The 214,797-nt window shown below is 43.1% G+C and overlaps 3 protein-coding genes across 7 annotated transcripts in view; 2 read left to right on the forward strand and 1 right to left on the reverse strand.

Moving 5' to 3' along the window:
• Nucleotides 1–58,904: 58,904 nt before the first annotated feature.
• Nucleotides 58,905–82,661, reverse strand: aifm2 (apoptosis inducing factor mitochondria associated 2). 3 transcript variants are annotated; one of them, XM_056291731.1, is made up of 10 exons: nt 82,613–82,661; nt 76,493–76,667; nt 76,256–76,291; nt 75,459–75,574; nt 75,159–75,278; nt 71,099–71,191; nt 69,870–69,978; nt 60,335–60,487; nt 59,819–60,022; nt 58,905–59,636 (listed from the first exon to the last, which is right to left on the reverse strand). In XM_056291731.1, the coding sequence occupies exons 2-10, from the start codon at nt 76,662–76,664 to the stop codon at nt 59,485–59,487; spliced, it is 1,155 nt and encodes a 384-aa protein (XP_056147706.1). In that variant the 5' UTR covers nt 76,665–76,667; nt 82,613–82,661; the 3' UTR covers nt 58,905–59,484. The 3 variants fall into 3 exon arrangements, with proteins under 3 accessions (XP_056147706.1, XP_056147705.1, XP_056147707.1); XM_056291730.1 differs by lacking the exon at nt 82,613–82,661 and adding an exon at nt 78,786–78,853; XM_056291732.1 differs by lacking the exons at nt 76,256–76,291; nt 82,613–82,661 and adding an exon at nt 78,786–78,853.
• An 8,223-nt stretch (nt 82,662–90,884) lies between these two features.
• Nucleotides 90,885–210,433, forward strand: ninl (ninein-like). Of its 3 annotated transcripts, XM_056291733.1 has the most exons (31): nt 90,891–91,211; nt 92,653–92,864; nt 94,881–94,977; nt 109,824–110,020; nt 116,033–116,099; nt 116,340–116,521; nt 129,267–129,419; nt 151,533–151,700; nt 154,979–155,115; nt 161,549–161,689; nt 162,478–162,652; nt 170,410–170,520; nt 170,709–170,795; nt 172,564–172,693; nt 172,969–173,040; nt 173,345–173,469; nt 178,980–179,060; nt 180,433–180,545; nt 182,424–182,561; nt 194,307–195,686; nt 196,461–196,565; nt 197,467–197,536; nt 198,920–199,087; nt 200,664–200,768; nt 201,349–201,444; nt 201,711–201,857; nt 203,375–203,494; nt 207,707–207,799; nt 208,211–208,420; nt 208,807–208,920; nt 209,425–210,433. In XM_056291733.1, exons 2-31 carry the CDS (start codon nt 92,682–92,684, stop codon nt 209,614–209,616), a joined length of 5,157 nt encoding a protein of 1,718 aa, XP_056147708.1. In that variant the 5' UTR covers nt 90,891–91,211; nt 92,653–92,681; the 3' UTR covers nt 209,617–210,433. The 3 variants fall into 3 exon arrangements, with proteins under 3 accessions (XP_056147709.1, XP_056147708.1, XP_056147710.1); XM_056291735.1 differs by lacking the exon at nt 194,307–195,686 and having other exon boundaries at nt 90,895–91,211; XM_056291734.1 differs by lacking the exons at nt 208,211–208,420; nt 208,807–208,920; nt 209,425–210,433 and having other exon boundaries at nt 90,885–91,211; nt 207,676–207,786.
• Nucleotides 210,434–212,198: 1,765 nt separating this feature from the next.
• LOC130122487 (ninein-like protein) overlaps nt 212,199–214,797 on the forward strand; it is a 12,939-nt gene continuing 10,340 nt past the window's right edge. Inside the window, exon 1 of the mRNA XM_056291420.1 lies at nt 212,199–212,207. Coding sequence (XP_056147395.1) covers nt 212,199–212,207 — 9 coding nt within the window. The remainder of the gene's footprint in view (nt 212,208–214,797) is intronic.

The raw sequence follows: 214,797 nt of genomic DNA on the forward strand, positions 1-214,797 counted from the left end.
TTCATCACCTGGGTGGTGAAGCAAACCCAGGCATACAAGTTTGGATTCTCCCACAAACATAATATGGTTTAGTATGACATTCTGCTTGTGTGTGCACAAGGGCACTCACACACAAATGTCTTTATCTTCACCTCACATAAAAGTGCCAAATTAACATCAAGCAGACCGGGAACTCTTCTGACAAACCATGTTTTTTTCCCCATGGTTATCAGATTTCCAGCCATTATCCAAACCGCTTATCCTGCTCTCAGGGTCACAGGGATGCTGGAGCCTATCCCAGCAGTCATTGGGCGGTACAGTCGTGCAGTGGTTAGCGCGGTCACCTCACAGCAAGACGGTCCTGGGTTGAAGCCCTGGGGTAGTCCAACCTTGGTGGGTTGTCCCGGGCAGCCCTGTGTGTGGAGTTTGCATGTTCTCCTCGTGTCTGCAAGGGTTTCCTCCAGGGGCTCCGGTATCCCCGCGACCATGAGAGCAGGATAAGCGGTTCAGATAATGGTTGGATGGATGGGTTATCAGATTTATAGATTCACATGAACCACTTAACGACCTTTCCAGGTCATCGTCACCGAAATCACAGGGGAAAGATTTAATCTCGATCTCCACAAGACAGCAACTCTCATCACCAGATGATGGTGACAGGACAATGACTTGAACTGACCAATTCAAGCCTCATTCTCTCTCACTCTCAATCAATCATATAATCATGAATTACTATTGAACTTTACAGGAAGGAAGAACAAGATTTATTGGAGGTCTAATTTATCCTCCAAACACACACACACACACACACAGTGATTAAAGTGGGCCGGAGCTACCCGGATCCCGACACCGGCACTTCCCCTCCTCCCCCAAGTCAACCGGAGCTGAGATCCGGCACTCTGTAGACAGGAGTAATTTCAACCTTTTTGTCACAGTAAAATTTAAAACAAACAACATGATGCAGCCAATTCACAAGCATTACAAAATAAATCGCAAATAAAGTCGTTCTTCTATTTTTATACTACTTTACTTTTTCTAAAAGTTTGAACGATATCGCGTCCTCACGTGACCCGCACCTGCCTGCTGTCTGGCTTCACCAGACTTGACATCAAAAGAGACTGGCTTCACACTCACGGGTCAGGGTCAGTTCACCGCACCAGGCAGACAAGACTCGAGAGAGCGTCAACCTGCTACCTGCACTATTGTCTTGGATTGGGGGGCATAAAGAGGGAGTATGTTCAGTGTATTTCCAATAGTATTTCCAATAGTTTTGTCTAGCTCTGCTGTGGTTTTCATTCAAGCAACTAACGTTAGCGAATGTAACGTTAGCTAGCCAGCTAACTAGCTATCTTCCACCCGGTAACGTTGCTAGCTAGTTGCTGACGTTGCTGGCTAGTTGTTTGAATGCTGCTAGGCAAGCTAACTATCGGTAGCGTCCGGTAACGTTACCGGTAGCTAGCTAGTTATGTTTGTCCAACCTTAGCTCTGGCCATGCAATATTTTCATTCAAATAACTAACTAGCTAGCAAACGTTAGCTACCGGTAGCTATTATTAGCTAACAATGCTAACGTCGGGACTACTGGACCAGTGGTTAGCTAGCCTAACGTTAGCTAGCTAGCTACCATTCAAACAACTAATCGCGATAGCTAACGTTAGCTAGAGATCCCCCACTTACCAAATCCCACTTTAACCCCTGCACACACACACACACACACACACACACACACACACACACACACACACACACACACACACACACCTAGGGATGCCCCCCGAAACCCGGTTCTAAACGGGAACTGGTTCTAAATTGGTAAAAACCGGAGCATTTTTAAGATCCGACGTTTTCGGTTCTGCTATCGGTAGTCGGTAGGTACTCGAGAAATCATGGAGTGAGATTTATATTGTGGAAATTGTGTTTTTCGAGGAATTTAAACGTCGCGAACATAATCTTGTTTGCCGTTTTCTCCATCTCTCTGTCTCTCTCTCTTACTGCGCGAGGGGCGGGGCTGTGCTGTGCTCCACACACTCGCTCACACACGCACAGACAGCTCTGCTCAAGGGCTCATCATGGCGGAGAGAACTAAACGTTCAGAAGTTTGGGTATATTTTTCAAAAGTCGATGACAACAACGCTCGTTGCCACAAGTGCAACAAATCATTTGCCAGTAAGGGTGGCAATACAAGCAATCTGTCGAAACATTGTTTGTCGAAACATGGTATTAATCTGCAGAAATGCGGCGTTTTCCACTGCTTTGCTCGTAGTGTTCCATCCACGTCCACTGCAGGTAAGCCGTATGAGCCATAGATAAGGAGTTAGCTAGCCTAATAACGAATTATTACGAATAGGCCAATAAATAAAATATAATTGCTTAGCTAATTGTTTAGCTACAAATATATAAGCCATAGATACGGAGTTAGCTAGGCTAATAGCCGGGGACACTTTAAGTCAGGAGAGATCACGACTCCTGCCGGAGAAGGCAGATATGTTGATTTTTCTGCAGAAGAACTGTTAGGATAATGTTCTAGGTTCTTGTTTGTTTGAACTTCCCTTAGCCTTTTGCTGTAAAAATTTATTTTTAATATATTTTTTTCTTTATCTACTTTTATATTCTTATCTCATTTGTTGTTGTTGAATGTTGATTATAAAGTCTATAATTCAGACTCATTTAAAACATTGCTGCTGCTGTTGCTGCTGAATAAATATTTGTTTATATTTATATAAAGTTATATAATAGAATAATAAAGCAATGTCGATTCTGTTCTTAATTAAGTGTCTTTTTTTCTTGCATAATAATCAAAAAGAACCGATAAGAGTATCGATAAAGTACCGAACCGATAATCAGTACCAATAAGAGTAGTAGTATCGATAAAATCCTAACGATACCCATCCCTACACACACCTACCTCTGAACCGCCTCCTTCGACTCTAAGAACCCACTTATCTAAGGCCAAATCCTTGGTAATTCCTCCAGTCTACATCAATTTAAAATTCTGTAGTTCTGTACCTGTCTGAATTAATGTAAGTTAACTTTTTAACCATCTAACGATTTTTTAATCTAATTTTTTTTTGCATTTCTCATATATTCCTGAGGCAGTTCCCAACAGTCAATGTTGAAAACAGAAGCTGTGCTTCTCTAAGATCAACTGTTTTTGAACTTATTCTTGAACACCAATCTGAGTGACAGTTTTTGCCAATAAGTGTAAAGGGTAGCATATAAATAAGGTGAGGACTAGCATGATAATGATAACACAAGAGAAGCCAATTATTGTTTCATTATCATTCAATCAATATTGACTTGTCCATCTCCAAGTGTAGCTTATTATTTTCTTACTAAAACAATTGCAGGTTTCACTGACAAAACAAGTGTTGCATTCAAAATCAAAATTAAATTTCAAACTTAATAGCACTGAAACGGGGCTATACAGTATTGCCAACAGACCCCCCACCAAATCAAAGAAACCAAGCAAAAAATACTCACACACCATCCCCACTACATCCCACTCCACATGCCACACCATTCAACCAAAATCCAATATCACCCTCCCTCCCTGCCTCCCAAATCACAATAGAAGTGTGCCCCTCCACAAATCCATTAATAAACTCTTCTTCACTAACATTGACTATACAGCATATTAACATCTCTTTCCATTATACTTTTAAAAATATTCCACACCTCAGTTTTCCTCTTTTGATAATGGGCTATATTACTCCTTAGCTTGACAGCAAACCTTGCATGGCTTAAAACATAATTTAATAAATTAACGTTACATCCTTTCACTTTACCAGTCACCCCAAACAACCACAATTCTCTCCAGTCCATTCTCTCAACAAACCCACCTCGCTAACATCTACTATTCCTTCATTTTCAACATGTATCTCTCCAGCTCACATCATTCAACAAACTCATGCATAAATGTTTCCACTCCCACACATCACATTCTTTCTTCACATTTACATCAAATTTACTAATTATTAAATTATTGAACACCCCCTCTCTGTCTGAATAATGTCTTCTATTTTTTCTTCTTCTATGAGTGTGAATGGTAATGCGAGTCTCCTTTGTGTGCATGTGCAGTCTGTCCTCTTCCCAGGTCTCCATGGTGATGGTGGTCGCCACCTGGACACTGCTTGGCATCTTTTTATATATCTCATAAATCCATATAATTTTTTTATCCTGTTTCAATGTTATATCCTTCTCTCGCTCAGACGTGCAACTGATTTTGTAGTAGTAGTAGGTAGTAGTTTGTCTATATGGTGATGCTGGTCACGTGGCTCGGGCCCTGGGCTGTTCCGGTGGCGTCTGGACACTGTTTGGCATCCTCCTCATCATATTCTTCATATACTTTTTAATTCCATTATAATTCTGTTATCCTCTTTCAATGTTGTATTCTATAAATTGTGTAAACACAACAGCCATTGCACGTTGTCCATCTTGGGAGAGAGATCCCATCTCTGTTGCTCTCGCTGAGGTTTCTTCCTATTTTTTCTCCCTATTAAAGCGTTGTTTTTTTTTAGGGAGTTGTTCCTCATCCAATGCGAGGGTCTAAGGACAGGATGTTGTGTTGCTGTAAAGCCCCCTGAGGCAAATTTATAATTTGTGATATTGGACTATACAAATAAAATTGACTTGACTGACTTGACTTGATAGAGAGGAACGCTGGTTTGAATGGGGACTCAAAGAGGCCATCTATGTGAAGAGGGAATGACCATCACTGAACTGGGGGGTGGGTGGGGGGCAAAGAGTACATCTGTCACCATCTTACATTGCTGTGATTGCAACCATTACCCAATGGCCATGTGTTCTATTTAGAGAGGATTGCAACCATTACCCAATCCTCTCTAAATAGAACACATGGCCATGGTCACAGCAATTTGCATATCAAAGCGATAGTTGCTTTCAGCGGTTATGCAACTGTATTGTTTATAAGGGTGGGGATACCTGCAGTCAGTTAAGACTGAAGAGGTCACTTAGATGAGTGATGAAACGTTTCTCCCAATAAACATTGTGTAAAGATGAACTGCTTCAAGTTTCTGTGGTTTTCTTACCTGGATTATTGAGCATGGATAAAGACACTCCAAATTAATTTATTCATTCATTCTGTCAGCAACAACTTGTTAGTCTGATGGTCATTCACTCATCCATCCCTTCATTTATTTCCCCATTTATTCAGTCATTCATGTTTAATTTCTTTCACCCCTTGCTCCAACTGCATATATGTACATATATATGCTAATTTATCCCATTAGTTAGTCAATATAATGTTAGACAAAAGAGTGGCGCCATCCCCAGTAGGGTGAATGCTGTCCGCTTTCAGCAAGTAAGGGCGGCCCCTGAAAAAAGGTCAGATATCAACAAAGCCGATCCCTGTTGATTACAGTAATGAGCCAGGCAGCGGTTCATTGAGGTGAGCCTAATGTACCTCTCATCATTCCCCCTCACAGCTAAGGTAATGGACCAGAGACAATTAATCGATGCCGACACGTCTTTCTGGAAAACTCAAGCGTTCTGAGTAGGCTCGCTTTTCTGATCGCTGATTGCTTCATCCTAGCATTATTGGTGCCGACATGAATAACAATGTTGCCACAAGTAGTGGTGCTGTGTGCCTGGGTTCCGACTCTCCCTCCGTGAAGCCAACATCCTAAGTTTATCCTCTATGTCGGAGTCTCTGGCCCTGGGTAAACAGTGAACCAAGGCTGGCGAAGCTTATCTAATATTGCGGGTAATGGCGTCTCCTATCACTAGCATGTGTTGCTTTACTCTGTCGACAGGAGCGGGAGCAGCACACTGGCTGGTAGGACTACCAACAGGGCTGGTGAGTGGCGAAAACCAGTTTGCAGTCGGGAGAGATGACTGCAAACCAGGCCACCGCCGCATCTGCAGACGAGGCTGAGCTGGTGCTAACAATAGCAGGTCTGCTGTCAGGCCTGGGGCAAATGCTATTTGGAGTGCCCGTCACATCTAACGTAATCCTAGTCAAAAGAAGCTGCTCACTCATGGACACATCTCTCTAATAAGTAGTATCTGTAACTACGGAACAGTCACCACAAACCATCATTTTAACGTGGCTGCTCTGACTGTGAATGTACAAACCCCAATTCCAATGAAGTTGAGACGTTGTGTAAAACGTGAATAAAAACAGAATACATTGATTTGCAAATCCTTTTCGACCTATATTCAATTGAATACACTACAAAGACAAGATATCTAATGTTCAAACTGATAAACTTTATTGTTTTTTGCAAATATTCACTCATTTTGAATTTGATGCCTGCAACACGTTCCAAAGAAGCTGGGACAGGGGCAACAAAAGACTGGGAAAGTTGAGGAATGCTCAAAAAACACCTGTTTGGAACATTCCACAGGTGAACAGGTGAATTGGAAACAGGTGAGTGTCATGATTGGGTATAAAAGGAGCATCCCTGAAAGGCTCAGTCGTTCACAAGCAAGGATCGGGCGAGGTTCACCCCTTTGTGAACAACTGCATGAGCAAATAGTCCAACAGTTTAAGAACAACGTCTCTCAATGTGCAATTGCAAGGAATTTAGGGATTTCATCATCTACATTCCATAATATCATCAAAAGATTCAGAGAATACGGAGAAATCTCTGCACGTAAGCGGCAAGGCCGAAAACCAACATTGAATGCCCATGACCTTCGATCCCTCAGGCGGCACTGCATTAAAAAACCGACATCATTCTGTAAAGGATATTACGACGTGGGCTCAGGAACACTTCGGAAAACCATCATCAGTTAACACAGTTCGTTGCTACATCTACAAGTGCAAGTTAAAACTCTACTATGCAAAGCGAAAGCCATATATCAACAATACCCAGAAACGCCGCCGGCTTCTCTGGGCCCGAGCTCATCTGAGATGGACTGACGCAAAGTAGAAAAGTGTGCTGTGGTCTGACGAGTCCACATTTCAAATTGTTTTTGGAAATCATGGACGTCATGTCCTCCGGGCTAAAGAAGAAAAGGACCATCCAGCTTGTTATCAGTGCAGAGTTCAAAAGCCAGCATCTGTGATGGTATGGGGGTGTGTTAGTGCCCATGACATGGGTAACTTGCACATCTGTGAAGGCACCATTAATGCTGAAAGGTACATACAGGTTTTGGAGCAACATATGCTGCCATCCAAGCGACGTGTTTTTCAGGGACGTCCCTGCTTATTTCAGCAAGACAATGCCAAGCCACATTCTGCACGTGTTACAACAGCGTGGCTTCGTAGTAAAAGAGTGCGGGTACTAGACTGGCCTGCCTGCAGTCCAGACCTGTCTCCCATTGAAAATGTGTGGCGGATTATGAAGCGCAAAATACGACAATGGAGACCCCGGACTGTTGAGCAACTGAAGTCGTACATCCAGCAAGAATGGGAAAGAATTCCTAACCTAACCGTCTCAGTCCGGATGTTAACATTAACTACCTGAAACAATGAACACTGGTAGTTGTAGTCCTATAACTAAATTATGACTATGTAGTCATGTCAGGTCCTACATTTTCCCTCTTCTTTAACTAAAACCCCAGGTCAAGATAAAGTCATTCAGTCTAGCAGGTAGTCTTCTTTTACGAGCTGGCCATGGCTCTACATGTTGTTTTTCTTGTGCTCTTGCTTGTGGCGCATCTCCCTCAGCCACTTCTTGTCTTAGTTGTTGAAGGTTCTGCTCTTGACCTGGATCATGGTCAGGTGTTTGTGGAATGACCAACTCAGCATCCATGTCCTCGTCAGTAGGCTGGTTGGTACGAAACAGTCTTCTTGAGTTCCAGAAGGTTCCATCTTGAAGCTGGAAGGTGTACCTGCCGTGTCGAGCGATGATCCTATAAGGGCCAGACAAACTGGTCTTCAGCTTGTGCCCCCTCAGTGGTCGCTTGACCCAGACACAATCTCTAACTTGCAGTGAGGGATCCTCCTTGACATGGTTTCTTTTGTCGTAGTACTTCTTTTGAGCCTCCTGATGTTTCTGTACTTTTTTGCATAGCTTTGTGTCATCAGGTAGTTTGTCAGCTGCAAAGGCTGGACAGACTGTCCAGTGGGACTCTCAAGGTTCTTCCGATCATGAGCTCTGTGGGTGATTTCCCTGTCACCTTGTGAGGCGTTGATCTGTAGCTCAACAGTAGTGTTTTCAGTGCAACAGAGAACTGTTTTCCTTCTTGGAGCAGGGCACGAAGACCATACTTCAGAACTTTATTAAACCTCTCCACACCGGCATTGAACAGTGGATGGTACAACAATGTCTTCTGGTGCACGATTCCTTTCTTCTCCAAGAAGCATGTGAAGTCAGCTTGGAATTGTGGGCCGTTATCTGTCACTAGAACTTGAGGCTGGCCCCATCGTGTAAACAGGTCTGAAAGGCCATTAATCACTGTCGCAGTAGTCACATTGCTAGTGGATATGACTTCAGGCCATTTGCTGTACAGGACGGTAACAATGATCAGATACTTCTGATCATCAGCTCCTTTGCTGGAGCTAATTGTAGTTCCCCGAAGATGTCCACTTGAATCTTTTCCCAAGGCCCTTTAGGCCATGGTGTTGGCTGTAGTAGTGGTTTCTCTGGTACGAGTGACTTTTCACTCAGTGTGCAGCGCACACAGTTTTTCACAAAGTTGGTGATGTCGTCGTCCATCTTTGGCCACCATACTTTGCTGCGAAGGAACTGTTTCATCTCCCTTGTTCCTGGATGTCCTTGATGTGCTTGAGTGAGGACTTTGTGTCTGAGTGTGATTGGTACAACGATACGATCTCTACTTCCTACACATGACGTTTTCCAACTGAAAAGTTCTTCCCTTACCATGTAGTATGGGCTGAGTAGCATGTCTTTCGGTGGACCTTTCCATCCTGTTTTCATGTAGCACAGCACTTCCTTCAGTACTGGATCTTGCAGTGTTTCTCTTGCGAGCTCTTCAGGAGTGATGGCTGCTTGAATCTCATCAATGAAGGTCTGCTGTATGAAGAGCTCATCTTCCTCTTCGTTGAAGTAAGATTTCTCTGAACCATCATCTTGTGGCACAAGTCTCGAAAGGGTGTCTGCAACATTGTTGGACCTTCCTGGGCAAAACTCGGTTTTGTACATGTACTGGGAAAGCCGATCTGACCATCTGGAGATTCTCATGGGCCATCTTCCAGTACCTGAGGCCAACAAAAGAGTGGTCAGGGCCTGATGATCTGTTCTAAGAGTAAATGGTCATCCGAATAATGTGCCATTTCTCCATGCTCCATACTCAAGCCAGTGCTTCTTTTTCCCCAACTGAGTATCTCTGTTCAGTGGCTGACAGGCTCTTTGATGCGTAAGCAACTGGACGTTCTTTTCCATTCACGATCTGTGATAGGTGTGCACCTAATCCAACTGCTGAAGCATCGCAGGTAAGGAATGTTGTACGATCTGGGTGGAAGTAAGCTAGAACAGGTGGTTCTGCTGTTGCATGTTTAAGTTGGGCGAAGGCTTGGTCTTGTGCGCATGTCCATTTCCATTCTGCGTCCTGGCGTAGAAACAGTCTCAGGGGTTCCGTTGTCGTTGCATAATCCGGAATGAACTTCAAGTAGTAGTTTGTCATCCCCAAGAAGGTTTGAAGCTCTTTCACACTCTGTGGTGCTGGCATCTTCTCGATGGCAATCATGTTGGACTGGCATGGTGTCACTCCAGTAGCACTCACCTTGTAGCCAAGAAACTCGATTGTGTCAGTGCTGAAGAGACATTTCTCTCTGTTCAACGTCATGTTGTACTTTGCAAGGCGTATGAACACTCCTTTCAGTCTTTCATCGTGTTCTTCTTAAACTCAGTAATCAGCTCGTCGATCGAAGGAAAGGTCACAGCAAGTACGAATCTCTCCTGATTTCTTCCTGGCAATTGTAATGTTCGAAACCCATTCTGGCGCATCGACTGGTTTGATTATGTCCTCTTGTTGCAGTCGTCTAAGGTCTGCTGCTATTTCTTCCCTGACAGACAACGGAAGTCGTCTCAGCAGTTGCACCATGAGCCAGGAATGTTCTCTCACTCTAGGTGCATGTTCAAAACCTCTAATACAGCCTAGACCAGTGAAGAGCTGTGCATATTCTTTTACACAGTCTGGTTCTGATTTTGTTGCAATCTGAAGAGCAAGCTGTGCGGGTGCAACGGTTGGGTTTCCCTGGACCAAGTGAAAGTTCAGTGCCTGTAGGAGAGGTTGTCCCATCCGACAATCACCATTACGTGCAACATACAGCTTAGCTTGGACTGTTTTACCTTTGTGAGACACTGGCACAACTATATATCCATCAACAGGCACACTAGATCCATCATACTGACTGATTTTAGCATCCAGTGGCTGTAGCGGAAACTTCTGTGCTAGCTTTGCATAGTAAACATCCGAGTTCGGCAAAGACACCTGTTCTCCAGTGTCCAGTGTCATTTTCACCTGTATGCCACCAACAATGCACTGATGAGAGAAAGCATCCTCTGGGTTTTTCATGTGAAGACTGTGTACTTTGTATACTTGCATTACAGTGTTAACTTCCCCATCTTCATCATCATCATCCTCTTTATTCTGTCACAGCTCTGACAGCTGAGTTTGAAGCATTAGCTGAACGGCACACTCTACTGAAATGTCCAAACTTTTTACAGCTGTTACACCTTTTTCCCTGAGCTGGGCAGTTTTCATCTCTTGACTTACGACCCAATAATCCACAGTTACTACATTTCACATTTGAGCCATTTCCTCGCTCTCTGTCATCTGACTGAGACTGTCTTCGGTTTTTCCATTGTGAATTACCCCTACGATTTTGCGAGTAATCAATTCTCTGCACATCAGCTTTTGTACTAGCCCGTGCTGCCGCTGCCCCTTGCAGGACTTTCACTTCCTCTCTCGTAGCTTCCATGCTAGTTGCTATGACAACAGCTTTAGCCAGGGTAACGTCCCCCTCATTCAGCAAACGTTCCCTCGACTTGTGGCTTGTACTCTTGTTTATCAACTGATCTTTTATAAACTGCTTTGTAAGCTTTCCCTATTCACAAGTACTGGCTAGTTGCCTTAACTCTGCTACATACATTGCTGCAGATTCTCCCTGTAGTTGTGCCCTTCTGTAGAATTTAGCCCGTTCAATAGTGACGTTTACTTTGGGCAGAAAATGCGCATCCAGGCGTGCGATAGCATGCTCCATTTCAGTAACTTCAACATCACCTGGTAGCGTAGCAAATATGCGTTGTCTTTCGGTCCCCAAACAATGGAGAAGGATCGCCAACTGTTGCTCCTCCGGGACCTTGGTTAATCCAGTAGCTAGCAGGTAAGTTTCAACGTGCTTTTTCCATATTTTCCGTTGTAGAGGAGGGTCGCCTGGCGCGGCCAGAAAGGGTTGGAACGGTGCCAAAAATGTGGACGCATTCATTTCTACAGCGGGCCTGGTAGCTAGCTCTTCTAGCTCGGCCGCTTGCTCCAGCTGTAATGCCTCTTCATCTGCATCGTCAGCGTCAGACATCGACGTTCAGCTCGAAAAATCCTCGTCGCCACATGTAGGAGTGTATGTTCTTAACCATAATAACCAAACTTGTGCCGTTTAACGAAGGTTAGTGAAAGAATAAAAGTTACAGGTGAGGCACTCGTGGCTGTCAGCTAGGCATGCTATCAGAACTAACCTAACCGTCTCAGTCCGGATGTTAACATTAACTACCGAAAACAATGAACACTGGTAGTTGTAGTCCTATAACTAAACTAGGACTATGTAGTCATGTCAGGTCCTACACTAAGCTCAAAGCTAGTAACGAACTAGGAACGAGAAGCTGCCTAGTAAACACAAGAGGCGTACGAGTAAGAAAATTAGAGAATAAAGCGATACGTGAACTAAGAAAATAAACAACAAAAGTTATCAATCTCACGAAGCTCTTTGACACTACGGACTTATTCAGCAGCTTGCAGGTGATTAGAGAGAGCCTGCTAGGTTTAAATCTCGTGTGGCTGTGGAGTCAAGTAGTTTAATCAACATGTTTAGTCGGGGAATTTCTCATAGTGTAGATTATCAGACTGACAGCTTGGTCTATAACATTGAGACCGTCTCCCTACCCTGTTGTATTGCTCCCAAGCTCTCCTCTCCTAAATGTGTGAATGACAATAACCTAGTAATAATTCCAACCACTGGTGGTGGTGAAATGTGCAACGAAGTTCCTAATAATCTATAGAACCAAACATCTAACGTTGTCAACAATGTGACCACATATCGTCCAAAGTGTTGGTCATCAAAATTGTTAACAAGGTGTTTAATTCCAATTAATATTTCACCTATTGGTAGTTCTAAATTTCTGCCTACTACTGATCACTTCCACAGGATGCTTAAATTTGGTTTCATAAATATCAGATCACACCTAGGGACAATTTAGTACAGCCGATTCATCTGATCAGCATGTCTTTGGACTGTGAGAGGAAACCGGAGCACCCGAAGGAAACCCATGCAGACACGGGCAAAACATACAAACTCCACACAGAGGACGGCCTGGGACGACCCCCAGGGTTGGACTGCCTCGGGGCTAAAGCCCAGGACCTTCTTGCTGTTAGACGATCGAGCTAATCACTGCGCCACCATGCCACGCACGGTGGGAATGTGTGTGTGTCTGCCCTGTGATGGACTGGCGGCCTGTCCAGGGTGTCTCCCTGCCTGCCGCCCAATGACTGCTGGGGTAGGCTCCAGCATCCCTGCAACCCTAAGAGCAGGATAAGTGGTTTGGAATGCAAGCAGAATGGAATGGATAGTTAGTCAATAAATATTCCCATCTTGATCAAGCCGTTGTTGTGCGTATTTTCTTCATCATAGAGGTGACGTAATCACTATCTTGTGTGTGTGTGTGTGTGTGTTATTTTGAAGCAGAGAAAGAGATCCCTGAATTGAGAATTCACAACTTTCAGATCTGTGACAGATTAATTTGGTTTATCTTGTTTTCTTTCAAATTGGAAAGTGGTGCCCCACATTTTTACTGAGTGCAAAATTTAAATTATAGTGTAGTTATGCTACAGTGGAGAGGAGTTTCTGTTTCTACTATATCTTAGACAACAGCTAATCCACAAATTCAGAAATCATAAACATTTTTTACAGTTGTTCATTTAACTTTAACCAACAGATAGTGCAGCATCAATAAGTAAAATTCATTGAACCCGTTTGTTGGGGGTTTTTTGTTTTGTTTTTGTTTGTTTGTTTCTGACACAACAGCATTGCTGACTCATTCATTTTGAAATCACCTTACCAACACCTACATAGGAGACAGGAAGCCTACAGACTTATATAGTACTAACAATATAGTACTAACATAGTACTCATACGTTGTACAACATGTTACATATAGGAATGTATCCTGTTGTCTGTGTACCATGTGTATCAGTATCTACTGTGGTACTATATGTTAGTCTGTTATTATTTGTTAGTCTGTTAAAAGTACTGTTGTCCGTGTAAATGGTAAATGGACTGCATTTTTTTAGCACTTTTCTAGCTGCAACAGCCACTCAAGGTACTTTACAATGAATTAATGCCTTATATTCAGCCACACACACCAATGATGGAGGAAGCTAACGACCAGCTCATCGAGAGCAGTTTGGGGTTAGGTGTCTTGCTAAGGGACAGCGCCACATTTTTGCCAGGAGACGAGGCTCGAACCAGCAGCCCTCCAGTTATCTGATGACCTCTACCTCTTCAGCTACTGCCGCCCACGTGAATGTACTGTGGTACTATGTTAGTCTCTACTATGTATGTTAGTTAATGTGTCTCGACATCAATGTAACCGAGGTTAATGCCTCAACATGTACTGTACTTTGTGGTTCTGATCCTAAACCAAACTGGACTAAACCACTCACCTCGTCCAGGTCTGTCTCCCTATAGCAGCGTAGAGGAACAGCGTCGAGGTCTGTCTCCGAGTATTTAATGGTTCTGCGAATGATGCCGGTTTTGGGGGTGGAGCATTGGGAGGCAGGGGGAGGAGTCAGCAGCTCCACCTCAATCTGCTGAACCTCGTGGTGGGACAACCGCTGACCGTGACTGCCCTGTCCCCTCTTCTTATTGGTCAGTTTCAGGAGGAGGGAGGACGAAGGGGTGGGGCTAGAAGAGGCACTGGTGGGAGGAGCTGTGGTGTTTCCATCTGCAAGAAAGGAGGTGTGTTCATCAAAGCATTTTGTAAGAAAATGTGTTATTATTATCATTATGTTTAATCGAATGTTCCCCTCTGTTCAGCCAGGTCAGAGATTTTCAAATACAGTAAACTTAAGCAGGTAAGATAAAAGTTTAAATCAGTTAGTTGACAAACCCAGCCACTGAGGATGCAAAAGCTAGTGCATTCTTAGTGCCAGTCCCAAGTCCGGATAAATGGGGAGGGTTGTATCAGGAAGGGCATCCGGCGTGAAAACCTTTGCTAAATCAAATATCCATCCATTATCCAAACTGCTTACCCTGCTCTCAGGGTCATGGGGATGTTGGAGCTTATCCCAGCAGTCATGCTACTGTTGGGCGAAGGAGAAGGGGAAGGCATGCGCAGAGGCAGCAGGAGAGGAGGAAGGGTAAGAGTGTGGAGGTGAGACTCAGAACTTTGAATGTTGGCACTATGACTGGTAAAGGGACAGAGCTGGCTGATATGATGGAGAGAAGAAAGGTAGCTATACTGTGTGTGCAAGAGACCTGGTGAAAGGGGAGTAAGGCCAGGAGCATCGGCGGAGGATTCAAACTCTCCTACCATGGTGTGAATGGGAGGAGAAATAAGGTAGGGGTAATTCTGAAAGAAGAGTATGTCAAGAGTATGTTGGAAGTGACGAAAGTGTCGGACAGAGTGATGAGTATGAAGTTGGAAATTTAAGGTGTGATGATGAAAGTTATTAACAAAAATTGGGTGTGAGATGGAAGTATACCCAAGGAGGAGAGCATGGTGATTGGAGTGGACTTCAATGGGCATGTTGGTGAAGGGAACAGAGGTGATGAGGAGGTGGTGGGTAGGTATGGTGTCAAGGAGAGAAATGGGGATGGACAGATGGTGGTGGATTTTGCAAAAAGGATGGAAATAGCTGTGGTGAATACATATTTCAAGAAGAGGGAGTAACACAGGGTGATGTATAAGAGTGGAGGAAAGTGCACACAGATGGACTACATCTTATGTAGGAGGCGCGATCTGAAAGGGATTGGAGACTGCACGGTGGTGACAGGGGAGAACGTAGCTAGGCAGCATCGGATGCTGCTCTGTAGGATGACTTTGGAGATCAAGAAGAGGAAGAGAGTGAAGACAGAGCCAAGGATCAAATGGTGGAAGTTGAGGGAGGAAGACTGTGTGGAGTTTAGGGAGGAGTTAAGACAGGTACTGGGTTGTAATGAAGAGTTACCAGATGGCTGGGCAACCACTGCAGAAATAGTGATGGAGACAGCTAGGAAGGTACGTTGTGTGTCATCTGGACAGAGGAAGGAAGACAAGATTTAGTGGGGGAATGAGGATGTACAGCAAAGTATAGAGAGGAAGAGGTTGGCAAAGAAGAAGTGGAATAGTTAAGACAGATGAAAAAAGTAGACAGGAGTACACGGAAATGCAGTGTAAAGCGAAGAGACTGGTGACAAAGGCAAAGGAAAAGGCATATGGAGCATTGTATGAGAGGTTAGACACTAAGGAAGGAGAAAAGGACTTGTACTGATGGGCTAGACAGAGGGACCGAGCTGGAAAGGATGTACAGCAAGTAAGGGCAAACAAGAATAGAGATGGAAATGGGCTGACAAGGAAGGAGTGTATGTTGAGAAGGTGGAAGAAGTACTTTGAGGGGCTGATGAATGAAGAAAATGAGAGAGAGAGAGAGAGAGAGAGAGAGAGAGAGAGAGAGAGAGAGAGAGAGAGAGAGAGAGGAGAGAGGAGAGAGAGAGAGAGAGAGAGAGAGAGAGAGAGAGAAGGCTGGATGATGTGAGTGAGATGGCAGTGGAGTTTTTAACTACATTGTGTAACACAATATTGGAAAGTGAGGGGATGCCTGAGGAGTGGAGAAGTACTGGTACCGATTTTAAAGAATAAAGGTGATGTGCAGAGCTTTAGCAACGACAGAGGTATAAAGTTGATCAGCCACAGCATGGGAAAGAGTAGTGGAAGGTAGGTTAAGAGGAGAGGTGACGATTAGCAAGCAGCAGTATGGTTTCATGCCACAAAAGAGCACAACAAATGCAATGTTTGCTTTGAGAATATTGATGGAGAAGTATAGAGAAGGTCAGAAGCAGTTACATTGTGTCTTTGTGGATTTCCCAATTTCCCCTCGGGGGTCAATAAAGTATTCTGATTCTGATTTAGGGAAACTATATGACACGGTGCCGAGAGGAGGTGTGATATTGTATGAGGAAGTCAGGAGTGGCAGAGAAGTATGTAGGAGTGGTATAGGATATGCATGAGGGAAATGTGACAGTGGTGAGGTGTGCTGTTGGAATGACATGGGTTCAAGGTGGAGGTGGGATGACATCAAGAATTGGCTCTGAGCCCTTTCCTGTTTGCAATGGTGATGGACAGGTTGACGGACGAGATCAGGCAGGAGTCTCCATGGACTAGGATGTTCGCAGATAACATTGTGATCTGTAGTGAGAGTAGGGTGCAGGTTGAGGAGAGCCTGGAGAAGTGGAGGTATGCACTGGGGAGAATAGGAATGAAAGTCAGTAGGAGCAAGACAGAATACGTGTGAACGAGAGGGAGGAGGGTGGAATGGTGAAGATGCAAGGAGTAGAGGTGACCAAGGCATATGAGTTTAAATATTTGGGGTCAACTGTGCAAAGTAATGGGGAGTGTGGAAGAGAGGTGAAGAAGAGAGTGCAAGCAGGGTGAAGTGGGTGGAGAAGAGTGTCAGGAGTGATTTGCGACAGAAGGGTTAGCAAGAGTTAAAGGGAAAGTTTACAAGATGGTTGTGAGACCAGCTATATTATATGGTTTTGAGACAGTAGCACTGACGAAAAGACAGGAGGCAGAGCTGGAGGTGGCAGAGTTGAAGACGCTAAAATTTTCATCGGGAGTGACGAAGAAGGACAGGATTAGGCATGAGTATATTAGAGGGACAGCTCAGGTTGGACGGTTTGGAGACAAAGTAAGAGAGGCAAGATTGAGATGGTTTGGACATATGCAGAGGACAGATGCTGGGTATATTGGGAGAAGGATGCTGAATATGGAACTGCCAGGGAAGAGGAAAAGAGGAAGGCCAAAGAAGAGGTTTATGGATATAGTGAGGGAGGACATGCAGGTGGCTGGCATGATACAGCAAGATGCAAAGGACAGGAAGAGATGAAAATGGATGACCCGCTGTGGCGACCCCTAACAGGAGCAGCCAAAAGTAGTAATGGTAAATCAGTTAGTTGACAACATCTGTTAAAGACTGGATTAAGTATAGAACAAATCATCGATAACACTTAAGGATGAATTTCATTGTATAAATAACAAACACTCCACCCACCATCAAACCTAATTGCCATGACCTCATGTTAACAACACCCCACACTTCTTTATAGAAGACACTTCCAAAGTACTTCTAAAGATAAGCTAGTTGACTCTTACTGAGAGCTGACTGACACTATTAATGACTCTGAGTGCAGAATGACTTAGACTCTATGGAGAGTAACATCCAGAACAGACATTTAAACCAGCCAATATTTTATTATCTACATCATTGTGAAGTGAAACTAGAAGTTCTTGAAAATTGCTGCACTAATTACAGGTAGACATCCCTCTCAATATGTGTAAAAAAAATACCATTTTGGTGTCATCATCGTGTGACATCATATAATGTATTGCTTAGAATTGACTATGTATTAATATTCATGAGCGTCACAGCCAAACAGCATCAGTTAGCTGTAATTCTAAAACTTTCACACTTGAAATCACGTTCATATGAGACAGTAAAATACGGTGACAAAAAATAGTAGTGGATACCAATTGATTTGGCTTCTAATGCCATTTGAAGCACATTAGCTCAGTAGACTCCCTGTCACTCTGAGTGGATCTGCACTCCCCGACCCAGCGTCCCTAGCGGCGAAGGCCTGTAACACTGGTTCAGCGTAAACTATGGGAGAGAACTGGCTAGCTCCACAGAGGCTATGCGGCTACAGATCAGCTGATTGTTGACAGGAAAGGTACACAGTCATCGTTTTTGAGTGATCAAATTAAAAAACGAACTAACACGCACACTTGGTACAGAGGCAACTCATATTTGAGTGGATATATTTTACCGTTATATGCCGAGCTGATCAATTTCATTAATGCCGGTATAGCTAAATACGCTAGCAGGTAGGTAATAAATCAACTAGAACCGGCATACGTACATGTCATCCACTTTCTCGACTGGAAAATAAGCTACGCTACAACAGTTAGTCTGGATACTGTACGTACAAAACAACTTGTACAGCAGCTTCTGGCTGTAGCTTTTTGTTTACAATAAGTATCCTGGTGTTTTGAATCCGGTGTTACCCTTCAGGCCTATCTGTAGCAGCATACTGATACAGGAGAAGCATACTTAGCAAACTTATTCTTATGCACACACACACACACACACACACACACACACTAGTGAAACATAAATATCAAATTTTTTTGAAACACCAATCGGATGGCGCTGTTCTGATAACTAAATACGAGTGACAGCACCTGTCAGCTAGCGTTATGAGTAATTACATATTGACTAGTGGGACACTTGATATCTAATTTTACAATCCCAAACACAAGATTGTGGTATTTTCTTTCTCTGGATTGTGCTCTTATTTCTACCTTTTTATCGCGCTCTATCTATTGTTTACATTTGCTGCTCTCCATTGGGTTCTCTACACGGAAGTGATGCCACGATCTTTCTTTACCAACAATGTAATTTGTCCTGCTCTAGATCTAAATGCTCAAAATAGGGATTCATTAGAAAAAGGGGGCAAAACTAAAACGATCTGCACAACGCCAAGAAAACGTAGCATGCTAACAGTGCCGAACATGCTACAGCTGAGCAAGTTAGCATGGAGAGAACTAAAGGGAAAACAACAACCGGCATCGAACAAGAACTGAATATATTAATTTGGAGAATTTACGAAGCTCGGGAATACAGAGGAAAAGCAGAAAACGGAGTCCAAACTACACAGGAGGGGATGACAGTTTGAACTGGATGCTAAATTGACGAACCTACAAGGCAGCTCAAGAACCAAGACGAGAGAGCGCGTTTGCCTGCGGGGCCGCCGGTGTTGTGGAGATGTGCGACCCGGCGGCTCTGCGCAAGGTTAGGGGAGCTAAGGGTTAGGGTTAGAATGCTATAGATTCGCGCTACGGTAGCATATTTTTTCGACAAGGCAGCATAAATCGTCAGAACACCGGTGGACTCGGAGGAAAACACCCTTGACTTAAGAGACCTGATGATTGTGAACCTGCTTTATGCCCCTTAACATTCAAGGAACCTGTCAACACCAAGAGCATTGTGCGTGCATGTGCAGGGGTTCTCCGTGACACTTGCAGATGAACGCTGCATGAAGCCAGCCAGCATTTAGACTTTCCATCTTGCCACGGTGATGAAAAGAGGACTTTGAGATAACCTTCCGCATTTTAAATCTAATCTGGCAAACCACAGTGAAACTTGTGGGAGATGATGACCCGTTTAACCAGCTACAGTCAGATATTTAATTGTAAGGTTAATTACTTGACGTGAATTGAACATGAACTCTGACCAAATCGTCACATTGCGTTCGTGTGTATTAATACAAAAACTCATCTGCCTGACATTTTGGTTACACAGCTTAGTCTGCTTCCTTTCCTGTCTTCCAAAACTGCATAAATGTGTCAAATACCGGTAGTTTATTGCACCCACCTTACATTACCCATCACCGAATGGGTGTCTAGGAATTCCCCATGCTGAATGAAACTCCTGCTGATATTGTCCAAATCACAGTAAAGTCATGTTAAAACAGTAAAGCGACAGGAGCTCCTTCGTTTTGTTCTGCTGTTACCGAGATCATTTTTCAAAACATGACGTGAGCGTAAAGTTCATTCAAAGACCTAAACACGGAACTCTGATGAGGCGAGCCAGCCAATCAAAACTCTCGTATCTGATACTCAGCGGGTGTTGCCGATGGTGGTATCTACCGTCGTGTTTGATTGGTAAATGTTAAAAACAGACAGCAGCGTAGTCCAGCCGGCTGAAGTCAATATGGCGGAGCTAGCGGGGCGCCATGACACCTCAGCTGGAGGGACCAGAGCGTTCGTGTGGTGTCGGGTACATAGGATGAATGAGTTTGCAACCGGAAAACAGCAGGTGAATGGTTTACCAGATTGGATAAAGTGGGAGAAATTATTTTTTTCCAAACTTTATCTAAATTCTTCGGGACGAAAATAACGTTCGGGATAACCTTACAAAGAGAACATAAACATATAAAACTAAAAACCAAATTATAAGCAATACAGCAGTGGACAATGAAAAAAAATCCATCCATCCATCCATCAATTATCTTAACCGCTTATCCTGCTCTCAGGGTCGCGGAGATGCTGGAGCCTATTCCAAACAACAACAAAAAAATTAAATACATATATTCAGGGTATGTGTCAAAGTCTTAATGGCTTTTTTCTTTTTAACATTTCGCAAAGACTTGAAATAGTATTTAAGTTCCATCTTAAATTGAACAACATGTGGTCTTTTACTTGACCATTTGTATTTGTGAATATAAAATGTACCATATAAAAAGAGGAGATTTAACAAAAAGTTTTTCTTTATCATTCCTTGTCATAAAAAAAATCCTCTTTATCCAAATAAACTTTAATACCACCTATTTTTTCAAACATATCTTTAACCTCAAGGATTGTTGGGCAAAGGAGATGGAGAGGGTGAAGCATGTCCAGAGGCAGTGGGGGAGGAGGAAGGGTAGGAGTGTGGAGGTGAGAGTCAGAACTTTGAATGTTGGCATTATGACTGGTAAAGGGAGAGAGCTGGCTGATATGATGGAGAGAAGAACGGTAGATATACTGTGTGTGCAAGAGACAAGGTGGAAGGGGAGTAAGGCCAGGAGCATAAAAGGAGGGCTCAAACTCTTCTACCATGGTGTGGATGGGATAAGAAATTGAATACGGGTAATTCTGAAGGAAGAACATGTCAAGAGTGTGTTGGAGGTGAAGTGTCGTACAGAGTGATGAGTATGAAACTGGAAATCGAAGGTGTGATGATGAATGTTGTCAGCGTATATGCCCCACAAGTTGGGTGTGAGATGGAAGAGGAAGAAGAATTCTGGAGTGAGTTGGATGAAGTGGTGGAGAGTGTACCCAAGGAGGACAGAGCAGTGATTGGAGCAGACTTCAATGGGCATGTTGGTGAAGGGAACAGAGGTGATGACGAGGTGATGGGTAGGTATGGTGTCAAGGAGAGAAATGTGGAAGGACAGATGGTGGTTAATTTTGTGAAAAGGATGGAAATTTCTGTGGTGAATACGTACTTCAAGAAGAGGGAGGAACGCAGGTTGACGTATAAGAGTGGAGGAAAGTGCACACAGGTGGACTATATTACATGCAGGAGGCGCAATCTGAAAGAGATTGGAGACTGCAAAGTGGTGACGGGGGAAAACGTAGCTAGGAAGCATCGGATGGTGATCTGTAGGACTACCTCGGAGATCAAGAAGAGGAAGAGAATGAAGGCTGAGCCAAGGGTCAAATGGTGGAATTTTTTAACTTAATTTTTATTTAGTTTTAAACAATATTACAATATATTTTCATACAACGACACTTTTTCGTTTCCTGCTGTATCTATACATTCTTCACATTGACTTTCAAATACTAAGTAGATGATCAATGAAAAAGATCCACTCCAAAGTAAAGTAATAACCTCATAAACAAGGGATGTTATAAACCAGAGAAACAATAAATGAAAGTAGAAAGTGAGAGAAGAGAATAAAAAAGAAAAGATAAAAAAAAACCTTACTGTATTAGTAGATCCATGACAGGGTCCCATCGCTTAGTTAATATACATTTTTGGAGACTTAATAAATATGCTATTTGCTCCATATGGTAGACATCCCACACCTTTTGCATCCATAAGTTATAAGTTTGTGTGTGTGTGTGTGTGGGGGGGGGTCTGGTTTCATCCATTTAATCGTAATACATTTCAGGGCTGCTGTAAGTAGTATTCCTAGAAGGTATTTCTTGGACCTCCCGTCTAAACCATCAGGTATTACTCCCAGTAGTGCCACCATAGGATCTTGTGGAATGTTCTGCTGGAACACTTCTTTAAGAGCATCAAATACCTCTTTCCAAAAGACATGTAACATCGGACATAACCAAAATATAGGTGAGTATAATTTCCAATTTGTGCTCCACAGTTTCTCCAACATGAACTGGTGTGTGTTGGACCCATCTTTGACACTATCTCTGGTGTTCGAAAATATCTAGTGATTACTTTCCATTTAAATTCCCTCCATGTGTTTGAATTTGTCACTAGGTTTGCTTCTGTGTATATTTCCTTCCAGGTATCCTGTGTTATACCCACGTTTAATTCTGATTCCCATCTCTGCTTTATATTTAAAGAGTTATCTTGGTTCATAGACAAAAAGATTTGATAGAGTTTACAAATTATTCTATTCTCTCCATCTCCCATTTGCAATTCAATGAGATAATTTTCTATTGGAGTAGATTTTATGACTTTTTCCAACTCTTTGTATGTAGTAAGGAAATGTATTAGTTGCAAATATCTGAAGAAGTCTGCTCTAGGGAGATTGAATTAATTTTTTAACTGTTCAAATGTCTTAAGATTGCTGTTGTTCAATATCTGATGCAATTTAATTAAGCCATGTTCTGACCATTTTTTAAACCATGTATCTAAATTGTTAGGCACAATGGTCTTCATATATCCAATGCTTGTTTGTGGTGAGATTTTTTTCCCCATATTTTTAAGGTACTTGCAGTCCATTTTCCCATTTCTTTTATAGGGGCATCCAGAAATGGTAGAATGTGCAGAGGCTCTGAACACATGCTATTTTCAATATTAAGCCAGCGTGTATATGTTCTATCCTGGATCGACATTAGCAAGGGCTTCATCTGTGTGGCCCAAAAGTAAGATCTTAAGTTAGTAAGTTTAAGCCCCCCATCTGGTTTAGAGAGCTGTAATGTTTTAAGCCTAATTCTTGGGTGCTTTCTTTCCCATATGAACTGAAAAATCAATTTATCCAGATTTTCAAAAGTAGATTTTGGAACTTCAATAGGTAACATCTGAAATAAGTAAAGCAGCCTGGGCAAAACATTCACACGTATGCTTTCAATACGGCCTATTAGGGACAGAGGGAGTATAGACCATCGGTCTAAATCATTACTAATATGCCGAATTATTTTCTTATAATTGACATCATAAAGGTTTTGTATAGAATTGGGGATGTATATACCAAGATACTTAATTTTAAGTATCTTGGTATCTTAAGACAGAAGGGTACCAGCAAGTGTTAAAAGGAAGGTTTATAAGATGGTTGTGAGACCAGCTATTTTATATGGTTTGGAGACAGTGGCACTGACGAAAAGACAGGAAGCAGCGCTGGAGGTGGCAGAGTTGAAGATGCTAAGATTTGGGGAGTGACGAAGGAGGACAGGATTAGGAATGATTATATTAGAGGGACTGCTCAAGTTGGATGGTTTGGAGACAAAGCAAGAGAGGCAAGATTGAGATGGCTTGGACATATTTGGAGGAGAGATGCTGGGTATATTGGGAGAAGGATGCTGAATATGGAGCTGCCAGGGAAGAGGGAAAGAGGAAGGCCAAAGAGGAGGTTTATGGATGTAGTGAGGGAAGACATGCAAGTGGCTGGTGTGACAAAGGAAGATGCAGAAGACAGGAAGAAATGGAAACGGATGAGCCGCTGTGGCAACCCCTAACGGGAGCAGTCGAAAGTAGTAGTAGTAGTAGTAGTAGTAGTAGTAGTAGTAGTAGTAGTAGTAGTAGTAGTAGATACCAAGATACTTAATACCATCTTTTGACCATTTAAACCCACTCTGGAATTTTATACTTTGTGGTGTTCTGCCATTAATATCCATGACTTCTGTTTTTCCCACATTGATTTTGTATCCTGAATAATATCCATATTGAGAAATAAGTTTTTTATGTGTGGTATTGTTGTCGTTGGTTCTGTTAAATATAGTAGCACATCATCTGCATTAAGGAATAATTTAGGCTCTTCTTTATTCATTTCAATTTCTTTTAGGTTGTTATCATGTCTAATGAGCTGTGCTAACGGTTCAATGCTAATGGCAAACAGGAGCGGCGAAAGAGAGCACCCTTGTCTACATCCCCATTCTAATATAAATCTCTCTGATCTATACCCATTAACTTTTGACAGCAGCCTGTGGATCTGAATAAAGTGTTTGTATCCAGTTTATGAAGTTGGGGCCCAATTTAAACTGTTTTGGTGTTTGAAATAAGTATTGCCATGACACACGATCAAAGGCCTTTTGGGCATCTAATGATATCGCTTTTTTCCTCATCTTTTTGATGGGACATTATTTTAAGTAATCTTCTGATATTATCTCCATAGTATAATCCAGGAATAAAATATAAAACCAGTCTGATCAGGATGGATGATTTGGGTGATAATTTTACTGACCCGTCTAGCCAAAATTGCTGTTAAAATGTGCAAGTCTCCATTCAACAGTGATATTGGCCTATAGGATTGGCATTCAGTAGGGTCTTTACCATCTTTTTGTATTACCACTATGTTTGCTTATCTCCAGGAGGGGGCCATAACTTTTAACTGAAATGCATGATGGTACGCTTTTAATAACAAGGGTGATAACATGTCTTTAAAGGTTTTGTAAAACTCCCTAATAAATCCATCTGGTCCTGAACTTTTATTATTTTTCAGAGTGGAGATCACCTGCTTAATTTCCCTTTCCTCAATTGGTTCATCTAATTCCTTAGCCATCGATTCTGTTACTTCTGTCAGTTATGTCTTTTAGAAATGTTTCTAGTTGCGTATCCTCAGTGCAAGTGTCTGAGTTATTATATAGGGATTTGTAAAACCCTGCGAAAGATTCTGCTATCTCATTTGGTTTAGTGTGGAATTTGGAGTTCTTGAATTTTATTCTATGCACCTTTTTTTAAATCTAAATGATAATAATCTACTTTCTTTGTTATCATATTCATAATATTGCTGGTTAGTGAATCTTAAGCTTTCCTCAATCGTCTCTGATAACAAGTTGTTAAATTCTCTATGGGTTGCATTAAGAGTTCTAATAAGACTAGGTGAGGCGGTTCGTTTATGTTGTTTTTCTAAATTCCTTATTTTATCCTACAATTCCCTCTGTTTGGCATCCTTTTTCCTTTTCTTAACACATGCAAATGAAATGATGCAACCCCTGATGTATGCTTTAGCACAGTCCCACAATATAAGAGGTGATGTTTCAGGCGAGGTATTAGTATCTGAATAGTTATTAAGCTCTGTCGTGATAAAGGTGGTAACTTCTTTATCATCAAGGAGGGATGCATTAAGTCTCCATTGGTTTGAGGTTGGTCTGTGACCTACATCCCACAAAAGTATGACAGGTGAATGGTCAGAGATAGTAATGGGTAATATTTCTATGTCCACTACTTTATGAAACTCTGACTTAGGGGAGAATAGAATGCATGTCTACATTAATAGTATGTTAAGTCCCTGTTTCTTGGAAATTTACTTCACCAGACATCCACAAGGCCCAATTCAAGAGTTTGGTGTTTATGCATTTTGCTCATTTTGGGGAGGGGAGCTTCTGATACGGGTTGTTTATCCATGTGTTGTGACAAAACACAGTTTAAATCCCCTCCCATCCATAAAAGTCCAGAGCTATACTATATTATATTGTTAAAAATTTGTTGAAGTTTTGATAAATCCAGGTTCATCTTCATTCGGTGCATATACATTTATAAAGGATACTTCAGTACCATCAATTAATCCATTTACCAAAATATACATCTCCCCTCATTGTCTTTGCGTATTAAAGTTGCCGTCAAATTGATTTGTTTATGTATTAGGATACTCCCCTTTTCCTCCCTGACTGGTGTGAAGAATTGTATACTTTGTGTGCCCAGGACTTTTTAAGCTTATCATGTTCACCATCAGAAGGATGGATTTCCTGTAGAAATGCTATCTGACAATTCATTACATTACATTACAATCATTTAGCCGACGCTTTTATCCAAAGCGACTTACAATAAGTGCATTTAACATAGGAAATCAGGAGAACTACTAGTCATCAGAGGTTTTAAGTGCATCTAAACAAGCTTCTAAGAGCAAAACCAGTGCTTAAGTAAAAGCGCAAGAAAGAGATTTTTTTTTTAATGAGTGAATACAATAAGTGCTAAGAACAAGTAACAGGGTAGTAGTTCTTGAAGAGGTGAGAAAGATGGGCAGCAACTCCGCTGTCCTGACATCAGTGGGGAGTTCATTCCACCACTGTGGGGCCAGGACAGAAAAGAGCCGTGACCGGGTCAATTGGCAGCAAGGGCCTCTGAGCGATGGGGCAACCAGGCGTTCCGAGGCAGCAGAGTGAAGTGGTCGGGTGGGTGTGTAGGGCTTGACCATGGCCTGGAGATAGGAAGGAGCTGTTCCTTTCACTGCACTGTAGGCTAGCACCAGAGTCTTAAACTGGATGCGAGCAGCTACTGGGAGCCAGTGTAGGGACATGAGAAGGGAGTTGTGTGGGAGAACTTAGGGCGGTTGAACACCAGACGAGCTGCAGCTTTCTGAACAAGCTCCAGAGGTCTGATGACCGACGCCGGGGCGCCAGTAATTCACTTGTTTCAACTGATTTAGAACTTTCTTTCTCTAGACAGGGCTATGAAGACCTTTAACATTATAGCTTATAATTTTAAGTGAGCCTATTAATTACAGTTTATAATTCGTATTTTGATCCCTTGATGATGGTAATGTATAACTACTATGTTTTTGTGGCATGAGAAAGGGTATTGGAAAATAAATAGATAAATAAATGAATGAATGAATACATTTTAAAAAAGGGAGTGGATTACACAAAATCTTCTCAACACAGCAGTACTATACAGTCTCGTTTTTAGAAAAGGCCATTTAAAGCCTGGGATAAAGAAATAGTGTGGTGGTCTCATTGTCCTTATTCTTAACGCAGGATCCCGGGAGAACCGTGGGATCAGAACTAGTAAAACAACAGAACAGTTAGAACCTAAACTCGCTGTCATGTGAGGTGGGGTGGTGGATCCTGGTCCCGGGCTGCAAAATTAACAAGCAGTGAAGGGTACAGTCTATATAGAACTGTATTTATATGTGCTAAGATATAAAAGATATCAGCTGTTATTCAGGCTACTACAGAACCTCTTACATTCAAAACAAACAAGCAAAACGGCATATAAAAACTAAAAGCTGCTCACAATATGTTTCTCTGGACTACAGTACCTGGTACCTTTAGACGTCTAACAATGGGTTCAATAAAGAGAGAAGGATTCGAAGCAGGTGGATGACGTATGTTTTTTTTTATAAATGTATTTCTGATTTTTCCCTTTTTTCTCCCAATTTCGTGGCCAATCGATCCCTATTCTAGTTCAAACTCCCACCCTCGTACTGCTTGCGTTCGCCAACTGCATCTCCCGGCAGTCTCGAAGGAGACTCCTCGCCACTTCCGTGACAAGGAGAATCCAGGCCGAACCACCGCTATCTCGCTTTTTCCGACACACCCAGAGACGCATGTGACGAACACAAGCCGACTCCGCCCCCTCCCGAAAACAGCGTTGCCAATGATTGCTGCTTCATCGAGTCCGGCCATAGTCGGATCTGACGAGACCGAGGCGCGAACCCCAGTCCCCAATGGGCAACTGCATCGACACAAAGCCGATGCTTAGACCGCTACACCACCGTGGACCCCTGATGATGCATGGTTTTTAATATGGTCAGGAAAGGTGAGTTCCGTTACTTCTCCTTCTCAGGGACGACTTTCTTCTGTACATATTCCAAGGCGTTTATGGGATCCAAAAACTCCTTCTCCGCATTTTTATATGAGATTCGCAGTCTAGCAGGGAAGAGGAGACCGTAGCGGACTCCTCGTCGTCCTCATCATAACGTCTTCCTCACGTCCGTGAATGCAGCTCTCGCTTTGGCGACGCTCGCGGTGTAGTCGGGGAATATGGCTTTCCCTTTCCCGTTGTGACTGTGAGTGGAGCTCTGTCCCGGGCTCTTCTCGGGATCTCCGCAGCGTCCCCGTCATATTTCCATTTCAATTTGGCAATGGTTACCCGCGGTTTGTCTCCTGGTTTCCACTGGGTAGGGCTACGGTGTGATCGATCGATTTCTATCTCGGTCCATCTGCAGTGCTTCTTTAAGAAGTTTGGAAACAGCCGCGGGAGCACGCGACCCTGGTTTTTCTTCGACGCCAACTATCCGTACACCCCCCCTTCCCTTTCTGCCCTCTAAGTCTTCATTCTTTTCTTTCAAGTTTTTCAGCTTGGCTTTGAAGGCAGGTTACGGCAGTTTTCAGCGAAGCCACTTTGTCAGACCATGTCGACAGTCCTTGATATGATCGGTTTCAGATCGGATTGCGATTGTGTTATTGGCGATTTCTGGACTTACGGCTTGCAATTCACTTTTCAGGGCATAAAGTCTTCAGCTAATGCAGTCTTCAGTTCTTCCCTTATTATTTTAGATATATCTTCCCTTAGGGATGATAGGATATCTGATTTGATCGCATCTGCGGTCATACCTGTAGCCTCAGTCCGGTTGGGCGAGACTTGATTTGTTTGGGCTGCTTGAAGTACTGTGCGTCGGAGCGGTTGCATGCCTCGCCGGGTAATATTTACGGAGGTTTGTCGCCATTCAGTCGGCATTCCTGATTTAATCAAGGTTTTAGTACCTTTAAGGTTGTTTTAGTGAGATGTTGTACTGGTTTTGAAATGAACAAAGCCGTTTAAATACTGTAACGTGCGTTGATAAGTAGACTCGTTGGCCCTTGACTAACGGGTCGGACCCTTCAGTCGACTGGTTAACGTAGTCGCTTGTGGTGTGGGAGCCCCGGATTCGCGTCCCGGATGCGGCGTCCCGGACTGCCCCCCTCAATTCGCTACATTGGTGTCAGAAGTGGGATTGTGAAACCGTAAGGCCACCGGAAGCGTATGCGCCCAGGGGCGTGAAGGAGCTGATATACTTTAGCGCAGGGACGCGCTTCCCGAAGGAGGGGTGTAGTGTAACGTGCATAGACAAGGAGACACGTTGGTCCTTGGTTAACGGGTCGGACCCTTAAGTCGACTGGTTAATGTTGTCGCTTGTGGTGTGGGAGCCACGGGTTCGCGTCCCGGACTGCCCCCCTGAATTCGCTACAATAACAAGTTCTGCAGGAGTTCGAAAAAGACGTATTACTCCATATCTTGCGTACTACGCTCCCCAAATGGTGGAATTTGAAGAAGGAATACTGTTGTGTGGAGTTCAGGGTGGAGTTAAGATAGGCACTGGGTCCTTATTTGGTTTTGCTCCAGAAACTTGTACCCTTAAAGGTAAAGCATGCGTAATTATAGCATTTACCTCCTTGCTTGCTAGACGTCCCATTGTTCTCTCATGGAAGCAACCTAATTTTTCGGATGGATTAAAGACATTATGCAGTTTTTGAAACTTGAGAAAATGAGATACACCCGCGAAGGCTCTATACAAAAGTATGTGAAGATTTGGACGCCCTTTTTCGACTATTACTAGAGCTTTCAAATCCCACTCAATAAGAAGATTAGAGTTAGATTGAGGCGGCAGAGAACCCCCCCCTTTTTTTGTCTGTTTATTTTCCTTTTTCTTTTTTTAATATGTATGTGTGTATTATGAATAATATGTATGGCAAGATATATGTGCAATCTGTGTACCGATCTATGTATTATATGGACTAGGGATAATGCATTTATGGTTATGTAGTTCCATATATATATATATATATATATATATATATATATACTCAGGTGTATGTGCATAAAAATGTATTGTGAAAATCAATAAAAAATTGTTAAAGAGAAGCTGAGCACTGGGTGGTAGTGAAGAGTTGCCGGATGGCTGGGCAACCACTGCAGAAATAGTGAGGGAGACACCTATGAAGGTACTTGGTGTGTCATCTGGACAGAGGAAGGAAGACAAGGAGACTTGGGGGAATGAGGAAGTACAAGAAAGTATACAGAGGAAAAGGTTGGCAAAAAAGACGTGGGATAGTCAGACAGATGAAGAAAGTAGACAGGAGTACAAGGATATGTGATGTAAAGCAAAGAGAGAGGTGGCGAAGGCAAAGGAAAAAGCATATGGTGAGTTTTAGGAGAGATTAGACACTAAGGAAGGAGAAAAGCACTTGAACCCATTGGCTAAGCAGAGGGACCAAGCTGAGAAGGATGTGCAGCAAGTTAGGATGATGAAGGATAGAGATGGAAATGTGGTGACAAGTGAAGAGGAGGGTGTGTTGAGAAGATGGAAGGAGTACTTTGAGGGGCTAATGAATGAAGAAAATGGGGGAGAGAGAGAGAGAGAGAGAGAGAAAAGGTTGGATGATGCTCCAACCTCTCTGCCGATCCTGGGAGGGCTGCAAACTATCACGTCTCCTCCGATACACGTGGAGTCGCCAGCTTCTTTTCATCTGACAGTGAGGAGTTTCGCCAGGGGGATGTAGCGCGTGGGAGGATCACACTATTCCCCCCAATTCCCCCTCCCCCCTCAACAGGCGCCCCGACCGACTAGAGGAGGCGATTGTGCAGCGACCAGGACACATACCCACATCCGGCTTCTCACCTGCAGACACAACAAATTGTGTTTGCAGGACGCCCGACCAAGCCGGAGGTAACACGGGGATTTGATCCTGCGGTCCCCGTTGGTAGGCTACCCGGACTCCCATTTGACTGTTTTTAATGTGCTTCTACTCTTCAGCAAGTATGTAAAATGACTGACCCTAATTTAGAGGTTCAGGTCTGGTAGGTGGGTGGGTGAAAGTGTGGGTAGGTGGGCGGGCTGGGTGGATACCTGGGATTAGGTTGGGTACAGTATACTGTTTGTGTTTTGTATACTGTGAAAATCTGCAATAAAAACATCTTGATTCAAATAACAAAAACAAAAAGTATGGCGAGAAAGCGACAGAGAGAGTGAGCACGAGTTTGCATCATTAAATGGGAGACGAGTTAATCCAAGGCTAATAGGCTTAGTGGAGTTCAGGAAAGCGTCTTGTTTACCTGTAGAGTCTGAGGAGCATTTAACTACACTGTTTAACTAAACGGTATAGAAAATCTTATAACTTAAACACAGAAGTAGAAGACTGTGCTTTTACTGGTCAGCACCCAGTACCAACAGTAGAAGACTGGCTGTACTGGTCAGCTCCCAGTACCTAACAGCAGTAGACTGTGGCTGTGCTGGTAAGTCTCCAGGTGTGGATGTGTGATCATGTTAAACAAGAATGAGAAAACCTTTCATAGTGAAGTAAAGGTTAACACCCACCTTTGGAGCCATGTTGGTGCTCCATGGATGACCCAAACAGGAACTCCCACTTTGCACGGGCAATCCTCTGAGAGCGGGGAGAGGTTCCTGGCATGGACTCACTGTCAGTCTGCAATATATGACATGCAGTCTATTAAGACCCTCTCAATACCTATCCAACCATCTGACACACGTACATGCACCTCCAAATCTTCACCCCTCCACACACTTACTAAAGGTTTCCATGATTACCTGGGCTTTATTTAAAACTATTTCCTACAGTATACAAAAAATGTTAGGTGATGGGATAATTAATCAAATGATTGCCACAGGGAATAAAGAATATTTTTTCAATCAAACTAGCATTCAGTATACATAGTTTGTTATCAGTTTCACATGAAACTCCCTGAAATGTTTTGCTGCATAAAGTTCCACTCAACTTGTACTTTGTGAATGTTTAAACAGATGTTAATTTGATTTTCAAAAACTATCAGGATGGAGTCTATGACATTTATTCTAGTTTCTCTTCACACAGAATTATTAACAAAAATTCAAAATATTCCAAACTAATACACACACACACACACACACACACACACACATCTATCCTAAGTCATTAATGCCCACAACAGATATAATCTCCACCCTCTTTAACACTTTCCCCCTACCCGCACTACACCTGCCCAGCTTACCTGCATTGCAGAGCCAGTGTCTCCGGTGGGGTAACTTCTGTGACTGGACTGACTGGAGCTCTCAGGAGACAGACAGTTATTTCTCTCAGTTTGAGAACTGTCCTCAAGGCTCCCTGTCAACCCACTGGAGCGCTGAGAGGAGGCCCCCAGGCTCCCACCATGGTCCTGCACCTCCCCTCTTCTCTCCTCCCCTCCTAAGAGTCTAAGAAGCACCCCCTCTCTGCCAGGAGCGTAAACTCGGTATTCGGACTGACCATGGTTTTCTTTATCCTGTGCAAGACCATCACTCACTAAAGCATTGTTTTTCCATTCCTGGTGTCCAGAGGTCCAGCTAACTGGTGGTGCCTCCGCGTTTTGGTTCGAAAGACCTCTCCTGGTTACCTGGGGGCTGTCCCTGGGCATTCTTTCAAAGATGTGTTCATATGGTCTCCTCTTCAAGCCAGATGAACCTCGTTCTCCAGTGTACTGTGGGGGTTGGTGGCGGTGCAGGGTGGGTGTGCTGTTATTGGATGATGTGGTGTGTTGCTGTCGTGGGTCAAGGACTGGGGAATGGGAGGTGGCCATACGGTGCAGCCTAGCCAGTGAAGCTGGTGCACTCAGTGAGGAGAGGTCTTTTTGGGCTAAGAGAGGCGAAACATGCCCAAGTCGGGAGTGAGGGCTCAGTTTATTCCCTTTCCCTCTGGCATCCTGGTCATCAGCCTCCTCAGGGGACTGCTCAGGACAGCCATACCCATGGAGGGTTGTGTACAGATGGGATTCTCCAGGAAACGTACTTCCCATCTTGGGGCTATCTGATCTTGTTGAGTCAGCCTGGGAGAGGGTAGGGGAGGGAGTACGTCGATCCATGAAGATGGTGGACAGTTTGGTAGCTTCCACAGCCAGTTTACGAGCCACTTCAGGGTTTGTGGATGGGGAGTCTTTTTTCCTACCACTTGGAGGAGTGACAACATGACTAGCTGTACTGCTGTAGGATTTATAGTGCTGCCTGCTGGATAAGCAGGGGCTATTGCTAGCATTGTGGCACATGCTATCATTAGCATTGTGACTGGTATTGTTGTTGTTAGTGCTATTGCTGGTGCTTTCAGTAGCATGGTAGCTGGTATTGAGCTGTTTGCTGCAAGTAGGAATCTCATGCTGGATGTCAGTGGGTCTCCCTGCAGGCAAGAGGGGGCGGGATTTGCCGGGCAACTTAGGGCTCTCATTCCCCAGCCAGGACCTCTGCTGGCTGGAATGGTAGCAAGAGGGGTGGATGGTGGAAGATGAGGGGCCAGTATGGTTGAGGTACCTGGTGTGGGCAGAGAGCTGGTCAGATGCAGGGCTCCTGGGCAGTCCATTCACAGAACCTCCCCAGACAGGATTCAAGAGCTGGGCACTGGGGGGCAAGGTGCGTGCATTGTGAGGCAATACAGGTGAGCCAGCCCAGGACTGGCAACAAGAGGACTGGTAATGCCTTGGCAAGCTTGGGCTGCAGTTTCTTGGGTCTCGGCCCGCCACTCGGCGCCTGAGTTCTGGAGAACCAAACTCCTCCTGGGCCCTGAAGGTGGCCTCTGTGGCTATTGAGTCCAAGGTGGCCCTTCGCAGGTAACGGGAGCATGGAGGGGATTGGCCCCAGGATGTATGGGGGTGGCTGGAGTTGAGGCTGCCAGGCATCTGCCAGCCATCATACCATACTGGGTCACTCAGTCTCTTTTGGAGGTGAACAGGGTGGTCCCCCATCCTGTTGAAAGGATTCTCCGGCTCACTTTGGCACACAGAGTTATGACAGCTGTTCACATTCTGAACACTGGCCTTCTCTATGTAACCAAAAGTTACCACAGACCTCTTCCCCTCCCCATTCCCTGATCCTGGATCCTCATGGGACCTGCAGCTGCTGCTGGGGATGGAGGGGACTGCCATCTTACCCAAAGACATTGGAGATGGGGAAAGTAACGCCCTTCCCTGATAAGTGTCCATTTCGGCTGAATGGGCATGTGCCAATAGGCCGGGGTGTGCAGAACTGGTGGTCCCAGGTGCTAGGAGCTGAAGGAACTGGCTGACAGTGTCCTGAGGTAGGCTTTGGTGATGTAGCTGGGTGGGAGACCCTTTAGCATCAGGACTGACGAGCTGAAAATTGACTGAGTGCCGAGTGGCAGAAGTGGAGGGAGGTACGCTCTGGTTGGCACTCCCAGTTCTGTGCTGCAGGCCTGGGGACCGGGTCTGATCCAGGCTTAAGTGGCTGGTACTCATCTGGGACTGAGGGAGGTCTTGACCTTGTACCATCAGCTGATCAGAACCATCTAGACCCTCTCCACCTCCGTCTATGTTCTTCCCTTCCTCCTCACTGACAGACCTGACCTCCACGTACAGGTGGAGTATCTTCCCCGCCTGAGACATAGCTGGACGTCTCTCAGCACCAGCTGAAGGTCCTGCTTCTTTTCTGTGAACTGTGAGCAGTGTCCTTTAATGTCTTGCTAGCTACTGAAGTGCCACAGTGTTTGTTGAGGGTTACAGAGGTGGAGCCAAGTTCCCAGGTCTCTCCTCCATCTGTTCCTCATCTCTTCATGTCCTTAGTCTGCATCAGAAAACAGAGACAGAAACTCTTTTTTATTATCTTCACTTGTGAAAATAAACTGACATGAAACATTAAGAGTTATCATTTATTCATTGTGTATTTTTTTCTTTTTACCTGTGTTACTATCTTGGCCAAATATGCCTTGAAGGAGCTCATATTATATGGTACCTGGTGTTGTCATGAACTTTGAGGGGCCCCATGTCTCCATGTTGGAGCTATTTCTGCTTTCATGGAATTATTCTTGTTTGATTAATTGTCTGATGTGTGCAAGTTTATATTTTCCTAATTATTTGATTTACTCATTTACCTGAGTCTAATGAGTTTAGAGTTAACATCTCCCCCTGCTACCCTTTAATAGGTACTGTGGCTGCAGCAGGGGGAAATAACACCCTCTGTGTATGACTATAGGGAGCAGAGCAATTGAGACAGGTGACATCGTCGGTTAGATGGGGGAGCGGTATAGCCTTTTGACCTCAAGCTCTTTTTGTTTTATTGTTTTTTCTAGATAAAGTTTATGTTGATCGCTGATGTTTGTATGCTGCAAGCCTGGATCATAAAATAATTTGCTGTGATACAACGTAACAGGGTGGCACGGTGGCGCAGTGGTTAGCATGGTCGCCTCACAGCAAGGAGGTTCTGGGTTCAAGCCCCGGGGTAGTCCAAACTTGGGGGTCATCCTGGGTCGTCCTCTGTGTGGAGTTTGCATGTTCGTGTTTGTGTGGGTTTCCTCCGGGCGCTCCGGTTTCCTCCCACAGTCCAAAGACATGTAGGTCAGGTGAATCGGCCGTACTAAATTGTCCCTCGGTGTGTGTGTGTGTGTGTGTGTGTGTGTGTGTGTGTGTGTGTGTGTGTGTGTGTGTGTGTGTGTGTGTGTGTGTGTCGGCCCTGTGTGATGGCCTGGCGGCCTGTACACAGTGTCTCCCCGCCTGCCACCCAATGACTGCTGGGATAAGCTCCAACACCCTGAGAGCAGGATAAGCAGTTTGGATAATGGATGGATGGACGGGCAACGTAACAGGAATCTCTGCGATTGTTTGGAAACAAATTGAATCATGTCCAAAACTACAACAACCTAGCCCCAACAAAGGAGAGTGGCTATATCCTTTTAGAATAACAAAGAAGTCATAAAACTTGGGTTTCTGGTTACCTGTGTTTCTATAGTTTGAATTGTTCCCAAGAAGCCAATCATGTAATAAGACTTATTTGTTCTTCTTTGTCTTGTTGAAGACTATAAAGATATTGAGCTCTTCTCTCCTCAGTGAGACAACTCTGCTTGACTTCTTTGTCAAGGTATTTCTCTCCAATATATTTGTAAACAATATATTCTAATCCTTAACCTGTCAGTGTTTTGTGTGTTATCTCATGATTATTGAGTGTTTGCAGAAGTGCATGAATTGGACAAAAAAAGGTGCCAGTGACATGAGCATCGCATGTGTTTGGATATATCTATATTTATATATATCTTGGTAATATATCCCACTTCAAATGTATTTTTGTATGCATTTCATTGCATACAATACATATGACATGCTTTTCCACAGTTTGTACATAAATGTATTTGGTTAATAAAAACTTTTTATGTAGCTCAGAATCAGAATCAAGTTTATTGACCATGTAGGTTTGCACACACACGGAATTTGACTCCGGTTTTGTGGCTCTCACAGTGTACTTAAACATAGAATAACAACACTACAACACAACATTCTTCAGATATATACACAAGGATTGACTATACACGGGTGAAATAAGAGGTGATAAAGTGCAATGGTGCAAAGAATATATCAGATGCTGAAACAAATGTTAGAGGGTTACTACATACATGGCAGAGGTATATTGACATGACAGCGTGTACCAGTAGAAGTACAATGTACAATACAGTATATACAAAATGGTTGGGTTTATTGATAATGTTAAGGGTTCATTCGAATGACAACCTGTGGAAAGAAACTGTTGTTATATCTGGTTGTTTTGGTGTACAGTGCTCTGTAGCGTCTACCAGAGGGGAGTAGTTGGAACAGGTTGTGACCAGGGTTTGATGCGCCTGCAGTGACGTTGCCTGCATGTTTTCTGACTCTGGAGATGTATAAGTCCCGAATGGAGGGAATGTTGGCACCAATGATTTTCTCTACAGACTTAACTGTCAACTGTAGTCTGTCCCTGTCCTGTTTGGTCGCCGACCCAAACTAGACAGTGATGGATGTGCAAAGGACAGATGGAAGTATTGCAGTGTAGAACTGAATCAGCAGTTCCTGAGGCAGGTTGAACTTTGTGAGCTGGTGGAAGAAATACATCTTCCGCTGGGACTTTTTTGTGTCTATCTTGGATGCCCACCTTTAGGTCCTGGGGAAATTGTGGAGCCCAGAAATCTCTAGGTTTTTACTGCAGACACTGTGCTGTTGAGTATGGTGATGGGGGCAGTGTTGGGGGGGGGGGCTGCTCCTGAAGTCCACTGTCATCTCCACTGTTTTGAGCATGTTCAGCTCCAGGTTGTTATGGCCACACTAAAGGGCCAGCTGATCAACCTCCCATCTATATGCAGACTCACTGCAATCCCAGATGAGGCCAATGATAATTGTGTCATTCGCAAACTTCAGGAGTTTAAAAGATGGGTCTGCTGAGGTGCAGTCATTTGTGTAGAGGGAGAAGAGTAGAGGGGAGAGTACACATCCCTGGGGGGCACCAGTGATGACTGTCCAGATGCTGGATGTGATTTTCCCCAGCCTCACCTGCTGCCTCCTGTCTGTCAGGAAGTTTTTAATCCACTGGCAGATGGGGCCTGGTACAGTGAGCTGGGGGAGTTTGGAGTGGACGATATCTGGGATGATGGTGTTCAACGCTGAGCTTAAGTCCACAAACAGGACCCTTGCGTGTGTCCGTGGGGAGTCAAGGTGTTGGAAGATGTAGTGCAAGCCATGTTGACTGAATCCTCCACTGACCTGTTTGCTCAGTAGGCAAACTGCAGGGGGTCAAGCAGGGGGCCTGTGATTTCCTTCAGGTGGACCAACACTAGTCTCTTGAAGGATTTCATGACCACAGACGTTACAGCAATGGGTCTGTAGTCATTTAATCATGTGATGCAGGGTTTCTTGGGGACCAGGATGATAGTGGAGCTCTTGAAGCAGGCAATGACTTCACACAGCTCCAGTGATCTGTTGAAGATCAGTGTGAAAACGGGGGCCAGCTGGTCAGCACAGACTTTCAGACAGGAGGGTGACATGCCATATGGGCCTGGTGCCTTCCTGATCATCTGTCTCTGGAAGAGCTGGCACATGTCCTCAACACAGATCCTGAGGGTGGGTGGGGGGTCGGCCAGGAGGGGAAAGGGTCTGGCAGGGGGTGTAGTTGGTTTTGTTGTGGCCAGAGAGGGTGAGTGGTGTGAACATGCACTTATCAAACCTGCTGTAAAACCCATTTAGATTGTCAGCCAGATGATGGTTCCCTGCAGTGTGGGGGCATGGTCTCCTGTAGTTGGCAATGTCTTTCAAACTTCTCCAGACTGATGCTGGGCCATTGGCAGAAAACCTGTTTTTCAACTTTCCAGAGTAGCACCTTTTTGCATCTGAGGTCATCCTTTCAGATAATGGGACAGGAGTATGTAATCTCAATTTTTGACATTTAATGGGTTATAGGGGGAATTAATTGATGTATGTTAATTGTGTAGAAATTGCATTTGGTTACTCTTTCAAATTCTAAAAGTGGGTTTAGTTTTAAAACATGCATTTATTTGTTGAGGTTTTGATGTGTGTGTGAGAGAGACAGAGCTGTTGTATCTCTGCTGGGGAAAGATAAGCCCCTCCCCTTCCTGCTCGCCTGAGCGTGTGTGTGTGTGTGTGTGTGTGAGAGAGAGAGAGAGAGAGAGAGAGAGAGAGAGAGAGAAAGCAGATCAGCTGTTGCATAAGAACCATAAAAGAAGAGAGCAAAATAAATGAAAAATAAATAACAATAGAATAAGAGGTGGCGAAATAGGGAGGAAATCCCTTGCCTGTTGAAGGGATTTGCAAAAGAAAAGAGCTGTCAGGGAGGCAGGGCCGTCTTAACAGCATTATAGGCCCCTGGGCAAAGCAGTGCACTGGGGCCCCTATCTGCACAACCACTCACAGGAATAAAAATGTAAGTGGTCGATGAAATTAAACATATATTTATTGGTACTTCCCTTAACATATACACTTTTACGTTATGTAGCGCGTGATATACATACACATACATGCACGTGTGATTGCAGAGTGACCGTGACACTAAACCAGAGGCTAATGCCAATGTCCACTTGTTATCATACAAATTAACATTAATATTGTTCATTATCTTTAGTAAAACATATGCTAAATATGCATTTTCCAATAACATATTTATAGTTTAGTATAGTATTTGTTTATTTATTGACAGCAAGTCACAACACACATAGATTAGCATGGGGCCCCTATGCTCGTGGGGCCCCCGGGCAACTGCCCAGCGTGCCCATGCGTTAAGACGGCCCTGCAGGGAGGGACCGGGCGGCGGGACAGAGGGCGACAGAGGACTGCTTTGGCGTTGGGACTCCGCAGGTCCTGTGGGACTCAACGTAAATCTCGCGGGAGCATGACGCGGTTAATCAAGTTATCATGACTTACTAAATGCATTTCCACTCTAATCAACAATTACACAACAAACATGACAAATGTAAACATATAAAAGAATAAAAGAAGCCCCGTCATATCTTTCGTGGCAAGGGCGCCACCATCTTGTAGTACCACAACCTGTGACGTCACGGGGTTGCTTGGCTTGGCTGAGTTCAACAGATACAACTGTAAAAAATAGAGAAGGTTGGAGACTGAGGAGCCGCAGGACACAAGACAAGAGGGAGGTCACTAGTGTATTGCTCCTGGATGTAAAAATTAGTTTTACAGCGTTACAGCCGAGGACAAAGCAGTCCATTTTCATAAACTGCTGCTGAAATGGAGAACAGCACTGAATCATTTCTGTACTGTCAGAAGTCTTCATTCTGTCAGGCTGTGTATGCCTTCGAGCCGATACGCCGCGGGAACCGGGTAGAATTAACGTTTCTTTTTCTTTCTCTCCAGATACTCCGCCTGCGTACCTGCTTGGATCTCAATGCGCTCGCTCCTCATGGGAACAGACAGGCGCTTTGCGAGTGGTAACCATGGAAACGGATTCTGTGCACTTACTGTATCCTTGCCGGTACAACTGTATTTTATTTATAAGCTATAGCAACATATTAAAATATATCTTATAGAAACATTGAAAGAGTCTATCGCTAAATAACTAACTCACGCATGGCAAGGATCAGTCTCGTCCACTTTGTGGGGGTGACGCTGCGCATCGCGAAGAAAAAAGTTCAAAACTCTTGGCAGCAGGCGGGCGTGTGCGTGCGTGTGTGCGTGAGAGGAGCACGACCGCGACAGTTTCACGGGATCGCGCCCGGTTGTCACTCCCGCCTGACAAATTGGCCGCGCCTCCCTACTTGCCCGCTCGCCTCTCATTGAAAATGAATTACTAAGGCGCGTCCATCGCTGCCCGTATGAAAAGACCGTAAGTCGTGGAGCCGGGTGCCTTGGGGTGAGGAGCGGGTCGGCAACACTACCTGGTGTCGGTGTGGCTGGTACCCGCCGTATCGGAGTCCCTCTGCTGTCAGGAGGCTGGTCTGGATCATGTATCGTGTGGTCCGCATCAACATGGTGCACACATTCAGCACACTATGCCGGGAGGCGGACTGTTGGAGACGACGATGCTTTCACTGAAAGATGTCCGAGCTGAAACACTGGAGCATCCTGTCAATAGCAGGTAAGTCAAGGCAGCGGTAACCGCCGACGAATGAACCAATAACATTAACCTTATGCAGTAAATAAAACAAATACACGCTATGTGTTGTTGGTCAGAGACAGGAACGTGATGGGATGCAGTCCGAACCATGTTTTCATGTGCAATTTGTTTACATATAGATGTTGTCTGACTGGCACGTTTTGTTTATGTCACTCCCCCGGTACGTTAGCTAATTGATGTGAAACAGCTGTTAGCCTACAATGACGGTACCTAACGTTGGTTGTTCACTGGTTCACACAGCCGACCAGATTACATGCTTTCTGGTGAACGAGCCAGTGTGATGCAAAACATTTCAGAGAGGTCTGACATGACAAAATGATGCCACATGAACACTTTCTGTACGTAGTTTGTTTACATCACGTTGCACAGCACATTATGTAACCAACGTTTGGGATACCATGGTCTAAACATTGTGGTGTAGACAGTTTGATGTTGGATATTCAGACTTTGAGCCGGGTTCATCCTCAACAACGTTTGAATCAGATCATTCTGGAATCTGGCGGAATGAAGAATTCTGACAGTACAGAAATGACTCAGTACTCTTCTCCGTTTCAGCAGCAGTTTATGAAAACTGACCGTTTTGTCCTTGGCTGTAACGCTGTAAAACTAATTTTTACATCCAGGAGCAATACAATAGTGGCCTCCCTCTTATCTTCTGTCTTGTGGCTCCTCCGTCTCCAACCTTCACTATTACAGTTGTATCTGTTGAGCTCAGCCAAGCCAACAAACCCCGTGACGTCACAGGTTGTGGTACTGCAAAATGGTGGCGCGCTTGCCACGAAAGATATGACGGGGCTTCTTTTATTAATTTATATTGTAGCGAATTAAGGGGGCAGCCGGGAAGCGAACCCGGATCTGCGCTAACCAGTCAACTAAAGGGTCCGACCCGTTAGCCAAGGGCTAGCGAGTCCACATCCGTGATCGTAACACTACCCCGCTCCTTCGGGTATACCAGCTCCCTCACGCCTCTGGGCGCACGCGCTTCCGATGGCCTCACCATCCCACTTCTGACACCAATGTAGCGATTTCAGAGGCAGCCGGGAAGCGAACCCGGGTCTCCCGCACCACGGGCGAGTGCGCTAACCAGTCAACTAAAGGGTCCAACCCGATTTTACCCATTTTTTGGTGAGACCGTGAGGCCATCGGAAGCGCGCGTGCCAAGAGGCGTGAGGGAGCTTGTAAGCCGAACCCGAAGGGGGGGGGGGGGTAGTGTAACGACCACGGATGACAAGATTCGCTAGCCCTTGGCCAGCGAGTCGGATCCTTTAGTTGACTGGTTACCGCAGTCTCCCGTGGTGCGGGCAACCCGGGTCCGCTTCCCGACTGCGGCGGCGGTTCCCGGCTGCCCCCTGAATTCGCTACATTGGTGTCAGAAGTGGGATGGTGAGACCGTGAGGCCATCGGAAGCGCGTGCGCCCAGAAGCGTGAGGAAGCTGACATGCTGAAGCGCGGGGATGCGCTTCCCGGAGGAGGGGGGTAATGTAACGACCATGGATGACTAGACTCGCTAGCCTTTGGCTAACGGGTGGGACCCTTTAGTTGACTTGTTAGCGCGACCCGGGTTCGTTTCCCGGCTGCCCCCTGGATTTATTTATTTATTGCTTGATTGATTGACTGCTGCTTCTTGTACTACTATGATATGATTATTATGTAGCACGCTATGATACCAGTTTACATTTGAATGTATCTGTTAATTGCTGACTCTCTTCCAGGTGCCGTGGATGAAAGCACCTGCCAAATGACTCATCTGATCAGGGGTCGGGTCGCAGTGGCAGCAAGCTAAGTAGGGCACTCCAGATGTCCTTCCCCCCAGCAATGCCCTCCAGCTCCTCCTGAGGGATCCCAAGGTGTTCCCAGGCCAGATTGGACATGTAGTCCCTCCAGCACGTTCTGGGTCTACCCCGGGGTCTCCTCCCAGTTGGCCGTGCCCGGTAAACCTCCAAAGGAAGGCGCCCAGGAGGCATCCTAATCAGATGCCCGAACCATCTCAACTAGCTCCTTTCAATGCAAAGGAGCAGCGGCTCTCCTCCAAGCTCCCTCTGGATCTGGATGTCCGAGCTCCTCACCCTATCTCTAAGGCTGAGCCCAGACACCCTACAGAGGAAACTCATTTCAGCCACTTGTATCCGCGATCTCACCCTTTCGGTCACTACCCAAAGGTCATGACCATAGGTGAGGATTGGAACAAAGACTGACTGGTAAATTGAGAGCTTTGCCTCCCGGCTCAGCTCCCTCTTCACCACAACGGTCCGGTACAACATCCGCAGTACTGCTGATGCTGCACCAATCTGCCTGTCAATCTCCCGCTCCACCCTACCCACACTCGTGAACAAGACCCCGAGATACGTGAACTCCTTCACTTGAGGCAACAACGCATCCCCAACCCGGAGGGAGCAATCCACCATTTTGCGGTAGAGAACCATGGCCTCAGACTTGGAGGTGCTGACTCTCATCCCAGCCATTTCACACTCAGCTACAAACCACCCCAGTGCGTGCCGGAGGTCATGTTCTGATGAAGCCAACAAAACCACATCATCTGCGAAGAGCAGAGATGCAATTCTGAGGTTCCCAAAACGGACACACTCCTCACCTTGGCTGCGCCTTGAGAGCTTGTCCATGAATATCACAAACAGAATCGGAGACAAGGGACAACCTTGGCGGAGTCCGACACCCACCGAAAACGTGTTTGACTTTGTGCCAAGAATGCGGACACAGCTCTCACCTTGGTTTTACAAGGACCGGATGGCTTGTAGCAACTGCCTCGGTATCCCGTACTCCCACAGTACCCCCCACAAAGTGCCCCGGGGTACACGGTCGTAAGCCTTCTCTAAGTCCACAAAACACATGTAGACTGGCTGGTCAAACTCCCTTGCCCCCCTCAGCACTTCCGCAAGGGTAAAGAGTTGGTCCGTTGTTCCACGGCCAGGATGGAATCCGCATTGATCCTCCTGGATCTGAGGTTCGACAATCGGTCGGAGCCTCCTTTCCAGCACCCTAGAGTGGACTTTCCCAGGGAGGCTGAGCAATGTGATGCCCCGATAATTGGAGCACACCCTCCGGTCCCCCTTTCTGAATATGGGAACCACCACCCCAGTCTGCCAGTCCACAGGTACTGTCCCCGACCTCCCTGTGACACTGAAGAGGCATGTCAACCAAGACAGCCCAACAGTGCCTAGAGCCTTCAGCATCTCAGGACAAATCTCATCCACACCCAGCACCTTGCCACCGAGGAGCTTTTTAACTACCTCAGAGACCTCTGCCAGTTATATGGGTGGGGCTTCCCCTGAGTCTTCAGACTCTACCTCCTCCACTGAGGATGTGTTAGTCGGGTTCAGGAGCTCCTCAAAGTGTTCTTTTCACCGCTCGCCAACATACCCAGTCCGGGTCAACAGTTCCCCTCCATGGCTGAACACAGCCTGAATCAAGTCCTGCTTTCCCTTCCTGAGTCGCCGGATGGTTTGCCAGAACTTCCTTGAGGCCAACCGAAAGTCCTCCTCCATAGCCTCGCCGAACTCCTCCCACACCCAAGTTTTTGCTTTCGCAGCCGCCGAAGCAGCAGCCCTTACTGCCAAATGAGTAATTGTAATGTAATTAGGATGTAATATAAGTGACTTTGATAATAAGAACACCAATTCTTTCAGTTCCTCCCATTGGGCCACTCTTAAAAAGTACCCCTGGCCAAGAAAAACACCTACAAAAAGTATTTAGTTCTCTCAGCCATAAGCACCATAAATAAATAAAAAATAACCACTTTGTCCATTCCACAAAGTAATAAATAACTTCTCTTTTTAATTATTATTTTAACCACTCTCCATTGCCAATTGTATCTTTTTTTACGTTTTTAGTCTTGTGTCTTTTTTATTTGTTGTCATGATTTATTGTGTTGTGATGTGTGAGTCATGTCAAAGAAGAATTTCTGTTACATTGTGACAGACAATAAAGCTTATTGAATCCTGAATCTTAAATGAAAGATGCTATTTGTGGGTCTGGTCCTCAGCTTTTAGAGCATACCATCCAAATCCTCTCAGTGTATTCCTTACTAAATACACTCTCCTGTACTCTGAGCTCTCAGTCAACATGGCCACCACATGTGGGTCAGCTAGCTGCACATAGGAGATAAACTAAGACCCTCCTTTATTAATAGACCTGGAGTAGACAGCCATGCTGGAGGGGGTAGTGCAGGGGTCGGTATAGAACTTTGGCGCCACTAATCAGGCTGATCCATTGTGATGGAGACCATAGGGTTAGCACACACAGTTATTCTGGTCTGTCTCTGTTTGTCACCTCACACATATACCAATCAGGTTTGACTTAACAACTATGCCCACATACAAACAAAAACACACATACACATTCACACAATGATAATCCTCCAGGTTCTCTTGATGTTGTGGGTGTTGTGATGACCAAACACTCTCATCTCCCTTCCAGAGGCAGTCAGCCTGTTTAAAACAGAGGCCCAGCTTCCAGAGTTAAACTCTACTGTACTGTAGTACCATGTTAGACTGTTAGAGGTGCTGTTGTATGGTACACAGCATTCTATAGAGGCATACAGTAATGAAGGCTTGATGCCAATTTTTCTGTCACCACATATTAACATGCAGAGCGATGCAGCTGGATAGCTCAGTTAGTAAGGATGTTGGCTTTCCCGCCGGATATCAGGGTTCAGACCACAGTTGGGGTGAGTCTCCAGTAATAGTGTGTGGCTTAGGCTTCTAATGCTATACATGCTAACTACCTCCCAGATGTATGTCACTTTGTATAAAAGTGTCTGCTAAATTAAAGTTGTTAATTGTGATTACGCATAGTGTACTGTCTATATGTGATAAGAAGTATAGTCTACTGTCTATATGTAGTAATACGTATAGTCTACTGTATGTCGTGATATGTATAGTTTACTCTTTATAGGTATAGTGTACAGTCTATATATAGTAATATGTAGTGATAGTCTACTGTCTATAATTAGTGATATGTATAGTCTACTGTCTATCTATATGTAGTGATATGTATAGTGTACTGCATATATATGTAGTAAACCCAGCCACTGAGGATGCACAAGCCAGTGCATTCTTAGTGCCAGTCCCAAGCCCGGATAAATGGAGAGGGTTGTGTCAGGTAGAGCATCCGGCGTTAAACCTTTGCCAAATCAAATATGCAGATCATAAATCAGATTTCCATACCAGATTGGTCGAGGCCCAGTTTACCAATTACCGCCACCAGGCCAGCAGGGTGCTGGTGGAAACTATGCCACTATTGGGCAAAGGAGAGGGGGAAGGCATGTCGAGAGGCAGCGGGAGAGTAGGAAGGATAGGAGTGTGGAGGTGAGAGTCGGAACTTTGAATGTTGGCACTATGACTAATAAAGGGAGAGAGCTGGCTGATATGATGGAGAGAAGGAAGGTAGATATACTGTGTGTGCAAGAGACCAGGCAGAAGGGGAATAAGGCCAGGAGCATTGGAGGGGGGTTCAAACTCTTCTACCATGGTGCGAATGGGAGGAGAAATGGGGTAGGGGTGATGAGTATGAAGCTAGAAATTGAAGGTGTGATGATGAATGTTGTCAGCGCATAGGCCCCATAAGTTGGGTGTGAGATGGAAGAGGAAGAAGAATTCTGGAGTGAGTTGGATGAAGTGGTGGAGAGTGTACCCAAGGAGGACAGAGCGATAATTGGAGCAGATTTCAACGGGCATGTTGATGAACGGAACAGAGGTGATGAGATGATGGGTAGTTATGGTGCCAAGGAGAGGAATGTGGAAGGACAGATGGTGGTGGATTTGTGAAAATGATGGAAATGGCTGTGGTGAATACATATTTCAAGAAGAAGGAGGAACACAGGGTGACTTGTAAGAGTTGAGGAAGGTGAACACAGGTAGACTTATGCAAGAGGTATGATCTGAAAGCGATTGGAGACTGCAAGGTGGTGACAGGAGAATGCAGCTAGGCAGCATTGTCAGATGGTGACAGATGTACTCTTCCATCTATCACTGTCTTACAATGCTGTGATTGCAACTATTCACCAATCCTCGGTGAGTAGTACACGTGGCCATTGTAACTCTGGTTAATGGTCATGGCAATTTGCATATGAAACTTATAGTTGGTTTCAGTCGTTATGCAATTGTGCTGTTTATAATGTTGGGTAGTCTCAGCTGCAGTCAGCTGACACTGACGAAGTTACTTATATGAGTGATGAAATGTTTCTCTCACTAAACGCACCCAGATGAACTGATTCAACTTTCTGGGCTTTCCTTACCTGGATTGTTGAGCATGCATCAAGACATGTATAGTGTACTGTGTATATGTAGTAATATGCATAGTGTATTGTGTATTGTGTATATGTAGTGATATGTACATATGTAGTGTAGTGATACTGTGCATATGTAGGGATATGTATAGTGTACTGTGTATGTTGTAAATTCCTCGTTACTTTCATTATATTGGATTATACATATTGTTATTTTAGTCGGGTACTTTGGACAGCCCAAGTAGCGCATTAGGGTTTTTTTATTTTTGTTTTTTTTTTTGTTTTGTTTTTCGGAGCTCAAAAACAAACTTTTATTTTAAGTAATTCACAACCTCACAAAGTTCTTTGGACAAGCAGTTGACTGACAAACAGATCAATTAATGGTGAGAAAGGAGAGAGGAAGGGTAGGAATCAAGTGTACTCATTTGCTAGAACATATTCCTTCATTATCTATTGCTCACAACGAAGTGTACATAATCAGTTACTACGGTTTTATTTGGCCAAAAAACTCCTGTCTAAAAAAGAAAAACTAGTTCACCCATGACAGAAACGTTCCACGTTTTGATGTTTTTTCCATATTTATGCAGTAGATTGTCTACTACTACAACTACTACTTTTGGCTGCTCCCATTAGGGAACGCTACAGTGGATCATCTATTTCCATCTCTTGCTGTCCTCTGCATCTTCCTCTGTCACACCAGCCACCTGCATGTCCTCCCTCACCACATCCATAACCCTCCTCTTTGGCCTTCCTCTTTTCCTCTTCCCTGGCAGCTCCATATTCAGCATCCTTCTCCCAATATACTCAGCATCTCTCCTCCACACATGTCCAAGCCATCTCAATCTTGCCTCTCTTGCTTTGTCTCCAAACCATCCAGCCTGAGCTGTCCCTCTAATATAATCATTCCTAATCCTGTCCTTCTTCATCACTCCCAATGAAAATCTTAGCATCTTCAACTCTGCCACTTTCCGCTCCACCTCCTGTCTTTTCATCAGTGCCACTGTCTCCAAACCATACAACATAGCTGGTCTCACTAGTATCTTGTAAACCTTCCCCTTATGCAGTAGATTGTATTTAAAATTAATAGGAATTGTGCTGAGAAACAGGTGACAGCAAAAGTACATTGAATTCCCCCTGCCGGAAATTCTATTGCACTGTGTTTACAAGCGTGTACATGGAATGCTAGCTAAGGTATCCCATTAACCACTTATGTTTATATTGCACCTGTGTGATATTGCTAGAATACTAAATCCTAGTGATGGCAGCGTGAATTCACATTCGCAGCGGCCTCACTCAGTACCGGTGTGGGAAGAAGGTGGCATGAATTTAACATTTGCGGCAGCCTCAGCCAGTACCGTCGATGGAGTGTCTTTGTCCATGTCTGTGTCTAAATTTTTGTCTTCGTTTGTTGGCTGGGAGAGCTGGTGCTGGATCAGCTGAGAGAGCTTGGTCTGCTGTGCTGTCGGCCCAGGGACCGCGGCCTTGCCCGGAGCTGCACCCGTGGAGGTCTGACGGGACGCGGAAGCGGGGTAGGTTAAGCTAACTGCTAGCCCATGCAGACCAGCACTTCCAATAACACTGAGGGCAGTCTGGTGGTGGCCTCACCTGACGTTGACTAGTGTTTTTGATGTCGTCGTGTGGAGTGTGGGGAGGTGTGTCCAGGGTGTCTGGCTGGGAGAACTGGTGCTGGATCGGCAAGGAGGGCTTGGTCTGCTTCGTCCAGTTGCCACAGGGACCACGGTGGAGGAGGAAACACGGAGGGCTAACTGCTAGCCCATGCAGACCTGCAGTTCCGACAGTCATCCTGGCTGCCATTCGTTTCCTTAGACAGCGATTATTTATTTATTTTTGTTTGGACATATGTGTTAGTTTGAATATGTGTGTTCTTGTAGTTCTTGAATGTGCTTTTGTCTGTATGTTGCACCGCTGTGGACTAGGGTAAACGGCATTTCATTTCACTTCATGTGCACAAGTACATGAGGTGAAATGACAAATAAAGTGTTCCTGATTGCTGGTTCCTCCCTGATTCCCAGTGTGTTTGGTATTTAAAAGTGGTAATAATTATTTGTTAGAACAGGACAATGCTATTGACAGAATTTTGCACCATACAATATACCAAGAAGAAGCTACACCTAGTCTGTATAGTTTACCTAAGATACATAAATAGGATGAGCCATTATCTCAGTGACCTATAATATCTTTAAGTTTCTGGCACCTATTCTTAACCCATTGGTAGGCAGTAATGAACATCACATTCAGAACACTATGGATTTTGTGGATAAGTTGAGGGACATCATTATGGAGGGGGATGAAACAATGGCCTGTTATAATGTTAAAGTCTGTCTTCACGTGCGGTCCTGTTGATGAAGCAGTGTAGGTAGTCCATATGAAATTACAAGACGGCCCCACCCTTAGCAATAGGATCACCCTTAACACTGACCAAGTGGGTCTGCTCCTGAAGTTGTCATCAGTCCACATACTTCACATACAGGGGACAGTTCTATAGGCAGAGACATGGGTGTGCTATGGGTTCTCTAGTTTCACCTATAGTGGTCAACTTGTACATGGAGGAAGTGGAAAAGAGGATGTGAAAAATGACAGGTTAGCCTTCTTAAACTGTGTAATTGCTATTGGCAATGGGGGGGATTTGACAGTTGATGTGTACCGTAAACCAACACAAATTGATCAGTACCTAAGATTTGACTTTCATCATCCACTGGAGAATCAGAATCAAAATCAGAATACTTTATTCTGATTCTGATTCTCCAGTGGATGATGAGAGTCAAATCTCAAGTAATGATCAGCACAAACTAGGAGTCATCAGGACGCTGCACCACCGAGCTGACAGTGTCCCGACCGACACAGCAGCCGGGAAAGGCAAGAAATCCCAAATTAAGCAGGCCCTGGTTAAGTGTGGTTATCCAAACTGGGTATTTCTCAAAGCCAGGAAGAAGCCCAAACAGTGCACCAGCCGATTGAAGAGAGGAGAAGGACAGCAGCTGTCTAAGCATAAACTAGTGGTGATTCCATATGCGGCAGGAGTGTCCAAAAAGCTGAGACTTGTATTTTCCAGACATCGCGTCTTGGTTGCTTTCAAACCCCAAAACACGCTGCTGCAGAAATTGGTCCACCCCATGGATCGGGTTCCCCGGCACAAACAGAGCAATATAATGCACACTGTTAAGTGCTGGGAAGATTGCTGTGACTTGTACATTGGGAAACCAAACAGACTCTGGCGAAGTGGATGGCACATCACAGAAGCGCTACATCGTCAGGCCATGAATCCATGGTCTACACCCATCTACAAATCAGTGGCCACTCTTTCAAAGATGAGGATGTGCACATCCTTGATGGGGAGGAACACTGGTTTGAACGGGGAGTCAAAGAGGCTATCTATGTGAAGAGGGTACGACCATCCCTGAACCAAGAGAGGGGCCTAAGAACACATCTGTCACCATCTTACAATGCTGTGATTGCAGCTATTCCCCAATCCTCTGTGAATAGTACACATGGCCATTGTAACTCTAGTTAATGGTCACATTAATTTGTTATGAAACCGATCATTGTTTTCGGTTGTTATGCCGCTGTATTGTTTATAATGGTGGGGATGCCTGCAGTCAGCTGAGACTGACGAAGTCACTTGGATGAGTGATGAAACGTTTCTCCCACTAAACTTTGTGTCCAGATGAACTGATTCAACTTTCTGTGATTTTACATTCAGCGTTTGCTTCTGAGAATCTTTCATCAGGGAATGTAATGTATCAGCACTTTAATACAGAAACCTGTCCACATTCTGCTGTACCTTTATCTATGAAAGTGACTCAAAACAGACCTCCACCCTGAACCCACTCAGATGTACTTCAGGTCCATCGTTCTACTGACATGTCTTTTTCCGGGCTAGTCTGCTCAAATTACCAATCTCTACATAAAGCCTGTCAATGCAGAATAATGAGGACAGACTTTTGTGTCATGGAGAGAGATATTAAATCTAACATGAATTCAGATCTTATCTTTCAGACTTAAAGTCACATGTGGATCAGATATGGATCTTAACAGAGTAGACAGTACACTATACATGTATAGTATAAAGTCGATATGTAGTACTCCATATTGAGTACACTATTGGAGATAATGAGTTTGTGACAAATAATGCGGGCATCACTTTATCCAGTGGATCTGGTCAAGAGTAGACGCAGACACAGGGAATAGTTCTGGTTGTTTATATAAAGTTGAATGATTGGCATCAATACAGATGAGTCCTTAGTATAATGTTTGAATATATGCATGAATAATCAATGGATTATGAATGGATGAATGGATGAGTGGTTAAATGGTTTCTGTAAGACTGAATAAGAAATATACAGCTTCAGACTATCATCTTTTTCTTGTAACCACTGCCCGGATCTCGTTTCAGGTGCTCCTAAGTATTTATACTTTACATCTCTGTGACTAGTACATGTGGTCATTGTAATTAATGATCTCAGCAATTTGCATAAGAAACCTGTGTTAGTTCACTGGTTTAGTTCATTACGCAACTGTGCTTTTTACAAGGTTGCACATACCTGCTTCGACTAAGGAAGACGCTTAGATGAGTGATGAAACATTTCTTCCATTAAACTTTGTGTCCAGGTGAATTCAATTCATTTTTCTGGGATTACTATACTTTGATTATTGAGCATGCATGAAGAAAGGCTGAAAGTAAAAGTGTCAGTCAGGACAGGAAACAGTTTTGGGTGGTTTCCGTGGCAACAGATACCCGTCCATCACCAGGTTCTCATCCTGTCAAAGTGCCCTTCAGCAAGAAAGGAAAACCCCCACCTGTCCCGGGGGTAACTGCCAGAAGATCTATCCGTGTGTGTGTGTGTGTGTGTGTGTGTGTATTTTCAGGCTGATTAAGTGACCAGATATACAGTAAGAGGATTTCCCAACCCCTCCAATTTCCCAGCATGCACTGCTCAATCCACAGGCTCTCTCTCTCTCTCTCTCTCTCTCTCTCTCTCTCTCTCTCTCTCTCTCTCTCTCTCTCTCTCTCTCTCTCTCTCTCTCTCTCTCACACACACACACACACACACACACACACATGTTGTGACTTACCTGTGCTCATGGGTCCTCATGTCCTTCATCTTTTAAATAGAATCTCCTGAGTTGCCATAGTAACCTCCTTTCTCTCTCTCTCTCTCTCTCTCTCTCTCTCTCTCTCTCTCTCTCTCTCTCGCTCTCACTCACTGTCTCGGTGAGGTAAGCTTTTAAGGAGTTCTCTCTGGTCCCGTCTGGTTTTATTCTCTCTCTCCTCAAGCAACACTTGTTGTATGCAGCCTTACCTTTCCTCTCCTCCTCAGACATGCCTCTGTCACACAGGACACCGCCTCCTTCCTCCATCAATCAACAACTTCCCCGCCCTCCAAGGAATTGTGCCAGCCAATCAGGTTGTCTGGCCTTCCTGACCAGCGCCGTCGTGGGTGGAGTGTGGAGGTGCTGGCAGATGGCAGAGGACGGTCCATGAGGCTTAAAGGGGAGGGCTAAAGGTGTGTGTGCGTGTGGGGGGGGGGAGGTATAGCTCTCTCAGCAGTTAATTTCACACACACACCCCACACACACATCAAACACTGAAGTGTGTCATCATGGGGATTCCTGGTCCACCTGTATTTCAGGTTAGTGGAAAAATGAAGAAGTGTGTAAGAGTATCACTTTTTTTTCTTTTTTTACAAGGTGACGCTGGTTGCGTGGCTTGAGTCCTGGGCTGTTCCAGTGGCGTCTGGACACTGCTTGGCATCCTCCTCAACATATTCTTCATATATTCTATAATTCCATTATAATTATGTTATCCTCTTTCAATGTTGTATTCTGTAAATTGTGTCAACACAACATCCATTGCACGTTGGCCGTCTTGGGAGAGAGATCCCTCATCTGTTGCTCTCCCTGAGGTTTCTTACTATTTTTTCTCCCTGTTAAAGTTTTTATTTTTATTTTTTTAAGGGAGTTGTTCCTTATCCGATGTGAGGGTCTAAGGACAGCATGTTGTGTTGCTGTAAAGCCCCTTGAGGCAAATTTGTAATTTGTGACATTGGGCTATACACAGGGTTACAAAGGAAATCTGCAGGATAGGGGGTCCTTGAGGACTGGGTTGGGAAACACTGCTCTAGTCAGACCTTAAGGGCAGTTTCAGCTTGGATCAGCGCAGGCCCGCAGGGATTTCTGCTGTTGTAGTGCGGTTTATAGCCAGAGGAGGGCGTCTGGGCATCAGTTTTGTCCTGCTGTGTCCGCTGCTGGCTGTACAAATAGAATTGACTTCACTGTCCAACAGGAGGATTTGACCATTTTGACTTCAGTTATGACAAGCACTATCATGTTGCGTTACACAACTCTATCTGCTGAGATGAATTCTGGTGGGCATTGAAATTGCAATTAAATAACTTAAGATAGTTAGGATTACATATGTCTGATTTCTGCAGGTGTGTCAGAGCAGGATGACCACACCATAGCCGTTAACGTGATGTATTTTAAAAGTGTAGATAGACTGCACCATGTGTCATCTCTCCTAAAAATATTCAGTATCTCTGAAGATTTATTTTAAAGAGTAACTAAACCTCAGACTATTTTAGTGACATTGCGGATATCTCCAGGTTAAAAAAAAATTTTTTTTAAGGTTAAATAGTGTTATTAGCTGCAGCTGTGCTTATCCTGCTATGCTAACATCACAGAGTACCAAGACCAGCGTGTCGTGTTTTAACCTTAACATGGTTTTTAACCTGTGTTTAGTTTAAGCATTATGTGTCGACTTTCACTCAAACCAATCACAATACCAGCAGACTTTGGGCCTCGTCTGTTTTTCTTTTTTTTTCTTTTTCCTTCTTTTTTTTTGGCGAAGCACTTTGTGGCATTTTTAAAAAAAAAGTGCTATATAAATATTATAAATATATAATTTTTTTTCGTGTTTCCTGTTTTACATCCTGTAGAGCCGTGTCACGGCGAGAGCAGGAGAGGACCCAGGAGAGGACCCTGTCCTTGAACCAAGCTTTAATAACACAAACAGCAGGAAAGCTCACAAAATGCCGTGGCGATCTGGCGATTAAGAGTCTCTGTGAGTGTCTCTAGAAGTGTGGGAGACGAACCGACAAAGAGCCTGAGCAACCAAGGGGCATATATAACGGGGGGGGGGGGGGGGCAATCAGGGAGATTGGGCGTAGGTGCGCAGGAACCGGACAGCCAATCGGAGAAAGGGGAGGGAGATTGGACGCAGGAACCGCACAGCCAAGTGAAGCCGGGCAATCAGGGTCACTCAGGCCCAGGTGAACTGAAACACCAATGAGGGGATGGGAGAGCCCCGATGACAGGAGTCCCCCCCCCCCGACCAGACACCAACCATTCACATCATGTCTTTATGCATGCTAAATAATCCAGGTAGGGAAATCACAGAAAGTTGAACCACTTCATCTGGACCCAACGTTTATTGACAGAAACGTTTCATCACTCATCTACGTGACCTCTTCAGTCTCAACTGACTGCAGGTATCCCCACCCTTTCATACAATACAGTTGCATAATGACCAAAAACAACGATCGGTTTCATATGCAAATTGCCGTGAGTTATAATGGCAATGTGTACTATTCCCATAGGATTGGGGAATAGTTGCAATACACAGCATCACAACATTGTAAGATGGCGACAGATGTACTCACATACATACGGGGTGCCGTTTGTATACAAGTGTTACGGCCACGGATGTGTCCGTATAGTTTTGTGTTGCCTCCTGTATCACTCTGACTCCACATTCAGGTATCCGCCAGGTGTTCCTCATCACCTAATCAACCGGTCAACGAATCATCCAATTTTCATCAGCTGTGTAGTTTCCCATTTAAACCCCCACATGTGTTCAGTTCACCGGCCAGCTAGTTTAGTTTGTGAGATGTAGCTACTTTGTGTTTGTAACATCTGGCCCGTTTTTGGTTTAGTTTGCATTTTTACTATTTTGAGTTATGTTTAGCTCTTTTGGGCAAGGGGATCAAGGTAAGATGCCCATGGGCAAACACCCCATCGCGTAGCTTACCTCTGTTAGACACACTAGGTTAGCAGCGGTTGCCACTTTTTGTCTTTAGGTTTGGTGCTTTTCAGCGCTGTCAAGGGTGGGTTACTTTTGTTAATAGTTTGTTTTGGCAACCGTTCGGTTCCCTTGTCCTGTCATTGTTAATAAATATATTTATTTTATTATTTATACGTTTGTCTCACTGTGTTGCACCCTCACCTCACTGTTACCCAGTACACTAATAGTTGCACTCTCTCCAGACCGAGGGTCGTAACAAGTCATCATGATGGCACCATGGACGGTAGCCGATGTTCTGCGCTCTGTTGTACTTTTTCTGTTTTTGTTTATTTATGTAACCGGTTATTTTCTTGACCGGTGCGGGATTCGATACGAGGTGTACTGCACCACAAGGCGACGTCACTAACCGCTCGGCTAAAGGGTCAGATTCGTTAGCTAGGGACTAACGTGTCTTATTAGTAGTTTACATTTATTTAGTTTCCAGTGCACAATCACTTATCACATACAGCAGGGAAGAACTTTTAAGCCTCAAACTGTCCACTGGACCAATTGGACAGTGTGCGGGCTGCGGTGGAAACGCCGAAGGGGTAAGCGAACCGGAGCGCTCGGTAAACTGCGACAGTGGGGATTTAGGACCGCGCTCCCGGCAATCCTCCTGGCGAATGCCCGTTCTCTGGCCAACAAAATGGACGAATTGCTACACCTAAATGAAAGAAAAAAAAAACGACCTCGGGCTTTTCCAAATCTGCTGCCCTGTGCCTCACTGAAACCTGGCTTATCGAGCATCGGGCAGTACACTTCATCTGCCGCAGTTTGGAAGCATACGCCATCCGACATATGCTTCTACATAACCGAAGGTTGGCGTATGGATGTCACATTGTTGAAGAAATCATTAAGCCCTCAGAGAGCTTTTTTATTGACTATAAACCATTCTATTCACGGCAGGATTTCATCATTTATTCTGGTCGGTGTCTATATCCCACCCCAGGCCTTTGTTAAAGAGGCGTTAAAACACCTGGCTGATCAAATTACATACTACATGGAGCACAAATATCCAGACTCCCTACTCATTATCCTTAGGGATTTTGACAGAGCACACCTCAGCCACGAACTCCCAAAATAGACATGTTAAATGTCCCACCAGGGACAAAAACACTTGGACCAATGAATCAAAACTGGAGCTCCGGGCCTGCCTTGACTGGAGTGTTTTTGAGGCTGCAGCTATAGACCTGGATGAACTTACTGACACTGAGATCTTACATCAGCTTTTGTGAGGACATGTGTGCCCACCAAAACTTTCTGTACCTTCAACAACGATAAGCCCTGGTTCACAGCAAAACCCAGGGACATTTGTCAAGCCAAAGAGGATGCCTACAGAAGTGGATCTGGTAAAAACCGAGCCAGAAATACACCCACAAATGAGATCAGAGGGGCAAAAAGGTGCTACTCTGAAAAGCTGAAGAAAAGGTTTTCAGCCAATGACCCAGCATCAGTCTGGAGAGGTTTGAAAGACATTACCAACTACAGGACACCATCCCCACTGCAGGGAACCATCAACTGGCTGACAATCTAAATGGGTTTTACTGCATGTTTGATAAGCAGACTTTCACACCCCTTACCCTCTCCATCCACAACACACAACCAACTCCACCCCCTGCCAGCCCCCCCCCACCCACACTCAAGATCTGTGTTGAGGACGTATGCCAGCTCTTCCAGAGACAGAAGACCAGGAAGGCACCAGTGTAACAGCCCAAAATATACCCGCTGGCCAGACTATACCCCGGGTTAAAGTGGGCTAGTCTGTTTTATACCCCGGGTATATTATGAGCTAGTCAAGTTTATACCCCAGGGTATTATTTAGGCTAGGCTATTTCATACCCCCCCCCCTCAGCTAGATTATACCCCTTACACTCAGACCCGGGGTTAAAGTTGGCTAGCCTGTTTTATACCCCGGGTATATTCTGGGCTAGTCCGGTTTATAATCCGGGGTATTATTTAGGCTAGGCTATTTCATGCCCTTCTAAACCAGATTATGCCCAATTAATTACCCAGATTAATATTAATTATCCAGAATAATACAACGTATTCCGTTGTGTCACTGATCTCGTCTAGCTCCTCTACTGGTCTCTTGGGTTGCTGGGGTTTGTCCTCTATGGCGTCACAGGGGCAGTCGGGAATGTTTGGGTGCTCAAGGTCATGGGGAACATCTGATGATGATGTGGCATTTGTGTAGCTCTTGGGGTTGCTGGTGTGGTAGGTGTTACTTAGGATCTTGTCGGTTTTTACATTTTTTAGCTTGACACAGTCTTTGCTGAGTGACTCAACAACAGTATATGGACCAGTCCAGCAAGGCTCCAGCTTGGATCCCATCCTGTGGATACGGCGACTGTTTTTGATGTAGACTATGGACCCTGTAATAATCTCTGTTGCTTTCATGGTCATAATTCTCCTGCTGACGAGACTGTGCACTGGCAATGTTGCTGGAGATTGTGGAACAGAGGTCTTTACGAATGGTGTGAAGTGTCTGCAGAACATCAGGGCTGGCTGAGTCTGGAAGTGGTGCTTCATTACTTTGTCGGCAGACTTCAGGTTGATGGGCAGTTTGGCAGTGCGGCCGTACATCACTTCGAAGGGCGTGCACTTTGTTGAGGCATGGATAGATGTATGATAAGCAAACAAAATGCCTGGAATGTATTGATCCCAATCATCGGCTTGGTCGCTGACGAGCTTACTCAATGCAGCCTTGAGTGTCCTGTTGTCATATTCCCTTTGGCCGTTTGACTGTGGGTAGTATGCAGAGGCTATACGGTGATCTGTCTGGAAACAGTCCATAAGCAAGTCAATAACTTTGTTTACAAATTCAAGACCCTAGTCACTGATAAGGGTGTCCATGCAGCCTAGTGGACATACAACAGAGTAAAGGAACTCTGCCACTGACTTTGCGCTATTGTCCGGTATAGCTGCGGCTTCAGAGCACTTGGAGAAATGGTCAGTTATGGTGACGATGTACTTGTTACCACTAGTAGTTTCTTGAAGAGGGCCGATAACGTCAATCCCAACCTGGCTTGTGAGATGAATATCTGGAGTGGGTTTGGCTTTCAGTGTTCTGTTCATTTTTAACATCTCATGTTTTATTCTGCAAATGTCCATTGAAGGTCTTCAGCTATGGAAGGTACATCTACCTCATGATTTTTCTGATCATCATCATTTTCATCAAGTGGTTTTTCTAAATTGAGTTTTTGTTTGATGTGAGATGGAAGTCGCTGCTCTCCCTGCTGGTTTCCAGCACAGACACAAGTTTCATATGTGTCACCAATGTTAATGTGCTTTTTTGCAGGCTTATTTGTGATTATTGTATTTTTCATTTAAATTGGTTCCCTGCAGACTGTATGGAGTTTTCTATGTCTAATATGTCTACAGTGTTGTTAGTCCAGATGAAGCCTTATATCGTGATTTAACAGATTGTAATTATTTTAAAGGCTGATGCATTCTTATAACACCATACTTCTTTCTCATTCTGTTGTTGGGAAAACTGATCCTTGTCTAAATACTGAAAAATGTATAGCAGAAAAAGTATACCGAAATTGTGCCAATCAACACTATAACACGCACGCACGCACACACACACACACACACACACACACACAATCTGAGCAGAAAGATAGGAGCCAGCCCAGGTAAGCCACTGAGATCCTGTCATAAAATATAAATAACTAGGGTGACTTAAATTATGAAAGGATAGTGGCGTCCGGGGATCGCTGGTTCGAATCCCCATGTTACCCCCGACTTGGTCTGGCATTCCTACAGACACAATTGGCTGTGTATGCGAGTGGGAAGCTGGATGCGGGTGTGTCCTGGTCGCTACACTAGCACCTCCTCTGGTCGGTCGGGGCGCCTATTCAGGGGGAACTGGGGGGAATAGCGTGATCCTCCCACGCGCTACGTCCCTCTGGTGAAACGCCTCACTGTTAGGTGAAAAGGAGCGGCTGGAGACTCCACATGTATCAGAGAAAGCATGTGGTGGTCTGCAGCCCTCCCTGGATTGGCAGAGGGGGTGGAGCAGCGACCGGGATGGCTGAAAGATTGGGGTAATTGGCCAGATACAACTGGGGAGAAAAAGGGGGAAAATTCCACAAATATAAAAAAAAAGTTATGAAAGGATAAACAAGATCTCAGATGTGTTATTTAATTATTGAAAAATATTTAATAAAGTAAACTTTATTTTTGAATCAAGTCTCTTGTTATAAAACTTGTTTTTCAGCTGTAACAGTACAAAAAGGCATTCATGGCATTGTGAATTACTTACAAATGGTCCAAAGTGATATTAGCACAAGGCGACTTTTAGTCTTAATGTAAACAGTATTTTACATTGAGCATCTAACTTTGTTTGAACATTCTTTAAGCAGAATCTTTACAGTAAACTGATTGAATATGTTGAATATCTTTTTTCACACCAAGCATTTCACTCCAAGCATTCAGATGTAAAGCTTCTGATAAAGTGCCTGATGGAGTATAGTGAATAGTTGAGGTGGCTGCAAGGCTTCATTTCATTTGGGAAAAATCAAAGCACCACTGTGCTTTGGTTGTTCTCATTTCTGAAACAAACGAGTTCTCAGAATTTTCTGTCACTTGAAAATCTTTAATCCCCAATACAAAAATGGTTTGTTTTGTTTTTTGTTTTTTGCTGACTAGGAACCATGACATAATTTTAACAGCAGGGAAAATGGAGGGTTAAAAAATATTCCAGCGACATGTTAACTTGCAGTCACAGCTCCAGAGCGGCAGGTCTTTAAGGTTCTGGGTCACGGCTGACCTTTGACCATCACGGGGACTTCTGGCCCATCTCTCTCCAGCTCTTCCACAATAGCAGGTCTTTGCTCTTTCCCAGTGTGACCAGAAAGCGAGGAAGCCGCAGTCCATTATATTGACCCACGCCGTCATTCCGACCCATGGCCAACAGCATGGTCACATTACCTGGCAGGATACACACACAGCTGAAATTAGGATTTGGGAACCATCTGACCTATCTCCAAATCCAGGCCGTCGCCAATGAAAGAAAAAAAAATCAGAGCCTGACACTTAATGAGCTCATTGGGTTCTGTGGATAAGAGTTCATGTACCATGTGCAGGTTCAGTAGTTGTGGGATGTTTCGTACCTGTACGATAGCAGGTCAGCTCCTTCCCAGTCAAACTGTTAGCAATGTTGCCAACGGCAACAGCGGCGTGGAGTCCGGCGTGGTATGCCATCTTCGGTTCCCTGATGTCGGCACAGTCCCCGACAGCATAGATGTTGGAGAAGCAGTGGACCTGGAGGTGGTCGTTCACCTTCAACATTCCATTCTCTGCTACACACCTGGGTGCTGGGAAAATATCATGGCCAACAGGGTAACTAGGTCAGCTAACCTGTTGGCCATTATATTTTCCCTTACATGATATCAGAAGCTTGGTGAAAGATAACTGATGAGGCTGAAGTATTTTTTGTCTTTTGACCTGCGCTGTGGTTCTCATTCTGTATAATATCTGTTCCCTTCTCATTTTATCTCATTATACTTTGTGCTGTTTAAAGCACTTTGGCACAGCTGTTTTGAAAAGAGCCCTTTAGATATTTGATGTTGATGGTCATCATCATCATCATCATCTATTGATATGTATTGGAGGGCAGCGGGACTCACGCAGACTGGAGGCATACGCGGAAGAGTTGATCCTCAAGCCTGTACAGCAGATGATGAGGTCAACGGTGAACTTTGACCCCTTGTCTGTGGTGACAATTGTGTTCTTCCTGGTCACATTCAGCTGCAACTGACTCATGTCACAAACCTTCTGACCTGAGAGCGACACACAGCACAGAGCCACTTCATTACAACCTAAAAACACTGATAAAATCTCTACATCAATGAAATAATAATAGAATAATAATGAATATAGCTACAAGCAAGAAAAAGTGAGTGCCAAGCGGAATAGGTAATAGCTGGCCTTGACCTCTCGTGACCTTTTTGTGCAGCCTACTCATTATGCTTCTAAAATCAATTAACTGTAGTGGCAAAAGAGTCAGAAAGAGTTTAGGAGCAGGGGTCATTTGAATGTTTTTTTTTCTGTTATAGCACCCCCATGAGGCGCAACTACTCCATTAAGTGTGCATGGCCTCGGGGCCTAATATTGAACTTGCTCACAATGTTTGGTGACAATTGGAGTAACTCTTTATGAGATTTGCCTCCTTTCTGTTGAGATGGAGGTTGACACTCACACGTTTCTGCATGTGGAGGCCATATAGCTTGAAATGTCAGAACTCTTTTGATAAACATGAATAAACAGCGTCTAATGAGCATAACGAAGCAAGTTTGGTTCAATATATGAGGAGATAGAAAAAATATGTTTCCCACTATATCCAATATGGCAGACATCCAATATGGCTGACACCACAGACATGGGATAGTGATTCGGGCATGGATAGAGACATCATAAGGTGTAGGGGTTTGATAACTTTCAATCAAATGGTGGTGGGGCTATACACAATGATATGTAGCAACACTGATTATTATTATTATTATTAGTTTGATTACTGTAGCGCCTTTTGATGGCCAATCGGAATAACAATAGACATCGGCAGAGTGGACCCCATTACCTTGATGCTCACCAAGTTTCATTCCAATCGATCTGATGTAACCCCACCTCAAGGCTCCTGGAAATTGATTGGACTACCTGTTGTGGCCATGTTGATTTGACCATCAACTTCATCTTAATTGAGTCTATAAAGTCCTGAACCCCAATAAGCAGCCCACGGGCCAGGTCTAGCCCACAAGAGCCAAATGTCTGGCCCATGCACTAACAGACCTGTCATAACATGTGAAATAAAGTGTACAACATGTGAAATAAAGTCCCTGCTGTTCTACTTTTTGACCTCACCCCACACCGTACACTTGACCTATGCCGTAGAGCGCATGTAGATGTTAAGACACACTCTGCACTCTCTACAGTCCTTGACTAGACAGAGACACTCACCAGCTAAGTCACAGATAATCAATAACCGTCATAAACCAAGAACATGGCCTGCACGAAAAAGCAGAAAGTCGACCAGGAAAACCGTCAGTTCAAATCCGACGGACTGATCAGTTTTGCTTTATTTTACCAGACCACGCCAATATCAAACTGACATGCTTGCTATGCATGCAGACCATAGCTGTTTGCAAAGCAGATAATCTCAAGCAGCACTTCCAACACTATGCATGCTGCCAGTTTTAATGCCAGCTACCCTACAAAATCAGATCACCGCAAACAAAAAATAGCAAATATGCTAACATCACACAAGAACTCCGTTTCTACTATCTGTAAATCAACACTGGCACAAAAGAGCGCAACAGCTGCATCATTGCATCTTTCATGTAACCTTGCTCAAGCTAAGAAACCACTCGTTGATGCTGAGTTGATTAAAATGTGTGCAATTGATATGATTGGCGAAGTTTTAAGTCATGATGAGAAGAACAAGAAAACGGATGTGGAGCAATTAAAGCAGGTGCCATTGTCGGCTAACATGGCAACAAGAAGTGTAGAACTTTTACTGGAGTGTTTTTCCAATCTACTCAGAGATTTGAAAAAAGCAGAAGCCATATCACTAGCCATAGACTCATCTTGTGACCGAACCAAAATGGAACAGCTGTGCTCGCAAGATTTTTTGATGGGAAGACCTTTCGAGAAGAGCTACTTTGTTTGCTTTCTCTGTCTGGGTGCATAACTGGGGAAATAATCTTTAATGAGTTAACACAGTTCTTTCAGAATAGCTTGGATGTGAGCAAAATTGTGTCCGTTGTCACCGATGGGTGCTCCGTAAATGGTGGGACAACACAAGGGCTTGGTAAGCAAGCTTGCCGCTGTTAACCCACCACTTAGCATTTCATTGCATTATTCACAAATCTGTGTTGTGCACTAAACAACATTCGTTTGATGGCTGGTAGAGCTGGTGTTGGATTGGCTGGGAGCGCTTGGTCTGCTGCATCCTGTGGGCCCAGGGATCACAGGAGGTAACATCGAGGGTGGTCTGACAAGACATGGAAGCGGGGCAGGCTAAGCTAACTGCTAGCCCATGCAGACCAGCAGTTCCAATAACACTGAGGGCAGTCTGGTGGTGGCATTACCTGGCATTGACTGTGGTCTTTTTAATGTTGTCATGTGGAGTGTGGGGCGGTGTGTCGAGGGTGTCCGGCTGGGAGAGCTGGCACTGGATTGGCTGGGAGAACTTGGTCTGCTTCATCTGGTGGGCCCAGGGACCAGAGCCCCTGCCTGGAATTGTACCTGAGGAGGAAACACCGAGGGCGGTCTGACAGGATGCGGAAGCGGGGCAGGCTAAGCTAACTGCTAGCCCATGCAGACTGGCAGTTCCGACAGTCATCCTGGCTGGAGTTCATTCCCTTGGACAGTGATTTTTTTTTTTTTAGTTTGGATATTAGTTTGAATATATGTGTTATTTTGGCTATGTGTGTTCTTGTAGTTTTTGGATGTGTCTTTGTGTTGCACTGCTGTGGGCTGGGGGAAACAGCATTTCATTTCATTTTATGTATGCAAGTACATGAAATGAAATGACAAAGTGTTCCTGATTCCCGATTCCTAAACTGTGAGGGGAAATGAAAGAGGTGATGGATACTGTGACAAGACTGGTAAATTTTGTTCACAAGAGTTCTAGTCTAAAATATAACCTTTTCAGAGCATTGCTGGAAGAAATGTCAATGGAACACAAGGATCTTTTGCTGCATAATGATGCTCGCTGGTGGAGGAAAGGCCATGTGTTGGAGAAGGTGTGTGACCTTGCGCCATGAGCTTGTGTCATTTTTATCTGGACCACGGAGCCAAAAGCCCAAGAATATCAGGTTTTTAAGTGACAATAAGGTGATGGCATATGTTATTTTTTTGTGTGACATCATGTCTCGTCTAAAATCCCTTTAATCTGCAATTACAAGACAAGAACCACATTGTTGCAGACATGTATGAGGTGGTTGAAGCTTCCCAGTCAAAGCTGAACCTTTTGGAGAGAGACTTTCATGGGAGAAAGTTGCACTTTCCACATCTGTGGGAGCACTGTGAGAAGAACAAAATGCGTGAGGAGCCAGCGATGAAGGATTTCATGACGAGTGTGCCATAAAACTTCAAGGAACAATTTGAAAGCTCCCCTAAACTCTCAGTTGATACCCTCCTCTTCCCGAGACAGCCATTCTCTGTTTTGGCTGATGGCCAGTGGACTGTAGAGGCCGAAAGGCTGGTACCTTCCATAGATGAGGCAACTCTTCAGATGGAGGTCTTGGAGATGGGAACATCTGATTTGGTCAAAGCACAACACAAGGACATTGGGGTGAGTGACTTTTGGATCAACGTGGCTCCCCAAGCTTGAATCATAAACATGAGAGCTATTGCAATGCTCCTACTCACAATTTTCCCCTCCACATACAGTGCTGCTTGAAAGTATGTGAACCCCTTGAGCAGTTTAGATTTTTCTGTTGTTTTACCATGATTTTCTTATTCTATCATCACCAGTTTTTATGTATGAAATGTCAGGTATATGTTCATCAGTTGCATGTACTTGTTTAGTGGGACTTGTTTAAGTAGCCCAAAAACTTCATAAAACATGGAATTAGTGTATGTGCAAAAGTAAGTGAACCCTCAGCTGCATTGGTTAAGTCAAGCAGGTAACAGACTCGGGTGAAACACATTTGGGTGCTTAATTAATCATTTAAGCAGACCAATGAAATGAGACATCCTTGGGAAAGGGTTTGGCCTGCACTAATTAAAAGAGAGAGGAAACCAATCAAACCACTGTGGTCCCATACAAATCAACAATGCCGAGAGCAAAAGAGATATCCGAGGACATGAAGAAGAGGGTAGTGATAGCCCATCAGTCTGGGGAGGGATATAAGACCATCTCTAAAAGATTCCAGCTCCATCCATCCACTGTAAGACAAATAATTTACAAATGGAGGGCCTTCAACATGACAGCAACTCTGCCTAGAAGTGGACGCCCATCAAAACTATCACCCAGAAGCACCAGAAAAATAATAAATCAGGTAAAGGCCAACCCACACATCACCTCTAGAGAGTTGCAGACCTCTCTGGTAGCATCTGGGACAAATGTGCATGCATCTACAATCAGACGAAAATTGAATAGCCATGACATTCATGGGAGGGTTGCTAGAAGGAAGCCTCTGCTCTCAAAAAAGAACAAAGCTGCCCATTTCAACTTTGCCAGAGAGCACTTGGACAAACCAGAGACCTTCTGGAAGTCCATTCTCTGAACAGACAAGTCAAAAATAAATTATTTGGTCACAATCAAAACCAACATGTTTGGAGAAAAGCCAACACTGCATATGAAGAAAAGAACCTCCTCCCAACAGTGAAGCATGGTGGTGGAAATGTGAAGGTCTGGGGCTGCTTTTCTGCTTCTGGACCTGGACGACTCCATATTATCCAAGGAACCATGAATTCTCTGGCATATCAACAAATTCTTGACCAGAATCTCCTGCCATCAGTCAGGGAGTTGAAGCTGGGACGAAAATGGATTATGCAACAAGACAGTTACCCAAAGCATTCCAGCAAAACTACAAAGGAATGGCTTCAGAGAAAGAGGATTCGTACTCTGCATAGGCCCAGTCAAAGTCCGGATCTTAATCCAATTGAAATGTTGTGGCGAGACCTGAAGAAGTTGGTACATACCAGATGTCCCTCCAACCTCTCTCAACTGGCTGAGTTCTGCAAGGAGGAGTGGGCAAAAAGCCCCATAAGCAGATGCGAGAGACTGGTTAGTGGTTACAGAAGACGTTTGGTTGAAGTAATTGCTGCACAAGGAGGAGCCACAAGCTACTAATACAAGGGTTCACATACTTTTGCACATGTTACATTTTCAGTTTTTGTGAAATAAACTACCTTTGTTGAATTAAATAATGAAAATATATCTCTTTTTGTGTGTGTGTCCATTATTTGGAAGGTGTCCTTTACAAATTGGGATTTGGATGTTTGTGTAATAAGCTTATTTTAATGTTTTTTACAAAAACAGCGACCATGTCTGGAGGGTTCACAAACTTTCAAGCAGCACTGTACATATGCAAGTCATCATTTTCTTCAATGAACTCGATCAAGAACCAACCTGGAAAGAAACGGACTCTCCAATGCACATCTTGGCCAGTGCCTCAGGCTCATCACAACAGAATACAGGCCCAACATCAGAGGTATTGTCTCATCCCGTCAATCTCACTTCTCTCACTGATTGGTGAATGAACATCCATTTATTTTTGTCCACGATTAAATGGTTGATTTTGGACTTATTTTGTTTCAAGAGTGCGTTTTTTTTCTTGTGTGATCCGCAACACAGGCTTTAAGAATCCCAGGCCTAAATTATTACTACTACTACTACCACCACCACCACTACTACTATTACTACTACTACTACTACCAATAATAAATAACACTAATAATAAATAACAATAACGATAATGATAATAAAAATAATAGTAGCAGCAACAACATCCGCACATAACCCCCCTCCCGGATGTTTTGGCCCTCGGCTTGGCATGCATGACATGATTTGGCCCTTGGGGAAAACTAGACCAAAGATTTAGAAGATATGCCAACTTCCTGTTTAGGAGCATAGGCCGCAAAACATGTTTGTGCATGTGGCACTCATAATGTTTGGAATTTCAGAACTCTTTTGATAATTTTTGATAATGAGTGTCCACTGAATAGAACACAGCAAGTTTGACTCAAATAGGTCAAATGGAGACAGAAAAAGGTTTTCCAGAAAATTCAAAATGTTGGAAAATCTAGTCGGGCAGAAAAGAAAATGGCCTATGGCAGCGTTTCTCAAATTGTGTGGCGCACCCCCCTGGGAGGCAAAGACGCATAACGGGGGGGGGGGGCGCATGACGGGGGGGGGTGTGTAGTGCGGAACTACTGTTTTGATGTCGGAATCATTTTCACTGTAGGTTCACAGAATGGAGAGCTATTTGACAGGGACGAAAAGAAATACAGGCGATGCTTACGAGATAAACAAGACAAAGTGCTTAGCTGATGGTAATCAACCAAAAACCAAGTTAAGAAAATATGACGAGGCCTAGCTCGCTCTTGAATTCACAGTGAATGTGGTGGGAGATGAGGAGAGACCAGTGTGTATTTTATGTCTGAAAACTCTGGCAGCTGGTAGTATGAGACCAAACAAATTAAGAAGCCACTTAAAGACATTACACCCCAGTCACATCAATAAGCCACTTGAATTCTTTCAGAGAAACCTTGATGCATACCGTCAGCAGGAACTTTGCTTTGTAAAAGCTACATCAGTGAATAACAAAGCACTAATGACATCATACAAAATCACATACAGAATTACCCAGTGCAAGAAACCACACACAATAACAGAGGAGCTCAAACTTCCCGCGGCTTTAGATATGGTGTCAACTATGTTTGATGAGACAAGTGTCGCAAAATTGAAGGCTGTCCCTCTGTCCAATGATACAGTTGCATGACGTACTATATGCAACATTTCAAATGACCTTGAAGAACAACTCATTGAAAAACTGAAAGACAAACGTTTTGCCTTACAAGTGGCAAAGGCTACTGACAGCAATAAAGACTTGTTTATTGCTTATCTTCGCTTTGTCATGTCAGAGTCACTGTGTGAGGATTTGCTGTTTTGCAAGTATGTCCCAATTAGAGTGACAGCTGATGAGTTCTTTAGGCTTCTTGACCGTTACCTGACAGAACATGGGGTGAAATGGGAGAACTGTGCAGGCACTTGTAAGGATGGTGCAAGTGCCTGCGGATGGTGCAAGTGATGGGCATTCTGTTTCCCTTCGCCACATCCTATCTCTGTGAGATGGGCTTTTCTGCTGTTGCCTCACTTAAAACAAAGTATAGATCGAAGTTCAACATTGAGTGTGACTTGAGAGTGGCAGTATCAAGCCTGCAACCCCGTTTTGAAAAGATGTGCAGCACAAAACAGGCTCATTGAAGCCATTAATGCAGTGATAAGACCTGAGTTCTCACAAATTGACTTACTCATTGACTTGACCATGGCAGGGAAAATGAAGGGATTGCAGGCACTAATCAAGAGGGTCTCGCCAAATGCGCAATGGACGCACTGTGTCATATACAGAGAAGCGCTAGCATCAAGACAGATTAGCCCTGACCTAAACGAGGTTTTGACTGATGTTGTTAGCGTGGTCAATTTCATCAAAACAAGACCCCTAAGAGTGCAGCTGTTCTCTGCGCTTTGTGAGGAGACGGGAGTTGAACATTCAGTTGTGTTGTCTCACAGTGAGGCTAGGTGGCTCACGGGAGGTAAAGTGTTGTCGTGAGTCTTAGAGCTCAGAGAGGAAATTCAGGTGTTTCTGGAGGAGGAGCGTATGCATGAAGTTGCAAGCAAGTTTAGTGATGAACAATTTTTCATGAAACTGGCCTATCTCAGCAATATATTTTGAAAGCTGAATGAATTAAATCTTCAGCTTCAAAGCAGAGACAAGCACCTCCCTCACCTGGCAGACAAGATCAGTGCATTCACTTGAAAGCTTGAGATGTGGGGCAGGAGACTTGATCAAAGAAATACTGATTTATTTGAGAATCTGAGTGAATTTGTTGAAACCAGTGATTCTGGAGCCACCACAGTGATTTCATGTCTTAAGGAGCACATCTCTTCCCTGAGAGGATTCTTTCAAAAATACTTCCCAAACAACAGTGCTCAGTATGACTGGGTGACAGATCCATTCAATGCAGCAGCACCTGCTGATTTCAGCTCTGCTGAAGAGGACCAGTTCATCGAGATGACATCTGACTCTAACCTGAGGCTGAGCTTTACAGCTCAGACACTGAGTGAATTCTGGCTGAGTGTGGAGAGGGCGTATCCACTCATAGGACAGAGGGCTGTGGGCATTCTGCTTCCCTTCGCCACATCCTATCTCTGTGAGATGGGCTTTTCTGCTGTTGCCTCACTTAAAACAAAGTACAGATCTAAGCTCAACATTGAGCATGACTTGAGAGTGGCAGTATCAAGCCTGCAACCCCGTTTTGAAAAGATGTGCAGCGCAAAACAGGCTCATTGCAGCCATTAATGCAGTGATAAGACTTGAGTTCTCACAAATTGACTTGCTCATTGTTTTTCCCAAATATCTGCATTTGTTATTTTTTGCAGAGATTGAACTTTATTGTTATTGCAAAGTGATTTTTACATTTTATTTTGTTTTTCTCCGTTTTTGAAAAAGCACATGGACTGATGGAGCAATCTAGTGACAAATGTCACAAAAAGAGGTTTGGTAAAGTTGCGTTTGTTATTTGCACAACAGAAATTACTGAAAGAAAAGTGAAAAGAATGTTCATGATCTTGATGTTATTTAAATAAAGTTAAACTTGGCCTATTTTGTCACCATTTTGCTGGGGCAGGGGGCATGAAAATTTTTCTTCCTCCAAAGGGGGGCATGACAGAAAAACTTTGAGAAACACTAGCATATGGGAACAATGGAGGCCATGAGGAGACACATCATATGACACCAAGTATATGATCATAGGAGCTACGGTAAAGGAGATAGGGCAATGTGAAAAGTGCTTTGACCTGATGGTTATGCTAGAAGCCTTGTCTGACTGGCCCCAAATTTATGGAATCTTCATTTGGCACTGAACCCTATGAGCCTGGAAGGTTGGAGAAAAATCTACCAAGCGGTTTGGCATGTATGGCCAAAACCGTCAGAAGAAAAGAAAAATAATAGTAATAATAACAATAAAAATAAAAATAGGGTGTCGTTTGCATCTTTCAGGAGCCCAAGGCTCCATTACCAAATTTACAGTTATGTAACCTTGGAACTGAGCCTGACAACAATTTTTTTCTCACTAGTATTCTAGTCCAGCGTTTCCCAACCCAGTCCTCAAGGAACCCCTATCCTGCAGATTTTCATCATAACCCTCAATAGGTATCCCTGCTTGTACTTACTCAACCAATCATCTCACAGCACTTAATTATGCAAGGTGTGCAACATCTGACATAATTCATTGCTGATTGGTTGAATAACTACAAACAGGTACCTATTCAGGGTTGCGAAGATAATCTGCAGGATAGGGGTTCCTTGAGGACTGGGTTGGGAAACAATACTGTAGTCTAGTAGTCTGAGACCGACTATCAGAATGAGTTGTTGCTAATGGTCCACAGCATCTGTTGGTAGAAAACCTTCATTTGATAAACAGGCTACTCACCCAGGATCAGCTCCACTCCTTTCTCCAACAGGACCTCCTTGGCCTCCTGTCTGACGCTGGGCAGCAGATCCGGATCTGCGAGTCCGATACGCGAGTGGACCAGAACCACCTGACAAGAACATTCTGGTCAGCTCACAATTCAGTATTAGGTCTCAGGTTTCAGATGAACTACAGATAAACAATTAACAGGATGACTGACCAGGCACAGAAAAGGCTCATCTGAGAACACATTCAATGACTTAAAGGCCGATCATAACCCTGATTTTAATCATGACAACTGACTGTCAACATGGGTCTGTGTAAAGCAGGTCAGCTTATCATGACCAGTCGGTACACATCATCTTGTTGTGTTCAGAGGTTTAAGATGCCAATCACTCGCCTCTCGATCGAGTCTTTGACGAGTCAGAGCTGCCATGATAAAATCAAACATTTTTGATTTTAATGACTGGAATCTGGACACATCTGAACTCATTTGTATGCGAGTCTATATGACTACAGTCATAGTTAATGTGTTTGTTCATGATGTTAACCCATGAAAATCAGTCGTTAAATGTGTGATGGTGAGTCATTTCTCAGATGGTGAGTCTTTTCCCAATCGTTCAGGACTTCTGGTGTCCGATGTTGGAGGAAGTAGAGATGGCAACAAAACTGTGATTGGTGGGTAGCTGTGTCAATCATTATCTTTGCAAACGGTGAATTTAAAAAAAAAATGTCCCCCTTTTTCTCTCCAATTGTACCCAGCCAATTACTCCACTCTTTTGAGCTGCCCCGGTTGCTGCTCCACCCCCTCTGCCGATCCAGGGAGGGCTGCAGACTACCACATGCCTCCTCTGATATATGTCGAGTTGCCAGCTGCTTCTTTTCACCTGACAGTGAGAAGTTTCGCCAGGGGGACGTAGCATATGGGAGGATCATGCTATTCCCCCCAGTTCCCCCTCCCCCCTGAACAGGCGCCCCGACCAACCAGAGGAGGCGTTAGTGCAGCGACCAGGACACATACCCACATCTGGCTTCCCACCCGCAGACACGGCCAATTGTGTCTGTAGGAACGCTCGCCCAAGTCAGAGGTAACACGGGGATTTGAATCGGCGATCCCCGTGTTGGTAGGCAACAGAATAGACTGCTACGCTACCCGGACGCACAAAGGGTTAATTTGCAAAATAATTTATTGTAAACCTTGGAGAACAGCAATTTTTTTTAATATTTGGATGAAATTAACATACACTTACCTTCTTGTCTGGGAATTCTGTCTTTATCTCAGCAGCCATCTCCACTCCTGTCGAGCCTCCACCAACCACCAGGACTGATTCAGCAGCCTGGAACTGAGGGAGGGAGGGAGGGAGGGAGGGAGAGAGGAAGACAGACAGACAGACAGACAGACAGACAGACAGACACACACACACACACCACACAGAAGCCACACTGACGTCAGTATTCTCCTTTTTGTAACAGACTGTGAATGGCTTTGCATTGACTGCCAGACATTTTAGACAAGAACTAAAAACTCATTCTCTGTACACCAACTAACTAAACTCGTTCCTACACATTGTTTTCATTATATCACAATATGAATATACAATATTCCAGTATCACAGTGTGACTCAACTAGATCATATCACTATGTACTACTACTGCTACTACTACTACCACTACTTTCGGCTGCTCCCGTTAGGAGTCGCCACAGCGGATCATCCATTTCCATCTCTTCCTGTCCTCTTCATCTTCTTCTACCATGCCAGCCACCCACATCCTCTCTATCACTCCATCTTATCCCACTCCCACTATCACTCCCTCCAGGAAATATACGACACCGTGGTTCTTCTGTTACTGATGGTTCGTATCAAATCCACCTCTGTAACTGAGCATATTTTCCTCCCGCTGCGGGATTTGATCCATGGTTGTACTGCACCATGAGGCGACATTGCTAACCACTCGACTGAAGAGGGCCAACCCCCTGGTGATCAGCCAGTGAGTTTTTCTGTAGGTTATAGTAGTCACCCTCTCCCGGAAGCGCGCCCTCGCATTTCATTATTCCCGCGCTCCGAAGAGACTTATAAGGATCTGTACGCTTCCAGACACTTCCGGATCCCACCACTGCCACCTGTAGTTACGAGCTTTCCAGCGTTCATAAATACTGTCAAAGTGAAGTAGTAACCGTTTCATTTTTTCTTTCTGAAATTCTTTTCCCTTTTCTGTTGATATGCGGGCTGTTTCACCTCTACGGGGCTCTTCAGACTGTACTGCTTGTTGTACAACGCTAGACTCATCTGTCTGCTCTGGCTCTGCCGCTTGTTCTATAGCAGCTACCAGACACCGAGTCTCTTCAATTGTTTGTGACATTTTGAATTAGTTGGAAATGACCTGGACACATTTAACTTGTCTCACATGAAATAAGCAGTCTAGTTAACAATAAATATTTTCACAAAAATATTCAAGTGAATAGGCCGAATTAAATTATGTCACTGTCTTTCAAAATCAATCTTTTAAAGAAAAATAAACATTATAAAGATTTGAGAATATTACAATGTCAATTACAGTTGACAAAGGTCCTTATGACAACACTTCAATGAACTTGCATAGAAAAATATTGAACCATGAATACAAAACTTCCCTCCAAATGTCAGCTTACTTAAATGTGCACAAAAGGTTTCCTTCTTTTCCAAAGTAGTTACCTTTCTTGAATTAAATAATGAATGCTCAATAAGTACCAATAAATCAATTACATCAATGCCCCTTCATATCTTGTGAAACACTGTTATCGTTATTAGGCTACACACAGTCCCTTTTAGTTTTTCCAACACTTGTGTGACATCTTTATGAAAAAAAACTGATGAACTTGTGTGTCCTTAACGCTAAACAGTGGCTTATCTGTATTTCCCGTCTTGACGAGCTGTCCGGCACGAGCAGGTGAGGGAAAGTTCACGCAGGTCCGAGTTCGACTATCACTGCTTACTCTTGAAAATCAGTACCAGTATGCTTCTCCACTCCTCAGGTATCCTCTCACTTTCCAAGATTGTGTTAAATTATCTAGTTAAAAACTCCACTGCCAACTCTCCTAAACACCTCCATGCCTCCACAGGTAGGTCACCTGGACCAGCTGCCTTTCCACTCTTCATCCTCTTCATAACTGCCCTCACTTCCTCCTTGCTAATCCACCACACTTCCAGATTCAATATCCCCACATCATCCAACCTCCTCTCTCTCATTTTCTTCATTTATCAGCCCCTCAAAGTACTCCTTCCACCTTCTCAACACACCCTCCTCACTTGTCAGCACATTTCCATCTCTATCCTTGATGCCCTAACCTGCTGCACATCCTTCCCAGCTTGGTCCCTCTGTCTAGCCAATCGGTACAAGTCCTTTTCTCCTTCCTTAGTGCCCAACCTCTCATACAACTCACCATACGCCTTTTCCTTAGCCTTCGGCACATCTCTCTTCATTTTACACTGCATCTCCTTGTAATCTTGTGTACTTTCTTCATCTGACTATCCCACTTCTTCTTTGCCAACCTATTAGAAAGAAAGCCACTTTATTTTGTCATTGTACTCTTACAACGAATTTGTTCTCCACATTTAACCCATCCTATTGTGTAGGAGCAGTGGGCAGCTGCAGTGCCTGGGGACCAACTCCAGTTCTGCTTTCCATTGCCTTGGTCAGGGGCACAGGAAGGAGTATTAACCCTAACATACATGTATTTTTGATGGTGGGAGGAAACCGGAGCACCTGGAGGAAACCCACGCAGATGCAGGGAGAACATGCCAACTCCACACAGTAAGGACCTGGAATGGCCTGGGGTTTGAACCCAGAACCTTCTTGCTGTGAGGCAACAGTGCTAATCCCCCCAGACCACGGTACCACCACCGTTCCTCTGTATACTTCGCTGTACTTCCTCATTCCACCACCAAGTCTCCTCGTCTTGTTTCCTCTGTCCAGACGACACAGTAATTACCTTCATAGCTGTCTCTCTCGCCATTTCTGCAGTGGTTGCCCAGCCATCCAACAGCTCTTCACTATCACCCAGTGCCGATTTTAACTCCGAACTCCTCCCTGAATTCCACACAACAGTCTTCTTTCTTCAACTTCCACCATTTGATCCTTGGCTCTGCCTTCACTCTCTTCCTTGGTCTCCAAAGTCCTTGGACTACTACAGACCACCATCCGATGCTGCCTAGCTACGGTCTCCCCTGTCACCACCTTGCAGTCTCCAATCCCTTTCAGGTCGCGCCTCCTACGTAAGATATAACCCACCTGTGTGCACTTTCCTCCACTCTTATACGTCACCCTGTGTACCTCCCTCTTCTTGACATATGTATTCACCGCAGCCATTTCCATACTTTTCATAAAATCCACCATCTGTCCTTCTACATTCCTCTCCTTAACACCATACCTGTCCATCACCTCTGTTCCCTTCACCAACCTGCCCACTGAAGTCTGCTCCAATCACCACTCTCTCCTCCTTGGGTATACTCTCCACCATTTGATCCAACTCACTCAAGAATTCTTCTTTCTCTTCCATTTCACACCCAACTTGCGGGACATATGCGCTGATAACATTTATCATCACCCCTTCGACTTCCAGCTTCATACTCATCACTGTCTGACACTCTCTTCACCTCCAGCACACCCTTGATATACTCTTCCTTCAGAATTACCCCTACCCCATTTCTCCTCCCATTCGCACCATGGCAGAAGAATTTGAACCCACCTCCGATACTCCTGGCCTTACTCCCCTTCCACCTGGTCTCTTGCACACGCAGTATGCCTACCTTTCTTCTTCCATCATATCAGCCAGCTCTCTCCCTTTACTAGTCATAGTGCCAACATTCAAGGTTCTGACTCTCACCTCCACACTCCTACCCTTCCTCCTCTCTCGCTGCCTCTGGACATGCCTTCTCCCTCTCATTCTCCTTCGCCCAACAGTAACATAGTTTCCACCAGCACCCTGCTGGCCAACAGTACCGGTGGCGGTTGTTGGTAACCCGGGCCTTGACTGATCCGGTGTGGAAATCCAATTTACAATCTGCATATTTGATTTGGCAAAGGTTTAATGCCGGATGACCTTCCTGACACAACCCTCCCCATTTATCTGGGCTTGGGACCGGCTCCAAGAATGCACTGGCTTGTACATCCTCAGTGGCTAGGTTGAATCGTCAGTGGTTGGGTTCATATGAACTAAATCATATCATTATTACTGAACATTCTTTTGGGAGTTTCCTGACTTTGCTCTGAACCCTGTCCTTCTCTCTCTCTTCTGTCTCTCTCTTGCTCTCTCTATTTCTCGAGTCTCACCTCTTTAAATAAGTCCTGGTATTTCTGAATGGCAGTCTGGTAGGAGGACAGTTCATTATATTTTCCTGGGAAAGGACCATCAGTCCCCGTAGCCAAGATGAGATGAGAATAATGGATCTCCTGTCAACATAAACCAGGCTTTATTAGAATTTACACCTTATTTTATCATTTACACCTGATTTTATCATCTAAATTTTGTAATCTACACTTTATTTTATAATAACAACTATTCTTATAAGTGACACGTTGACTTGTGCTTATTCAATTATTCCTGTTTCATTACAAACCACATGACCCGACCTTGCCATCCTCCAGTTGAACCAGCTGTCTGTCTGTGTCGACTCGCGTCACTCGACCCTGAACAAAACTCTCCCCAAAAGTCTCAAAATAAGGAATAAAAGTCTTGTGGGCAAAGCCTGTGGATGAAATGTGGGTCAGAGGTTCAGCTCCAGATCATTCTTCAACTCAACGAGGACAATGAATATCTGCTTCATTAGCATTACTGATACAGACTCATTTACAATGGATGGCTTGTGAAAGGGATGATAATTAGAATTTACATCCATACAGCTCCTTTCCATAGCTGAAGGTGGAATAACAGTACTAAGTATCAGCATAACACAAGCAGCAATAATCAGAACAAGAAAACAGAACAAAAGGGGAAAAATAACTCAGAAGAAGGTGAAATAGAAAGAGAGATGAAATAGTGAGAAGACAAGTCTTAAATGAGATTTGAAAGATGTAATTGAGGAAACGTCACAGATGATCTGCGGGAGTGAATTCAGAATTTGGGAGCCAGTGAATGAGCTGCCACCCATAGAGGACAATGTGAATCTGACAGCGTGAATCTAGCGATGGAGAGTAAACCAGTACTGGAGGAATATTTGGATGAAGAAGATCAGATAGATATTGCGGGTTGAGACCAAGGAGAGCTTTGTAGGTTAGAAGAGTTTTCTAATAAATATTACAATTTCATTTAGCAGATGCTTTTATCCAAAGCGATGTATATCTGGGGGGGGGGGGGTAGTTGGCTTGTATATTCAAACCCAACCAGGGTTCGTATCCCTGATCTCCAGCAGGAAAGCCGGCATTCTTACCTACTGAGCTATCCAGCTGCGGAATGTGGGATGAAACTGGAAACCAGTATAGAGAAGAAGAGGTGGGAATGAAGTGAGATGAGTGTTTGGTATGTGTCAGGACTCTGACATCTGACTTTCACATGTTATAATATGGAGACAGGTTTGGCAGGGAGACCAGTAAAACGTACATTACAGTAAACACTATGGGAGCTGATACAGGTGTGGACGAGTGTCTTTTTTATTAGAATATCTTACCGTTCTGTACAGAGGCGCGCAGTGCGGCCACGTTGTGATGGAAGGCTTCCCGCGGATCAATTAGGGTGAACGGGAGGCCACGGGACTTCAGCCGCTGACCGGCAGCAATGCCCCCGAACCCACCACCAACCACAACCACATGGACCCCGTCCACCGACACCTGGCTGCCCATCTCCTATCCAACAACACACATTAATTCACATGAGAATTCAAAGACAGGCTTACAGAGAAACAGCTGAATAAATCCGTTTCCCCTCAGTATTTCTGACACTGCATGAAAATCATTGCATTGCAGCATAATAAAATAACCTATTGACATTTACTCCAGCATCTTTGCACTCTGCACCATTGCACTATTGTCTTGCTGTTATAATGTAATTTTTTCCTTTACAGTATACTTTTTATATACATATGTACATAGTAGTTAAATGTTTATGTTTACCTTGTTGTCTTTGTTTTAGCTGTATGTCTATTCTGTGTAAGTACATAGAGAGCAATAGAGGAACCAGAGTTAAATTCCTTGTATGTGTAAGCCTACACATACTTGGCCAAATAAAACTGATTCTGATGTGTTGCTTAGATGTATTCTTATGGTGTGTAAGAAAATGTTAGCTTTACTCTTTCAGCTGCAAACCCATAATGTCCATGCAGGCAATGTGCCAGTATGACCAAACAATGAGTATCCTTATTTATCCTTTACCTGAACGCTGATGCTGTGGAATGACTTGTCTTCATGCTGTGATGGAATATGGGTGCAATTGCACCGATTGCACGTAAGATCCATATGAAAGGAGTAGGCTGCATTTAACAGTAAACATCACAGGGTCTACATGATTTAGTAGTCAACTTGAGTTATGGTCCACCCGCTATTTCATAAAAGCCCTCTTTTATAGACTGCTTGGCCAAGTGGCCTGGGAACACAACAAACACTCTGTTGGGGGAGAACCACCTTGCGAACAGCATGGCTGACCGTGTTTTGCTGCCACAGGTTCTCCACTTCACCCACAGCTTACAGAAAAGTATCTGCGGCACAAAACACAAGCCAGTGCACACAGTCTGCGGGACTATAACCAACATCCGGCTCAAGAAGCTGATAAAGAAGCCATTCGAGAATCCATCTTCCATTTAGATACTCGCCAGGGAAAGCCAAAGGGTTTTGTCAGTCTCTAAAATATCCTGCCTTTCTAAGAGACCGTCTAACTATTCACACACCGAGATCCAAGGGATCTTCTACACATGGTGATGTCATTTTCCAAGAGAACTGATTTTATTCGTGTTGATCTGTTATGTCGAACATAGCTGCTCCGGAGTAGCAGAAGTTACCATGGCGACGTACCTGGTTAGCTGGAACCAAGTTACCCCCATCCATCCATTATCCAAGCTGCTTATCCTGATGAGGGTCGCGGGATTGCTGGAGCCTATCCCAGCAGTCATTGGGCGGCAAGAGGGGAGACACCCTAGACAGGCCGCCAGTCACACCTAGGGACAATTTAGTATGGCCGATTCACCTGACCTACATGTCTTTGGACTGTGGGAGGAAACCGGAGCACCTGGAGGAAACCTACTCAGACACGGGGAGAACATTCCCGACCTGCCCCCCACCCCAAGGTTGGGCAACCTGGGACCGTTTTGCTGTGAGGCGACCACGCTAACCAATACGCCACCGTGCCGCTCCAAGTTACCTCGCTAACCACAAATCCTGCTTCGTAGTATAGGTCCCTGGTCTGCCGGTGTTTTTTTTTAACAGTACTATTTGAAAATAACGTCAAAGAGGAATGGATATTGGGGGCATCTTACTTTAAGTTTTAGCTCTTTCTTTCGGCTTGTTCCCTGTTTCCCAGGGGTCGCCACAGCGGATTTGATAGTTTCCATCGGTACCTTGTGAGGGCACAGCATAATGATTTGGCAAAATGGACGGGGGCACAGGTAAAGCGCTGGATGCCATCCCAGTATTCATGGACTTGCGTCCATGCCTGTGACCTGTCGCCATGGGCATCTTACTTTTAAGTTTTATACTTTTGGAGAAAAAAGTTTTAAACGCTTCTTTGCTAGTTATGTTGCACAAACAGCTTAAGTAAACATTCCTTAGGTCGTCTGTCTTCAAATGTTTTGTCCACCAGCATCAAACCATCCGAATAAGGAATCTAAAACCATTTAAACCATCTAAACTGGGTAACGTTATTTAAACTAAGTAGCTTGACTCTGCGTGTAAAAATTGCAGAGACACTTAACCAAACTATTCAGGTCATCATGTCTCATAACTGACGGTAATGTAATGAAGAAATCAACTCACCCACTGAATTAAATCTGATCTCAGGAGTTTAACGGCGTTTAAATGTTCCTATCGCCGGCTGTATGGAGGAAGTGAAGCCGCCGTTTCCGCTCTGTTTAGTTTGATTGACGGCATCCTATAAAACCTCGCCTCCCGTCGAGCCAATGAGAGCTCGAGTTAGAGCAGGAGTGGGCGGGTCTTAGCTGTGGGGGACGTCGGTTAAGACAAAATCACGAGAAAACAAAACGCCGATTAATGAATCTTTGTAAACTTCCGTTTACATTTTTACCATTTTTGTGGCAGTCTGTATCCGTAGAGACCAACAGTATTTAAATCCTCAACATAACAGACAAATTGTAGGAAGATAAAACCCAAACAATGAAGATGGGGGGGACCCTAAATATAGTAATTTGTCGTTTGATTCCAGTGATCAGAAGTCTCATGTAGTGGAGTTGTGGATTTGCAGTAGTGAGCATGAATGAAAGCTGACTTTATGAACACAGCTGCAGCATCCAGGAGGACTTTGCAGACTCCTCCTCTTACACTGTGACTGCTAGCAAACCCAAACAGCAGGTCAAGGTCCTCATGTGTAGGTGTGTACATGCTGAATAAACCCTATTTCTTATAGAGAATATTATCTGGGTGGCGCAGTGGTTAGCGCAGTCACCTCACAGCAAGAAGGTCCTGGGTTTAAACCCCGGGGTTGTACAACCTTGGGGGTCATCCCAGGTCATGTGGAATTTGCATGTTCTCCCCGTGGGTTTTCTCAGGTTAAATTGTCCCTAGGTGTGAATGTGTCAACCCTGTGATGGCAGCCTGTCCAGGGTGTCTCCCCACTGCTGCCCAGTGACTGCTGGGATAGGTTCCAGCATCCTGTAACCCTGATTGGGATAAGCAGCTTGGATAATGGATGGATGGAATATTATCTGGTTCTTCTTCTTCTTCCAGCTTGTTTCCTGTTTCTCAGCGGTCACCACAGTGAATATTATAGTTTCCATCGGTACCCTGTGAGGTTACACAGCACCAATGGTGGCCGTCGTTAACCCAGGCCTTGACTGGTCCAGTATGGTCTTGTCAATCTGCATTCTGACTTGGCAAAATGTTACGTCGGCTGCCCTTCCTGACACAACCACTAAACCTATGGACAGGAGCACAGCTAAAGTGCCGGATGTCATCCCAGTATTCATGGACTTGCGCCCATGCCTGTTGCCTGAGAGAATATTATCTGGTTCATACCTGTCAAAGGTTCTATATGTGATATTTCAGTGTTCCTGAAGCTCAATATGACTACTAAATATAATAATATGACTAGCAAATATCAGTAGGTGTTACTGAGTGGTACTGATTTAAATAAAGTAAATGAGTCAGATATCTCTATTTAAAAACACAGGAGTCAAACCGGCTGACTGGTTGTGTTGTTTTTAGTCTCAGTAAACTATACAGCAAACTGATTTCTACTGAAGGACTGTCTATCACTACCTCTATATTTCTATTAGATTGTCTAGTTGAATTCGTGTTGCTGAAACAGAATTAGAGAGAACATTTAAATCAAAAGGTGGAAAGAAAACTTTTCCCCTTCAGCGTTAAAGGAAAATAGGTTTAAAAATGCAGTGGGTACTTTGATTATTTCATCAGAATCAGACAAATGTTTAGAGCAGAAACACAACTCATCAGTACTGATTTACCACAAGTAGCTGATTTGCCCTGATGACATCATCATGATAAAGTAAAGGTCACTGGACCAACAGCCAGAGTTGATCTCATCTCTCTCTATCAGAGAGGGTGGGGGCGGGGTATAGTCTGACAGTCTATGAATCAGAAACAGAATCAGTTTTATTTGGCAAAGTATATGTAGGCCTACACATACAAGGAATTTGACTCAGTTCCTCCATTGCTCTCCATGTACTTACGCAGAATAGACACACAGCTAAAACAAAGACAAAAAGGTAAACAAACATTTAACTACTGTGCACAGATAGAGATGTATATAAAAAGTATATTATAAAGAAAAAATGACATAACAGGAAGACAATAGCGCAATGGTGCAGAATGCCAAAATGCTGGAATAAATGTTAACAGGTTAGGTGGACATGACAGAATATGCATGTATACATTATACAGTATATACAGTGTGTTTAGATTTAGCTTTGACAATAATATGTTAAAACTGTGTTTAAACTGCAGGATATGTAATTTAGCATTTGTAGGTACAGTGGATGTTCAGATATTCAGTGTTACAGGTATATTGCACAGGGATTGTTTCTGACACTGTATGACTGTTTTAGGTCTTCAGAGTGACAGCCTGCGGGAAAGAATCTGTTCTTGTGTCTGCTTGTTTAGGTGGGGAATCAACTCAAGATGACGACAGGACTAGCCGTACTCTGAGTTAGCTGGAAAAAGTGGTGCATCCACGGCCTCCTCATCCTCCTCCAGAGCAGGCAGAAGGCAGGTGGGAGTGAGACCGTCAAACTCGCCGCTGTCGTCCATGGTCATAGGCGCATCTGGGTCATTTATCTGCATCTCGCCCTTGGTGTCACTAGCCTCGTCTCCTGAGGTGGAGGGAGGTGACGGGGCAACAGCCAGCAGGGGAGCTGAGTCGGGGGGAACCCCAGCCTGAATCAGCCAAGGAGACCCCTGCTGCTAAGACCTCAACAGACCCCAAAGCCAAGGCCACCAGTAAACCGCTGCCAAGACAAAGCCCGGCACAGCTAGCCCAGCCAAGATCACTTCTGGCTCATGTCCCAGCACTGCCCAGAGCCGTCTCATCAATGGCGTTTCTAAGCCTCAGGCCAATGGAGTGGCCAAGAAGACCACCACCACCACGGGCACAGTAGACAAGAAGAGTGCCCCCAACTCAGCAGCCTCCAAGAAACCACTTGGGACAGCTGGTGCTGCGGCATCCAAGCCCTCCACCAAGGCAAATGAGAAGAAACCTGCGCGGACCGTCCACCCCTCTACTACCCCCGCCACCAATGGTGTGAAGTCTACCTGCACAAACTCTTCTTATAGCATCTTTTTATTGCCAGAAAATTGAAGAATTATCTTTGTAGAAACAACGGAGCTTTCCCGCTAAGTATCTTCCTGCTGTTTGCGCCTTAGATCTGCATCCAGAGAAACGAAAAGTGAAGCTAACGTTTACTAGCCTTAAGCTAACGGCAAGCGTCAACGATGGAAAACTCAGGCGAAGACGAACTCTCTCGACTGGAAGATACGGAGGTTGCAGTTAAAGAAAAAACAAAACATAAGAGAGATTCACTCATATGCGTGTCAAGCCGAGCACGATGAAGAATGAACCTCTTCTCCAAACAGGACAGTGAGACATCAAAAGAAGGCAAAGGTGGCCGAGAAGAGGAAACACATCCCTGCAAAACCTCAAACGGCGAGCCGACGCTCTCTGAGCTGCAAAACACAAGAATCTCAGCCGTCATTGAGAAGATACATGAAAGAGCAGACCAAACCGATAAGGCTGTCCACTACAACACAATTCAAATCGACAATCTAAAAAAAGTTACTGGATTACTACTGTAAACTAGTAATAAGACACATTAGCCCCTAATTAACGGGTCTGACCCTTTAGCCGAGCGGTTAGTGATGTCGCCTTGTGGCGCAATACACCTCGTATCGAATCCCGCACCGGGCAAGAAAATAACCTGTTACACTACCATCAAGAAGTCGCAGACTCGAAAAACAGAACGTGAGCAGCTTCAGAAAAAAAAGTCACCGAGATGGATTAGTCAATGAGGCTGACTTTTACAGCCGACCATATAACTTCCGCCAACACGGAGTTTCTGAAAAACATGAAGACAACATCAAATCACGAGTACATGAGTTCTGTCGAGCAGTGCTACCTGTCTCTGAGTCCAAGACGGTTGTAACCGCAACAGATGGTGTCCACAGAATCGGGAGACTAAAGACAGAGGATCCGACCAAACAGTGCGACCAGTAATCACCAGGTTCCTGTCCAGGACAGCCAGAGAGAGATACGTTATGGAGAGGACCCAAGAACAACTACCTGAAGAACAACCGGCTCTGCTTCAAAGAGGATTTGACTTCAGCTGACAGAGTCACCCGCAGTCGTCTATGGCTAGTTGTGGAGGCAGCGAGGAGGAGAGGTGACAAGACCTACTTCGTGGGAAATAAGGAATTAGAGATTAAAGAGATTAAAGAAGATTGAAAGGACTGCAAAGTAAACAGAGATAAGTGTACTGCTCCTAAGTAAAATAGAATATTATATTGTGTTTATGATCTGACCAATAACTATACGAAGTACACAATATATTGATTAGACAATATTCAGCACTAGTGCAGGGATACCTGCAATAAGGCAGAAGAGTTTAGGGGGTAAAAAGAAAGGTTTTTTTGTTGTTGTCTGTTCGAGTTCTTTAATGTCTTCCTGTTCTATCTGTATGCCAGGGTATTAGAAACCAGTTAAAAAGAACATGTTTATTTTTATATTGCCAAAACAAAGGTCCTCAATGTTGTCCAAGAAACTCATGCTTCAGAAACAGATGTGTCATTTTTGGAGAGTCATGGGGGTGGTGGTGGTGGTTTTCCTTCGGTAGTAACGGGTCAGCAGGGGTCGCTATACTACAGTTAAAGTTTAAAAGTCATATTGTCAATCACCTAGCAGATTCTTGCAGATTTTGACCACTGTTTATTATTATAAACATCTATGCCTGCAATAATAAGCAAAATAATGTAATTATATTTTAACAGTAGAAAGTAAAACTAACCAGTTGTTATTAACATTCTCCTTCAGCCAAAGTTTTATGGGGAGGAGACTTTACAGTGATAGATGGAAACATGGATAGATGGCCTCCCAAGGACAAAATAATGAATGAATTAGAAAATATATGTGGTAGGATAGACCTCATCGACATCTGGAGACATGGACATTTAAACCAAAAAATATATACCTGGAGTAATAAGGACACATCTCAGCAATCCCGTATAGATTTCTGGTTGGTCTCCTCAGACATAGAGGATAAGGTGGATTCAGTGCTAATAGAACCCCCAGTTTTTACGGATCATAATGCTGTTACAATTAAGGTCAATATGGGATCGATTAGACATAATTCTAATAGAGATTAGAGCTTACTGGAATCTAAATAAAACATTATTACAAAATAACCAATTTAAAAATGAAACCCAACAAATAATTGACAAATATTGGAGATAGGAAAATTTAACTAATGATTTTTATCAGTTGGGAAAAGGATTGCGAAAGCAAACAGGGAAAGAGAATCCCAAATAATTGCTAAAATAGTAACACTATCAGAGAAAGTAAGCTTGTCTGGAGAAGAACTGAGAGAATTGTCATCTTTGCAACTCGATTTGGACAAAATGTATGATAAGGCCAGAGGTGCCTTTCTCAGGTCTAGGAGGAAGTAGCTAGAACAAGGTGAAAAATGCACCAAATATTTCTTTTAATTTAGAAAAAAAGAGCTATGAGCTATCTTCCCTATGTAAATTTGAAATTAATAATCTGGTATGTGAAGACAAAAAAGTCACTTTGCAATATGTAGCTAATTTTTATCAGAAGTTATATGCTAATGATTAGGAAAATGAAAATAATATGGACATGCTTCTTAAAGACATAGAAAAGGACATTAAAGGCATTGATGACAGTTTTAAATCAGTTTGTGTTCAGAAAGTTAGTTTAACAAGGGTACAAAAATGTACTGCCTCTCTTAAAGACAACAAACCTCTTGGAAATGATGGGTTGACAAGGGCAAGGGAATTTTATAAAGTCTTTATTTAGATATTAGCTCCATTTTTAGTTGCTGTGTTTGAAGAAGCCATAGTAAAAGAAGAATTACCGCCAACTCTTCGACAAGGTCTTATTAAATTGATCCCTAAACAAACAAAAAAAAGATAAATTAAGTATTGAGAATTTGAGACCAATTAGTCTTTTAAATAACGGTGCCAAGTTATTTGCACTGGTCTTTGCTAAAAGATTAAAATAAGGATTGGATAATATTATTGATTAACAATAATCTGGATTTATGCCATGAAGAAATATATCTAATAACATACAATTAATATTGGACATGACCGATTATAATGAATATACGTATATTGGACAATAGTTTCATTTTATTTGTTGATTTTTTAAAAAGCATTTGCTACAATAAGCCACCAATTTATATTTAAAGTTATTAAGTGTTTTGGATTTGGGAACCAATTTTTAAGAGTTGTCAAAACATTACATATAGGATAGAACAGCTCAGTTAAGCTAGCACATGGTAAGACTCCTAGGTTTGATATTTGTCGTGCGATAAGATAAGGATGTCCAATTAGCCCGTTTTTATTCCTTCTTGTCACACAAATTATGGCCGTACATATTAAAAAAGGGCAGTTCCAAGGTATTATGACCTTAAATAGAGAATTTAAATTATCCTAACTGGCTGATGATACGACAATCTACTACTACTTTTGGCTGCTCCTATTAGGGGTCGCCACAGCAGATCATCTGTTTCCATCTCTTTCTGTCCTCTGCATCTTCCTCTGTCACACCAGCCACCTGCATGTCCTGTCTCACCACATCCATAACCCTCCTCTTTGGCCTTCCTCTTTTCCTCTTCCCTGGTAGCTCCATATTCAGCATCCTTCCCCCAATATACCCAGCATCTCTCCTCCACACATGTCCAAGCCATCTCAATCTTACCTCTCTTGCTTTGTCTCCAAACCGTCCAACCCGAGCTGTCCCTCTAATGTACTCATTCCTAATCCTGTCCTTCTTCATCACTTCCAATGAAAATCTTAGCATCTTCAACTCTGCCACCTTCAGCTCCGCCTCCTGTCTTTTCATCAGTGCCACTGTCTCCAAACCATACAACATAGTTGGTCTCACAACCATTTTGTAAACCTTCCCTTTAACTCTTGCTTGTACCCTTCTGTCGCAAATCACTCCTGACACTCTTCTCCACCCACTTCACCCTGCCTGCACTCTCTTCTTCACTTCTCGTCTGCACTCCCCTTTATTTTGTACAGTTGACCCAAAGTATTTAAACTCATACACCTTTGTCATCGCTACTCCTTGCATCCTCATCATTCCACTGTCCTCCCTCTCATTCACGCATATATGTATTCTGTCTTGCTCCTATTGACTTTCATTCCTCTTCTCTCCAGTGCATACCTCGACCTCTCCAGGCTCTCCTCAACCTGCAACCTACTCTTGCTACAGATCACAATGTCATCCGCAAACATCATAGTCCATGGAGACTCCTGCCTGATCTTGTCCGTTAACCTGTCCATCACCATTGCAAACAAGAAAAGGCTCAGAGCCGATCCTTGATGTAATCCCACCTCCACCTTGAACCCATCTGTCTTTCCAACCGCACACCTCACCACTGTCACATTTCCCTCATACTATCCTGCACCACTCCTATATACTTCTCTACAACTCCCAACTTCCTCGTACAATACCACAACTTCTCTCTCGGCACCCTATTATATGCTTTCTCTAAATCCACAAAGACACAATAAAACCCCCTTCTGGCCTTCTCTATACTTTTCAATCAACACTCTCAAAGCAACCATCACATCTGTAGTGCTCTTTCGTGGTATGATACCATACTGCTGCTCGCTGATCGTCACCCCTTCTCTTAACCTAGTTTCTATGACACTTTCCCATATCTTCATGCTGTGGGTGATCAACTTTATACCTCTGTAGTTGCTACAGTTCTGCACATCTCCCTTATTCTTGAAAACCGGTACCAGTATACTCTTCTCCACTCCTCAGGCACCCTCTCACTTTCGAAGATTGTGTTAAACAATCTAGTTAAAAACTCCACTGCCATCTCTCCTAAACATCTCCATGCCTCCACAGGTATGTCATGTCATATGGACCAGCTGCCTTTTAACTCTTCATCCTCTTCATAGCTGCCCTCACTTCCTCCTTGCTAATCTACTGCACTTCCTGATTCACTATCCCCACATCATTCAACCTTCTCTCTCTCTCATTTTCTTCATTCATCAGCCCCTCAAAGTACTCCTTCCATCTTCTCAACACACTCTCCTCATTTGTCAGCACATTTCCATCTCTATCTTTGATCGCCCTTCCTTACCTGCTGCACATCCTTCCCAACTTGGTCCATCTGTCTAGCCAATCGGTACAAGTCCTTTTGTGCTTACTTAGTGTATAACCTCTCATAAACTCACCATACACCTTTTCCTTTGCCACCTCTCTCTTTGCTTTTAAACTGCATCTCCTTGTACTCCTGACTTTCTTCATCACTCTGCCTATCCCACTTCTTCTTTGCCAACCTCTTCATCTGTATACTATGCCATACTTCCTCGTTCTACCACCAAGTCTCCTTGTCTTCCTTCCTCTGTCCTGATGACACATCAAGTACCTTCCTAGTTGTCTTCCTCACTATTTCTGCAGTGGTTGCCCAGCCATTTGGTAACTCTTCACTACCACCAAGTGCCTGTTTTAACTCCTCCCTGAACTCCACACAACAGTCTTCCTTCTTCCACTTCCGCCATTTGATCCTTGGCTTTGCCTTCACTCTCTTCCTCTTCTTGGTGTCCAACATCATCCTACATACCGATGCTGCCTAGCTACACTCTCCCCTGTCACCACCTTGCAGTCTCCCAACCCTTTCAGATCGTGCCTTCTACATAAGACATAGTCTACCTGTGTGCACTTTCTTCCACTCTTATATGTCACCTTGTGTTCCTCCCTCTTTTTGAAATATGTATTCACCACAGCCATTTCCATCCTTATCGCAAAATCCACCACCATCTGTCCTTCCACATTCTCTCCTTAACACCATACCTGCCCATCACCTCTTTTTCCTTCACCAACATGCCTATTGAAGTCCGCTCCAATCACCACTCTCTTCCCCTTGGGTACACTCTCCACCACTTCATCCAACTCACTCCAGAATTCTTCTTTCTCTTCTAACTTTCAGGGCTTATGCACTGATAACATTCATCAATGTACCTTCAGTTTCCAGCTTCATACTCATCACTCTCTCCAACACTCTCTTCACCTCCAGCACACTCTTGACATACTCTTCCTTCAGAGTTACCCCTACCCAGTGGTGGATCTAGAGATTTTTTCCTGGGGTGGCAAAGGGGTGGCAAGACTGTGTCCCAGAGGTGGCAGCTGCCACCCCTTGCCACCCTGTAGATCCGCGCCTGTGAGGGGGAGGGGGATTCTAAATCGGCGACTTCTGTTTGAGATGAGTTTGGCGTGGGTCTCATTGACCTTCACCATGCATGTACATAAAATATACTTTAAAAACATATTATCTGATTTATAAATGGGGTGGCAACAGGGGTGGCAAGACTGTGTCCCAGAGGTGGCAGCTGCCACCCCTTGCCACCCTGTAGATCCGCCCCTGCCCCTACCCCATTTCTTCTCCCATTCGCACCATGGTAGAAGAGTTTGAACCCACCTCTGATGCTCCTGGCCATACTCCCCTTCCACCTGGTCTCTTGCACACACAGTATACTTACCTTTCTTCTTTCCATCATATCAGTCAGCTCTCTCCCTTTACCAGTCATAGTGCCAACATTCAAAGTTCCGACTCTCACTTCCACACTCCTACACTTCCTCATCTCCCACTGTCTCTGGACATGCCAGCCCCCGCTGTCTCTGGACATGCCATCCCCCTCTCCTTCTCTTTCGCTGATGATATGACAATATTTCTATCTAATAGACATGAGGCTACCAAAGCAGTTAGATGTATTGTTGTGTCAGGTTTGAAAATTAACTGGAGCAAATCTGTTCTTTTACCACTCAAGGAATGTGACATATCAGAAGTGAACGCTATCCTTGTGAAGAACACGGTTACATACCTGGGTGTTGTCATTGATAAGAATGAAACACTTCGCAGTAACTTAAACTTCAGCCCTATAGTTGAACAAATAATGAAACATTTTAACATGTGATTGATTAGACGTCTTTCATTGAATGGTAGTTTTGTTGTCTAAAGCTGATGGAATATTCAAATCCGTTTATGTGTCCTTATCACTGGAAATGCCTACTGGAATATACAAAAAAATTGGATAAGATTTTATTTCATTTCATTTCATTTGGAGAAACAAATGTCATTACTTAAGAAAATATATCTGTGTAACACAAAAATAAATGGTGATCTGGAGGTACTAAATTTTGAGACGTTAAATAATACTTTTAAAGTGAAATGGTTGACTAATTTGATTAAAGAAAAAGACAACATTTGGTACGCCTTCCCTAAATATGTATTTAATTTAATGGGTGGACTTAAATTTTTTCATAAATGTGATTATAAAATTGACAAGTTACCTGTTAAATTATCAAATTTTCACAAAAAGGCTCTGCTGGCCAGGAAACTAATTTACAAACATAATTTTTCACCAACTAATTACTACATCTGGAATAACAAGAACATTCAATTTAAAAACAATTCACTGTATTGCAACAAATGGGTTGACAATGATCTTGTATTGGTTAAACAACTTCTTAGTGCTGATGGACAGTTATTAACGTATAGTGAACTTCTCTCTAAATTTAGTCTACCAGTTACGCCAAAAGAGTATGCAGTAGTTTTTGATGCAAGGGGTGTGCTGCAGCTTCTCAAAGGTTCAGTAACCAAGAGCTCAATGATTGATCCATTCAGCAGTGGTATATTTCTTAGAGAGGTTGATATTACTAAGAATGAATGCTCGAATAAATACATCAGGATTCACATACAAATTGTAGCTCTACCCCCAGAAAGATTCTTTTGGGCCTCCCTTTATATGGAGAAATTTATTGGCATAATATTTGTCTAGTTGGGGACAAATTTTTTCTTAATAATAAAGTTAAGGAGGTCTCCTTTAAAATTATGCATCGTATATATCCAGCGAAGAAAACATCAGATAGATTTAAAACTGATATTGAATATTCTTGTAATTTTTGTGAACTAGAAGAAGAAATAATGTCATTTATGTTATCACTGTATGTATACCAGAATATTTTGGGTGGATGTTCAGCATTATATAAGAAGGAAAACTGAACAAACAATCCACTTTCAGGATAAAGACATTTGTATTTGTCTTGAAGATAATGAGATGGAAAAAGATGTTGTTTACTTTACACAGTTAATTTTATTATTGGGAAAATTCCAATGAAGAGATGGATGGACTCCAAACCAAATTTTGGACATTTTCATCAAGAACTGCACCAATATGGCACTACGATAAGAGGACTTAAAAAACAAGAAGGCAATTAGAACTAATTGTATTTTTGATACATTTCTTACAGACTGACAGTACTTTATTTTGAAGAAAAAAAAAGTATTATTTTTTCACATTTTTTGAGTTCTTCTTTTGTTTTGTGTATGTACCCCTGGTATGAACAGTTTTTGTTTGTTCATAATGATTACACTATGAACAAACAAACTATATGCGTTTTGTACATTAAAGAGAAAAAAGTGCTTGTTTTGGCGTACAGTGCTCTGTAGCGCCTACCAGAGGGGAGATGTTGGAACAGGTTGTGACTAGGGTGTGAGGGGTCTGCCGTGATGTTGCCTGCCCGTTTCTCTGCAGACCTAATTGAACGTTGTAGTCTGTCCCTGTCCTGTTTGGTGGCCGATCCAAGCCAGACAGTGATGGACGTGCAGAGGACAGACTGGATTATTGCAGTGTAGAACGGAATCAGCAGGTTGAATTTGTGAATCAGACTAACAGCTGTGGGGTTCATATTATACATTAATGTGTTTTGCACATTTCTGTCGTAAACTATACGTGCAAGTCTTGATATTTGTATGCTCGGCGTTGAGACACCGTCCTACTTCAATGGTGTGTAGCTTTACGATTTTGCTAGTTTGTATGTTCTACCGCCGCCTGCTGGATGGGAGTGAGAGAAGTCTCAAATGTCGGTTTGCTAACACGCTTCAAGTTAATTTATTATGAATCATAAATGTTATTTTTATTTTATTAAGAATCACAAAATTGGTTTTTTTTCTCCCAAAGCACACTTAAAAAACAACCCTGAAGAAAAGAAATCACGTCATCAGAGAGACGCAGACGTGTCTACTGTGCCAGTACTCTGTGTGTGTGTGTGTGTGTGTGTCTCTCAGCGCCCTCCTGCGGCGGAGTTCCGCACAACTAACCTCGCCTCCTCATATTTCGCCGTTCAGAGTGGGACAGCGTCGCTCCGTCGGCTTTCATCCGGTTCTCCTCCGGTTCTCCTCCTGTTCCTTCATGTGTTCGTTGGATTTTTGACGGCGGATAAGCCGTCAGGTAAGCAGATAAGTCTGCACTTACCGGGGGACCGGAGAATCCCACATTGATGGAGGTACAGTGAACCGTTTCCAACAAAGTCGGAGCTCAGCTTGTTTCAGGGTAAGACAGAAAAACTGACGTGGATTTCATCAGCGACACTTTGATCCGTTAAATCTGTCTTTCATCACTGGACCACAAAACACGGGAGAGACCGACGTCCCGGGACCGACCGGAGGCGCGCGGGAGGTGAGTTGTTGGTTGTTGTGGATACTTTGCCCCCCTCCCCCTCCCCCTCCCTCTCCCTCTCCCCCTCCCCCTCCCTCACCTTTACCGGAACACGAACCGCCGTTCAGGTCCGATCCGCTTCAGACCGCCAGAGGAGAGAAATTTAAAACTGCCAAAAAATCTCCAATAATCTCAGTCACGTTACCCAGATATGAGTAAGAAAAAAACGTGATATTGTGCAAAAAGTTCTGTAAAATTATGCCAATGTGAGAAAAGAAAGCGATATTTTGCAAACAGATTTGAAACGTTACGTAAATATGGTGAGCGAAAGTAACGGCAAAAAGCTCTGTTGTTGAATGAAAGTAAGACGTTTTTATTAATTCCACAGCATCACGTGTTCTTAGAAAGCACTGAAGCCAAAGAAAGAAGATGAAACGTCTTAAAACAAAAGCTCTTCACCAGAAAAAAGGATCTTATCTGAAAGTGTCATGAACATCTTAAAGTTTATACGAGTGTTGGGAGACGGTGGCGAGAGGAAGGGTGACATGATGATGACGGCGGGAGGGAGGGGGGACATCTGTAGCTCATCTTATCTGGACGGGGAAACAAACGAGTCAGCTCAGATCAGCTCCTCGTTTACACGTCCAGCTTTAAACGTGTTTCACGCAAATACGTACGAATAAGCTTCAGCTCCCACAAATCCAACCAGGGACGCTTAGTAAAGTGGCCATAAGGACAGAATGGCGAAGAGAAAAGATGAATTAAAGTAGGGGATCCAGGAAAACGCCAGCAGCTCTGTCAGGGAGGGATGGAGGGATGGAGGAGACCAGAAAGATGAAAGTCTTACAGTCTGTAAACGCAACCCCTCCACGACAAGCAGCAGTAAATGTGTGATGTACACACGAATAACAATGCTCTCATGCATCTATCTATTTTAGGCGTCAGTGTCTGTTCAGTAAAAGTAAATAAGGCAACCAAACGAAACAAGAGCTGTTTTTCATTTTCATGTAGAATTCAGCAGATTGAACACTAAATGTGACACTCAGTAAACACATCAGAAATCAAGTTGCCAGTGGGTTTTATTTAAGAACAATTATTTTAACAAACAGCAATGACCAAGGCACAACCAGAGACTGTTCACCCCTCACTCACTTCTTCAGCCTGACTTAAAAACGACGTTCACACAGTCCTGAGTTGCTTCTGTGTGTGTGTGTGTGTGTATGTTTGTGTGTGTGGGGGGGCTGACCTTGAGAGCTGCTTTTATGTTTCCCATATGAATAATCGACACTGTCATTCAGAACGCATTCAACCCAAACTCCTCCAGGACAGTACAATACTGGTTCGATTGGTCAGCCCCCAGTAACCAACAATAGAAGTCTGGATGTTAATTGATCAGAAGATCATGATGTAAGACAGGCCTCCTGTGTGACTGACAGGTCCCATTGGTCCCTCCCATTTCCAGGTGTAAGGGGTAGATTCCTGTGGCGTGGGATGGAGGAGGCGGAGCAGAACCGCTACGTGGCCCAATTAAAGGTTGAGTTTGACAGCTGTGATACCACAGCAACAGGTTACCTGGACCAGGACGAGTTGACCACTCTGTGTCATAAACTGCACCTAGATGCTCACCTACCCCTCCTACTGGACACCCTGCTTGGAGAACAGCGCAATGCACGGGTACGCGCGCGCGCACACACACACACACACACACACACACACACACACACACACACACACACACACAAAAGTGTACACTGACACTTAGTAATCGTATTTGAAGGTTAAGTCATCTACTGATGTTCTGTCCCCTATCTATCTATCTATCTATCTATCTATCTATCTATCTATCTATCTATCTATCTATCTATCTATCTATCTATCTATCTATCTATCTATCTATCTATCTATCTATCTATCTATCTATCTATCTGTCCTTCCGTCCGTCCGTCCGTCCGTCCGTCCGTCTGTCTGTCTGCCCTGTCGACATCTGTCTGTGTGTCTGCTGTCACATATCTGTCGATCTACATCTATGTCTAGCGACATCAGAATCAGAAATTATTTTATTGACATGTACATTACATGCAGTAGGAATTTAGCTTGGTGCTGTTGGTACAATTGCGAGGGCAAAATAAAAAAAAATACTGTCTTAAATTGCAGGACGTAACATTCAACATTCCAATACAAAATCCTTCCGCCTCTCCCTGCTGCCTCATATCACTCCACTAAGCCCCTCCCACCTAATGACTTCCGCATCGCTCTTCAGCCCCTTACATTTGTGTGCAACCAGGAAATGTCAAAGTGAGATACAGTAAACTTGTATTGTCGTAAATCTGTCCGTCCATCCATCCATCCATCCATCCATCCATTCCATCCGAACCGCTTATCCTGCTCTCAGGGTCGTGGGGATGCTGGAGCCTATCCATGTAAAAAAATATTTTTTGCAGTGACTCTCAGTTACACTAATATTGTTAATTTGAACCAGCCATTTCAAGTTGGTCTTGTTGATTTATAGGGTTAGGGTTACAACCACAAGTGACTGGCGGGGCAGGGCGGATGCAAATTGATCACGCACATCTGCGTTTGTAGAATAGCCAATAGGAACGCCCTTTCTTTGAAATGACCACTGATTGGCTAAAATCTTCAGTCACAGGCTAGTTTTTTTTTAACCCTGAATACAGAGCCGAGAGGAGGTGCAGAAGTCTAGTTTTCTCTCAGACCACTTGAATTACAATATGCTGAAAGGTTATGATGGAATTTTTGCCCAGTGACACCATAAAAAACTGCATACCCCAGCTTTAAATAAGACAACAAGAATAGGTCAAAACCTTGTATTTGGCCGGACTGTGTATGGTCAATGTTTGAAATTGTGCCCAGTTTGTTACAGGGATAGTCAGCATCTATAATGTGAATTCCTGAATATTAAATGTTCATCTGCAATTTTTTGTAGTGGTCACAGTAACATTTGTTGTTAAAGTGTACTGAAGTAACATATCACATGACATGGTTAAGCGATGTTCGAATGGGGAAACAAGAAGCTATAAATGCAGTTGCAAGAACAATACTTTCCACTCATATCTTGGGATTTTTGATTTGAAAGAGAACTTAATTTAATTGTAATTATAACCATTATATCTAATTATCTGTTAACTCCCCTTCATTTTTCATCTGTTTCTATCTGTATTGAGTGTTTGTCAGAGTGATTGTTATTTGGGGTGCTTTAACTGTGGACTCTCCCTCATGCCTCACGGAGAGCCATTTTCTCTCCTACTCTGCTCTATGCTGGACTGTTACAGTGTGTAACCAGATGTGGAAAGAGCAGAAAATAATCCGTTCTTAGCACTTCAGTAGTATCCATGAGCAGCAATATATTCCATTTGTTAGCGTGCGATAAATGTGGAATGAGCTGGAACCACTGCGCTGATTCAACGGCCAATAGGGAAACTCCCACTTCCGTGTTTACCAGAAACATTGACCAATCGTGTAACTTCAGTGACGTCTTTGGTCACCTGATCCAGCAGCCCAATTGTGTCAAACATGAACACTCAGTCAGTCACTCTAAACATCGTCACTCAGCAACATTCACGTTTGTAGTGCCAGCCTGCTGGTCCGGTCCAGACAAAAATTGAATAAAATAAAATAAAATAGTTATCTATCTATCTGTCTGCCTACATCTATCTATCTATGTGTGTTCAGGTGAACTTTGAGGAGTTTAAGGAGGGCTTTGTGTCTGTCTTGTCTCGCTCTCTGGACATCAGCACATCAGAGGAGGACAGCAGCTACATGGAACCAGGTGAGATACCGCTCTTCACAATGATCCATTGAGCAAGGCTCTTCACACTTATGCTGCTCCACTGCAGCTGTTCAGTATATCAAACATGACTGAAGTGGTAAACTTCCAGATAGGCTGTAAAGCAAGGCAGGAAAGAAGCTAGATTTATCCATCCATCCATTTTCTTCACCTCCTGTTAGGGTAATGGTGGGTGTGTTCAGCCTGTCTCAGCATGCTTTGTGCAGAAGGCATATGGAGACATCACAGTCTCTCAGGCAGGTACTGGAATTGATGTGGGAATCCTCTGGCATGGGAGTTCAGAACTGTACCACTGAACAACAGGAGGCCGTGAATGGAGTGAACCCAGAAGCAGTGATGGCAGAGGAGGCAGGAGTAATCAATTAAACTTAAGTATTTACTGATTATGCAGATAGTAAAAAAAACAAAATCCAACAAAAGATATATCCCAGCAGTGGTGAAAAGGCACAAGAAATAGTAGCAAGGGAATTGAAATCTCAAACTTAGTAGTGTCATGACAATTATTTAATTCCACTCTGACATTAAATGAGGAGTGAGACAAGAATCTCTTACAGTATTGTCACACTTTAATTTACTATGTTCAATGAACAGACGCACAAGCCTAGATACTTGAATGCATGCCGATCAGTACAGTACAGTATATCTTATAGGGCAGTTGTCTGTTCTTTCCTTCCTTATCTCATGTCTTCAAGTTTACATCCCACCAAGGTTCTCCAATTACTGTGTACAGGCTTGCTATACTCAGCGAGTTTTCCACACTTTCCTCTGCTATCAATCAGTAGTTAACAATAGGTTCTTTATTTGTTCACATGCAGAAAACACTTTATGAGACTACCTTTGTTCTGTTACACATGAACTTTAAGCATCTCTAAGCCAGGGATGGGCAACTTTGATGATAGAGAGGGCCACAAAAATTTTATCCTCACTAGCAGAGGGCCAGATTGTGACCGTGCACTTCCACCAGTGGGATACTGTAACCCCATCACTCAAGTAACTAATTATAGCTACTAATTTAATGAAAATAAAATAAATACTGGTAATCAAAGTTTATTATACCAACATTTCTATTTAATGAGCTTAACACAGAAACAAAACTTCCACATTCCTGAGTGATATACCATTATTTCAGTGAAATGGGGTCTCAGAAATCATCATTCAATAATGGTACAAAAGTTAACTTTCACACTAAGTGCAATAACTAATATTCAGGTTTGTAGTGCATTTCTACTCTGCCCTCCCATTCCATGACATATTTCAAATAAACATGCATTTAGTTCAAAATGGTAAAATGGTAAATGGACTGCATTTTATATAGTGCTTTACTAGTCTATCGACCACTCAAAGCACTTTTTTTACAATGTGTGCCTTACATTCACACACACATTCATACACTGATGAAGTCACTGAAAGCCATCGAAACTCACCCGCAGGTGACTCAGTATAAAGTTCTGTCTTAATTAGATACTTGCAGCCTCTCTTGCTGGTGTACAATAAACTGAATGTCAGTGTTTGTGCATCCAATCTGCATGAGCTGGAACAGTTTCATCTGTCAGCCTGTTTCTGTCTTTTGACTCGATATGCTTCATTGTTGAGAAGCTGTTCTCGCAGATGTAAGTGCTCCCAAACATGCTGGCGATTGAGCGTGCAAAATCCGTGATGAGAGGAAAGTTGGACTCGGGTAATAGTCTCAAAAATGAAATTCCTGTCTCATTGTGCATGCTTGAAAGAAGGGGTCTGACTGTAGTTCGCAAAGTTCAAATTGCAACTCTAGGGGTTGCTAACTGACAGCTGCAGAGACGGGGGTCAGTGAATAACACAATTTGTGGCTGCATGGTGTGGAAATCTTGAAAGCTTTCCTTGAACTGCTGCTGCAGTGTTTCTATGTCTGGTCTGTACTTGAGAAATGTTTTCGCACATTCGGGGACATCTTTGCACGTCTCTTCACAGGCGGGAAAGTGTGCCAAATTTGGGTGGTCAGATGAAAAGACTTCTTTGAAGAGGGTTAATTGACGCTTAAATGCGTTCATGTGTGCATAGAGATCTGACATAGGTTGGCCTCTTCTCTGTGACTGCATATTAAGGTGATTAAGATGTGAGGTAATATCTGCAAGGAAGGCCATGTTGCAGACAGAGTCTGTATCCCTGAGTTTACTGCAGTAAGCGCTTGTATTACATTAAATGTTGTCCTCCAAGAACACTGGGATTTCAGTGCAAAGCACAAAAAACCTCTCCAAACACTTCCTGCGGCTCATCCATCAGATCTCAGTGTGCATCTGTAAATCCCCATACGTGGCACTCACTTCATCCAAAAAGGCTACAAACGTCCTTTGATTGAGAGACCTGTTCCCCTCTCGAATGACATTGGTAACCTTGGTAACTAAATCCATGACATGGCTGAAGTTCATTGTCTTGGCAGAGGGCCTCCTGTAAGATCAAAATGACATAGGATTTAGCCTGTGGTAAAAATTCTCACAAAAAACCCCATATTCATAACCATATATTAATAGTTAGCTAGCAATAACGTTACCCACCGGATGTATGATGCAGTGCAATATTGGACAGTCAATGCTGCTATGTTGGAAGAGCCCGGCGAATCCAGTGCATCTTCCTTGCATTGATGGCATGCCATCGGTAACAGCAGTTGAAAGCTTGTAAAAGCCCCTATGCTCACTTACAACACTTTTAACGGCATTGAAAAATCCTTGCCCTTGGTAGTGTCATGCAAAGACACCAATTTCAATAACTCAGTGAGAGCTGGCCACGTGTACTTCTCTTCCTCATTTGTGAGTGGAGCGGGTCTCTTACTGTGGACCTCCGTCTCCAGTGGTGGCACCTTTTTGCAGTGGCTGGCATGTGTCCAGCTGACTCTCCCCTTCACCTTCATCGCCACTTGGTGTTTTCTCATTCGGTCCTTTATCAGCAACCAATCTCCTGGCTTCAGGTCATGCAGCTGACCCTCTGTTGGCTGTGGAAGTGCCGCTCTCACCTGCATGTGAATTGAACTCAGCATTTTGTTGAGTTGCACACAATAATCAAGCATTACATCCTTGACGCTTCCGCTGACACTACAGTGTAGTTGTGCATTTAAATACCAGGAAGTACAACAGCTGAATCCACCCCCATCTGATTTTCACAACAAAGGAAGCAATAGAGAGCGTGACCCACGTCTGCTGACCCAGCTATTGAAGTTCAGACAGTGAAACTCGCAACTGCTCAGCCCAGCAAAGCCTGATAATGACCTAAATCCGAAGCAAAACTCAAAACAAGTTTCAAATCACTTCACATCATTAGGAATGAGTATATTAGAGGGACAGCTCAGGTTGGATGGTTTGGAGACAAAGCAAGAGAGGCAAGATTAAGATGGCTTGAACATGTGTGGAGGAGAGATGCTGGCTATATTGGGAGAAGGATGCTGAAGATGGAGCTGCCAGGCAAGAGGAAAAAAAACAAAAAACGGAAGGCCAAAGAGGAGGTTTATTGATGTAGTGAGGAAGGACATGCAGGTGGCTGGCGTGACAGGAACATGCAGAGAACAGGAAGAGATGGAAACGGATGATCCGCTGTGGTGACCCCTAATGGGAGCAGGTAATAGTAGTAGTAGTAGTAGTGTTGGTAGTAGACTAAAGGGACAACAGAATATAATACTATAATGATAGCACATTAAAGAAATCACCAAGACTATCTTTTTTTCACTTATGTGATATAAGCTAAAATTTGGTCTTTCCTGTCCATGGCTGACACAGAGACTCTAATACATGTATTTGTTGCATCCAGAGTTGATTGTCTGTTTTCATGTCTTCCACATGCTAGTCTTCAGATGGGTCAGAATGCTGCAGCTAGAATCCTAACTAAAATTAAAAAATTTGACCTTAATACACCAATTCTTGCCTCTCTTCATTAGCTTCCTATCCATGTTAGATCAGACTTCAAGGTGGTTCTGCTGACTTATAAAATCCTAAATGAGTTTGCCCAATCTTACCTGTCTGATATCCTGAAACTGCACAGTCCATCTTGAGCTCTCCCCTCTCAAAATACAGGGCTCCTGTGTCTACCCAAAGGTAAAAAGAAGTCAGCTGGTGGCAGGGCCTTTTCCTGTCGGGCCCCGTTCTTTTGGAATAACCTGCTTGCTGCTCCAGAACAAAACGTTAAGACATATGCTATTAACAACGTAAATGGAGAACTGATCTCGGACAAAAAAGTGATTGCAAAGAGGTGGGCAGAATACTACAGTGATCTTTACAGTTGTGACCTCAGTGAAAATCAGGAAGTATACAACCAACTGATAGTTGATGAGAAGAAAGGCACAGATGAAGATCACATCTTAAGATGCGAAGTTGAAGAAGCCATCAAACATCTGAAAACGACAAAGCACTAGGAGCAGACAGTATACCAGAAGAACCAATCAAAAATAGGAGTGATGAAGTTATAGACATCTTACTTAGCATCTGCAACAAAATTTATAGCCTGAAGAAATGGCCTACACAGTGGACTACTTCGGTACTGATTCCACACCCAAAGAAAGGAAACTTGAAATTTTGCAGCAACTACAGAACCATTAGTCTAATCAGCCATGCGAGCAAGGTTATGCTCAGGATCATTCTCGGGAGAATCACACCACAAGTTGAGCAGATTCTTGCTGAAGAACAAGCGGGTTTCAGGTGTGGAAGAAGCACAGCCGAGCAAATCTTCAATTTGAGGGTTCTCTGTGAGAAATTTATAGAACATCAATGAGAAGTCCATCACAGCTTTATTGATTTGAAGAAAGCATTCGACAGAGTGTGGCAACAGGCTCTATGGAAAATCACGAGAAAACGTAACATCAACGAACACCTTGTCCAAGTTATCGAAGCTCTTTATAAAGATTCAAAAAGCGCAGTGCTAGGGTCCGCGGTGGCGTAGCGGTCTAAGCGTCGGCTTGGTGTCGATGCAGTTGCCCACTGGGGACTGGGGTTCGCGCCCCGGTCTCGTCAGATCCGACTATGGCCGGACTCGATGAAGCAGCAATCATTGGCAACGCTGTCTTCGGGAGGGGGGCGGAGTCGGCTTGTGTTCGTCATGTGAATGCGTCTCTGTGTGTGTCGGAAAAACAGTGGTTCGGCTTGGATTCGCCTTGTCACGAAAGTGGGGAGGCGCTTTCCTTCGAGACTGCCGGCCGGAGAGATGCAGTTGGCGAACGCATGCAATACGAGGGTGGGTGTTTGAATTAAAATAGGGATCAATTGGCCACTAAATTGGGAGAAAAAAGGGGAGAATCAGAAATAAATTAAAAAAAAAAAAAGCGCAGTGCTAGTGGACAGCACACTCAGCGACTGGTTCACTCACAGAATAGAGATCCTACAGAAGTACCAATGAGCTGTTCTATGTCACAAAAGACGTAAAGACGCAAGCGCGTTCGCCATTGTTGTTTACCTGGAGCAGCCGGTGATCGCATGCTGTCAGTAATTCAATGGTGCCACGACGAAGATTGTCTCGTTTCAATCAATTGATTCAAATCTGTGTTCATTTATCACAAATGCAAAGCTTCAGGGAGTTAATCTGGCCTAATCGACAGTAAAGAGTATTGAATATCACGCGTTATTAGTGGCGAAATAGGCACCGTTTGTCCCGAAACATCAGCACAGAAGCAATCTCAACGGGATCTTACCATTTCTTCTTAGCCCCTTTGCTTACAAATATTATTATGGGCAATCTGTAGAAATATCACTCAGATCGAGAGAATATTTTATACTGTGATGCAATAAAAAGATGCAAAATTCCTCATTCAGAGTGAGACTCGAACTGAACTGTTGACATTGAACTGAACTGAAAAGAAAGGGATACCCTGTTAAGTGTAACATTGCATTTATTAAGGTTAAATTGTTAATGTTACTGACTGTATATTGATGTTTTGAGTTGAGTGGTGAATTTGAATGGTTTTTCCTGCAAGGTTTAATCTCACAGGGTCAACTTACATGAAAAAAGGATTTTAGAGTGTAGATTTACCTGATTCACCTGAAACTAAAAAGAGTTAACTCAAAGGATAAAATAACTGAAACAGAATGGGTCTAGCTTGATAAAGTAGACTGTTATCCTAGGAAAAATACAGACTGATCTCATCTTAATTGGAAGATATAAAATAGATTAGAAGAACCCCGCTACAATGTAGCGGTTTGGTTATCCACCCGTCTAAATATCCCTCCTCTTCATCCTGCCAGCTAACCGCCTTCCCCCTGCCCCTAAACCCCCCCCCACTCCAACTCCCTCCCCCCAAATGCTCAGAATCATCTGAAATGCCCAGAAAAGTGGTTTTTAGCCATTTTTAGAAAATGCATATTTTGCATACTTATGCATAATTATTATGATTATGTTAATTTTCTGCTATTTTTCTGGTCCTCTCTGGAACAATACCTACCACCTCCAAAAAAAATTAGGATCATAAGTGCATTTTTGCAAAAATGCATATATTTTGCATAATGCCAAAACATTTTTTAAGTCCCAGAAATTTTTTTTTATATAGGTGAAAAAATCAGAGATGCTCAGAATCATCTGAAATGCCGAGAAAAGTGTTTTTTAGCCATTTTTAGAAAAATGCATATTTTGCATATTTATGCATAATTATGCATAATTTTAATTTTCTGGGATTTTTCCCTTACTCTCTGAGACAATACCTACCACCTCCAAAAAGAATTAGGATCATAAATGCTTTAGTTTTCGGTCCCGCTATCAACACTAACTAACACACACACACACCAACACCACACACACACATTCCGAAAATATATGAGTAGATAATTGACTAAACAAATTATAAACCTGAACCTAAACAACCTAATTGCAATTACAAAGGGATTTAAACCAGGGATTTAAGTATATCTAAATGTGTATGAATGTGTGACACATAGCTGTGAATAGTTTTCATGTTCAAGTGAATTTACACTATTTTGTCATTAAATTGACAGCTTTTTCATTTTGTTACCCTAGTCTCTGGTCTGCTATTCTGTTGCTCAACCACCCCTTAAGAGCCTAGATCTGGTCCAGTGTGAGATAGTGACACGAGTGTTACATACATTTCGAGAGAATATTTTGTACTGTGATGCAATTTAAAAAAAATTATGTAACACTTGTGTCACTATCTCACACTGGACCAGATCTAGGTTCTTAAGGAGTGGTTGAGCAACAAAATAGCAGACCAGAGGCTGGGGCTACAAAATGAAAAAGCTGTCAATTTAGTGACAAAATAGTGTAAATTCACTTGAAACATGAAAACTATTCACAGCTATGTGTCACACATTCATACATTTAGATATACTGAAATCCCTGGTTTGAATCCCATTTTAATTGCAATTATGTTGTTTTAGGTTCAGGTTTCTAATTAGTTTAGTCAATTATCTATTTTATATTTTCCAATTAAGATGAGACCGGTTTATATTTTTTCCTAGGATAATAGTCTATTTTACCAGGCTAGACCTATTTTCGTGTCAGTTATTTTATCCTTTGAATTCACTCTTTTTAGTTTCAGGTGAATCAGGTAAGTCTACACTCTAAAATCCCCTTTTCAGGTAAATTGACCCTTTGAAATTAAATCTTGCAGGAAAAACCATTCAAATTCACCATTCAACTCAAAACATCAATATGCAGTCAGTAACATTAACATCGAGATAATATTTTGTACTGTGGTGCAATATAAAGACGCAAAATTCACCGATGGAATCGGACAATTCTACCCGTCCTCGGCTCAATGGTGTCTTTGCTGTTACTACCGCAGTGGAAGCCATGGCAGTAATTAGCCCCTTTACTAACGACAACAGCATTTTTGCAACTCATTATGACCGAAAATCCATGAAAACTGTGAAAACATGCAAAATTTGCAATATTTTGATTTTAGCTCCGGTCGAACAGTAATGGTGGTGGTCCAGTGACGTCACGTTACGTCTTACACGTCGCGAACGTCATTGGTACTTCTGTACGATCTCTATTCTGTGGGTCCACTACAACAGTAGGAGTGAGACAAGGTTGTTTACTGTCACCATGTCTTTTCAATGTATTCCTTGAAGAGATCGTCACCAACGCTATGGAGGGTTTTGAACCAACTCTCACAATCGGGGGAAGAAAAAAATCACCAACCTTCGCTTTGCAGATGACAGATCTAATCGCCAGCAACAGGGAAGAACTAGCTGAAATAACCAGAAGACTGAACAAGGCAGCTAAGGACAGGGGTATGTTGATCAGTACTCAAAAAAGCAAAATCATGACAACAAAAGATTGATCACCCGAGGAGGGAGACTGAAGAGATTGAGGAGCAGAACAAGGAAATCATTGTTGGTAGTGAAAAAACTTGAGGAAGTCACGTCTTTCAAATATCTCGGATCTGTGATTATCGAAGATCGGAAAAGAAATTAGGAGCAAAATTGCCATCACAACAAGCGCAATGACCAAGCTCAACACGATCTGGAAAGATAAAAACCTTGGAATGAAGTCAAAAATGCCACTGCTATACGGTGCAGAATCCTGGACCCTAACAAAATACAAGCCTTTGAATTTAGAGCATATAGAAGAATGCTGCAAATCCCATACACAGCACACGTCACAACATTGAAGTGCTGAACAGAATTAAGGAAGCTATTGGTCACCATGATAGTTTATTGACAATGGTAAATAAAAGGAAATTAAACTGGTTTGGGCACGTTTGCCGAACAGAAAGGACACTTGCAGAGGACATCCTGCAAGGCCTGGTAGAAGGGACTAGAGAGGGAGACCGAGAAAAACCTGGGTAAACAACATCGGAGAATGGCTAGATATGAGCGTAGTGAAGGCAAGGAGCACTGCGATGGATAGGGAACGGTGTGAGAGACTTGTTGAGACATCAGCTGTGCTCCTACGACCTCCAAAGGTTACGGAACTGATGATGATGCTTGCTGCTGTCAGACAATCAGTCTATTGTGTCCTTTAAATCCAAACTTCAAATTAATCTTTTTTCTTTTGATTTTTCCCTTATTCTCCCGATTTAGTTGCCAATTAATCCCTATTCTAGTTCAAACACCCACCCTCGTACTATATGCATTCGCCAACTGCATCTCTCCGGTCGGCAGTCTCGAAGGAGACGCCTCGCCACTTCCGTGACAAGGTGAATCCAGGCCGAACCACTGCTTTTTCCGACACACACAGAGACGCTTTCATGTGACGAACAGAAACCGACTCCGTCCCCCTCCCAAAAACAATGTTGCCAATTATTGCTGCTTCATTGAATCCGGCTATAGTCAGATCTGACGAGACCGAGGCGCGAACCCCAGTCCTCAGTACATCGACACAAAGCTGACGCTTAGACCGCTACACCACCGCGGACCCTAAAACTCATCTGTTTGCCTTAACCTACAATTAGTTGCCTTTAAGTTGAGTACTTACAACCGTAAGTTGTATTCTGTAAATTGTGTATACACAACATCCATTGCATGTTCTCCACCTTGGGAGAGAGTGATCCCTCCTGTTTTTGTTTTTACCCCCCCTCCCCCTTTTTTTATTCTTGCCAATTGTATCCGGCCAATTACCCCACTCTTCCGAGCTGTCCCTATCTCTGCTCCACCCCCTCTGCTGATCCAGGGACGGCTGCTGACTACCACATGCCTCCTCCGATACATATGGAATTGCCAGCTGCTTCTTTTCACCTGAAAGTGAAGTTTCGCCAGGGGGACGTAGCGCGTGGGAAGATCACGCTATTCTCCCCAGTCCCCCCCAAACAGGCGCCCCGATCGACCAGAGGAGGTGCTAGTGCAGCAACCAGGATAGCGCCATGTATAGAGAGAGTCTGGCCATCCTCTGATCTTTGCAACACACGCTATGATTGACTGAGAGCCTGTCACGTGCTTGACGGGCGCCATGTTGCCTACCAACGTCTGGCTCTGTCATCACGACGTTTCAATGATTTTTCCTGCGTTTTTGGCCCATATCTTCGCCGATTTGTAGCAGCTGAAGGAGAAATGGTGTGTTATGCGGCTTGGGTCTGTTCTGTTCGACTGGGACAAGGCTGTATGATGCATCAATTTCCACAGGATGCACAAAGGAGGGCAGTTAGGACCGTGAAGATTCACAGTCTGGGCTGATCCCCCTCAGCTTATTCCTGCTTGTGCTCAGTGAGTTCATTTCAGTGTTTATGATTTTTCGATAAACTAATTTCCCGAGAGCAATCTGAGAGTCTGTAAGGTATTGATGTGTGGAAATCTGTTGTATAGCACATCCAAGCCATGTATAACCGCTGACAGAAATCAGGCACATGTAAACAGTGTCGGATTGTCATATGGGATGGATTGAGTGACAGGCCTGAGCCTGAGCCGAGGCAGTGTGTGGGTAGTGTTGAGATAAACTAGACAAGAGCCCCGATACAGAACTGACACTGTACTGGCTAAACCTCAAAACAGGTAGGCCTAATATTTCTCAAGTGTCCCTGATATTATTGCTCATTATCATTCACTAGTAATCTACTGAACGTTGCAAAATATGTAATACTGGTACTGATCACCAATTTACCCACCACACCAGTAGTAGTGGATAAAAACCAAATTCTCTGGAGTAAATTCTTTGGGTTGAAATCCCAATGTATGCAGCAGAGGCCCCTGCTCAGTGCCTGCGACTGTGTTATGACCGCTGGTGGGTTTCTTCCTGATCTCATCTCCTTCATCATAGACTGAAAAAGGGAAACACATTATCACCATAGCCTCTGCTCCTGATCTGGTATTAAACCACCTACGCTGACTACTGGTACGCAATGGTAAAAAAAAATATCTGGTTCTCTGAAACTGGTATTGAAATGATGGAAAATCCATAATTTCTGGAACTCTAAGTACTGGTACTGAATGATGTAAAATACATAAAGTGCCTCTCAAAATTATTTATGCAGTGGTGTTGCCTTAAAAGATCAAACCCCTTTCTCAATAGCTTCAATATGTTGTCTAAATTTTTAACCTAATAAATTCTTGTTCCCCCTAAATTGCCCATTGTGCCCGAGAACCTCACCTGGCACCCCATCTCTGTTTTCCCTTATTTCTTTGAAAGTGCAGCTTGAGAGATCATGAAGTGAGTGCGATTTTGAATAGTGCGCACATGGGGCTACCTACCAGTTGGTAGGCAATATGGCGCCCATGTAGCCAGTTGGCCAGACTCTCTCTATAAATGGCGCTGGACCAGGACACATACCTACATCCAGCTTCCCACCTGCAGACACAGCCATTTGTGTCTGTAGGAACGCTCGACCAAGCCGGAGGTAACACGGGAATTTGAACCGGCCATCCCCGTGTTGGTAGGCAACGGAATAGACTGCCATGCCACTGAAAGCCCTCCTCGTTTTTTTTTTTTTTTGCCCCCCCATTGTATCCAGCCAATCACCCCACTCTTCCGAGCCGTCCAGGTCACTGCTCCGCCCCCTCTGCCGATCCAGGGAGGGCTGCAAACTACCACATGCCTCCTCTGATACATGTGGAGTTGCCAGCTGCTTCTTTTCACCTGACAGTGAGGAGTTTTGCCATGGGGACCTAGCGCGTAGGAGGATCACGCTATTCCACCAGATTAAGACATTTGAGTAAGTACTGTTGTTTTCTTTGTGAATGGGATAGCCCTGCTAAAGAGTCACATTATATTAAAAAAGAACTGGCTGCTCCGTAAGCATTTCATTCCAAGGTAGAAAAGTGTGGGGCATCAACCACTTGTTGACCCAACAAAGATATTTCTGCCTTCCTTTTATATAAAAAATGCTATATAAGATATATACATATAAAAGATATGCTAAGCTAACTTCTAGCCCATGCAGACTGGTAGTTCTGACAGTCATCCTGGCTGGCGTTCGTTCTCCTGGACAGTGATTGTTTTTTTTTCCAGTTTGGATATGTGTGTTAATTTGGATATACAGTGCGTCCGGAAAGTATTCACACCCCTTCACTTTCCCCACATTTTGTTATGTTACAGCCTTATTCCAAAATTGATTAAATTCCTTTTTTTTTCTCGTCAATCTACACACAATACCCCATAATGACAAAGTGAAAAAGATTTTGTAGAAATTTTTGCAAATTTATTAAAAATAAAAAACTGAAATATTGCATGTACATAAGTATTCACACCCTTTGCTATGACACTCAAAATTGAGCTCAGGTTCATCCTGTTTCCACTGATCATCCTTGAGATGTTTCTACATCTTGACTGGAGTCCACCCGTAGTAAATTCAATTGATTGGACATGATTTGGAAAGGCACACAACTGTCTATATAAGGTCCCACTGTTGACAGTGCATGTCAGAGCAGAAACCAAGCCATGAAGTCAAAGGAATTGTCTGTGGACCTCTGGGACAGGATTGTATCGAGGCACAGATCTGGGGAAGAGTACAAAAAAATGTCTACAGCTTTGAAGGTCCCGAAGAGCACAGTGGTCTCCATCATTCTTAAATGGAAGAAGTTTGGATCCACCAGGACTCTTCCTAGAGCTGGCCGCCCAGCCAAACTGAGCAATCGGGGGAGAAGGGCCTTGGTCAGGGAGGTGACCAAGAACCCGATGGTCACTCTGACAGAGCTCCAGCGTTCCTCTGTGGAGATGGGAGAACCTTCCAGAAGGACAACCATCTCTGCAGCATGCCACCAATTAGGTCTTTATGGTAGAGTGGCCAGACGGAAGCCTCTGCTCAGTAAAAGACACATGACAGCCCGCTTGGAGTTTGCCAGGAAACACCTAAAGGACTCTCAGACCATGAGAAACAAAATCCTCTGGTCTGATGAAACCAAGATTGAACTCTTTGGCCTGAATGCCAAACGTCACGTCTGGAGGAAACCAGGCACCTCTCATCACCTTGCTAATACCATCTGTACAGTGAAGCATGGTGGTGGTAGCATCATGCTGTGGGGATGTTCTTCGGCGGCAGGAACTGGGAGACTGGTCAGCATCTAGGGAAAGATAAATGGAGCCAAGTACAGAGAGATCCTTGATGAAAACCTGCTCCAGAGTGCTCAGGACCTCAGACTGGGGTGAAGGTTTACCTTTCAACACGACAACGACCCTAAGCACACAGCCAAGACAACGAAGGAGTGGCTTCGGGACAAGTCTGTGAATGTCCTTGAGTGGCCCAGCCAGAGCCCAGACTTGAACCCCATTGAACATCTCTGGAAAGACCTGAAAATAGCTGTGCAGCGACGCTCCCCATCTAACCTTACAGAGCTCAAGAGGATCTGCAGAGAAGAATAGGAGAAATACCCCAAATATAGGTGTGCCAAGCTTGTAGCTTCACACCCAAGAAGACTTGAGGCTGTAATCGCTGCCAGGGGTGCCTCAACCAAGTACTGAGTAAAGGGTGTGAATACTTATGCACATGCAATATTTCAGTTTTTTATTTTTAATAAATTTGCAAAAATGTCTACAAAACCTTTTTCACTTTGTCATTATGGGATATTGTGTGTAGATTGGTGAGAAAAAAAGGGATTTAATCCATTTTGGAATAAGGCTGTAACATAACAAAATGTGGGGAAAGTGAAGGGGTGTGAATACTTTCCGGTTGCACTGTATGTGTTCTTGTAGTTTTTGTAGTTTTTGGATGAGTGTTTTTGTCTGTGTTGCACTGTTGTGGGCTGGGGAAACGATGTTTTGTTTCATTTCGTGTGCGCAAGTGCATGAATGAAATGACAGTGTTCCTGATTCTTGAAAACTTGGATTGATGAAAAATTTTGTGAAAGCAATGAACAAAGAAGGATGATGTGTGATGAGTGATGGATTTCGCTATTTGAGACATATGTTTCCAAGAATAACTAATGCCAAGATTAAGGAAGACATTTTTGTTAGTCCATAAATCAGACAGGTCATCAATGACAGGGAGTTAGAAGATCTGCTAGTGGGGCCAGAGAAAATAGCATGGAAGGCATTTAAGGATGTTGCTGAGAATTTTCTTGGCAACTACAGAGCCCCAAACTACATTGAGCTGCTTGACAACATGCTTAAAGCATACAAAACCATGAAGTGTAACATGTCATTGAAAATTCATTTTCTGCATTCCCACTTGGACTTCTTCCCTGCTGATCTTGGTGCAGTCAGTGACGAACATGGTGAAAGGTTTCACTAGGACATTGTGACCATGAAAAAGGGGTATCAGGGCAACTGGAATCCATCAATGCTGGCTGGACACTGACAGGAAAGGCACCAGATGCTGAGTACAAATGAAAATCAGCTGCAAACCATTTTAAGCTCAGTTGAACTAACACAATGTATCAGCATCATTATGTGATTAAACATGTTAAATTCAATAAAAGTTATTTTAATGTTTCTCCAAATTCCTACGTGATACAGCAAATCTGAAATTATTTTTGTGTCTGGCTCGATATTGTCTATAATAATCTCTCATTTTTTTCAGGAAGCAAAATGTTTAAAAAAATGTGTTGTCTAGTGAATCTGTTGCCCCTATAGGGGGGTGGCATGGCTCAGGAGGCAGAGCGGGTCGTCTAGTACACTGAAGGTGACTAGTTTGATCCCTGGCTGCTCCAGAGAGTGTGTCCAAGTGTTGTTGAGCAAGACACTGAACCCCTAACTGCTCCTGATGAGCAGGTTGGCACCTTGCATGGCAGCCCCCACCATCAGTGTATAAATGGGTGTGTAAATGGGTGAATGTGAGACATGCACTGTCAAGCACTTTGAGTGGTCGGTAGACTAGAAAAGTGCTATATAAATGCTGTCCATTTACCATATAGTCTCTTTATTTATATATGTTCAATTCCTCTCGATGTCTCATGAAGTGGATATTTTCTTGATGATCCTGTCTAACATGTCACACAGACTGAACAGATGGAAGAATGGATGAATAGAAAGATGTTGAATGTTGATTTCCTTCGCAGTTGTTCCAGAGGAGGTGAAGCCCAAATTTGTCAAAGGAACCAAACGCTACGGCCGGAGGTCGCGACCTGACAGCCAACCAGAGCTGCAGCTAAGCAGTGCCTCAGACGAGCCGCCCTTCAGAACCAATCAGGACTCGCCGCTTCCTGGTGTACGCAGAGCCAAACTACGCCGATCCACATCTCTAGAGAGCGTGGAGGTAGAATCCCATAAGCTATACCTTCATAATCTCTCCATTTATCTCTCTCTCACTTTTCTGGCCTTTGACCTAATTGCGCTTGGTTGTTTGTTGTGTTGGCTAAAATAAGGTTTGCAATGTATTCTGGATACGAGTTTCAACTGATGACTGGCATGTAAATCTAGAAGCACTCTCTCTCTGTCTCTCTGTGGTTTGTTTATGGTGCGGCTGCAATCAGAGAGAGCTGACAGCAAAACTAGAGACTTGTGGACCACACACACACACACACACACACACACACACACACACACACACACCTGACCCTCATCCTGTCTTAGTGAATGAACACATTGTGTTGTTGTGTTGGAGCGTTTTTTTTCGGTTCGCCGGTGGTTTTTGGTTCGGGCTCGGGAATACCTGAAACAGCCAGAGCGGGTGGGGACTCCAGGAAGTGGGATTTTGTGGAATGTGGCTCACACACACACACACACACACACACACACATATACTGCACTACCTTTCTTTTGGCAGCTGATCAAAGATTCCTTGCTTTCGCTCTCTCTCTCTCTCTGTATCGCTCTCTTTCTCTCAATTCAATTCAATTCAATATGTGCTTTATTGGCATGACATACGTTTGTGTACATATTGCCAAAGCATGTAAAACAACAACAACACAATACAACAATGATTATAATAATAACAGCAACAACAACAACAATGATTATGATATTAAACAACAACAGTAGCAATAGGTGCCGTCACCCACTGTCTCTCAGGTTGTGGCAGGAAAATATAAATCTTGCTGCAATGCTCGCCCCTGGCTCCCCTCCCAGGACCACCCACAGCTTACCTGCGTCGTCCGTTTCCTGGTACTCTGGAATCACATGTTCCAGCTCCTGGACAAAAGCCTGTCGCTGTTTTTCAAATTTGTCACATTTAAGGAGGAAGTGCACCTCTGTCCCCACCTCATCTGTCATGTACTGACCACATGTTCGTTGCTCTTTTGGCAACCACGTCTCTTTATGTCTCCCCTTTTCAATGGCTAGACTGTGGTCACTGAGCCTGTATTTGGTGAGGATCTGTTGCTGCTTCCTGTCTCTGACAGTTAAGAGGTATTCATCCAAATCATGGTTTGTTTTTAGGGCCCGATTGACTTCTAGTTTGTTTTGAGTTTTGATTTCAGCATTCCAATGTTTCAGATAAATGTTCTTGCTTTATTTTATAGCCTGATTTATCGTAATGTTTGTTTGGAATGCAGTGCTGGCCTGAGGTTGGTTGGTCTTAGTATTTGTTAAAGGGTTAGTGAGTCTCAGAACCAGCTGCTTCTCTCTCTCTCTCTCTCTCCCTCCCTCCCCCTCTGCATCACTCTCTCTTTCTCTCTCTGTTCCTCGCTCTCTCTTGCCCTTCCTCTCGTGTTATGTTGTTACTGAGTGTTGCTGACTCAGACAGACTGACTCCATGTTTTCTTTGGTTATTTGTGAAACTTCCTGAATTTCTTCTTCTTGGTATAAAGCATGACGCTCTGGTTCATTTGTTTGTACTGTGTTAAGTGTACAGTGTGTGTAACTAAACCACAGCGCCCCCTGGCTGAACACAAAGTCATCCGTCAAGAGTTTTTCATCCAAGCATGGACTGTAATTTATAGGCAGGAAATTAGATTTAGACTTGAACTTAACACATTGAAAGTCTGGAAAATATTTATTTGCATATATTTATTAATGGTTATATTGTGTTTCGCGTGGACTGCCCCATGAAAGGTGACAGGGTGACGATTTACACTAAATCTAATTTTTGTGCACAGATCTTGCTCTCAACATCCATTATTAAGCAGCTTGAACTATTAGCCTTAAATGATGAGGTATCTGCTTTTCAATGCTGCAGCTTCTTTCCCAAATCCATTTTAATGAAATCATCCTGGTTGGTGATTTTAATTGGGACTGGCTCTCACAAATATCTGATGATATAGATCTGATTATCACCAGCACCCCCACAAATAATTATTTTGCAAATGATATGAGTGATAATTGTTTTATTGCTACCATCAGAAACACTAAAATTCGCACAGCCAAACCCCACTTTCTACAAAAAAAGGAGCCTAAATCAGTTTGTTGAACAGGGTTTCTTACACGACTTGGCACGTTTTGACTGGGAACATTGTGTCTTCCCGCCTGCCGCCCAATGACTGCTGGGATAGGCTCCAGCATCCCCGCGACCCTGAGAGCAGGATAAGCAGTTCAGATAATGGATGGATGGATGGATGGATGGATGGTGTAGAATTGACCTGGGAATTCCTTTATGATGGCTTGATCTATTTTACTGACAAACATGCTCCTTTCTGTAGATTTAGAGTTAAGGGTTGCGACAGTCCTTGGTTTGCTCCTGAACTGGCTGACCTGCTTCATAGGAGAAATAAAGCCTGGGCAAAGGCTAGGAAGTCGGGCCGAGGCTGACTGGCTTCTGACAAAAATAAAGTGGCGCTTTCTTTTGAAAAGTTGCTATTCTAATTCCTATGTATATCAAACCTTGTCCTCCTTCCTCTGTAGGTAGAAAAAAAAACATTTTGAGATATCAAATGCAGTCTATCCCAGAAAATGTCAACTAAAACCGCTTATATTTTCTGAATGAAACCAGTGGTTGACTCTTCACAAGCTAAATGATGCCAAAATACAGAAGCCACCAGGTTATCAATAACAAATGTTATTTCCCTGAAAGACATTTGTGGTTTCAGCCATTTCCATTTTTTAACATTATTATTTTGACATATTTTGATAACACAAATCACACAAAAATCAATATACAAAACCCAAATTAAATATACACATAAATGCACTCATGCACGCATACACACACACACACCTGGGGGGAGGGATAAAAGCAACTAAGAGAAGGGGCGTCCAGGTAGCGTAGTGGTCTATTCCATTGCCTACCAACACGGCGATCCCAGTTCGAATCCCTATGTTGCCTCTGGCTTGGTTGGACGTCCCTACAGACACAGCTGGCTGTGTCTGGGGGTGGGAAACCTGATGTGGCTATGTGTCCTGGTTGCTGCAGTAGTGCCTCCTCTGGTCGGTTGGGGCACTTGTTCGGGGAGGGGGAACTGGGGGGAATAGCGTGATCCTCCCATGCGCTACGTCCCCTTGGCAAAACTCCTCACTGTCAGGCGAAAAGAAGCAGCTGGCGACACCACATGTATTGGATGAGGCATATGGTAGTCTGCAGCCCTCTCCAGATTGGCAGAGGGAATGGAGCAGCGACCGGGACGGCTCAGAAGAGTGGGGTAATTGGCTGGATACCCCCCCCCCCCCCTCAAAAAAAAAATAACTAAGAGAAGTTCATCCTGACCACATGTCAAAGACAAAAAAGCTCATAACAGTACATATCATCCACATGTGATTAAATAAAACCCATCAAGAACAGGAGTATACAAGAATAAAACAAAAAAACCCCCACAAAAAACAATCAATATATAAATGCGGTCAATTTGGGTCCAGAGGGAACCCAAGATTCTTTCCATTCATGTTGATATTTTAAACTTAGATCGGAGCTTCTCCATATGAATAACTGAAACAGGTTCATGCAACCAGTTTCTGAAGTACAACTGATTTGGGAGTTGGTGTCTCCCCAGTCTTTGAGAATATGTTTTTTTGCTAGTACCATGCCCATTAGTAAAGCTGTTTGAATGTATGAAGGGAGAATTAAAGAGTCATCAGCATCCAAAAAGAGCCAAGTAAACCCCAGAAAAAAATGAAAAATTCTTGATGAGAATGGATAGATTCATGGACCGTTCCAAAATAAATGCAACAATGTACCATCATTTGATTTACATGTATCGTAAATCAGAGACAAGTAGGGGTAAAATTTTGCAACATAACCTTAGAATAATGAAAATGATGAATCGCTTTAAACTGAATTAACCTGGGTCTGCTGTTTATTGAACAACTATGATTATGGAAAAGTGCAGTCCTCCATATTTTATCAGGCAACACAGCATTAATTCCTCTTTTCCAAGCCTTCTTGATACAGTTGACAGATAAGGAATCCTTAGAGAAGAAATTCACAAATTTGGTGATAAGCTTCTTCCTCACTGGGGAAAAAGAACACAATTCCAAAAGAATGTGTCTCTCACACGTGGACTCAAAATGGGGGATATTTTCCCTCCCAAATTGCCTAAGTTGCATGTAATGAAAAAAATTAGAGTGAGGCAGATTATACTTTAAGTTTAATTGACCGAAGGCACAATCTTGTTGTCTAAATAGAAGTCCTTTATGCACTTAAGCTCTACTACACACCATGTAGCAAATGTGTTGTCCAGCAATGCTGGAGTAAAGGCATGGTTGTGGCAAAATGGTGTATGTATCAAAATACTAGGGACCTTGTAGATATGCTTAATTTGAATAAAACAAGAAAGAAAGCCTCTTTATTTTTGTCATTGTACAGGTTACAACAAAATGTGTTCTCTGCATTTAATCCATCCTATTGTATAGGAGCAGTGGGCAGCTGCAGCGCCCGGGTACTAGCGCCAGTTCCTCTTTCCATTGCCTTGGTCAGGGACACAGGCAGGAGTATTAACCCTAACATGCATGTCTTTTTGATGGTGGGAGGAAACTGGAGCACCTGGAGAAAATCCATGCAGACATGGGGATAACATGCAAACTCCACACAGAAAGGACCTGGGACAGCCAGAGGTTCAACCCCAGGACCTTCTTGCTGTGAGGCAACAGTGTTGATCACTGGGCCACTGTGCTGCCCAGTATAAGAATAAGAATCTTGAGTGAATTTCTGACTACAAAACTATGACTTACTGATTTAGTAGCAGATGCAGGATTTTTGAAAGGTAAGGAAGACAGTGAGGCATACGGCTTTATTAAGGACATAAGCTCTAATTTTAGAGCCAGAGGGAGGCAGAATTGAGTGATTCATGATCTGGAGAACCCCATTGCCAGTACATGAGCTAAACACTGAGAATAAAATGTGTGGCTTTTTATTTTTTTATTTTGTCCTTGCCATAGCTTGATGTGAAGGTGTGATCCCAACTCAAGTTCAGCAAATTCTTGTGTCTTGTTATTACCAATGTGTAATGTGTAATTGTGTCTGGTTGCTTCATCTTAGCATTATTGGTGCTGACATGAATAACAGCAAATATTTCAGTAAAGGTGTTAATCAATGTTTCAGATTCATTCATCCTCTTACTTTCATGTTTGCATTGGCACCAGCTGCAGGTGTGAGGATTTCCTTTGGCTTTGGTTTGAATCATGTTTGGCTGTATTCATATGATGCAAAGTTTGTATTCGCTTATTTTAATTTAATCACTCTGTCAGAAAAATGGCCAAGAAATACACTCTTCTGTAAACCAGTTAGTGTCAAAGTCAGGGTCTCATTACAACTGTTCTGCTTCAGTCCAGCAGAAATAAAGGAGACACACACACACACACACACACACACACACACACACACACACACACACACACACACACACACACACACACACAATTAACACGTTGCCGTTGGTTCAAACCAGTTTTAGGGCATCCGGGTAGCGTAGCGGTCTATTCCGTTGCCTACCAACATGGGGATTGCCAGTTCGAAGACCCGTGTTACCTCCGACTTGGTCGGGTGTCCGTACAGACACAACTGGCTGTGTCTGCAGGTGGGAAGCCGGATGTGGGTATGTGTCCTGGTTGCTGCACTAGCGACCCCTCTGGTCAGTCGGGGCACCTGTTCGGGGGGGGGGCTGGAGGGAATAGCATGATCCTCCCACGCGCTACGTCCATGTGTATCGGAGGAGGCATGGGGTAGTCTACAGCCCTCCCCAGATTTCCAGAGGGGGTGGAGCAACGACCAGGACGGCTCAGAAAAGTGGGGTAATTGGACGGGTACAATTGGGGAGGAAAAGGGGGGAGAATAAAAAAATAAAAGTTTTACCGTTGTGTTTTGATGCAGCAACACACACATGGTATAAGGACATTGGACTGGGAACCAGTAACACAGTGGTAGTTGTACTGGAAACTACTAAAGTCCATCCATGTCTTTCAGAGCTTGAAGTCTGATGAAGAGACAGGAAGTCAGAAGGGGAACATCCTGTCAGATCTGGATGTACGAGGTACATCTACGATGTTCATAGTATCTATGACGTATACATCTACAATATTAGATGTGTTTTTCGTATCTATATGATATTACTGTTATGTAAACTTTATGATGAATATCTATTTATTAGATATTTCCACTTACATTATATTTGTCATGTTTTAAATTCTTAATAACTATGATGACTATGTGTGTGTGTGTGTGCGTGTGTTTGTTTGTATGTTTGTGTATGTATGTGTTTCCTGCCTGCTAGGCCAGCAGGTGTGTTGGAAGGAGGAGATTTCTGACCCTCCAGAAAAGGTGATTGCAGGGCAGATGAAGGAAATGTGGGACGAGCTGGGAGGAGGAGGAGGAGGAGGAGGAGGAGGCATAAGAAAAGGAGGAGAGGTCTCTCTCGTGTGTGAACATCTTGGACTGCAACATCTGGACTCGCAGGTAAATCCACAGTATTAAAATACTGTTTTCACACTCTATTTGGAATTTATACACAGTTTGCACACTGTTTATCTGGCATTTATACACTGTTTGTACACTTTTATATGGTGTTTATACACTATTTACACAATTTACATGGCATTTGTATCCTGTTTGTTTGCATACTGTTTTTATAGTGTTTACACACTGTTAATATACAATTTACACACTGTTCACACAATTTATAAACAATTTACACACTATCTATACACTGATCACACACTGTTTATACACTGCTTATACATTCTTTATACAGCGTGTATGTTGTGTTAAGTGAGTATTCGCAAAGTTTTTATGGTGTGCTTTTATAGTGTTTATAGCATGTATACAATGTTCATACAGTATTTATATAATATTTGTGCAGCATTTATACAATATATACAACCGATTGGAGTGTATTTGAAGCTGCAACTGGCAACCTGGGCAAACTAACTGACAATGTGACATCTTACATCAACTTTTGTGAAGACGTGTGCCCACCAAGACCTTCTGCACATAGAACAATAACAAGCCATGATTCACAACCAAACTAAGACAACTTCAGCAGGTCAAGCAGGATGCCTACAGTAGTGGGGATAGAGCCCTGTACAAGCAGGCCAAAAATTCACTGACAAAGGGGATCAGAGTGGCTAAAAGGAGCTACACTGAAATGCTGAAAAACAGTTTTTCAGCCAATGACCCTGCGTCAGTGTGGAGGGGCCTGCAAGACATCACATGCAAGACCTGTGTTGCATCCTCTAATAGGGCAGTTGTTTCCAGCTTCCCGCTTCGTGAAATCAATAACTGCTGTTTATTCTCTTACTCTCTCCTCCTCTTTATTCTGCTCTGACCTTCATTTGTCCTACTGATTTCATTATTTTCTTTGCTTAGTTCACTTATTGCTAGATTTGCTAGTTTCCTTTCTCAAATGACTCTTGTGTTTAGTTGGCAGCTTTTTGTTTCTATTCTGTTTACTAGCTTTGAACTTAGCCTAGCTTAGCAGTCAGCTTTATTGCATTTGCAGTCAAAGCAGCCTTGTTAAAATGATGGTGTGTGGTGATTGTTCTGCAGTTACAGATAGGTTGTCTCTACTAGGGAGACATGTCCATGAGTTAGAGCAACTTCTTTCGACTAGGATTATGTCAGATGTGATGGGTACTCCAGATAGCCTTGACCCCGGGTCTGATAGCAGACCTGCTATTGTTAGCACTAACTCAGCCTTGTCGGCAGATGCGGCGGAGTTTGTCTCTGTTTTCCGGTGTGGGAAAGCTCGCAAGAGCAAGCCACTGGTCGTGTGGCCTGGTCTGCAGTCACCTCTCCTGACTGTAAACAAGTTTTTGCCCCTCACCAGCCCTGTTGGTAGTCCTACTGGCCAGTGTGCCTTAGAATGTGCCCTCCGCTGTCGACAGAGTAAAGTAACAAACGCTAGTGATAGGAGACTCCATTACCTGCAATATAAGATTAACTTCACCGGCCTTGGTTTACTATTTACCCTGGTCCAGAGTCTCTGACATAGAGGATGATCCTAGGGTGCTGGTATCACAGAGGGAGAGTCAGGGAGCCAAGGGAAACAGCACCACTACTTTCAGCAACATTGTTATTCATGTCAGCACCATTAATATTAGGATGAAGCAATCAGATCACAAAAGCTAGCCTATTCAGGACACTTGAGTTGACCAGAAAAAATGTATTGACATTAATTAATTGTCTCTAGTCCCTTACCAGGCGGGAGTAATGATGAGATGTACAGTAGGCTCATCTCAATGAACCGCTGGCTGGCTTGTTACTGTAATGAGCAGGGATTCGGTTTTGTTGATAACTGGCCTTCTTTCTGGGGCAATCCTTATCTGCTGAAAGCAGACAGCATTCACCCTACTGGGGATGGTGCCGCTCTTTTGTCGAGCAAAATAGATAGCTATCTATGTTTAGTTTGACACTAGGGAGTTATTCAGCAGGTCGCAAGAGATTGAAGAGCCTGCTAGGTTTAAACGTAGTGCGGCTGTAGAGTCAACTAGTTTATTTAATGTTTAGTTAGGGTATTTCTCATAGTATAGATTATCAGACTGACAGCTTGGTCTATTAACATTGAGACCATCTCCCTACCCTGCTGTATTGCTCCCAAGCTCTCCTCTCCTAAATGTGTGAGTCACAATAATCTAATAATCATTCCTACCACTGGTGGTGGTGAAATGTGCAACGAAGCACCTAGTAATCTACAGAACCAAACCTTTAATGTTATCAAAAGTGTGACCACACATCGTTCAAAGCGTAGGTCTTCAACACTGTCAACTAATAATGCAAGGTTTCTAATTCCAATTAATATGTCATCTATTGGTAGCTCTGAAGTTCTGCCTACTACCAATCAGTTCCACAAGATGCTTAAATTTGCTTTCATAAGGATGGTTTATGTGAAACATGGCTGAAACCAAATGTTTTACTTCCCTTAAATGAAGCTTCCTCACCTGACTATAGTTACACCCATGTAGCTCAGGCAAATAAACAAGGTGGGGGTGTTGCTTTGATATTTCAAGTCTATTTTCAATTTAACTTCTAAACTTGAATCTAAATTCCAGTCTTTTGAGGCTCTTATTCCAAGTCCATCTCTCTCAGCCATGAACAGACTCTGCTCAGTCCAGATTGTGATACTGTATCATCCTCTTGGCCTTTACTCACGATTTCTTGAAGAATTTGGAGAATTTATTTCAGGTCTTGTTACTCATTCTGATGAGATTCTAATTCTTGGTTATCTCAATAGTCATCTGAATAAGGCTGCTGATGCTCTTAGTAAAGCTTTTCTGGCGCTTGTTGATACTTTTGGGTTCACTTAGTTTATTTAAGCATCGACTCATTGCAGTGGTAACACCCTTGATTTGGTTTTATCTAAAGGGGTAGCTGTTTCTGATCTGACTGTCTTGCCACTCACGTCTGCATTGTCAGATCATTTTCTCATTAAATTTGAAGCATTATCAGCCTGTTCTTTTAATGTCAGCATGGATGTAATTGCCACTTGCCACACTGGTTCATGTAGCTGCATTTGGCCAGCAGCTACCCAAAGTCTTGGCTCCTTTCACTGTAGAGACAAACTGTTGAAAATTTAACGAGTGATTTAAATGTGGCCCTCTCTAGTCTCCTCAATTCAGTTGCACCTCTCACTGCCAGAGCTAGGTGATTAAAGAGGCCTACACCCTGGTTTAATGATGAGACACTCTCTTAAGCAGGCCTGCAGGAGACAGGAATGTAAATGACGAAAATCAAAATTGGAAGTTTTTCACCTCTCTTGGCTTGAGTGTTTATTGAAATATCTGCTGCGAAAGCAGCATATCTCTCTTGCTTTATCAATATTAATAAGATTTCTCTTTGACACTGTAGCTAAATTTACTAAAAAGCAGCTGTCTAATAGTTGCTCACCATTCATGGCCCCTGGGTTTCTACACTTTTTCTGCAATATGATTGATGAGATCATAAACAATCTGTTCTTCAACTTCAGCTACTCTTGCAGATCCTGTCTTACCAAATTCATATCTATACAATGAGTTACTGATAGTCGCTGTTATTACAGCTTTTGAGGCTATCTCTCTTGGTACTTTGACTAAGCTCATGTCAGCTTCTAAACCAAATACTTGCCTACTGACTAAGCTCGTGTCAGCTTCTAAACCAAATACTTGCCTACGTGACTCTTTACCAGCAAAACTTTTTAAAGATCTTTGGCTTTTACGGGTACTTACAATGCTAGCTAGACATTGTTAATTTATCCCTTACTACTTGCACTGTTCCCAACAGTTTTAAGACAGCTGTGGTAAACCTCTACTTTGCCACTCTCAGTGCAACCATCCAGGACACAGTTCTCTGGGACCCCTTCACTTGTCCACAGCTTACCTCCTGCTCAACACCAAACCACCAGTCGTCCTGGGCCGAAGTGGTTGTCTGCAGTCGCAAGAGAGGCTCGGATGGAGCTGCCTCTCCCCCTCGCCTAGGCCTCTTCCACCGCTATGCAAACCTGTCTAACAGGGGTGTAGCACAAAATTCTGCACCCTATACATAAGCAGTCTCTGTGGGCCCCTTCCCTCTTTTGTCTCTCATGCATCACTTCTTTGAGCTCTAGCATACTCTATATTATTTACAATTACATTACATTAATCTATTTGAACCTAACTTAACCTAAACTTAACCTAACTTAGGTATCTTGCAGTGAATGAAAAAAGTATAGTATCACTTCAAACTTTGATGCATCTTAGGGTACTGATGCTGACACCCATGATGTTTATTCCACAGTAAATGCCCACTGATGGGACTTCTTGTTTGCAAAGTCATTGATTACATCTTTAAAGTCCAATTGTTTTGCCAATCAACTTTCAATTGAGAGTAGTGCCAGGCTGTTCAGACTCTCCTGGGACATCGTTGATCTGAGGTAGTTTTTAACTAGTTTTAACTTGCTGAAATCCCGTTCACCCCCAGCAACAGTCACAGGCAGTGTGCAGAAAATCCTGAGTGCTATACAAGTTTCTCCAAAAATACTCTGCAGCTGCATCTTATGGTATTAGGGAGCTCAAGAGGGGACAAAGTATGTGAAAATGTGGTGCCATACATTGTGCTAAGGTGGAGCATTTCATTTTCAAATTCAGCTGTGAGATCCTTTTCATATGTTCTCGTCAGTGCCTGGCATGTTGTCTTTATCTGCTCTTCAGTCATCTCTGTCAACTTCAGAGTAGGTGCAAATGTTTCACATATGGTTGCTGTGGTCTGGAACCTTACACTCAGGTCACTGATGATGCTATCCATTGCAACAAAAAAAAAAGTTGTTTCTGAATGAATTTTCTGCGCACTCATAGTTTCATCTTCTTGTGTCATCTCATCAGGCATGTGTTTCCTTTTCCGCTTTTGTCTCTCTTCACTCCAAAATAGAGCTGGAATCCAATTTCTTGTGCTACTAGGGAGGCCTCAGCGAGCAGGGAGTCCCATTCATTGTGAATACCCTGTATTTCATCTTATAGTGACTTGATGTTTGCAGCCTTGACATCCAGAGAAATGTCTCCTGCCTGAAGAATCAGGTTTCGGTTCTGAATGCACTGAAGGACCTTTACCCACATAGTGAGAAGGACGACTGCTTCAAAGGTCTTGAAATAGTTCTTTAGATCATTTGCCTCAGACCTGGCTTCACTTGTCAGATTGCATGTGGCTAAGACACATTCCAGTTACCTAATGAATATATAAATGAATATATTGCATCTTCTCTTCCTCTGCCAGGATAGTGTTTAGCACTCTTTTGCCACAGAGCTTAATGAACTCGTTCTGTGTCTCAGCACTAAGATGATGAGTTAACCATGACCCTTTCTTCTTTTACCTTACTTTTTCTAAGTGCTCATGTAAAAGGGGATCATAATGTGACAACAACTAAGGAGTGCCAAGAAAATTGCCATTATGGACATCATCTAAATTCGAGGTTTTGCCTCTAAATGCAAGGTTTCTTGAAGCCAAATAAAGGGTCACATCCAAAAGCCTCTCTAAAATCATTTTATTCTTCTCTGTTTCTGTCTGCAGTTGTTTTTGAAGGTGACCATCAACTCCTGTTGCTTCCAATCATGAGTGCTGAAGGCTTTTCCATTTCAGGTAGCACTGCCTATGGGGCGTGTGTGTCTCATGTTCTAGAAATGTTCTGTACATTTTTTGCCATTTGACATTCGCTAACTTAAGTCCATCCTTGCTGTTCAGTGCACTTGTGGATGGTTTTCTCGGCTCATGAGAGAAGAGAAGGCATAGGATGCAGTACAGAGCCTCTGCACTCTCACTATAAATAAGCCAATCTCTCCTAATTTTCTCACGCCCATTGGATGACTTTGCATATTGAAGTTAACTTGGGGATGGTTTGCCTTCCATATCTTTGGGTGTCATTTTGGTTGTCTGTTTTTTCTGCACCATCATTAGCCAGTCTGCGAACGATTATGTCTCTCTTTATTTGTAAGCTTCTCTGGCCATAGTCCTGGGTCCTCTGGCAAATACTCTTACCCTCACTTTTCCCCCTTCCTCTTCTATCCCCTCTCCTTATCTTCATCACTACCCTCAGAGCAACCTTCATTTCCCTCTTCACTTCTTTCATCCTCCATCACATCTTCTTGCTCACTATCTGCTACAGCACCCTCTACAAGCATGAAGCATACAGGATTGATATTAGCCTCTTGACCTGCTCATAACCAAACTAACATACAATAAAACATACTGTTTGATGTTAGTGTTGCTAAGCTCCTTTCAGTTGAAACTGCTATAAATAATTGCTTGGAATTACTTTTACTTGTCAATGCCGCTATATGAGCTCACCTCGTCTCACATCCTTAGTAACATGTTCATCAGGAGATGAAGGACCTGCTGCTGCTCCACTCGCTGTGGCTGTTTCTGAAACTGAGGGCCATGTGTTTCATGTTAAGCTAGGTAATGTTCATAGATATAATTTCATATGACATTGTAGCTATGATGCTGATAAATGTATGATACTGTGTGTTACAGTACTAGCTAGCTAGCTAACTCCTACTGTGTTCAGGTAGTAGGAGTTAAGAGTTAGCTAGCTAGCTGCTACCTAGCTGTGGTAGTAGGAGTTAGCTAGCCACCTTTCTTTTAAAAGGTCCTAGCTCACCTTTCTTTTGGAAGAAATTACTCAGTTGTTTTCCCTCATTTTGTCTTCTCTCTCTTTCCTTTTTTTTCTTTTCTTTTCTGGAACCCAGATTTTGCTTTCTTTGGGAAAGACATGACTCTGTGCTTGTGCTTGTATCAGCAGTTACTCACGACAGGACTAGATGAGCTGCATTGAGAGATGCTCGTTAGGGGCGGACTAAATCATTTTGCACCTTTTGTAAGGGGTGAGAGGGGCCTTAGAGAGCCTCCACTGTTTTCTTTAAGTCCCTCAACCGATCTATTAAGCCAGTTTTAACTGTTATGACACTATTTAGTTGGAAATAAACATTTGCAAACCAAAACAAACTTTTAATTCCAGGCTTCCCTAGGCCCCCCCCCCTCCCTTCTGGGCCCTGGTAGCCCTCCCCACACACACACACACACTATGACGCCGCTGCTGTCTAATGACTCGCCGGTCTACCCAGCTGAAGTTTCTGCAGCTCCAACACGTCTTGATCGGGGCCCTTCTGAGAAAATGGCACATGCCGACACTGCAGCTGCCCCACTGGTGTCTAGCAGTGTTCAGGTGGCTCGCCATCCCATGGTGAAGCCAACTGCCCTCATCCCGGGTAATGACCTCCTCTTCCCATCATAAGATCCTGAAAGAGGCCGTGATAAGATGCTCTCCAAATCTTCCATGCCCCGAGCTGGCAGAGAAGTCCATTCTCAGAGCTGATGTCACTGCCTCGTCACAACATTTTTTGTTCGGACACCACATCGCCAGTTGGCGATTTCAACACACAGTGAGGATCGTGTACACCCACAGCCAAAATCTGCTCGTCCCCTTTTCACCCCAACTACATTAATATTTGAGGATTGCATAATCAGGAACATCTGTTTTGTCAATACAGCCACTCACTGTTTTCCTGGAGCAACAGTTCCTGATATCCTGAATAAACTCCCGGGGTTGATCCATTCAGTCCCGTCCTCCACCAATTGAGTGATTGTTCATGTGAGAACAAACGATGCAGCTAGTCAGCAGTCTGAATTAACCAAAAATGATTTTATTGAGCTTTTCAGCTTTTTAAGTATGTGCGGAAAGTCTGTTTTTATCTCAGGTCCTTTTCTCACACTGACCCGTGGAGTGGGGTGTTTCAGCAGAATCCTCAGCCTGCATACATGGCTCATATACAGAGCTCTCAATATTAGTTTTATTGATCATTTTAATCTGTTTTGGGATGGTCTCTCCTTCAGATCTGACGGAGTCCACTCAAACAGGCTGGGTAGCCGGATGCTAGCGGTCAACCTGCAGCATGCCGTACACTCCTCTCCACGTGACTGACTGTTTACATCCCACACTTCCCTCCCGGAGCCTCCGCTTCTGCCTGTGGTGGCACTCAATGGTACTGTTCCACCTGCTGACTCCCTCCGCTGGCCTCATCTATCATTGACCCTCTCGCTGGGAGTTTTCCCCATCCATCCATCCATTATCCAATCGACTTATCCTGCTCTCAGGGTTGTGGGGATGCTGGAGCCTATCGCAGCAGTCATTGGGCGGCCGGCAGGGAGACACCCTGGACAGGCCACCAGGCCATCACAGGGCTCCATGCCTCTCATCCACGCAACGTATCTAATAGTAGAAACAACAACAAACGAATATATGGAGCAAATATCTGCAATTTGTGTCCTGTTTGTTGTACTGCCGCTGGTTTTTAATTCTGCTTTTGACACCAAACAATTTTGGCTTCTTGAATGTGAGATCTCTGGGTAGTAAGTCCTTTATCATTATTGATTTTATTGTTTCTAATAATCTGGACTTTTTTATGATTACTGAGACATGGCTTTCCCCAGGGGACACTGTTCCCCTGATTGAGGCTAGCCCCCCTGATTTTGCATATTTTCATATTCCCAGGCCCTCTGCTAGAGGGGTGGCCTAGCCTTTTTTTAGAAGTTAGGTCTGAAGTGCCATTCTGTTCCTTTTCGTAATTTTATGTTTTTTAATCACAAGCCCTCCCCTTTACGGTGCATCTTAATTCATGGGCCCCCTAATTGAGTTAGCTTTATCTGAGTTTTCTGACCTTTTATCTATTGTCATGCCAAAATATGACAGGGTGCTTATTTTTGGCGATTTTAATATTGATGTGTGTTGTCCTTCCCATTCTCTTAACTTCCCATTTTCAATTCAATTCAATTCAACAAAGGAATTGAATCGAGGCAACTGGACTTGGTATATATCTGTTAAGACGTTTCGCCTCTCATCCAAGAGGCTTCATCAGTTCGTGCCTTTCTGACAAGCCTCTTGGATGAGAGGCGAAACATCTTCACGGATATATACCAAGTCCAGTTGCACTCCATTCAATTCCTTTGGATAACCATGACCTGGATGAATAAGAACATTCACAGACAGTTCAATTCAAGTCAATTCAATTTATTGTCATTAGAAACAATGTGCAGGCACATGTTAAAAATGAAATAAGGGCTGAGGCTGCGCCAAACAGTGCAAGACAGACATAGACAAACACAATATAAGATATACACAGATGAAGACCAAAAGCTAAAAATACAGCACGAGTACATAATATTTAAAAATATCCACAGACATTCAGTGGGTAGTCAGGTTCAGGTGGATAACAGCTTGTTGAAAGAAGCTGTTTTTGAGCCTGGTAGTGCGGGCTCTGAGGCTCCTGTGGTGCCTCCCAGAGCGCAGGGGGGTGAACAGTCCATGATTGGGGTGGGTGGGATCTCTGCTGATGCTGAGACCCCTTCGAAGGCAGCGTTTTTGATGAATGTCTTTTTTATGGCTGGGAGCTGGGTACTGGTGATATGCTGGGCCGCCTTGACGACATGCTGCAGAGCTTTGTGGTCTACTGATGTGCAGTTGCTGTACCACACTGAGATGCAGCTGGTCAGGATGCTCTCTATGGTGCAGTGGTAGAAGTTGGTGAGAATTTTGGGGGATAGACGGGCGCTGCTCAGCCTCCTCAAGAAATGCAGGCATTGTTGGTCCTTTTTCACAAGGGCCAGGGTGTTTGATGTTCAGGAAAGTTCCTCGCTGATGTGGACTCCAAGGAATTTAAAACTGGAGACAATGCTCCACTTCTGCCCCATTGATGTGTATGGGGGAGTGGCTGCAGCTTCTGAGACCCCCTGAAATCCACAATCGGCTCCTTCGTCTTCTGCACACTGAGAACAAGACTGTTGGTAGTGCACTATGATGTGAGGTGCTGAATCTCGTCCCTGTAGGCTGTCTCGTCATTGTTGGTGATATGGCCGACGACTGTGGTGTCATCCGCAACTTAACTATTACATTTGAAGGGTGAGTTGGCAGGCAGTCATGGGTAAAGAGGGAGAAAAGGAAGGGGCTCAGAACACAACTTTGAGGGAGACACCTGTGCTGAGGGTCAGGGTGGAGGAGGCGTGGTCACCTAACCTAACAGACTGATGTCTGTTGGTCAGGAAGTCCAGGGTCCAGTTACAGAGGGAGGGGTTGAGGCCAAGGGAGAGGAGTTTGGTGGTTAGTTTGGCGCACCATGGTAGAAGATTTTGAACCCACCTCTGATGCTCCTGGCTCCTCCTTCCACCTGGTCTCTTGCACACACAGTATACCTACCTTTATTCTTTCCATCATATCAGCCAGCTCTCTCCCTTTACCCGTCATAGTGCCAACATTCAAAGTTCCGACTCTCACCTCCACACTCCTACCCTTCCTCCTCTCCTGCTTCCTCTGGACATGCTTTCCCCCTCTCCTTCTCCTTCGCCCAACAGTAGCATAGTTTCCACCGGCACCCTGCTGGCTAACAGTACTGGTCGCTGGTAACCTGGGCCTCACCCGATCTGGTATGAAAATTGGATTTATGATCCGCATATTTGGTTTCGCAAAGATTTTACACCGGATGCCCTTCCTGATGCAACCCTCAAGTCAAGTCAAGTCAAGTCAATTTTATTTGTATAGCCCGATATCACAAATTACAAATTCTCTCAGTGGGCTTTACAGCAACACAACATCCTGTCCTTAAACCCTCTCATTGGATAAGGAATCACTCCCTAAAAAAAAAAACCTTTAACAGGTAGAAAAAATAGGAAGAAACCTCAGGGAGAGCAACAGAGGAGGGATCTCTCTCCCAACATGGACAACATGCAATGGATGTTTTGTTTACACAATTTACCGAATACAACATTGAAAGAGGATAACAGAATTATAATGGACTTATAAAATTTATGAAGCATATGATGTGCAACGCTCCCCATTTATCCGGGCTTGGGACCAGCACTAGGAATGCACTGACTTGCGCATCCTCAGTGGCTGGGTTGGATGCGTAATACAATATAATATAAGTATGTAATATTTATAAGCATAATAAGTTATAAATTTATATTAACATGTAATATATAAGCATAAGTTATAATCATTCAACCATAACAAAACTCTGTAAAGTATTGACATACCTGCTGTGTATACATACCTACCTCCAATATCCTATTTATTATTCCATTTATTTCTTGTTTTTTTCTTTTTTTGTTGGTTTTTTGTGGTTTTTTTCGGTGATATATGCAAGTACTAGAAACTGCTGTAAATCGGAGTCACATTCCTTGTATGCATAGACGCACAATGGACCCTTAATTGGATGAGGAGCTACTTATCAAACAGAACACAGACTGTTTACTTTAACGGTAGTTTTTCTACTGTAAGGACGGTACAGTGTGGTGTTCCTCAGGGAAGTTGTTTGGGCCCATTGCTCTACACTATTTTTATCAATAATATGCTACTTGTTTTGAGTAATGCTAGCTTAGCTATGTTTGCCGATGATTCCACAATCTATACATGTCATCAAACAGTGTGGATGAGTTAAATGTTGCTTGGAAAATGATATGGAATTAATTTTGGACTGGGTAACTAAAAACAATCTAGTTGTGAATGTATCAAAGATGAAATGTATTGTTTTTGGCTCAAACCATGCATTAAGATGTCAGAACCAATCAAGCATATCTGTCAAGGGCAGCTGCATAGAACAAGTTACTGAGGCTAAACTTGTAGGAGTCATTCTTGATGAACAACTATCGTGGCAGAATCACATAGACAAAATAATTGGAAAAATGGGGGGAGGAATATCTATAAGAAGATACTCCTCTTTCCTTATGCCAGCTACCGTCTTACAGGTTATACAAACCTTGGTTTTGTCACACCTTGACTACGGCCCAGCAATCTGGTAAAGTACAGCAAAACAGGAGCTAAACAAGCTTCAGATATTGTAGAATGGAGCAGCACTCAGGTGTTCAATGAGAAAAGGTATAGACCAAATGCACCGTGATCTTGCCTGGTTGAAAGTAGAAGATAGATTAACATGCAATCTTCTAACGTTATTCAGGAATATAGTTGTGTCAAAACAACCCTACTGCCTGTACTCAAGAATAACTTTTTCCCAGGACAGACATGAACATGGAACAAGACAAGTTAGCAGGGGTCATGTTACAATTCCTCAACCCAGAACAAATGCAATGAGAAGAACTGCTATGTATAGTCCCATTTCACAGTGGAATAGGTTACCATATGTTATTACTCAAGCAACAAGTAAAGGTACAGGCATACACAATGTCTAATACATAACTTTTTATATTTTATTCTGAAATATGTAGCTCAAAGCAGGTGGTAGGAGTAGTCTGTGATACATGCTACTGTAAGTGTGTGTGTGTGTGTGGGGGGGGGTTATGTGTTTGGCTTCTTTATTAATGCTGGTTTGATTGAGGTGGGTGGGGGATTAATTGAATTTAGTGATGCAATTATGTATGCATGCATGTGAAAGCATGTACATGGATGTTGTTGTAGGATGTTTTTAATGTGGACCCCAGGAAGAGTAGCTGTTGCCTTGTGTAACAGCAAATGGGGATCTAAGTAAACATAAACATAAACTTGAACAATAAAGTTGATTCAGATTCTGATATTTATGTAGTATTTATAGTGTTTATATAGTGTTCATACAGTATCTATAGTGTTCATACAGTATGTACACAGTGTTTTATTGTTGTTATAAAGTGTTTATACAGTGTTTATAGAATAAATAAATTCATACATTGAACTCATTAGTATAATTTTAGTTTTGACCCCGGTTCTTTGCTGCTTTTCCAGGAACTGGAGGCTCTCTTGAGAAAGTCTGACGCTGACTGGGACGGCAGGGTCGGCCTCCGGAAGATTCTTTGTGGGGCGGAACCTGTTGGTCCCTCCCCCATCTCCTCCTCCACTCCCGTAAGACCCTCTGTTACCCAGCGGGGGGCACAGAAGGTTGGTGTCAAACACACACACACACACACACACACACCTGTGTGCATTCTTTGGATAGTATTTATTAATAGAAAAGTAAACCCATGGTAAAAATACAGTTAGGAAGATGCACCCATTATCCAAACCGCTTATCCTGCTTTCAGGGTTGTGGAGATGCTGGAGCCTGGGTAAAGAATACAAAGGGAACAAAAAAAAACATTTGTTTGCTGTAAATAAAAGATTTTGAAAGAAAAAAAAAACACGAGAGTGTGTAACCAGCAGGATGAAATTAAATGAGCAGTAGAATCAAACTCCCAGAAAAAAAGGACTGGGTAAAGAATGGAGGGAGAAAAAAAAGAAAAAAGACTGGGGGCACTGGGATGGCAGCTCATTACATCAAGCATTTTTTTTAAAGATCCCCTCTGATAAAAGTCGTTTTTTTTTTTGTTTTTTTTTTTACAATATTTTCTTAGAACAAGGGTGTAGCACAAAAGCACAACCACAAAAGAATAGGTATTTTTGTATTTTTGCAATACAATTTCTGCCACTGCGACCCCACCCCGGAGAAGTGCCTGAAGATGAATGAATGAATTAATTTATTTAAAAAAAAAAAAATCTGCCGAGACTGGATCCTAAGGATTTGGACCATTTTTATTCATGGACAGTTGGTGGCGGTAATGCTCCATTAATATCTGCCATCTGCCAGAAAGCTCAAAGAAGAACAACCACGATCTCCATTTTAATTTCTTAATTTAACGAAGTACCGTGTGATGGGGGTCATGATACATTGTGGAATAGTGGGTGAAGGAAGGCAACTTCCAAGTTTGCTTACAATCCACTGATAATGATGATGTTGATGAAGAAGAAGAAAACCTCTTTTGAACCCCACCCCTTTTGGCTGTCTCGGGGCAGCTGCCTGCTGCTTCCGTTTCAAGGCCTCACAATCTGCCACCACATGTCCAGACTTATGACAAAAAAAACATTGTTTCTCCACCCTAGGATTTAGAGGGGTACCGACACGCGACGTTTGGGTAACATGCAGGTTAGGATTTCGTGAGTCGCCGCCGCCCGGGGAGGAAATATTACGCGGCACAAAAACGCTTTTATGCATTAGCGCGAACTCGTCCGCCGACACTGCGGCCTGATGCAGAGTGGACACTTTCTGTTCATTCAAATAAGTGACAATGTGGTCAGGCACACAGTTTTTAAAATCCTCCAACACTATCAGCTCTTTTAAGGACGCCAAGTCGTGGACCTTGCAAGCCGAACACCACCGTTCAAAGAGAAGGCTTTTTCCCCACGCAAAGTCAGTATACATCTGACTTGGGCTTTTCCTGAGGCCTCTGAAACATTGTCGGTACGCCTCTGGCACCAACTCATATGCCCGCAGAATGGCACTTTTGAGTTTTTCATAGACAATGCTATCCGCGGCGGGAAGTGATGCGCAAGCTTCCAGAGCTTTCCCAGTTAGTTTACACTGCAGCAATATAGCCCAGGCATCCTGCGGCCAGCTCAAAGCGGCGGCTATGCGCTCAAACGCACCGAAGTAGGTTTCAACTTCGGCCTCACGGAACACAGGGACCAACGTGATGTTTTTGCTCACATCAAAAGCGGCGGTAGAGCTTGGTGTCGGCAACTCACTCGTAACAGCTGAGCCAGGTCCTAACTGCAGCTCTAACTGTCGCATTTTGACGGCTGTCTCTGCCTCCAACTTCCTCAACTCCAACTCCCTACGAAGCTGAAGTTCCCTCTCCTTTTCCCTTTCCTCTTTTTCCAACTGGAGACGAGCAAGACGGACTTTTAACCGCACATCTAGTTTAGAACCAGGCGTGGACTCTACGGAGAAAGGTTCAAAGGGGGGTAGGGTAACCAGTTTCTTCTCTGTCACACCACGGGAACCCGGAGTAAAACTAATCGGTATTTGCTCAGCCGGCTCCTCTGCCGGAGAATCAGAGCGACTTTCAGCCGAGAACAATGTGGCTTCACTACGAGGCACCGGTAAGCTAAGAAACCCTCCAACAATTAGTGCATCTATACGCGCAGCTTTCAGGTCCCTTTTAGAAAGAGAACCTGAGATGGAGATGCCATAATGCACCGCAATATCACACAGCTCTTTTTTCCTACAATCATCCAGCTGAGCTAATGTAGGATTAGCTGTAAATTTACACAAATCAAACGTAGCCATAGTTAAGAACACCACAACACCACGTACGGGCCTCAGCTACCACCACTCAACCTCACACCTTCAAAAGGTCACATCCACCAGTGGCAAATTACGGCAAGCTGAAATTAGACCTATGGCTAGCCCAACAAACAAACTTCCCCCGTTCCTACCTGGTTGAAGCTTCGCCTATCTGTCTTCTCAGAGCGTGCCGGGCTCGGGGCGGCTTTAAAGGCTGAACTTCGGCGGTCTGAGCCCCGAAAAGCCTACCCCCACCAGGGAGCATTGTCCCCACCCAGGATTACTCCTAAAACAAGAAAGGCAAAATAACAAAAGAGTGTCCGATGGAAGGACTGGACACATTCCAGCTGGACACTCCCCTACTCTAACCAGGGAAGCTGTCTGAAACGCCAAACGAATTTACAATATTCACCATAGCCGCCACTGGAGACAAGCTGAACACAGCAACAATTAACACACAACAGGAATCCACCTCCTTACTGTCTTATTCAAAGAAAATTATCCCGGACGAGCCCCCAATTGTTACGTTCCCCATTAAAGGTCCAGGGGATGAGGGGAAGTAACAAAGAAAATAAAAGTATCCCGGGGGGTTAAGAGAGGTGGGAGAAGGAACCAGGTGTAAAAACAGATTTATTAACAAAAAGACCCTTTAGTCAAACTATAAGATAAACAGGCAACTAAAGATGCTGGCTCTTAACTAACCAGGCTTTAACAAAGACTCAGATCAAACCAAACCGAAACAAGAACACTAATAAGCTTCACCCTCCTTCTCAAGGAGTATAGACACAAGAGCTTGCTCTCTGGTTGGCAACAGTGGCCCACTGGCCGTCTCTCTCCACACACTGCTACCAACAATGGCCCACTGGCACTGTTGGGTGTCTCTCCAAGTTATATACCCAGCTGATGAGGAATTGGGGTCACCTGGGCTCAATCAGCAGCTCCACAGGAGGCGGGGCATCACCTGGAGAGGGAAAACTACAGACACACGGCACTAGGGCCGTAACAACATCTATTCCTGAATTGATTATTTTCTTCTTGACACAAGGCTTATGTCACTGACCACATTAAGTGTCATAGTATTGTCATTTCTGATCATGCCCCCCTTTCCTTTGAATTGTCTTTCCCTGAACAACCCATGCCATGCAGAGCATGGCACCTGAGTTCTCTTCTACTCTCAGACTCTAAATTTGTTAGGTACTTGAGCACCCAAATTAAGTTTTTTATTGAAACAAATGCTACACAAGATATCGCCCATGGAACTCTCTGGGAAACTCTGAAAGCCTACCTGTGTGGCCAAATTATTAATTTCACCTCACATAATAAAAAATAAAATATTTCCAAACTAAAGGACCTCAGTGATAACATAGCCCAATTGGATGCACAATATGCTACTTCACCTACCTCAGAACTTTACCAAAAGAGGATCCGCTTCAGACAGAATTTGAATTAGCTTCAACAGCTAAGGCTGAACATCTTCTTTCAAGGACTAAATACACTACCTATGAATTTGGGGACAAAACAGGCAGACTCTTGGCTCACCAGGCACGCCAGGCATACGTGTTGCGTCAAATTACACAAATACAGACCACTTCAGGCTCCACGCTTACAGACCATAAACTAATTAATGATACATTTGCTGAGTATTATGGTAAACTATATACATCCAAGTGTAATAACCATCCCGATGAGTCAGAATCCTTTTTTCAAGGATTGAATTTACCTACACTTAGAGATGCAGAGAAGTCCAACCTTGATAGCAGTTTGACGGTGGAAGAGGTTCGGGAAGCCATCAAGTAAGTGTATACAGTCGGAGAAAACCTGGGCCAGACAGATTCCCAGTGGAATTTTTTAAGAAGTTCTCAAATAAACTCCCCATTACTCCTGAAAATGTGTAATCAATCCCTCTCAGATGGTCAGCTACCACAGACACTGAGGCAAGCCTTAATATGTCTCATCCCCAAAAAAGAAAGCTCCTCTGCGCTGTGAATTCTATTGTCCAATCAGTCTCTTTAATGCGGATTTTAAAATTATTGCGAAATGTTTAGCCAAGCGCCTTGAAGAGGATCTACCAGCCCGTATTTCACCCGATCAATCAGGATTTATTCAGGGTAGGCACTCCTTTGATAATACTCGTAGGCTTTTTGATATAATATACGCCCAGTCGAAATCTGCGGCACCTGAAGTTGCAGTTGCCTTGGACGCGGAAAAGGCTTTTGATCGGGTGGAATGGGGTTTCCTTTTAGACACACTTTCAAGATTCGGCTTTGATCCCAACTTTATTTCTTCGGTTAAATTATTATATAACTACCCCTTAGCGGTTCGGACTAACGAGGTACAATCAAGATATTTCCTTCTGTATGGGGGAGTAAGACAGGGTTGTCCACTCTCCCCATTGCTTTTTGATTTAGTGATTGAGCCATTTGCGGCTTCCTTATGACAGTGTGGCTCTTTTGAAGGGATAATCCGAGGTGGTAGGGTACACAGGGTGTCATTGTATGCTGATGACCTTCTCTTATATATCACCAACCCTCCACTGTCTCTTCCCTCTATCCTGACTAAACTGGAAACATTTGGGAATCTCTCTGGATACAAGTTGAACCTGTAAAAAAGTGAAGTTTTCCCTTTGAACCTTATGGCCCTTGGTATTCCTGCCTCTATGTTCCCCTTCAGGAGAGTGACCTCAAATTTCAAATTTTTAGGGATTACGGTTCCTCGCTCCTTTCAGCTTTTACACACACTAAACTTCTCCCCTTTAATTGACAAATGCAAACAAGATATGGAGCGCTGGTGCACATTACCATTATCAATGGCTGGACGCATTAGCTTGCTTAAAATGAATATTGTCCCTAAGTTCCTGTATCTTTTTCAGAACAATCCTATATTCATTCCGAAAAAACAGTTTAGCTTTCTTGACAGGATGCTCTCTAACTTTATGTGGGATGGCAGACAGCCCCGGCTACACAAGGACATCCTACAATGTCCTAAAGCACTGGTAGGGATGGCTCTGCCCAATCTTCTTTACTACTATTGGGCTAGTAATATCTAGAAGGTTATCATGCATGTTCAAAGCAGCTCGCTTGAGCACACACCTGAGTGGGCAAAGATAGAATCCCATGATCTTCCTATTCATTCCTTAGTCACTTCCCCACTACCAATGGTAATTGGCACACCACACAAAAATCCAGTTACAGCTCATACAGTCAGAATATGGACTCAAGTTAGGAAAACATTTGGTCTGCAAAAAGCCTCCTTAATGACACCCATTATGTCAAACCACCTCTTTACCTCTGCCAAGTTAGATATGGCTTTTCGAGCATGGCATGGGAATGGAAATCGATTTATAAAGGATTTTGATTTGGTGGGATATTTGCTTCATTCAGTCAGTTGGTAGAAAAATTTAACCTACCCCACTTCTACCACTATTTACAGATTAGGTATTTTGTTCAGAAGGGATTCCATTCTTTGCCTGAGCTACCTCTGACAACATCAATCGATACACTTTTAACCACAGAGGCTAGTCTCAAGGGCGCCATCACAAGGATCTATAATAAACTAGCCACTATAAATCCTCAGTCAATGGCTAGCCTTAGAAACCTCTGAGAGCAGGAGCTTGGTACTCCTCCCTGATGATCTGTGGGATGCAGTTTTGGATCAGGTACACTCCTCCTCTTCATGCAGTAGATTTGGACTCATTCAGTTTAAGATTGTGCACCGTGTCCCCCTTACCAAAGCTAAATTGGCCAAAATTTACCCCAACATCGATCCCACTTGTCACAGATGTAAACATGCACCAGCTACTTTGTTGCATATGTTCTGGACATGCCCTGATCTACATACATTTTGGTCCGCAATATTTAAATCCTTAAGCGAAATTTTTAGTACAACTGTTGATCCGCATCCTTTAATTGCCATACTTGGTGTGAGACCAGAAGACTATGACTGGCCATCTAACATGTATAAATTGGTGGCCTTTACTACATTACTACCTCGGTGCCTAATACTCTTAAATTGGAAGAGCTCAAGACCCCCATCCCATGTCAGATGGATCAGGGATATTATGCATTATCTTAAGTTGGAAAAGATCACATTTACCTTAAGGGGTAACAGCGACAACATCAAGAAAGTCTGGATGCCTTTTCTGGCTTACTTTGACACTTTAACCAGTATAACAGACTGGGATGCCTCTTGACTCAAGTCAGGAACGGCTCAACTAGTATAGACTGTAAACCGAGAGATTTTTGTGTGTGTGTGTGTATAGGTGAACCATGCTTATTATCTATTTTTCTTGAACTTGTTTGTTTGTTTTGTCTTCGATTTAGTTGTATGTAATTCTCATTATTTCTTTAATCTGTATTTCTCCTTGAGGATCTGGGAATGTTGGGTGGGGGAAAGGTGAGGGGTTTATTGTGTTAAATTACTCAATATGTGACTTGTTTATTAATATGCTAAAATTGTAAATGCCAATAAACATATTTTCAAAAAAAAAGTGAAATGTGGTTCATTCTCCAACCACCGGGCAACAGACTGGTACCGGGCCGCAAAGCATTTGCTACTGGGCTGCACAGAAACGGTATAATATATAATATTCAAATGTTTAATGCTAGATTTGAAACGGATACTTGAAGTGTGTGCAATGATGTAATTTCATCACTCATTCACGTGGCATTCGGCAGACCGATGGTAACTAGTCATAACTCAGAGACGCACTCAGTCACCTCGCTACTAGCAGCTAGTTAGCTACCATGAGCAGTAAAAAACAAATGTCGCTTGAGAGTGTCTTTGCAAGAGGTAGGGGAGATAAAAGGTGTAATGACGATGATAACGCACAGACAGCAGGGGCCGAGACAGCAAAAAAAAAAAAGCTTCCTTCAATAGGAAATACAACGAATTGTACCTAAAATATGGCTTTTTTGCGACCGGTGACTCACGTGCTCCGAGCCCTCTGTGTGCGATATGTGGAAACAAGCTGTCTAATGAGGCAATGAAGACCTCAAAACTGCTTCGGCACCTGAGTCCAAGCACCCTGAACTTAAACACAAATCTGTGGAGTTCTTTGAGCGAAAACAACCTGAGCAAGCGGGGCAGAAGCAAGTGCTGAGAGCCACCACCTCTACAAATGCTGCTGCTCTGAGAGCGTCGTACTTAGTGGCTAGTCGTATTGCTAAGGCTAAGAAGCCTTTCACTATTGGCGAAGAATTGATTCTGCCTGCTGCCAAGGACATGTGCTGTGAACTGTTGGAGGAAGCTGCAGCTAACAAGGTGGCAAAGATTCCTCTTTCAACTACCACAGTTTCAAGGAGAATTGATGAAATAGTGGAAGACATACAAGCACAGTTGTTGGAGTGGCTTAATGAGTCACCGTGGTATGCTATCCAGGTCGATGAGTATCGATGTCGACAACAAGGCAATACTGCTGGTTTATGTGTGATATATATTTCAAGATGATGTGCATGAGGATATGTTGTGTGCTCTGTCGGTGCCAACTAACACAACTGGGGCAGAACTGTTCAAGTCCTTGGATGACTACATGTCAGGCAAACTGGACTGGTCATTCTGTGTTGGATTAAGCACAGATAGGGCCGCAGCTATAACTGGATGGCTGTCTGGTTTCACTACCCAAGTCAAAGAGGCTGCTTCTGAATGCCAGTCTACACACTGTGATACAGAGAAATGCTGGCAAGCCGAAAAATTTCACCTGATCTGAACAGCGTATTGAGTGACGTTATTAAAATTATCAATTGCATCAATAATATGATAATAATAATCCTAAGTGGCATGGTGGCACAGTGGTTAGCGCGGTCGCCTCACAGCAAGAAGGTTATGGGTTCGAGCCCCAGGGTAGTCTAACCTTGAGAGTCGTCCTAGGTCGTCCTCTGTGTGAGTTTCCTCCAGGTGCTCCAGTTTCCTCCCACAGTCCAAAGACTTGTAGGTCAGGTGAATTGGCTATACTAAATTGTCCCTAGGTATGAATGTGTGTGTGTGTGTCGGCCCTGTGATGGACTGGCGGCCTGTCCAAGGTGTCTCCCCGCCTGCCACGGCTCCAGCATCCCCGCAACCCTCAGAGCATGATACGCAGTTTGGATAATGGATGGATGGACATCAAAGCACACACCCTTAACTCAGGTCTGTTTGAGCAGCTTTGCGAGGAAATGGACGCAGAGCACAGACACCTACTGAAGTCGGGTGGTTATCTAGGGGGACATCCCTGGCCATGCTTTTTGAGTTAAGAGAGCCGCTACAGAGATTTCCTTGCGAAAAAAAAGTCACCACTAGCAGCACACTTTAGTGACTAGGAGTGGATAACAAAACTTGTTTAGCTGTGTGACATCTTCAGCCTCTTCAATGAACTCAATTTGTCACTTCAGGGGAGAATGACAACTGTCTTCAAGTTGGCAGCTAAAGTGTCTGCATTCAAAGCCAAACTGGAACTGTGGGGATGGCGAGTGGACAAGGACATATTTGACATTAGCTGAGATTTTGGGAGAGACTGAGGCTGCGCCATCCTTCGCCCAGCTGGTGCGTGATCACCTGGTTTCGCTGTTGACAGAATTTGAGCATTACTTCCCAACCGCAGATGACCCAAGAAATGTAAAGGAATGAATCCGTGACCGATTTGTGAATGTCCCTGGCGAATCGTCCATGTCAGTGCGGGAAGAAGATCAACTCCTCGAGCTTGCCAACATCATATCTCTGTGAAGCGGGGTTTTCTGCAATGAATGCAACAAAAACTAAATTGCGGAATCGACTGGACATAAGAAACACCCTTCGGGTGTTGCTGTCTCCCATCACCCCTTGATTGGACCGTCTTGCTGCAGGGAAACAAGCCCAGGGCTCCCACTGATTCAGTGATATTTATGAGTTGCAATGTTGTTTTATGTATGTTATGTTAATGTGAGGAAAATATGCGCTGTGTTTAATATCCGAATGTTACTTTAAATGTTATGATACTATTGACTTATAAGCCTAAACTATATTCCAGTCGTTATTAACCCACCCCTGCCCCTCCCCCAGTCCTCCAGAATATTGTCAATATTAACTCAGTCCACGGTGCAAAAAAGGTTGGGGTACCTTTTAGATTATTTAATCTCCATCATGGCCAAACAATTAGAAGAGTTCCTACCCACACTGATACATAATGATCAGACAGGTTTTATTCAACAACGCCAAACACAAGACAATATACGAAGGACACCACACATTATGAATCATATCCAAAAAAATAAAATTGAAGCAATAGTAATAAGCGTGGATGCTGAAAAGGCATTTTATTCGGTTCACTGCAATTTTCTTTACAGAGTCCTACACAGATTTGGTTTACATAACACGATTATTAAAACTATACAGGCGCTATATGACAATCCCACTGCTAGGATTAAAATTAATGGATATTTTTCAAATACTTTTACCCTAGAAAGGGGCTCGAGACAGGGCTGTGCATGGTCACCACTACTCTTCGCATTATATTTGGAACCACTAGCTCAATACATCAGACAAAATTAAGATATCAGGTGACTTACTATTAAAGGGACCGAGTATAAATTGGCCTATTAAGCGGATGACATTTTGATCCATCTAGGGCAGTGTTTCTCAACCGGGGGTCCGCGGACCCCTAGTGGTCCGTGGTGTAATTGCAAGGGGTCCGTGAAAATAAAATATCTTTAAAAAAAAGATCCTATGACATTTATAGAAATAGGATTATTTTACTCAAATGTGACTGAGACCTTTATCTACCTAAACTATAAAGGGTAACAGGACTTTTTTCTCTAATTACATCTGTTTCACAAGTGTAATTTATTGTATTTTAATAAGAGATCTCGCTCCCGTTTGCATTGTTAAAAGTTACTGCATAAAAATTCTGTTGTTACATATATCTGAAAGTTACTGAATACATATTCTGTTTTGTTACATATATCTGAAAGTTACTGCATAAGAATTCTGTTTTGTTAACGTATCTAAGTTACAACTGAAAGCTCTTATTTTTGCCCCAAAGAGTGAATAAATGCTATAATGCAATTTAAAATGCAGTTTCTACTGTTTCTATCAAATTGCAACCCCCCTCCCCCAAGATCAGGTGGAAGGGTCCTCAGGGTAGATCAAAAATACGCAGGGGGTCCAGGACCTCAAAAAGGTTGAGAACCACTGATCTAGGGCAACCAACATTACCTAAATTGAGCAATGTAGTCAATTATCAGGATATAAGATCAACATAGATAAAACCCAATTACTTTCATATAACTATAGCCCACCAGGAGAAATTGAAAGTAAATACCCCTTGGCATGGCAAACAGTCTTTCAAATATTTGGGCATTAACATGCCAAATGATATATGTATATATATATATACATGTTACGGGTAATGTGAAAAAGCGGTTAATGTGCAAACTACCCGGTTAATGTGCAGATTACCCAATGGGGCGGTTAATGTGCACATTACCCACCAGAACGGGTTATCTGCACATTAACCTTGTAGTCTGCACACTACCCGCTTGGGCAGTTAATGTGGATGGAATGAACCTGTAACTCATCTTTTTACGATATTTTGATATTTAAATCAGCAATAGGCCTTTAGCCTAATGACTCATGAAGCGAGGCCATCTGAGGAATCACAAGTTGTGGTAAATGAGAGAACAGACATTGGCGATATCATTCTGTCTTTAGATCAACGTTTTCCCCCACTTGCATAACGAGGCTATTAGCATCAAAGAACACAAAAACGAGCCCTCCTTGCTCTCTATCTGATCCCTGATATGAATGAATAGCCTACAAATTTGACAAGGGTGAAAAGAAATGTCAGTCTCGGCCATCTCCCATCAGGCTGCTATAGCTTACTCTTACTGGAGACATGCGTCATTCAACCAATCCGAAATGGCAATCACTCCGTGGACAGACTTGTAAATAAAACTTTATGGAAGAGGGGTACTGGCGGGGACTAGATTATATGAAAACAGAACGAAATTCGTTTTATAAGCCCACTATGTAGGAGCAGAAGCAGCGAAAAAATATTTCAAAATGCCCTTCCTGTCTGCCAATCAGGCAAGAACAATGAATGAACAGGCGATAACTTTCAGATGCACTTTTACATAACCACCAAAAGGACAAAAATGTGCTCGATCCCCTCCCTCACCTGGCTAATATCCTACTAGTAGCCTACATATTTCATCGATCATATCCTAATCTAACCGAAAATATGGGAGGGAGCAAACAGATTGTCGATTGACTAGCTGTGCTGTGCAAGTAGCCTAAAGCAACCACGTGCATGCGCATCTGCACATCTGCGCGCGCGTGCACACAGGTTCGTTCCATCCACATTAACCATCCAAACGGGTAGTGTGCAGACTACCCGGTTAATGTGGATAATGTGGTTCGTTCTATCCACATTAACCGCCCAAGCGGGTAGTGTGCAGACTACCCGGTCAATGTGCAGATAACCCGTTCTGGTGGGTAATGTGCACATTAACCGCCCCGTTTGGTAATCTGCACATTAACCGGGTAGTTTGCACATCAGCCGTTTTTCCACATTACCCGTAACATATATATATATATATATATATATATATATATATATATATATATATATATATATATATATATATATATGTGTGTGTGTGTGTGTGTATATATGTATATATGTGTATATATATATATATATGTGTGTGTGTGTATATATATGTATATATATGTGTGTATGTATATATATATGTGTGTATATGTATGTGTATATATGTATATATGTATATGTATATGTATATATATATATACAGTGCATCCGGAAAGTATTCGCACCCCTTCACTTTCCCCACATTTTGTTATGTTACAGCCTTATTCCAAAATGGATTAAATTCTTTTTTTTCGCATCAATCTACATACAATACCCCATAATGACAAAGCAAAAAAGGTTTTTTAGAAATTTTTGCAAATTTATTAAAAATAAAAAACTGAAATATTGCATGTACATAAGTATCAGAGGTGGAAAAAGTACAAAAATATTGTACTCAAGTAAAAGTACCAATACTTTGATGAAATATTACTCAAGTAGAAGTAAAAGTACTCATCTGAAAATGTACTCAAGTAAAAGTAAAAAGTAGTTCATTTGAAATGTACTTTAAGTAAAAGTTACTTAGTTACTTTCTTTGTGTGGGGTGTGAGGGTAGTAAGAATAGGACAAGGGGTCAGAAATCCATAACTATTTTGTTTTTAATTAAAGAACAAGTGTAACAAATGTAAGCGCAATAACAACAACTTCAAAACAACTGAACTTCTTGTTCAGTTTAAGTAGCATCTTAAAGTTAGTTGAGCTCATCCATTTAGTGGTACAACATTAAACATGCTTACTCTCACGTTTTCTCTCTCTCACTCTCTCTCTCACACGCACACACTCTCCCTCTCTCTCCCTCTCACCCTCTCTCTCTCTCACACACACAGGTAAAAAGTACAAAGTAATGCCCACATGATGACGCTCATAAGTGTTGCTACAAAGTCAAACTGACACAAAGGAGCAGCAATATTCCAGAGGAGACATGCTTGTGTGTGTGTGTGTGTGTGTGTGTGTGTGTGTGTGTGTGTGTGTGTGTGTGTGTGTTTGTTAACCGTCAGAGAATGAGAATGTGTTAATGCCATCTCCACAGCTGCAAGAGCGCTATAGAGGGCATGTGTGTGTAAGTGCGATAACAACAAAGAATACCTACACAAATGTAAGTGTAATTACAACAACATACATGTCAACACCAACAGCAACAGCTGTTATACTGCAAATCAAGGCCGCTAGTTTTGTGACACCCTGAATCACCTGTAACCTAGTCTACAAACTTCTTGTTCAGTTTAAGCAGCTGCTGATTTTCAAAGTTAATTGAGCTCATCCATTTAGTGGTAAAAAACATTAAACAGGCTTGTGCACGCCTACTTTCTCTCTCTCAGAGAGATACAAACTACAAAGTAATGTCCACATGATGATGCTCACAAGTGTTACAAAATTAAAGGAAATAACATAAAAGAGCAGCAATATTCCAGAGAGGAATATTGCAAATCAAGGCCACTAGTTTTGTGACACCCTAAATCACCTATAACCTAGTCTACAAACTTCTTGTTCAGTTTAAGCAGCAGCTGATTTTCAAAGTTAGTTGAGCTCATCCTTGCTCGCTTTGCAGTGAACAGTAATCCAGCACAACTGAAAAGCCGCTCGCAGGCAGCTGAAGCAGGCAGGCCAGTGTTGAGTTTCAGAGAGAGTTTTTTTAAATTTGGAAAGGAGTTTAGCAGATCCATATCGTTTGGGATACAGGCTAGGTACCCTTCCAACTCCCCTGTACCTTCTGACCTTCTGGACTTCATTGAGGAGAAGAAATCATCTTCATCTGAGGAATGTTGTCCAGCTTGCTCCACTTCCACCTCTGCCATCTGGTCAAGGTGTTGTCTGACATAAGCCAGACCTGTCGAGTAACAACAACACATTTCTGACAATTAAGACTTGATTAATTTACCAAGAGTGCACCATAATGCATAATGCCTTATAGCACTGACCACATTGTATTGAGTATAAAACAAAGTAGATCTCCAATAAACTGTTGAAAAGCAGTTTATTATAAGATGCAATCATACCTGTTTCTATGACATCAGGCCTCTCTGTCCAGGTGGTCTTGAACTTCGGTAGAAGTATTGCTGCCGCAATCAGTTCTGGGTCCATCATCATCTCACCAAAACGCTTTTGGACACCATCCTGAATGGCTTTGATGAGTGGTAGACACATCTTGGATGAGGTCTCCTGCCTTTTGAGTTTTGCTTGTAGCTGACATATCACTGAAAGAAGCCACCCTAAGTGTGTGTTGGTCTCTGACTGAAGTATGTTCAAGGCCTTTACCAGAGGTTTCATCACTGAGCAGTAATCAGTCAGGAAAGCAATTTCTGCTTGAGTCAGCCTGGCATAAATAGAATACAAACAACTGTTAGGAAATCAAGCAGGAAAAGTTGTTTCAAGTATGTAAACACACATTCACACTTTCATACTGTTGAAATGCAAATTAAAACTTACGTTTTCAATTTGAATTATTCACAAATATTCCTGATTGCGTCCTCCCCTTTCTCTTGTATGATCTGTATGATTCTCTCCACAGCCATGAATGTTGAATTCCACCGCATTTGATTTGGTTGGATGAGCTGGAGTCGGCAATGATCTTCCACAACTTCTGCTGCCATGTATGAACGACCCGTCTTGTTCCACATGGCTTGACATTTCCCAAAGCCTGCACGTGATAGTCTCTTGTATGTGTCCATCTTCTTTTCTGCTATCTCAGCATCTGTTGTGGTAACTAAGTTGAGAAGATGGCATGCACACCTTTGGTGTGTAGGAAGTTGGTACTCCAGGCCATTATCTTGCTCCAGGATGCTGAATGTGTCCAGGTAGTTGGCTGTGGGCTCATCATCAATTGAATCTCTGTCCGACTCAGCATCTGATTCTGCATCCTCAGACTGGCTCTGTTCTCCGAAGACACTAAAAGCTTTAACGAAGTTTGAGCCACTATCTGTTGTGGTTCTCACCACTTTGCCCCTAATTCTATACTGACAGTGTATGTCGTCAAGTGCTCCTGCAAGGACATCAAAGGTGTGGGACCCTCTTAACCTCTTACATGCAAGCGCAGCTGATCTCCTCTCAAAGGTTTCTTCATCCACCCAATGACCCGTCACCCCAATAAAACTTTGCTGGTGTGCAGTCCAACAATCTGTAGTGGTGGCAACGTAGCTCACTTTACTGAAATGGGACATGACATTCTTCTTCATCTGAATGGCAGATGCCTCTAATCTTGTCCAGACAGTGGGCCTGGAAATGACCTTGCATTGTGGATTTAGCGTTGTCAAAAGTTCTTTGAACGCAGGTTGTTCAACCAAACTAAATGTATGAAGGCCCTCACATATTAGCCTAATGATGATCTTGTCGATCTTGCCTTGTGGCACACGGCGGTTGCCTCCCACTCTCGTGGCATCTTTTATATTTGTTTGCTTGCTTGGACTTGGTGGATTTGCTTGGTGGGTTTGCTTCCCTGGCTTTGCTCGGCTAAAAGCCAACTGTTTCGATGGATGTTTCCTCTGTGAAAAAAAAGAAAAGGGTATTATCAGTAGAGGAATCAATGTGGTGCTTATTAAACACACTGAAATTAAAACTTTGATAAATAAAAGTTTTCTATTTCTTTAGTCATCACATTTTGTCTATTACATTGTATTAAGCACAATATGCCACAATCCAGAGGGCATTACAATGCTGCACCCTTCCCAACAAAATCAATGATTTGGATTTGAATGCTAAAATTGAGATTTCAAATCAACATCAAAAGCCAATGTGTTTCTATAGCCTACCAGTATTATGATACAGAGGAAGGAGACATATCAATGCATGTGTAATCATCATAGCTGCTTGCATGCACACAGAGCAACAATCACCTACTAGTGATCTAATCCCTTGTCGTCGATATGAAGGAGTCAAAACAATCTTTTCTGGGTCTGCCTAGTAGGCGGGGAGCTACGAGGCCTTACCGTGCAGTCGTGCACCCTCCTTACAATCGAACGAAACCAACTTTTTTTGAAAGGTCTGACCATGCTAAACATGTTAACAAATGTTAACATTGAAAATTTTGAGTTGCACGTCATGTTTCAGGTACTCAATGCATTTCAATGTATTTCCCTCCATTGGCTCTCCACGAGCAAGGGGAAGGTGTGACATCTGTCTCTGCATGTTTAATCACATCTAGAGGACACAAGCTTTTGGAAAATGTATGGTTTCAGTGGTATTATTGGCTTTCCATAATAGTAGAGGCCAAAATTTAAAGTCTTTCTATTTGATTTGCCTTGTAAATCGAGTAGAAAGACTTTACATTTTGGCCTTTATTATTTAGAGAAAGCCAATCATACCACTAAAACCATACATTTATCACTAGATGTGATTAAACTTGCAAAGACAGATGTCACACTTTCCCCTTGCTCATGGAGAGTCATGTTCCTGTAATTGTAGTGCATTTCCAATGGAGGGAAATGCATTGAGTACCTGAAACATGAAATGCAACCCAAAATTTTCAATGTTAACATTTGTTAACATGTTCAGCATGGTCAGACGTTTTTAAAAAAAAGTTGGTTTCGTTCGATTGTAAGGAGGGTGCACGGTAAGGCCCCTTAGCTCCCCGCCTATAGTGGAGGAGCGCTGAGTGCCCTGTAATGTTGGTTAGGCAAAGTGCCTCACACTACAACCCTCTCTGTTAACACAGTTGATACATTTGATTTGACTGTAAATTCAAAGACACAATCAAATTGAAACCCTTGGCAATTTCGACGGGGTAACACCGACTATTCATAGCAGCTAAATTTAACCAAGGCTAATTTCCCCGAGTCCACTCAAGACTACTAGCAACTAACAGCTAGCCTTTACACACTCAAGTACCAGGGGCTAGCTGTTATGCAAATTTAGCCAATGTCCTAAAGACTTAAACAGACTGTAAATATACATTACGCGTTTTGTATCTGTTTGAAGTACGATAAACATGCGGATTGTCGGCTGGAGTGAGTTCATTTGGTACTTAATGATGTGTCACGTTTGATTATGTTAGCATAGCAGCTAATTAGAATGTGCTGGCTAGCTCTTCTACTGTCAATGGTTGCAGGTGCTAGCATAAAAATGCCCACGAAATGGGGTGAGCCTGGGTTGGCTATATTAAATAAAACTACTAATGAGACAGCAGAAATACTTACCAAAACATGCTTCTGCAGATTTGAAGTGGAGTTGTTGAAAGCAGACAGGTACTTCACTGCTGGGAGGCACATCTTGCACTGCATGATGATGCTGTTGCCTTTCCTACGCTTGAACAAAAAGAAATCTTCCAAATGTGGCCAAGGATTTTTTTCTGCATCTAGTTCTACAGACTTCGATGTTTCAGCTTGAGCTTCATCTATCATTTCTAGGTCCGGGTCTTCTGGACCGCTGGCCGTGCCTGCTTTGTCGACCTCCATTCTAGCACTAAAAACTTCGTGCCCACTAACCTAGCTTGTCCGCACGTGCCCTCTATGTTCACGCGCCAGTGCTAATCACATCATCATTTGTCACTGTTGGTTCTGGCCATTGGTTTACTGTCTATGGTGCTGGCGCGTATTTTCCCCCTGTAAGTTGAATTGTTATTTTTACTCAGTAACGGATAGGATTTATAAAGTAACTAAGTACAATACTTGAGTCAAAACGTACTCAAGTAAAATACAAAATACCGATTTTAAATTGTACTTAAAAAATACAAAATACACAAAAAAAGTATTCAATACAGTAACTTGAGTAAATGTATTTCGTTACTTTCCACCTCTGATAAGTATTCACACCCTTTACTCAATACTTGGTTGAAGCACCCTTGGCAGCGATTACAGCCTCAAGCCTTCTTGGGTATGAAGCTACAAGCTTGGCACACCTATATTTGGGGTATTTCTCCCATTCTTCTCTGCAGATCCTCTCGAGCTCTGTAAGGTTAGATGGGGAGCGGCGCTGCACAGCTATTTTCAGGTCTTTCCAGAGATGTTAAATGGGGTTCAAGTCTGGGCTGTGGCTGGGCCACTCATGCACATTCACAGACTTGTGCCGAAGCCACTCCTTCGTTGTCTTGGCTGTGTGCTTAGGGTCGTTGTCGTGTTGAAAGGTAAACCTTCGCCCCAGTCTGAGGTCCTGAGCGCTCTGGAGCAGGTTTTCATCAAGGATCTCTCTGTACTTTGCTCCATTCATCTTTCCCTCGATCCTGACTAGTCTCCCAGTTCCTACCGCTGAAAAAAATCCCCACAGCATGATGCTGCCACCACCATGCTTCACTGTAGGGATGGTATTAGCAAGGTGATGAGAGGTGCCTGGTTTCCTCCAGACGTGACGTTTGGCATTCAGGCCAAAGAGTTCAATCTTGGTCTCATCAGACTAGAGAATCTTGTTTCTCATGGTCTGAGAGTCCTTTAGGTGCTTTCTGGCAAACTCCAAGTGGGCTATCATGTGCCTTTTACTGAGCAGAGGCTTCCGTCTGGCCACTCTACCATAAAGGCCTGATTTGTGGAGTGCTGCAGAGATGGTTGTCCTTCTGGAAGGTTCTCCCATCTCCACAGAGGAACGCTGGAGCTCTGTCAGAGTGACCATCGGGTTCTTGGTCACCTCCCTGACCAAGGCCCTTCTGCCCCGATTGCTCAGTTTGGCTGGGCGGCCAGCTCTAAGAAGAGTCCTGGTGGATCCAAACTTCTTCCATTTACGAATGATGGAGACCACTGTGCTCTTCGGGACCTTCAAAGCTGTAGACATTTTTTTGTACCATTCCCCAGATCTGTGCCTCGATACAATCCTGTCTCGGAGGTCCACAGACAATTCCTTTGACTTCATGGCTTGGTTTCTGCTCTGACATGCACTGTCAACAGTGGGACCTTATATAGACAGGTGTGTGCCTTTCCAAATCATGTCCAATCCATTGAATTTATTACAGGTGGACTCCAATCAGGATGTAGAAACATCTCAAGGATGATCAGTGAAAACAGGATGAACCTGAGCTCAATTTTGAGTGTCATAGCAAAGGGTGTGAATACTTATGTACATGCAATATTTCAGTTTTTTATTTTTAATAAATTTGCAAAAATTTCTTCAAAACCTTTTTCACTTTGTCATTATGGGATATTGCGTGTAGATTGATGAGAAAAAAAAGGAATTTAATCCATTTTGTAATAAGGATGTTAACATAACAAAATGTGGGGAAAGTGAAGGGGTGTGAATACTTTTCGGATGCACTGTATATATATAAATATTAAGGAAGACATAACAAGATGGAACCTAATTCCTTTCCTTAGTCTCAGCTCATGGATTGAATCCAATAAAATGAATATATTGCCCAAGACTATTCTAGCTCTTTCAGACCTTACCAATAGAGATGAACCAAAACCAATTCAATGAATGGGACACAATGTTATCAAGGTATATATGGCAAGATAAAAGACCAAGGGTTTGTCTCAAAACTTTGCAGTTGGCCAAAGAAAAGGGAGGATGGGGCCTACCTTATCCTAGAAATAATTATTTTGCAGCACAGATGAGAGCTATGATATGCTGGTGCAACCCATCATGTGATGCTCAATGGAAAAACACTGAAGAAAGGATACCTTCCACCCCCATACAGGCAATCTTGGCTGATAACAACCTACCTATCTTTAAATACATTCGACTTTATACATTAAAACAAAATGGGAGAAGGAAGGAGGGACAATTATATCTGAGGAAGAATTGACAACAATATGGAGGTATCAATGGAAGTGTACCAGTTCACAGAAATGGAGGGAGTTTGGTTGGAAAAACCTGATAAGGTATTTTATTACACCCTCTCAGAAAACCCATTATGATAAATCAAATCAAATCAATTGTATTTGTATAGCCCAATATCACAAATGACAAATTTGGCTCAGTGGGCTTAACAACAACACAACATCCTGTCCTTAGACCCTCTCATCGGATAAGGAACAACTCCCTAAAAAACCCTTTAACAGGGAGAAAAAATAGGAAGAAACCTCAGGGAGAGCAACAGAGGAGGGATCTCTCTCCCAAGACGGACAACGTGCAATGGATGTTGTGTTTATACAATTTACACAATACAACATTGAAAGAGGATAAAGATAATTATAATGGACTGATAAAATGTATGAAGAATATGATGCGCAGGATGCCAAGCAGTGTCCAGACGCCATCGAAATAGTCCAGGACCCAAGACATGCAACCACCATCACCATGTAAAAAAAAAATTATAGGGATTTACAAAAAAAAAAATGTGATGAGGGGAATGGCAGGCAGCATCCAAGCGGTGACCACCATCACCACGGAGACCTGGGATGAGAACCGACTTCACGTGAACACAAGGGGGACTCAAATGACACCATTCACACACAGAAAAAGAGAAAGGAGAAGACATCATTCAGAGAGAGAGGAAAGATGTGTGAGAGAAGAGAACAGTTTGCAATAGTCATTAGTCATAATCAATTAAGTCATCAATTAGTCAAAAGCTATACTCTATAATCTTGTCGGCAGAACAGTGGTTGTTAAATTGCTGGAGAAACTGGAAACCAAATGCAAACCATTACCATATTTTTTTGGGATTTCCCCGTTATCAAAGGCTATTGGAGAGCGATACACAATACTCTAACAAGACATTTTTAAATGTGAAATGCCTCTACAAGTAAGACCATATATTTTGGGTATATACCTCAAGAATGGTTGAAAAGAGATAAATATTTAATGAATATACTGCTGGTGGCTGGTAAAAAGACTCTTACCAGGAAATGGTTGTCACAGGAGAGCCCAACTTTAAACATATGGATGGAAATTACATGGACATTTATAAAATAGAGAAAATAACAGCATTTGTCAAACATAAATTGGAACAATTTGCTTTACACTGGAAAAAATTAATAAACTACGTAGAACCCCACATAGGCCTGATTTGATTTTCACAAATCAATGATTATGTTGTAAAGCAGCATTTCCCAAACCTCTCCTGGAGGACCACTTGTTCTGCATGTTTTAGATCGCTCTCTGCTCCAACACAGCTGATTCAAATGATCAACTCATTATGAACTCCTGAAGCTGCTTAATAACAAACTGATCATTTAAATCAGCTGTGTTGGAGCAGGGAGAGATCTAAAACATGCAGGACAAGTGGTCCTCCAGGAGAGGTTTGGGAAACACTGTGAAAGATCACTCCCTACCTGTACATAGTTTTTTTCCCCTTTGTTCTCTCTTTTCGGTAAGCGTATACCTCTAATAAGTACTATGTGGAGATTTATGGCGAATATGAATATATGATAAATGCATATAGTATCTGAAATATATCTTATGCAAATGCTTGATGTTGAATATAAAAAAATATAAATTGCACAAAAAAAAATAAAAGTGTTTCGCTCTTCTGATAATTTTTCCTTGTTAGATGATGGTGAAGGTTTCGCAGAAGTTTAATTCTGTGGCCCTCATGATCTGCAGAAAATGGAAACGCTTTTTTTTAAGCATGTTTAGCATGTATTTAGCAAACCATCAGGCCGGACGCTGGACTAAGTCTAATGCTGAATAAAATCAGATATCCAACTTTGAAAGCTTGGGAGAATGGCTGTTTGTTATGACTAAAGGCAAAACAGTTTAAATAAAGATACTTTAAAAATACTTAATACCTTTTCATTTAAAGGATACTGGTAAACTAAATCCTTGGTTGACAAAAAGAAGTACCTGAACAAACTTCAAGTGACGTTTTCCTCCTAAAATACTTAAATATTTCTATTCATTCACAGTGTTGTGGAGTGGTGTTTATGGTACAGTGTTTAACTGGCGATACCAGCCAATTGTGTCACCAGAATATCTGCTGGTTTTAAACTGGAATGTTTGGGATAAACATCCGGGGGCCGGGGGGAAGTAGGCTAATCCAGATTAGAGGTTACGACGTTGCATTGCAAAACAGACTTTTATCAATGTAATGTAATAAAATGTCATTTTATTTATTTTTTGTTCTATTGTAAAGCATCTTTGGTTTCCTTGAAAGGTGTTATACAAAACTAAGTTGTTGTTTTTGTTGTTGTTGTAATGTGAAATCTGTTCATTTTTGCTGTTGGCATTCTTCTTTGTCTTTGAGAGAGAGAGAGGGAGAGAGAGAGAGAGACCGACCTTGTGAGGCAACACTACTTACTCAGTCAGAAGTAACCAAGGAATGGAAAGAAACAAAGACAAAACGATAGATAGATAGATAGATAGATAGATAGATAGATAGATAGATAGATAGATATACACAGATAGACATATAGACATGGACATATAGACAGACACAGGTAGATAGATAAACAGACAAACAGTGCTCCAGCTCTATTCCATACAGGATCAGTGTATAATTTGCAGTACACTATGTGAAAGAGGTTTCCAGAAGTCTCTGTGACTGTCCTCCATGCTTCCTCAGGTGGAAGAGGGGAGGCTGGTGCGCTCTACGTCACCCTCGCTTCTCTCTGCCACGGTGGGCCAGCGCCTTCTCAGCCAGCTAGACGATGGGACGGGGAGCACCAGCCCTGAGCAGGTCATCACCCTCTGGAGCGAGGAAGGCATTCACAACAGCAGAAATGTCCTACAGGTCAGCCAAAACCACAACCAGATCTACTTTATTTGATGTGGGATGAGTTTTATTCCAAATCTGTAGTTTAAAAATGAGATTAGATTAGACAGTTGTTTGTCACAGATTAACATTGTTGGATTGTAATAGTTTGATTGAAGCAGAATGTGATGTGATGCAAACAAGGTGTCTACACAGTTCAGTTAAAATTAATGGTTGAAAATAAGATGTGCTGTCATGAAAAACATCTTTTTCTATTTCATCAGTCATCCTCATGTTTTGCTGTCTAACAGTGTATGACAAAACAAAACCCACAATTCATAAAGGGAGGAAACACCTTCAATATGTTGAACTATTTTCTAAAGCGTGGTTTTAATCTGAAAGGACTTGCTTCCACTTCAGTCATCATAATGCCTCGGATTAAGCTGAAGCTAGTACTATTACAACACACAGACATCCAAGTTTTTTACGAAAAATACTGAATGGTATTTGTATTCTATGTTTCTCCAAGCAAAAATTTGATATAAATGTGTTTGAATGTGTGAACTGGACTCTTTCCACTCTCTCGAGTGTTGATAGATTTGCAGGTTAACCGTTGTTGGCAGATTATGTATTTCTCCCTGAATCCTGAAAGTGTCAGTGAACTTGGTTGTCAAGAGAACAAGTTTATGAACATAAATGTCCATCATATTTCTGCAATACAGGGCATGTGTTGTAGAAATCTTCTTAATAAGGACTTCCAGAGAATCAGAATCAGTTTATGTGGCCAAGTATGTGTAGGCCTACACATACAAGGAATTTGACTGTGGTTCCTTCATTGCCCTCCAGGTACTTATGTGGTATTAGGGGTGGGAATCTCTCGGCACCTCACGATTCGATTTGATTCCGATTCAGAGGGCTACGATGTGATTATAAAACCATTACTGATGCACCTTGATGCATGATTTATTTTTTCTCACTGTGTGACTACTTGCTACTTTTAAAGCATAGCATATTTGTAATTATCCATGATTAAAATAAACAGATTAATTTACTTTCATTATCTTTTATTAATATAGTAACAAATAAAAGAGATGTGTCAACTGAAAGGTCACGTTTCCCAGCATTGCAAAGAAACCAAGAAAAGAAACGAAAGTGTGCCTGTAGCAGCATCCTTGTTGTAAATTAACACGGGCTTCAGCAAGACTTCAGCAATCACTTGATAACATAAAAAGCTGTCCTCATTCACAAATAAATAATAAAGACTTCAATTGAAATACTCCTGTTATGGGCAATCAGCACAGAATCCCTCAGACAAAAAACAACAAAATGTTGCTGTATATTAAAATCAAACACAGCCTTCATACAAAAACAACATAGAATTCTGTACCAGCTCTCATACAAAACTAATGCTTTCTGTGGAATATGTGGTAAAACAACAAATAATGGAGAAAATACAAATAATAGGCCACAATGAAATCACGGAAATGCATGGAAGTGCAACATGGCAAATGTGCTTAGCTGGTGAATGCTGGAATGTGTAAGTTTTTGTGTAAGAAAGGAGTTGGTCTACATGCTCGGGTGTAAGTGTGTGCCACTGTGCAGTAACTATATCCCTTGCACGTGAGACACAAGCTGCCAGTCATTAGTAATAAAGTGCACAATTACAGTGACATAAGATTCTGTAGCAATGGATGTCCATGCATCATATGTTATTGCTATTCTACCCGCTTTGCTCAATGAGACCATGACTTTAGTTTTAGTTTCATTGTAGAATGTGGGTATCGCTGTGTTGGTGAAAAAGAACGTCGAGATGGGATGTTGTATCTCGGCTCCAAAGTGTTGCAGCATAGTGCGAAAGCCCTCGTTCTCCATGAGTGAGTAGGGGCACAAATTGTTGGCAATAAAGGTAGCGATTGACTCTGTGATTGCTTCGCCATTTCCGAGTTCGGTGGAAGCTTTGATATCACTTGTTAAATTGTTCTCTGGTTGGCAGCAACTACAACCGGCTGTTTTTCCTCTAACTCAGAGTGGAAATGTGAAATATAGTTTCTCATGTTTGTTGTGTTCCCAAAATATTTTATTTTAGTTAGACACAACTTGCATACAGTGTGGCTCTTGTCCAGGTCCCCTTTCCCTTCAATTTCATAGAAGCCAAAATGCTTCCATATGCTGGTGCCAGTCGGATTGTATCCAACTTTGGTTGCTTGTGCTCAGCCATCCTCACCAAAACTGAAGAAGGAGCCTAGTTTAGAACGTAAACACGACGCACATGTTTTACGTCCGTTATGTTTCATCATCCAGTTGGTTCAGTGGCAACCATAAGCATGCAGTCCAGTCAAGAATTGAGCTTTAAATTTCTGATTATTGAGTTTTCTGTATTGAGACAGTCTTTTATGAGAGAATCGCGATGCATCTAAGAATCGACCCCCCCCCCTCACCCCTATGTGGTATGTTTTTTGCTTTGGGGGGGTTCCCTCCCTTTACTCCCCAATTGTATCTGGCCAATTACCCCACTCTTCCAAGCTGTCCTGGTCGCTGCTCCACCCCCTCTGCCGCGCTGGTCCACCCCAAGGACAGTGCAGGACAGTGAAGAACCAGCATGGCTTTTCTCCTTTGATTTGATTTGGTTTGACATGTTGGAATATCCTCAGCTAGCTTGTTAGCTGATGGAGCTTGGGACGTTTGTTCAGTTAGGTTCTCGGCTGTTTTTTCTGGATAAAATGTCTCTCCTTTCACAAGGTGATTGGATGAAAGGAAGTTTTTGTAAGATCCGGCAGCGTTTCCAGTTGTTTTCCTGTTCTGAAGTCATGGACACAGATTCACACAACACCAGAATAACTCTGATGAGCCTTTAAAATGTTGATTTCTGTGGTTTTATGGCAACATAGCTCTATCTGTGGTTGAGGGACTTGAAACCAAAGGTAATTAAAGGCCAAGAAAGATCATGGCTGGTCAGACGAAGGGGTTTACAACGGAATGAATGTCATGTAAAGGGATTTATTATAAATACTCTTCACACAAAGCCGATGGAGAAAAAAAACACCCCTGTAGACTGAAGATGTCACTTAGTTGAGTGAAGAAACATATATGTCAATAAACAGTATCCAGATGAACTGATTCAACCTTCTTTGAACACCCCTATATATACGTGAAAGGACATATTAACACACATGGTAAATAGACAACAGGACTTCAAAAATGTCTACACAGGAAATGCCTGTTGTGTTTGTTGACTCTTGATTCTAAATTTGTATTGATATAAACTTGCATTTATCATCTAAAATGTGATTTAATTCCAGTTGTGTGTGTTTGTGTAGACTCTGGATTTCTCTCTAGAGGAGAAGTTGAGTCTGGTTGATCTGACTCTTGCTCTGGATAATGAGCTGCTGGTCAGCGGGAATGGAATCCATCAGGCTGCCCTCATCTCCTACAAGAATGAGATCCAGTATCTCCAGTAAGTTCTTACACCCAGACCCAGTTCTGGATATTGATATATATCTAACAATATCTTCTTACACATGTAAAGATACGATAACCAAAGTCAACATGAAACATCATGCAGATGGTACCATTCCTCTTTACTATGATGTATTTCCAAGTAAAACAGGATATTATAGCAGGCCAAAATGTAGGGAGTTATGTGATTTGATTGGACAATGCAAAACATTTGATGATATTATTGGTTGGAATGTTGCTCGCCCACCCACTGCGACTTGGTGACACACTCACAAAAACTTCTCTGTTTTAGAGGAAGTTAAGGTGTTTAGATGTCTATATATATAAAGCGAGAGTGTATGTTTGTATGGTCACTTAAAACTGCAGAAATACTCATTGTAGAACAAAAAGAATGGTATCTTTACAATCAGCACTTTCCAAGGATTGCACAGTTCGAAAAATATTTCAAAAACCAAGTAAAACATTTGATTTATTTGCGAAATTGAGTTTATTTTGCTCGCTCTGCTTCTTCTTCTTCCATCCCCTTACAGCAGTCCTTCTCCGCCATCCATCGTCTCACAGTGCCACCGAGTGGTGATGGAGTGTAGTGTCCACAAACAAAACATCTCCCCCATTACTCATGGAAATACTACTATGTCACTATGACTGAACTTAGCCTAAGCGGTTTTAAACATTTTCCACCTGGAGAAACAAGCAAAACAAAAACAAAAACTTGACCTCCAGATGGACCACATACAACTTCAAAAAAAACAAAAAACAAAAAAAACAAACAAACAAAGAAAAATTAAATTCAAATACTAGAGCACAGTTTGGTGGGTTTGTAAAATGACAGGTTAGGCTTCTTAGACTGTGAAATTGCAATCGGTGATGGGGGACATTTGATTGTTGATGTTTACCATAAACCAACAAAGACTTCTAAAATGATTGGAGTAAATCTTTCTGCTCCATGTTTCTCACATGGCCAGTTCAGTTGTATGTAGCTGCCTCCAGAACTGGTAGTGCAGAAAAGCTTTCTATCCTAGTGCCAAATAGTAAGACACGCAACGTGATTTACCTTGAGGTGCTTGAGCACTGAGCGACTAATACACACATTGGCAAAGAAGCTTGATGAATGGATTGAAAGTTATGACATTTAATAACTTTTGTTAATAATATTTGTTTATTCCACATTCGTTTATCACATGTATCATATCATGAATTGTCCTATATTTCATCATCAATTGTATCATAAAGAGCAGATTGTGTTGGTTGTTTTGGTGAGAACATTTTCCCCGGGCAACGCCGGGTACCTCTGCTAGTTGATGTATAAAACTGAATTTTTTGCATTTTTTTCACAAGTTGTTGAATGGGTGCATAATGACTGGAGCTGACAAATGCGCTAACAAGTAGTTTTAATTCATGTTGTCTTTAAGAGTCTATCCGAGGTTCATCACATTGAACTGTTTGGTAATGTAAAGTATAATATCAACCCAAAATTAGTTTTCAAACAATAGTCCCTCAAATCATTGCCATCATACAATACTGTGATTGCAACCATTCCCCAATCCTCTGTGAATAGTACACATTACCATTAAAACTGTAGTTAATGCTCACGGCAATTTGCATATGAAACCGATGGTTTTTGGTCATTATGCCGCTATATTGTTTAAAAGGGTGGGGATACCTGCAGTGAGTTGAGACTGAAGAGGTCACTTAGATGAGTGATGAAACATTTCTCTTAATAAATGTTGTGTCCAGATGAACTGATTCAATTTTCTTTCTTTGATTTTCTTACCTGGAGTATTGAGCATGCATAAAGATACTCCCTCAAATATTTCACACCTCATTTCGTGAGAAATTATAGGTAACATTCTCTCTTTATCATTATTTTAGATAACGAAACTGTGCATCACATTATGACAGTATCTGAATTTCATCCCAATACAAAACCACTGAGAGATGATAAATGATATTGAATTATTGCCCTGCCCTTCCCAGTTCCCCCAGTAAGTTCCCATAATTTCAACCAGTTCTGTTAGACTGGGCTGGACTTGAAGGTCTCTGTAAATTAACTGGACTCTCATGTATGTCAGCCTTTCATTAACTGTCACTGGACTTGTTCCAAGAAGTGTCCGCAGTAACATCACACATCAGCTTCCTGGTTTAAGTTCTATTGGCAGAGCAAGGTACTATAACCCCAGCAGGGTAGAGGTTAAATTCCTTGTGTAGCTTTCTGCGTCTGTAGTGAGGTACGTGTTGAGATAGATGGTCTGTTCATCCTTCAGTATCTCAGGCCTCCTTCTGATCGTCTTAGACTTCTACCTCTGTCCTTGGTGCTGGGTGGTGTCCTGCCTTCTGTGTTCCGGCAGGGCAGCGGTGAGAGCTGCCAAGTGCTTTCTGGGGCACTTGGGTGGCAGCTTGTCGTCATGGGTGTGGGCTGTGGACTGCGGGGGGGGGGGGGGGGGGGTGCTGGCTGTCGGAGTTTTTCCTGCTGCGTGGCTTTTTTGTGATGGGTGCCGTGGGTGGTGAGGAAACCGCGTGTCTGGCTGTCCACAGGCGCTCATGGGGCCCGGTCTGTCCTGGGGGAGGTTGCTCTTGGGTGTATTCGGCCACGTGGGTGTATGTTCGGTGCGTGCAGCTGGATGGGGCGTCTAGCTGGTGATGGTGTGGATGGGCATTGGGCCCCCCCTGCCTGGATGGGCTACATCGATCTGTCGGTTACAGGGCCCGGCTGTGGGCTGGTGGTCTGTGCTTGCCATCTGCAGCTCGGTTCCCACACCCAATACATTCTGCTGTGATACTACATTCTGTTAGATCTGTGGTGAGTATATGCTTAAGGCTAAATGACGCACCATGATTGCGCTTATTAAGAAAGCCTATGAGCTTGGATGTAAAATTGGTGACCAAGAGAAACCCTGGGCTCCTGACATTTGTTGCGCAACATGTGCAGTCAACCTGAGAGCTTGGCTCAGAGGTACTCGGAAGTCAATGCCATTTGCAGTCCCAGTGATATGGCGAGAACAGAAGTATCATGTGATGGACTGTTCTGTCTGACCAATGTATCTGGCTTCTCTACTAAAAATAAGAAATCTATTAAATACCCCAATCTGCCTTCAGCCATGAGACTAATGTAAGATGATGACAGTTTGCCAGTACCGAAGCCACTAGAGACATGGAGCCTAGATGAGGCAGATGAAGATGCCACAGCACATGAACCAGATGTGGAAAATGACTATCATAAATTGTCTATCATAATCTCTAATTTTTTTTCAGGAAGTAAAACGTTTGAAAAAAAATTTTGTCCAGATCATCACCTCTTCTCTTAACCCATATTCCACTTCTCTTTCCCATATCTTCATGATATGGCTGATAAACTTCATACCTCTGTAGTTACCACAGCTCTGGCCATCACCCTTATTCTTGAAACTCGACACCAGTATGCTTGTTCTTCTTCTCAGGCATCCTCTCAATTTCCAAGATTATGTTAAACAGTCTAGTTAAAAACTTCACTGCCATCTCTCCTAAACACCTCCATGCCTCCACAGGTATGTCATCTGGACCAACCGCCTTTCCACTCTTCATCCTCTTTATAGCTGCACTCACTTCCTCCTTGTTAATCCACTGCCCTTCCTGATTCACTATTCCCACATTATCCAATTTCTCTTTCTCTTCATTCATCTGTCCCTCAAAGTACTCCTTCCACCTTCTCAACACACTGTCCTCATTTGTCAGCACATTTCCATCTCTATCCTTGATCACCCTAACCTGTTGCACATCCTTCCCAGCTCAGCCCCACTGTCTAGCCAACTGTTACAAGTCCTTTTCTCCCTCCTTAGTGTCCAACCTCTCATACAACTCACTGTACGCCTTTTCTTTTGCCTTCGCCACCTCTCTTTTAACTTTATGCCCCATCTCCTTGTTCTGTCTACTTTCTTCATCCCTCTTACTATCCCACTTCTTTGCCAACCTCTTCCTCTCTATACTTTGCTGCACTTCCCCATTTCACCACCAAGTCTCCTTGTCTTCCTTCCTCTGTCCAGATGACACATCAAGTAGCTTCCTAGCTGTCTGTCTCCTGCACTATTTCTGCAGTGGTTGCACAGCCATCCGGCAACTCTTCACTACCACCTAGTGCCTGTCTTAATGCATCCCTGATATCCACACAACAGTCTTCCCTCTTCAACTTCCACCATTTGATCCTTGGCTCTGCCTTTCAAAGTCCTCCTCTTCTTGGTCTCCAAAGTCATCCTACAGACCACCATCAGATGCTGCCTAGTTATGTTCTCCCTTGTCACCACCTTGCAGTCGCCAGTCTCTTTCAAATCGCACATCCTGATAAGATATAGTCTACCTGTGTACACCTTCCTCCAGTCTTATACATCACCCTGTGTTCCTCCCTCTTCTTGAAATATGTATTCACCACAGCCATTTCCATCCTTATCGTAAAATCCACCACCATCTGTCCTTCCACATTCCTCTCCTTGACACCATACCTGTTCATCACCCCTGTTCCCTTCACCAACATGTCCGTTGAAGTCTACTCCAGTCACCACTCTGTCCTCCTTGGGTGGTGGGTCTCTACCACCTCATTGAACTCGTTCCAGAATTATTCCTCTCTTCCATTTCACACCCAACTTGCGGGGCATTTGCGCTGATAACATTCATAATCACACCTTTGATTTCCAGCATCATACTCATCACTCTGTTCAACACACTCTTCACCTACAACACACTCTTGACATACTCTTCCTTCAGAATTACCCCTACCCCATTTCTGCTCCTATCCCTACAATGGTAGTAGAGTTTGAACCCACCTCCCTTGCTCCTGGCCTTACTCCCCTTCCACCCGGTCTCTTGCACACACAGTATATCTAGTCAAATTACAAATTTGCCTCAGTGGGCTTGACAGCAACACAACATCCTGTCCTATCTACCTTCCTTCTCTTCATCATATCAGCCAGCTCTCTCCCTTTTCCAGTCATAGTACCAACGTTCAAAGTTCTGACTCTCACTTCCACACTCCTACCCTTCCTCCTCTCCCGCTGCTTCTGGACATGCCTTCCCCCTCTCCTTCTCCTTTGCTCATCAGTAGCATAGTTTCCACTGGTACACTGTTGGCCAACAGTATCGGTGGTGGTCGTTGGTAACCCGGGCCTCGACTGATCTGGTATGGAAATATGATTTATGATCCACATATTTGATTTGGCAAACGATTTTACGCCGGGCGTGTCCGGGTAGCATGGCGATCTATTCTGTTGTCTACCAACACAGGGATCGCCAGTTTGAATCCCCATGTTACCTCCGGCTTGGTCAGGCGTCCCTACAGACACAATTGGCTGTATCTGTGGATGGGAAGCTGGATGTGGGTATGTGTCCCCATCGCTGCACTAGCGCCTCCTTGTGTCAGTCGGGGTGCCTGTTCAGGGGGGAGGGGGAACTGGGGGAATAGCGTGATCTTCCCACGCACTACGACCCCTGGCAAAACTCCTCACTGTCAGGTGAAAAAAAGCGGCTGGCGACTCCACATGTATAGGAGGAGGCACATGGTAGTCTGCAGCCCTCCCTGGATCGGCAGAGGGGGTGGAGCAGCAACTGGGACGGCTCTGAAGAGTGGAGTAATTGGCCGGATACAATTGGGAGGGAAAAAGGGGGGGGGGGGTAAAAAAAAAAGGATTTTACGCTGGATGCCATTCCTGACACAACCCTCCCCATTTATCCAGGCTTGAGACCGGCACTAAGAATGCACTGGCTTTTGCATCCTCAGTGGCTGGGTTGACAACTTTTAAGCATTTCGTGCATCACTGTTATATTTTAGTTTCTTTTATAGTTTCTTATATATAATTGTGTTTTTAATTTTTGACTGTGGTCGTGTTTGTATTATAGTTTCCATTTAATTTTAATGTTCCATGTCAAGTCAAGTCAATTTTATTTATATAGCCCAATATCACAAATTACAAATGTCAACTTGATATTGTCATTTGTATTTAAATAGTTGGAATTTTTCTTTTAAACTATTAATCATAAAAAAATTAGGCTTTTTCCCAAACCACTCTACAATTAATGCCTCACATTCACCCACACACACACACCCACACACCAATGGTGGTGTCAACGATGCAAGGTATAAAACCAGGTCATTGGGAGCAATTAGGGGTTAGGTTTCTTGCTCAGGTACACCCTCATATTTTTGCCAGGGGCCGAAGATCAAACTGGCAATCCTCCAGTTACCAGATGACCTGCTCTGCCTCCTGAGACATAGCAGCCCCTGCGCGACGGGCTGTTCAAATATTTGTAGTGAACTTGAAAGCACTTTGTAAAGCCTGTCGGCAAGCTCGCACATTTTTTTACGAAGTGGACTTTCTAGTTAATCGTAATCACCTAGTGTGCGGGGTCTTAAAATTCCTTGTGTGTTCATCATATGTGTTCAACTCCTATTCATTGTGTTTGTTAAGGTTGCAGGCTGAACAGGCCAGCCGGGAGAGGGATAAGGTGAAGACGGACTTGGACCGAGCCGACCGCAGAAACCTGCAGTTGGTCAGAGAGGTGGACGACCACCACACTACCATGGAAACACTCAACCAGACCAAGATCAGGTTAACACTGTGTGTGTGTGTGTGTGTGTGTGTGTGTGTGTGTGTGTGTGTGTGTGTGTGTGTGTGTGTGTGTGTGTGTGTGTGTGTGTGTGAGAGAGAGAGAAAGAGAGAGATTAAAAAAACAAACAAACCAACAAAGAATGTCTTAACACAAATGAGATGTTCCTTCTGGAAGAAAACATCCTGCTGAAAGACAAGTTGGACTTTGATTTCGACATATTTGTGTCTCAACAGTTGAAAATGCTTTCCTCGGGCGTCCAGGTGGTGCAGCAGTCTATTCCGTTACCTCCGCCTTGGTTGGGCATCCTTACAGACCCAGTCGGCTCTGTGCATAACTGTAGTCCACTGACTTCCGTTTTCTATTGCAGTTGTCATAACCATTTTCCTGTTTGTTGGTGTATGCTACTGACAATGGCATATTTTTCACGATGCCTGCAAGACTTACCATGGATAAATGTCAACGACATGCACAGAATTATTGACAAACGTTCACCTGCACCTACCGGCAAACGGGTGAAAAGTTTCAAGTTGTACATATCAAGTTATGTCCACAATTATGAGGGTCTGTCTGTCTGGACTCATACTCATAATTGTAGATAGGCTTTTTCAATGCAGAAACTTTGATCATACAGCAACCCTGTGCAAGCATGAAGCAGTAACTTATAATCCATTCATATAAAAAAAATCTACTTTAGAATTGTGATTGATTGAATTAGCATACAACACATTATCAGCCAATGAATTTTGAGGGAGGGGCCTGTTTTGACCAGCTGCTCTCTGATTGGCAGGGAACTGGAGCAGGAGTTCCGTGATAGGCTGACGGCCCTGCGGAGCGAGTCAGAGCTGGAGAGTGAGGTGCTGCTGCAGCAGGCAGAGAGAGATCGAGTCAAACTGCAGGAGGAGGTGAAGCTGCTGCGTCTGCAGGAGGTCAGCCTGCAGGGGGAGCTGTGCTGCAGCAAACAGGTAACAGGAAGTGCATTAACAAAAACGATATTACTTTAGTCTGAACGAAAGGTACGACACTCAAACAGCCACTAGGGGCACTTGAAGCAACGTAAGCAACAGTAGCCAAGCAGATCTCTAAATTAGTCATTTGAGTACGATCATCAGTTCTTATAGGCACATACAGCTGAGTATCATCTGTATAGCAATGGAAATTTATTCCATAACAGCATAAAATTTGGCCAAGAGGTAAAATATAAAGAAATAAAAGTAGAGGACCCAGAACCGAGCCCTGAGGTATGCCATATTTTACATCAGAGAATTGCAATGTAATATTATTAAAGCAGACACACTGTGTTCTTTCGGGTAAGTATGACTTTAGCCAAGAGAGAGCTAAGCTCTGGCTCCTTTAGATGCGAAGGAGCAGCTGCTGTACTCAAGCTCCCTCCGGATGTCCGAGCTCCTCACCCTAAGGCTGAGCCCAGCCCAGACACCCTACGGAGGAAACTCATTTCTGCGATCTCACTCTTTCGGTCACTACCCAAAGCTTATGACCATATGTGAGGGCTGGAACGAAGATTGACTGGTAAATTGAGAGCTTTGCCTTCCGGTTCAGCTCCTTCTTCACCACAACGGTCCGGTACAATGTCCGCATTACTGCTGATGCTGCACCAATCTGCCTGTCAATCTCCTACTCCATCCTACCCTCACCCGTGAACAAGACCCCGAGAAACTTGCACTCCTTCACTTGAGGCAACAACTCATCCCCAACCTGGAGGGAGCAATCCACCATATTCTGGTAGAAAACCATGGCCTCAGACTTGGAGGTGCTGACTCTCATCCCAGCCATTTCATACTCAGCTGCAAACTGCCCCAGCGCGCGCTGGAGGTCGCGTTCTGATGAAGCCAACAAAATCACATCATCTGCGAAGAGCAGAGATGCAGTTCTGAGGTTCCCAAAACGGACTCACTCCTCACCTTGGCTGCGCCTTGAGATCCTGTCCACGAATATCACAAACAGAATCGGAGACAAGGGACAGCCTTGGTGGAGTCCAACACCCACTGAAAACGTGTTTGACTTTGTGCCAAGAATGCGGACACAGCTCTCACTTTGGTTATACAAGACCGGATGGCTTGTAGCAACTGTTCCAGTACCTCATACTCCTGCAGTACCCCCCACAGAGTGCCCCGGGGTACACGGTCATAAGCCTTCTCCAAGTCCACAAAACGCTGTAGAATGGCTGGTCAAACTCCCATGCCCCCCTCTGCACTTCCACAAGGATAAAGAGTTGGTCCGTTGTTCCACTGCCAGGACGAAATCCGCATTGTTCCTCCTGGATCCGAGGTTCGACAGTCGGTGGGAGCCTCCTTTTGGACACCCTAGAGTAGACTTTCCCAGGGAGGCTGAGCAATGTGATGCCCCGATAATTGGAGCACACCCCTCGGTCCCCCTTTTTGAATATGGGAACCACCACCCCAGTCTACCACTCCGCAGGTACTGTCCCCAACCTCCACGCGACACTGAAGAGGTGTGTCAACCAAGATGCCCAACAATGTCCAGAGCCTTCAGCATGTCAGGGCGAATCTCATCCACACCCGGCGCCTTGCTACCGAGGAGCTTTTTAACAGACCTCTGCCAGGGATATGGGTGGGGCGTCCCCTGAGTCTTCAGACTCTACCTCCTCCACTGAGGACGTGTTAGTTGGGTTCAGTAGCTCCTCAAAGTGTTCTTTCCACCACTCGACAACATCCCCAGTCCGAGTCAACAGTTCCCCTACCCGGCTGAACACAGCCTGAGTCAAGCCCTGCTTCCCCTTCCTGAGTCGCCAGATGGTTTGCCAGAACTTTCTTGAGGCCAACCGAAAGTCCTTCTCCATAGCCTCACCGAACTTCTCCCACACCCGAGTTTTTGCTTCCGCGACCACCAAAACGGCAGCCCTTCTGGCCTCCCAGTACCTGTCTGCTGCTTCAGGAGACCCCTGGGCCAACCAAGTCTGAAAGGCCTTCTTCAGCCTGACGGCTTCCCTCACCGCCGGTGTCCACCAGCGGGTTCTTAGGTTGCTGCCTCGACAGGCACCGATGACCTTATGACCACAGCTCCTGCCTGCAACATCTACAATAGAGGCTTTGAACATGACCCACTCAGACTCCATGTCCCCAGCTTCCCTCGGGATACAGGATACACGAGAACTTCTTCCGGAGGTGGGAGTTGAAGACCTCACAGACAGGGGCCTCTGCCAGACGTTCCCTGTTCACCCTCACTACACGTTTGGGTTCGCCAGGTCTGTCCGGCAGCCTTCCCCATCATCTGATCCAACTCACCACCAGGTGGTGATCAGTTGACAGCTCTGCTCCTCTCTTCACGCGAGTATCCAAAACATACGGCCACAGATCTGATGATACAACCACAAAGTCTATCATCGATCTTCGGCCTAAGGTGTTCTGGTACCAAGTACACTTAAGAACTACCTTATGTTCTAAAACTACAGTGAGGTGTAAATTGTGACGAGTGACATGGATTCCTCAAAACCACCAGAGAGTTTGAAATTTACCGGAAATGTTAACCGCAACTGGCGCACCTTCAAGCAGCAGTTTTAGGGCAGCCCCAGAAAGAAGGCCAGTTATCAACAAAGCCGAATCCCTGCTCAACAAGCCAACCAGCGGTTCATTGAGATGAACCTACTGTCCAGCTCATCATTAAATGAGATCATTAAACTCTTAAATGTGTTTTTGTCTGTATGCTGCACTGCTGTGGGCTGGGGGAAATTTCATTTCACTCCATGCGCACAAGTACATGAGGAGAAATTACAAAGTGTTCCTGATTCCTGACTTGATGAAGCAAAACTTGTTTTCCTTCGATAATGGATGGTAAAAGCAGTCTGGGACATGTCCACCAACAAAGTAATCGTATGCTTCTAAAGACTTGTAAGCCTTCATTGATTCTTTGGTAAATATACTTGGTGTATCTATGAGCTATTCAGTCACGTCCCTCCAGTTGATGTTTGGCAACTTCGTCATATCACTTGTCCAGTGAGCTTCAGCAAGCATAAATGGATTGGGAAGTTTATCTGTAGTGCTTAGTGTAAGTTTCGACTCGTGATGCTTTCTCTCTCCCTTGCTTAGACCTTCAACATATTCTGAGATTTCCATTTTCTCAAATTTCTAAATTTTCTCGGTTTAATTTTGTTTTATACACTTTCAGCTGTGGGTTTCATAGGTATGCACATTGTTTCTTGGCCATGTTTTGCCATGCGTTCTGTGCGCATCTTGTTTACAACGCAGCTTTTACGTCATGCAATAAGGGGTCTATTGGACTTAGGTGTCAACAAGCAGTGCACAAAGGCAATGCATAGGGTGCATGTAAGCGATTTTTTTATATTAATACCATCAGATGTGGAGGTGTTCATGAAAGAGCTGGGTCTTTAGCTTCTTCTTAAAGATGGAGAGGCACCCAGTGGATCGAATGGAGTTTGGAACCGGAGAACTACAGAAGAGAAGAGTCTGGCTAGTGACTTAGGGCCCCGTTATGCTGGAAGTTCCAGGTGCCTTTTATTGAGAAAGTATAATGAGTGGGACTGAGTGTTGACCTGATCGAGGGAGTTCAGGTAGGCGGAAGCCGATCTACTTGCTGTTTTGTAAGCGATCATCAAGATTTTGAATTTGATGCTGACAGCAACTGGAAACCAGTGGAGGGATATGAATGGCAAAGTGATGTGCTGTTTTGGGTTGGTTGAAGATCAGACGCGCTGCCGTGTTCTGGGTCATTTGCAGAGGTTTGAAAGTGCATGCAGGGAGACCTGTCAGTAAGGAGTTGCAGTAGTCAATGTGTGAAAAAACAAGAGCATGTACCAGGAGTTGTGCCGCATGCTCAGACAGGTAGGCACGACCAAGCAATAAAGGCCACATGAACCTTACAGGTTTGTTGGTCATCAATCATGAAAGTGAGGTGTTGATTATGTGTGTGACTGCAGGGTTTAGTGCAGGGAAATGGTCTGTAGGAGGCTGGATGGTATTAGGTCCACCAGACAGGTAATGGGACGAGAGTCTAGCAGAAGGTTGGAGATTTCTTCCTTGGTCAGAGGGGAGAATGAGGTGGTGAGACACTGTTAGCTGGCATCGGTAGACAGAGTTGGTCAGGCTCAGAGAACTGGTAACTGATGGCAGAAACCTTATCAGTAAAATACGAGGTGAACATGTCAGGAGTGGAGCAGAGTGGAGGTTGGAGAAGGAGGCGGATTGAGGAGAGAGTTAAAAGCAAAAAAAATTTTTTGAGCATCAGTGGCTCCACAGATCTTTTCCTAATAGTAAGTGGTTCTAGCTGTTTTTAAGCTGGAGGAGAATGATGCTAGTAGACAGTGATAGTCACTGAGGTCAGTGAACACTCTGGTTTTATGCCATTTTCTCTGCTGCTATGAGCCCCACCCATTTCTTTCTGATGATCTCAGTGAGTCACGGACTGGGGGGGGGGGGGGATAGCGAGCAGGTTTGGATGCTAGATTGAGATTGTTTAGAGAGGAGGCTAGTGGGGAACAAAGCGTGTCTGTAGCCTCGTTGACAGGGAGTGAAGAGAATTTATTATGAGGAGGCATGGAAGCCAAGACTTCATTGGAAAGCTGGGTAGGTGTAAGGGGCTGGAAGTTTTGGCGGAAGGCACTATTTTGGGAAGAATGTTCCCTTTCCAGTAAGGAGGCCGTGAATTGAATAAAGAAGTGGTCTAACAGATGTAGGTGGGTGACAGTCAGATTTACTGTGCAGCATTTTCAAGTCAAAATCAGATCAAGAGCATTGCCCGCTTTGTGTGTATGGGGGGTGGGGACCTGTCTGAGGTCAAAAGAGGACAGAAGAGACAGGAAGTCAGTCTCTTGGGTTTTGTCAGTAAGCATATTCATGTCTCACCATCAGGAATGGGTGAGAGTAACATGTCTAGTTCGACTACAAAGTTCCCCAGTTGACACCCTGGTGGGTGGTATATGACAACCACAAATAGCTTAATAGGAGCAGTGACCATGATTGCATGGTATTCAAAGAAGTTGTTTAGCGGAGAAAGCTTAGTGAATTTCCAGTCTTTAGAAATGAGGACACCCATACCGCCTCCACGCCCAACAGAATGTGGTGTGTGTGAGGAAGCAGAGTCAACAGAGATTTGGCCAGTTTGGCAATGTTTTCTGGACATATTCAGGTTTCGTTCAGAGCTAGCACCTGAATGTCTGAAAGATTAGCAAGTGCTTGGATAAATTCTGTTTTATTTACAGCCGATTGGTAACTCCATAAGCCAAAAGTAAAGGAGTGAGTAGAGGAGGCTTTCCTGAGTGAAGAGAGGTTCTCAGGGTTACATTGTCTGCGACAGATGTGATTTTTTATTTTTTTCCCCCCCGAGAACCATGAATGACAGGAATGTCTTTGTAGCACATGGTGAGTGAGGCAGGCAAACAGAAAATAGTAAAAAAGGGAATTACCAGTCAGTGTCCTTGCTTGGTGGACTCGCGCAGGTAGACTTGCAGGTCTTTACCCAGTGAGGGCAGATGTTTCCACTGACGCTACAGCGCAGCTGTGTGTTTAAATATCAGGAAGTACCACAGCTGAACCATACCCTGTCTGATTTTCAAAACAAAGGAAGCAATAGAGGGTGCGACTGGTGTCAGCTGACCCACCTATTGAAGCTCAGAGAGTTAAACTAGCAGGTGCTCAGCCCAACAAAGCCTGATAATGGCCTAAATTCAAATAAAAACTCAAAACAAATTTTAAGTCACTTACCAACTGACTGCAATGTCCTATGTTCAAGTTCAGAGCTTGTTCTGCTGGGTTTAGTACAATCTCTTGTATAGGCTGTTATTGGAAAAACATGCCCCCATCTGATTTTCACAACAAATGAAGCAATAGAGGGCGCGACCTGCGTCTGCTGACCTAGCTATTGAAGTTCAGAGAGTGGAACTAGCAAGTGCTCGGCCCAATAAAGGAAGCAATAGAGGGCACGACCCTCATCTGCTGACCCAGCTATTGAAGCTCGGAGAGTGGAACTAGCAAGTGCTCAGCCCAACAAAGCCTGGTAATGACCTAAATCCGAATCAAAACTCAAAACAAGTTTTAAATCATTTACCAACTGACTGCAATGTCCTATGTTCAAGATCAGAACTTGCAGTTGTTTCAGTTTAACCAGTGACCATGTTTTGGTGACTTTCAGCCATGTGCCTCCATGGTTGTCGTGGTGACGGCAGCTGTTGAAAACCTTAAAAGCCTTAAATTATGTTAAATTGAATGTTCAGTCGTCTGGTCCTTTTTGTCCTACATTATGTAAATTAAACAGAAGCATTCACATTTGTTGAAGTTACTTTTAATGTGGGGAAAACATAGATTAGCAGAGCAGCTAGCGTCTAATGGGGAATTTGACATTATAGCATTACAGGTTAAATGATCGAATTTGGGTCACTGTTTGATTGAGGATAACGTATAAAATACTGCTGCAGTGTCGGCTGTGGTTTGTTTCCCACATTATAAAAAACATTACGAGACGCGTATGAGTCTTTCTGAGCACAATTTAACTTACATTAATGGTCAGAGTAGATATTAAACATAGATGTCTTTATGCATGCTCAATAATCCAGGTAAGAAAATCAAAGAAAGCTGAGTCAGTTCATTTGGACACGTTTATTGACAGAAACATTTCATCTCTTATCTAAGTGACTTCTTCAGTCTACGAAGAAGTCACTTAGATAAGTGATGAAACGTTTCTCTCAAACGTGTCCAGATGAACTGATTCAACCTTCTTTGATTAAACACAGATGAGTGTGCGTTTAAAACTGATTAGGTAAAGTAAAATTAAATGCTTTTGGAGGACACTACATGTTCTGTTCGTGTTTTCAACAGCTGCCATCACTAAGGTCACCAGTTAACATGGTCACTTGTTAAACAACAGGGATAGCGGGAGTCTTTCCTTCTCTAAATAACTTAAATTCTGTTTAATTAACATAGCATAAAGTAGAAAATTATTGTTTATATATCATGGCATAATGTAGATGATTGTTCAAACAAATCTAAGTTCAACAACCAAAGTTTTGTCCACCTAACCACAGCGCCCCCATCTGCATATCTGCTGTAGATGCACTGCCACTGCTTTATTCCTGCACAGGATGAACCATTAGTCCACAGCTATGCATGGTGTCGACTGGTCCTTCTGATAGTTGACTAGCCGACTTTTCTGTGAAACCCCCTACATATAAAACAGTCAGTCATATTTACTGACTGTTTTATAATGGTACAAGCCAGACTGTTTCAGGAGAGAAATATAAGACAGGTTGAAGGAAAATGAAGAGTCAAGAAATTCAAATTTTAATTGAAATCAATAATTTATTCCAGAATCCAGGGGATCTTGTATAACTACAGGGACAAATAACTGTACAGTTCACTTAACTACATCAGAGTCATTGTAAGTTTAATGAATATTTTCTCAGTGTTATTCAAGACAAATTTGTGATTTATTCGATAGATATTACCTCTGTTGTGAATAGTAATACAAGTCAAACATTGTCTCTTCATCTGCCAGACAGCAAACTACATATAGGAAAAATACTTTTCTTGAAAAATAATTTTTCTTCCTTTTTTTGGAAATGATTTACATTTTGTTTTCCTCTTAGTTTCCATTTCAACAAGATTTTAATGTTACTACATTTGTTTGGCATCAAGGGAGACCTTTCATGAACTTCCTTTAATTCAACACTTCTCTGAAAGCTAACTACTTCTGCAGATCCAAACCTGTATTTTCTGTGTGTGTGTGTGTCCAGGAGAAAAGATGTCTGGAGGAGGAGGTAACTCAGGTGAAGATGAAGTTGTGTGAAGCAGAAACTTGTGTGTCCAGACTGCAGAGGGAACTGGACCAGCTGCTACAGGACAAGGTGACACACACACACACGCACGCACACACACACACACACACACACACACACACATACACACACACACACACGTGTATTTCTGTGTGTATGTGAGATGGCATCATTGCTATGAATATGGGGTTGAAAGGGGATGAGGTTTTTGTTATTTTTTGACCAATGGTATTTGCTTTTCTTTGATTGATTGACAGTATGGTAGCTTGGATCCTGCCAGCGCTGGTCTGAAACAGGAAGAACACTTCTCCAAAGTCATCAGAGAATATGAACACCAGTGCAGGGTGAGAGAGAGAGAGCTGTGAATGATGGAATGATTTTACACCTCTCTTTAATCTATGTTTGGGTTTTGTTTTGTTTTCCCCCTTTTTCTCCCCAAGTGTATCTGGCCAATCACTCCACTCAGAGTGCAGTAATTGGCCAGTCGCTGCTCCACCCCCTCTGCCAATTCGAGGAGGGCTGCAGACTACCACATGCCTCCTTCCATACATGTGGAGTTGCCAGCCGCTTCTTTTCACCTAACAGTGAGGAGTTTCGCCAGGGGGACATAGCCTGTGGGAGGATCACGCTATTCCCTCTCCCCTCCAAACAGGCGACCTGACTGACCAGAGGAGGCGCTAGTGCAACGACCAGGACACATACCCACATCCGGCTTCCCGCCCGCAGACACAGCCAATTTTGTCTGTAGGGATGCCCAACCAAGCCAGAGGTAACACGGCGATTTGAACCGGGATCCCCATGCTGGTAGGCAACGGAATAGACCGCTACACTACCCGGACGCCCCTATATTTGGGGTTTTTTACTGACATTTTTTTAGCTTTTCTGAAGTGAACAGAATCAGGAACACTTTATTTGTCATTTCACTTCATGCACTTGTGTACATGAACTGAAACAAAATGTCGTTTCCCCCAGCCCACAGCAGTACAACACAAAGACAAAAACACATCCAAAAACTACAAGAACACACATATCCAAACTAACACATATATCAAAACTAAACAAAAAATAGCTGTTCAAGGGAATGAACGCCAGCCAGAATGAACATCGGAACCGCTGGTCTGCATGGGCTAGCAGTTAGTTTAGCCCACCCCGCTTCCGCATCCTGTCAGACCGCCCTCGGCGTGTCCTCCTAGGGCGCAGCTCCAGGCAGAGCCCATGGTCCCTGGGCCCAACAGATGAAGCAGACCAAGCTCTCCCAGCCGATCCAGCGCCAGCTCTCCCAGCCAGACACCCTTGACATACCTCCCCGCACTCCTCACGACGACTTCAAAAACACCACAGTCAATGCCAGGTGAGGCCGTCACCAGACCGCCCTCGGTGTTATCGGAACTGCCGGTCTGCATGGGCTAGCGTTTAGCTTTGCCTGACCCGCCCCCCCCCCAGCCGATCCCGCGCCAGCTCTCCCAGCCGTCAAACGAAGACAAAACTTAGACGTGGACAAAGACACTGCATGGACGGTACTGGGTAAGGCTGCTGCAAATGTGAATTCGCGCCGCCTTCTTCTGACACTGGCACTGGGTGAGACCGCTGCAAATGCGAATTTGCACAGCCATCTTCCCACACTGGAAGCAGAACCACTGAGCAATTTGTAAATCTGCTTTAAAATTTGACCTAGAATTAAGCTTATCACATCATTAGTAATTCCATCTTAACTGGATGGAGTAAAGTCATTGTATTGAAGGTGTTTAAATGACCAGCTGCTTAAGTTTTCATATCTGAATACTTTCCTGTCTGTCCAATAAAAAGGTGAGGAGCTCTGCTGACAGATAAGACTCATAATAGCCAGTCTGACCAGCAGCTTGAAAGTTAAACTGGGATAGCAACTGTGTTTCAGAGGATGTATGGGCCCTCTGGCCGGTGTGTGTGTGTGTGTGTGTGTGTGTGTGTGTGTGTGTGTGTGTGAGTGTGTGAGAGAGACATCTGAGTGCTGTGTGGAGCGAACTAGGACACACGTTCAATGTAATGTTATCTTTACTTGGCTAAATGACTGTGTGTGTGCGCATGTGTGTTGTGTGTGTTTTGATGGATGTGTGTGTGTTTGTGTTGTGACAGGAGCTGCAGGACAAGAATGACGAGTTGAGTTCAGAGTTGTTGAAAAGCCTGGCTGGCTCCAGGAAGTCCAGACGCTCCTCAGCGTTGGACTGGTCGTCCTGCCGCTCCCTCACTATCGAGTCAGACTCTGGTAAACCGAGACCACATACGTACCACACACACCCCTTTATGTCTTTCATACACCTCCATCACTCCATCATCTACACCCCTTCATATCCTTTGTACATGTCAGACACAGACAGAATAAAAACCAGTGTTTCCTTCCTATTTAAAACCAGTTCCCGGTGCGAGTGGGCATGGCCACAGAGGCGTCAGCAGGTCTGGACACGCCCACTTGTCTCTTGGGTGACTGCTGGTTCAGTTCAATGTGAATCAGAAAGTAGTTTGTGTGTTTTGTATTTTCAGACGATACAGACCTGAAGAGAGGCTCATCTCCTCTCAGCAGCAGGAAACCACCGCTGTCACATGATCAAAACAGTGAGAACAATTTATTCTTCTACCTGTTTCACTTCACATCTGACTCTCTTATCTTATCAGAGTTTATTTCTATTACTGCTATTGTGTGGGAGCACCATTTAGCTAGTTTCAAGAACTAAAAGATGTAGTAAAAGTCAATTCAAAATATTTGACATTATTGTTATGGTTTAGTTACAAGCTAATCCCATTGTCCCTGATTTCAGTAATTTTGTTGTTTTTTTGTTGCCTCATTTTGTGTTGATGTGTGTGATTTGTGTGTCTTTTGTGTCTGTTAATATGTGTGTGTGTGTGTGGGGGGGGTCAGATCTGGGTTCTTTGGAAAGTCTTGGTGGTCCAGCCATTAGCATTGAAACAGAACTTGCTATGGAGCAGCTCAGACAGAAACACAGCCAGGAGATCCAGGACCTTAAAATCCAACTGGAGACGAAGGTAAAACTTTAAAAACTGGTTTGATTAAAATGGCAGCAGACAACTTTTTACTTTAACTTATCATTATGAAGTAAATGTTGATTGCACAGTGTAATAGCTATAGAATAATGACACCATCAGCGTTTAGACTGGTTCCCTATAAGCCTCGCTTTCACTATTTAATTCTGTCTGCCACCGGGTACGATCTCACGGGAAAATGAAGGTTCATTTACGTCACAAAGGAAGTGCATCAATCATATCGGTAGCGAAAATGGCGGACAGTAGGACAACCAAAGTGACAGTGGACACTACCCGGCAAGAGAAAAAGAAGCCCATTGATGGAGGAGGCAGTGAAGGCGAATAGGGAGAGTGATAGAAACAGTGGTAAAACAAGAGTAAACCTCAGACGGACATTCACTTGGATGGAGAGAGCTCTGGTGTTGTATCGAACTCTGTTTCCCCATCAAGATTTGTTTCCCCCTAGCAAGATGAAAGTGTTCACATGGAAACAAGTTAGCTATCGGTTACGATTAGGTTAAGTTAAGCCTTAGGTTCAGCTTAGGTTGAGGTTAGGTTAAGGTTAGGGTTATGTGGAGGTTAGGTTAAGGTTAATCAAGCCTTCTGTTGTTGTATCGAACTCTACCACACCTGGGATTTGAGAGGGTTCCAAACCAACATTCAGTTGGCATTCTTTCTACTTGGTCAGTAAGTAACACAATTTGCCTACTTATTAATACTGCCTGATGTTTTACTCTGCCTTTATCATAGCACTGAGATCGGACTTTCTAGTTCAAATTTGGATTCTTACGGTTGTTTCTTGCTTCGGACAGTAGCCGGGCTGCTAATAAACAGAAAGCAATCCGGTTGTCTTTGTGACAGCGGCGCAAACAATTAAAATGCTTGGAAACGCTAAGGGGGGGGGGTTCCAAATTTGTCTACAGCTACTTTAATAAGATATAAGATTGTTACATTTTACAGATGACTTGGGTGGGCGACTCTCAGTAAGGACAAAATGGGTTATTTTAACTCTAATTAATGGTCTTGGCAATTTGTATATGAAATCGATTGCTGATTTTGGTCATTATGCAATTGTGCTGTTTAAAAGTTTGGGGATACCTGCAGTCAGTTGAGACTGAAGAGGTCACTTGGATGAGTGATGAAACATTTCTCCCACCAAACGTTGTGTTCAGATGAACTGATTTAATTTTCTGTGATTCCCTTACCTGGATTATTGAGCATGCATCAAGACATTTTGACTCATTTCAGCAAGGATTGCCTTAAACTTGTTCATGAGTATGCATGAACGACATGTAAGATGGCAGACCACCTGAGATTCAATTACCCTAAGAGCCTGCAAATGAAATCTTTGCTCAAGGGCCACCAAGCTAACAAGATCCTCCAAAAGTCACAGAGCCAGCTTGGAAAGCCAAAGACGAGCAGATCAAACAGAGACTCACGTCTAGATGAGAACATTTTCCAATGTGTGATTGAGTTAACGGAGAAGGCTCGTCTAGCTCGGCACCATCGGCAGACAATGGACAGCACCCTCAACAGCAGGCAGAGAGACAGATGCCAGAGACATGCCAGTGATGTGGACAAATGTTGTAATGTTACAATTTCATTTAGCAGACCCTTTTATCCCAAGTGACGTGCATATGAGAGTTAATACAACACAAGCAAGGATCTAGTCAGGAGGCAACAACGCAAGTAAGTGCCAAAAAATTTGTCTGTCATCCATGTAGAGATATCAGCAAGGCATGATGATATCCGTGCCAAGATAGTGAGGTCGTCTAGCGGGAATGATAGGAAGAGGTGGGTATCGTCAGCATAGCAATGGTATGAGCAGACCATGGGAGCGGGTGATTGCGCCAAGTCAGGTGGTGTATACTGAGAAGAGAAGGGGACTGAACACCGACCCTTGAGGCACCTCTGTGGAGAAGCCGTGTGGTTGTGACACTTCTCCCCTCCAAGATACTCTAAAAGATCTCCCTGAGAGGTAGGACATGAATCAGTGGAGGGTAGATCCTGAGATACCAAGCTCAGTGAGTGTGGAGAGGAGGATTTGGTAGTTAACCGTGTCAAAGGCAGCTGACAGATCTAACAGCAATAAAGCTGAGGACTAACCAGCAGCTCTAGCCAAATGCAGTGATTCTGTTACCAGCAGGAGTGCAGTCTCAGTAGAGTGACCCTGCTTAAAGCCAGACTGATTCAGATCGTACAGATTGTTCTCAGAAAGGAAGTCAGAGACCTGATTAAAGACCGTGCACTCCAGTATTTTAGAAAGAAAGGGTAGGTGTGAAACCGGTCTGTAGTTTTCAACCTTGGCTGGGTTGAGTGTAGGTTTTTTGACTAGTTGGGTGACCCAAGCTTGCTTAAATGCAGTGGGGAACACACCCGTTGTAAGCGAGTAGTTGATGATGTGTGTGACTGCAGGGTTAAGTGCGGGGGAAATGGACTGTAGGAGGTTGGATGGTATCGGGTCCAGCGGACAGGTAGTGGGACAAGAGTCCAGCAGAAGCTTGGAGACTTCCTCCTTGGTCAGGGGGGAGAATGAGGTGAGTGAGGCACTGTTAGCTGGTAGCAGCAGACAGAGTTGGTCAGGCTCAGAGAACTGGTAACTGATGGCAGAAACCTTATCAGTTAAGTACGAGGCGAACATGTCAGGAGTGAGCAGAGTGGAGGTCAGAGGAGGAGGTGGATTAAGGAGCGAGTAACATTTTTTTGAGCATCAGTTGCGTCACAGATCTTTTTCTGATAGTAAGTGGTCTTAGTTTTTTGTTAAGCTGGAGGAGAATGATGCTAAGAGACACTGATAGTCACTGAGGTTATTGGACTCTGGTTTTACCCCATTTTCTTTCTGCCGCTCTGAGCCCCGCCCTTTGCTCTCTGATGGCCTTAGTGAGTCACGGACTAGGGGGAAAGTTTTGAGCAGGTTTGGTTGCTAGAGGGCAGAGATTGTTAAGAGGAGGCTAGTGAGGAACAGTGTGTGTCTGTAGCCTCGTTGACAGGGAGTGAAGAGAATTTATTATGAAGAGTATTTATTATTGAGCTACCAGAAGATAAGTGGAATCACATTCTTAAGCTGGTCCACTCATCCTCAATTTGTGTCAGGCATGGCCAGCTACAATTAAAGATTCTGCATAGAATCCATTATACCAATGCTAGGTTAGCAAAGATGTACCCCAACGTCAGTGACACTAGTAATAAGTGTAAACACTCACCTGCTAACCTTATACATATGTTTTGGTCCTGTCCCAGGCTACTAGACTACAGGACAAAAATATTTGAAACTCTGGGGGATGCTTATAACATGATCATTGATCCTAACCCACTAACAGTAATATTTGGCATGCCACCCGAAGTAAACATTCCCTTACCATTGCAAAAGTTCCTAGCTTTCACAACTTTATTGGCCCGTCGTATCGTCCTTTTAATGTGGAAACATATTTCACCTCCCACTCATGACTGATGAATCAGAGAGGTTCTACAATGTATCAAGCTTGAAAAAATCAGCTTCTCCCTTAAAGGCTCCCAAAGATCCCTTAATAAAACACGGAGACCCTTCTTAGACAATATAAATAATTTGACAGTTCTGCCTGACCCTGAGGATAGCTGAGTTTCTTCCCTGTTTTCCCATCCCCGTCTTTGTTTTTTTTTAAATTCAATTTTTATTTATTAATTTTACATGTATGTATATTTGTATGTATGTATATGGGTGTGTGTGTGTGTGTGTGTGTGTGTATATATACACACACACACACACACACACACACACACACACACACACACACACACACACACACACACACACACACACACACACACAGACTTTTGTTTCTTATTTTCGTCCGCTTGTTTTGCTTCTCCAGTTTAGGGTGTAGTTGGGTGGGTTATTGGTTGGTGGGTTTTCATGGGGTAAAACTTATAGGCATGTTTACATTTTGTTCTGTTTGTATTATAAACCTGTGCAAAAATTCAATAAAAATATTATTTAAAAAAAACGTTATAACACAGCATACTTGTAACTAGAGTGAGATTTTGATATGTTGTTGTGAATTTGTTGTATGGTTAATTTGATTTAATTTGATTAAATTATCACTGCATGTCATTGTCCTCCACTGTATTAACTCTGTGAACAACCACATCAAGTTCACCAGGGAGGATGTGAAAAATTACAGGTTAGCCTTCTTAAGCAGTGAAATTGCAATTGGTGACAGGGGACATTTGTTTGTTGATGTTCACCTAAAACCAACATATACTGATCAGTACTGACTCATCATCCACTGGAGCACAAACTAGGAGTCGTCAGGACGCTGTACCACCAAGATGACAATGTCCCCACTGACACAGTGGCTAGGGAAGGGGAGAAATCCCACATTAAACACACCCTTAGTAAGTGTGGTTATCCTAACTAGGCATTTGTCAAAGCCAGAAAGACACCCAAACAGTGCACCAGCCGATCGAAGAGAGAAGGACAACAGCTGTCTAAGTATAAACCAGTGATGATTCCATATGTGGTGGGAGTGTCCGGACAGTTGAGACATGTATTTTCCCAACAGCATGTCTTGGTTGCTTTTAAACCTCAAAACACGCTGCGCTAGAAGTTTTTCCACCCCAAGGATCGGGTCCCCTGGCAAAAAGAGCAATATAGTATACGCTGTTAAGTGCCATAAGGATTGCCGTGACTTGTACATTGGGGAAACCAACCAGACGTTGTCTAAGAGGATAGCACAACACAGAAGAGCTAACATGTCGGGCCAGGACTCCGCAGTCTACACCCATCTACAGGCCAGTGGCCACTCTTTCAAGGATGAGGATGTGCACATCCTTGATAGAGAGGAATGTTGATTTGAACGGGGAGTCAAAGAGACCATCTACGTAAAGCGGAACGACCATCCGTGAACTGAGGGGGGGGAGGGGAGGGGGGGCTAAGAGTACATCAGTCGCCATCTTACAATGTGGTGATTGCAACTATTTCCCAATCCTCTGTGAATAGTACACAATGGCCATTGTAAATCTAGTTAATGGTCACGGTAATTTGAAACCAATCGTTGGTTTTGGTTGTGACAAAATTGTGCCACTTTCAGTCGTTTTGCCACTGTATTGTTTATAAGGGTATAAGGGTATACCTGCAATCAGTTGAGACTGAAGAGGTCACTTAGGTGAGTGATGAAATGTTTCTCCCACTAAACATGTCCAGATGAACTGATTAACTTTTTGGGATTTTAAAAATTAGTATATCAATGAAACTGTTAGACTTGGATGTATAGACCATAGGCCAGTCATTAGTACAGACATTTACACACTAGATGGTTTTGGGGAAAAATTAGATCCCGTTTTTACTGGAGCTCCCGAGTACAGATAAATTATACATCCTGGAAAATATTCACACACTTACTAAAACATTAAATACGTTAAATACATGAGGGCCAATGAGATTATTTGACTTAAATCAGAAAATTAGCTGAGCTACTGCTGTAAAGACTTCCTCTTTCACTTTCCTCTTCTTCTTCCTCCTGTTCTTCCTCTAGGTGAATTTCTATGAGCGCAGTCTGGAGCTGATGAAACAGAACATGGAGATTGAACGTAAAGACATCTGTCAGAGTTTTAAGGTCAAATAATTTTTATCTTTATTGCCACAATTTTTGTTTTTGTATTTTAAACTTAGAGAGGAAAGGGATCCATCGTCTTTCTTTATTGGTGCCAAAAAAAATCAAACTGTTTAGAACAGATTAATAAATAGATAAAACCAGTTTCTTAAATGTAATTTTGTGTTTGATGGGGGGGACGTGTTGACGACTTCTGGTGTCAGAAAACTTTTGTGTTTTATGACCGAGCACTTAAACCTTGTGTTTCATAAAAAAACAAAGAAAATCACCAAAACTAGATTTTCTCTTACACCAGGAATATTAAGCAGACAGGATAAAAAAGAGATTTCCAACATTCGAAGAATTAAACTCCAAACCTGTGAATAAAAGCCAACATCAGAATTCCATCATATTAAAACTGACTAATTCACATCTGAAGATGGCGCTGCAAAACACCTGTCCAATGCAAAATAATTTGTTGATTTTATAGTAAGGTTTCTAAGCGTTCGGTCAATAGACCTTCGTGATATCATTTCTACAAAACCAAATGAGCAAAGCAAGGCAAAGCAAATTTATATATATATATATATATATATATATATATATATATATATATATATATATATATATATATATATACACACCATTGACATGTCTACACCATGCCAGAAACCATCAGTGGTGTTAATAAAGGTGCTCAACAAATGAGGAGCAGAATATTAAGACAGATGTAGGAGAAAAAAAACTTTAATAAACAGCAGTACTAGCTTGTTTCATGAGTCACACACTCATCAGCTGCCATTTTAACCACATTGGCAGCTGATGAGTGCATGCTGCACGAAACAAGCTTGTACCGCTATGTAAAAAGTTTATTCCTACGTCTATATAATCACATTTCAAACCTAAAGTGCTTTACAGAGTACACAGGCAAAATACCTTTATGCCTGCTGAATAATCCAGGTAAGAAAATCACAAAGAAGAATCAATTCATCATTAAGTGATGAAACATTTCTCTCAGTAAACGTTGTGTCCAGATGAACTGATTCAACTTTCTTTGATACACAGACAAAAGCACAAGAAACACATGATGAAAACAATAAAAGCAAGCAAGCAAAAGCACACGGTGTAACAACAAAAGAAACAGGCAAATAAAATTGATTTTAAAGAAAATTAATTAAACACATTGGTAAACAGGTAGGTCTTTGGCTTGGATTTGAAAGCAATACAGCATTGCCAATAGAGCAAATAGAAAACAGGTGATGGTCTACTGAGTGAAAGCTTTGAAGGTTTTCTGTAAAATCTATCAAATCATTTTGGATTTCTTTTTCAAAAGCATAACTTGAAAAGGAAAGTCGTCTTTCTTTAGGTTTTAATAAAGTGTCTCTGTGGATGTTAGCTGGAGATCAGCGAGCTGGAGGAGCAGAGGACACAGGCGGAGGAGACGCTCAGAGAACTCGAGGAGAAACTACAGAAAGAGATCCAGAAGAAGAACGTTGACCAGGAGTGGAGGTGAGAAGAATGATGAAGGCTTTCAGGACTGTGGCTACACTTTAGTTTTGTTTGGAGTTACCACCAATGAACCTTTCTGAAGTAATCCTCTTAAATGCTCCTTTTATAATACTATAATACTTTTAATATGCCCAAGTAGTTGCAGTAGCAGTAGTTGGAGTATTAGCAGTAGTAGCATTAATCAAAGCTATTGGACATTTGGCTGAAAGGAGTAGTCACAGTTGTAGTGGTAACAAGTACATCTATTAACTAGTTAAAGTAATAGCAGTTGTAACAGTGGCAGGCATAGGCAGGACAGTAGTAGTAGTATCAGTAATAGCAATTGAAGTAGTTGTAGTTGTATCAGTAGTGCCAGTACACACATGGTACAGTACATGTGGTTGTACGGTAGTTAATATCATTTGGAAACTGCGTCCACACCACCAGCATCTGACCTCCATTCAACATGTCGACGGGATACGCTTTGACTTCTCACAATACCAATCTACTCTCCATCCATGCTCCTACAGACTGGTATTCTGTGTTTGTCTGTCTTTGTGTGTGTGTGTGTGTGTGTAAGCCAAAACATTAAAACCACTAACAGGTAAGTGAATAACATTGATTATCTCGTTACAATGGCACCTGTCAAGGGGTGGGATGTATTAGGCAGCAAGTGAACAGTCAGTTCTTGAAATTGATATGTTGGAAGGAGAAAAAAATGGGCCAGCGTAAGTATCTGGGCAGCTTTGACAAGGGTCAAATTGTGAGAGCTAGATTTCTGGGTCAGAGCATCTCCAAAACGGCAGGTCTTGCAACCGGGTATCACGAGATTTCATGTCATAGTCACGAAATTTAATCTATGAAATCGTGCTGGGGGACATGATGTCACTGAAATTTTCTTGTCCGGCACCACGAAGTTGTATCCAATGCATTCCTATGGGCCAAGTTTTTTTTGCGCGAGTCACATAATCAAGATGCTGGCTCTGGCTGGTCTGGCCTCCCAGAAGAATGCACAAAAACTACGGCGGTTAGGGTAGTTTTTGTGTTTTCAAATATATGTAAGTGACCGGCATTCTCCTGGGAGGCCAGACCAGCCAGAGCCAGCATCTTCATAATGTGACTCGCGCAAGAAAAACTTGGCCCATAGGAATGCATTGGATACAACTTCGTGGTGCCGGACAAGAAATTTTCAGTTACATCGTGTCCGCCAGCACGATTTCATAGATTAAATTTTGTGACTATGACACAAAATCTCGTGATACTGGGCTGGGTCTTGTGGGATGTTCCTGGTATGCAGTGATCAGTACGTACCAAAAGTGGTCCAAGGAAGGACAGCTGGTGAACCGGCAGCAGGGTCATGGGTGCCCGAGGCTCACTGATGCATATGGGGGGGAAAAGGCTAGCTCTTCTGGTCTGATCTCGCAGAAGAGCTACTGTAGCTCAAATTGTTGAAAAAGTTAATGCTGGCTATGATAGACAAGTGTCAGAACAGACAGTGCATTGCAGCTTGCTGCGTGTGGGGCTGTGTAGCCACTGACTGGGCAGAGTGCCCATGATGACCCCTGTCCACTGCCAAAAGTGGCTACAATGGGCACGTAAGTGTCAGAACTGGACCATGGAGCAATGGAAGAAGATGGTCTGGTCTGATGAATCATTTTTTCTTTTACATCATATGGATAGCTGGATGCATGTGCGTCATTTGCCCGGGGAAGAGATGGCCCCAGGATGCATTATGGGATGAAGGCAAGCCAGCAGAGGCAGTATGAAGTTCTGGTCAACGTTCTGTTCCCTGTTGGAAGTGGCCTCATGTGGTTTTGATATTTTGGCTGACGTGTGTGTGTGTGTGTGTGTGTGTGTGTGTGTGTGTGTGTGTGTGTGTGTGTGTGTGTGCGCGTGTAGGGTCCAGAGAGAACAGGTGGAGATGGAGCAGAACTTTGCGTTGGAGATCAGTCACCTCGTCCAGAGGCTCACCTCAGAGAAAGACCAGCTGGAGGCAGAGCTTAAACTGAAGATGGACCAGGAAGTAATGTCAGTCAGGTGGGTGTGGCCATTCAGAGAAAGAGCTGGGCCATTGGTGACCTGACTACAGCAGTCTAGGGAGAAGAAAACCCAAACTGGTTTTTCTCTCACAATAAGTTGAATCAGTTCATCGAGACAAAACATTAATTGGGAGGCATGTTTCATTACTCATCTAAGTGACTTCGTCAGTCTCAGCTGACTGCGGGTATCCCCACCCTTATAAACAAAACAGTGGCATAATGACCAAAAACAACGATCACTTTCACATGCAAAATGCCGTGACCATTAACTAGAGTTAAAATGCCAATGTGTACTATTCACAGAGGATTGGGGAATAGTTGTAATCACAGTATTGTAAAATGGCGACAGATGTACTCTTAGCCCCCCCCTCCCCCGCTTTCAGGGATCGCCGTTTCCTCTTCACATAGATGGCCTTGCTGACTCCTCGTTCAAACCAGCATTCCTCGCTATCAAGGATGTGCATATCCTCATCCTTCAAAAAGTGGCCATTGGACTGTAGAAGGGTATAGACCAGGGGTGCCCAACTCCAGGCCTCGAGGGCCGCAGTGTCTGCAGGTATTTGTTGCAACCATGCACTATACCACCTGATTTAACTAATTCCTTTCCCTCCTTGGTCCAAGAGGTGAGCTAATTAGTTAAATCAGGTGGTGTAGCGCATGGTTGGAACAAATACCCGCAGACACTGCGGCCCTCGAGGCCTGGAGTTGGGCACCCCTGGTGTAGACTGTGGAGTCCTGGCCTGATGCGTTAGCTCTTCTGTGTTGTGTCATCTTCTTGGCCACAGTGTTTGGTTTCCTCAATGTACAAGTAGTGGCAATCCTCCTGGCTCTTAACAGCGTACACTATATTGATTGCTCTGTTTGTGCCGCGGACCCAATCCTTGGGGTGGACCAATTTCTGGCACAGTGTGTTCGGGTTTGAAAGTCAACTGAGATACGGTGTTTGGAAAATACGCTTCTCAACTGTTCTGAAACTCCCACCACGGAACCACCACTGGTTTACGAGGCACCTGTTGTCCTCCTCTCTATGATTGGCTGGTGTACTGTTTGTTGTCCTTCTCTTTGATTGGCTGGTGCACTGTTTGGTCATCTTCCTGGCTTTGACAAATACCTAGTTATGATAACCACATTTAACCAGGGCCTGTTTAATGTTGGATTTCTCCCCTTCCTTGGCCGCTATGTCGTGGGGACATTGTCAGCTTGGTGGTACAGCGTCCTGATGACTCCTAGTTTGTGCTCCAGTGGATGATGAGAGTCAACCCTTAAGTACTGATCAATATTTGTGGTTTAAGGTGAAAATCAATAAACAAATGTCCCACATCACCAATTGCAATTTCACAGTCTAAGAAGGCTAATCTGTAAATTTTCACATCCCCCTGGTGAACTTGACGTGGTTGTCCACAAAGTTAATGTGGGTGTGAAATGTGGTACGTCCTGAGATTTAATTTCAACCCAGGTGTCATCCACAAATCTGAAGAGAGGAGAAGGACAACAGCTGCCTAAGTGTAAATCTGTGATGATTCCATACGTGGGGGAGTGTTGGAACAGTTGAGACACATATTTTCCAAACACCGCATCTCATTTGCTTTCAAACCCCAAAAAATGCTGTGCCAGAAATTGGTACACCACAAGGATTGAGTCCCACCGGCACAAACAGAAATATATAGTGTAAGCTGTTAAGTGCTGGGAGGATTGCCATGAACTGTACATCAAGGAAACCAAACACGCTGGCTAAGAGGATGACACAACACAGAAGAGCTAACGTGTCAGGCAAGGACTCCGCAGTCTACACCCATCTACAGGCCAGTGGCCACTCTTTCAAGGATGAGGATGTGCACATCCTTGATAGGGAGGAACGGTGGTTTGATGAACGGGGAGTCAAAGAGGCCATCTATGTGAAGGGGGGGTATGAGTACATCTGTCGCCATCTTACAGTGCTGTGATTGCAACTATTCCCCAATCCTCTGTGAATAGTACACATGGCCATTGTAACTCTTGCTTATGGTCACAGCAATTTGCATATGAAATCAATCGTTGTTTTCGGTCGTTATGCCACTGTATTGTTTATAAGGGTGGGGATACCTGCAGTCAGTTGAGACTGAAGAGGTCACGTTGATGGGTGATGAAGCGTTTCTCTCAATAAATGCTGTGTACAGATGAACTGATTCAACTTTCTGTGAATTCCTCACCTGGATTATTGAGCATGCATAAAGACATGTTTTCCTGTCTGTTATGACAAGACAACAAGCAGCAGTATGAGTTTCATTTTAAGTTTTGTTTCTTAATTTCTTGCATCCATCTGTCAGGTGTGATAGTATTCGGTTGATTTATGAACCAACTGAATCCCGCTGTAGTTTCTTGCAGCAACAGGATAGATAATGGCAGTTGTCCTGGTTGTGGTGGTGGCTGTTAATTTAGGCATAGTAGAAAGCAGCTTTTGATTTGTTGTGTTATAACTTATTTAAATGTCTCCACTCAATGACAAAATGCAGATAATAGTGGGTAGTCTGCTCTGGACTGTTGTACCACCTGGCTCTCGCATATGGATGAATTACATGTTGAGACCTGCATCATTGGTGCAGAATTTAATCATCTGAAACGTCCAAGATGGCTGCCACAGAGCCTCAATGATGTCCTCACACAGACAAACATTATTTCAGTTGTGAAAATACTCATATACTTAAACACTAAATTTTTGTGTGTGAAATGGGATGATTATGTGACATGGCTGTCAGACATTTTGTGGCAGCAAACTAAATCGTCCCAGTCCTATAATCCTGTCAGCATGTTTTTATTGTCTAAAGGTAAAATTGGTCTGAGTGGAGAATTACTGTCTTAAATTTTTTTAAATATTTTTATTAGAAAATATGGCGCATGAGAAGACAAAACAATTTCAGTTTAGCAATGAAAATCACAGTTAAAACATAGCTACATAATAATAGTAATATAATCAAAGTACTGTGTATCTCAGTGGATTAAAAAAAACAAGCTATATTTTCTGCCTTTTTATCGGTTTTTTTATGTTATACAGAACGAAACAAAGCAAAACAAAATAAAGTAAACTAGAAATAAGTAAATAAGGATGTTAATGCCTTAATTAATTAATTAATTAATTAATTAATTAATTGATTAATTGACGCAGACAAACAAACCAGAGGGGGAAAAGGGAAGAAAAGAGAGAGGTCTGTCAATCAGAGGACAGAGATTGAAGATAGTTGAAGAAAAGATTGCCACTTACTATAGAATGTATCAGAATCAGCTCTCATGGAATATTTAATCTTCTCTAGCTTTAGAAAGGACATGATATCACAGAGCCACTGACTGCTGGAGGGAGCTTTGGTTGACTTCCAGTGAAGAAGAAGATGGCGTCTTGCCAGTAAGGAAATAAAAGCTAGAATATCTAATTGCATGGAGGTAAATTCGTTGTAGTCTTCTGGAAGCCCAAATATGGCAATGTGGGGAGAGACATGTATAGTGATCTAAAGTATTTTTGACATAGGATCACAGTAGTTCTGCCAAAATCAAATAATAATGGACAAGAATAAATATGGGTCAGATTGTAGGATGAAGCATGACATTTGTCACAACTGTCGGTAATATTTGGACAATATAACTTGAAAAAATTAATCCTAAACTATACCTTGAATTACGAGTGTGAGACGAACAAAAGTTGGGCTCATGTGAATTTTGTTAAGGGCACAGTCCCCCCAGTTGTCCTTCAGGTTCAACTGCGGTTCATGGTCCCGGGCAGCCTTGACTTTGGTAGCTTGTGAACTGTCATATAGGGCAGGAGTTTGTTATAAACCTGTGACATGAATGACTTTTGAAGGGTTCAGAGCTGAGAAACTCATCCCACAGTTGAGTCAGAGGTCAGAAGTTAAAAGTTGGAAATAAAGATTTAATGCAGTGTCTGATTTGAAAATATCGAAAGAGATGAGAATGTGGGAGATGAAATTTGCTTGATAGATATGCAAAGCTACAAAAAATGCCATCCTTATACAAGTCTTTAAAACATTTCGGACCTTTATCATCCCATACAGAAAAGGTGGGTTCTCTAAACATGGGTTGAAATAAGTGATTACTCAGTAAGGGAGCTGCTAGGTGTGGGATGATTCTGGATCGAATTCTGAATTTTTCGATACGGTCTTCACAGTTCGAGAAACTCCCCATTTAACGAGATTGTGTGTTATTAACAATAGAACAACTAGGATTTCACTCCTACCTAAAACGACCACGTGCAGTCAAAATGACCGCCGGTTGTTAAACTCTATATTCTGTCAAGATAAATACCCAGTTGAGATATTAATGCATTGCATATGTTAGTATGTCTATTAGGAAACGACTGACACCAAAATTAACATTTTAACAACATTAATACTGTAACGAATTTAGGGGGCAGCCGGGACACGAACCTGGGTCTCCCGCACCATGGGCGACTACATTAACCAGTCGACTAAAGGATCCAACCTGTTCGCCAACAGGCTAGCGAGTGTACGCATCCGTGATCGTTACAATACTATTTTTCAAACAATTTAAAATCGCTGCTGTCGAACACCTGTAAATACTTCAGCACCTCGGTGGTAATCATGGTGCGTCTGAAACGGCGGCTGTACCCAGACATGTTGGAAATAATACTGGAAAAACAAAACGGAAAACACATGTTGCTTATCTAACAAATGTAACAAGGCCTATAAAATGTGAAATGTATAGGAGAACTGAACTAGCGAAGATGAAGCTCCATCTTCCCATACCGGAAGATAATCACACGTGTATCAGAGAGATCGGGCAGTAAATTAAATATCTTATGGAAAAAGGCTGGGTTATCAAAATTCGGACCATATACATTCAGGAGTATAACATGAAATGAAAATGTAGCCAGTTACCAAAATATATCGGCCGTTTGGATCACTCGCAGTAGATAAGTTGGACTTAAGCCAAGGGAGCGCTAAGTCAGAGACACCAAAATTATAATTTAATCTGTCTAATAGTATACAGTGATCAATGGTGTCAAAGGCTGCACTGAGGTCCAGTAGTAGAAGCACAGAAGTGGAATCAGAGTCCATAGCTAGTAAAAGTTCGTTCACCACTCTGGTCGGAGCAGTTACAGTGGAGTGACAGGGTTTGAAAGCTGATTGAAAAGCTTCATATAGATGGTTTTCTTCTATATGGGTCGAAAGTTGTTGATACACAACTTTCTCTAGTACTTTAGAAAAGAATGGAAGATTAGAGACGGGTCGATAGTTATTAAGAGACCCTGGATCGAGGTGCAGTTTTTTAAATAGAGGTTTAACCTCAGCTGTCTTAAAACTGCTGGGAACAATGCCAAATTTAACAATGTCTAGCATTGTAGGTCCCAGAAAAGGCCAGAGGTCTTTAAAACGTTTTCCTGGTAAGGGGTCAAGTAGGCAAGCAGTTGGTTTATAAACTGACACGAACTTAGTCAAAGTATCAAGAGAGATAGTTTCAAAAGCTGTAATAACAGGGACTATCAGTGACTCATTGTATAGATATGAATTTGGTAAGACAGGATCTGCAGGAGTAGCTGAAGTTGAAGAACTAATTTTGTCTAAGATCTCATCAACCTTATTGCTGAAAAAATCTAGAAATTCATGGGCTGTCAATGGTAAGCAGCTTATACTAGACAGCTGCTTTTTAGTAAGTTTAGATACAGTGTCAAAGAGAAATCTGGGATTATGTTTATTAATATTGATTAAGTGAGAGAGATACACTTTTTTTGCAGCAGATAAAGCACATTTGTATTTCAATAAACACTTGTTGATAGGTAAAAAACTTCCAATTTTGATTTTCGCCATTTACGTTCCAGTCTCCTGCAGGCCCGCTTAAGAGCATGTGTCTCATCATTAAACCAGGGTCCAGGTCTCTTTAGTCGCCTAGCTCTGGTAGTGAGAGGTGCAACTGAATCGAGGAGACTAGAGGGCCACATTTAAATCACTAGTGAAATTTTCAACAGAGTTAGTTACCACAGAGAAAGGAGCCAAGACGTCAGGCAGCTGCTGACCAAATGCAGCTACAGTGGAGGGACCAATGTGGCGAGTGGCAATTATATCTGTGCTGACATTAACTGGACAGGCCAATAATGCTTCAAATTTGATGAGAAAATGATCTGACACTGCAGATGTGGTTGGCAAGACATTCAGATCAGAAACAGCTATTCCTTTAGATAAAACCAAATCAAGGGTGTTACCACTGCAATGAGTCGACTCTTGAACAAACTGAGTGAACCCAAAAGTATCAACTAGTGCCAGAAAGGCTTTACTTAGAGGATCAGCAGCCTTATTCAGATGAATATTGAAATCACCAAGAATTAGAATGTCATCAGAGTAACAAGGCCTGAGACAAATTCTCCAAATTCTTTAAGAAATAGAGTAACAGCCAGGAGGCCGATAGAGAGAGAGTGTGTGTGCGCGCGCATGCGCGCGTGTGTGCATGCATCTGTCCGTGGCTATTCTCGCAAACTACTGGACCTATCAACCTAATATTTTTTGTGCACTGCTATGACTGTATGATGAAGAACCTCTCATGGTTGCAGTGATTCAAAACCTTCAAAAAACGTTTGTTCTCGCTATCACCACTCCCTCTCCTCAGTCACTCTCTAGCTCGCTCGACTAAATGCTGCTGTCTGTCGCTGCCCAATCTGAGTCAACCATGCACATGCGTGACTCACATCTACGGTTGAGTCGGTTCGGGCAGTGACAGTGTCAAAACCAAAACATTATGTATTCGGGTATGAGTCTTGAAAGTAAACGAGAAGCTGATCATATTTCACAAGCCAGCAAATCATTCACTACTGATCTCAGCACAGGAGAACTGAAGGAATACTGGATGAACCAAAAATACACACCTTATTCACATCTCCGCCACACATAGTTAAAACTCTGCCATAAAAATACAACTTCAAGAGTAGGATCAATCGCAGTCACAGCTGGAAATCATCTCAGCAGCAACGATAAAGCATTTCCCATGGCTGAGCTGTTTTCTTGCAGTTGTTTTATGAATGAAAGAATGAGTTTAAATATTTGAGTTCAACTGTTGAAAGTAACGGTGAGGGCGGAAGAGAGGCGAAGAAGAGAGTGCAGGCAGGGTGGAGTGGGTGGAGAAGAGTGTCAGGAGTGATTTGCAACACAAGGGTACCAGCAAGAGTTAAAGGGAAGGTTTACAAGATGGTAGTGAGACCAGCTATGTTGTATGGTTTGGAAATGGTGGTACTGATGAAAAGACAGGAGGGGGAGCTTGAGGTAGCAGAGTTGAAGATGCTAAGATTTTCACTGGGAGCGATGAAGAAGGAAAGGATTAGGAACAAGTATATTAGAGGGACAGCTCAGGTTGGACTGTTTGGAGACAAAGCAAGAGAGGCAAGATTGAGATGGCTTGGACATGAGTGGAGGAGAGATGCTGAGTATATTGGGAGAAGGATGCTGAATATGGAGCTGCCAGGCAAGAGGAAAAGAGGAAGGCCAAAGCGGGGGTTTATGGATGTGGTGAGGGAAGACATGCAGGTGGCTGGTGTGACAGAGGAAGATGCAGAGGACAGGAAGGAGATGGAAATGGATCATCTGCTGTGGCAACCCCTAATGGGAGCAGCAAAAAGTAGTAGTAGTAGTAGTTGTAATATGAATGAAAGTCAATCAGCAGAGCAGCCATTGGCCTTCATTTGTTATATATCATGAAAACCACAACTGTTGAACACATTTGATGTCTTTTAATAAGGGCTTTGAAATTATGATAGCCTGATCTCTGTCACTTCATGTGAGACTTGGTCACTTTCATGTGAGGGTCTGCCAAGGAGGCTCTGTATCCACAGACTGATAGGCAAAATGTTTTTATTAGGTAGATTTTTTTAGCTTGAGGTCTGCATATTAACAACTTTTTTCATATTTGCTGTTCAGTTGACTTAGGCACTGTGCCTAATAGCAGGAAAACCACTGGTTTTTCTGTCCGTGTGTACATGTATTTTCCTTCTCCTGGTAGGTGAAAAAGGGTTTGTCACCAAGTTCGAATACCAGAGAAGTGGAGATTATGTACACCTGGCAGAGATCTGCACTCTATTGAGTGCTCTTCTCTAGTCAAATATGCCTGTCTTGAGTCTCAAAGTAAATGTTAATTTTTCCAGTACGAAAATGTCTTGCCTCACATTAAACCAGTCTGCTTGTGTGGGTGATCCTTGACATAACCATATTTTCATAATGGCTTTTTTTGCTGGCGACCAGCATTATTCTGAACATGTATGCTTTGGGAAAGCCAAGGAGCTGTGGTTTTATCTTTACCAAGTACAAGACTTGAAAAAAAGACAGTCTTCATTTTTTTAACTTAATTTTTATTTCAATTTCAACAACTTACACAACCAAATTCACAATTTTGCCTGCTGTTTTCCCCCCATTTTTTTCAGCTGTACCAATATGGTTTACAGATAATTTAACAAAAGGGAGTTAAAAAAAAGGGGGGGGGGAACCCTTCAGCTTGAAGTGTTAGTTGTAATGACAAAAAAATTAAAGACATTTATAATTAAAAAAAAGGAAAGGGGGGTGTTGGGAACAGGGAGGGGAATTGTGTATGAATGTGTGTAGTGGTATAGGTGTGTGTATATGCATAAGCAGATAAGGTGAATTGAGACGATAGAGATGCATGTATGATACAGAATGCATACAAGGGTCTAGAACACTTCACTGTCTCAATATAGCCATGGCCGGGCTCCACTTTTTAATAAATATATCTTTCTGAAGTCTGATGTTCCATCCGATATATTTCCTATACTTTCTCAGTCCCGAAATTGTATGTTGGGGGATGGGGTGGGGTGGGGGTGGTCAGGTTTTATCCACATAATTGTGATGCATTTAATTGCTGCTGTTAGTAATATTTGTAAGAGGTATTTTTTTGGCTCTTCCAATCAATCCCTTCCAGCATTAATCCCAGTAATGCCATCTTTGGATCTTTTGTGAAGATTTGGTGGAATATTTCTTTAAGTGCCTCAAACACCTCTTCCCAAAATGTTCTTAATTTAGGGCATGTCCAAAATATGTGGGTGTGGTTGCCAATTTGTAATCCACAGTTTCTCCAGCATTTATTTGAGTGTGTTGGGGCCATTTTAGCCACTATTTCTGGTGTCTTGAAAGAATCTCATAATTACCTTCCATTTGAATTCCCTCCATGTACAAACCCCAATTCCAATGAAGTTGGGACATTGTGTAAAACGTGATAAAAACAGAATGCAATGATTTGCAAATACTTTTCGACCTATATTCAATTGAATACACTACAAAGACAAGATATTTAATGTTCAAACTGGTAAACTTTATTGTTTTTTGCAAATATTCACTCATTTTGAATTTGATGCCTGCAACATGTTCCAAAAAATCTGGGACAGGGGCAACGAAAGACTGGGAAAGTTGAGGAATGCTCAAAATACACCTGTTTGGAACATTCCACAGGTGAACAGGTTAAAGGGAAACGGGTGAGTGTCATGATTGGGTATAAAAGGAGCATCCCCGAAAGGCTCAGTTATTCACAAGCAAGGATGGGGCGAGGTTCACCACTTTGTGAACAACTGCATGAGCAAATAGTCCCAACAGTTTTAAGAACAATGTTTCTCAATGTACAATTGCAAGGAATTTAGGGATTTCATCATCTACAATCCATAATATCATCAAAAGATTCAGAGAATCCGGAGAAATCTCTGCACGTAAGCGGCAAGGCCAAAAACCAACATTGAATGCCGTCGACCTTCGACCCCTCAGGCAGCACTGCGTTAAAAACCAACATCATTCTGTAAAGGATATTACCACATGGGCTCAGGAACACTTGGGAAAACCATTGTCAGTTAAAACAGTTCGTCGCTACAAGTGCAAGTTAAAACTCTAGCATGCAAAGCGAAAGCCATATATCAACAACACCCAGAAACGCCGTCGGCTTCTCTGGGCCCGAGCTCATCTGAGATGGACTGACGCAAAGTGGAAAAGTGTGCTGTGGTCTGACGAGTCCACATTTCAAATTGTTTTTGGAAATCATGGACGTCCTGTCCTCCGGGCTAAAGAGGAAAAGGACCATCCAGATTGTTATCAGCACAAAGTTCAAAAGCCAGCATCTGTGATGGTATGGGAGTATGTTAGTGCCCATGGCATCATGGGTAACTTGCACATCTGTGAAGGCACCATTAATGCTGAAAGGTACATACAGGTTTTGGAGCAACGTATGCTGCCATCCAAGCGATGTCTTTTTCAGGGACGTCCCTGCTTATTTCAGCAAGACAATGCCAAGCCACATTCTGCATGTGTTCCAACAGCGTGGCTTCGTAGTAAAAGAGTGCGGGTACTAGACTGGCCTGCCTGCAGTCCAGACATTGAAAATGTGTGGTGCATTATGAAGCACAAAATATGACAACGGAGACCCCGGACTGTTGAGCAACTGAAGTCATACATCAAGCAAGAATGGGAAAGAATTCCACCTACAAAGCTTCAACAATTAGTGTCCTCAGTTCCCAAACGCTTATTGAGTGTTGTTAAAAGGAAAGGTGATGTAACACAGTGGTGAACATAACCCTGTCCTAGCTTTTTTGGAATGTGTTGCAGGCATCAAATTCAAAATGAGTGAATATTTGCAAAAAAACAATAAAGTTTATCAGTTTGAACATTAATATCTTGTCTTTGTAGTGTATTCAATTGAATATAGGTCGAAAAGGATTTGCAAATCATTGTGATCTGTTTTTATTTATGTTTTACACAACGTCCCAACTTCATTGGAATTGGGGTTTGTATTTGAATTGGTTACTAGATTTACTTCAGTGCATATTTCGTCCCACATGTCCTGTGGTAGATCTGTATTCATTTCAGTTTCCCATCTTCCTTTTATCTGCAGTGTATTATTCATATTCAAGCCTATTTGGTAAACATGACATATGACTTTCTTATCCCTGATCCCTGTTTGTAATTTTATCAAGAACTCTTCAATTGGAGTGGGCACCAATACTCTATTCCACTCTTAATGTTTTGTTAAAAAGTCCCTTAATTGTAATTAACTGAAAAAAATCTTTGTTAGGAAACATAAATTCCTCTCTCAGCTGTTCAAATGATTTAAGGATGCCATTCTTATTAAGTTGGTGTAGATTAATCCCAAGAAGTCACTCCCAAAAAGGGCAACAAATTCCACCTGGCCAGATCTTTTCTAAGGTTGGAAAGCAGTGGGTCATAATTTCCCGAGGCTAGTCTTGTTAAGTCCTTTGATATCTGCACACCTAGATATTTCATACTGTCTGCCTCCCTAATGGTATATTTGTCTCTGAAGTGCTGTGTGTATGTTTAAATGTGAAGAGCCGGGATTTCAGTTTGTATCCAGATACACTGTCTTACTTTTCATAAAGGGGTTTTAATTCGGTTTCTGTTGATGAGATCACTAATTCCCTTCATAACAATCCAACCACAGATCCTCCATAACTCAATAACCCACTCTTCATTTTAAAGCATTACAAGCTCCCCAACAGACCCAGTATGTCAAACAGGTCGACATACGCCTCTGAAGAGTTAAATCACATCTGAATGTTTGAACAGACGTGTCTTTGTTCTCCATGAACATTAAGCCCACATGTTCCAGTTTAGGCCTCATCTATAAACTGTCTGTTTAGGTCTGACATCGTGTCTGTTTACACCGATCAGTTTGTTCTGGTTGTTTCACCCATAATGCCTGGCTGAGTCTGGCGTCAGAACAGGAAGTTAGGTGTTTTCTGTTTCAGCAGGGTAGAGATGGAAGAGCAGATATCCCAGATGAAACTCCAACACATGGAGGCCCATCAATGCCTCCTCCACCAGCTCCACCAGGGCCGGTGGCAGCTGGAGGAGAACCAGAGCGAAAAACTCCAGAATGAGGAGAGGCTGTGCAATGAGAGGAGAAAGATGAAGGAGTGTAACATGGGGGAAGTCTGCAAACTAAAGGAAGGCATCTCCAGTTTACAGGAAGCATTGATGAGAACCCAGGACACAGAAGAAGAGTCTTGTCAGAGATGCAGCGAATCAGAAGCCGAGTTAGAACAGGTGAGGTCACAGAGTGGTCGGTTGGAGTCGGAGCTACGAGACTGTCCGACACATTGCACTGAGCTGGAGGTCAAACTGGAGGCGAACCTAAACATCCTGGAGTCTCAGAGGGTTTTTAATCAGCGCCTCTCCTCTGATAAGTGTTTATTAGAGGAGGAAGTGGTGGTGTTGAGGAGCAGAGAGGAGGTGCTCCATGTTGAGATGTCTCAGCTGAGACAGGAACTGAAGCAGCAGAAGGAGGAGTCTGAAAACAGTAGCTGGCTTTCCAATGGTGTCATCCAGCAGGAGACCAAACTAAGAACCAAAGAACAGACGGCAGATGGTGTGAGACCAGAGCTGGATGTCATGAGGAGCAACACAAAGCATGACTCCACACTCACCTCCGAACTGGTCTCACTGCGGACAGACCGAGCCAGGCTGGTTCAGGACCTGAAGGACCAGGCCATGGTGGTCGACATGTTGCAACTGGAGCTTGACAGCATCACAGAGGAGGTTGTAAAGAGGAGGAGTGCTGAGGAGTGTCTACAGGTGGCTCTGAAGGAGGAGCAAGCCAGCAGGGCAGAGCTGCAGTCCTCCCTGGATGAGAAGGATGAGAGGATTATCTGCCTGAGTCAGGAGAGGAGCTGTTACGTCCGCATGGCTGACCAGCTTTCCACACAGATCGTTGAGATGGAGGCCGAAATCTGCAACCTGCAAGATCACATCCGGTCACAGAGTGTCCAGCTGGACCACATGCCGGATCTCCTGCATGAGCTCCAAGAGCAGCTGGAAACCAAAAGCAGCGAGGTGGAGCGCCTTCGGTTGGAGCTGACAGACAGCGCTGAACTTCTGAATCAAGCTGAGGTCCGCTCAGAAGAGGTGACCTCCCGTTTAGAAATGAAGGAGAAGGAATTGTGTCTGGTCATGGAGGAGGCCGAAAAACACTTGGCAGAGCTCCAGCAGGCCTTGAGGGAGACCCGGGCAGAGTTGCAGAGGGTGGAGGAGGCCTATGAGGGGGAGAAGAGTAAGATGAAGGAGCATCTGATGGAGATGGAGAAGCTGGTCATCACTCTGGAGATGGTGATGGACCCGGCGAGTCCTCACAGGTTTGTGACGAATGAGATGCCAAAAAATAAACGTCCGATGACTAACCCTCATCCACCGCCTTGCCTGACATGTAAATTAAACTACTGCTGTTTAACTAATTGCTGTCAGTCCTCTGAATGAGAAGCTCGTTTTATTTTTTTCCAGGTAGAAGTTTGATCTGTACTAATGGAATGAAATGCTGCCTTCCTGCACTGCTGCAGAGCCGGCTGCACTGCGAAATGCCGTATCACATCCTAACCCAATGAGACCGCATAACTGCATTCCTACAGCATGACATCCATCACCAACATTAACTTCCTCTGTGTGTATGTGTTTGTGTGGAGGGGGGGGGGGTCCATCTCTCTCAACACTGAATTGTATTTTAAATTAAAATTCCAAAAGTCAAAATCATTTTTTTTTCATTCTTACAGAGAATGATTTGTGCTGTGAGATGAATATAATTTTCTTGTTGCTAAACTTCTCTTTACTTCCAAATACACCATGATTAACACAAAGCTGTGAAAAAACATCTATTTTGTTGGCTAGCTAAATGGGATTTATTTTTTTAACCAATGTAGTGAAACATTTTCATTGAAAATCATAAAAAGGGACAAAAACCAAATTATAAGTAGAGCTCTATCTAGGTAAACAGTTTTGGAATATTCTGAACAATGTAGTTGTGCCACTCGCTCCAATTTGGTCTTGTTTACAATTGCGAAGGGTCTGGTCTGGTTTTACATTATTTTGCTCATAGTCTTATCTGATGGTGCCACTGTGTTCTGGTTTGTCCACAGGACTCAGCTGGAGGAGGCTCAAGCTGAGAAAGGTGTGCTAAAGGAGAAACTCGCTGTTCTGCAACAGGAAATCCAGCGGCTTGAAGAGGACCTCGCCAAAAAGAAGTGAGACTAATCAAAGATGTTCCTTCAAGTACTTGGAATTTTTTTTTAAATCAAACAAGTGTTTTTTAGTGTATACAGAACCAATTGGACTCACTAGTGATTCAATATAATGTGCAGTTTGGCTGCTAGAGCCTCAACTGGTCTGATGCGACTGGATGGAACGTGTTGATAAGTACACTCTTCATTGTGATAATCAGAATGTTGCATTCTGGGATTGATCAGAAATGCTTCAGATGAAGAGATGGTTTGTCTCTGGATAAAAATGGATTAAGAGGTCTGTGAGTTGATTTATGAACACACCCTAGGTCCTCTCACATAGAAAGACAGCTCTGGAACATTTGCTTTTCAGACTTGAAATAAATCATATTACTGATTTCAGTCTGACTATAAAGACCGATTAAACAAAAAAAATTTTGTTCTTTTAAGTCATGATGCGAAAATGTTATTGATAGAATCAACTTAAACACTTACAAGACAATATGCAATAACCATTTTGAAAGAAAACCAGATCCTTTGTTGACTTTTGTTGCTCTCTTTGTAATTTACTCTTCTGTTTCAAATTAAACTTCAAATTGATTTTAATTATTAATTAATTATATTTAATTAATTAATCAGTTTCAAATTAATTGTCGCCAAGCCTTTAAGATTTCTATCAGAACAGAGCTGGGGATAAAGCATATGATTTACTCTGCCCTCTTATATCATAAGATATTTTATATATTTATCCATAAAAAAAACACTGCAAGCCAAAAACACACCAGACAAACAGGACGAGACAGCTAATTAACTAATATCGAAAACTGTAATTGACCTCTATGATGTGTTGGGTTGTGGCAGATAGAGAAGTCATGCTAGCTACTTCATTCAGACCTTCAAACTAGGTATTTTCTTCTCCTGTCAGAAAAAACCTGGACGAGATGGAGCGCCAACATGAGAAGAGTAGAGAAGAAGAAGAACGGCTGTATAAAGAGGTCAATTAAAAACATGTATCAATATAAAAAATTATGAAGTAGCATTATTTACTGTCATTAATAATTTGATTAGAATGGAGGTTTTTGGCGTCCGGGTAGCATAGTGGTCTATTCCATTGCCTACCAACATGGAGATCGGCGGTTCGAATCCCCGTGTTATCTCCGGTTTGGTTGGCCATCCCTACAGACACAATTGGCCGTATCTGTGGGTGGGAAGCTGGATGTGGGTTTGTGTTCTGGTCGCTGCACTAGCGCCTCCTCTGGTCAGTCAGGGTGCCTGTTCGGGGGGGGTTTGGGTGGAATAGTGTGATCCTCCCACGTGCTATGTCCCCCTGGCTAAACTTCTCACTGTCAGATGAAAAGAAGCGGCTGGCGACTCCACATGTATTGGAGGAAGCATGTAGTAGTCTGCAGACCTCCCCAGATTGGCAGAGGAGGTGGAGCAATGACTGGAACGGCTCGGAAGAGTGGGGTAATTGTCCGGATACAATTGGGGAGAAAAAGGGGGGAAAATACAAACAAAAAAAAGAATGGAGGTTTTTGATCGCATGGCTGCATCATTATGGTCAAATGATGACCCATATGACTTTGCTAAATACTTTGATCAGGATTATTGATCCTGATTATTAGTCTGGAAAGAAAATAATTTTATTTCACATTTGTAGTTTAACAGATCGTTGATCCAATCCATTCTTTTTCAATTTACTTGTCTCCAAAAATATTCCAAAACTGTTGGTTTGTGTTGGTCTCTGTGGTACTGCCCACTTCTGGCTTTTTTTTTGTCAACTGGTGGCAGTGTGCTCTCAAAAGGTTGTGATTGATCTGATGAATGGAAGCGCTTGATTTTAACATGCTGGGACTTTCAGATGCATTGAAAATATAATTCTAATGTTTCATTATGTCCTATTTACATGACTGATAATTTGTAAAAGCATTAAATCACATTATCTGATTATTTGCATTAGTTATGTCATCCAGTCCTCTGGCAGCTCATTGACTGAACGTAGAGTGACACAGGTGTCCTATGAAAGATGACAACTAATAAATAAAATTATATTCTTATCTATAGAAGGTAAATAAGAATGTCATCTGTTGTCATCTGTTTGTTTGTTTTTGAACATCCAGCCAGTGTGGACTAAATTCTTATTGCATGTCCTCTCTTTCAGCTCATTGTATTAGAAAGCATTAAGTAGGCTCTTTATTAAATAATAATCTGAAGGAAAAGGAGATATTTTTTGCATGCAGCATATTTTTGAAAGCAGACATTTCAAAATACTTCTGACAAAAGGGAGAAAAAGCTTTGAGCCATGATTTCTCTTAAGTCTCTCATGGTTGTTTTGACAGCTGGGCTGCTGCCACCGACCATCTCCTCTGTTTTTGTAGAACTCCAAATACAGAAATGAAGTTCTGGACCTAAGCAACCGCAACCTGCAGCTGAGCAATGAGAACTCAGAGCTGAGTGCTCATCTCCATGGTGACCAGGAGGCGGTGCTGATGCTGAGGGAGCGCTTAGAGACAGTCTCAAGGGAGCAGGAGGAGCAAGACGCCAAGGTAAGACTTTAAGAAAACACAAAATAGAATTCCTCCCCGCTGGTAAATGACAGATCGCTTTTACTTTTAATCCACATTTCATTAAATTGTCCGACATCATTTAGAATCAGACAGAGAAAACTTCACTGATCTCTTCAGTATTGAGAATTTTAACGCTTTACTGAATCATCAAAGTGGATTTCAACATAGTCAAATGGGAGAATCGTTTAACCCGTCAAACACCACAATACACTACATGGTCAAAAGTATGTGGACACCCAAACATCACACCCATATGTGCTTGTTAAACATCTCATCCCAAAACGGTGGGCATCAACATTGAGTTGGTTTCCCCTTTGCTGCTATAACAGCCTCCACTCTTCTGGGAAGGCTTTTGATCGGTTTTTGGAACATGGCTGTGGGGATTTGCTCCCATTCAGCCAAAAAAGCATTAGTGAGGTCAGACACTGATGTTAGGGAGAAGAACTGGCTCGTAGTCTGCATTGCAATTCATCCCAAAGGTGGTCAATGGGGCTGAGCTCAGGGCTCTGTGCAGGCCAGTCAAGTTCTTCCACATCAAATTCAACAAACCATGTATTTATGGACCTTGATTTATGCATGAGGGCATTTTCAGGTTGAAACAGGAAAGGGCCTTCCCCAAACTGAATTCTCTAGAATGTCATTGTGTGCTTGAGCATTAACATTTTCCTTCACTGGAAATAAGGGGCCTTACCCAAACCATGAAAAACTGCCCCCAGACCCTTATGCTTCCACCACCAAACTTTACATTACAGTATGCTCTTAACATTCAGGCAGGTAGCGTTCGCCTGGCATCCACCAAACCCAGATTGGTCCATCAGACTGCCAGATAGTGAAGTGTGATTCATCACTCCAGATAACATGTTTCCACTGCTCTAGAGTCCAATGGGCGGTGTGCTTTACACCACTCCAGCCGACACTTGGCTTTGCACATGGTGAGCTGAGGCTTGTGTGTGGCGGCTCGGCCATGAAAACCCATTTCATGAAGCTCCTGACAAACAGTTCCTGTGCTGACATTGCTTCCAGAGGCAGTTTGGAACTCAGCACTGAGTGTTGAACAGAGGACAGATGATTTTTAGCATTCGGCGGTCCCCTTCTGTGGTCTTGTGTGTCTACCGCTTCACAGCTGAGCTGTTGTTGCTCCAAAACGTTTCCACTTCACAATAACAGACTTACATTTGACCAGGGCAGAGCTAGCAGGGCAGAAATTTGACCAACTGACCTGAAAAAGGTGGCATCCTATGGCAGAGCCATGTTGAAAGTCACTGAGCTCTTCAGTACAACCCATTCTACTGCCAATGTTTGTCTATGGAGACTGCATGGCTGTATGTTTGATTTTATGCACCTGTTAGCAATGGATGTCGCTGAAATAGCCAAATCCACTCTTTAGAAATGCTGTCCAAATACTTTTGGCCATGTAGTGTATATCTCCTATCTGAAATCCAAATACTTTCATAACAGTTTCATTTACCATCATTTATTTGATGTTTGTTCAGAATGTGATTTCAACAGGGGACAGATTTGATCTGGTATGATTTGTGAGTGGTATAATTGACAGGTGAGGCAGCTGCAGGAGTTGCTTGCCAAGCAGGAGAGAGAGAACCTGCATCTGCAGAAAGAGAGGGAACTGATGGAGAGAGAGATGAATGTCTGTAAGGAGAAGGTATAAAGATTTATTCGACATTCATCACTCATATAATATTCACTTGTCATAGTATGTTATTTCTAGTTATATTTACTTGTCATATCTTGATATTTGCTAGTCATAGTATGATGTTTACTAGTAATTATATATTTATTTGTCGTGTATTGATATTTACTGGTCAACTAGTATGGTATTGACATAAAAATATCAGTTTGGACTGGTTGATTGACTCAATCAAACAATATTGATAAAGCTAATTTCTCGGTGCACTTTGCACAGTAATGGATATGTTACATTAAATACATAGAGCATAATTATCAAAACACAGCATATCTACAGAAAAACCTAACCTTTTATAAGTAAAATTGACATGACTTGACCTGTGTTTTCCTTCTTCCCCTCGGGGATGAATAAAGTATTCTGATTCTAATTGAAATCTTTGGTCAGATTCCTGCATATTCCTGTGTTATAAGGTGTGTGTGTGTGTGTGTGTGTGTGTGTGTGTGTGTGTGTGTGTGTGTGTGTGTGTGTGTGTGTGTGTGTGTGTGTGTGTGTGTGTGTGTGTGTGTGTGTGTGTGTGTGTGTGTTCCGTTTCCAGCTGGAGTCCAAGCTTAGTGCTGTCGCTCTGAAGCAGCAGCGAACTGAAGAGGAAAACTCTCGACTGGTCTTGCAGACCAAGAAGAGAGACCAGCAGGTCAGCTCTGATCAGAAAGAACAGGATAGAGGCTCTTACTGTGGATGTTTGTCATGTGACTGATGTAGGAAGTGAAGGCGTCTTCTTCTACTGTCAGTCTCATCGTGGACTTCACTTTAATGTCTAAAGAATGAAAGTTATCTCTTTAGAACAAACAGCTACAGTTAATTTCAAACAGAAGGGTTGTGTTTTGCTAATTATGATTAATTAAATTTCTGTTTGTGTTTATGTGTGTTTGTGTGTATGACCTAACCTCTGACGTGCAGGTGGAGAAGCTAGAGGGGTCGCTGTGTTCTATGGACTCAGAGGTGGAGCAGCTTCGCACTCAGCTCCACGCTGTCATTCAGGAGAAGGACCATCACGCCCAGGAAGTGGCCAGCCAACAGAGGAACTTACAGGAAGCCCAGGAAAAGGTGGGAGTCAGTTTGCAAAATAATGATAGACACAATGATCCACCAATCACAGTTGACACCCCAATGAAGAAAAAAAATCAACAGAGAACAGCTGTGAAGGAATGAAGGATGGAAAATAGATGAGTAAATAAATATAATGCTGGAGAAGCTGTAAAACAGATTCATGTCATCCTTAGTGTATTTACCATATTAATCAGACACTGAAACTCGGATCTTTTAAAGTTTATATTTCAGGGTTCATAAAATCATGATAAACCTAGAAAAGTCAGTAAATTTAAGTTACAATTTCCAGGTCCTGGTAAAATTATTATTTTGGAAAACTTCGGACAAATCAAACCTGACCAATCAGCATCAATTTATTAAAGATTGAATGATCAATAAAAAAAAACAGTTAGTTGAACCCTTGCGGTGGTTCTTTAAAATGCCAGTTGTGTTAGTTCACCAGATGGTGCCAGTATGCTAACATATGACTCTGCTAGCTAGCTTTCATATCAGTAAGCTAGTTAGCGTGTCGATGCTTTCAAAAATTAGTGTCTTCAAATACACAAATACAAAATCTACTACTACTACTTTCAGATGCTCCTGTTAGGGGTCGCCACAGTGGATCATCTCTTTCCATCTCTTCCTGTCCTCTGCATCTTCCTCTGTCACACCAGCAACCTGCATGTCCTCCCTCACCACATCCATAAATCTCCTCTTTGGCCTTCCTCTTTTCCTCTTCCCTGGCAGCTCCATATTCAGCATCTTTCTCCCAATATACCCAGCATCTCTCCTCCGTACATGTCCAAACCATCTCAATCTTGCCTCTCTTGTTTTGTCTCCAAACCGTCCAACCTGAGCTGTCCCTCTAATATACTCGTTCTTAACTCTGTCCTTCGTAGTCACTCCCAATGAAAAGCTTAGCATCTTCAACTCTGCCACCTCCAGCTCTGCCTCCTGTCTTTTCGTCAGTGCCACTATCTCCAAACCATATAACATAGCTGGTCTCACAACCATCTTGTAAAATTTCCCTTTAACTCTTGCTGGTACCCTTCTGTTGCAAATCACTCCTGACACTATTCTCCTAATCTTCTCTTCTCTGCTCACCATTCATGGCCCATGAGTTTCTAGACTTCTTCTGCAATAAGGTTGATAAGATTATAAACAAAATTAGTTCTTCAACTCCAGCTACTCCTGCAGATCCTGTCTTACCAAGTTCATATTGATACAATGAGTTACTGATAACCCCTGTTATTACAGCTTTTGAGACTATCTCTCTTGATACTTAGACTAAGCTTGTGCAGCTTCTAAACCAACTACTTGCCTACTTGACCCCTTACCAGGAAAACTTTTTAAAGACCTCTGGCCTTTTCATTGAAAACCACTAGTGGTAAAGTGTATGAATTCGGATATTTATATATAGATGGTTGTTAATAGTATTCATATGAATATTAATATTCATATGAATATTCAAGATCCATGAAGCCAATGTCATCCATGGAATGTTTGGTGAGTTAATCTGTGAATCTGCTCCTCAGGTTGAGGAATTGGAGGCCAACATGAGGAGGCTGAACAGGGAGAAGGAGGCACAGAGCAGCGCTGCCCTGCAGGAGGACCGTCATAACCTTCACCTGCAGAGCCATGAGCTCCTACAGAAGGTCAGGAGTAGTTTATATGTATAGCCCATAATCACAAGGTAGTCCCAAAAGGCTTTACAAGCAGTACAATATATGACAATATACAACAATATATAGCACCCTCTGTCCTTGGACCCTTGACATGAATGAGGAAAAACTCCACAAGAAAAACCTGATCAGGGGAGAAAAAAGTAAAGAAACCTCAAGAAGAGCAGCAGAGGAGGGATCCCTCTTCCAGCACAGACAGGCATGCAATAGGCAGAAAATACACAAAAATAACAGAATTATAATGTTACAGCTTAAATTACACAGAACAAAGTAATGTACAATGCATATAGTTAATGCATACAATTTATCAGATTTAAATGTACTGGGTAATGAAATAGTAAGCAGAGTGCAAGGCAAATATAGTGAATATGTGTCCATCCAAAACAACATCAGGAACTCCAGACATACAGTCAAGAGCCAGCAGGACCCCGTGCCACTTTAAGTTCTGCTCAGTGGAGCCTTGCATAGAAAATAGTCTTCACTCACGCACAAGAGGAAGACTGGCACAGCATTCACACAGAGGGAGAAGAAGACGAGAGAAGAGATGAGAGTGATGCAGAATGAGTTACAGCTAAAACAAATGGTAAAAAAGCAATTATGAACGAGAACAGCGCAGATGACTTAAATCTCCAGGAGGGTGGGACTGTGACAAACGGAAAACAGGACACAGCACAAACAGGATCCTAGATCCAGAAGTCATCGGTTCAGAGAGAGGGAGAGAGAGAGAGAGACTTTTTTTTAACTTAAAAAAAGCAACTTCAATACAATGTCACAAATTCACAGCAGGTTTGAAACAAAGACTGATAGAAATGGACAGAAGTAACTATCTAAAAATATTATGAAACATTAATTCATCATCCATCACTGAACAAGTTACATCATTATAACACCACTAATTTACAAACACAACCATGCTATTCATTAGTTTATGAAATTTAAAATCAGTCAAAACTCTGGCTTTTATGAGAGAGGTGAACACAGGGACCATTTCTTCACACAGTTTCCCTTCTATCTTATTCTTCCTGGTGATATACAGTGCATCCAGAAAGTATTCACACCCCTTCACTTTCCCCACATTTTGTTATGTTACAGCCTTATTCCAAAATGGATTAAATTCTTTTTTTTTCTCATCAATCTACACACAATACCCCATAATGACAAAGTGAAAAAGGTTTAGTAGACATTTTTGCAAATGTATTAAAAATAAAAACTGGAATATTGCATGTACGTAAGTATTCACACCCTTTGCTATGACACTCAAAATTGAGCTCAGGTTCATCCTGTTTCCACTGGTCATCTTTGAGATGTTTCTACATCTTGATTGGAGTCCACCTGTAGTAAATTCAATTGATTGGACATGATTTGGAAAGGCACACACCTGTCTATATAAGGTCCCACTGTTGACAGTACATGTCAGAGCAGAAACCAAGCCATGAAGTCAAAGGAATTGTCTGTGGACCTCCGAGACAGGATTGTATCGAGGCGCAGATCTGGGAAAGAGTACAAAAAAGTTTCTACAGCTTTGAAGGTCCCGAAGAGCACAGTCGTCTCCATCATTCGTAAATGTAAGAAGTTTGGATCCACCAGGACTCTTCCTAGAGCTGGCCGCCCAGCCAAACTGAGCAATCGGGGGAGAAGGGCCTTGGTCAGGGAGGTGACCAAGAACCCGATGGTCACTCTGACAGAGCTCCAGCGTTCCTCTGTGATGGGAGAACCTTCCAGAAGGACAACCATCTCTGCAGCACTCCACCAATCAGGCCTTTATGGTAGAGTGGCCAGACGGAAGCCTCTGCTCAGTAAAAGGCACATGACAGCCTGCTTGGGGTTTGCCAGAAAGCACCTAAAGGACTCTCAGACCATGAGAAACAAGATTCTCTAGTCTGATGAAACCAAGATTGAACTCTTTGGCCTGAATGCCAAATGTCACATCTGGAGGAAACCAGGCACCTCTCATCACCTTGCTAATACCATCCCTACAGTGAAGCATGGTGGTGGCAGCATCATGCTGTGGGGATGTTTTTCAGCAGCAAGAACTGGGAGACTAGTCAGGATCGAAGGAAAGATGAATGGAGCAAAGTACAGAGAGATCCTTGATGTAATCCTGCTCCAGAGCGCTCAGGACCTCAGCCTGGGGCGAAGGTTTACCTTTCAACACGACAACGACCCTAAGCACACAGCCAAGACAACGAAGGAGTGGCTTTGGGACAAGTCTGTGATTGTCCTTGAGTGGCCCAGACTTGAACATCTCTGGAAAGACCTGAAAATAGCTGTGCAGCAACGCTCCCCATCTAACCTTACAGAGCTCGAGAGGATCTGCAGAGAAGAATGGGAGAAATATCCCAAATATATGTAGGTGTGTCAAGCTTGTAGCTTCATACCCAAGCAGACTTGAGGCTGTAATCGCTGCCAAGGGTGCCTCAACCAAGTACTGAGTAAAGGGTGTGATTATGTACATGCAATATTTCAGTTTTTTATTTTTAATAAATTTGCAAACATTTCTACAAAACCTTTTTCACTTTGTCATTATGGGATATTGTTTGTAGATTGATGAGAGAAAAAATTAATTTAATCCATTTTGGAATAAGGTTGTAACATAACAAAATGTGGGGAAAGTGAATACTTTCCGGATGCACTGTATGTCTATGTTCAATCTGACTTAAATCTAAATTCCAATCTTCTTAGGCTTTTGTTCTGGGTCCATCTCCTTCAGCCATCAATAGATTCGGCTTAGTCCAAATTGTGATACGCTATTGATCTCCTGGCTCTTACTCACTGTTTCTTGAGGAATTTGTCTCAAGTCTTGTTACTCATTCTGATGAGATTCTAATTCTTAGTGATTTCAATATTCATCTGAAGCATTATTGGCCTGTCCACTTCTGTGCTTCTACTACTGGACCTTAGTGCAGCCTTTGAAACCATTGATCACCGTATACTATTATATAAATTGTAATTTTGGTGTTTCCGGTTTACCTCTCTTTTGGATTAAGTGCTACTTATCTGGAAGAACACATTGTGTCTGCTATAATAATATTACATCAAAATTCTTTGCCGTTCAATATGGTGTACCTCAGGGCTCAGTTTCTTGGTCCTCTAATTTTCTCTCTTTATATTTCACCTCTCGGCCAAATTATATGCAGTTATGGAATAAATTTCCATTGCTATGCTGATGATACTCAGCTGTATGTGCCAATAAGAGCCGATGATCATACTCAATGAGTAAATTCACAGCAGCCAAGCAGGCTGCTGTGAAAAATTCAATGTCACTAAATTTTCTGCGTTTAAATTCAGATAAAACTGAGATGCTGATAGTTGGCCTTGCAGTACAATACGTACAGTAGACAGTTTTCAATAGATACTGTAACTTAGTCATAAAGGTGACTTTGCCTTGTAGGGCTGATAATCAACATCTCAGTTTTTCTGAATGAAGTAGTAAGAAGTTAGATTACACTCAACTTTCACTGCAGACAAGCATGCCTCTAAATGTCTTACATGAGTGATTGTCTGAACCAGACCACTACCTCCTCTTCCTCCTTCTCCTCTTCATTAGGAGCATTTGTTTTTTAGTCAAGTCTCTCACACCAGAAACTGGTTTGAATCTGTTCTGTGTAGATCAGTCTCTCTTCTCTGAATTTTACTCTTTTGTCTTGTTTACAAAACTTAACATGGCTTCATGCCTTTGTTCAAAAGCACTATTTCCCATTTTTCAAGTCTTAATTAAAAAGCCTTCCTGTTAAAGTGAATTTGAGTTGGAAAAATTGAGGATGTCAGGAAAATAACAGACGTTTTTGTTGATTTATCTTAGAAAAATGTACTTTCATGGCATTTCAATCTGTTGAATGAAAAAGGAATGAAATTAATGAAATGGGAAAGAAATGAATGAAAAAGGAAAAGAAACTCATCTGATGAGTAATGGATGTAAATGGAGTCTTTGACAGCAACCTTTTGATTAGTACATGTAGACAAAGTGGTGATATGAATACAGAGAATTACAAACGTCAGTCATCTGGACAGACTTTAAATGTTAAATGTACTTAAACACTGGCAACTCTTACCTTTAAGATAAACCAGATTAAATGTAAAGGGTGACCGTAAATCATTACCATCATCGTTGTACCACCAGTCACTCATATCCTCATGTTGCTGTCGTCTCTTAGACACTTGATGTGAACGCTTTGTGTTGTTCAGATGTCTGAGATGGAGAATCTGAACCAGCAGATGGAGAACCTGACAACCAAACAGTACCAAATGGAGACAGACAGAAACCGGCTGGAGGAACAGGTCAGTTAATCCTGATGGAATACTGCTCACATGCAAACCAGTCATCTCAAAGAATGAGTGATGGATTGAAGGACGAACGGATGGATAAATGGTGGAAGATGGATGGTTGGTGGATGGATAGATAGATAGATGGTCAGAAGGATGATAGATGACAAATGGATGTACCAATAGATGGAAAGATAGGATAAATGGAAAGATGGATAGATAGAAGGATGGATGGATTTAAATACTTGTTCTGGTGTTTGTTCATAAATCCTAAGGCAGGTTTTCCGCTGCCATCAGTCCTCCTCTTTCTCTCCTCTCTCTCACTCTCTATTCTTTCTCTCTCTCTCTCTCTCTCTCTCTCTCTCTCTCTCTCTCTCTGTCTCTGTCTCTTATCTCTCTCTTTGCTAAAGTTGTTTTCTCTCTCAGGCTCAGAAAGCGGAATCGGCGCTGAAACTGGTCCAGGCCCGGCACAGCCGTGTGCTAGAAGAGGTCAGGGAGCAGGCAGTGGTCGGGTCCAGGGAGCAGCGGGAGGTCCTGCTGGCACGGCTTGAGGAGGAGCAGAAGAGGAGCCGACAGCTGGAGGAAAACCTGCAGCTCCAAACCCAGACGGCTGGCACACAACTGAGCCTGCAGCAGGTACCGACCTGCAGACAATGACTCCCCATGACTACCCCATCTTTATTAGAATATTCATTAACTAATCTTTCACCTCCAAACATGAATATTACTGACAGCTCTATATCATATTTATACCTGGACCTAAATCAGTATAAGCAGTCTTTTACTGGTAAACATTGGGAGCTGACCAGTACAACCACTGTCACTGTGCATCTCCACTGAAGAACACAGGAGTGCAGTTGAATGTTAGTGGTGTGTTAGAGCAGTGTTATGTTAACACTGATTAAAAACACTGCCTCTGTGTGTGTGTGTGTGTGTGTGTGTGTGTGTGTGTGTGTGTGTGTGTGTGTGTGTGTGTGTGTGTGTGTGTGTGTGTGTGTGTGTGTGTGCATGCACACATGTAGGAGCAATATGAGAAGGTGCTGGTCAGTTTGCAGCACAGGGTGGAAGAGGTAGAGACTAAACTGCAGGCTGTCCGTCTGGTGCTGCAGGAGAAAATCCAACAACTCAAAGAACAGGTCAGTCAAACAACCAGTCAATCAACCAGTTAACCTACCAGTCAACCAGTCTGACAGTTAATTAACCAATTAGTGAGATTATCAACCAGCAACTCAGTTCTTTTCCCTGATGACTTGCTGAATTGAGGTTGATGTTGATCATCACTTCTCTTTCTCTGTTTTAGTACCACTGACGTTATCATGACCACCATCCCCCATTAACACAATGTTACCATGACTACACCATCACAGTTAATATATTGTTACCGTACAGAATTGAATTAACGTATTGTTACTATGACAAGAGTATTCATTTTTTAAAAAGGTCTAGTTTGATGGTTTTCTATTGATGGAAATAGACGAAACAAGGTACTCCACTAATCCAGTAAAACATTTTTAACTCTATGAAGGAACTTGGGGAGATAATAGATGATGATGGTGATGAAGATGATAACTTGTCAAAAGCCTGTTGCCCATGTATATGACTTCCTCTCCCCTTTAACCCTTCTGTCTCTTCCTGTGCAGCTTTCTAAAAACACCAAGTCCAACATGTTGGTGAAGGAGCTCTATATGGAGAACTCACAGCTGGTGAAGGCACTGCAGGTCACTGAGCAGCGGCAGAAAACGGCAGAGAAAAAGAACTTGCAGCTGGAGGAGAAGATCATGGCCCTCAACAAACTGCTGCGGGAGATTGTCCCCACATCGCTCGTCACGTAGACATCCTGTTTCACAAATTCACCTGAAAAACACCGAGTGACCTCTAACCTTTCTCTTGTCCTGTGGATGCCATCACATCATGGAAGGATAGATGGATGGATGGATGGATGATGGTTATACTCTGAAAGATGAACTGGGACACAGGTGTCAGTCTGGAATTTGACAGATCCTCATCTGTTTTAAAGATTAAACCAGTTGTGAAATCCAAACAGTTGAAGGTTAATTCTGAGGTTTATTAGACTGAAAATGGCCGAAAAATACTTTTGTTATGAATGTTTTGTTGAACAAGCTTCAAGAAAACTCAAAAGGCAATCCACTTTATTCTGAAATTGATGCAAAGATCTGGTCACACAGAAATCTGCATGTAAATGAAGGCAACTGGCTCACAGATTTTAGCCATGAAGGTGTTAACTCTTACTTTTGATTTTATGTGAATAAAATGTTTATTTTTCGTATTTTTCAGATGAAGACATTTTATTTTAATGAAGGTGAAATTTGTCTTTATTGCACTCAGTGCAGATAAACACAACAGATGCTGCTTCCTCTTCTGTTTGGTTTTTGTAATTCAGCTTCCTTTAAAGGGGAATGCCGCCCAAACTTACATTCACATTCTGAAATTTTCTATAAAAATATTTTTTTCTGTCTCATGACTAATGACCTCTGAAGAACAATGTCACCACATCAAATTGAAATTGAAGAAAATTTTACTTTGGTTTTGATGCGTCAAACCTCAAATTTGACCCATTTGATAAAACAGGAATTGTTTTCTACCAGAAATTCCAGTGACCATTCATCTGAGAATCCATCTGTCATAAATTCACCTACGAATGACTTGAATCTGACAAGATTCGAGAATTTCAAGAGAACTTTTGCAGAATAATGAGGTACAAGACTGTGAAAAAGTATTTGTCGCCTTCCTGATTTCCTCTTATTTTTGCATATTTGTCACACTGGTTTCAGATCTTCCTAGAAAATGTAATATGACAAGGAGAACCCAAGTAAACACAAAATAGTTTTTAAATGACCATTTCATTTATTGAGGGAAAAAAGTCAGCCAACACCAATATCACCCATGTGAAAAATGAATTGCCCCCCTTAACTTAATTGGTTGTGCCACCTTTAACAGCAACTGCAACCAAATGCTTCCGATATTTGGAGATCAATCTCTCACATAGTTGTCAAGGCATTTTGGCCCACTCTTTGCAGAATTGCTGTGATTCAGTGACAATGGAGGGTTTTCAAACATGAACTGCTCATTTAAGGTCTTGCCACAGCCTCTCGATGGGGTTCAAGTCAGGGCTTTGACTAGGTAACTCCAAAACCTTCATTTTGTTTCTTTTGACTATCCCAAGATAGACTTATTCTTGTGGTTTGGATCGTTGTCCTGCTGCATAACCTAATTATGCTTCAGCTTCAGATCATGGACTGATGACCTGACATTCTCCTTCAGAAATTTCTGGTAGAGAGCAGAATTCATGGTTCCTTCAATGATGGCAAGTCTTCCAGACCCTGAGGCAGCAAAGCATCCCCACACCATCACACTACCTCCACCATGTTTGAATGTTGGTATGATGTTCTTATTTTGAAATACTGTTTGCTTTAAGCCAGACATTTATCATCTATCAACCGGTTTACTATTACTGTGCCCTGCGAGGACTACAACAAATTACTACTAACCTCAAGGATGATATCCAACAGAGAAAAGTAAGGTAATATTATCTATGCAAGCATCTAAAGTTCCATGCAACTCTTATGGTTACTTTGACCTAACCGTTGCGCATCAGCAATAAACTGTTTTTGCCATTAAAAATTATAATTTTTTCCTGGTGTTGGCCCACCTGAAGGAAATCACAGGCTCCCTGCTCAACCCCCTGCAGTTTGCCTACCGAGCAAACAGGTCAGTGGAGGATGCAGTCAACATGGGCTTGCACTACATCTTCCAACACCTCGACTCCCCAGGGACATACACAAGGGTCCTGTCTGAGGACTTAAGCTCAGCATTCAACATCATTGTCCCAGATATCCTCCACTCCAAACTCACCCAGCTCACTGTACCAGCCCCCATCTCCCAGTGGATTAAAAACTTCCTGACAGACAGGAGGCAGCTGGTGAGGCTGGGGAAAATAACATCCAGCACCCGGACAATCGGCACTGGCACCCCCCTGCGATGTGTCCTCTCCCCTGTACTCTTCCCTCTCTATTCAATTGACTGCACCTCGGGTGACTCGTCTGTTAAACTCATAAAGTTTGCAGACGACACAACCATCATTGGCCTGATCATGCACTTAACAGTGCAGATGTTTTTGCTCTCCGCTTTGCCCTCTGACTTTCCAAGTTTTCCTACTTTTTTTGTCACATTTTGCTACTTCTCCATGAGCAGCACTGAACAACTACATTATTTGTAAAAGTAACCACGGTTTTCACAGTTTTCAGAGGTCATCTCTGAAGAGAAGAGACTGTCTGTCCACAGCACTGAGGCTGAAACATGAGTCCCGCTGCCCTTGGGAACTAGACTGGCTTTTCTTTATGGAGATTGTTTTAACTTCTGGTCGTGGAGTGTGAGGAATTGATGTGGATAAATCATGTTTGAGGTACTGGAATATATAGACTGAGGCTTCAAAAAACATCTGATGGAAAGCTGTCTGAAGGTAGTGACATTCACTTAGGGGTAACGACTCATTGACAAATGAAATAATGAATAATGTCAATTAAATGTCAGGAAACGACTTGATAGAATCAAGTTGAAGTAAGTTGTGACTACAGTAAGAGACTACTACTACTTTCGGCTGCTCCCGTTAGGGGTCGCCACAGCGGATCATCCGTTTCCATTTCTTCCTGTCTTCTGCGTCTTCCTCTGTCACACCAGCCACCTCCATGTCTTCCCTCACCACATCCATAAACCTCCTCTTTGGCCTTCCTCTTCTCCTCTTCCCTGGCAGCTCCATATTCAGCATCCTTCTCCCAATATACTCAGCATCTCTCCTCCACACATGTCCAAGCCATCTCAATCTTGCCTCTCTTGCTTTGTCTCCAAACCGTCCAACCTGAGCGGTCCCTCTAATATAATCGTTCCTAATCCTGTCCTTCTTCGTTACTCCCAGTGAAAATCTTAGCATCTTCAACTCTTGCCACCTCCAGCTCCGCCTCCTGTCTTTTCGTCAGTGCCACTGTCTCCAAACCATATAACATAGCTGGTCTCACAACCATCTTGTAAACTTTCCCTTTAACTCTTGCTGATACCCTTCTGTCGCAAATCACTCCTGACACACTTCTCCACCCACTCCAACCTGCCTGCACTCTCTTTTTCACCTCTCTACTGCACTCCCCGTTACTTTGGACAGTTGACCCCAAGTATTTAAACTCAAATGCCTTTGTCACCTCCACTCCTTGCATCCTGACCATTCCACTGTCCTCTCTCTCATTCACGCATAGGTATTCCGTCTTGCTCCTACTGACTTTCATTCCTCTTCTCTCCAGTGCATACCTCCACCTCTCCAGGCTCTCCTCAACCTGCACCCTACTCTTGCTACAGATCACTATGTCATCCGCGAACATCATCGTCCATGGAGACTCCTGCCTGATCTTGTCCGTCAACCTGTCCATCACCATTGCAAACAAGAAAGGGCTAAGAGCCGATCCTTGATGTAATCCCACCTCCACCTTGAACCCATCTGTCATTCCAACCGCACACCTCACCATTGTCACACTTCCCTCATACGTATCCTGCACCACTCCTACATACTTCTCTGCAACTCCTGACTTCCTCATACAATACCACACCTCCTCTCTCGGCACTCTGTCATAAGCTTTCTCTAAATCTACAAAGACACAATGCAACTCTTTCTGGCCTTCTCTATACTTCTCAATCAACATTCTCAAAGCAAACATCGCATCTGTGGTGCTCTTTCGTGGCATGAAACCATACTGCTGCTCGCTGATCGTCACCTCTCCTCTTAACCTAGCTTCTATTACTCTTTCCCAAATCTTCATGCTGTGGCTGATCAACTTTATACCTCTGTAGTTGTTACAGTTCTGCACATCGCCCTTGTTCTTGAAAATCGGTACCAGTATGCTTCTTCTCCACTCCTCAGGCATCCTCCTGAAATAACAGCAAACAATGATCCTATTTAGTGTATATTGTGACAGTACAATAGGAGAGACCTGAAAGCACGGGGCCGTGCCTATAGTCCCCGGGTCCTATATTCCCCGGGTCCTATGTTCCCCAATCGGGGAACGAAGGACCCTTTCGGAAAAAAAAGGGTCCCATATTCCCCGTTTTCCCCTAAAAAGGTCCTACAAACCCGGTTGCAATAGACACCGGGAACATAGAACCCTCATTTGGAAAAAGGGTCCTATATTCCCCGCTGTTTCCAGGGGAACATAGGACCTTTTTCCAAATAAAGGGTCCTATATTCCCCGCCATTGCCAATCGAGGAACAAACCGGGGAACTTAGAACCCTTTTTGCAAATTATTTCCTTAACGGGTCCAAAATAATAAAAACTGGGGTCATGGCTGAGTTGTAGGCTACGACAATCTATTCCTCCACTGATTAAATTAGGCCGTATTACCATTGTTGGCTGTTGTATATCGCAGGCCACCTTGAGTGCGTATCCAAATTCGGCCTAGAGGAGGCTGTAATTTGCTTTATTGTTATTTCTTACCAATATTTACTGCAGTAGGCCTAGTTAGTTGGCTCTCCGGCTCAGCATGGACAGTCGGCAATCAACACAAGTTTGTCTTGCAGTAGGCCCGCCTACCAGTATAACCTAGGCATTTCCACCTTCGCTCAAAGTTCAATTTGCACAGCACTGGACACTTCAGCCACTTTCTTGTTACTTTGCAGTTCGTTTTCCATATTAAATCACTTGGCAGACTTTCTTTCAAAAAGACTTTAATGATGAACTTTTTAGGCAGAGAACTTAGACCAGGACTTGGAATTTAGGACCAGCACAATGTATCCATCAACGGGGGCCGCCTACCTTACACAATAGGCTAATTGCCTAATAATAATAATATGTGCTTCTCAAAAAACTAAAGGCTTGTGGAGGTGCTAAACCAAAAACATGAATCAAAGACGAACATCAAAGGATGTAAGGTAACACTCACCAAATGGTAAAAAAAATAACAGAGGCAGTCCTCTATTTCACCATTTTATTGTTTGGCATCAGTCATTAAGGTTT

This window comes from Lampris incognitus, chromosome 13, assembly GCF_029633865.1.
Source record: "Lampris incognitus isolate fLamInc1 chromosome 13, fLamInc1.hap2, whole genome shotgun sequence".
Taxonomy (NCBI): domain Eukaryota; kingdom Metazoa; phylum Chordata; class Actinopteri; order Lampriformes; family Lampridae; genus Lampris; species Lampris incognitus.

Excerpts from the sequence above, each read along its gene's own strand:
- aifm2 (XM_056291731.1), bottom strand. The coding sequence starts at position 76,664 with ATGGGCAGCCAGGTGTCGGTGGACGGGGTCCATGTGGTTGTGGTTGGT. Across the intron at positions 69,979-71,098 it reads CAGAATTCCCAGACAAGAAG|GTGGTTCTGGTCCACTCGCG; the intron begins GTAAGTGTATGT and ends TGTTCTTGTCAG. Across the intron at positions 59,637-59,818 it reads GCTGACCTGCTATCGTACAG|GTAATGTGACCATGCTGTTG; the intron begins GTACGAAACATC and ends GTATCCTGCCAG.
- ninl (XM_056291733.1), top strand. The coding sequence starts at position 92,682 with ATGGAGGAGGCGGAGCAGAACCGCTACGTGGCCCAATTAAAGGTTGAG. Across the intron at positions 151,701-154,978 it reads ACAGCAGAAATGTCCTACAG|ACTCTGGATTTCTCTCTAGA; the intron begins GTCAGCCAAAAC and ends GTGTTTGTGTAG. Across the intron at positions 172,694-172,968 it reads CACTATCGAGTCAGACTCTG|ACGATACAGACCTGAAGAGA; the intron begins GTAAACCGAGAC and ends TTGTATTTTCAG.